The sequence below is a fragment of the Dipteris shenzhenensis genome, chromosome 10, assembly GCF_047967505.1.
Source record: "Dipteris shenzhenensis isolate YYH24624 ecotype China chromosome 10, Dip_SZ_1.0, whole genome shotgun sequence".
NCBI classification, from domain to species: domain Eukaryota; kingdom Viridiplantae; phylum Streptophyta; class Polypodiopsida; order Gleicheniales; family Dipteridaceae; genus Dipteris; species Dipteris shenzhenensis.
In genome coordinates, this window is record NC_141605.1 from 2,594,985 (window position 1) to 2,883,342 (window position 288,358).

General features: G+C 41.4%; 3 protein-coding genes across 3 annotated transcripts; 2 read left to right on the forward strand and 1 right to left on the reverse strand.

Annotated features, from left to right (window-relative positions):
• Positions 1-106,312: 106,312 nt before the first annotated feature.
• On the reverse strand, positions 106,313-240,651 carry ATMIN7 (HOPM interactor 7). Its single transcript, XM_087380309.1, has 33 exons — positions 240,397-240,651; positions 218,202-218,274; positions 201,212-201,479; positions 200,938-201,056; positions 200,760-200,818; positions 193,280-193,337; positions 193,003-193,090; positions 192,591-192,815; positions 168,526-168,584; positions 168,332-168,401; positions 168,171-168,239; positions 167,941-168,063; positions 167,774-167,827; positions 167,582-167,670; positions 167,228-167,324; positions 167,029-167,127; positions 166,632-166,862; positions 153,422-153,532; positions 153,102-153,286; positions 152,164-152,790; positions 151,340-151,757; positions 150,967-151,206; positions 150,723-150,846; positions 150,377-150,525; positions 142,677-143,033; positions 142,364-142,530; positions 141,976-142,268; positions 141,663-141,811; positions 141,446-141,565; positions 129,257-129,393; positions 128,863-129,175; positions 108,569-108,664; positions 106,313-106,625 (listed from the first exon to the last, which is right to left on the reverse strand). The coding sequence occupies exons 1-33, from the start codon at positions 240,503-240,505 to the stop codon at positions 106,563-106,565; spliced, it is 5,439 nt and encodes a 1,812-aa protein (XP_087236435.1). The 5' UTR covers positions 240,506-240,651; the 3' UTR covers positions 106,313-106,562.
• Positions 134,912-137,155, forward strand: LOC147897261 (uncharacterized). Its single transcript, XM_087380511.1, has 2 exons — positions 134,912-136,901; positions 136,940-137,155. Exons 1-2 carry the CDS (start codon positions 134,927-134,929, stop codon positions 137,089-137,091), a joined length of 2,127 nt encoding a protein of 708 aa, XP_087236637.1. The 5' UTR covers positions 134,912-134,926; the 3' UTR covers positions 137,092-137,155.
• Positions 231,044-238,357, forward strand: LOC147897262 (uncharacterized). Its single transcript, XM_087380818.1, has 2 exons — positions 231,044-231,935; positions 238,278-238,357. The coding sequence occupies exons 1-2, from the start codon at positions 231,044-231,046 to the stop codon at positions 238,355-238,357; spliced, it is 972 nt and encodes a 323-aa protein (XP_087236944.1).
• Positions 240,652-288,358: the final 47,707 nt, after the last annotated feature.

Sequence of the window (288,358 nt, forward strand, 5' to 3'; positions counted from 1 at the left end):
AGAGAGAGAGAGAGAGAGAGAGACCTTATACTTGAACACCTTTTCAATGCTTAATGTTTACAATTACGACACACGGCATTATTTTTAAAATACCTTATGTATTAGATGTGTGAATTGAGATATGTGAAATTCAAAATCATACTCTTAATTTTAAATACGCACATGGGGACGAAACTTCGCACGGCTCTTAGGTTTAGTGTAATAATTGCAAGCATTGATATATACAAAATTCAATATGATATTCAAAATGATAAAGTTCATAGCACGAGAAAGAGAGAGAGAGAGAGAGAGAGAGAGAGAGAGAGAGAAACCTTATACTTGAACACTTTTTCAATGCTTAATGTTTACAATTACTTCACATGGCATTCTTTTTAAAATACCTTATGTATTAGATGTGTGAATTGAGATATTTGAAATTCAAAATCATACTCCTAATTTTAAATGTTTATGTTAGATTTGAACAAACTATAAACTAAGATAAACAAAGTAAGAAGAACATCATGAAAGTATGAAAATGCTCATACATCATAAAAGTAAGAACAATATCATGAAAGTACCAAAATGAATGTGTACATCATCATCATCATCGTGCAAAAGTGCATCCCTAAACAAGAAATGTGTGAAGCCTAAACAATCATCCTGAATCAGAATCTGATAACTCCACATATGATCCTCTAGTCATCCTCTAATGTGGCTCCTGTAAGACCCGCTGCCCAACCATCCACTGTGTGTCCTCAGGCAAAACTGGATCAGATGGGCCAGCCTCATCTCCTGCATGAGATGGGCTAGCCTCATCCTGATGAAGAGGAGGGCATGCTGCACGAGCCACCGCTGCCATCTCTGCCTCCCTCGCCTCCTCTATGTATGCGCGTCTCAGCTCCCAAAGTCGTGCATCTGCGAATACTCGTTCCTTAAATCCAGTGCGAGTAATCGTCTCTACATGTAGAAGATGCTGGTCTCAGCCCCGCCCAAGCTACTGCTCTACCCACTGCTACAATGATGTCTGAAGCTCTACCTCTCGCTCAATACGCCTCCTCTACTCGTGTCTCGTCACTTGGCATGAAATCACCATATGAGAAGCATCGCAGAACACACGCTGCAACCACTGATGTATCAGCACCCTCCTACTGCAGCAAAGCTCTCTGTGCCTCCTCCCTATAGTGCTCTGTCAAGACCATGTGGGCGAATGGATCAATGGCCTGACGATGACCAGGATACAAATCATCCATGCCTAGTCCTCTGTATGTGGCCACATCAATGTCAGCAAAGCATACAGGGCACACTGATCATGCCACCATGTGGCGGGTCATGCAATGGAGATGTGCGATGTGGCCGCACCCTAGTCCAAACCACCCTACAGTGTCAAACTCCTCGTGGCAAAGGACGCAAGTGGCGGTAGGAAGCCTGGCTATGACTACTGTGTCTATGGGTGTCCTAGTCGGCACATCTATAGGGAGGAGCGGGATATAGGGCCACGCTGGGGTCGATCCTATGGCGAGATGGATCACGACTAATATGTCTCAATTGCAAAATATAGTGCTCCGCATGATGGTACGCTATGCGTGTCCGAATCCTCTGCTCCTCCAAATCTGCCTCCAACAGTCGTACACAAGACTCCATATCCTATCGCAATAGATGTGCCTGCAATGCAAACATGTCGCGTACATGGTGAGAATTAACCAAAAAACGTCAGTTCAAAACACGCTACAAAAAAATAAACTAAAATAATCAGAATAACTAACCTCATCCCTAGACTTGGCCAACAATGCCTCCAACTCTGCAATCCGTGCGTCTCGAGTCTCCAACTTGTGCTGAGGCAGTGTAGATGTGGGAGGTGGTGTAGATGTGGGAGGCTCCATCGATGTGAGAGGTGGGGGAGGTGGAATCGAAAGTGATCTCGATAGGGCAGAGACCATGTCGTGCAAGGATGATGCCACTGAATGAACATCCCCCCTAATTCGTCCTCCAATAGCTCGCAATGTCGGTGCAGGGATAGTGTGCAACTCTGGTGCCTCGCGTCGACGTCGAACACTTGCAGTCTGACGCTCCTGACGCCCCATCCTACCATGTCTTGCTCTTGATCCTGGATGGGTACTAAGGTAGTCTACCCGATGACCAAGCACAAACTCAACGTATAGCTGCATGGCAAATGACTCGGCTATCTGACGGTTGTGAGGCAATCAACCACCCTTCGCAACGAGATATCTCGGATAAATGTGTGCTGCTATGACGGGGTGCCTACAATGTAAAATATGCAAGGGCAGCCGTGATCATGGTTGCATCACCTCAATGTGACCATCCCAAAACATATCCTCTAAGGCCTGCCTGTGAGGTGACTCACACTCAAACAACTATCGAATGGCTCTCCAATCCAAGCCATGACCAGTGATCTCTGCCTCAGCTTGTGCCTGAAAGCTATCCACAACATCCTCAACTGTGTCCAATCGACCCAGAGCCTCAATGACTGAATCTAGACTCGCAACCACGTGAGGGGGTGCCCTAGCATCCTGCAGTGCCCTCATCTCAGCTCTCAGCATCTCTATCTATATACCAATAGTGGTGCCAGAACCTGTGCGCTAGCTAGTGCATGCACAAAAAAAACACATGGAAATTAATATTCTATTTGGGTAATGAAAATAATATTCTATTCAATATGACTTATAATCTATTTACGTAATGAAAACTATTTGTACGTACTCCTTGATGAGGTAGGATGTCATTGGGATCATCCTATGCACCTACCGGTAGATGGGCCAAATGTGTGGCTATGCCTACAATAGTGTTATGTTGTAAATTCAATTCGTATTTACAATTATTTACAAATTCAATTTGTATTTACAATTATTTAGAAAGTCGGTTTCTTTAAGCTCATTCTCCTTGTCTATACTACCCACCCTTGGAACTTGGACTACTTGAGGATTCGACATCTTTTCTCAATATTATGTTTATCAAACTCAATATTATTAAAAATTCTTAATTTTGATCAAAATTTTTTCAAACTCTAGTTGTTGCATTTTTAAACTTAGATGTCTCAAATATTTTTTCCTTATATGTTTCCCTTTTTTTACTTTTTATCCAATTGATGGAATTAACTGTATGGCTCAATTATTGATGGGACTTTTTAATCTAAGCACACACACACTTTTTGTGTGTGTGGAATCTCTCTCTTTCTCTCTCTCTCTCTCTCTCTCACACACACACACAAACACACACACACACACACAACACAAACACACACACACACACACACACACACACACACATACACACACACATGCAACACACTCTTGGTAAACCTTGTATTTCTTTGCATTTATCTGTACTTTGAGGACCCTAGTAAGAAGACTCATTATGATCTGTGTTTGTTAACTATACAGATTCTGACAAGACTGTAGGTTTAAGAGATGGTATTGAGGAGAATCTCTATATTTTATTCCCCAAGATAATACACATGGTTGAGGCAAGTATTATTATACTTGATTAACTTATTTTCCAAAATAAGGAGAATTGTTTTTTTTAAAATGCCTTTCTCGCTCTTTGGAAACTTTTCCACATGTGGTGTAAGGACCACATTGTCCACTTATGGCCCCTATACTAAGGACAGATAGTGGAGAGGTTTGGTTAATAAGACCTTCTTTGAATGCTTTACTGCCTTGGGTTTACACTAGATATGGAGGAGATAGAAGGGTATCTAATACGTTACTTTGAACGATACACAAGCAAGGTGCATCTAGTATTTCTTGGACTACACATTAAAAAAGAGAGCGGGTTGACACTACAGACCTTCAAAAGTGAGAACTTTGAGAAAATAATTAGGCCTTTTCAATATTATCTATTTTGGTTGGGCAATCCACCTCAACTAGTGGCCATTCCTATAGATCATCACTTGGTTCCCATGCCTGGGGAGAGAGGAGACCTTTGGACAATCATTTACATATGTGTTTTCCATGCGCTGATGCATTTAGAAGATCCAATTAGCCATACGCTTATGCATCTAACCACTCTAGTGTTGGGGTCTTTGCCATATGGCCAAGCAAAACAATAGATGTTCTACATGGGTAGCACAATGTCTTAGTAGGGTGGTGTTGCATGTGGGCAATCATCCTCGGATGATGCATCATTGGATAGACTTCATTCATCCCATGCTCAATTGAGGCTGGAAAGTAGAAAACGCTTTTCCAATTTCATTTGACCCTTAAGTGAATGGTGTAAACGAAGCCAAGTTACTATGCTTTGGGCCATGCTATACTAAGGTTAGAAATAGAAGATACTTTTTCGTCATTATGTGAGCCTCAAGTGAGAGGATGCAGGTGGGCGCCAAGTGGGAAGGAACGAGTTACTTTGCTGAAGACATGAAAGAAAAAATCATTTTGCTAATATAAGGGAGAAACTCACATACCACATGACATTGAATATTGCTTGCTCTTTTATTCCAAGGATGATGAGGACATGATTAGCTATGTTGGGATACATTTTTAGGATAATGCCCATGTGGTGTTTTATACAACCTACTTACTCTACCTAAATTATGAAACAACTCTTAACCAACTATATAATCTATAATATTCCACATAAAGATAGATAAACGCACACCGCAATTATTTCTTTTTTTTAATAGATGATTTCTAAAAATAAAATTTAAACGTTATATTTAATTCAAAACTTCACTAATTTCAAAAATAACATCCAAACTACTTTAATCTTTTTTTTTTAATAGATGATTTCAAAAAATAAAATATATATTTTCTGACATTTAAATAAAAACTTCACTAACTTAAATAACATAAAAGCTACCTTAAACTCTTATTTTCTTTTTTTTTTAAAGATGATTTTTAAGACTAAAATTTAAACGTTTTTTTATTTAAATAAAAATAGCACCAATTTGAAAAATAACATAAAACCTACTTTAATCTCTCTTTTTTTAAATAGATGAATTTAGAAAACAAAATATATACATTTTCACATTTTAAATAAAAAATTACGTAATTAAAAAAAATTATTTAAAAAAACTTTAAAATGCATTTGAAATTTTGAAATATTTTATAATTAGATTACATATTCCTATAAACTAAAATATTATAAAAGCTACTTTAAACTCTTATTTTCTTTTTTTTAATATATGATTTCTAAAAATAAAATTTAATTGTTATATTTAATTCAAAACTTCAGTAATTTATAAACTTTAGTTATAATTTTTTTTAAATAGATGATTTTTAAAAACAAATTATATACTTTTTGACATTTAAATAAAAACTTCACTAACTTAAATAACTTACATAACATAAAAGCTACCTTAAACTCTTATTTTCTTTTTTTTTAAAAGATCATTTTTAAAAATAAAATTTAAATATTTTTTTATTTAAATAAAAATAACACTAATTTAAAAAATATCTTTAATCTCTTTTTTTTTAAATATGATTTTAAAAAATAAAATATATACATTTTCACATTTTAAATAAAAAATTACGTAATTTCAAAAATAATTTAAAAAAACTTTAAAATGCATTTCAAATTTAGAAATATTTTATAATTATTCCTATAAACTAAAATTTAAACGTTATATTTAATTCAAAACTTCACTAATTTAAAAAATAACATGCAAACTACTTTAATCTCTTTTTTTTTAATAGATGATTTTAAAAAACAAAATATATACTTTCTGACATTTAAATAAAAACTTCACTAACTTAAATAACATAAAAGCTATCTTAAACTCTTATTTTCTTTTTTTTTAAAAGATGATTTTTAAAACTAAAATTTAAACGTTTTTTTATTTAAATAAAAATAGCACAAATTTGAAAAATAACATAAAACCTACTTTAATCTCTCTTTTTTTAAATAGATGAATTTAAAGATTAAAATATATACATTTTCACATTTTAAATAAAAAATTACGGAATTAAAAAAAAAATTAAAATGCATTTGAAATTTTGAAATATTTTATAATTACATTACATTTTCCTATAAACTAAAATATTATAAAAGCTACTTTAAACTCTTATTTCTTTTTTTTAATAAATGATTTCTAAAAAATAAAATTTAAATATTATATTTAATTCAAAACTTCAGTTATATTTTTTTCTTTATAGATGATTTTAATAAACAAATTATATACTTTTTCACATTTAAATAAAAACTTCACTAACTTAAATAACTTACATAACATAAAAGTTATCTTAAACTCTTATTTTCTTTTTTTTTCAAAGATCATTTTTAAAAATAAAGTTTAAACATTTTTTTATTTAAATAAAAATAGCACTTATTTAAAAAATAACTTTAATCTCTTTTTTTTTAAAGATGATTTTAAAAAACAAAATATTTACATTTTCACATTTTAAATAAAAAATTACGTAATTCCAAAAAAAAAGCTTTAAAATGCATTTGAAATTTAGAAATATTTTATAATTATTCCTATAAACTAAAATTTAAATAAATTTTCGTTTAAAAAAAAGCTACATAAAAAAAACCTTACCTGGACTCTCCCGCTCTGTCCATCTCCATCGTCGTCTCTCCGTCGCTGCCATAATTCCATCGAGCTCTTGCAAATCCGAAATCGGTCAATGAGGAGGAGCTCGATCAAGGTATGAAGAATGAGGGGGGGTTCCTCTCTTTATATACGAAAATTTAGGGTTACCTACCTCGATCGAGGTATTTCACATGCAACATACATATCGATCCATCATACCTCGATCGAGGTATAGACGTGCCATGATACCTCGATCGAGGTGTTTTACATGCCACATATACATCACTCCGTCATACCTCTATACCTCGATCGAGGTATTTGACATGCCCCATACACATCGGTCCATCTACCTCGATCGAGTTATGGACCTGCCACGATACCTTAATCGAGATATGTCAGCAGCCAGCCGGATGCCACATACCTCAATTGATGTATTCGACATGCGGCCAAGTCATTGGTCCAACATACCTCGATCGAGGTATGTCAACTGCCTTGTCGGATGGCACATACCTCGATCGAGGTATATGACACGATCGAGATCAAGGTATGTGGACATGCCACAATACCTCAATCGAGGTATAGCTGGATTGCCACGATACCTCGAACGAGGTATAGGTGGCATGTATAGGTGGCATGCCAGGAGACCTCAATCGAGGTATAGGCTCGGTTCGGTGAAAAAAGTCCAGGACCTCGATCGAGGTATCGGCTTGGCTCGGTTGTCCTCGTGTGTGATTTTCATTGGAGATAATACCTCGATCGAGGTATTGCAGACCGAAGCAAAACCTTTGTATTTTCACTCGAGCGGGTGTCACACTCACCCGAAAGTGGTCCGGAAGTGGACACCCTTAGCTTGCTACCACCCATACATTATATTTGACTGACCCGAACGAGGACATACACGAGGATATCGACAAGACTAGAGCTACTTAGAGGCGAGGGCGGAGGCTAGACCAAAGATTGACATGATCAGGATGAGGAGGAGGAGGATTGACAATTTAGCGCCACCCTTTGGGATTTTGCCATTTTGTACACCTTATTCATTTTTGTACTAGTCTTTGGAAGGGAAATTCTGTAACAATACATTATATGACATTTTTTTGCAAATTTGTAGCTTGGATGATATGCATTCATTTTGTATTACGTTGTAATAAAATATATGTAGTGGAAAAAAAAGGGGTTGAAACAAGCCCATTTTGCTTCACATTTTTTAAATCACTATAAGGGCCTTGCTGATGATGTCAAATATTGTGAAATTTTGTCAAGACCCGATGGTTTATTTTCGACAGACATATAGACGTTTTCCCTACCAACAAATAAATGTCCAACATATTTTTCATCGAAATATGCGTCAAAAACTTGACAATACCTTAGAAATGAATACATTATATTTTAATGCATAATTATCATAATGTATCTATGAAACTCATCCTATCAATCATTCATAAGTCTTATTATTAGTGCAATGTCTTGGTTCTTGAGTTTTCAAGAAATACTAGAATGTTCGTAATAGATGCAACACTTAGGCGAAAAGTTCATATTTTCCTTTCATGCCACCAATGCAATTGTTCATCTTATTAACCATTCTTGAACGCTTGATTCGTGCAATGCCTTGATTCAGAATGATCATCCTCATTTTGAATAATGAGAAGAGTGGAGGAAATTGATGTAACATTTTTTGCAAATATGCATCATTTTTTGTGCGCTGTGTTTTCATATCCTATCGATAGAGGCTTTGAGGCTCAATAAATAATACATGCCTAGATCTTGAGTATGCTTGAGAACCTCATCCTATCAATCTTTCATGAATCATGTGATTCATTAAAGTCCCCCAAATTATTCTTACAAGGATGAAAAGATTAACATAAAAATAAACTAAATTATGCATTATTTTTTCATGTTGTCTAGTAGTAACATAAACCTTCATTCTACCACATTCTTGAATCAAATGATGGGTGTAACATCTTCATAAGATGATAATTCATAATCAGTGATACTAGACTTCATACATATGAATTGTTGTTGCAATATCCACATTTATAAAACGATACATACTGTAATGAGACTATATTTCAAATGAAAATTTTTAACTATAATAGATACAATTATCATCTATCAAGGGGTTAGCATGAATTGTTAGATATCAATGCTCCACTCTCATGTAACTACGTGGGAATCAGCTAACTCTACTTGTAAGCCCCCCATATGAGGAGAAGGCATTTGAGTAGCTCAATTATCCGGTAGGACCTGGTTTGGACACCAGATGGGGGCCATGTGTGGCCTGATGGTTGGACGGAGTTAGCACACTGCCAACTAGGCTACATGCAAGTGCAGGAAGGCATCCCATGACTGACCGCATTGAGGGTAGACAGAGCATTTCCCGAGGCAGCCCACTCTTGGGTTGCGGGGCTCGTTTGGAGCCCCAGATAACTACGGTTTTCGTCTGGCCCACAGCCATCCGCGATCATCTGGGGCTCTAAAGAGGCCCGTAACCTGAGAGTGGGCTGCCCCGGGAAATGCTCCATCTATTTTGCGCACCGATTCTATCGTGTGGTCAGTGGCCTATTTTGGGACCGACCCCCAGTCGACCGTTTTGGGCGGACTGGGTCGGTCACCCAATTGGGTCTAACTGACTACGACTAGTGGCTATATAAGAGCAAGCCCGTGAAGCCCATTTCATCACTGGCTACAACAACCCTGATTCCTTAGCATCTAGCCTCCGTCCTCTACTGTTTCCAGCATGCCATCAAAGCTTCTCTCACATGAGTGCACGGTTGGGAGGCAGCGCCATCTATTGTATGAGTTCTACAGTAATCAAATTTTTGATTCTCCATACTATATGTTTTCTCTCTTGCATACGAGATCCTGTTATCTGTTGAGCACAGACGTTGTATTGTTTTCTTACATGAATGCCATGGAATCATATATGAACAATTCAAAACACTGGTGCATGACATCGTATGTTATTCTTTTCTTGCAATAAAAAGAGCTCGAGACAACACACCAATGTAGGTGGTAGTAGGCTTGTTTTTGCAAGCATACCTTCTCTCACAAGGTTAAAGATTCAATACCAAATGCATTAAAAATAATAGAAATGAAAGAGCCTTTTGTATCATAGGTCAATGCAATAATGATGTCTAGATATTTATAAAATGAGGATGTGGAGGAGAAATAGTGATGCTAGAAGTTGTAGTTATTAAACAACCAAGCCAAATTGAGGGGAGGGGGGGCAGGGAATTTAATGTAAAATAATGGGGGGGAAAGGAAGGGGGGGTTAGTGTAAAAGACGTGGAGGGAATTTGAACTAATGAAGATGGGAGTGTAGTTGTATGGGTAAATAGGCAGAAACGAATTTAAACAAGGGGGTTACAAGTGCTTGAAAAGAAAAAATTTGAATAAAGGTAAGCTAAAGTGAAAAAATATAGATACTTAAAATGGGCTAAAGAAGTAAAAAATAACCTTAGAGTGTTAATTTGAAAGTGGGGTTATGTTCCATAAATAAGAGGGGGAATAAAGATATAGAGAGAAGGGGAGGGGAGGGGGGTATAGAGAAGGGAGAGAACATTCATTAGAGGGGTAAATTCTAAAAAATGATATAGAGAAGAGAGGGGGAGGGGGGGTTTAAAACTAGTAAATTCAAAGGTTGGGTTTTTAAAAGAACTAAGAACCTATGAGTGTATGAGGGGAACACTTGTCTTTGAAGGTGGCATAGAGAAGTGCAGACGATGTTCAGAGTACATGGCATGGATGGTGCTAGTAGAGTAGCCAGACGATGGCGCAGTCAAAGAAGCTCCAGGGACAAGCGACGTGGCAGTGCAGAGCAGGGACAACGGGTCGGGCAAAGCTCAGTGGGATTAGATGGCAGGGTATCACAGTCATCGGTAATCATAGGAGAGGCCTCTTATATAGGTAGGCGAAGTACAGAGGAGAGAGTCAAGGAGGCAAAGTACAATCATGGACCCGCCAGTCGAGGCGACGAGCTATGCATAGGGAGGCACATAACGCGCATAGACGTGCTAGTTGAAGCATAGTCAGAGGCGCAAAAGGTGGTGGGACACGTGGGGGGTTGGTTTAGTGTTTACAAATGGAATTAAATCAAAAAATTTTGAAGATTTATAATTAGGATCAGGCAGAATAAATAATAAAAGGGAGGAAATTAACGTTAGAATTAGGAAAAGAGTGACAAGTAAATAAATTAGGTAGGGGAGAAAAAATAATTTTCAGAAGGTCCATGTTTAGAAAAGAAAAAATAGTAAAAAATTTTAGAAAAATAGAAGAACAAATAAGAGAAATTTAAAGTTAAGAATAAAATAAAGGGATGTTTATTTTTTTTAATAAACAGAAGATAAAATAGTAAGCAAAAGGTGCAGGAACCTAGTGAGTGTAGGATGTGTGTGTGTGTGTATGGAAGGAACTTGGAAGTGGAAGTTGAGCAAAAGCAGATCTAGAGAAAATCGAGAGGCACGAGGACTGAGGGACATCGGCAACGGGAAAACAACCCTAGGGGAAGAAATTATGAATAAAGGGTAAATTTTAAGTAAAAACAATAAACAAATAAGGAGAATTAGAAATTTAGAAACAAGCAAAAATTAGAAAATTTTGAAAACATAAACAAAATATAGGTAAAAGAAAAGTTTAGAAAGTTATTTAGGGAAAAATTAAAAAGTAAAGAGAATTAGAAAATAATACGGACAATTAGGACATAATTAGTGAAAATTAGGAAGTTATAAAAAAAATCTCTACCTATGTGGTACATGATAGGTTGAATTTTGCAAATCCTATTACATACCTTACCACGGGAGAGTGCAGAAGGCTTGGTCCCAAAGGGACCTTAGAGGTATATACCAAATTAGTTTGATCGTCAAAGGTATCAAGTGTCTAAGGGTAGGCCATCCTTTCTTAGAAACCAAAACACATTATCTAGCTGAAGCTTGTGTGTGTGTGCACCTTCATGCATACACATGTATATATATATATAACTGGTTGACTAACTAGTTAGATACACACACACACACTTTTTTTTTAAAAGTGAGAAGTACACACACACACGCACACACACACACACACACATAGATGTATGTATGTGTGTGTGTGTGTGTATGTATGTTATGCATATATATATATATATATACAGACACACACACATACACACATAACATACACACACACACACACACACACACACACACACATGTGTGTGTGTGTTTAAACTTGAGATTGAGCCTCAAATTGTCTATCATATAAGTCAGCATCTACATTTAAAATATTAAAAATATATCTTTTATATCAATCACAAATATATACATACATTAATCAACTAATATATAGATAATAAATGAGCTAATTAACTTACTACTTACACACACACACACACCCCCCTTCATCTACCACCCCAGGTCTATCCACACCCGTTGTGGCTTCCTACAAATGAAGACCTAAAATATAATGTCAATAAGTTAAAGGAGATCATTGAGGATGACAAAGGGGTGTGAAGAGAGTGGGAGAGAAGTAAGGAGTCACTTGTAGCTTTCTAACATACACAATGGGAGAATACACACAAAAGGTGGAGGCTGAAAACAGTTTTCCTCTTCTTAGTTGTGAAAGCCAAAAGAACTCTCTCTAAGTACAAAAGGATTAAGTGAACCCTATATGTGAGTCTCAAACCAAACTCAGCTAACCTAGGTGGCATACTAACTGAGCCACTAACTAGAGTACATAAAGATAGCTGTCATCCAGCTATTATTCATGGGCAGTGTACCAACCGCATCTGTAGCTAACAAGTCGGTGACATAAATGCACAACGGTCACCCTGGCATATCACGAGTGGAGCTCGATATCTCAACACTCCCCCTCCAGCTCAATCTCAATTCTTGCACACCAAGCAGGTTTCTGAAGCAATAAAACCTACTAGAACCTTTTCCTGCACATAGTGATAATGCACCTCAATGTGCTTTGTTTTAGCATGATAGACTGGATGATTTGCCAAGTGTATATTGCTCATGTTGTCACAATAAATGACAACTGGCCCATCTGTAGACTGATGCATATCATAAAGTAGCTTACGCAACCAACCTACCTCACATGCAGCCATTGTTGCACCCCTGTACTTAGCCTTTGTGCTCGACAAGGCAACTGTAGGCTATTTCTTGCTGCTCCAATTGACTGCAGCACTCCCAAAAGAGAACACATATCCACTGGTAGATTGTCTATCAGAAATACTACCAGCCCAATCAGCATCAGTGTATCCATGCAATTGTATCTGAACCCCAGTCTCATAAAATAGTCCATACTGCAATGTGGACTTCACATACCTCAGTATACGTGTAGCCACATCCAAATGCGGTTTTCTTGGAGCCTGCATAAACTAACTTACCAACCCAATAGCATAGCTCAAATCTGACCTGGTAATAGTCATATAAATCAAACTTCCTACTATGTGTCTGTACATAGTAAGGTCTTTTAGAAGCTCACATGCATCTGCGCTCAACTTCACATTCTGCTCCAAAGGAACTGAAATAGGCTTACAACCTATCATCCCATATTTGGACAGCATGTCCAATCCATACTACCTCTACAAGACCCATATCCCACTTGTGGATCTAATCACCTCAATGCCCAAGAAGTAATGCAACTCTCCCAAATCCTTCATCTCAAACTTCTGCTTCAATAGCATTTTCAGATGAAGGATATCTTCATCACTATCACCTGTGATGATCAAATCATCAACATAAATGACAAGCAGCATAATGCCTTTCTCTGTTTTTCTCACATAAAGTGAGAAGTCCGCCTTGGAAATTTGAAAGTCAATAGTGACAAGATACTATCCTATCTTGTCAGACCATGCTCTGGGTGCTTGCTTCAAGCCATACAAGGCTTTCTTCAACCTACAAACAAACTCAGGATGAACAGCATGAACATAACCTAATGGCTACTCCATATAGACCTCTTCTTGCAAATCACCATGCAAAAAAGCTTTCTTTACATCCATCTGATGTAAAGACCATCCCTTTGATGCAGCCATAGCAATGATTGCTCTTACGGTTGCCATCCTTGCAACCGAACTGAATGTTTCTTCATAATCAATGCCATATGTCTGTGCATACCCCTTGACAACTAATCTTGCCTTGTATCTATTCACATAACCATCTGTATTGTGCTTCACCTTATAAACCCACTTGCAACCAATTGCATTCTTGTCTTTAGGCAAAGGCACCAATTCCCATGTAGCATTTGCTTCCAAGGCATCCATTTCTTCATCCATGGCTTTCTCCGATTTTTCTTTTCCCATGGCTTGCTCAAAAGAAGTGGGTTCATGTATCACTTTGATTAGATAGGCATAGTGAATGGCTGTAAATCCATCATATTTCAACCTATCCATAGGATACCTAGCTCTGGTAAACTTGTGCAAAATAGGCTCACTACCAGTTGCTCTCAAAACACCCCTTGTCTTCCTTACTCCAGGTGTAACAACAGAAGGAATACCCAACTCATCATCAAGGCTCTGTTCTGAGCCACTAGATTCACCATCCACATAAGAGTGACCTACATTCACACCACTGCTAGAGGACACTACAGGTTCACTAATATTTTGTGACTAATGCTGTGAATTTTGTGCAGCATTACCATTTTGTGCATCTACATCATCAATCACATTTACTGGTTTATACCAACTGCTCATCTCATAAAAAACATCTCTGCTTACTGTAAACTTACGAGTAGAAGGGTTATAGCATCTATACCCTTTCTGCTATGGAGAATAACCAATAAAGATGCACTTCTCAGCTTTTGGATCCAACTTGGATCTCAACTCATCTGGCACATGGACATAGGCAATGCAACAAAAACTTTCAAATGAGAAATATATGGTTTCCTACTAGCATACCTCTCCTCTGGCATCATGCCATGTATTGCAAAATAAACGGATGTTTATTTATTTTTATAAATAGAGGATAAAATAGTAAGCAAAAGGTGCAGGATCTAGGTGAGTGTAGGATGTGTGTGTGTGTGTGTGTATGGAAGGAATTTGGAAGTTGAAGTCGAGCAAAAGCAGATCTAGAGAATATCGAGAGGCACGAGGACTGAGGGACCTTGGCGACGAGAAAGTGTGTTACCCTAGGGGGAAGAAATTATGAATAAAGGGTAAATTTTAAGTAAAAACAATAAACGAATATGGAGAATTAGAAATTTAGAAACAAGCAAAAATTTGAAAACATAAGCAAAATATAGGTAAAAGAAAAGTTCAGAAAGATATTTAGGAAAAAATTAAAAAGTAAAGAGAATTAGAAAATAATGCTAGGAATTAGGACATAATTAGTGAAAATTAGGAAGTTATTTAAAAAATCTCTACCTATGTGGTACATGATAGGTTGGATTTTGCAAATCCTATAACATACCTTAGCACCGGAGAGTGCATAAGGTTTGGTCCCAAAGGGACCTTGGAGGTATATACCAAATGAGTTTGATCATCAAAGGTATCAAGTGTCTAAGGGTAGGCCATCCTTTCTTAAAAACCAAAACACATTATCTTAGCCGAAGCTTGTGTGTGAAAAGTGAGACAAGACTCTGTGTGTGTGTGTGTGTGCACGTTCATGCATACACATGTATATATATATATATAACTGGTTGACCAACTAGTTAGATACACACACACACACACACTTTTTTTTAACAAGTGAGAAGTACACACACACACATGCACATGCACATGCACATGTACATGCACACACACATGTATGTATGTGTGTGTGTGTGTGTGTGTGTGTATGTTATGCATACACACACACACGTGTGTGTTTAAACATATAAGTCAGCATCTACATATGAAACATTAAAAATATATCTTTTATATCAATCACAAATATATAGATACATTAATCAACTAATATATACATAATTAATGAGCTAATTAACTTACTATTTACACACACACACACACCCCTACATCTGCCACCCCAGGTTTATCCACACTCTTTGTGGCTTCCTCCAGATGAAGACCTAAAATATAATGTAATTAAGTTAAAGGAGATCATTGAGGATGACAAACGGGTTGGTGTCATAGCTCACATGAGGAAGCTTATGGCCATGACATTTGATTCAAATAGATTAGATCCATGGCCAAGGCAAGACCAAAGGAAAAAAGAATATGTCAAAAGACATGCTCAAGCAGCCAATGCCAGTTGGTTCTGGGTTTGATACTTGTTGCATGCTTAGACGCATGGGCGACGTACTTAAACATCACTGATCAAAGATCCGTGATACAGTGAGGGATGGTAAACCAAGGCCTCCTCATGTGAATAAGTTAGATTGAAAGAGGCATGAGGCAAAGATTCAAGACAAAACTAGAGTGGTGGGACAACTAGCTGAAGGCATCACGAGTATGTACGGGGACCAGAGGTGCTTCACACCTTGAGAGTGGTGGCAAGAAACAAATCGAGGCTGGGTGGTAAGTATATGTGTGCTACATACTGCTTTTGTAATTTTTGATTTGGTTTAAATACATTGTTTTGTTCATAGCACTTCAAGATCTAATATTTCTAATTTGGGTTCAAAAGTATACCGGGATTGATTGAATCCATACAGAGAAGGAGCACATATAGCATATGAGCATGGCAGGCGGGCTCTATTTGAGAAGTTGGAGTGCGATGCTGTACCCATCAATTGGATGGTAGTGATGAGTCGTCATGTAATTCTCCAATCCTCCTTGTTCTCAAACCTTCTTGATCTTTCCATTTTTACAATCAAGCTTTAATTATATTTTCTAAATTATTAAAAGCAACATTACTAAGCACGACTGACCTAAACCCTACATACACGAGGATGTCGACAAGACTAGACCTACTTAGAGGCGAGGGAGAAGGCTAGACCAAAGATTGACATGATCAGGATGAGGAGGAGGAGGATCGACAATTTAGCGCCACCCTTTGGGATTTTGCCATTTTATACACCTCATTCATTTTTGTACTAGCCTTTGGAAGGCAAATTTTGTAACAATACATGATATGACATTTTTTCACAATTTTGTAGCTTGGATGATATGCATTCATTTTGTATTAGATTGTAATAAAATATATGTAGTGGAAAAAAAAGAGGTTGAAACAAGCCCATTTTGCCTCACATTTTTTAAGTCACTATAAGGGCCTGATAGCCATGCTGATGCTGTCAAATATTGTTGAGTTTTGTCAAGACCCGATGGTTTATTTTCGAGACATATAGACGTTTTTCCTACCCACAAATAAATGTCCAACATATTTTTGATTGAAATATGCGTCAAAAACTTGCCAATACCTTAGAAGTGAATACATTATATTTTCATGAATACTTATCATAATGTATCTATGAAACTCATCCTATCAATCATTCATAAGTCTTATTATTAGTGCAACTTCTTCAATCTTGAGTTTTCAAAAATACTACAATGGTTGCAATAGATGCAACACTTACGCGAAAAGTTCATATTTTCCTTTCATGCCACCAATGTTATTCATCTTATTAACCATTCTTGAACGCTTGATTCGTGCAACGCCTTGATTCAAAAAATGATCATCCTCATTTGAATGACTAGAAGAGTGGAGGAAATCGATGTAACATTTTTGCAAATATGCACCATGTTTTGTGTGCTATCTTTTCATATCCTATCAATAGAGGCTTTGAGGTTCAATAAATAATACATGCCTAGATCTTGAGTATGCTTGAGAACGTCATCCTATCAATCTTTTATGAATCATGTGATTCATTAAAGTCCCCCAAATTATCCTTACAAGGATGGAAAGATTAACATAAAAATCAACTAAATTATGCATTATTTTTTCATGTTGTCTAGTACCAACATAAACATTCATTCTACCACATTCTTGAATCAAATGATGGGTGTAACATCTTCATAAGATGATAATTCATAAACAACGATACTAGACTTCATACATATGAATTGTTGTTGCAATATCCACATTAATAAAACGATAGATATTGTAATGAGACTATATTTCAAATTAGGTTTTTTAGCTATAATAGATACAATTATCATCTATCAAGGAGTTGGCATGAATGCCATGGAATCATATATGAATAATTCAAAACACTTCATGACATTGTATGTTATTCTTTTCTTGCAATAAAAAGAGCTCGAGACAACACACCAATCTAGGTGGTAGTAGGCTTGTTTTTGCAAGCGTACCTTCTCTCACAAGGTTAAAGATTCAATACCAAATGGATTAAAAATAATAGAAATGAAAGAGCCTTTGTATCGTAGGTTAATGCAATAATGATGTCTACATATTTATAAAATGAGGATGTGGAGGAGGTATAGAGATGCTAGAAGTTGTAGTTATTAAATAACCAAGCCAAATTGAGGGGGGGGGGGGGGCAAGGAATTTAATGTAAAATAATGGGGGGAAAGGAAAGGGGGGGTTAGTGTAAAAGACGTGGAGGGAATTTGAACTTATGAAGATGGGAGTGTAGTAGGCAGAAAGGAATTTAAACAAGGGGGTTAAAAGTGCTTGAAAAGAAAAAAATCTGAATAAAGGTAACCTAAAGAGAAAAAATAAAGATAATTAAAATGGGCTAAAGAAGTAAAAAATAACCTTAGAGTGTTAATTTGAAAGTGGGGTTATGTTCCATAAATAAGAGGGGGAATAAAGATTTAGAGAGAAGGGGAGGGGGGGGGATATAGAGAAGGGAGAGAACATTAATTAGAGGGGTAAATCCTATAAAATGATATAGAGAAGAGAGGGGGAGGGGGGGGTTTTAAAACTAGTAAATAAGAAGGTAGGGTTTTTAAAAGGACTAAGAACCTATGAGTGTATGAGGGGGATGCGTGTCTTTGAAGGCAACATAGAGAAATGCAGACGATGTTCGGAGTACATGGCATGGATGGTGCTAGTAGAGTAGCCAGACAATGGTGCAGCTATATCATTTTAAGGATTTACCCCTCTAATTAATGTTCTCTCCCTTCTCTATACGCCCCCCCCTCCCCTTCTCTCTATATCTTTATTCCCCCTTTTATTTATGGAACATAACCCCACTTTCAAATTAACACTCTAAGGTTATTTTTTACTTCTTTAGCCCAGTTTCATTATCTTTATTTTTTCTCTTTAGCTTATCTTTACTCAGATTTCTGCTTTTCAAGCACTTGTAACCCCCTCGGCCTCAATTTTGCTTGGTTCTTTAATAACTACAACTTCTAGCATTACTATACCTCCTCCACATCCTCTTTTTATAAATATTTAGACATCATTATTGCATTGACCTATGATACAAAAGGCTCTTTCATTTCTGCATTTGGTATTGAATCTTTAACCTTGTGAGAGAAGGTACGCTTGCAAAAACAAGCCTACTACCACCTAGATTGGTGTGTTGTCTCAAGCTCTTTCTATTGCAAGAAAAGAATAACATACGATATCATGCAATGTTTTGAATTGTTCATATATGATTCCATGGCATTCATGCTAGCCCTTGATAGATGATAATTGTATCAATTATAGTTAAAATTTTTCCTTTGAAATACAGTCTCATTACGGCATGTATCGTTTTATTAATATGGATATTGCAACAACAATTCATATGTATGAAGTCTAGTATCACTGATTATGAATTATCATCTTATGAAGATGTTACACCCATCATTTGATTCAAGAATGTGGTAGAATGGAGGTTTATGTTGGTACTAGACAACATGAAAAAGTAATTTAGTTGATTTTTATGTTAATCCTTCCATCCTTGTAAGGATAATTTGGGGGACTTTAATGAATCACATGATTCATGAAAGATTGATAGGATGAGGTTCTCAAGCATACTCAAGATCTAGGTATGTATTATTTATTGAATCTCAAAGCCTCTGTCGATAGGATATGAAAATACAGCGCACAAACAATGATGCATATTTGCAAAAAATGTTACATCAATTTCCTCCACTCTTCTCGTTATTCAAAATTAGGATGATCATTCTGAATCAAGGCATTGCACGAATCAAGCATTCAAGACTGGTTAATAAGATGAACAGTTGCATTGGTGGCATGAAAGGAAAATATGAACTTTTCACGTAAGTATTGCATCTATTGCGAACATTCTAGTATTTCTTGAAAACTCAAGAACCAAGACATTGCACTAATAATAAGACTTATGAATGATTGATAGGATGAGTTTCATAGCTACATTATGATAATTATGCATGAAAATATAATGTATTCACTTCTAAGGTATTATCAAGTCTTTGACGCATATTTCGATGAAAAATATGTTGGACATTTTTTTTTGGGTAGGAAAAACGTCTATATGTCGGTCGAAAATAAACCATCGGGTCTTGACAAAATTCGACAATATTTGACAGCATCAGCAAAATGGGCTTGTTTAAACCCTTTTTTTTCCACTACATATATTTTATTACAACGTAATACAAAATGAATGCATATCATCCAAGCTACAAAATTGCAAAAAAATGTCATATCATGTATTGTTACAAAATTTCCCTTCCAAAGACTAGTACAAAAAGTAATAAGGTGTACAAAATGGCAAAATCCCAAAGGGTGGTGCTAAATTGTCGATCCTCCTCATCCTGATCATGTCGATCCTCCTCATCCTAATCATGTGAAGCCTCCTCCTTCTTTGGTCTAGCCTCCTCCCTCGCCTCTAAGTAGCTCTAGTCTTGTCGATATCCTCGTGTATGTCCTCGTTTGGGTCAGTCGTGCCCTAGTAATGTTGCTTTAAATAATTTAGAAAATATAATTAAAGCTTGATTGTAAAAATGGAAACATCAAGAAAGTTTGAGAACAAGGAAGATTGGAGACTTACATGGCAACTCGTCACTACCATCCGATTGACGGGTACAGCATCACACTCCAACTTTTTGAATAGAGCCCGCCCACCATGCTTATATTCTATATGTGCTGCTTCTCTATATGGATTCGATCAATCCCGGTATACTTTTGAACCCAAATTGAAAACATTAGATGAACTGCTATGAACAAAACAATGTATTTAAACCATATCAAAAATTACAAAAGAAGTATGTAGCATGCATTTACTTACCACCCAGCCTCAATTTGTTTCTTGCCACCACTCTCAAGGTGCGAAGCACCTCTAGTCCGCGTACATACTCGTGATGCCTTCAGCTAGTTGTCCCACCACTCTAGTTGCATCTTGAATCTTTGCCTCATGCCTCTTTTAATCTAGCTTATTCACATGAGGAGGCCTTGGTCTACCGTCCCTCACTGTATCACGGATCTTTGATCAGTGATGTTTGAGTACATCGCCCATGCGTCTAAGCATGCAGCAAGTATCAAACCCACAACCAACTGGTATTGGGTACTCTTGCTTGAGTATCTCTATGACATAGTCTTTTTTCCTTTGGTCTTGCCTTGGCCATGGATCTAATCTATTTGAATCAAATGTCATAGCCATAAGCTTCCTCATGCGAGCTATGACACCAACCCCTTTGTCATCCTCAATGATCTCCTTTAACTTATTGACATTATAGTTTAGGTCTTCATCTGGAGGAAGCGACAAAGGGTGTGGATAGACCTAGGGTGGCAGACGTAGGGGTGTGTGTGTGTGCTATGTGTGTGTGTGTGTGTGTAACTAGTAAGTTAATTAGCTTATTAATTATCTATATATTAGTTGATTAACGTATCTATATATTTGTGATTGATATAAAAGATATATTTTTAATGTTTGAAATGTAAATGCTGACTTATATGATAGCCAATTTAAGACTATCTCAAGTTTAAACACACACACAGGTGTGTGTGTGTGTGTGTTTATATAAATATATATATGCATAACATACACACACACACACACACATACATGTGTGTGTGTGTGTGTGAGTGTGTGTGTGCTCACTTTTTAAAAAAAAGTGTGTGTGTGTGTGTGTGTGTGTATCTAACTATTTTTTCTTTTCTAAACATGGACCTTCTGAAAATTATTTTTTCTCCCCTACCTAATTTATTTACTTGTCACTCTTTTCCTAATTCTAACGTTAATTTCCTCCCTTTTATTATTTATTCTGCCTTATCCTTATTAGAAAGCTTCAAAATTTTTTGATTTAATTCCATTTGTAAACACTAAACCAACCCCCCATGTGTTGCACCGCCTTTTGCACCTCGATGCGCGTTATGTGCCTCCCTATGCGTAGATCGTTGCCTCGATTGGCGGGTCGATGTATGTACTTTGCCTCCTCGACTCTCCCATCTGTATACATGGAAGGAGCACATATAGCATATGAGCATGGCGGGCGGGCTCTATTCAAAAAGTTGGAGTGCGATGCTGTACCCGTCAATCGGATGGTAGTGACCAGTTGCCATGTAAGTCTCCAATCCTCCTTGTTCTCAAACTTTCTTGATCTTTCCATTTTTACAATCAAGCTTTAATTATATTTTCTAAATTATTTAAAGCAACATTACTAGGGCACGACTGACCCGAACGAGGACATACACGAGGATATCGACAAGACTAGAGCTACTTAGAGGCGAGGGAGGAGGCTAGACCAAAGATTGACATGATCAGGATGAGGAGGAGGAGGATTGACAATTTAGCGCCACCCTTTGGGATTTTGCCATTTTGTACACCTTATTCATTTTTGTACTAGTCTTTGGAAGGGAAATTTTGTAACAATACATGATATGACATTTTTTTGCAATTTTGTAGCTTGGATGATATGCATTCATTTTGTATGACTTTGTAATAAAATATATGTAGTGGGAAAAAAAGGGGTTGAAATACTAGAATGTTCACAATAGATGCAACACTTACGCGAAAAGTTCATATTTTCCTTTCATGCCACCAATGCAACTGTTCATCTTATTAACTATTCTTGAATGCTTGATTCGTGCAATGCCTTGATTCAGAATGATCATCCCCATTTTGAATAACGAGAAGAGTGGAGGAAATTGATGTAACATTTTTTGCAAATATGCATCATTTTTTGTGCGCTGTGTTTTTATATCCTATCGACAGAGCTTTGAGATTCAATAAATAATACATACCTAGATCTTGAGTATGCTTGAAAACCTCATCCTATCAATCTTTCATGAATCATGTGATTCCTTAAAGTCCCCCAACTTATCCTTGCAAGGATGGAAGGATTGACATAAAAATCAACTAAATTACTTTTTCATGTTGTCTAGTACCAACATAAACCTCCATTCTACCACATTCTTGAATCAAATGATGGGTGTAACATCTTCATAAGATGATAATTCATAATCAGTGATACTAGACTTAATACATCTGAATTGTTGTTGCAATACCCATATTAATAAAACGATACATGCCGTAATGAGACTGTATTTTAAAGAAAGCATTTTAACTATAATAGATACAATTATCATCTATTAAGGTTTAGCATGAATACCATGGAATCATATATGAACAATTCAAAACATTGCATGACATCGTATGTTATTCTTTTCTTGCAATAGAAAGAGCTCGAGACAACACACCAATGTAGGTGGTAGTAGGCTTGTTTTTGCAAGCGTACCTTCGCTCACAAGGTTAAAGATTCAATACCAAATGCATTAAAAACAATAGAAATGAAAGAGCCTTTTGTATTGTAGGTCAATGCAATAATGATGTCTAAATATTTATAAAAAGACGATGTGGAGGAGATATAGTGATGCTAGAAGTTGTAGTTATTAAACAACCAAGCCAAATTGGGGTGAGGGGGCAGGGAATTTAACGTAAAATAATGGGGGGGAAAGGAAGGGGGGGGGGGGTTAGTGTGAGAGACATGGAGGGAATTTGAACTGATGAAGATGAGAGTGTAGTTGTATGGGTAAATAGGCAGGATAAAATTGAAACGAGGGGGTTACAAGTGCTTGAAAAGCAAAAATCTGAGTAAAGGTCTTACTAGAGAGAAAAAATAAAGATAATTAAAAAGGGACTAAAGAAGTAAAAAATAACCTTAGAGTGTTGATTTGAAAGTGGGGTTATGTTCCATAAATAAGAGGGGGAATAAAGATATAGAGAGAAGGGGAGGGGTGGGCATATAGAGAAGGGAGAGAACATTAATTAGAGGGGTAAATCCTTAAAATGATATAGAGAAAAGAGGGGGAGGGGGGGGGTTTAAAACTAGTAAATTAGAAGGTAGAGTTTTTAAAAGAACTAAGAAGCTATGATTGTATGAGAGGGACGCGTGTCTTTGAAGGCGACATAGAGAAGTGCAGACGATGTTCGAAGTACATGGCGTGGATGGTGCTAGTAGAGTAGCCAGAGGATGGCACTGTCAGAGAAGCTCGAGGGATGAGCGACGTGGCAGTGCAGAGCGGGGACAGCGGGTCGGGCAAAGCTCAGTGGGATTAGATGGCAGGGTATCATGGTCCAACTAGCTGAAGGCATCATGAGTATGTACACGGACCAAAGGTGCTTCACACCTTGACAGTGGTGGCAAGAAACAAATCGAGGCTGGGTGGTAAGTATATGCGTGCTACATACTTCTATTGTAATTTTTGATTTGGTTTAAATACATTGTTTTGTTCATAGCAGTTCATCTAACGTTTTTAATTTGTGTTCAAAAGTATACCGGGATTGATTGAATCTAGAGAAGGAGCACATATAGCATATGAGCATGGCAGGCGGGCTCTATTCAAAAAGTTGGAGTGCGATGCTGTACCCATCAATCGGATGGTAGTGACGAGTTGCCATGTAAGTCTCCAATCCTCCTTGTTCTCAAACTTTCTTGATCTTTCCATTTTTACAATCAAGCTTTAATTATATTTTCTAAATTATTTAAAGCAACATTACTAAGGCACGACTGACCCGAACGAGGACATACACGAGGATATGGACAAGACTAGAGCTACTTAGAGGCGAGGGAGGAGGCTAGACCAAAGATTGACATGATCAGGATGAGGAGGAGGAGGATCGACAATTTAGCGCCACCCTTTGGGATTTTGCCATTTTGTACACCTTATTCATTTTTGTACTAGTCTTTGGAAGGGAAATTTTGTAACAATACATGATATGACATTTTTTTGCAATTTTGTAGCTTGGATGATATGCATTCATTTTGTATGACGTTGTAAGAAAATATATGTAGAGGGAAAAAAAGGGGTTGAAATAAGCCCATTTTGCTTCACATTTTTTAAATCACTATAAGGGCCTGACAGCCATGCTGATGTTGTCAAATATTGTCGAATTTTGTCAAGACCCGACGGTTTATTTTCGACAGACATATAGACGTTTTCCCTACCAACAAATAAATGTCCAACATATTTTTCATCGAAATAGGCGTCAAAGGCTTGACAATACCTTAGAAGTGAATACATTATATTTTCATGCATAATTATCATAATGTATCTATGAATTTCATCCTATCAATCATTCATAAGTCTTATTATTAGTGCAATGTCTTGATTCTTGAGTTTTCAAGAAATACTAGAATGTTCGCAATAGATGCAACACTTACGCGAAAAGTTCATATTTTCCTTTCATGCCACCAATGCAACTGTTCATCTTATTAACTATTCTTGAATGCTTGATTCGTGCAATGCCTTGATTCAGAATGATCATCCCCATTTTGAATAACGAGAAGAGTGGAGGAAATTGATGTAACATTTTTTGCAAATATGCATCATTTTTTGGGCGCTGTGTTTTTATACCCTATCGACAGAGGCTTTGAGATTCAATAAATAATACATACCTAGATCTTGAGTATGCTTGAAAACCTCATCCTATCAATCTTTCATGAATCATGTGATTCATTAAAGTCCCCCAACTTATGCTTGCAAGGATGGAAGGATTGACATAAAAATCAACTAAATTACTTTTTCATGTTGTCTAGTACCAACATAAACCTCCATTCTACCACATTCTTGAATCAAATGATGGGTGTAACATCTTCATAAGATGATAATTCATAATCAGTGATACTCGACTTAATACATCTGAATTGTTGTTGCAATACCCATATTAATAAAACGATACATGCCGTAATGAGACTGTATTTTAAAGGAAGCATTTTAACTATAATAGATATAATTATCATCTATCAAGGGTTAGCATGAATGCCATGGAATCATATATGAACAATTCAAAACATTGCATGACATCGTATGTTATTATTTTCTTGCAATAAAAAGAGCTCGAGACAACACACCAATCTAGGTGGTAGTAGGCTTGTTTTTGCAAGCGTACCTTCGCTCACAAGGTTAAAGCGTACCTTGTTTTGGCAGTGCAGAGCGGGGACAACGGGTCGGGCAAAGCTCAGTGGGATTAGATGGCAGGGTATCATGGTCCAACTAGCTGAAGGCATCATGAGTATGTACGCGGACCAAAGGCGCTTCACACCTTGACAATGGTGGCAAGAAACAAATCGAGGCTGGGTGGTAAGTATATGCGTGCTACATACTTCTTTTGTAATTGGTTTAAATACATTGTTTTGTTCATAGCAGTTCATCTAACGTTTTTAATTTGTGTTCAAAAGTATACCAGGATTGATTGAATCCATATAGAGAAGGAGCACATATAGCATATGAGCATGGCAGGCGGGCTCTATTCAAAAAGTTGGAGTGCGATGCTGTACCCATGAATCGGATGGTAGTGACGAGTTGCCATGTAAGTCTCCAATCCTCCTTGTTCTCAAACTTTCTTGATCTTTCCATTTTTACAATCAAGCTTTAATTATATTTTCTAAATTATTTAAAGCAACATTACTAGGGCACGACTGACCCGAACGAGGACATACACGAGGATATCGACAAGACTAGAGCTACTTAGAGGCGAGGGAGGAGGCTAGACCAAAGATTGACATGATCAGGATGAGGAGGAGGAGGATCGACAATTTAGCGCCACCCTTTGGGATTTTGCCATTTTGTACACCTTATTCATTTTTGTACTAGTCTTTGGAAGGGAAATTTTGTAACAATACATGATATGACATTTTTTTGCAATTTTGTAGCTTGGATGATATGCATTCATTTTGTATGACGTTGTAAGAAAATATATGTAGAGGGAAAAAAAAGGGGTTGAAACAAGCCCATTTTGCTTCACATTTTTTAAATCACTATAAGGGCCTGACAGCCATGCTGATGTTGTCAAATATTGTCGAATTTTGTCAAGACCCGACGGTTTATTTTCGACAGACATATAGACGTTTTCCCTACCGACAAATAAATGTCCAACATATTTTTCATCGAAATAGGCGTCAAAGGCTTGACAATACCTTAGAAGTGAATACATTATATTTTCATGCATAATTATCATAATGTATCTATGAAACTCATCCTATCAATCATTCATAAGTCTTATTATTAGTGCAATGTCTTGATTCTTGAGTTTTCAAGAAATACTAGAATGTTCGCAATAGATGCAACACTTACGCGAAAAGTTCATATTTTCCTTTCATGCCACCATTGCAACTGTTCATCTTATTAACCATTCTTGAATGCTTGATTCGTGCAATGCCTTGATTCAGAATGATCATCCCCATTTTGAATAACGAGAAGAGTGGAGGAAATTGATGTAACATTTTTTGCAAATATGCATCATTTTTTGTGCGCTGTGTTTTTATATCCTATCGACAGAGGCTTTGAGATTCAATAAATAATACATACCTAGATCTTGAGTATGCTTGAAAACCTCATCCTATCAATCTTTCATGAATCATGTGATTCATTAAAGTCCCCCAACTTATCCTTGCAAGGATGGAAGGATTGACATAAAAATCAACTAAATTACTTTTTCATGTTGTCTAGTACTAACATAAACCTCCATTCTACCACATTCTTGAATCAAATGATGGGTGTAACATCTTCATAAGATGATAATTCATAATCAGTGATACTCGACTTAATACATCTGAATTGTTGTTGCAATACGCATATTAATAAAACGATACATGCCGTAATGAGACTGTATTTTAAAGGAAGCATTTTAACTATAATAGATACAATTATCATCTATCAAGGGTTAGCATGAATGCCATGGAATCATATATGAACAATTCAAAACATTGCATGACATCGTATGTTATTCTTTTCTTGCAATAAAAAGAGCTCGAGACAACACACCAATCTAGGTGGTAGTAGGCTTGTTTTTGCAAGCGTACCTTCGCTCACAAGGTTAAAGATTCAATACCAAATGCATTAAAAACAATAGAAATGAAAGAGCCTTTTGTATCGTAGGTCAATGCAATAATGATGTCTAAATATTTATAAAAAGACGATGTGGAGGAGATATAGTGATGCTAGAAGTTGTAGTTATTAAACAACCAAGCCAAATTGGGGGGAGGGGGCAGGGAATTTAACGTAAAATAATGGGGGGGAAAGGAAGGGGGGGGTTAGTGTGAAAGACATGGAGGGAATTTGAACTGATGAAGATGAGAGTGTAGTTGTATGGGTAAATAGGCAGGAGAAAATTTAAACGAGGGGGTTACAAGTGCTTGAAAAGCAAAAATATGAGTAAAGGTCTTACTAGAGAGAAAAAATAAAGATAATTAAAAAGGGGCTAAAGAAGTAAAAAATAACCTTAGAGTGTTGATTTGAAAGTGGGGTTATGTTCCATAAATAAGAGGGGGAATAAAGATATAGAGAGAAGGGGAGGGGGGGGGCGTATAGAGAAGGGAGAGAACATTATATAGAGGGGTAAATCCTTAAAATGATATAGAGAAAAGAGGGGGAGGGGGGGGTTTAAAACTAGTAAATTAGAAGGTAGAGTTTTTAAAAGAACTAAGAAGCTATGATTGTATGAGAGGGACGCGTGTCTTTGAAGGTGACATAGAGAAGTGCAGACGATGTTCGAAGTACATGGCGTGGATGGTGCTAGTAGAGTAGCCAGAGGATGGCACAGTCAGAGAAGCTCGAGGGATGAGCGACGTGGCAGTGCAGAGCGGGGACAGCGGGTCGGGCAAAGCTCAGTGGGATTAGATGGCAGGGTATCATGGTCCAACTAGCTGAAGGCATCATGAGTATGTACACGGACCAAAGGCGCTTCACACCTTGACAGTGGTGGCAAGAAACAAATCGAGGCTGGGTGGTAAGTATATGCGTGCTACATACTTCTTTTGTAATTGGTTTAAATACATTGTTTTGTTCATAGCAGTTCATCTAACGTTTTTAATTTGTGTTCAAAAGTATACCGGGATTGATTGAATCCATATAGAGAAGGAGCACATATAGCATATGAGCATGGCAGGCGGGCTCTATTCAAAAAGTTGGAGTGCGATGCTGTACCCATCAATCGGATGGTAGTGACGAGTTGCCATGTAAGTCTCCAATCCTCCTTGTTCTCAAACTTTCTTGATCTTTCCATTTTTACAATCAAGCTTTAATTATATTTTCTAAATTATTTAAAGCAACATTACTAAGGCACGACTGACCCGAACGAGGACATACACGAGGATATCGACAAGACTAGAGCTACTTAGAGGCGAGGGAGGAGGCTAGACCAAAGATTGACATGATCAGGATGAGGAGGAGGAGGATCGACAATTTAGCGCCACCCTTTGGGATTTTGCCATTTTGTACACCTTATTCATTTTTGTACTAGTCTTTGGAATGGAAATTTTGTAACAATACATGATATGACATTTTTTTGCAATTTTGTAGCTTGGATGATATGCATTCATTTTGTATGACGTTGTAATAAAATATATGTAGAGGGAAAAAAAGGGGTTGAAATAAGCCCATTTTGCTTCACATTTTTTAAATCACTATAAGGGCCTGACAGCCATGCTGATGTTGACAAATATTGTCGAATTTTGTCAAGACCCGACGGTTTATTTTCGACAGACATATAGACGTTTTCCCTACCAACAAATAAATGTCCAACATATTTTTCATCGAAATAGGCGTCAAAGGCTTGACAATACCTTAGAAGTGAATACATTATATTTTCATGCATAATTATCATAATGTATCTATGAAACTCATCCTATCAATCATTCATAAGTCTTATTATTAGTGCAATGTCTTGATTCTTGAGTTTTCAAGAAATACTAGAATGTTCGCAATAGATGCAACACTTACGCGAAAAGTTCATATTTTCCTTTCATGCCACCATTGCAACTGTTCATCTTATTAACCATTCTTGAATGCTTGATTCGTGCAATGCCTTGATTCAGAATGATCATCCCCATTTTGAATAACGAGAAGAGTGGAGGAAATTGATGTAACATTTTTTGCAAATATGCATCATTTTTTGTGCGCTGTGTTTTTATATCCTATCGACAGAGGCTTTGAGATTCAATAAATAATACATACCTAGATCTTGAGTATGCTTGAAAACCTCATCCTATCAATCTTTCATGAATCATGTGATTCATTAAAGTCCCCCAACTTATCCTTGCAAGGATGGAAGGATTGACATAAAAATCAACTAAATTACTTTTTCATGTTGTCTAGTACCAACATAAACCTCCATTCTACCACATTCTTGAATCAAATGATGGGTGTAACATCTTCATAAGATGATAATTCATAATCAGTGATACTCGACTTAATACATCTGAATTGTTGTTGCAATACCCATATTAATAAAACGATACATGCCGTGATGAGACTGTATTTTAAAGGAAACATTTTAACTATAATAGATACAATTATCATCTATCAAGGGTTAGCATGAATGCCATGGAATCATATATGAACAATTCAAAACATTGCATGACATCGTATGTTATTCTTTTCTTGCAATAAAAAGAGCTCGAGACAACACACCAATCTAGGTGGTAGTAGGCTTGTTTTTGCAAGCGTACCTTCGCTCACAAGGTTAAAGATTCAATACCAAATGCATTAAAAACAATAGAAATGAAAGAGGCTTTTGTATCGTAGGTCAATGCAATAATGATGTCTAAATATTTATAAAAAGACGATGTGGAGGAGATATAGTGATGCTAGAAGTTGTAGTTATTAAACAACCAAGCCAAATTGGGGGGAGGAGGCAGGGAATTTAACATAAAATAATGGGGGGGAAAGGAAGGGGGGGGTTAGTGTGAAAGACATGGAGGGAATTTGAACTGATGAAGATGAGAGTGTAGTTGTATGGGTAAATAGGCAGGAAAAAGGTTAAACGAGGGGGTTACAAGTGCTTGAAAAGCAAAAATATGAGTAAAGGTCTTACTAGAGAGAAAAAATAAAGATAATTAAAAAGGGGCTAAAGAAGTAAAAAATAACCTTAGAGTGTTGATTTGAAAGTGGGGTTATGTTCCATAAATAAGAGGGGGAATAAAGATATAGAGAGAAGGGGAGGGGGGGGGGTGTATAGAGAAGGGAGAGAGAACATTAATTAGAGGGGTAAATCCTTAAAATGATATAGAGAAAAGAAGGGGAGGGGGGGGCTTAAAACTAGTAAATTAGAAGGTAGAGTTTTTAAAAGAACTAAGAAGCTATGATTGTATGAGAGGGACGCGTGTCTTTGAAGGCGACATAGAGAAGTGCAGACGATGTTTGAAGTACATGGCATGGATGGTGCTAGTAGAGTAGCCAGAGGATGGCACAGTCAGAGAAGCTCGAGGGACGAGCGACGTGGCAGTGCAGAGCGCGGACAACGGGTCGGGCAAAGCTCAGTGGGATTAGATGGCAGGGTATCATGGTCCAACTAGCTGAAGGCATCATGAGTATGTACGCGGACCAAAGGCGCTTCACACCTTGACAGTGGTGGCAAGAAACAAATCGAGGCTGGGTGGTAAGTATATGCGTGCTACATACTTCTTTTGTAATTTTTGATTTGGTTTAAATACATTGTTTTGTTCATAGCAGTTCATCTAACGTTTTTAATTTGTGTTCAAAAGTATATTGGGATTGATTGAATCCATATAGAGAAGGAGCACATATAGCATATGAGCATGGCACGCGGGCTCTATTCAAAAAGTTGGAGTGCGGTGCTGTACCCATCAATCGGATGGTAGTGACGAGTTGCCATGTAAGTCTCCAATCCTCCTTGTTCTCAAACTTTCTTGATCTTTCCATTTTTACGATCAAGCTTTAATTATATTTTCTAAATTATTTAAAGCAACATTACTAGGGCACGACTGACCCGAATCAGGACATACACCAGGATATCGACAAGACTAGAGCTACTTAGAGGAGAGGGAGGAGGCTAGACCAAAGATTGACATGATCAGGATGAGGAGGAGGAGGATCGACAATTTAGCGCCACCCTTTGGGATTTTGCCATTTTGTACACCTTATTCATTTTTGTACTAGTCTTTGGAAAGGAAATTTTGTAACAATACATGATATGAAATTTTTTTGCAATTTTTTAGCTTGGATGATATGCATTCATTTTGTATGACGTTGTAAAAAAATACATGTAGTGGGAAAAAAAGGGGTTGAAATACTAGAATGTTCGCAATAGATGCAACACTTACGCGAAAAGTTCATATTTTCCTTTCATGCCACCAATGCAACTGCTCATCTTATTAACTATTCTTAAATGCTTGATTCGTGCAATGCCTTGATTCAGAATGATCATCCCCCTTTTGAATAACGAGAAGAGTGGAGGAAATTGATGTCACATTTTTTGCAAATATGCATCATTTTTTGTGCGCTGTGTTTTTATATCCTATCGACAGAGGCTTTGAGATTCAATAAATAATACATACCTAGATCTTGAGTATGCTTGAAAACCTCATCCTATCAATCTTTCATGAATCATGTGATTCGTTAAAGTCCCCCAACTTATCCTTGCAAGGATGGAAGGATTGACATAAAAATCAACTAGATTACTTTTTCATGTTGTCTAGTACCAACATAAACCTCCATTCTACCACATTCTTGAATCAAATGATGGGTGTAACATCTTCATAAGATGATAATTCATAATCAGTGATACTAGACTTAATACATCTGAATTGTTGTTGCAATACCCATATTAATAAAACGATACATGCCGTAATGAGACTGTATTTTAAAGGAAGCATTTTAACTATAATAGATACAATTATCATCTATCAAGGGTTAGCATGAATGCCATGGAATCATATATGAACAATTCAAAACATTGCATGACATCGTATGTTATTCTTTTCTTGCAATAAAAAGAGCTCGAGACAACACACCAATCTAGGTGGTAGTAGGCTTGTTTTTGCAAGCGTACCTTCGCTCACAAGGTTAAAGATTCAATACCAAATGCATTAAAAACAATAGAAATGAAAGAGCCTTTTGTATCGTAGGTCAATGCAATAATGATGTCTAAATATTTATAAAAAGAAGATGTGGAGGAGATATAGTGATGCTAGAAGTTGTAGTTATTAAACAACCAAGCCAAATTGGGGGGAGGGGGCAGGGAATTTAACGTAAAATAATGGGGGGGAAAGGAAGGGGGGGGTTAGTGTGAAAGACATGGAGGGAATTTGAACTGATGAAGATGAGAGTGTAGTTGTATGGGTAAATAGGCAGGAGAAAATTTAAACGAGGGGGTTACAAGTGCTTGAAAAGCAAAAATCTGAGTAAAGGTCTTACTAGAGAGAAAAAATAAAGATAATTAAAAAGGGGCTAAAGAAGTAAAAAATAACCTTAGAGTGTTGATTTGAAAGTGGGGTTATGTTCCATAAATAAGAGGGGGAATAAAGATATAGAGAGAAGGGGAGGGGGGGGCGTATAAAGAAGGGAGAGAACATTAATTAGAGGGGTAAATCCTTAAAATGATATAGAGAAAAGAGGGGGAGGGGGGGGTTTAAAACTAGTAAATTAGAAGGTAGAGTTTTTAAAAGAACTAAGAAGCTATGATTGTATGAGAGGGACGCGTGTCTTTGAAGGCGACATAGAGAAGTGCAGACGATGTTCGAAGTACATGGCGTGGATGGTGCTAGTAGAGTAGCCAGAGGATGGCACAGTCAGAGAAGCTCGAGGGACGAGCGACGTGGCAGTGCAGAGCGGGGACAACGGGTCGGGCAAAGCTCAGTGGGATTAGATGGCAGGGTATCATGGTCCAACTAGCTGAAGGCATCATGAGTATGTACGCGGACCAAAGGTGCTTCACACCTTGACAGTGGTGGCAAGAAACAAATCGAGGCTGGGTGGTAAGTATATGCGTGCTACATACTTCTTTTGTAATTGGTTTAAATACATTGTTTTGTTCATAGCAGTTCATCTAACGTTTTTAATTTGTGTTCAAAAGTATACCGGGATTGATTGAATCCATATAGAGAAGGAGCACATATAGCATATGAGCATGGCAGGCAGGCTCTATTCAAAAAGTTGGAGTGCGATGCTGTACCCATCAATCGGATGGTAGTGACGAGTTGCCATGTAAGTCTCCAATCCTCCTTGTTCTCAAACTTTCTTGATCTTTCCATTTTTACAATCAAGCTTTAATTATATTTTCTAAATTATTTAAAGCAACATTACTAAGGCACGACTGACACCTTATTCATTTTTGTACTAGTCTTTGGAAGGGAAATTTTGTAACAATACATGAATTGACATTTTTTTGCAATTTTGTAGCTTGGATGATATGCATTCATTTTGTATGACGTTGTAATAAAATATATGTAGTGGGAAAAAAAAGGGGTTGAAACAAGCCCATTTTGCTTCACATTTTTTAAATCACTATAAGGGCCTGACAGCCATGCTGATGCTGTCAAATATTGTCGAATTTTGTCAAGACCCGACGGTTTATTTCCGACAGACATATAGACGTTTTCCCTACCAACAAATAAATGTCCAACATATTTTTCATCGAAATAGGCGTCAAAGGCTTGATAATACCTTAGAAGTGAATACATTATATTTTCATGCATAATTATCATAATGTATCTATGAAACTCATCCTATCAATGATTCTTGAATCATGTGATTCATTAAAGTCCCCCAACTTATCCTTGCAAGGATGGAAGGATTGACATAAAAATCAACTAAATTACTTTTTCATGTTGTCTAGTACCAACATAAACCTCCATTCTACCACATTCTTGAATCAAATGATGGGTGTAACATCTTCATAAGATGATAATTCATAATCAGTGATACTAGACTTAATACATCTGAATTGTTGTTGCAATACCCATATTAATAAAACGATACATGCTGTAATGAGACTGTATTTCAAAGGAAGCATTTTAACTATAATAGATACAATTATCATCTATCAAGGGTTAGCATGAATGCCATGGAATCATATATGAACAATTCAAAACATTGCATGACATCGTATGTTATTATTTTCTTGCAATAAAAAGAGCTCGAGACAACACACCAATCTAGGTGGTAGTAGGCTTGTTTTTGCAAGCGTACCTTCGCTCACAAGGTTAAAGATTCAATACCAAATGCATTAAAAACAATAGAAATGAAAGAGCCTTTTGTATCGTAGGTCAATGCAATAATGATGTCTAAATATTTATAAAAAGACGATGTGGAGGAGATATAGTGATGCTAGAAGTTGTAGTTATTAAACAACCAAGCCAAATTGGGGGGAGGGGCAGGGAATTTAATGTAAAATAATGGGGGGGAAAGGAAGGGGGGGGTTAGTGTGAAAGACATGGAGGGAATTTGAACCTGATGAAGATGAGAGTGTAGTTGTATGGGTAAATAGGCAGGAGAAAATTTAAACGAGGGGGTTACAAGTGCTTGAAAAGCAAAAATATGAGTAAAGGTCTTACTAGAGAGAAAAAATAAAGATAATTAAAAAGGGGCTAAAGAAGTAAAAAATAACCTTAGAGTGTTGATTTGAAAGTGGGGTTATGTTCCATAAATAAGAGGGGGAATAAAGATATAGAGAGAAGGGGAGGGGGGGGGCGTATAGAGAAGGGAGAGAACATTAATTAGAGGGGTAAATCCTTAAAATGATATAGAGAAAAGAGGGGGAGGGGGGGGTTTAAAACTAGTAAATTAGAAGGTAGAGTTTTTAAAAGAACTAAGAAGCTATGATTGTATGAGAGGGACGCGTGTCTTTGAAGGTGACATAGAGAAGTGCAGACGATGTTCGAAGTACATGGCGTGGATGGTGCTAGTAGAGTAGCCAGAGGATGGCACAGTCAGAGAAGCTCGAGGGATGAGCGACGTGGCAGTGCAGAGCGGGGACAGCGGGTCGGGCAAAGCTCAGTGGGATTAGATGGCAGGGTATCATGGTCCAACTAGCTGAAGGCATCATGAGTATGTACACGGACCAAAGGCGCTTCACACCTTGACAGTGGTGGCAAGAAACAAATCGAGGCTGGGTGGTAAGTATATGCGTGCTACATACTTCTTTTGTAATTGGTTTAAATACATTGTTTTGTTCATAGCAGTTCATCTAACGTTTTTAATTTGTGTTCAAAAGTATACCGGGATTGATTGAATCCATATAGAGAAGGAGCACATATAGCATATGAGCATGGCAGGAGGGCTCTATTCAAAAAGTTGGAGTGCGATGCTGTACCCATCAATCGGATGGTAGTGACGAGTTGCCATGTAAGTCTCCAATCCTCCTTGTTCTCAAACTTTCTTGATCTTTCCATTTTTACAATCAAGCTTTAATTATATTTTCTAAATTATTTAAAGCAACATTACTAAGGCACGACTGACCCGAACGAGGACATACACGAGGATATCGACAAGACTAGAGCTACTTAGAGGCGAGGGAGGAGGCTAGACCAAAGATTGACATGATCAGGATGAGGAGGAGGAGGATCGACAATTTAGCGCCACCCTTTGGGATTTTGCCATTTTGTACACCTTATTCATTTTTGTACTAGTCTTTGGAAGGGAAATTTTGTAACAATACATGATATGACATTTTTTTGCAATTTTGTAGCTTGGATGATATGCATTCATTTTGTATGACGTTGTAATAAAATATATGTAGAGGGAAAAAAAGGGGTTGAAATAAGCCCATTTTGCTTCACATTTTTTAAATCACTATAAGGGCCTGACAGCCATGCTGATGTTGTCAAATATTGTCGAATTTTGTCAAGACCCGACGGTTTATTTTCGACAGACATATAGACGTTTTCCCTACCAACAAATAAATGTCCAACATATTTTTCATCGAAATAGGCGTCAAAGGCTTGACAATACCTTAGAAGTGAATACATTATATTTTCATGCATAATTATCATAATGTATCTATGAAACTCATCCTATCAATCATTCATAAGTCTTATTATTAGTGCAATGCTTTATTCTTGAGTTTTCAAGAAATACTAGAATGTTCGCAATAGATGCAACACTTACGCGAAAAGTTCATATTTTCCTTTCATGCCACCAATGCAACTGTTCATCTTATTAACTATTCTTGAATGCTTGATTCGTGCAATGCCTTGATTCAGAATGATCATCCCCATTTTGAATAACGAGAAGAGTGGAGGAAATTGATGTAACATTTTTTGCAAATATGCATCATTTTTTGTGCGCCGTGTTTTTATACCCTATCGACAGAGGCTTTGAGATTCAATAAATAATACATACCTAGATCTTGAGTATGCTTGAAAACCTCATCCTATCAATCTTTCATGAATCATGTGATTCATTAAAGTCCCCCAACTTATGCTTGCAAGGATGGAAGGATTGACATAAAAATCAACTAAATTACTTTTTAATGTTGTCTAGTACCAACATAAACCTCCATTCTACCACATTCTTGAATCAAATGATGGGTGTAACATCTTCATAAGATGATAATTCATAATCAGTGATACTCGACTTAATACATCTGAATTGTTGTTGCAATACCCATATTAATAAAACGATACATGCCGTAATGAGACTGTATTTTAAAGGAAGCATTTTAACTATAATAGATACAATTATCATCTATCAAGGGTTAGCATGAATGCCATGGAATCATATATGAACAATTCAAAACATTGCATGACATCGTATGTTATTATTTTCTTGCAATAAAAAGAGCTCGAGACAACACACCAATCTAGGTGGTAGTAGGCTTGTTTTTGCAAGCGTACCTTCGCTCACAAGGTTAAAGCGTACCTTGTTTTGGCAGTGCAGAGCGGGGACAACGGGTCGGGCAAAGCTCAGTGGGATTAGATGGCAGGGTATCATGGTCCAACTAGCTGAAGGCATCATGAGTATGTACGCGGACCAAAGGCGCTTCACACCTTGACAGTGGTGGCAAGAAACAAATCGAGGCTGGGTGGTAAGTATATGCGTGCTACATACTTCTTTTGTAATTGGTTTAAATACATTGTTTTGTTCATAGCAGTTCATCTAACGTTTTTAATTTGTGTTCAAAAGTATACCGGGATTGATTGAATCCATATAGAGAAGGAGCACATATACCATATGAGCATGGCAGGCGGGCTCTATTCAAAAAGTTGGAGTGCGATGCTGTACCCATGAATCGGATGGTAGTGACGAGTTGCCATGTAAGTCTCCAATCCTCCTTGTTCTCAAACTTTCTTGATCTTTCCATTTTTACAATCAAGCTTTAATTATATTTTCTAAATTATTTAAAGCAACATTACTAGGGCACGACTGACCCGAACGAGGACATACACGAGGATATCGACAAGACTAGAGCTACTTAGAGGCGAGGGAGGAGGCTAGACCAAAGATTGACATGATCAGGATGAGGAGGAGGAGGATCGACAATTTAGCGCCACCCTTTGGGATTTTGCCATTTTGTACACCTTATTCATTTTTGTACTAGTCTTTGGAATGGAAATTTTGTAACAATACATGATATGACATTTTTTTGCAATTTTGTAGCTTGGATGATATGCATTCATTTTGTATGACGTTGTAAGAAAATATATGTAGAGGGAAAAAAAGGGGTTGAAACAAGCCCATTTTGCTTCACATTTTTGAAATCACTATAAGGGCCTGACAGCCATGCTGATGTTGTCAAATATTGTCGAATTTTGTCAAGACCCGACGGTTTATTTTCGACAGACATATAGACGTTTTCCCTACCAACAAATAAATGTCCAACATATTTTTCATCGAAATAGGCGTCAAAGGCTTGACAATACCTTAGAAGTGAATACATTATATTTTCATGCATAATTATCATAATGTATCTATGAAACTCATCCTATCAATCATTCATAAGTCTTATTATTAGTGCAATGTCTTGATTCTTGAGTTTTCAAGAAATACTAGAATGTTCGCAATAGATGCAACACTTACGCGAAAAGTTCATATTTTCCTTTCATGCCACCATTGCAACTGTTCATCTTATTAACCATTCTTGAATGCTTGATTCGTGCAATGCCTTGATTCAGAATGATCATCCCCATTTTGAATAACGAGAAGAGTGGAGGAAATTGATGTAACATTTTTTGCAAATATGCATCATTTTTTGTGCGCTGTGTTTTTATATCCTATCGACAGAGGCTTTGAGATTCAATAAATAATACATACCTAGATCTTGAGTATGCTTGAAAACCTCATCCTATCAATCTTTCATGAATCATGTGATTCATTAAAGTCCCCCAACTTATCCTTGCAAGGATGGAAGGATTGACATAAAAATCAACTAAATTACTTTTTCATGTTGTCTAGTACCAACATAAACCTCCATTCTACCACATTCTTGAATCAAATGATGGGTGTAACATCTTCATAAGATGATAATTCATAATCAGTGATACTCGACTTAATACATCTGAATTGTTGTTGCAATACCCATATTAATAAAACGATACATGCCGTGATGAGACTGTATTTTAAAGGAAACATTTTAACTATAATAGATACAATTATCATCTATCAAGGGTTAGCATGAATGCCATGGAATCATATATGAACAATTCAAAACATTGCATGACATCGTAAGTTATTCTTTTCTTGCAATAAAAAGAGCTCGAGACAACACACCAATCTAGGTGGTAGTAGGCTTGTTTTTGCAAGCGTACCTTCGCTCACAAGGTTAAAGATTCAATACCAAATGCATTAAAAACAATAGAAATGAAAGAGCCTTTTGTATCGTAGGTCAATGCAATAATGATGTCTAAATATTTATAAAAAGACGATGTGGAGGAGATATAGTGATGCTAGAAGTTGTAGTTATTAAACAACCAAGCCAAATTGGGGGGAGGGGGCAGGGAATTTAACATAAAATAATGGGGGGGAAAGGAAGGGGGGGGGTTAGTGTGAAAGACATGGAGGGAATTTGAACTGATGAAGATGAGAGTGTAGTTGTATGGGTAAATAGGCAGGAAAAAGGTTAAACGAGGGGGTTACAAGTGCTTGAAAAGCAAAAATATGAGTAAAGGTCTTACTAGAGAGAAAAAATAAAGATAATTAAAAAGGGGCTAAAGAAGTAAAAAATAACCTTAGAGTGTTGATTTGAAAGTGGGGTTATGTTCCATAAATAAGAGGGGGAATAAAGATATAGAGAGAAGGGGAGGGGGGGGGGTGTATAGAGAAGGGAGAGAACATTAATTAGAGGGGTAAATCCTTAAAATGATATAGAGAAAAGAAGGGGAGGGGGGGGCTTAAAACTAGTAAATTAGAAGGTAGAGTTTTTAAAAGAACTAAGAAGCTATGATTGTATGAGAGGGACGCGTGTCTTTGAAGGCGACATAGAGAAGTGCAGACGATGTTTGAAGTACATGGCATGGATGGTGCTAGTAGAGTAGCCAGAGGATGGCACAGTCAGAGAAGCTCGAGGGACGAGCGACGTGGCAGTGCAGAGCGCGGACAACGGGTCGGGCAAAGCTCAGTGGGATTAGATGGCAGGGTATCATGGTCCAACTAGCTGAAGGCATCATGAGTATGTACGCGGACCAAAGGCGCTTCACACCTTGACAGTGGTGGCAAGAAACAAATCGAGGCTGGGTGGTAAGTATATGCGTGCTACATACTTCTTTTGTAATTTTTGATTTGGTTTAAATACATTGTTTTGTTCATAGCAGTTCATCTAACGTTTTTAATTTGTGTTCAAAAGTATATTGGGATTGATTGAATCCATATAGAGAAGGAGCACATATAGCATATGAGCATGGCACGCGGGCTCTATTCAAAAAGTTGGAGTGCGGTGCTGTACCCATCAATCGGATGGTAGTGACGAGTTGCCATGTAAGTCTCCAATCCTCCTTGTTCTCAAACTTTCTTGATCTTTCCATTTTTACGATCAAGCTTTAATTATATTTTCTAAATTATTTAAAGCAACATTACTAGGGCACGACTGACCCGAATCAGGACATACACCAGGATATCGACAAGACTAGAGCTACTTAGAGGAGAGGGAGGAGGCTAGACCAAAGATTGACATGATCAGGATGAGGAGGAGGAGGATCGACAATTTAGCGCCACCCTTTGGGATTTTGCCATTTTGTACACCTTATTCATTTTTGTACTAGTCTTTGGAAAGGAAATTTTGTAACAATACATGATATGAAATTTTTTTGCAATTTTTTAGCTTGGATGATATGCATTCATTTTGTATGACGTTGTAAAAAAATACATGTAGTGGGAAAAAAAGGGGTTGAAATACTAGAATGTTCGCAATAGATGCAACACTTACGCGAAAAGTTCATATTTTCCTTTCATGCCACCAATGCAACTGCTCATCTTATTAACTATTCTTAAATGCTTGATTCGTGCAATGCCTTGATTCAGAATGATCATCCCCCTTTTGAATAACGAGAAGAGTGGAGGAAATTGATGTCACATTTTTTGCAAATATGCATCATTTTTTGTGCGCTGTGTTTTTATATCCTATCGACAGAGGCTTTGAGATTCAATAAATAATACATACCTAGATCTTGAGTATGCTTGAAAACCTCATCCTATCAATCTTTCATGAATCATGTGATTCGTTAAAGTCCCCCAACTTATCCTTGCAAGGATGGAAGGATTGACATAAAAATCAACTAGATTACTTTTTCATGTTGTCTAGTACCAACATAAACCTCCATTCTACCACATTCTTGAATCAAATGATGGGTGTAACATCTTCATAAGATGATAATTCATAATCAGTGATACTAGACTTAATACATCTGAATTGTTGTTGCAATACCCATATTAATAAAACGATACATGCCGTAATGAGACTGTATTTTAAAGGAAGCATTTTAACTATAATAGATACAATTATCATCTATCAAGGGTTAGCATGAATGCCATGGAATCATATATGAACAATTCAAAACATTGCATGACATCGTATGTTATTCTTTTCTTGCAATAAAAAGAGCTCGAGACAACACACCAATCTAGGTGGTAGTAGGCTTGTTTTTGCAAGCGTACCTTCGCTCACAAGGTTAAAGATTCAATACCAAATGCATTAAAAACAATAGAAATGAAAGAGCCTTTTGTATCGTAGGTCAATGCAATAATGATGTCTAAATATTTATAAAAAGAAGATGTGGAGGAGATATAGTGATGCTAGAAGTTGTAGTTATTAAACAACCAAGCCAAATTGGGGGGAGGGGGCAGGGAATTTAACGTAAAATAATGGGGGGGAAAGGAAGGGGGGGGTTAGTGTGAAAGACATGGAGGGAATTTGAACTGATGAAGATGAGAGTGTAGTTGTATGGGTAAATAGGCAGGAGAAAATTTAAACGAGGGGGTTACAAGTGCTTGAAAAGCAAAAATCTGAGTAAAGGTCTTACTAGAGAGAAAAAATAAAGATAATTAAAAAGGGGCTAAAGAAGTAAAAAATAACCTTAGAGTGTTGATTTGAAAGTGGGGTTATGTTCCATAAATAAGAGGGGGAATAAAGATATAGAGAGAAGGGGAGGGGGGGGCGTATAGAGAAGGGAGAGAACATTAATTAGAGGGGTAAATCCTTAAAATGATATAGAGAAAAGAGGGGGAGGGGGGGGTTTAAAACTAGTAAATTAGAAGGTAGAGTTTTTAAAAGAACTAAGAAGCTATGATTGTATGAGAGGGACGCGTGTCTTTGAAGGCGACATAGAGAAGTGCAGACGATGTTCGAAGTACATGGCGTGGATGGTGCTAGTAGAGTAGCCAGAGGATGGCACAGTCAGAGAAGCTCGAGGGACGAGCGACGTGGCAGTGCAGAGCGGGGACAACGGGTCGGGCAAAGCTCAGTGGGATTAGATGGCAGGGTATCATGGTCCAACTAGCTGAAGGCATCATGAGTATGTACGCGGACCAAAGGTGCTTCACACCTTGACAGTGGTGGCAAGAAACAAATCGAGGCTGGGTGGTAAGTATATGCGTGCTACATACTTCTTTTGTAATTGGTTTAAATACATTGTTTTGTTCATAGCAGTTCATCTAACGTTTTTAATTTGTGTTCAAAAGTATACCGGGATTGATTGAATCCATATAGAGAAGGAGCACATATAGCATATGAGCATGGCAGGCAGGCTCTATTCAAAAAGTTGGAGTGCGATGCTGTACCCATCAATCGGATGGTAGTGACGAGTTGCCATGTAAGTCTCCAATCCTCCTTGTTCTCAAACTTTCTTGATCTTTCCATTTTTACAATCAAGCTTTAATTATATTTTCTAAATTATTTAAAGCAACATTACTAGGGCACGACTGACCCGAACGAGGACATACACGACGATATCGACAAGACTAGACCTACTTAGAGGCGAGGGAGGAGGCTAGACCAAAGATTGACATGACCAGGATGAGGAGGAGGAGGATCGACAATTTAGCGCCACCCTTTGGGATTTTGCCATTTTGTACACCTTATTCATTTTTGTACTAGTCTTTGGAAGGGAAATTTTGTAACAATACATGAATTGACATTTTTTTGCAATTTTGTAGCTTGGATGATATGCATTCATTTTGTATGACGTTGTAATAAAATATATGTAGTGGGAAAAAAAAGGGGTTGAAACAAGCCCATTTTGCTTCACATTTTTAAAATCACTATAAGGGCCTGACAGCCATGCTGATGCTGTCAAATATTGTCGAATTTTGTCAAGACCCGACGGTTTATTTTCGACAGACATATAGACGTTTTCCCTACCAACAAATAAATGTCCAACATATTTTTCATCGAAATAGGCGTCAAAGGCTTGATAATACCTTAGAAGTGAATACATTATATTTTCATGCATAATTATCATAATGTATCTATGAAACTCATCCTATCAATCATTCTTGAATCATGTGATTCATTAAAGTCCCCCAACTTATCCTTGCAAGGATGGAAGGATTGACATAAAAATCAACTAAATTACTTTTTCATGTTGTCTAGTACCAACATAAACCTCCATTCTACCACATTCTTGAATCAAATGATGGGTGTAACATCTTCATAAGATGATAATTCATAATCAGTGATACTAGACTTAATACATCTGAATTGTTGTTGCAATACCCATATTAATAAAACGATACATGCCGTAATGAGACTGTATTTCAAAGGAAGCATTTTAACTATAATAGATACAATTATCATCTATCAAGGGTTAGCATGAATGCCATGGAATCATATATGAACAATTCAAAACATTGCATGACATCGTATGTTATTATTTTCTTGCAATAAAAAGAGCTCGAGACAACACACCAATCTAGGTGGTAGTAGGCTTGTTTTTGCAAGCGTACCTTCGCTCACAAGGTTAAAGATTCAATACCAAATGCATTAAAAACAATAGAAATGAAAGAGCCTTTTGTATCGTAGGTCAATGCAATAATGATGTCTAAATATTTATAAAAAGACGATGTGGAGGAGATATAGTGATGCTAGAAGTTGTAGTTATTAAACAACCAAGCCAAATTGGGGGGAGGGGGCAGGGAATTTAATGTAAAATAATGGGGGGGAAAGGAAGGGGGGGGTTAGTGTGAAAGACATGGAGGGAATTTGAACCTGATGAAGATGAGAGTGTAGTTGTATGGGTAAATAGGCAGGAGAAAATTTAAACGAGGGGGTTACAAGTGCTTGAAAAGCAAAAATATGAGTAAAGGTCTTACTAGAGAGAAAAAATAAAGATAATTAAAAAGGGGCTAAAGAAGTAAAAAATAACCTTAGAGTGATGATTTGAAAGTGGGGTTATGTTCCATAAATAAGAGGGGGAATAAAGATATAGAGAGAAGGGGAGGGGGGGGGTGTATAGAGAAGGGAGAGAACATTAATTAGAGGGGTAAATCCTTAAAACGATATAGAGAAAAGAGGGGGAGGGGGGGGCTTAAAACTAGTAAATTAGAAGGTAGAGTTTTTAAAAGAACTAAGAAGCTATGATTGTATGAGAGGGACGCGTGTCTTTGAAGGCGACATAGAGAAGTGCAGACGATGTTCGAAGTACATGGCGTGGATGGTGCTAGTAGAGTAGCCAGAGGATGACACAGTCAGAGAAGCTCGAGGGAGGAGCGACGTGGCAGTGCAGAGCGCAGACAACGGGTCGGGCAAAGCTCAGTGGGATTAGATGGCAGGGTATCATGGTCCAACTAGCTGAAGGCATCATGAGTATGTCCGCGGACCAAAGGCGCTTCACACCTTGACAGTGGTGGCAAGAAACAAATCTAGGCTGGGTGGTAAGTATATGCGTGCTACATACTTCTTTTGTAATTTTTGATTTGGTTTAAATACATTGTTTTGTTCATAGCAGTTCATCTAACGTTTTTAATTTGTGTTCAAAAGTATACCGGGATTGATTGAAATCATATAGAGAAGGAGCACATATAGCATATGAGCATGGCACGCGGGCTCTATTCAAAAAGTTGGAGTGCGGTGCTGTACCCATCAATCGGATGGTAGTGACGAGTTGCCATGTAAGTCTCCAATCCTCCTTGTTCTCAAACTTTCTTGATCTTTCCATTTTTACAATCAAGCTTTAATTATATTTTCTAAATTATTTAAAGCAACATTACTAGGGCACGACTGACCCGAACGAGGACATACACGAGGATATCGACAAGACTAGAGCTACTTAGAGGACAGGGAGGAGGCTAGACCAAAGATTGACATGATCAGGATGAGGAGGAGGAGGATTGACAATTTAGCGCCACCCTTTGGGATTTTGCCATTTTGTACACCTTATTCATTTTTGTACTAGTCTTTGGAAGGGAAATTTTGTAACAATACATGATATGAAATTTTTTTGCAATTTTGTAGCTTGGATGATATGCATTCATTTTGTATGACGTTGTAAAAAAATATATGTAGTGGGAAAAAAAGGGGTTGAAATACTAGAATGTTCGCAATAGATGCAACACTTACGCGAAAAGTTCATATTTTCCTTTCATGCCACCAATGCAACTGCTCATCTTACTAACTATTCTTGAATGCTTGTTCTCAAACTTTCTTGATCTTTCCATTTTTACAATCAAACTTTAATTATATTTTCTAAATTATTTAAAGCAACATTACTAAGGCACGACTGACCCGAACGAGGACATACACGAGGATATCGACAAGACTAGAGCTACTTAGAGGCGAGGGAGGAGGCTAGACCAAAGATTGACATGATCAGGATGAGGAGGAGGAGGTTCGACAATTTAGCGCCACCCTTTGGGATTTTGCCATTTTGTACACCTTATTCATTTTTGTACTAGTCTTTGGAAAGGAAATTTTGTAACAATACATGATATGACATTTTTTTGCAATTTTGTAGCTTGGATGATATGCATTCATTTTGTATGACGTTGTAAGAAAATACATGTAGTGGGAAAAAAAGGGGTTGAAATAAGCCCATTTTGCTTCACATTTTTTAAATCACTATAAGGGCCTGACAGCCATGCTGATGTTGTCAAATATTGTCGAATTTTGTCAAGACCCGACGGTTTATTTTCGACAGACATATAGACGTTTTCCCTACCAACAAATAAATGTCCAACATATTTTTCATCGAAATAGGCGTCAAAGGCTTGACAATACCTTAGAAGTGAATACATTATATTTTCAATAATTATCATAATGTATCCATGAAACTCATCCTATCAATCATTCATAAGTCTTATTATTAGTGCAATGTCTTGATTCTTGAGTTTTCAAGAAATACTAGAATGTTTGCAATAGATGCAACACTTACGCGAAAAGTTCATATTTTCCTTTCATGCCACCAATGCAACTGTTCATCTTATTAACTATTCTTGAATGCTTGATTTGTGCAATTCCTTGATTCAGAATGATCATCCCCATTTTGAATAACGAGAAGAGTGGAGGAAATTGATGTAACATTTTTTGCAAATATGCATCATTTTTTGTGCGCTGTGTTTTTATACCCTATCGACAGAGGCTTTGAGATTCAATAAATAATACATACCTAGATCTTGAGTATGCTTGAAAACCTCATCCTATCAATCTTTCATGAATCATGTGATTCATTAAAGTCCCCCAACTTATGCTTGCAAGGATGGAAGGATTGACATAAAAATCAACTAAATTACTTTTTCATGTTGTCTAGTACCAACATAAACCTCCATTCTACCACATTCTTGAATCAAATGATGGGTGTAACATCTTCATAAGATGATAATTCATAATCAGTGATACTCGACTTAATACATCTGAATTGTTGTTGCAATACCCATATTAATAAAACAATACATGCCGTAATGAGACTGTATTTTAAAGGAAGCATTTTAACTATAATAGATACAATTATCATCTATCAAGGGTTAGCATGAATGCCATGGAATCATATATGAACAATTCAAAACATTGCATGACATCGTATGTTATTATTTTCTTGCAATAAAAAGAGCTCGAGACAACACACCAATCTAGGTGGTAGTAGGCTTGTTTTTGCAAGCGTACCTTCGCTCACAAGGTTAAAGCGTACCTTGTTTTGGCAGTGCAGAGCGGGGACAACGGGTCGGGCAAAGCTCAGTGGGATTAGATGGCAGGGTATCATGGTCCAACTAGCTGAAGGCATCATGAGTATGTACGCGGACCAAAGGCGCTTCACACCTTGACAGTGGTGGCAAGAAACAAATCGAGGCTGGGTGGTAAGTATATGCGTGCTACATACTTCTTTTGTAATTGGTTTAAATACATTGTTTTGTTCATAGCAGTTCATCTAACGTTTTTAATTTGTGTTCAAAAGTATACCGGGATTGATTGAATCCATATAGAGAAGGAGCACATATAGCATATGAGCATGGCAGGCGGGCTCTATTCAAAAAGTTGGAGTGCGATGCTGTACCCATCAATCGGATGGTAGTGATGAGTTGCCATGTAAGTCTCCAATCCTCCTTGTTCTCAAACTTTCTTGATCTTTCCATTTTTACAATCAAGCTTTAATTATATTTTCTAAATTATGTAAAGCAACATTACTAGGGCACGACTGACCCGAACGAGGACATACACGAGGATATCGACAAGACTAGAGCTACTTAGAGGCGAGGGAGGAGGCTAGACCAAAGATTGACATGATCAGGATGAGGAGGAGGAGGATCGACAATTTAGCGCCACCCTTTGGGATTTTGCCATTTTGTACACCTTATTCATTTTTGTACTAGTCTTTGGAAGGGAAATTTTGTAACAATACATGAATTGACATTTTTTTGCAATTTTGTAGCTTGGATGATATGCATTCATTTTGTATGACGTTGTAATAAAATATATGTAGTGGGAAAAAAAAGGGGTTGAAACAAGCCCATTTTGCTTCCGATTTTTTAAATCACTATAAGGGCCTGACAGCCATGCTGATGCTGTCAAATATTGTCGAATTTTGTCAAGACCCAATGGTTTATTTTCGACAGACATATAGACGTTTTCCCTACCAACAAATAAATGTCCAACATATTTTTCATCGAAATAGGCGTCAAAGGCTTGATAATACCTTAGAAGTGAATACATTATATTTTCATGCATAATTATCATAATGTATCTATGAAACTCATCCTATCAATCATTCATGAATCATGTGATTCATTAAAGTCCCCCAACTTATCCTTGCAAGGATGGAAGGATTGACATAAAAATCAACTAAATTACTTTTTCATGTTGTCTAGTACCAACATAAACCTCCATTCTACCACATTCTTGAATCAAATGATGGGTGTAACATCTTCATAAGATGATAATTCATAATCAGTGATACTCGACTTAATACATCTGAATTGTTGTTGCAATACCCATATTAATAAAACGATACATGCCGTAATGAGACTGTATTTTAAAGGAAACATTTTAACTATAATAGATACAATTATCATCTATCAAGGGTTAGCATGAATGCCATGGAATCATATATGAACAATTCAAAACATTGCATGACATCGTATGTTATTATTTTCTTGCAATAAAAAGAGCTCGAGACAACACACCAATCTAGGTGGTAGTAGGCTTGTTTTTGCAAGCGTACCTTCGCTCACAAGGTTAAAGATTCAATACCAAATGCATTAAAAACAATAGAAATGAAAGAGCCTTTTGTATCGTAGGTCAATGCAATAATGATGTCTAAATATTTATAAAAAGACGATGTGGAGGAGATATAGTGATGCTAGAAGTTGTAGTTATTAAACAACCAAGCCAAATTGGGGGGAGGGGGCAGGGAATTTAACGTAAAATAATGGGGGGGAAAGGAAGGGGGGGGGGTTAGTGTGAACGACATGGAGGGAATTTGAACTGATGAAGATGAGAGTGTAGTTGTATGGGTAAATAGGCAGGATAAAATTTAAACGAGGGGGTTACAAGTGCTTGAAAAGCAAAAATCTGAGTAAAGGTCTTACTAGAGAGAAAAAATAAAGATAATTAAAAAGGGGCTAAAGAAGTAAAAAATAACCTTAGAGTGTTGATTTGAAAGTGGGGTTATGTTCCATAAATAAGAGGGGGAATAAAGATATAGAGAGAAGGGGAGGGGGGGGGTGTATAGAGAAGGGAGAGAATATTAATTAGAGGGGTGAATCCTTAAAATGATATAGAGAAAAGAGGGGGAGGGGGGGGCTTACAACTAGTAAATTAGAAGGTAGAGTTTTTAAAAGAACTAAGAAGCTATGATTGTATGAGAGGGACGCGTGTCTTTGAAGGCGACATAGAGAAGTGCAGACGATGTTTGAAGTACATGGCATGGATGGTGCTAGTAGAGTAGCCAGAGGATGGCATAGTCAGAGAAGCTCGAGGGACGAGCGACGTGGCAGTGCAGAGCGCGGACAACGGGTCGGGCAAAGCTCAGTGGGATTAGATGGCAGGGTATCATGGTCCAACTAGCTGAAGGCATCATGAGTATGTACGCGGACCAAAGGCGCTTCACACCTTGACAGTGGTGGCAAGAAACAAATCGAGGCTGGGTGGTAAGTATATGCGTGCTACATACTTCTTTTGTAATTTTTGATTTGGTTTAAATACATTGTTTTGTTCATAGCAGTTCATCTAACGTTTTTAATTTGTGTTCAAAAGTATATTGGGATTGATTGAATCCATATAGAGAAGGAGCACATATAGCATATGAGCATGGCACGCGGGCTCTATTCAAAAAGTTGGAGTGCGGTGCTGTACCCATCAATCGGATGGTAGTGACGAGTTGCCATGTAAGTCTCCAATCCTCCTTGTTCTCAAACTTTCTTGATCTTTCCATTTTTACGATCAAGCTTTAATTATATTTTCTAAATTATTTAAAGCAACATTACTAGGGCACGACTGACCCGAATCAGGACATACACCAGGATATCGACAAGACTAGAGCTACTTAGAGGAGAGGGAGGAGGCTAGACCAAAGATTGACATGATCAGGATGAGGAGGAGGAGGATCGACAATTTAGCGCCACCCTTTGGGATTTTGCCATTTTGTACACCTTATTCATTTTTGTACTAGTCTTTGGAAAGGAAATTTTGTAACAATACATGATATGAAATTTTTTTGCAATTTTTTAGCTTGGATGATATGCATTCATTTTGTATGACGTTGTAAAAAAATATATGTAGTGGGAAAAAAAGGGGTTGAAATACTAGAATGTTTGCAATAGATGCAACACTTACGCGAAAAGTTCATATTTTCCTTTCATGCCACCAATGCAACTGCTCATCTTATTAACTATTCTTAAATGCTTGATTCGTGCAATGCCTTGATTCAGAATGATCATCCCCCTTTTGAATAACGAGAAGAGTGGAGGAAATTGATGTAACATTTTTTGCAAATATGCATCATTTTTTGTGCGCTGTGTTTTTATATCCTATCGACAGAGGCTTTGAGATTCAATAAATAATACATACCTAGATCTTGAGTATGCTTGAAAACCTCATCCTATCAATCTTTCATGAATCATGTGATTCGTTAAAGTCCCCCAACTTATCCTTGCAAGGATGGAAGGATTGACATAAAAATCAACTAAATTACTTTTTCATGTTGTCTAGTACCAACATAAACCTCCATTCTACCACATTCTTGAATCAAATGATGGGTGTAACATCTTCATAAGATGATAATTCATAATCAGTGATACTAGACTTAATACATCTGAATTGTTGTTGCAATACCCATATTAATAAAACGATACATGCCATAATGAGACTGTATTTTAAAGGAAGCATTTTAACTATAATAGATACAATTATCATCTATCAAGAGTTAGCATGAATGCCATGGAATCATATATGAACAATTCAAAACATTGCATGACATCGTATGTTATTCTTTTCTTGCAATAAAAAGAGCTCGAGACAACACACCAATCTAGGTGGTAGTAGGCTTGTTTTTGCAAGCGTACCTTCGCTCACAAGGTTAAAGATTCAATACCAAATGCATTAAAAACAATAGAAATGAAAGAGCCTTTTGTATCGTAGGTCAATGCAATAATGATGTCTAAATATTTATAAAAAGACGATGTGGAGGAGATATAGTGATGCTAGAAGTTGTAGTTATTAAACAACCAATCCAAATTGGGGGGAGGGGGCAGGGAATTTAATGTAAAATAATGGGGGGGGAAGGAAGGGGGGGTTAGTGTGAAATACGTGGAGGGAATTTGAACTGATTAAGATGAGAGTGTAGCTGTATGGGTAAATAGGCAGAAAAAAATTTAAACGAGGGGGTTACAAGTGCTTGAAAAGCACAAATCTGAGTAAAGGTCTTACTAAAGAGAAAAAATAAAGATAATTAAAAAGGGGCTAAAGAAGTAAAAAATAACCTTAGAGTGTTGATTTGAAAGTGGCGTTATGTTCCATAAATAAGAGGGGGAATAAAGATATAGAGAGAAGGGGAGGGGGGGGGGCGTATAGAGAAGGGAGAGAACATTAAATATAGGGGTAAATCCTTAAAATGATATAGAGAAGAGAGGGGGAGGGGGGGGTTTTAAAACTAGTAAATTAGAAGGTAGGATTTTTAAAAGAACTAAGAAGCTATGATTGTATGAGAGGGACGCGTGTCTTTGAAGGCGGCATAGAGAAGTGCAGACGATGTTCGAAGTACATGGCGTGGATGGTGCTAGTAGAGTAGCCAGAGGATGGCACAAACAGAGAAGGTCGAGGGACAAGCGACGTGGCAGTGCAGAGCGGGGACAACAAGTCAGGCAAAGCTTAGTGGGATTAGATGGCGGGGTATCACGGTCCAACTAGCTGAAGGCATCATGAGTATGTACGCGGACCAAAGCTGCTTCACACCTTGACAGTGGTGGCAAGAAACAAATCGAGGCTGGGTGGTAACTATATGCGTGCTACATATTTCTTTTGTAATTTTTGATTTGGTTTAAATACATTGTTTATTCATAGCAGTTCATCTAACGTTTTTAATTTGGGTTCAAAAGTATACCGGGATTGATCGAATTCAGATAGAGAAGGAGCACATATAGCATATGAGCATGGCAGGCGGGCTCTAATCAAAAAGTTGGAGTGCGATGCTGTACCCGTCAATCGGATGGTAGTGACGAGTTGCCATGCAAGTCTCCAATCCTCCTTGTTCTCAAACTTTGGTGATCTTTCCATTTTTACAATCAAGCTTTAATTATATTTTCTAAATTATTTAAAGCAACATTACTAGGGCACGACTGACCCGAACGAGGACATACACGAGGATATGGACAAGACTAGAGCTACTTAGAGGCGAGGGAGGAGGCCAGACCAGAGATTGACATGATCAGGATGAGGAGGAGGAGGATCGACAAATTAGCGCCACCCTTTGGGATTTTGCCATTGTGTACACCTTATTTATTTTTGTACTAGTCTTTGGAAAGGAAATTTTGTAACAATATATGATATGACATTTTTTTGCAATTTTGTAGCTTGGATGATATGCATTCATTTTGTTTGACATTGTAATAAAATATATGTAGTGGGAAAAAAAGGGATTGAAACAAGCCCATTTTGCTTCACATTTTTTAAATCACTATAAGGGCCTGACAGCCAAGCTGATGCTGTCAAATATTGTTGAATTTTGTCAAGACCCGACGGTTTATTTTCGACAGACATATAGACGTTTAACCTACCAACAAATAAATGTCCAACATATTTTTCATCGAAATAGGCGTCAAAGGCTTGACAATATCTTAGAAGTGAATACATTATATTTTCATGCATAATTATCATAATGTATCTATGAGACTCATCCTATCAATCATTCATAAGTCTTATTATTAGTGCAATGTCTTGATTCTTGAGTTTTCAAGAATTACTAGAATGTTCCCAATAGATGCAACACTTACGCGAAAAGTTCATATTTTCCTTTCATGCCACCAATGCAACCGTTCATCTTATTAACCATTCTTGAATGCTTGATTCGTGCAATGCCTTGATTCAAAATGATCATCCCCATTCTGAATAACGAGAAGAGTGGAGGAAATTGATGTAACATTTTTTGCAAATATGCATTATTTTTTGTGCGCTGTGTTTTTATATCCTATCGGTAGAGGCTTTGAGATTCAATAAATAATACATACTTAGATGTTGAGTATGCTTGAGAACCTCATCCTATCAATCTTTCATGAATCATGTGATTCATTAAAGTCCCCCAAATTATCCTTCCAAGGATGGAAGGATTGACATAAAAATCAACTAAATTACTTTTTCATGTTGTCTAGTACCAACATAAACCTCCATTCTACCACATTCTTGAATCAAATGATGGGTGTAACATCTTCATAAGATGATAATTCATAATCAGTGATACTAGACTTCATACATATGAATTGTTGTTGCAATATCCATAATAATAAAACGATACATGCCGTAATGAGATTGTATTTCAAAGGAAACATTTTAACTATAATAGATACAATTATCATCTATCAAGGGTTAGCATGAATGCCATGGAATCATATATGAACAATTCAAAACATTGCATGACATCGTATGTTATTCTTTTCTTGCAATAAAAAGAGCTCGTGACAACACACCAATCTAGGTGGTAGTAGGCTTGTTTTTGCAAGCGTACCTTCGCTCCCAAGGTTAAAGATTCAATACCAAATGCATTAAAAACAATAGAAATGAAAGAGCCTTTTGTATCCTATGTCAATGCAATAATGATGTCTAAATATTTATAAAATGACGATGTGGAGGAGATATAGTGATGCTAGAAGTTGTAGTTATTAAACAACCAATCCAAATTGGGGGGAGGGGGCAGGGAATTTAATGTAAAATAATGGGGGGGGAAGGAAGGGGGGGGTTAGTGTGAAATACGTGGAGGTAATTTGAACTGATGAAGATGAGAGTGTAGCTGTATGGGTAAATAGGCAGAAAAAAATTTAAACGAGGGGGTTACAAGTGCTTGAAAAGCAAAAATCTGAGTAAAGGTCTTACTAAAGAGAAAAAATAAAGATAATTAAAAAGGGGCTAAAAAAGTAAAAAATGACGTTAGAGTGTTAATTTGAAAGTGGGGTTATGCTCCATAAATAAGAGAAGGAATAAAGATATAGAGAGAAGGGGAGGGGGGGGGGCGTATAGAGAAGGGAGAGAACATTAATTAGAGGGGTAAATCCTTAAAATGATATAGAGAACAGAGGGGGAGGGGGGGTTTAAAACTAGTAAATTAGAAGGTAGGGTTTTTAAAAGAACTAAGAAGCTATGATTGTATGAGAGGGACGCGTGTCTTTGAAGGCCGCATAGAGAAGTGCAGACGATGTTCGAAGTACATGGCGTGGATGGTGCTAGTAGAGTAGCCAGAGGATGGCACAGTCAGAGAAGGTCGAAGGACGAGCGACGTGGTAGTGCAGAGCGGGGACAACGGGTCGGGCAAAGCTCAGTGGGATTAGATGGCGGGGTATCACGGTCCAACTAGCTGAAGGCATCATGAGTATGTACGCGGACCAAAGATGCTTCACACCTTGACAGTGGTGGCAAGAAACAAATCGAGGTTGGGTGGTAAGTATATGCGTGCTACATACTTCTTTTGTAATTTTTGATTTGGTTTAAATACATTGTTTGTTCATAGCAGTTTATCTAACGTTTTTAATTTGGGTTCAAAAGTATACCGGGATTGATCGAATCCATATAGAGAAGGAGCACATATAGCATATGAGCATGGCAGGCGGGCTCTATTGAAAAAGTTGGAGTGCGATGTTGTACCCTTCAATCGGATGGTAGTGACGAGTTGCCATGCAAGTCTCCAATCCTCCTTGTTCTCAAACTTTCATGATCTTTCCATTTTTACAATCAAGCTTTAATTATATTTTCTAAATTATTTAAAGCAACATTACTAGGGAACGACTGACCCGAACGAGGACATACACGAGGATATCGACAAGACCAGAGCTACTTAGAGGCGAGGGAGGAGGCCAGACCAAAGATTGACATGATCAGGATGAGGAGGAGGAGGATCGACAATTTAGCGCCACCCTTTGGGATTTTGCCATTTTGTACACCTTATTCATTTTTGTACTAGTCTTTGGAAGGGAAATTTTGTAACAGTACATGATATGACATTTTTTTGCAATTTTGTAGCTTGGATGATATGCATTCATTTTGTATGACGTTGTAATAAAATATATGTAGTGGGAAAAAAAGGGGTTGAAACAAGCCCATTTTGCTTCACATTTTTTAATGACTATAAGGGCCTGACAGCCATGCTGATGCTGTCAAATATTGTCGAATTTTGTCAAGACCCGACGGTTTATTTTCGACAGACATATAGACGTTTTCCCTACCAACAAATAAATGTCCAACATATTTTTCATCGAAATAGGCGTCAAAGGCTTGACAATACCTTAGAAGTGAATACATTATATTTTCATGCATAATTATCATAATGTATCTATGAGACTCATCCTTCAATCATTCATAAGTCTTATTATTAGTGCAATGTCTTGATTCTTGGAATGTTCGCAATAGATGCAACACTTACGCGAAAAGTTCATATTTTCCTTTCATGCCACCAATGCAACTGTTCACCTTATTAACCATTCTTGAATGCTTGATTCGTGCAATGCCTTGATTCAAAATGATCATCCCCATTCTAAATAACGAGAAGAGTGGAGGAAATTAATGTAACATTTTTTGCAAATATGCATCATTTTTTGTGCGCTGTAGTTTTATATCCTATCGGTAGAGGCTTTGAGATTCAATAAATAATACATACCTAGATCTTGAGTATGCTTGAGAACCTCATCCTATCAATCTTTCATGAATCATGTGATTCATTAAAGTCCCCCAAATTATCCTTACAAGGATGGAAGGATTGACATAAAAATCAACTAAATTACTTTTTCATGTTGTCTAGTACCAACATAAACCTCCATTCTACCACATTCTTGAATCAAATGATGGGTGTAACATCTTCATAAGATGATAATTCATAATCAGTGATACTAGACTTCATACATATGAATTGTTGTTGCAATATCCATATTAATAAAACGATACATGCCGTAATGAGACTGTATTTCAAAGGAAACATTTTAACTATAATAGATACAATTATCATCTATCAAGGGTTAGCATGAATGCCATGGAATCATATATGAACAATTCAAAACATTGCATGACATCGTATGTTATTCTTTTCTTGCAATAAAAAGAGCTCGAGACAACACACCAATCTAGGTGGTAGTAGGCTTGTTTTTGCAAGCGTACCTTCACTCACAAGGTTAAAGATTCAATACCAAATGCATTAAAAACAATTGAAATGAAAGAGCCTTTTGTATCCTATGTCAATGCAATAATGATGTCTAAATATTTATAAAATGACGATGTGGAGGAGATATAGCTATGCTAGAAGTTGTAGTTATTAAACAACCAATCCAAATTGGGGGGAGGGGGCAGGGAATTTAATGTAAAATAATGGGGGGGGAAGGAAGGGGGGGGTTAGTGTGAAATACGTGGAGGGAATTTGAACTGATGAAGATGAGAGTGTAGCTGTATGGGTAAATAGGCAGAAAAAAATTTAAACGAGGAGGTTACAAGTGCTTGAAAAGCAAAATACTGAGTAAAGGTCTTACTAAAGAGAAAAAATAAAGATAATTAAAAAGGGTCTAAAGAAGTAAAAAATAACCTTAGAGTGTTAATTTGAAAGTGGGGTTATGTTCCATAAATAAAAGGGGGAATAAAGATATAGAGAGAAGGGGAGGGGGGGGGGGCCGTATAGAGAAGGGAGAGAACATTAATTAGAGGGGTAAATCCTTAAAATGATATAGAGAACAGAGGGGGAGGGGGGGGGGTTAAAACTAGTAAATTAGAATGTAGCGTTTTTAAAAGAACTAAGAAGCTATGATTCTATGAGACGGACGCGTGTCTTTGAAGGCCGCATAGAGAAGTGCAGAGGATGTTCGAAGTACATGGCGTGGATGGTGCTAGTAGAGTAGCCAGAGGATGGCACAGTCAGAGAAGCTTGAGGGACGAGCGACGTGGCAATGCAGAGCGGGGACAACGGGTCGCGCAAAGCTCAGTGGGATTAGATGGGAGGGTATCACAGTCCAACTAGCTGAAGGCATCATGAGTATGTACGCGGACCAAAGGTGCTTCACACCTTGACAGTGGTGGCAAGAAACAAATCGAGGCTGGGTGGTAAGTATATGCGTGCTACATACTTCTTTTGTAATTTTTGATTTGGTTTAAATACATTGTTTTGTTCATAGCAGTTCATCTAACGTTTTTAATTTGGGTTCAAAAGTATACCGGGATTGATCGAATCCATATAGAGAAGGAGCACATATAGCATATGAGCATGGCAGGGGGGCTCTAATCAAAAAGTTGGAGTGCGATGCTGTACCCGTCAATCGGATGGTAGTGATGAGTTGCCATGCAAGTCTCCAATCCTCCTTGTTCTCAAACTTTCGTGATCTTTCCATTTTTACAATCAAGCTTTAATTATATTTTCTAAATTATTTAAAGCAACATTACTAGGGCATGACTGACCCGAACGACGACATACACGAGGATATCGACAAGACCAGAGCTACTTAGAGGCGAGGGAGGTGGCCAGACCAAAGATTGACATGATCTGGATGAGGAGGAGGAGGATCGACAATTTAGTGCCACCCTTTGGGATTTTGCCATTTTGTACACCTTATTCATTTTTGTACTAGTCTTTGGAAAGGAAATTTTGTAACAATACATGATATGACATTTTTTTGCAATTTTGTAGCTTGGATGATATGCATTCATTTTGTATGATGTTGTAATAAAATATATGTAGTGGGAAAAAAAGGTGTTGAAACAAGCCCATTTTGCTTCACATTTTTTAAATCACTATAAGGGCCTGACAGCCATGCTGATGCTGTCAAATATTGTTGAATTTTGTCAAGACCCGACGGTTTATTTTCGACAGACATATAGACGTTTAACCTACCAACAAATAAATGTCCAACATATTTTTCATCGAAATAGGCGTCAAAGGCTTGACAATATCTTAGAAGTGAATACATTATATTTTCATGCATAATTATCATAATGTATCTATGAGACTCATCCTATCAATCATTCATAAGTCTTATTATTAGTGCAATGTCTTGATTCTTGAGTTTTCAAGAATTACTAGAATGTTCCCAATAGATGCAACACTTACGCGAAAAGTTCATATTTTCCTTTCATGCCACCAATGCAACCGTTCATCTTATTAACCATTCTTGAATGCTTGATTCGTGCAATGCCTTGATTTAGGATGATCATGCCCATTCTGAATAACGAGAAGAGTGGAGGAAATTGATGTAACATTTTTTGCAAATATGCATCATTTTTTGTGCGCTGTGTTTTTATATCCTATCGGCAGAGGCTTTGAGATTCAATAAATAATACATACCTAGATCTTGAGTATGCTTGAGAACCTCATCCTATCAATCTTTCATGAATCATGTGATTCATTAAAGTCCCCCAAATTATCCTTACAAGGATGGAAGGATTGACATAAAAATCAACTAAATTACTTTTTCATGTTGTCTAGTACCAACATAAACCTCCATTCTACCACATTCTTGAATCAAATGATGAGTGTAACATCTTCATAAGATGATAATTCATAATCAATGATACTAGACTTCATACATATGAATTGTTGTTGCAATATCCATATTAATAAAACGATACATGCCGTAATGAGACTGTATTTCAAAGGAAACATTTTAACTATAATAGATACAATTATCATCTATCAAGGGTTAGCATGAATGCCATGGAATCATATATGAACAATTCAAAACATTGCATGACATTGTATGTTATTCTTTTCTTGCAATAAAAAGAGCTCGAGACAACACACGAATCTAGGTGGTAGTAGGCTTGTTTTTGCAAGCGTACCTTCGCTCACAAGGTTAAAGATTCAATACCAAATGCATTAAAAACAATAGAAATGAAAGAGCCTTTTGTATCCTATGTCAATGCAATAATGATGTCTAAATATTTATAAAATGACGATGTGGAGGAGATATAGTGATGCTAGAAGTTGTAGTTATTAAACAACCAATCCAAATTGGGGGGAGGGGGCAGGGAATTTAATGTAAAATAATGGGGGGGGAAGGAAGGGGGGGGTTAGTGTGAAATACGTGGAGGTAATTTGAACTGATGAAGATGAGAGTGTAGCTGTATGGGTAAATAGGCAGAAAAAAATTTAAACGAGGGGGTTACAAGTGCTTGAAAAGCAAAAATCTGAGTAAAGGTCTTACTAAAGAGAAAAAATAAAGATAATTAAAAAGGGGCTAAAGAAGTAAAAAATAACCTTAGAGTGTTAATTTGAAAGTGGGGTTATGTTCCATAAATAAGAGGGGGAATAAAGATATAGAGAGAAGGGGAGGGGGGGGGGGGTGTATAGAGAAGGGAGAGAACATTAATTAGAGGGGTAAATCCTTAAAATGATATAGAGAAGAGAGGGGGAGGGGGGGTTTTAAAACTAGTAGATTAGAAGGCAGGGTTTTTAAAAGAACTAAGAAGCTATGATTGTATGAGAGGGACGCGTGTCTTTGAAGGCCGCATAGAGAAGTGCAGACGATGTTCGAAGTACATGGCGCGGATGGTGCTAGTAGAGTAGCCAGAGGATGGCACAGTCAGAGAAGGTCGAGGGACGAGCGACGTGGCAGTGCAGAGCGGGGACAACGAGTCGGGCAAAGCTTAGTGGGATTAGATGGCGGGGTATCACGGTCCAACTAGCTGAAGGCATCATGAGTATGTACGCGGACCAAAGGTGCTTCACACCTTGACAGTGGTGGCAAGAAACAAATCGAGGTTAGGTGGTAAGTATATGCGTGCTACATACTTCTTTTGTAATTTTTGATTTGGTTTAAATACATTGTTTTGTTCATAGCAGTTCATCTAACGTTTTTAATTTGGGTTCAAAAGTATAGAGAAAGAGCACATATAGCATATGAGCATGGTAGGTGGGTTCTATTCAAAAAGTTGGAGTGCGATGCTGTACCCGTCAATCGGATGGTAGTGACGAGTTGCCATGCAAGTCTCCAATCCTCCTTGTTCTCAAACTTTCGTGATCTTTCCATTTTACAATCAAGCTTTAATTATATTTTCTAAATTATTTAAAGCAACATTACTAGGGCACGACTGACCCGAACGAGGACATACACGTGGATATCGACAAGACCAGTGCTACTTAGAGGCGAGGGAGGAGGCCAGACCAAAGATTGACATGATCAGGATGAGGAGGAGGAGGATCGACAATTTAGCGCCACCCTTTGGGATTTTGCCATTTTTTACACCTTATTCATTTTTGTACTAGTCTTTGGAAGGGAAATTTTGTAACAATACATGATATGACATTTTTTTGCAATTTTGTAGCTTGGATGATATGCATTCATTTTGTATGACGTTGTAATAAAATATATGTAGTGGGAAAAAAAGGGGTTGAAACAAGCCCATTTTGCTTCACATTTTTTAAATCACTATAAGGGCCTGACAGCCATGCTGATGCTGTCAAATATTGTCGAATTTTGTCAAGACCCGACGGTTTATTTTCGACAGACATATAGACGTTTAACCTACCAACAAATAAATGTCCAACATATTTTTCATCGAAATAGGCGTCAAAGGCTTGACAATACCTTAGAAGTGAATACATTATATTTTCATGCATAATTATCATAATGTATCTATGAGACTCATCCTATCAATCATTCATAAGTTTTATTATTAGTGCAATGTCTTGATTCTTGAGTTTTCAAGAAATACTAGAATGTTCGCAATAGATGCAACACTTACGCGAAAAGTTCATATTTTCCTTTCATGCCACCAATGCAACCGTTCATCTTATTAACCATTCTTGAATGCTTGATTCGTGCAATGCCTTGATTCAGAATGATCATCCCCATTCTGAATAACGAGAAGAGTGGAGGAAATTGATGTAACATTTTTTGCAAATATGCATCATTTTTTGTGCGCTGTGTTTTTATATCCTATCGGCAAAGGCTTTGAAATTCAATAAATAATACATACCTAGATCTTGAGTATGCTTGAGAACCTCATCCTATCAATCTTTCATGAATCATGTGATTCATTAAAGTCCCCCAAATTATCCTTACAAGGATGGAAGGATTGACATAAAAATCAACTAAATTACTTTTTCATGTTGTCTAGTACCAACATAAACCTCCATTCTACCACATTCTTGAATCAAATGATGGGTGTAACATATTCATAAGATGATAATTCATAATCAGTGATAGTAGACTTCATACATATGAATTGTTGTTGCAATATCCATATTAATAAAACGATACATGCCGTAATGAGACTGTATTTCAAAGGACACATTTTAACTATAATAGATACAATTATCATCTATCAAGGGTTAGCATGAATGCCATGGAATCATATATGAACAATTCAAAACATTGCATGACATCGTATGTTATTCTTTTCTTGCAATAAAAAGAGCTCGAGACAACACACGAATCTAGGTGGTAGTAGGCTTGTTTTTGCAAGCGTACCTTCGCTTACAAGGTTAAAGATTCAATACCAAATGCATTAAAAACAATAGAAATGAAAGAGCCTTTTGTATCCTATGTCAATGCAATAATGATGTCTAAATATTTATAAAATGACGGTGTGGAGGAGATATAGTGATGCTAGAAGTTGTAGTTATTAAACAACCAATCCAAATTGGGGGGAGGGGGCAGGGAATTTAATGTAAAATAATGGGGGGGGAAGGAAGGGGGGGGTTAGTGTGAAATACGTGGAGGTAATTTGAACTGATGAAGATGAGAGTGTAGCTGTATGGGTAAATAGGCAGAAAAAAATTTAAACGAGGGGGTTACAAGTGCTTGAAAAGCAAAAATCTGAGTAAAGGTCTTACTAAAGAGAAAAAATAAAGATAATTAAAAAGGGCTAAAGAAGTAAAAAATAACCTTAGAGTGTTAATTTGAAAGTGGGGTTATGTTCCATAAATAAGAGGGGGAATAAAGATATAGAGAGAAGGCGAGGGGGGGGGGGCGTATAGAGAAGGGAGAGAGCATTAATTAGAGGGGAAAATCCTTAAAATGATATAGAGAAGAGAGGGGGAGGGGGGGGTTAAAACTAGTAAATTAGAAGGTAGGGTTTTTAAAAGAACTAAGAAGCTATGATTGTATGAGAGGGACACGTGCATGGCGTGGATGGTGCTAGTAGAGTAGCCAGAGGATGGCACAGTCAGAGAAGGTCGAGGGACGAGCGATGTGGCAGTGCAGAGCGGGGACAACGGGTCGGGCAAAGCTCAGTGGGATTAGATGGCGGGGTATCACGGTCCAACTAGCTGAAGGCATCATGACTATGTACACGGACCAAAGGTGCTCTACACCTTGAAGTTGGTGGCAAGAAACAAATCGAGGCTGGGTGGTAAGTATATGCGTGCTACATACTTCTTTTGTAATTTTTGATTTGGTTTAAATACATTGTTTTGTTCATAGCAGTTCATCTAACGTTTTTAATTTGGGTTCAAAAGTATACCGGGATTGATCGAATCCATATAGAGAAGGAGCACATATAGAATATCAGCATGGCAGGCAGGCTCTATTCAAAAAGTTGGAGTGCGATGTTGTACCCGTCAATCGGATGGTAGTGACGAGTTGCCATGTAAGTCTCCAATCCTCCTTGTTCTCAAACTTTCTTGATCTTTCCATTTTTACAATCAAGCTTTAATTATATTTTCTAAATTATTTAAAGCAACATTACTAGGGCATGACTGACCCGAACGAGGACATACACGAGGATATCGACAAGACGAGAGCTAGTTAGAGGCGCGGGAGGTGGCCAGACCAAAGATTGACATGATCAGGATGAGGAGGAGGAGGATCGACAATTTAGCGCCACCCTTTGGGATTTTGCCATTTTGTACACCTTATTCATTTTTGTACTAGTCTTTGGAAAGGAAATTTTGTAACAATACATGATATGACATTTTTTTGCAATTTTGTAGCTTGGATGATATGCATTCATTTTGTATGATGTTGTAATAAAATATATGTAGTGGGAAAAAAAGGGGTTGAAACAAGCCCATTTTGCTTCACATTTTTTAAATCACTATAAGGGCCTGACAGCCATGCTGATGCTGTCAAATATTGTTGAATTTTGTCAAGACCCGACGGTTTATTTTCAATAGACATATAGACGTTTAACCTACCAACAAATAAATGTCCAACATATTTTTCATCGAAATAGGCGTCAAAGGCTTGACAATATCTTAGAAGTGAATACATTATATTTTCATGCATAATTATCATAATGTATCTATGAGACTCATCCTATCAATCATTCATAAGTCTTATTATTAGTGCAATGTCTTGATTCTTGAGTTTTCAAGAATTACTAAAATGTTCCCAATAGATGCAACACTTACGCGAAAAGTTCATATTTTCCTTTCATGCCACCAATGCAACCGTTCATCTTATTAACCATTCTTGAATGCTTGATTCGTGCAATGCCTTGATTTAGGATGATCATGCCCATTCTGAATAACGAGAAGAGTGGAGGAAATTGATGAACATTTTTTGCAAATATGCATCATTTTTTGTGCGCTGTGTTTTTATATCCTATCGGCAGAGGCTTTGAGATTCAATAAATAATACATACCTAGATCTTGAGTATGCTTGAGAACCTCATCCTATCAATCTTTCAACAATCATGTGATTCATTAAAGTCCCCCAAATTATCCTTACAAGGATGGAAGGATTGACATAAAAATCAACTAAATTACTTTTTCATGTTGTCTAGTACCAACATAAACCTCCATTCTACCACATTCTTGAATCAAATGATGAGTGTAACATCTTCATAAGATGATAATTCATAATCAATGATACTAGACTTCATACATATGAATTGTTGTTGCAATATCCATATTAATAAAACGATACATGCCGTAATGAGACTGTATTTCAAAGGAAACAGTTTAACTATAATAGATACAATTATCATCTATCAAGGGTTAGCATGAATGCCATGGAATCATATATGAACAATTCAAAACATTGCATGACATTGTATGTTATTCTTTTCTTGCAATAAAAAGAGCTCGAGACAACACATGAATATAGGTGGTAGTAGGCTTGTTTTTGCAAGCATACCTTCGCTCACAAGGTTAAAGATTCAATACCAAATGCATTAAAAACAATAGAAATGAAAGAGCCTTTTGTATCCTATGTCAATGCAATAATGATGTCTAAATATTTATAAAATGACGATGTGGAGGAGATATAGTGATGCTAGAAGTTGTAGTTATTAAACAACCAATCCAAATTGGGGGGAGGGGGCAGGGAATTTAATGTAAAATAATGGGGGGGGAAGGAAGGGGGGGGTTAGTGTGAAATACGTGGAGGTAATTTGAACTGATGAAGATGAGAGTGTAGCTGTATGGGTAAATAGGCAGAAAAAAATTTAAACGAGGGGGTTACAAGTGCTTGAAAAGCAAAAATCTGAGTAAAGGTCTTACTAAAGAGAAAAAATAAAGATAATTAAAAAGGGCTAAAGAAGTAAAAAATAACCTTAGAGTGTTAATTTGAAAGTGGGGTTATGTTCCATAAATAAGAGAAGGAATAAAGATATAGAGAGAAGGGGAGGGGGGGGGGGGCGTATAGAGAAGGGAGAGAACATTAATTAGAGGGGTAAATCCTTAAAATGATATAGAGAAGAGAGGGGGAGGGGGGGGTTTTAAAACCAGTAGATTAGAAGGTAGGGTTTTTAAAAGAACTAAGAAGCTATGATTGTATGAGAGGGACGCGTGTCTTTGAAGGCCGCAAAGAGAAGTGCAGACGATGTTCCAAGTACATGGCGCGGATGGTGCTAGTAGAGTAGCCAGAGGATGGCACAGTCAGAGAAGGTCGAGGGACGAGCGACGTGGCAGTGCAGAGCGGGGACAACGAGTCGGGAAAAGCTTAGTGGGATTAGATGGCGGGGTATCACGGTCCAACTAGCTGAAGGCATCATGAGTATGTACGCGGACCAAAGGTGCTTCACACCTTGACAGTGGTGGCAAGAAACAAATTGAGGTTAGGTGGTAAGTATATGCGTGCTACATACTTCTTTTGTAATTTTTGATTTGGTTTAAATACATTGTTTTGTTCATAGCAGTTCATCTAACGTTTTTAATTTGGGTTCAAAAGTATAGAGAAAGAGCACATATAGCATATGAGCATGGTAGGCGGGTTCTATTCAAAAAGTTGGAGTGCGATGCTGTACCCGTCAATCGGATGGTAGTGACGAGTTGCCATGCAAGTCTCCAATCCTCCTTGTTCTCAAACTTTCGTGATCTTTCCATTTTTACAATCAAGCTTTAATTATATTTTCTAAATTATTTAAAGCAACATTACTAGGGCACGACTGACCCGAACGAGGACATACACGTGGATATCGACAAGACCAGTGCTACTTAGAGGCGAGGGAGGAGGCCAGACCAAAGATTGACATGATCAGGTTGAGGAGGAGGAGGATCGACAATTTAGCGCCACCCTTTGGGATTTTGCCATTTTTTACACCTTATTCATTTTTGTACGAGTCTTTGGAAAGGAAATTTTGTAACAATACATGATATGACATTTTTTTGCAATTTTGTAGCTTGGATGATATGCATTCATTTTGTATGACGTTGTAATAAAATATATGTAGTGGGAAAAAAAGGGGTTGAAACAAGCCCATTTTGCTTCACATTTTTTAAATCACTATAAGGGCCTGACAGCCATGCTGATGCTGTCAAATATTGTCGAATTTTGTCAAGACCCGACGGTTTATTTTCGACAGACATATAGACGTTTAACCTACCAACAAATAAATGTCCAACATATTTTTCATCGAAATAGGCGTCAAAGGCTTGACAATACCTTAGAAGTGAATACATTATATTTTCATGCATAATTATCATAATGTATCTATGAGACTCATCCTATCAATCATTCATAAGTCTTATTATTAGTGCAATGTCTTGATTCTTGAGTTTTCAAGAAATACTAGAATGTTCGCAATAGATGCAACACTTACGCGAAAAGTTCATATTTTCCTTTCATGCCACCAATGCAACCGTTCATCTTATTAACCATTCTTGAATGCTTGATTCGTGCAATGCCTTGATTCAGAATGATCATCCCCATTCTGAATAACGAGAAGAGTGGAGGAAATTGATGTAACATTTTTTGCAAATATGCATCATTTTTTGTGCGCTGTGTTTTTATATCCTATCGGCAAAGGCTTTGAAATTCAATAAATAATACATACCTAGATCTTGAGTATGCTTGAGAACCTCATCCTATCAATCTTTCATGAATCATGTGATTCATTAAAGTCCCCCAAATTATCCTTACAAGGATGGAAGGATTGACATAAAAATCAACTAAATTACTTTTTCATAATGTCTAGTACCAACATAAACCTCCATTCTACCACATTCTTGAATAAAATGATGGGTGTAACATCTTCATAAGATGATAATTCATAATCAGTGATAGTAGACTTCATACATATGAATTGTTGTTGCAATATCCATATTAATAAAACGATACATGCCGTAATGAGACTGTATTTCAAAGGAAACATTTTAAATATAATAGATACAATTATCATCTATCAAGGGTTAGCATGAATGCCATGGAATCATATATGAACAATTCAAAACATTGCATGACATCGTATGTTATTCTTTTCTTGCAATAAAAAGAGCTCGAGACAACACACCAATCTAGGTGGTAGTAGGCTTGTTTTTGCAAGCGTACCATCGCTTACAAGGTTAAAGATTCAATACCAAATGCATTAAAAACAATAGAAATGAAAGAGCCTTTTGTATCCTATGTCAATGCAATAATGATGTCTAAATATTTATAAAATGACGATGTGGAGGAGATATAGTGATGCTAGAAGTTGTAGTTATTAAACAACCAATCCATATTGGGGGGAGGGGACAGGGAATTTAATGTAAACTAATGGGGGGGGAAGGAAGGGGGGGGTTAGTGTGAAATACGTGGAGGTAATTTGAACTGATGAAGATGAGAGTGTAGCTGTATGGGTAAATAGGCAGAAAAAAATTTAAACGAGGGGGTTACAAGTGCTTGAAAAGCAAAAATCTGAGTAAAGGTCTTACTAAAGAGAAAAAATAAAGATAATTAAAAAGGGCTAAAGAAGTAAAAAATAACCTGAGTGTTAATTTGAAAGTGGGGTTATGTTCCATAAATAAGAGGGGGAATAAAGATATAGAGAGAAGGCGAGGGGGGGGGGGGGCGTATAGAGAAGGGAGAGAGCATTAATTAGAGGGGAAAATCCTTAAAATGATATAGAGAAGAGAGGGGGAGGGGGGGGTTAAAACTAGTAAATTAGAAGGTAGGGTTTTTAAAAGAACTAAGAAGCTATGATTGTATGAGAGGGACACGTGCATGGCGTGGATGGTGCAAGTAGAGTAGCCAGAGGATGGCACAGTCAGAGAAGGTCGAGGGACGAGCGACGTGGCAGTGCAGAGGGGGGACAACGGGTCGGGCAAAGCTCAGTGGGATTAGATGGCGGGGTATCACGGTCCAACTAGCTGAAGGCATCATGAGTATGTACACGGACCAAAGGTGCTCTACACCTTGAACTTGGTGGCAAGAAACAAATCGAGGCTGGGTGGTAAGTATATGCGTGCTACATACTTCTTTTGTAATTTTTGATTTGGTTTAAATACATTGTTTTGTTCATAGCAGTTCATCTAACGTTTTTAATTTGGGTTCAAAAGTATACCGGGATTGATCGAATCCATATAGAGAAGGAGCACATATAGAATATCAGCATGGCAGGCAGGCTCTATTCAAAAAGTTGGAGTGCGATGTTGTACCCGTCAATCGGATGGTAGTGACGAGTTGCCATGTAAGTCTCCAATCCTCCTTGTGCTCAAACTTTCTTGATCTTTCCATTTTTACAATCAAGCTTTAATTATATTTTCTAAATTATTTAAAGCAACATTACTAGGGCATGACTGACCCGAACGAGGACATACACGAGGATATCGACAAGACTAGAGCTAGTTAGAGGCGCGGGAGGTGGCCAGACCAAAGATTGACATGATCAGGATGAGGAGGAGGAGGATCGACAATTCAGCGCCACCCTTTTGGGATTTTGCCATTTTGTACACCTTATTCATTTTTGTACTAGTCTTTGGAAAGGAAATTTTGTAACAATACATGATATGACATTTTTTTGCAATTTTGTAGCTTGGATGATATGCATTCATTTTGTATGATGTTGTAATAAAATATATGTAGTGGGAAAAAAAGGGGTTGAAACAAGCCCATTTTGCTTCACATTTTTTAAATCACTATAAGGGCCTGACAGCCATGCTGATGCTGTCAAATATTGTCGAATTTTGTCAAGACCCGACGGTTTATTTTCGACAGACATATAGATGTTTTCCCTACCAACAAATAAATGTCCAACATATTTTTCATCGAAATAGGCGTCAAAGGCTTGACAATACCTTAGAAGTGAATACATTATATTTTGATGCATAATTATCATAATGTATCTATGAGACTCATCCTATCAATCATTCATAAGTCTTATTATTAGTGCAATGTCTTGATTCTTGAGTTTTCAAGAAATACTAGAATGTTCGCAATAGATGCAACACTTACGCGAAAAGTTCATATTTTCCTTTCATGCCACCAATGCAACTGTTCATCTTATTAACCATTCTTGAATGCTTGATTCGTGCAATGCCTTGATTCAGAATGATCATCCCCATTTTGAATAACGAGAAGAGTGGAGGAAATTGATGTAACATATGCATCATTTTTTGTGCGCTGTGTTTTTATATCCTATTGACAGAGGCTTTGAGATTCAATAAATAATACATACCTAGATCTTGAGTATGCTTGAGAATCTCATCCTATCAATCTTTCTTGAATCATGTGATTCATTAAAGTCCCCCAAATTATCCTTACAAGGATGGAAGGATTGACATAAAAATCAACTAAATTACATTTTCATGTTGTCTAGTACCAACATAAACCTCCATTCTACCACATTCTTGAATCAAATGATGGGTGTAACATCTTCATAAGATGATAATTCATAATCAGTGATACTAGACTTCATACATATGAATTGTTGTTGCAATATCCATATTAATAAAACGATACATGCCGTAATGAGACTGTATTTCAAAGGAAACATTTTAACTATAATAGATACAATTATCATCTATCAAGGGTTAGCATGAATGCCATGGAATCATATATGAACAATTCAAAACATTGCATGACATCGTACGTTATTCTTTTCTTGCAATAAACAGAGCTCAAGACAACACACCAATCGAGGTGGTAGTAGGCTTGTTTTTGCAAACGTATCTTCGCTCACAAGGTTAAAGATTCAATACCAAATGCATTAAAAACAATAGAAATTAAAGAGCCTTTTGTATCCTATGTCAATGCAATAATGATGTCTAAATATTTATAAAATGACGATGTGGAGGAGATATAGTGATGCTAGAAGTTGTAGTTATTAAACAACCAATCCAAATTGGGGGGAGGGGGCAGGGAATTTAATGTAAAATAATGGGGGGGGAAGGAAGGAGGGGGTTAGTGTGAAATACGTGGAGGTAATTTGAACTGATGAAGATGAGAGTGTAGGTAGCTGTATGGGTAAATAGGTAGAAAAAAATTTAAACGAGGGGGTTACAAGTGCTTGAAAAGCAAAAATCTGAGTAAAGGTCTTACTAAAGAGAAAAAATAAAGATAATTAAAAAGGGGCTAAAGAAGTAAAAAATAACCTGAGTGTTAATTTGAAAGTGGGGTTATGTTCCATAAATAAGAGGGGGAATAAAGATATAGAGAGAAGGGGAGGGGGGGGGGGGGCGTATAGAGAAGGGAGAGAACATTAATTAGAGGGGAAAATCCTTAAAATGATATAGAGAAGAGAGGGGGAGGGGGGGGTTTTAAAACTAGTAAATTAGAAGGTAGGGTTTTTAAAAGAACTAAGAAGCTATGATTGAATGAGAGGGACGCGTGTCTTTGAAGGCCGCATAGAGAAGTGCAGACGATGTTCGAAGTACATGGCGTGGATGGTGCTAAGAGAGTAGCCAGAGGATGGCACAGTCAGAGAAGGTCGAGGGACGAGCGACGTGGCAGTGCAGAGCGGGGACAACGAGTCGGGCAAAGCTTAGTGGGATTAGATGGCGGGGTATCACGGTCCAACTAGCTGAAGGCATCATGAGTATGTACGCGGACCAAAGGTGCTTCACACCTTGACAGTGGTGGCAAGAAACAAATCGAGGCTGGGTGGTAAGTATATGTGTGCTACATTCTTCTTTTGTAATTTTTGATTTGGTTTAAATACATTGTTTTGTTCATAGCAGTTCATCTAACGTTTTTAATTTGGGTTCAAAAGTATACCGGGATTGATCGAATCCACGAATCTAGGTGGTAGTAGGCTTGTTTTTGCAAGTGTACCTTCGCTCACAAGGTTAAAGATTCAATACCAAATGCATTAAAAACAATAGAAATGAAAGAGCCTTTTGTATTCTATGTCAATGCAATAATGATGTCTAAATATTTATAAAATGACGATGTGGAGGAGATATAGTGATGCTAGAAGTTGTAGTTATTAAACAACCAATCCAAATTGGGGGGAGGGGGCAGGGAATTTAATGTAAAATAATGGGGGGGGAAGGAAGGGGGGGGTTAGTGTGAAATACGTGGAGGTAATTTGAACTAATGAAGATGAGAGTGTAGCTGTATGGGTAAATAGGCAGAAAAAAATTTAAACGAGGGGGTTACAAGTGCTTGAAAAGCAAAAATCTGAGTAAAGGTCTTACTAAAGAGAAAAAATAAAGATAATTAAAAAGGGGCTAGAGAAGTAAAAAATAACCTTAGAGTGTTAATTTGAAAGTGGGATTATGTTCCATAAATAAGAGGGGGAATAAAGATATAGAGAGAAGGGGAGGGGGGGGGGGCATATAGAGAAGGGAGAGAACATTAATTAGAGGGGTAAATCCTTAAAATGATATAGAGAAGAGAGGGGGAGGGGGGGGTTTTTAAACTAGTAAATTAGAAGGTAGGGTTTTTAAAAGAACTAAGAAGCTATAATTGTATGAGAGGGACACGTGCATGGCATGGATGGTGCTAGTAGAGTAGCCAGAGAATGGCACAGTCAGAGAAGGTCGAGGGACGAGCGACGTGGCAACGCAGAGCGGGGACAACGGGTCGGGCAAAGCTCAGTGGCATTAGATAACGGGGTATCACGGTCCAACTGGCTGAAGGCATCATGAGTATGTACGCGGACCAAAGGTGCTTCACACCTTGAAGTTGGTGGCAAGAAACAAATCGAGGCTGGGTGGTAAGTATATGTGTGCTACATACTTCTTTTGTAATTTTTGATTTGGTTTAAATACATTGTTTTGTTCATAGCAGTTCATCTAACGTTTTTAATTTGGGTTCAAAAGTATACCGGGATTGATCGAATCCATATAGAGAAGGAGCACATATAGCATATGAGCATGGCAGGGGGGCTCTATTCAAAAAGTTGGAGTGCGATGCTGTACCCGTCAATCGGATGGTAGTGATGAGTTGCCATGCAAGTCTCCAATCCTCCTTGTTCTCAAACTTTCGTGATCTTTCCATTTTTACAATCAAGCTTTAATTATATTTTCTAAAATATTTAAAGCAACATTACTAGGGCATGATTGACCCGAACGAGGACATACACGAGGATATCGACAAGACTAGAGCTAGTTAGAGGCGAGGGAGGAGGCCAGACCAAAGTTTGACATGATCAGGATGAGGAGGAGGAGGATCGACAATTTAGCACCACCCTTTGGGATTTTGCCATTTTGTACACCTTATTCATTTTTGTACTAGTCTTTGGAAAGGAAATTTTGTAACAATACATGATATGACATTTTTTTGCAATTTTGTAGCTTGGATGATATGCATTCATTTTGTATGACGTTGTAATAAAATATATGTAGTGGGAAAAAAAGGGGTTGAAACAAGCCCATTTTGCTTCACATTTTTTAATTCACTATAAGGGCCTGACAACCATGCTGATGCTGTCAAATATTGTCGAATTTTGTCAAGACCTGATGGTTTATTTTCGACAAACATATAGACGTTTTCCGTACCAACAAATAAATGTCCAACATATTTTTCATTGAAATAGGCGTCAAAGGCTTGACAATACCTTAGAAGTGAATACATTATATTTTGATGCATAATTATCATAATGTATCTATGAAACTCATCCTATCAATCATTCATAAGTCTTATTATTAGCGCAATGTCTTGATTCTTGAGTTTTCAAGAAATACTAGAATGTTCGCAATAGATGCAACACTTACGTGAAAAGTTCATATTTTCCTTTCATGCCATCAATGCAATTGTTCATCTTATTATATGTAGTGGGAAAAAAAGGGGTTGAAACAAGCCCATTTTGCTTCACATTTTTTAAATCACTATAAGGGCCTGACAGCCATGCTAATGATGTCAAATATTGTCGAATTTTGTCAAGATCTGATGGTTTATTTTCGGTAGACATATAGACGTTTTCCCTACCAACAAATAAATGTCCAACATATTTTTCATTGAAATAGGCATCAAAGGCTTGACAATGCCTTAGAAGTGAATACATTATATTTTCATGCATAATTATCATAATGTAGCTATGAAACTCATCCTATCAATCATTCATAAGTCTTATTATTAGTGCAATGTCTTGGTTCTTGAGTTTTCAAGAAATACTAGAATGTTCGCAATAGATGCAACACTTACCCGAAAAGGTTTATATTTTCCTTTCATGCCACCAATGCAACCGTTCATCTTATTAACCATTCTTGAACGCTTGATTCGTGCAATGCCTTGATTCAGAATGATCATCCCCATTTTGAATAACGAGAAGAGTGGAGGAAATTGATGTAACATTTTTTGCAAATATGCATCATTTTTTGTGTGCTGTGTTTTTATATCCTATCGACAGAGGCTTTGAGATTCAATAAATAATACATACCTAGATCTTGAGTATGCTTGAGAACCTCATCCTATCAATCTTTCATGAATCATGTGATTCATTAAAATCCCCCAAATTATCTTTACAAGGATGGAAGGATTGACATTAAAATCAACTAAATTACTTTTTCATGTTGTCTAGTACCAACATAAACCTCCATTCTACCACATTCTTGAATCAAATGATGGGTGTAACATTTTCATAAGATGATAATTCATAATCAGTGATAGTAGACTTCATACATATGAATTGTTGTTGCAATATCCATATTAATAAAACGATACATGCCATAATGAGACTCTATTTCAAAGGAAAATTTATACCTATAATAGATACAATTATCATCTATCAAGGGTTAGCATGAATGCCATGGAATCATATATGAACAATACAAAACATTGCATGACATCGTATGTTATTCTTTTCTTGCAATAAAAAGAGCTCGAGACAACACACCAATCTAGGTGGTAGTAGGCTTGTTTTTGCAAGCGTACCTTTGCTCACAAGGTTAAAGATTCAATACCAAATGCATTAAAAACAATAGAAATTAAAGAGCCTTTTGTATCATAGGTCAATGCAATAATGATGTCTAGATATTTATAAAACGACGATGTGGAGGAGGTATAGTGATGCTAGAAGTTGTAGTTATTAAACTACCAAGCCAAATTGAGGGGGGGGGCAGGGAATTTAATGTAAAATAATGGGGGGGAAAGGAAGGGGGGGGTTTAGTGTGAAAGACATGGAGGGAATTTGAACTAATGAAGATGGGAGTGTAGTTGTATGGGTAAATAGGCAAAAAAAATTTAAACGAGGGGGTTACAAGTGCTTGAAAAGCAAAAATCTGAGTAAAGGTAAGCTAAAGAGAAAAAATACAGATAACTAAAATGGGCTAAAGAAGTAAAAAATAACCTTAGAGTGTTAATTTGAAAGTGGGGTTATGTTCCATAAATAAGAGGGGGAATAAAGATATAGAGAGAAGGGGGGGGGGGGGGCATATAGAGAAAGGAAAGAATATTAATTAGAGGGGTAAATCCTAAAAAATGATATAGAGAAGAGAGGGGGAGGGGGGGGGTTTAAATCTAGTAAATTAGAAGGTAGGGTTTTTAGAAGAACTAAGAAGCTATGATTGTATGAGAGGGACGCATGTCTTTGAAGGCGGCATAGAGAAGTGCAGACGATGTTCGAAGTACATGGCATGGATGGTGCTAGTAGAGTAGCCAGAGGATGGCGCAGTCAGAGAAGCTCAAAGGACGAGCGACGTGGCAGTGCAGAGCAGGGACAACGGGTCGGGCAAAGCTCAGTGGGATTAGATGGCGGGGTATCACGGTCCATCGATAATCATAGGAGAGGCCTCTTATATAGGTAGGCGAAGTACAGACGGGAGAGTCTAGGGGGCAAAGTACAGACATGGATCCACCAATCGAGGCAACAAGCTACGCATAGGGAGGCACATAACGTGCATCGAGGTGCTAGTAGAGGCGTAGTCAGAGGTGCAAAAGGCGATGGGACACGTGGGGGGTTGGTTTAGTGTTTACAAATGGAATTAAATCAAAAAAATTTGAAGCTTTATAATTAGGATAAGACAGAATAACTAATAAGAGGGAGGAAATTAACGTTAGAATTAGGAAAAGAGTGACAAGTAAATAAATTAGGTAGAGGAGAAAAAATAATTTTCAGAAGGTCCATGTTTAGAAAAGAAAAAATAGTTAGATACACACACACACACACACACACACACACACTTTTTTTAAAAAAGTGAGAAGTATACACACACACGCACACACACACACACATGTATGTATGTGTGTGTGTGTGTGTGTGTGTGTATGTTATGTGTGTGTGTGTGTATAAATATATATATGCATAACATATATATATAAAAAGTGAGAAGTACACACACATGCGCACACACACACACACACACACATGTATGTATGTGTGTGTGTGTGTGTGTGTGTGTGTGTGTGTGTTATGTGTGTGTGTGTATAAACATATATATGCATAACATATATGTTATGTGTGTGTGTGTGTATAAATATATATATGCATAACATATATATATGTTATGCATATATATATTTATACACACACACACACATAACATACACACACACACACACACACACACACACACACACACACATGTGTGTGTGTGTGTGTTTAAACTTGAGATTGAGCCTTAAATTGGCTATCATATAAGTCAGCATTTACATTTCAAACATTAAAAATATATCTTTTATATCAATCACAAATTTATAGATACGTTAATCAACTAATATATAGATAATTAATAAGCTAATTACCTTACTAGTTACACACACACACACACACACACATAGCACACACACACACCCCTACATTTGCCACCCTAGGTCTATCCACACCCTTTGTGGCTTCCTCTAGATGAAGACCTAAAATATAATGTCAATAAGTTGAAGGAGATCATTGAGGATGACAAAGGGGTTGGTGTCATAGCTCGCATGAGGAAGCTTATGGCCATGACATTTGATTCAAATAGATTAGATCCATGGCCAAGGCAAAACCAAAGGAAAAAAGACTATGTCATAGAGATACTCAAGCAAGAGTACCCAATACCAGTTGGTTGTGGATTTGATACTTGCTGCATGCTTAGACGCATGGGCGATGTACTCAAACATCACTGATCGAAGATCCGTGATACAATGAGGGACGGTAGACCAAGGCCTCCTCATGTGAATAAGCTACATTGAGAGAGGCACGAGGCAAAGATTCAAGATGAAACTAGAGTGGTGGGACAACTAGCTGAAGGCATCACGAGTATGTACGTGGACTAGAGGTGCTTGACACCTTGAGAGATGATGTTCGGAGTACATGGCATGGATGGTGCTAGTAGAGTAGCCAGAGGATGGCGCAGTCGGAGAAGCTCGAGGGACGAACAACGTGGTAGTGCAGAGCGGGGACAAGGGGTCGGGCAAAGCTCAGTGGGACTAGATGGCCTCTTATATAGGTAGGTGATTTTAACTATAATAGATACAATTATCATCTATCAAGGGTTAGCATGAATGCCATGGAATCATATATGATCAATTCAAAACATTGCATGACATCGTATGTTATTCTTTTCTTGCAATAAAAAGAGCTCAAGACAACACACCAATCTAGGTGGTAGTAGGCTTGTTTTTGCAAGCATACCTTCACTCACAAGGTTAAAGATTCAATATCAAATGCATTAAAAACAATAGAAATGAAAGAGCCTTTTGTATCATAGGTCAATGCAATAATGATGTCTAGATATTTATAAAATGACGATGTGGAGAGATATAGTGATGCTAGAAGTTGTAGTTATTAAACAACCAAGCCAAATTGAGGGGGGGGGGGGGCAGGGAATTTAATGTAAAATAATGGGGGGGAAAGGTAGGGTGGGGTTAGTGTGAGAGACGTGGAATTTGAACTAATGAAGATGAGGGTGTAGTTGTATGGGTAAATAGGCAGAAAAAAATTTAAACGAGCGGGTTACAAGTGCTTGAAAAGCAAAAATCTGAGTAAAGGTTTTACTAAAGAGAAAAAATAAAGATAATTAAAAAGGGGCTAAAAAAGTAAAAAATAACCTTAGAGTATTAATTTGAAAGTGGGTTTATGTTCCATAAATAAGAGGGGGAATAAAGATATACAGAGAAGGGGGGGGGGGGGCGTATAGAGAAGGGAGAGAACATTAATTAGAGGGGTAAATCCTTAAAATGATATAGAGAAGAGAGGGGGAGGGGGGAGGTTTAAAACTAGTAAATTAGAAGGTAGGGTGTTTAAAAGAACTAAGAAGCTATGATTGTATGAGAGGGATGCATGTCTTTGAAGGCATCATAGAGAAGTGCAGACGATGTTCAGAGTACATGGCGTGGATGGTGCTAGTAGAGTAGCCAGAGGATGGCACAGTCAGAGAAGCTCGAGGGACGAGCGACGTGGTAGTGCAAAGCGGGGACAACGGGTTGGGCAAAGCTCAGTGGGATTAAATGGCGGGGTATCATGGTCTATCGGTAATCATAGGAGAGGCCTCTTATATAGGTAGGCGAAGTACAGACGGGAGAGTCGAGGAGGCAAAGTACAGACATGGACCCACCAATCGAGGCAGCGAGCTACACATAGGGAGGCACATACTGTGCATCGAGGTGCTAGTAGAGGCGTAGTTAGAGGCTAAAGGCAGTGGGACACGTGGGGGGTTGGTTTAGTGTTTACAAATGGAATTAAATCAAAAAATTTTAAAGCTTTATAATTAGGATAAGGCAGAATAAATAATAAAAGGGAGGAAATTAACGTTAGAATTAGCAAAAGAGTGACAAGTAAATAAATTAGGTAGGGGAGAAAAAATAATTTTCAGAAGATCCATGTTTAGAAAAGAAAAAATAGTTAGATACACACACACACACACATACACACATGTATGTATGTGTGTGTGTATGTTATGTGTGTGTGTGTGTGTGTGTGTGTATAAATATATATATGCATAACATATATATATATATAAATATATATATAAAAAGTGAGAAGTACACACACACACGCACACACACACACACACACACATGTATGTGTGTGTGTGTGTGTGTGTGTGTGTTATGTGTGTGTGTGTGTGTGTGTGTATAAATATATATATGCATAACATATATATATATATATGCATATATATATATTTATACACACAGACACACACATAACATACACAGACACACACACACACACACGTGTGTGTGTGTGTGTGTTTAAACTTGAGATTGAGCCTTCAATTGGCTATCATATAATTTAGCATTTACATTTCAAACCTTAAAAATATATGTTTTATATCAATCGCAAATATATAGATACGTTAATCAACTAATATATAGATAATTAATAAGCTAATTAACTTACTAGTTACACACACACACACACATAGCACACACACACACCCCTACATTTGCCACCCTAGGTCTATCCACGCCCTTTGTGGCTTCCTCTAGATGAAGACCTAAAATATAATGTCAATAAGTTAAAGGAGATCATTGAGGATGACAAAGGGGTTGGTGTCATAGCTCGCATGAGGAAGCTTATGGCCAGGACATTTGATTCAAATAGATTAGATCCATGGCCAAGGCAAAACCAAAGGAAAAAAGACTATGTCATAGAGATACTCAAGCAAGAGTACCCAATACCAGTTGGTTGTGGGTTTGATACTTGCTGCATGCTTAGACACATAGGCGATGTACTCAAACATCACTGATCAAAGATCTGTGATACAGTGAGGGACGGTAGACCAAGGCCTCCTCATGTGAATAAGCTAGATTGAAAGAGGCATGAGGCAAAGATTCAAGAAAAAACTAGAGTGGTGGGACAACTAGCTGAAGGCATCACGAGTATGTACGTGGACCAGAGGTGCTTCACACCTTGAGAGTGGTGGCAAGAAATAAATCGAGGCTGGGTGGTAAGTATATGCATGCTACATACTTCTTTTGTACTTTTTGATTTGGTTTAAATACATTGTTTTGTTCATAGCAGTTCATTTAACGTTTTTAATTTGGGTTCAAAAGTATACTGGGATTGATCGAATCCATATAGAGAAGGAGCACATATAGCATATGAGCATGGCAGGTGGGCTCTATTCAAAAAGTTGGAGTGCGATGCTATACCCGTCAATCAGATGGTAGTGACGAGTTGCCATGTATGTCTCCAATCCTCCTTGTTCTCAAACTTTCTTGATCTTTCCATTTTTACAATCAAGCTTTAATTATATTTTCTAAATTATTTAAAGCAACATTACTAGGGCACGACTGACCCGAACCAGGAATACACGAGGATATCGACAAGACTAGAGCTACTTAGAGGCGAGGGAGGAGGCTAGACCAAAGATTGACATGATCAGGAGGAGGAGCAGGAGGATCGATAATTTAGCGCCACCCTTTGGGATTTTGCCATTTTGTACACCTTATTCATTTTTGTACTAGTCTTTGGAGGGGAAATTTTGTAACAATACATGATATGAAATTTTTTTGCAATTTTGCAGCTTGGATGATATGCATTCATTTTGTATGACATTGTAATAAAATAAATGTAGTGGGAAAAAAAGGGGTTGAAACAAGCCCATTTTGCTTCACATTTTTTAAATCACTAGTTCAGCCATGCTGATGCTGTCAAATATTGTCGAATTTTGTCAAGACCCGATGGTTTATTTTCGACAGACATATAGACGTTGGATGGACAAAAGTAGTAGAGCATAACCCGCCTTCACAGCCACACTCATCCATGTTCAAAACACCCGAACAACACAATCACAAGGCAAAAGGCATTCAATCAACATTTTCCTCTCTATAGATCTCCTGAGACAACTCACTCTTGGATACATTTTCTCCAGAGCCAGACAACCTCAAACAAAAATGCAGTGGACCACACAGCTCATCACAAGCGGACTCCTTCCTTCAATAACTCTGAAAGCATTCAGCTTCAAATGCATCCAACCCACAAAATGGCCACGGTCAGAAGTCAGACATCTTATCATGTCTTCCCAAGATCAACATCAAGTACCATAAATGATGCAGCCTGCCATTTACTAAGCAATAGCTCATAGTCAACCATATACAAACCCACACAAAAGACACCTCAAGCAAAGACTTCAGCCTCTTTAATCTCATGCAAGCCCAACCACATTCTTGTTGCAGCTCATGCTTTCTCAAACCAAGGTACTCCAGCTTCTATACACGATTGTCTAGCCTGTGCTCTCGTTCAGCACCCTCTGTCATCACCACAGAAGCTCCTTACACCGGCTGCAGCTTCTCCTATTGTTCTCTTCTTCCTCTTCTAAGAACTACCCTTCCAATTTAATAAACTCTCCATCTTGATCCCTTCCCATAATAACCCAAGCACTGAATTCATCTCTTGCATATGGAGTTCATAACGCCTCTGTTGCCCATCTCTTTCATCCTGTATAGCATCCTTGACTAAATCCCCTAAGCCTTCATCAATAGCGACGACTCTGGTAACTCAGCTCATGATCAAAGGCCTACTGTAGCTTATCTTGCTCTGGCGCCCAAACTCCATAGTCTGCTCATCACCTCTAAATCGTCCTCAACTGCTCACAGAACTCATATACTGCAAAAACTCCTGGCTCGTGAATATGCACTTTATTCCTTCCGCTCTCAGAAACTCGCCGGTGTCCTCTCTGTGCGCAATCCTCTACACTAGCAGCCGCTCCTCCTTATCTCACAGTCTCGTGTTTTCATCTACTAGTAGCCAAGGAGCTCTTCTACGATGTAGTCCATCAGCAAGCCTCTCTCTCTGTCGTCTGAGATCCTCCGGCTGTCCACCACCCTTACGAACTCACAGGCTCTCTCCTGTAGTCATTGCGACCCCCTCGACGAGCAGCAGCAGCTTCTCAGCTCACACGTCCTTCCTTCCACACCCACTTCTCTTGCTCACAGTCTCTCTAATGTCTCGTAGCCCTCCAGCTCCCAGAAGCTCACCACACACGTAACATGCAACCTCCTTTTTAGATCCTAGCGACCGCAGCCCAGTTGATCCGCTTTCACGGTCCTCTCCCCTGTTCACGAAGCCCCCATCACCCAAATCCAGAACTCCCCTGACCTCGCATCTCCTTGCGCCATCCTTCCCAGGCCACATTCAAGCTCTCGAGCCCCGAACTTCAAAAGCTCTCCCCTTCAGAGCTCTCCTCCTCTCGTTCACAGAGCTTACCCAGCTCACGTATCCTCCCCTACTCCCGTTCTCCAGCTTGTATATTGGCGACGCTTCTCCTCCAAGAGTCTCCCACCTTGCAATTGTGACTCCCTCCACACTACGAGCCCCCCTCTCCTTGTAGCCTGCTACTTGCAGTCGCCACCTCGCCATCTAGAACCTCCTCGCCTCGTCCTCACGTAGCCACCTGCATGGATACTTTTTTGATTATAACCACGTCAGCTTTTATTTTTTCACCACTCTCCCACTCTTTCCTTCAAATTATACCAAGGCAATTAGTGCCTATACTCAACCTTAGGCACTCCACCTTTGCACATATCCTGCTAACCAGCATGTAGTACTCAGTTCCCCACAGACTATCACACAACTATGAAGAGTACATGTCATCCCACAACAAAACCCCGTCACACTGCTCTGGATTGTCTGGTGATCCTACACTGCACTTCATTATCTCCCAGAAGTCCTTGTAGAAGCGTCTTCCATCTCAAGACAATATGTCATCAGTGTGGAGTCCGTCATGAGGGTATCCACAGCTCATTTCCACAACCAACTAGCTATGTAGATAGCTATGCACTCACCCAACAACATGCAACAAGTGAAAAATATTTTTCCATTTTTATCCACACATCTCTAGCAACCCCTTCTCTTCTGCTGTGACATTCATGTCCAGCAGCTAAAGAAAAAAACATCAGCAAACCACCTGGATCAAAAACAAAGCAAACTTGTGCTCTATGCCTCTGTCTTTTCTCCTCCCGGATCAAAAGGATAACTTTGAACCCTCCACTGCCAGATATGCATAATCCACCATCCTCCTGGATCAAATGGAATCAACAATACAGCAATTTGATGTAGCCACCAGCTCCTTCCATATAAGCCTCCAGGATCCCATATCTTATCTTGCCAAGATATTACACAACTCCACTGGCTATCAGCCGTCACACTTGTATCATGAGTCTTTCTCAGCTTCACATCAGCCACATCTTTTGAGGTTACAACCTCACACACAGATCTTACAGGCATTCTGTCCTCACTAACATCTGACTCATTCTCTTGGGCATGATAAGAAACACACATCTTATCATCAGCAACCACACATGCAAAATCCACGAGGATATCATCAAGCAAAGCATCTAGTTGATCATCAATCACACTATCACTGCTGTCCTTCTCAACATGCATACTGGTGTTTTCATTCTCTTTCGAAGAGATCAATGCTAACATATCATTCAGTGCATCATCAAGAACACAATCCATCTCATTCTCAGAATCACCATCATCTTGTAAACACTGAATCTTAACCTCATCATACTCATCACAATTTGCATGCACACAATCAACACTTGCTGTCTGTAGGTCTTTTACTTTATCAGTAATAGCCACATCAGCTTCATCACTGTCACACATGATCGAGCTCTCATCTTCACTAGTTTCACCTTTTTCTTCCTCACTTGCTGAACCTGAAATCTTAGCTTCTTCAGTATGCACAATCACAGTGTCAACCACAAATTGATTGCATTCAGCCATCATATGCACATCATCACCACACAACACTGGAGCATGATCATCATCTACACACACAGACTTATCCTTAGCTGCCATTAATGGGCTCTCAACATTTCTGCCATCTATGGTAGCAACCCCTACTCTTGGGCTCTCTTCTACCACCTCACACAGAACTAGCTGAGCAACACCCTCCTCCATAGCAACTGACAAGCCTCCACTCATAAGTGTAATGATATCCAGCTCCCTTACATCATCAACTCTATATGCATCAGGTTCCTTCAACAGTGAAGACAACTGACTCTCTTCCTCTGATGAGATGCTCTCTTCCTCTGTCTCACTCAAAAAATCTATCTCTTCATCTGTGACTGTCTCCTCAAGTTCCTCTTCCAATTCCAGTCGACAGCTCATCACATAATTCGGTACTCTCCTTGCATCAGCTGAACTTCCTTCTCCTCCATCCATAGCATCTCCGCTGTTATTTTGACCTCTGCTTCTTCCTGCAATCTCCATCCAATTTAGGCTGAGTGTTTTCATCAGCTCCACAGCTTCATGCAATTCCTTTTTTAGGGAATCATCCCGCATAGGAATAGACACCGGCTCTCTCTCTACATATGCCTTGATCATTTCTGGCCTACTGACCAGGTTTTTAGGCTCCTCTTGCATACCAAGCTGCCTCAGTCTCTTGACCTTCCATTCTTTCTCTCTAGCCACTCTGACTGCATCCTCAAAACTATCAATATTCTTCAGCTCCACCTTTAGACGGAGTGAAGGTTCTAGACCAGCCACAAACCGGTCTCTCTTTATCATCTGCGGGGGTATTTCAGGAATCAAAGCCTCACACCATAGACTCCACAGTCTACCAAACTCTATCAGATACTGATCCACATCCTGACCATCCCTTTGCTGAATTTTGCACAACTCCTTCCATACTTCATTAGGGCTCCTGCTTTGTGCAAACCGTGCAAGAAAAGCTGCTCTCACCACTGTATACTCCGGATTTTGCTGCTGAGGATGAGCAGTCCTGAAGGCAGCCACTTGAGTCTGCAACCATGCCTTTGCATCTCCCTGCAAACAATAATTCATGATCTGAAACAAAATCTGAGGGGTTGCCCTATCCTTCATAAGTGCTGTGAATTCCATCTTTTCCAAGAATCTCACTGCATTCTCATATGGCATCCCCCAAAACTCTGGAAAGTCCTCTGCCATCCTCACAATCTTTCAACTGTCACACACCCTGGCTTTCTCAACCACAACAAAACTCGAAGGCAACAAAACAAATACACTACTGAAGAAGCTCACTCTGCATCTGAAGAGCATTCTTTTTCCTACGGGCAAGCACTTTCAAGGCTCTCTGCACTCTAGCTCGGAGTCGGATCACACGTAGCTGGACTTCAATACATCTGTCCTTCCTGTGACCACATTTTCCACACCACTCACACTGTATCACTCTCATGTGTGGATTTCTCCCCATTGCTTGCAACACATCTCAGAACACCTGCTCCTCCAATCTTGTAAACTGAAGTGAACTTCCTCCGTGGAGGCACCAAAACGTGGATGGACAAAAGTAGTAGAGCATAACCCGCCTTCACAGCCACACTCATCCATGTTCAAAACACCCGAACAACACAATCACAAGGCAAAAGGCATTCAATCAACATTTTCCTCTCTATAGATCTCCTGAGACAACTCACTCTTGGATACATTTTCTCCAGAGCCAGACAACCTCAAACAAAAATGCAGTGGACCACACAGCCCATCACAAGCGGACTCCTTCCTTCAATAACTCTGAAAGCATTCAGCTTCAAATGCATCCAACCCACAAAATGGCCACGGTCAGAAGTCAGACATCTTATCATGTCTTCCCAAGATCAACATCAAGTACCATAAATGATGCAGCCTGCCATTTACTAAGCAATAGCTCATAGTCAACCATATACAAACCCACACAAAAGACACCTCAAGCAAAGACTTCAGCCTCTTTAATCTCATGCAAGCCCAACCACATTCTCGTTGCAGCTCATGCTTTCTCAAACCAAGGTACTCCAGCTTCTATACACGATTGTCTAGCCTGTGCTCTCGTTCAACACCCTCTGTCATCACCACAGAAGCTCCTTACACCGGCTGCAGCTTCTCCTATTGTTCTCTTCTTCCTCTTCTAAGAACTACCCTTCCAATTTAATAAACTCTCCATCTTGATCCCTTCCCATAATAACCCAAGCACTAAATTCATCTCTTGCATATGGAGTTCATAACGCCTCTGTTGCCCATCTCTTTCATCCTGCATAGCATCCTTGACTAAATCCCCTAAGCCTTCATCAATAGCGACGACTCTGGTAACTCAGCTCATGATCAAAGGCCTACTGTAGCTTATCTTGCTCTGGCGCCCAAACTCCATAGTCTGCTCATCACCTCTAAATCGTCCTCAACTGCTCACAGAACTCATATACTGCAAAAACTCCTGGCTCGTGAATATGCACTTTATTCCTTCCGCTCTCAGAAACTCGCCGGTGTCCTCTCTGTGCGCAATCCTCTACACTAGCAGCCGCTCCTCCTTATCTCACAGTCTCGTGTTTTCATCTACTAGTAGCCAAGGAGCTCTTCTATGATGTAGTCCATCAGCAAGCCTCTCTCTCTGTCGTCTGAGATCCTCCGGCTGTCCACCACCCTTACGAACTCACAGGCTCTCTCCTGTAGTCATTGCGACCCCCTCGACGAGCAGCAGCTTCTTCTCAGCTCACACGTCCTTCCTTCCACACCCACTTCTCTTGCTCACAGTCTCTCTAATGTCTCGTAGCCCTCCAGCTCCCAGAAGCTCACCACACACGTAACATGCAACCTCCTTTTTAGATCCTAGCGACCGCAGCCTAGTTGATCCGCTTTCACGGTCCTCTCCCCTGTTCACGAAGCCCCCATCACCCAAATCCAGAACTCCCCTGACCTCGCATCTCCTTGCGCCATCCTTCCCAGGCCACATTCAAGCTCTCGAGCCCCGAACTTCAAAAGCTCTCCCCTTCAGAGCTCTCCTCCTCTCGTTCACAGAGCTTACCCAGCTCACGTATCCTCCCCTACTCCCGTTCTCCAGCTTGTATATTGGCGACGCTTCTCCTCCAAGAGTCTCCCACCTTGCAATTGTGACTCCCTCCACACTACGAGCCCCCCTCTCCTTGTAGCCTGCTACTTGCAGTCGCCACCTCGCCATCATCTAGAACCTCCTCGCCTCGTCCTCACGTAGCCACCTGCATGGATACTTTTTTGATTATAACCACGTCAGCTTTTATTTTTTCACCACTCTCCCACTCTTTCCTTCAAATTATACCAAGGCAATTAATGCCTATACTCAACCTTAGGCACTCCACCTTTGCACATATCCTGCTAACCAGCATGTAGTACTCAGTTCCCCACAGACTATCACACAACTATGAAGAGTACATGTCATCCCACAACAAAACCCCGTCACACTGCTCTGGATTGTCTGGTGATCCTACACTGCACTTCATTATCTCCCAGAAGTCCTTGTAGAAGCGTCTTCCATCTCAAGACAATATGTCATCAGTGTGGAGTCCGTCATGAGGGTATCCACAGCTCATTTCCACAACCAACTAGCTATGTACATAGCTATGCACTCACCCAACAACATGCAACAAGTGAAAAATATTTTTCCATTTTTATCCACACAACGTTTTCCCTACCAACAAATAAATATCCAACGTATTTCTCATCGAAATATGTGTCAAAGACTTGACAATACCTTAGAAGTGAATACATTATATTTTGATGCATAATTATCATAATGTATCTATGAAACTCATCCTATCAATCATTCATAAGTCTTATTATTAGTGCAATGTCTTGGTTCTTGAGTTTTCAAGAAATACTAGAATGTTCACAATAGATGCAACACTTACGCAAAAAGTTCATATTTTCCTTTCATGCCACCAATGCAACTGTTCATCTTATTAACCATTCTTGAACGCTTGATTCGTGCAATGCCTTGATTCAGAATGATCATCCTCATTTTGAATAACGAGAAGAGTGGAGGAAATTGATGTAACATCTTTTGCAAATATGCATCATTTTTTGTGCGCTGTGTTTTCATATCCTATCGACAGAGGCTTTGAGATTCAATAAATAATACATGCCTAAATCTTGAGTATGCTTGAGAACCTCACCCTATCAATCTTTCATGAATCATGTGATTCATTAAAGTCCCCCAAATTATCCTTACAACTCGATGTAACGGGATTGTTGAGGATGAATGGATGGTGCGTAGATGGCTAGGTTATCATGCGAGATGGGCTTGAAGTAACTCACCATGTGAGGATGGGAGTAGGGTGGTGGTCGATGGAGAGGGAGGAGTGTCTTGTGTAGGGCTTGGAATGGGGAAGAGGATGGAGGCAAGATGTGAAAGAAAAAGTATGAGAGGGATGGGTGCACTTTTATAGGGAACGAGGGGAAGCTGTGGATTTAGTCAAACACATGTGCACCTTTGAATTTGTTCATGTTTCAATAGTCAAATACATGTGTAGCTTTGAATTTGTCCACGTTTGAGTAGGGAGGTGGTTTCAATTTTTCTTTTGGGTTATGGCATTTAGAACCTTTAATCATTGATTGCCCATAACTTTTGGTGGTTGTGTCAGAATGTGCTTCCATAAAAAGGAGAAATGTTTAAAATTTCAAGCTCTACACTCTGACAACCATCACATGGTCTGATTTATTCCTTAAGGTGCTATTTTTTCAAAAAACATGCATTTTCCTAAATCGGTAACGAATAGTTTTAGCTAGGAATTTTTATTTTTTTTTTAAATACTGGAGTTGGAAAAATTTTAGCTCTCCTAGCCCTTGAGTGGTTTGAAGTAATAGTCTGTTTGTCATGCACACATGCTTGCACATGTTTATTTTATCTTGAGATGCTAGTCTGCTCGATAGCGGCACCAAACATTGGCTCTTTCCCATGGCTTCCACAGGGAAGAGCACGGTATTCTCAGTATGTAGGGTTCCAAGGATTTTTGTCACCTATAGATATATCGGGGTTGTCATTGTAGTATATGTGTAGCTTAGGACCTTGAGCCGTATTTTGGTGAGAGACGTAGGCTTAAGTGTGGTAAGCAATCATAGTGCATGCATGTGTGAAAGGAGCATGGATCATCATGGTTGAGGTAATGAAGGCTTTCGCCTTCATTGGGGGGTGTAGGATTTAGGAGGAGTTTAAGGGTTAGAAGGAGATTCCAAGGTTTAGAAGGATGTTCCAAGTTTAGAAGGAGGTTCCAGAGTTTAGAAGGAGGTTCCAAGGTTTAGAAGAAGGTTCTAGAGTTTAAAAGGAGGTTCCAAGGTTTAGAAGAGGTTGCAAGATTAGAAGGAGGATCCAAGGTTCAAGGTAGAGTACAAATCCTGAAGGAGGATCCAAGGTTCAGGGTAGAGTACATGTTGGAAAACTTGTCTCCCTCATGAATCATGGAGGTTAAGGGTTGAGGAACTAACGGTTTAGGGGAAGCATAGGAGTGGGAGAGGAAGAAGGTGTAAGAGCATGGGGCAAAGAAGAGAGAGGAGGGAGGAGGAGGAGGAAGCAGGAGGAGGAGGAGGAGGGAGGAGGAGAAGGGAGGAGGAGGGAGGAGGAGGAGGAGAAAGGAGGAGGAGGAGGGAGGAGGAGAGGGAGAGGATGGGTTGCAAGGTTGGAGGAGAGGGGAGGAGGAGTTGCAAGGTTAGGACATGCTTTTGGACGTGGAGTGCAAGGAAGCATGGACACTTGAGACAATTGCTTGGAATACCAAAGTAGAACTCAACACAATGCCCCAAAGAGTGTGGGCTTCATTCTATTATGGGGTATTTATACAAGTTGGAGAGCTTCTCTCTGCATGTAGGAATTGTACGAGATTCTCTCTCTACATGTAGAACTTGCATATAGAAGTTGCATGTTACAATGTAGAACTCGCATGTTGCATGTTGCATGTGGGAGTTGCATGTAGAACTCGCATGTAGAACTTGCATGTAGGACTTGCATGTAGAACTCGCATGTAGAACATGCATGTAGGAATCGCATGTAGGACTTGCATGTAGAGTTGCATGTAGGACTTGCATGTAGAACTCGCATGTAGAACATGCATGTAGGAATCGCATGTAGAACATGCATGTTGAGGATTCCTAAGAGAGGTTTATTCCTAGCCTTATGCAAGTATAAGCAGAGCTTTGCTGCTACTCTACACACACATTCTGTACTACCTAAGTTCATGTTGGCACAGAGACAACAAGACTCCACTTGCCATGATGGACCTTCATCTGCCATTCTTCTAGAATTCCTCAACCCATTAACAATAGTTCGTCCTTCTGGCTCTACATAATAATGTACACTCCTATTGGACAGTCGATGCTTCACCAACCTCCTTTGGGCATTGAACTCTAGGTCTAAGACCGCACCAGCTTTCATGGTAGGATGCAACCAATTTCTTTGGCTCAGGAACTCTTTGCACCTGGCCACGTATCCTCGTCATCTTTTCTAGCATGTATCAGCCACTATGAGAGTAACTGATTAGTTGTCCGAATACTTCCTGTATTTTACACTATGAATTTCAAACACAACACGAGATTGTGCCACTCGTCCGTAGTTACTGAGAGAAATCTCTTGTAATAGCTCCAATACCTAACAACTACATCCATTCAGTGGTCAGCATGAACCACTCAATTCAAGGCTTGCTAAACTCAATCCACTCAAATTTTTCTAACTACTAGCACATCAACTCACAAATTCAATTGACCACTCCATCATCGAATGATGATCTTGTTAGCTCACTCTCGATATGTTAACTCATGGGTGCTTGGTGCTCGTGAACATATACCCACCATGTGCAGTGCTCGAGTGAAGATGCTCTCCCTTACAATACTTAAGTGATGATTGCACGTGCTTGAGGGTGACGAAACAGATGCCAAAAAGTTTACTCAGATATCGGGGTTGCTATTGAAGGGGAAATTGTGTGATAACAGGGAACCAAGTTCTTAAACAATTAGAAAGTGTAGCACCACAGCAAGCAGGGGAGCCGTTAAGTCCTAGATCATGAGTAGTGCCACCAAGAAGAGGTGGCATCGCATTTGAGGTAAAGGCAACCATAAATTAAGGGCAATAGACCAACGATGAGTAGTAAACCAACTAGACAAGCATGGCAACTACAAAAGGTGGCGGTTCTTTAGTAGACTTAGAAAAAGCATTGTAACGGGGATTACGGAACAGAGAGTGACTGTACTTCATGCTTTCCCTCTCACCTGGCTTGCTAGGTTAGAAGTTTACAATTGAGTTGGCACTGCAAGCCGCGGCATCTTTGTTGTAATAGATTTCTTCAATATACAAGTGTGGTTTTCCTTCCAATTGTCTATATAATGAATGTATGCAGACGAGGCGCTTCACACCTTGAGAGTGGTGGCAAGAAACAAATCGAGGCTGGGTGGTAAGTATATGCGTGCTACATACTTCTTTTGTAATTTTTGATTTGGTTTAAATACATTATTTTGTTCATAGCAGTTCATCTAACGTTTTTGATTTGGGTTCAAAAGTATACTAGGATTGATCGAATCCATATAGAGAAGGAGCACATATAGCATATGAGCATGGTGGGCGGGCTCTATTCAAAAAGTTGGAGTGCGATGCTGTACCTGTCAATCGGATTGTAGTGACGAGTTGCCATGTAAGTCTCCAATCTTCCTTGTTCTCAAACTTTCTTGATCTTTCCATTTTTACAATCAAGCTTTAATTATATTTTCTAAATTATTTAAAGCAACATTACTAGGCCACGACTGACCTGAACGAGGACATACATGAGGATATTGACAAGACTAGAGCTACTTAGAGGCGAGGGAGGAGGCTAGAAGATTGACATGATCAGGAGGAGGAGGAGGATCGACAATTTAGCGCCACCCTTTGGGATTTTGCCATTTTGTACACCTTATTCATTTTTGTACTAGTCTTTGGAAGGGAAATTTTGTAATAATACATGATATGACATTTTTTTGCAATTTTGTAGCTTGGATGATATGCATTCATTTTGTATGACGTAATAAAATATATGTAGTGGGAAAAAAAGGGGTTGAAACAAGCCCATTTTGCTTCACATTTTTTAAATCACTATAAGGGCCTGACAGCCATGCTGATGCTGTCAAATATTGTCAAATTTTGTCAAGACCCGATGGTTTATTTTGGAAAGACATATAGACGTTTTTCCTACCAACAAATAAATGTCCAACATATTTTTCATCAAAATATGCGTCAAAGACTTGACAATACCTTAGAAGTGAATACATTATATTTTCATGCATAATTATCGTAATATATCTATGAAACTCATCCTGAAAATCATTCATAAGTCTTATTATTAGTGCAATGTCTTGGTTCTTGAGTTTTCAAGAAATACTAGAATGTTCGCAATAGATGCAACACTTACGCGAAAAGTTCATATTTTCCTTTCATGCCCCCAATGGAATTGTTCATCTTATTAACCATTCTTGAATGCTTGATTCGTGCAATGCCTTGATTCAGAATGATCATCCTTGTTTTGAATAACGAGAAGAGTGGAGGAAATTGATGTAACATCTTTACAAATATGTATCATTTTTTAAGCGCTGTGTTCTCATATCCTATCAACAAAGGCTTTGAGATTCAATAAAGGATACATGCCTAGATCTTGAGTATGCTTTAAAACCTCATCCTATCAATCTTTCATGAATCATGTGATTCATTAAAGTCCCCCAAATTATCCTTACAAGGATGGAAGGATTAACATAGAAATCAACTAAATTATTTTTTCATGTTGTCTAGTACCAATGTAAACCTTCATTCTACCACATTCTTGAATCAAATGATGGGTGTAACATCTTCATAAGATGATAATTCATAATCACTGATACCAGATGTCATACATATGAATTGTTGTTGCAATATCCATATTAATAAAATGATACATGCCGTAATGAGACTGTATTTCAAAAGAAAAATTTTAACTATAATAGATACAATTATCATCAATCAAGGGTTAGCATGAATGCCATGGAATCATATATGAACAATTCAAAACATTGCATGACATCGTATGTTATTCTTTTCTTGCAATAAAAAGAGCTCGAGACAACACACCAATCTAGGTGGTAGTAGGCTTGTTTTTGCAAGCGTACCTTCTCTCACAAGGTTAAAGATTCAATACCAAATGCATTAAAAACAATAGAAATGAAAGAGCCTTTTGTATCACAGGTCAATGCAATAATGATGTCTAAATATTTATAAAATGACGATGTGGAGGAGGTATAGTGATGCTAGAAGTTTTAGTTATTAAACAACCAAGCCAAATTGAGGGGGGGGGCAGGGAATTTAATGTAAAATATTGGGGGGGAAAGGAAGGGGGGGGGTTAGTGTGAAAGACGTGGAGGGAATTTGAACTAATGAAGATGGGAGTGTAGTTGTATGGGTAAATAGGCAGAAAAAAATTTAAACGAGGGGGTTACAAGTGCTTGAAAAGAAAAAATCTGAGTAAAGGTAAGCTAAAGACAAAAAATAAAGATAATGAAAATGGGCTAAAGAAGTAAAAAATAACCTTAGAGTGTTAATTTGAAAGTGCGGTTATGTTCCATAAATAAGAGGGGGAATAAAGATATAGAGAGAAGGGGAGGGGGGGGTGTATAGAGAAGGGAGAGAATATTAATTAGAGGGGTAAATCCTAAAAAATGATATAGAGAAGAGAGGGGGAGGGGGGAGGTTTAAAAGTAGTAAATTAGAAGGTAGGGTTTTTTAAAGAACTAAGAAGCTATGAGTGTATGAGAGGGACGCGTGTCTTTGAAGGCGGCATAGAGAAGTGCAGATGATGTTTGGAGTACATGGCATGGATGGTGCTAGTAGAGTAGCCAGAGGATGGCGCAGTCAGAGAAGCGCGAGGGACAAGCGACGTGGCAGCGCAGAGCGGGGACAACGGGTCGGGCAAAGCTCAGTGGGATTAGATGGCCCCCGGGGTATCACGGTCCATCGGTAATCATAGGAGAGGCCTCTTATATAGGTAGGCGAAGTAGTTAGAGGCGCAAAAGGCTGCAGGACATGTGGGGGGTTGGTTTACTGTTTACAAATGGAATTAAATCTAAAAATTTTGAAGCTTTATAATTAAGATAAGGCGGAATAAATAATAAAAGGGAGGAAATTAACGTTAGAATTAGGAAAAGAGTGACAAGTAAATAAATTAGGTAGGGGAGAAAAAATAATTTTCAGAAGGTCCATGTTAAGAAAAGAAAAAATAGTTAGATACACACACACACACACACTTTTTTTTAAAAAGTGAGAAGTACACACATACACGCATGCACACACACACACATGTATGTATGTGTGTGTGTGTGTGTGTGTGTGTGTGTGTGTATAAATGTTATGCATATATATATATTTATACACACACACACACACACACACACACACACACACACACACACATGTGTGTGCATGTTTAAACTTGAGATTGAGCCTTAAATTGGGTATCATATAAGTAAGCATTTACATTTCAAAAATTAAAAATATATATTTTATATCAATCACAAATATATAGATACGTTAATCAACAAATATATAGATAATTAATAAGCTAATTAACTTACTAGTTACACACACACACACACACATACACAACCCTACATCTGCCACCCTAGGTCTATCCACACCCTTTGTGGCTTCCTCTAGATGAAGACCTAAAATATAATGTCAATAAGTTAAAGGAATGACAAAGGGGTTGGTGTCATAGCTCGCATGAGGAAGCTTATGGCCATGACATTTGATTCAAATAGATTAGATCCATGGCCCAGGCAAGACCAGAGGAAAAAAGACTATGTCATAGCGATACTCAAGCAAGAGTACCCAATACCAGTTGGTTGTGGGTTTGATACTTGATGCATGCTTAGACGCATGGGCGATGTACTCAAACATCACTGATCAAAGATCTGTGATACAGTGAGGGACGGTAGACCAAGGCCTCCTCATGTGAATAAGCTAGATTGAAAGAGGCATGAGGATTCAAGACGAAACTAGAGTGGTGGGACAACTAGCTGAAGGCATCACGAGTATGTACGCGGAGCAGAGGTGCTTCACACCTTGAGAGTGGTGGCAAGAAACAAATGGAGGCTGGGTGGTAAGTATATGCGTGCTACATACTTCTTTTGTGATTTTTGATTTGGTTTAAATACATTGTTTTGTTCATAGCAGTTCATCTAACGTTTTTGATTTGGGTTCAAAAGTATACCGGTATTGATCGAATCCATATAGAGAAGGAGCACATATAGCATATGAGCATGGTGGGCGGGCTCTATTCAAAAAGTTGGAGTGCGATGCTGTACCCATCAACCGGATGGTAGCGATGAGTTGCCATGTAAGTCTCCAATCCTCCTTGTTCTCAAACTTTCTTGATCTTTCCATTTTTACAATCAAGCTTTAATTATATTTTCTAAATTATTTAAAGCAACATTACTAGGGCACGACTGACCCAAACGAGGACATCCACGAGGATATCAACAAAACTAGAGCTACTTAGAGGCGAGGGAGGAGGCTAGACCAAAGATTGACATGATCAGGAGGAGGAGGAGGAGGATCGACAATTTAGCACCACCCTTTGGGATTTTGCCATTTTGTACACCTTATTCATTTTTGTACTAGTCTTTGGAAGGGAAATTCTGTAACAATACATGATATGACATTTTTTTGCAATTTTGTAGCTTGGATGATATGCATTCATTTTGAATGACGTTGTAATAAAATATATGTAGTGGGAAAAAAAGGGGTTGAAACAAGCCCATTTTGCTTCACATTTTTTAAATCACTATAAGGGCCTAACAGCCATGCTGATGCTGTCAAATATTGTTGAATTTTGTCAAGACCCGATGGTTTATTTTCGACAGACATATAAACGTTTTCCTTACCAACAAATAAATGTCCAACGTATTTTTCATCAAAATATGTGTCAAAGACTTGACAATATCTTAGAAGTGAATACATTATATTTTCATGCATAATTATCATAATGTATCTATGAAACTCATCCTGACAATGATTCATAAGTCTTATTATTAGTGCAATGTCTTGGTTCTTGAGTTTTCAAGAAATACTAGAATGTTCGCAATAGATGCAACACTTACGCGAAAAGTTCATATTTTCCTTTCATGCCACCAATGCAACTGTTTATCTTATTAACCATTCTTGAACACTGGATTCATGCAATGCCTTGATTCAAAATGATCATCCTCATTTTGAATAACGAGAAGAGTGGAGGAAATTGATGTAACATTTTTTGCAAATATGCATCATTTTTTGTGCGCTGTGTTTCCATATCCTATCGACAGAGGCTTTGAGATTTAATAAATAATACAAGCCTAGATCTTGAGTATGCTTGAGATCCTCATCCTATCAATCTTTCATGAATCATGTGATTCATTAAAGTCCCCCAAATTATCCTTACAACTCGATGTAATGGGATTGTTGAGGACGAATGGACGGTGCGTAGATGGCTAGGTTATCGTGCGAGATGGGCTCGAAGTAACTCACCATGTGAGGATGGGAGTAGGGTGGTGGTCGATGGAGAGGGAGGAGTGTCTTGTGTAGGGCTTGGAATGCGAAAGAGGATGGAGGCAAGATGTGAAAGAAAAAGTATGAGAGGGATGGGTGCACTTTTATAGGGAACGAGGGGGAGCTGTGGATTTAGTCAAACACATGTGCACCTTTGAATTTGTCCATGTTTGAGTAGTCAAATACATGTGTAGCTTTGAATTTGTCCACGTTTGAGTAGGGAGGTGGTTTCAATTTTTCTTTTGAGTTATGGCATTTAGAACCTTTAATCATTGATTGCCCATAACTTTTGGTGGTTGTGTCAGAATGTGCTTCCATAAAAAGGAGAAATGTTTAAAATTTCAAGCTCTACACTCTGACAACCATCACATGGTCTGATTTATTCCTTAAGGTGCTGTTTTTTCAAAAAACATGCATTTTCCTAAATCGGTAACGAATAGTTTTAGCTAGGAATTTTTATTTTTTTTTAAATACTGGAGTTGGAAAAATTTTAGCTCTCCTAGCCCTTGAGTGGTTTGAAGTAATAGTCTGTTTGTCATGCACACATGCTTGCACATGTTTATTTTATCTTGAGATGCTAGTCTGCTCGACAGCGGCACCAAACGTTGGCTCTTTCCCATGGCTTCCACAGGGAAGAGCACGGTATTCTCAGTATGTAGGGTTCCAAGGATTTTTGTCACCTATAGATATATCGGGGTTGTCGTTGTAGTATATGTGTAGCTTAGGACCTTGAGCCGTATTCTGGTGAGAGGCGTAGGCTTAAGTGTGGTAAGCAATCATAAGTGTGAAAGGAGCATGGATCATCATGGTTGAGGTAATGAAGGCTTTCGCCTTCATTGGGGGGTGTAGGGTTTAGGAGGAGTTTAAGGGTTAGAAGGAGATTCCAAGGTTTAGAAGGATGTTCCAAGTTTAGAAGGAGGTTCCAAGGTTTAGAAGGAGGTTCCAGAGTTTAGAAGGAGGTTCCAAGGTTTAGAAGAAGGTTCTAGAGTTTAGAAGGAGGTTCCAAGGTTTAGAAGAGATTCCAAGATTAGAAGGAGGATCCAAGGTTCAAGGTAGAGTACAAATCTTGAAGGAGGATCCATGGTTCAGGGTAGAGTACATGTTGGAAAACTTGTCTCCCTCATGAATCATGGAGGTTAAGGGTTGAGGAACTAACGGTTTAAGGGGAGCATAGGAGTGGGAGAGGAAGAAGGTGTAAGAGCATGGGGCAAAGAAGAGAGAGGAGGGAGGAGGAGAAGGAAGCAGGAGGAGGAGGAGGAGGGAGGAGGAGAAGGGAGGAGGAGGGAGGAGGAGGAGGAGAAAGGAGGAGGAGGAGGGAGGAGGAGAGGGAGAGGATGGGTTGCAAGGTTGGAGGAGAGGGGAGGAGGAGTTGCAAGGTTAGGACATGCTTTTGGACATGGAGTGCAAGGAAGCATGGACACTTGAGACAATTGCTTGGAATACCAAAGTAGAACTCAACACAATGCCCCAAAGAGTGTGGGCTTCATTCTATTATGGGGTATTTATACAAGTTGGAGAGCTTCTCTCTGCATGTAGGAATTGTAAGAGATTCTCTCTCTACATGTAGAACTTGCATATAGAAGTTGCATGTTACAATTTAGAACTCGCATGTTGCATGTTGCATGTAGGAGTTGCATGTAGAACTTGCATGTAGGACTTGCATGTAGATCTCGCATGTAGAACATGCATGTAGGAATCGCATGTAGGACTTGCATGTAGAGTTGCATGTAGGACTTGCATGTAGAACTCGCATGTAGAACATGCATGTAGGAATCGCATGTAGAACATGCATGTTGAGGATTCCTAAGAGAGGTTTATTCCTAGCCTTATGCAAGTATAAGCAGAGCTTTGCTGCTACTCTACACACACATTCTGTACTACCTAAGTTCATGTTGGCACAGAGACAACAAGACTCCACTTGCCATGATGGACCTTCATCTGCCATTCTTCTAGAATTCCTCAACCCATTAACAATAGTTCGTCCTTCTGGCTCTACATAATAATGTACACTCCTATTGGACAGTCGATGCTTCACCAACCTCCTTTGGGCATTGAACTCTAGGTCTAAGACCGCACCAGCTTTCATGGTAGGATGCAACCAATTTCTTTGGCTCAGGAACTCTTTGCACCTGGCCACGTATCCTCGTCATCTTTTCTAGCATGTATCGGCCACTATGAGAGTAACTGATTAGTTGTCCGAATACTTCCTGTATTTCACACTATGAATTTCAAACACAACACGAGATTGTGCCACTCGTCCGTAGTTACTGAGAGAAATTTCTTGTAATAGCTCCAATACCTAACAACTACATCCATTCAGTGGTCAGCATGAACCACTCAATTCAAGGCTTGCTAAACTTAATCCACTCAAATTTTTCTAACTACTAGCACATCAACTCACAAATTCAATTGACCACTCCATCATCGAATGATGATCTTGTTAGCTCACTCTCGATATGTTAACTCACGGGTGCTTGGTGCTCATGAACATATACCCACCATGTGCAGTGCTCGAGTGAAGATGCTCTCCCTTACAATACTTAAGTGATGATTGCACGTGCTTGAGGGTGACGAAACAGATGCCAACAAGTTTACTCAGATATCGGGGTTGCTATTGAAGGGGAAATTGTGTGATAACAGGGAACCAAGTTCTTAAACAATTAGAAAGTGTAGCACCACAGCAAGCAGGGGAGCCGTTAAGTCCTAGATCGTGAGTAGTGCCACCAAGAAGAGGTGGCATCACATTTGAGGTAAAGGCAACCATAAATTAAGGGCAATAGACCAACGATGAGCAGTAAACCAACTAGACAAGTATGGCAACTACAAAAGGTGGCGGTTCTTTAGTAGACTTAGAAAAAGCATTGTAACGGGGATTAGGGAACAGAGAGTGACTGTACTTCATGCTTTCCCTCTCACCTGGCTTGCTAGGTTAGAAGTTTACTATTGAGTTGGCACTGCAAGCCGCGGCATCTTTGTTGTAATAGATTTCTTCAATATACAAGTGTGGTTTTCCTTCCAATTGTCTATATAATGAATGTTGACCGTCACCAACCACAAGTGCCACTTGTACTCTTACTGGTGTTGGTGCATGTTGGCCTAACACAAGTGCCAACAAACTCTCTCTATGTTACCTCTTTGATAGATGGCTTCTTGTGTACAACTATCGTCTTTGTTTTTACATGTCGACACTTCTATATTTCTATGCTTCTTAACTACACATCTCTATAAAGAGACCACTTCTTAATAATGCTCCTATATGTCTACCCTTCTATACGTCTAACTTCTAGATGGTTATTTCTATGCATCTATAACTACACCTCGAGGTTACACACACCTTGATCACTTTAGATGTGCATAATTATTGAAAATTAGCAGATAGTCAATGTCCCAAAGAAGAATGGGAAGCTCAAAATTTGTGTGGACTACCAGAAGTTCAATGTGGCAACAACCACGTATCCATTTCCTTTGCCATTCTATGATACTTTGCTAAAGAAAGTATATGATTTTTAAACCTTCGTTCACTTGCCTCTAATGATATCCTCATCCACTAATCTAAATGTCTACAAGTTTCTCACCGACTATGAGAATGCCTATGTTGCTTTTATACATAATGAACTATTTCTTCATTCCAAATTATTGATATCCCTCGAGAGATATGCTCATAATTTCTTTATATTTAAGCTTCTATAAGCATGTGGCTTTTCAATAAATTTTTATTGTGATCCCAATAACAAGGGAGGGGTGCTTATGACACATGTCTTCCAAACTAAGTCAACACTGCCTCTCACCCATATTTCTTATTGGATGGTGGCAAGTAATCAAACATTCCTCTCCATTAAAAAGTTGATCATGCTACTGCTTATGAAGCTTCCTAGTCACCTTGTTACCTACAAACTCTTCCCTCATTTATGAACATCTATAACAAATATTTTTGCTGCAGAGTTTCATTTTCCCGTATATATATATATAATTCTTAAAGCATTTTACTTATCTTTAGAGATCTATTTTTTGTTAAAGCATTTCCTTGACTAAATAACTTTTAACTATGCAAAAGGAGTTTTTATGTTTTGTACACACACTTGTGCTCCCCTGCAACTTTGGATGGTTGCACGTAGTATATTTAAGTCATCAAGGTCCTCGGTCTCTTGACTCATTTCATTGTTCCTCTTGAATAGTACATTTTTGGCCTGCCCTCTGGGTAGCCTTAGCAATGATGCAATTTTGGGAAAGCAAAAATTAGGCATTTCTTGAATTTTTTGAAAGTGCATTTTTCCTATTGGCTCTTCTTCATTGGACTTCAGTGGAGACTTTAAAGTGGTTGACTTTCTCTCTCTCACCTCTCTCTCTCTCTCTCTCTCTCTCTCTCTCTCTTCCCTTCTTTATCTCCTCAAGTCTTCTTACATAGGATCTCCACCTTTTCTCCCACACCCTCCCTTCTCTCTCTCTCTCTCTCCCTCTCTCTCTCTCTCTCTCTCTCTCTCTCTCTCCCCTTTATCTCCTCCGGTCTTTGTCCACACCATTTCCTGTGGATTCCTTTTTGTTTACTTTTTTTATATTGGGCAGGCCTTATGAATGATTGAATATCATTCACCTTGTTTACCTTATGATTTATTATTTTTCTTTTTTTTCATAATGTACGTGAGACTCTTTTCTTCAAAGCAAATCTCTGAATAGCCTACTTTCCTCACCATCCCTGTCCTCACAAACAAGAGGTACTCTCATGCTTTCAAAAATTTTTGTTCTTCTCTTTCTTTAAAACTCGTGATCTTGAATCGCTAAACTCAAATACTCCAATCTTACTCAATATACTATCTTTTGATGATTGGGTCAAGCTTCTTAAGTTTTCTCATAATGGAAATTATGATGCCTTATCTAAATTGCAAAGAGTATCCTCCAACCTTATTGCCATACAACTTAATGAGGCACACACTCTCAATGAATACCTTACACTTATCTGTGGGCTTGCCAATCACAACTTAGTCCTTAATGGTGCTTTTCCTTTCCCCATACCTGATGGCCTAGCCCCCTCCAATGATAAGATCCACAACTTCATCAATCTTGATCTTATCTCTTTTGATGACAAGAAATCCTTTGAAACCCTTTCGTAATCCCTCTCTCAACCTTCCAAACCTCTGGATGGAAAAGAGCTTTAAAAATCCATCCAATTGTATACCTATACTCCCTTTCAAATGTATAGAAATGAAGTCGAACTCAATAGGCCATAAGATCTGGTGCTCAAACAATCTTGTCTTTCTTACTCCCTTTTCCATTCAAAACTTATCTTTTATTTGTAACATTTATTCAAATTACGTTGAGTAATGCAAGCAATATGCTTAATTTGGACACCACCACCTTAATTTGAACTATTTCTTTAATATCCACTTCCACCTTAAAACCATTGACCACTCTAAATGTGGCCTCACTACGAAAATCTTTTCCTCCAAGGGTGCGAGTCAAGTAGTTCAAACACCTCTAACAAAGATAATAACTATTACATCAAGATTTTTGGAAATGTGTTTTGTTCGTACCTAAAATGCTCCTCCCTTATCATATAAACCAAAATGCCTTGCAAGTCTTCCATTTTCTAGTTAGACCATGTCATCTAGTACATGTTTAATCATCTTGATACCTTTTCCCCCTTAGGATCCCTCCAAGCCAAGTTTTTTGACTTCCTAAATTGGGTTTCCAAACTACCTAAAGAATTCATCCTTTCCCTTATCTTTTACCACTTTAGAATCATTCGTTCTCGAAACTGCCAAACCCATTGATCGAAGTAGTTAGACCATGTCATCTAGTACATGTTTAATCATCTTGATACCTTTTCCCCCTTAAGATCCCTCCAAGCCAAGTTTTTTGACTTCCTAAATTGGGTTTCCAGACTACCTAAAGAATTCATCCTTTCCCTTGTCTTTTACCACTTCAGAATCATTCATTCTCGAAACTGCCAAATCCATTGCTCCTTCGATCAACTTCACACTTCCATCTTCCTTCCTTAATTCCCAGGTTCCTCCTTGGCAATTAATATCCTTTGCCTTCCCTCTACAAACAAATCTGGTTTCTCCTCCAAAAAAAGATATACCTCACCTCCAAAGTATTCCCCCCAAAACCAAAAAGTTTCTATTACCCCACTCCCTCTAGCAACCCCACCATCTCTACTCACATAAAAGATTCCCAACTAGAGTACTGTGGGACGTTGGCACCCAAGGAAAAAGCAACTAAGAAGGAAAAATCACCTGACATGATGGACTTTCAAATATCGCCATTGACTGGGTCAAACACTGACTTCCTTTGACTTCTAGTTTCATAGATACCCTGCTCGAAATTGGTACAGGTACTCAATGCCAAACTCCCTCGACAATGGTTTATAGCAATTTCATTCTTCTAGTAAGAATAAACATTTGAAAATATTTCATGTTTTGTTTGTTATTAAAATTCTTGAAAAGATACCTCTGAGATCTCTCTTTGGAGAAACACTCCTTTCACACTTTGTCAATAATTCTGATACCATCCAAACTTTTATTATAGAAAAGTTCATTTTCATATTGCACTTCTCATTTCACCATGGATTTCTTGTCTGTGCTCACTGATACAAAAAGGTCTCTATCATGTCTCCATTTTCCCCTTAAATCCACATACTAGGCTCCAATCGCTCATCAAAATCTTCCAATAAGTATGCTTGCCCTAAACTTAGTTCATTACACTTTCATTCATCATCTTTCCCACCACTTCTGTCAATGACTCCACAAGTACTTACTTAAAGTCAAAATGCAAAAGTCTAACATAGATGACAACTCACTCCTTACCATGTTTACATCATTGTCCTTGACAAAGCCGCTCAAACTCTTGTCATCCTCTCCAAGTTTCTAGTTTCAAAACGAGTTCAAAACTAGCTGTAAATTGAATAAATTCCTTTGAATTTTAATCTCTTCCAAACTCTCCTTTCGGTACACTTACACCAATTACTAAAATCCTTTATGACCTTGACATTCCTCATTATTTCAATACCCTTCACTTTCTCATGTGCAGTTAGAAAGCACACAAACATAGTTTTCGTTAGCTCACCAATGCTCATAATTGCATAATTTCATCACTTCCGACCTCATCTCGTGAAGGAGATAACCTCATTGCACCTACAAGAGGTTTCTTAACATCAACCATAGTTTGTGTTAGGGCATTTACTCCAATCAAAACTTCCTCATTAACATTCCCACTAAAATCCACTCTTTATACTCAATAAAATTGCAAACTGTTTTGAAGCCATTCCTCATCACACGCACATCAACCTTTCACGATGGGAGCATTTTCTTGAGAGGTAAGCCATGGGAATGCGACGAGCGACTAATAGTATAAGGATATGTACCATTCTTTGTGTCAAATTGTGTAGAAGTCTAACAACATTATTTGATGATTCATTATAGGTTTGAAAACAGACTCCACACCAAAAACTTAAGGAATAGGCCCATTGAGGATGTTTATAGACTAGAGGTGCCCATGCCCGCCCATACATTGAGGGTGTTTCCCATGCCGGCCCATGATAAGTACACACATTATGGGCAGATAACAATGATGGGATATTGGAAAAGCCGCTTTTCCTATAGACACTTGCTATGCTACTTTATTTATAGACAAAATATCCTAGCTTTGGGGTTTAGTACTCTTTATTTGCACTTGGCTATAGACAATTAATAGTGCCATATTATCTATGAATATAAAAATCAACCATACAATGCATAGTAGTTAAAGGTTAGTAGAGAATGCTTTCTACGCAATGTTGCATTTTACTTTTTCAAGGTACCTATTTAGAGCTTGTGCTACATGTCATAATGGGAAAGCTTGTGTTGATTCTCTCTAACATGATCGCTTTTCTATTTTTACAATGCATGCATCATGGCAGATCATAACAAGTAGGAGGACATTGCAACTGTGAAACAATGGAAGCTGTCATATTTTATAGAGACCATGAAATATGAATTGCAATTTGGGAAGAGCTTCAATGACACACTAGAACAGGTGGGTAACTTTGTAGTCCTTGCTGCCTTTGAGGAGTGCCTCTGAGGACTATTAAAAAAAGCATATGGAATGCAACCATTATGAATGATACCAGCATGGATGATTTTTTCATGTTAGTTTCGTTAAGCGAAACTTTTATAGTGATATCGAAAGTTTGTATGCTGTAATAAAAATAAATGTTTGAAACATTCACCAAGATTTTAAACTTTTATGGAAAAAGAATTAAAGTTTTACCACTAGGATTTACATCTTTTGCTTCAAAATTATAAAGAAAATATATAAATTTATACTATATTCTATAAATATTGTGAAACTAAAAAATTACCCCAATAAACTTTCGCCAAGATTTTATATTATTATATAAGTATAGCTTTTACCTTGTCCCTGTCTCCTCTAGGATTACACTTTGATTTAGTATTGCTTTTTGCTTCATACTCCTATGACTTGTCCTTCCATGTCTTCGCTCTTCTCTTATTTAGCCACTTTGCATAAGATTTACATTTGCCATAAACCCAAGGACGTGCCTTCATCATTATTTGAATGAGTCATTATTCTCTTCTATTTTTACATTTCACAAGCTACTCGTCTTTATTCTTGGTGTAGTTTCCTTAAAGGAAGGTATCATATGATACGATGTAGCTTGCCATGGCCTGTAAAAGAAACAAACAAAAGAATATAAGATAGGAAAGTTTTAAAAAGAAGGGGACAAAAATAAATGGTATAAAATAGCCAATGCTGGGGTAAATGCCTCTTTTCGAAGACCATAGCAAGTCTTAAAGATAGAGAATACATGTAAACATGGTCATTAGAGTAAAGAATGTGAGCTATGATCTCAAGACTAGTTAGAGCATTATAGGCAACAAACACTAGGTCACTTAGACGACTAGTAGACTCACAATTTAAAACATTTTACCTTGCACCTAAGGACTCATTGATCGCCACTCTACAAATGCCCAAGAGTTTAATGCCCAAGAGATTCTCGAACTTGAGACATGGACTATGTATTGTGAAAGGGGTGTACAACTTAGATCGACGAAAAAGAGTGACAATAGCTATGTTGTTTTCCTTTGAAACAAAAATGAAATGGATTCCATGCACATCATCAAAGATGTTTTCCATGAGAAGAGCCAACATGATTGCTTTTCTATTTTTGCATTGCATGCATCATGGAAGATCATGACAAGTACAAGGACATTGCAACTGTGAAACAATGGGAGCTATGTCTTATTTTTCCTCTATAGAGATTGTAAACAATGAATTGCAATGTGGGAAGAGCTTCAACCTCGATAGAAGAGACAGATAACTTTTTAGTCCTTGAGGCCTTTGAGGAGTGCCTTTGAGAAACATACAAAAAAGCGCGTACAATGCAGCCATTACCAATGATACCACTCTTTTTCGAAAATACTTACATATTCCTACTCGTGTGCCTTTCCCCTCTTCATACTCTTGTCACTTTATCCTTTAAATGTACACTTTGTTTTGGTATTGGTTCTTGGGTTTGGTATTGCTCTTTCCTTTGTACTCCTGTTACTTGTTCTCTCCTCTCTTTGCCCTCGTGTTGTTTTCCCTTTCTCACATCCACTTTAGATAAGATTTACATTTGTCATAGACCCAAGGACTTCCATTGATTGTTATTTGAATGAGTCATCATTCTCTTCTTCTTTTTTGCACTTCATGAGCTATTTCTCTTTCTTCTCGATTCAATTTCGTTACAGAAAGGTGTTATATGGTATGCCATGGCTTGTAAGACAAACATAGAAGAATGTAAAATAGGAAAGTTGAAAAACGAGGTCAACAAGGCAAAGATTGAAGGTGATATAAATACATGGTTTAATCTCCAAACTATAGCGAAAGGCACACATGCAAATTGTAGAGAAAGAAATTCTAGAAGAGTATGGTGATGCAAAAAGGAAAGTTAATCTGCTATTAAACTCCTCTACTAGATCTACATCAACGAAGTCCTCACCCAAACGGAGGAACGAAACTAGCAAGCACAAGAAGACGTAGCTGCTAAGAGGCACCAAAAAGACTACAAGATTTTAGCAGAGGCTCAACATCTTGGAAAGCATGGCAAGCCTCAAAGATACAAATCTCATGTAAACATGGCTATTAGCCATGGATTTAAGACTAGTCAGAGCATCCTAGGCAACAAACACTAGGTCATTTGGGTGACTACTAGGCTCACAATAGAGCATCCTAGGCAACAAACACTAGGTCATTTGGGTGACTACTAGGCTCACAATTTAAAACATTTTACCTTGCACCTAAGGACTCATTAATTGCCACTCTACCAATGCCCTAGGAGTTCAATGCCCACAAGACTCTAACTTGAGACATGGACTATGTAATGTGCAAGGGGTGTATAACTTAGATCAATTGCAAAAAGGATGGCATTAGCTATGCTCTTTTCCTTTGAAACAAACATGAAATGGATTGGGTGCACATCATCAAAGACGTCCACGAGAAGAATCAACATGAGATTATGACAAGTACCGAGTACATTGTCAAAGACGTACATGAGAAAAATCAACATGAGATTATGACAAGTACCGAGTACATTGCAACTATGAAACAATAGGAGATATGTCATATTTTTCCTCTATATAGAGCCTATAAACAACATTGCAATTTGAGAAGAGCTTCAATGTTGCTTTAATGACACACTAGAAGAAGTGGATAACTTTTACCTTGTAGGAGTGCCTGTGAGGAACCAAAAAAAAAAAGCCTTGGTTATCCACTTGTTGATATCGTACGACAGTAGCCATGTCACACTTTCTCCAATTTAACGAGGATCCTCCAATCAACTCTATGTTGTAGCTTATGACAGTGTAAATGCTCTAATGCACATCAAATAAAGAAATCAAATGTATGCACATTGACTAAAGAAGCTTTAGGTTTAATACTAGAGGTGTCTATCAACTATGAGTAATAATGTAGATTGTTGAACAAAGCTATGCTACATGCAAGAAATGGTCGGAGGGCATCTCCTATTGGGGGGCCATCGACACTGTCATAGTTTGCAATAGGTAAAAATATGGCAATCTTCACATTCTTAAATATTATACTTGTTTTCATGCATGTTCTTAAATATTTGGACTTGTGACTTACCCTTTCAACAACATACTAGTGGAACACACATTGGAAACATGAATGTCGGACCACAAGATATGACTAGTTGCGAATGTAATGGATACTGACTTGATGGCTGTGATTTTAGAAATGATGTGCTTGATAAGAAGACACTATGTTTCATACAATATTCTTTTGTCAACTCAATGTAAAAGTTCATTAAGGCTTCTCTAGAGCGAGTTGCAAGACAAGGTGTTCTCACCCCTTTGGTCTGAACAAAACCTTCTCATATATTATTTTCTTCTGGCTTTGGCTCTTGCTAGGCAAGCTTATGGTTTAAAGACACATAAGCAATCGATTTCTTATATGCTCATGGCGTGCAGCTATTTATATAAAACGTTGTCTTTACATTTGCTTGTGTAGGTAATCATTTCAACAAAAGCTGTTTCTTGCATGGACACATTTCCATGCTCGCTTCATCCTAAAAAATTATCCGAAATGATCCATTGACTTAAAGAAGACCGATATGAAAAATGAACTTACCAGTATTGAATTTCACATCTGTCCTTGCATTGACAATTTTAGTTTTAAAAACCTAACAAGCTCCAAAAGCTGCTGCTGTAATCATTTCAACAAAAGCTGTTTCTTGCATGGACACATTTCCATGCTTGCTTCATCCTAAAAAATTTCCGAAATGATCCATTGACTCAAAAGAATGTAACACACCTGAAAATAGCACATACGAACTCCAACCTGCCTTGAATTGGGACAAGGCATGGATAGTTGTTAACCAAAAGGTCATGGCAGGATCGAAATGAGCTGGGCTTTGAAAAGATCACCAAGTGCTCTTCGTACATCCACCTACCATATGATATTGCAAGTCAATCAGATATTCTTTCTAATTTTAGGATGCACAGGATCTGTGTGTGTGTGCCTGTGCGCACTGTATCTTGTCATATCTTGACATCTTCTCTTCATATACTTGAGCACATTCTGCTTTAAGATTGTGACTCTGTCATATAAATGAAAAACCTTTTCACCAACGAAAAAAAAAAGTGTGCGCCCTATATCATTAGCTTGATATTGTTTCCTCTCAAGGACCATTGTGGTTTTGCGTTAACAAAATCTCTCTCTCTCTCTCTCTCTCTCTCCCCCCCCCCCCCCCCCCCTCCATGCATGCATACATGCGTGTGTGACACACACACAGAGAGGCATCAAACTTATCACCTGCAATAGCCTGGCCATTTAATTAAAACATGGACAGGGCTTTTAAAATGCTTGAAATTCAATATCGACCTAGCTTGAAGTCTAAATTACATAAAGGGTATGAAGATCTTGACCTACCCTTGCCAAAAATTATTTCTCAGAAGGGGGCTGTCAAATCCTACTTCTTGGAAGTTCCTGAATTTTAAAAACAATTCGTAAGCTACCAGTAAAGTAGTGAGCTTTTTGATCCCTTGCTTCATTTCATTACATACACAAAACAAATATGTCGAGTCTCGTCTATTTCAAAACATTGACTCGTTCACAACTTGCATGTAAGACCCTACCTAGACAATCATCATATCCTTCTTCCAAGAGGACGACGTGAATGCAGAAGAAAGACAGGTTTGGAGGCTCAACGCACATAGACCGCACACAACAAGGTGGCAGAGATTTCCTCCCTTCTCACAGCAGCTCCCATCTGACTGAAAAAGTCCCCCTAAAGATATCCAAGAGGGTGACAACAGTCAAATGCCAAAGACTTGCAAGACAAGAGGCTAAGTCTCAATCTGCAGATCATGTAGGCATAGTCATACCTCCACTCTCTAGCCAACAGTGATGCTCGAGACATTCACACTTTAGATATCCCCATTACTACAGTTTTAACTGTAAATTGTTTGGATAATGAGTTTTAAGTTTGTATGTGAGTTGCTTTTACACATGGACACACCCATGAAAAGACATCTATTCAGTATGAAAACAACTGCAGAAGCAATGCCCATGGCAGAAATACGTGATGCATAGCATGATAAACAATATACCTCGAGTGGGCAAACAACCTGCTCTTCAAGAAGAGCTAGTAACGCACCAAGGTTAAGGCTGAAAGTGCCCTCAAACCTGCGGTGGATTCCATAGGTTTGAGGGCACTCAAACCAAGGAAAAAAGGGGAGCCACTCCACTCCCAATAGTCCTCCAGTGACTGGCAGAGATTTGAGAGGCTACAAGTGATTATGGGATCCAGGATGATTTGGAGTAAGCCCTCAGTCCCCCATCAGATTGTACAGGTAGAGTTCTCCATGACACCACTCCAGATCGATGCCATCTTTCAGACGATAATATACCTTCACAGGGTTTGGGCTTTACCTAGCTAGACATTACTGAAGCTAGCTAGAGTCATCCACATGACTAGTACAGAGAGGGGTTAGCACCTCCTAGTGTGCGTGCGTGCATACGCGCGCAAGCGTGTGTGTGTGTGTGTGTGTGCGCTTCTTGGCATTTTTCCATCTGGACAGATGTTAGCTCGTAGGCACATTGCCCCTGCTCGTTGCCACAGATGTTTGAGTTCTCAAGACTGTGCCTCATTCAGCTGATGTAATTTCAGCTGCCTCGTTTTGAGGTCGCTACTCTTGTAATATAATCAATCAAAAGTTCACTAAAAAAAAAATGTGTGTGTGTGTGTGTGTAGAGAGAGAGAGAGAGAGAGAGAGAGAGAGAGTTCAACTATTTTAAAACAGAGTTCTGCTCCTTTGTGTACATAGTATCATCGAATTCGAATGTAATGGTAAAAATTGATGCAGAATCTTATAAGGGTCATGGAATACCTGCTCACAGCATATAAGTTTTGTAAAAAAAGGGTAAAACTGCCCAAGATGTTTCTTAAACACATCCGGTTCCATTTGTGACATTCCATGTAGAACCTGTTGCAATCCAAAGACAAAACAAATCAGTTATTTATGCATTCACAAATCTATAGAACACCCAACAGCAGCTCACACGTATTTATATAAAAGTAACATATGTCAAGCCAATCATTCAGAGGCTGGCATTATCTTAAGACCTGCATGGTTACAATGTGCAGTTAGTTATTCAGAGCGTAAAGAACACCCTACCAGCATGAACTCAAAATGGTTTCTTTTTTCTTAAAGGCAATCCATAAATAAAAGTTATACTCATTGACATCCCACAAGAGCCAAAAGCTTTTCTTTCTCCGCATACATGGGGGAAGGGGCGGCAGGGATACTTACACAAGCATATTGATGCTGCAATTTTTACCACAGCTACTATACGCAAACGACACCATGACCACAATACACACACTTGCACCTCCACTTGTCCCCTTTCTAAAATCACCTTCAATCTCAACCTCCTCCCACTCAACTCCTTTGGTCCTAGCCATGATGAGAGCTGAAAGTCGAAACTTGAAAGTACAAGACATTGCAATTTGCAAGTACTTAGAATTTAGAAATTAGTAGACTTAAAATAACTGCAACTTCTAGAGTCTACGATGTGACCTGTCATTAACAGGTTCAAGCCTTAAGGCACTAGACATGTAGAGCATTAATGATTTGAAGAAATCTTCTAAAAAAGTTTACAGCAGCAAGCTGCAAAATTCAAACAGAGATATTGAACTTTGAAGGCTGATGCCTCTAAAAGACTAAAAGTCAAAACTACTTGAGCAGTGAGGAGGTAGAGACAAAGTAGATTTTTGTGTGTGGCGAGCTCCCTCCCTCCCCGTCGCTCCCCGTCTACCTCCCCCTCGCCGTCTGCGCGGCCCCTCCCCCTCCTTCCGCTAGCTGCTGCCGCGCAGCCAGCCACCCCCTCTCCTCCACACTCCTTCTCTCCGCCACGCTCCCCTCCCCCGCTCCTCACAACCCCTCCGCTCGTCGCTCCCCACCCTCTCCGCTCCATGCCCCCACCCTCCCGCTCCTCTCCACGCTACCCACCCCCTTTCCGCTCCACTCTCCCCACCCACCCGCCTCACCCGCCTGCTCCACGCTCCCCACCCCCTTCCCCTCCTCGCTTCCCCACCCACCCGCCTCACCCGCCCGCTCCTCGCCCCCACCCTCGCCGCTCAGCCCAACTCACTCCCTCTCCACTCACCTCACCCGACGTCCTTTCCACTCACCTCACCCTACCCTCGCCTCACCTCACCTCACCCTACCCTCGCCTCCCCTCCCCTCCCCTCCCCTCCCCTCCTCTCACCTTTTTTTTTTTTTTTCACCTCACCTCCCTTTCCACTCACCTCACCCTACCCTCGCCTCACCTCACCTCACCTCCCCTCACCTCACCTCCCCTCCCCTCACCTCACCTCACTTCACCTACCCTCTCCGCTCGCGCTTCGCTTCCCATTCCTCCCCCTTCATCTTCCTTTCCTTCCCCACCTTGGGAGTTCGCAGTTAGTCAAGCGATATGGCGGCTACGTGCCCGGAACCGGTGGCCTAGACAGACCCCCCCCTCCATCAGCCTATCGCATCACTTGCTACTCCCCTTCACGAGCAGACATCAGGGACTGGTTGCAGTCCACCCTCTACCTCGAGGACAGTCACATTGAGGAGGTTGCACTCATGGGACGTGGCATTTTCTGGCTTAAGCTCTCCTCAGCACAGGCTGCGAGCGACATGGTCAGACGATCCCCTACCTCTGTGGGTGGGAAGATCATTCTCATGGTCCCTTGGTACAGGGGCTTCAGTGTAGCGGACTTCGACGCCCGCTTTCGTATTCCTCGACACCCAGTTACCCTTGTCTTCCCAGGTCTCGCAACCGAGCTTCGCCCGATCATCAAGGACCTGGGCGCACTTTGGTTGGCCTATGCAGGACACCTACGCAGTCCTTGATCCGCAGAGCATCCCCTCGGAGTTCGAGATAGAGACAGACACACGTGTGGTGACGCAGCGCATTCTGGTCACTGGTCGCCCAAACCAGTGTCTGAGATGCCACAACTTCGGGCACCAGGCTCGCTCATGTCCTCGCTTCACGGGTACGGAACCTCAGAAGACCCCCAGTCAGGCAGTTCAGGATACTCCGCTCCAGTCAGCGACATCCTCTCTCGAAGGGGAAGGCTGGACGGAAGTCAAACGAGAACGGAAGGGCAATAAAGCAGGCTCCAAAAAACCTTCCCAGCCACAGCAAGAGCCCCCTCAGATGATCCCTAACCATCAGCAGCCCGGTAAGGGGAAGGAGAAGGGTAAGGAGAAGGTCAACCAGCCTCCCCCTCAGCCCTCATCCCGCCCTCCCCTCTCCTCCTCGATTCTCCGACCCCCACCCCCTCCAGGTTCCCCTCCCGCACCAGTGGCTTCCGCGCCTCTCTCTTCCTCGAGCATGATATAGAAGGAATCCCCCCCCCCCTCCTCCACCTGCACCACCTGCAGCCCCGAAGCCAGCACAAACCTCATCCTCGTCCATCCCTCTGGGCCCGACGACCGGGAGAGGCTCTTCCCCACAGGTGGCCAGCTCCCCTCCCTCCGGTTCAGACTCCTCATCTTCATCCCCAAGCCCAAGGGCTGCTCCTAGAGCTCTTCCATTGGAGTTCTACCGAGCAGGTTCTTGAGACTACTTGGATGCAGCGGCTATTGGCTCCTTTCCCGCATGCCTAGACATCAGCATCTTCTTCCTCCACAAGGGGGCAGAGGGTAAGGTGTCCATTCTGGCTCCGCACGATGGTCCTAGCTATTCCTTCACTATCTCCAGTGAAGGGAGTGAGCAATGGACGAATGAAAATGTTTGGGAGACAATACGAGACCAGACCCAGGAGCAGGTGCAGGACTCGATTCGTAGCAGAGCAGCGGAGCTTCTTCAGCAGCAGTGGCAGGAGGGTGATGTTCGTCTGCGTTGGCGCCACAGCGCCAAACGTTTTCGACTCCTGGTCATTATTAGGCCACCGCTGGAGTGGGCCTACGCGGATGGGCTTCGTCCCTGGAGGACTTCAGAGGTTGCGGGCTTCTACGGCATCTCCCTGGCAGAGGCGTCGAGCTGGTTAGAGAGAGCTTACCACCATGGGACGAAGGGCCTTTCCCCTCTGCTGAAGGTTTTAGAGGATGGGTCCGATAATCCGACATCCCCTTCGAAACCTTCACGGAAGCGCCTCCGCCTCCACACAGGACATCCCCAACCACTTCGACCTCGACCGCAAGCAGACAGCTGTTTGTGGCCCACCTTCCCTCCTCATGAGTTTACGCATTATCTCTTGGAACGTTAACGGGTTCCACTCATCAGGCACCCGTGGCCCCAGGAAGATGGTGCTCAGACAGGAGCTCCAGCCAGCCTTGGTGGGAAAGGTAGATGTGCTCCTACTACAAGAACACAAGCTTTCGGCATCACGTACCAGTATTTGTGGGAAGGTCCACACAGGACGCTCCCAAACTTACTGGGAACCTTCGATTGGCGAGCAGGGGAGAAGCGGGGGTATCTGCACCTCCATCAACGCTTCTCTAGTTCAGCATGTGTTTGGTTTTGGCACTTTGATCCCAGGACATGCGCTTTGGGTGGGCCTGCATATTGAGGGATCTCGCATCGGTATCCTCAATATCTACGCACCGACTGATCTCAGACGTAGATCCGTTTTTTGGAGATCCTTGACAGACCTGTTGCCAGAGATGGACTCTTGGATTGTAGGAGGGGACTCAGCAGGGAAGGGGCCCAGAGTTCCTCGGTATAGCTCAGGCAGAGCAGGCAGATTGGGACTCCTTCCTCTTTGCAGTGGGAGGTCGGGACAGCTGGAGGGAGCCATCCTTTCGCAGATGGCCTGGGAGTCTGGACTTCTCTTGGGGCTACAGGAGGGAGGGAGGCAGACTCCTAGAGCGGCTAGACCGTTTTTATGTTAGTGATTGGGCGCTTGGCAGAGGAGGAGAGTCAGGAGTGGTTCCAGGGACGACACTTTCAAACCATGCCCCAGTCATCCTAGTCCTGGACTCGGCCTCTCAGTCCTCACCTCCACGCTCATGCCGGATCCCAGATTCCATCTACACCAGAGCAGCGGCTCACAACAGGATAGTGGACCTTTGGGAGCAGGAGTGGGACCCCACCAGGGATTTGGCAGCACAGGTAGCTCAGGCGCTTGCTGAGTCTAGCCCCATTTGCCAGCACGAGGCGATTCAGGTCAGACAGCGGTGTTGGGCACGGGAGAGGGGTCTCAGACGTGATCTCGCCTCGATTCAAAGGATGCAGCAGTCCTCTCCTGGCTCTGAGGAGCTCAGACAGCAGGAGGTTCGGGCTCGAGCCATGCTAGAGGAGATTACCTAGCGTCGATCAGAGTTTTCATTTCATGCTTCCAAGTCCTTCTGGGCTAGGAAAGGCGACAGGATGTGCAGCGAGTTCTTTAGGACTCATGGACAGAGGTCAGCAGGGGAGCAGCTCCGTTCCCTTAGGACGCAGGATGGTAGTGTCAGGACAGATCCAGATGAGGTCTGGGACTTGGCGACAGACTTTTACAGATTATTATTCCAGCAGGAGCCCCCAGACCCTCGTGGCCACATTTGCAGAGAGGAGGTGTGGAGGTCTATACCGAGACTCGTGCAGCCCAACATGAGCGACACCCTTCTCGCTCCTTTCATTGTTGCGGAGTTGCAGGATGCGGTGAGTGCTATTGATGGGCAGAAATGCCCAGGTGAGGATGGCCTCTCTAGAGCTTTCTTCACCACCTTTTGGGAGCAGATCCACCGACCCTTGCTCGCAGCCTTTCTTCTCCAGTGGGCAGATGCCAGAGAGCCTTGCGACAGGCCTGATTTGCCTCATCCCCAAAGGGGGGGACCGCCAGGAGATCTGACAGTGGTGCCCAATCACCCTCCTTCCGACCGCCTACAAAATCCTCGCCAAGATGATCAGCAGTCGCATCCGCCCCCTGCTACACGACTTGATTCATGACACCCAGACTGGTTTTGTCCAAGATCGCAGCATCTTGGACAACATCTTCACTTTCTCAGAGGCGACGGAATGGGCCCAGCACAGTGGCCAGCACCTTGCCATACTCCTCCTCGACTTTGAGAAGGCGTACGACAGGGTAGACTGGTCCTTCTTGAAAGGTACACTCGCTCGGTTCGGTTTCCCGGACGAGTGGATCAGAGGTATTGCTAGCCTTTATAGATCGGCCTCCAGTCGGGTTATCATTAGCGGCAGGATGGGGGAGAGATTCACACTCGAGCGCTCGGTGCGACAGGGCTGTCCATTAGCGCCTTACCTTTTCCTATTTTTTGCGGAGGCCATGACACACTTCCTTCGAGCTCATACCACTAGTCTTCGCGGGATGCGTCTCCCTATTCGAGAGGATGCCGAGTTGTTGGACTCCGAGTATGCAGACGACACAGCTCTATATGTGCAGGATGATGTCGAGTCACTGGAGCGAGTGAGACTATCCCTAGAGATTTTTTGCCTTGCGGCTGGGGCGAAAATCAACTGGCATAAGTCAGTCGGTTTTCTTACAGATCCGGGAGCCAGCTCACAATGGGGTATTTTCTTGGGGTTTCGTTGGATTCCTAGAGGACAGACGACATGTTACCTGGGATTCCAGGTAGGCCTGGACATCACACCGGCTCAGCAGTTCTTGCCGGTCCTAGCCTCCATACGACGGAAGCTTGCTTTCTGGAGCACGGCTCGGCTTTCCTTGGCAGGCAAGGCCCTTGTGGTCAACCAGGTCCTTCTTGCCACTGCTTGGTATGTGGCCTCTTGCTGGTGTTTTTCGAGGTTTTGTGTAGCCCAGCTGAGGAGATTGGTGCGGAACTTCCTATGGTCAGGTTCAGACGGTTCCGGCACCACCAGAGCTAGGGTCGCCTGGTAGACGGTCATTCTTCCCCAGGCAGAGGGCGGCCTTGGCATTATAGATCCAGAGCTGCAGAGTCACGCACTTCTTGGCAAGCTAGTCATTCGCGGTCTGACCCCAGGAGGACAGACGTGGAAGCTCTTGCTACAGCATGGTCTCAGTGGGTGTACTCCCCAGAGAGGGGGTGTTTGGCAGCCTTCCATTAGATGGATCTTCACTTCAGCTCCTTTGACTCAGCCCCGTTTCCCTTTCCTCCGTAGCCTCATCTCGGTATGGAGGAAGCTGCGACACAGCCTTTCTCAGGTTCCCCCTAGCTGCCGAGAGGAGACAGACAGACAGCCCTTGATCTGGAGCAGCCAGGTGACAGATGATGCAGGTCGTCAGCTTGGAGAGAGATCCCATATCCCTTGGGCACTCTGGGCGCATGGGCCCGCACGCTTGTTCCGGGTTTGGAGGGACGTCTACAGTAGGATGAGCCCAGGCGAGCCGGCAGCAGCAGTAGGTACGGCACGTGGGATCCAGGCTCGGCGAGCGGAGATTGATGCTGCCATCCCTGCATGTTGGAGGATTCCCGTAGGCACCGGACAGCTTTTCCCGGGAGATGAGAGGTGGCTAGGACAGTTCACTCCACGAGGCATTCCTTTGGTGGTGGCAGGCCTCTTCTCGGATTCTTCGGTACATTTCTTCTCCATCACTGATGACAGTCGCCTACAGAGCAGAGAGGCCGTGATCGACCCCCAGCTTCCCTGGCAGCGCCTTCGCATTGTAGGGCTGCAAGGGAATACTTGGCATATAGACCCCTTGATTATGCAGGACCAGGATTGGAGACTCTGGATATGGGAGGGCCGTTCCTTGTCAGAGGTGGAGTGGGACCCAGGGGAGTGGCTTTGGCCATCGTTGGAGACCTCAGAGAACCCTACCCCCTTCTTTTCTTACAGTACACGCACGGGCTGGCGTGCTCTTGGGGCTCTCCAGCGTGGGCTACCCACACAGGCACATAGGTGGTATGCCCAGGGGATATCCTTGGTCTTTCTTCGCACCTTCTGCTCTTTGGGCCAGTTGGCGTCCGAGGAAGATCTCCTACTTCCTTTGGATGGTGGCACACAAGGGGCTTCCAATTGGTAGCTGGCTGAGAGAGATGGGGCAGGAGGGGCATTGTCAGATGTGTCTTCAGGAGGAGTCGTCCCTAAAGCATTGCCTTTGGAGCTGCTCACACGCGCAGACGGTTTGGAAGGGAATCATGGGGATCTTAGCTAGGGCTACACCCGAGCTAGGACCGATCACTTGGGGAGCCGTTTGTTGGTGCAGCACTGAGCCGGGACATCACTTGGCCTATGAGTTCTCTAGACAGGATCCCGTCTTTTTCATCACGCAGGCCACTTGGGCATACATGGACAGCTTCCCATGGCATTTGACAGAGACAGATGCAGGAGCGACGCCTCGGCACCCAGTTTGGGAGATCATAGGGAGCATCACAGGCTGGCATATCTGGACTTCCAGATGCGCGCAGACTGTAGGAGCTCAGACTTCTACCACCCAGACCCTCGCAGATATCTGGAGCACGATCATTCACACGCTCAAGGGTCAGTGGGATCAGATTCAGGGAGAATCTCGGGCAGGGAAGGAAAAGAGACGACGTTTCCTTCGCGACTGGGACCACCGGGAGCTATTCTTCCAGCACTCCACTCAGAGTCTTCAGTGGCATTACACCCCTCCACCGTGGCTGTTTGTCCACTCTCCGATGATTATGCCCTAGGAGGCTTGTATTTAGCTTTTTGACTTCTCGGGCTGAATCCGTTTTGTGATTACAGCCCGCTGGCCTTCAGGCCTTCTTGTACTCTCGCTTTCAAGTAATATAACTAGCACTACTTTTTGCGCAAAAAAAAGTGAGGAGGTAGAGACTCGTCACTCAAGAGGCTAGAGCTTGCAGGGATGCTTATAACTTCTTTAATATATCTGCAAATTGCAACTTTGAAGATATAAAAAGAATTAAAAGTGAAGTTCGAAGTTTGAACAAGCTGTAGCACTCACCTGCAACTTTCAAGCGTCAACGATACCTTCAAGAGTCAAAGCTGATATTAAAGCCTTACAGGGGAGAACTCAGCATGAGAGAGACTCTAGCCTAATTGCTGTAGTACGTTGTAGCATATAGGGCAGTGGGTTGTAGGACTCGGAATCCTCCTTCATGAAGTGAAGACTAAAGCAGACTGCAGCTTGCAACCCTAGGGCCTAGAGAGCAGCAAACGTCATGATCTTGCAAGTGCAGCTATCCCTTTCAAACGCAGGATGTACGATTGCCCTCGTTCAGGTACACATGACAAAAAAGAGGTGAAATCTTGCTTAGTTTTTCAAGTGTTGATTTTTTCAAATGTGGGGATTTTCAAACATTCAAAAAATTTCAAACATGTGCATGCAAAGCAAAGTTTGATTGAAGTTTCCAAACGCCTTTTTTCAAACGCTTCCAAACGTTGGTAAACCAATGAAACACGTTTGATAGTAAACATGGTTTTCCCTTTCGTTGCTCTTATCTTCCTTTTGTTTACGTAGTAGTTTGATTGAGTTTCTTATTTGGATGTGTTTTTGCTAAGCTTTTCTGATTTGCTTCATCCTCATAATTTCATTCTTTTTTGTTCCCTGTCTACCTTGTTGTTCTTCCTTGTGGTTATTTGGGTCCTGCTTGGACCAAAGGCTTCTTGTGCAAATTCTTCAAAGGTTCTTGGTGGTGTGAGCAGGAACTAAGTAGGAATTCTAGCAAGAAGCCACAAGCACTTGAGTGCATGCTATTTTCAACGATCTCTTAGCTTTGTTCTATATAAAATTTTAAATTTGTAAGATTGGATATATTCTAGTCTTATGAGGGTATATAAAAATGCAGCATGTTATACATTGGTTGTACTCTAACACTAAAGCTACCTGCATTTTGTCTGGGGACATTTTGATCAATGGGTTCTCCATCATTTGATTAGTGCCTTGTATGCAATGGCCACTCATCCTAGGCTTCGATATATAGATCATCTTGTGGCTATTGATGCCTTGCATGGCTTGGAGATTTACGGAAGAAAGCCCATGATTTCAAAAGCATATGCTAATGATTCCTTCTTCACTCCTAAGAATATTGCGAAGGATCCCTCGCAACTCATGCATGCTTTATCATTGTACGGATAGGTTGCTGGTTTACAGGTGAACTTTCAAAAATCCAAGTTTCTACCTTTGCATGCTAAGGACTTGGCATCATTGTGACCTAGGGAAATTGTTTTGACTACTCAAGCTTTTGGGCACTAACAGCCTACTCAATGGGATTTTATTATGGGGTATATTGATGGCAGAGTTAAGGGATGCCCTTTTTGCCTTGCGAATGTTTTCGGATTGAAAACAAATACTCTCCCATCTTAAATGGCAAGGTCACACCTCTCTTGATGGAGTTCCCTTACGGGCTAAGAGTTTACATTGGTCCAAAGGTGTTTCCTCATTCCGTGGCCTTGCAGGAACAAAAACACTCTTATTTAATTTTTACTAAAGGAATTCAATTTGTGGGGGATATGCTTCATGCTGATGGTACTATTCTTTCTTTTCCTTTGGCAGTTAGACAATATACCTAAATGAATCCAGGAACATTCCCAAACTCATCCTCTAAAAACACAACATAGTGCAGTTTCAATCTCACGATAGTCACTCATAAGATTGAAAGCCAAACTCATCCTCTAAAAACACAACATAGTGCAGTTTCAATCTCACGATAGTCACTCATAAGATTGAAAGCCATAAACTCCATCACGGATAGCAGGGACTAGCTGCTATGACATCCCCACTGACGTCATCAGCGCCCAACAATGGGTGTAGACCATAGTATAAAAGTATGCTCTAATAGATACAAATCCACACACCCACACATACTTGAGCATCCATTTATACAAAGTCTTCCTTTGGCAGTTAGACAATATGGTTTGGGGCTGCATTATCGACGCCTTTGGTATTATTTTTCTCAAATGCTTCAATGTTTCTTACCAATGCCAAGCTGGAGCTCACTTCTAGACTTAAGGATTGGACTCTACATCGAGAGGGTGTAGGAAGCCATCCATTATAGTTGGCTGATGTCATTAAGACCAACTTGTAAGGGTTTTGATGCCTCTACCTTGGGTTTCGAATAGGGCAAATGAGATTTGGGCTATGAATCGTAATGTGAAGTGATGGCAAAAAAGAGTGCGGCAGCTTTGAAGTTGCAAATAGCCTCTTCATCAGTATGTTTCTTCAGGAGCATCTAGCTATTTGGGATCTATCCATGAGGGCAGCATACAACTTCTCTAGAACCACCATTCTTGCTCGCGAGAAAACTTTTGCCTCAGATTTCTCTATAGCTTTTTCCACCGCCCTTCAATAAATCAAAGGGCAGTAAAACTAATAAGTAACCAGTCAACACTATTACATTAACTAACTAACCAGTCAACACTATTACATTAACAATTCAGCAAAAGTATTACCAACAAATTGGCAGCTAGAGTGCCCCTGCACCAAGACAAAGACACAGATTGGCCCCAAACCTTGGCGCCCCTTTCGGTATTTCTTTAATTAAGTGAGAGCCCCTGAAATCTAGGCTACATAAAGGATACACGCCTTCTTACAACTGGGACATTCCGCATCCCAGTGAGCAACCACATACCCTGCATGGCCCTTACTCTTCACCGCTCTCACTACTCCTGGCAGTAGGTCTTCATCCCTAGTCCAGGTGGCTTCCACACAGCCCCGAACTGTCACTAGTGACCACACTTGGCCACACAGTTCCCCATAGCTGTCACTAGTGCCCAATTAGCCATCCATCTGCTCAAAGCAGGGAAGGAAAGCATACCAAAGCTTTCTCCACTATCCAGGACTGCCATGACTAATAGTCTCTCACCCTATGGGTTGCACATCCTTCAAAGATTTGGTAGCTTCAACCAGTAAGCTACATCACTGATCTGCTAACATACGATGTAAATCCCTACAAAAGCATCAATCTCTTGTCCCAAAGCTAGCCAAAGAAAGTCTCACTGCTTTCACTAAAGCATCAGTACGTCGATGCCCTGCACACTCGGCCTAAAACTGCTTGTAACACTAGAGACGACCATGCATCTGAAGGAATCCATCTCTGAAAGTATAATGCAAACGCTCCTATCCATCAGACAACTGATCATAACGCCTTGCAGACTCCCCATCCTCTGCATACTAGTCCTTTATTGCATCCAACTCAGGACTCAACGCATATGCTTCTCAGACAACCTAGGAAAATATCTCAAGGTTTGATGATCTGTCTGTACAGTGAAATTAGCCCCTAGCAAGTAATGCTCCTATACAGAAAGAACAAGAGCCACATCCAACAACTCTTTCTCACATACTTGCAAATTTCTTTCAGCATCCTGCAACATCGTAGGCAATAACCCGTGCATTTTGCATGAGGATTGCGCCAATGCTCTTCCCACATACATCACAGTGGACAGCATAAGCCTGACCAACATTGCCATTACCCATAGCAGGGTTTGCTATACCAGCCCCAGTGCCCTGCATACCAAGCATGCGTACAGGAGCTCCCATGATGCCATGCATTCCACTTTGCATTCTGGCTGCATGCCACTGTTTCTATTCATAACTCTCTACATTCCAACTTGCATACCCCCAGGCATAGTGCCTTGCATACCTTGCATTCCAGGCTGAAAACCAATAGGGTGATTTCCAAGCATTCCTTGACCATTCCCAACTTGGCCAGCCACTACTTGAAACACAAAACCACCACGAAAATATCCTGGATGCACGAAGGGATGCAGAATGACTTGCTGTCCATTTGGCATAGCTTTTGGCTGTTCCTTCAATGCCATAGGTCCATAAGGCTGTCTGTCAGCATTCCGATCATCATCAAAAGAAGCTCCCTCAAACAAAGATTGCCCATCTTGGGAGGACTCCTGTCCGCTATCCCAATCCTCATCACTATGTGACATACTTGCTGAATTCTCCTTGCTGCAATTCAATTACAGCAAGCAATACTTACACCATAGACAACCACAGCCTCACCTCCTTAAAGAAAATGGGGATGTCTCCTCACCCAAGCCACCACGGACTCACCCCCTTGAGGAAGTTGGTGATGTCCCGACGACCAAACCATGAAACCGGCCTTCGAATAATTCAAAGGGCATTAAAACTAACAAGTAACCAGTCAACGCTGTTACATTAACAATTCAGCAAAAGTATTACCAGCAAATTAGGAGCTAGAGTGCCCCTGCACCAAGACAAATACACAGATTGGCCCCAAACCTTGGCGCCCCTTTCGGTATTTCTTAAAACGAGAGGCCCTGAAATCCAGGCTACATAAAGGATACACGCCTTCTTACAACTGGGGCATTCCACATCCCAGTGAGCGACCACATACCCTACATAGCCCTTACTATTCACCGCTCTCACTACTCCTGGCAGTAGGTCTCCATCCCTAGTCTAGGAAGCTTGCATACAGCCCGGAACTGTCACTAGTGCCCAATTAGCCATCCATCTGCTCAAAGCAAAGAAGGAAAGCATACCATAGCTTTCTCCACTATCCACGACTGACATGACCAATAGTCTCTGACACTATGGGTCACACATATCCTAATACATATTACAATAACTTGTTTCCCAAAAGAGATCTAGCATCAAAATATAACAAACACTATAGCAGTCACACCTGCACCATCCCTCTCGGGGTTCCAGGGATACTTCCCATTCCAAGGATGGATTTCCCGACCCTGGCTACTCAGCAATGAAGCTGTACCAAAGATGTGCCGTCTACCTAGCAACCACTGCCTACATGTGACCCATCTCTTAAAGAAACCAAAGCATAATCTCTACTGAAAGTGGCCTCCATTAAGCATAGCTAGAGAGCATCCCTTTCAGGTCCAAAACACTTGCACTCAGCTTAAACCTGTTCCTAGCAACCACTACTTGGTCACACAGACTCCCTTAGCTACCTTGAGTGGCCTCTTAGCCATTCACCTGCTCAGGATAACGACAAAACAAGGATACACAGCTAGCATCCATTAACCTTGAACCAGGGTAAAGAGTTCGCATTGAGAGTTCTTCTGCTCGCAAATGAATTAGAACTCTTCAAACTTCAGCCTACAAATAGGCTTAGATAACCTGCGTGCCCCGCTTGTTCTCCAATAGCTACTGGAACAGCTCACGAGATTAGCCTAAGTCACAAGACTACTTTGCTATATACCACTTAAGCCTTGTGACCAGCCAGGGTCTCTCTTCCGGGACAAGCTATGAAGGCATCAACTAATGGCTGGTCATGCACGTACATCAGATGACGGAACCCACAGGTGAGCAGCCTTGTTCACCCAGCCTATGACCATGGTGTTGACCTTTACGCTCAACCAACACCTCTCGAAAGCATCCGCAACCTGTAGGTTAACCGTACCAAACAATGAGCTGTCCGTATGGAACTGCACGTCATCCGTACCCAGCACCATACGGTACTGCAACAACAGCAGTACCGACGGTGCTGCTGTAGCATTAATTTACTGCCCGTGACCAATCCGTACAAAGGCTGTACTAGCTTGTAATCCTTGCGTTCGTACACCCGTGCTCAATGGTACGCCCCATGCCCACAACCCGTACTCCTGCGAAGGTGGCCTGTGCAGGCCCTATACACAAAGCGTGCCTTTTCCGTACAAACACCTCAGCGTCATACATCCACATTGATAACAACCGTACAACCATACAACCCCGCACGTGCAAGCCTTGAATGCTCTGCCAATCATCCGTACACAGCCTCCGAGGCAGATCCATACGTCCCAATTTGTCACGCGCAAAACGATTGTCTGCCCATTATTGCTCGTCAACCCGCGTGATGACCGGCCAGCCCACGGTGTGCTCTCGCGTGCGCCGTCTCTCTCCTTGCAGCCCGTCGCCCGTGGTCTCCTTTCCTTCTTGGTTCCTCCTGGGAGCTTCCAAAGTCCTCCTTGTCAAAAGCATCTGGGCATGGGGAAATGCCACATGGCATTCCCCCTTCATTTGCCCCTAGCCCCTTCTCGTGGGGTCTTTTTGGAAGCCTACCAATGGCCAACTTTGGATCTTAAGGGTTCTTTGCCCCCTCTTGGGCTCCAACCCCCAAATTCACCACCAAGGCACAATTTTCAAGGCACAATTTGCTAAGGGGAAAACTTGCACATCCACACCGCGTGGCCTTGCCCCTTGTTTTCCCAAGGTCCTGCCCACATGCATGTGCCAAAAATCACGCCTCGTGACATCCTCTCTCAGTTTTCTGCCCACAGTGTGAGAGCATGGAGTTTGTGTGTTGCATATGGGCACCTTCCCCTGCCTCCTCTTGGGCTTTTTGCTGTTTGGATTCCCCTCTCCTTCTAGTTTCTTTCCATCTGGATCTTTCTCTAGCATTATAGGCACTGTATGAAGGCATTTTGTGATTTTTCAGCTTAGTTTGCTTAGTTTCGGCATACTATATGTATGTAGGGCACAAAATTTGCATTTATTAAGACCCAAATATACAAAATTAATTTTTGAAACGCCACCTATTTTTCTCAAACGTTTCAAAAAGTTTTGAAACGTTTCATGTTTCTAAGTATTGAAACGTTTCTTTGAGCTATGGCCAAGATGGCTCATGGATGATGAATAGGCAACAGCTTTCGGCTTTGCCTCTAGAGGTTGATGCGCGGAATACTTTTCTTCGTAATGTTCGTCCTATTATATCACAGGATAGCCTCACACTTGAGTTTTTTGTTTAATTTGGGGTGATCTAAATCCCTGGGTTAGGATAGCCTCATACTTCAGTTTTTTGTTGAGTTTTGGGATTAGCTTAGCATCACATGATTAATCATGATTGGATTTCTAGCACTAAGCATTTATCGTGGAAGAAGGGTCTCCTGTGTTTGATTCCCAAGGAGCCTTTATGCCAACATTCATCATATTGGCGGCTCATTACACTAATGGCCATGATCATAAGACACTCCACCTTCTTAATTACACTTTCGTTTCTTCACCCAAGATGCATGGGGGTTTGAACATCGTCAACATTTACATTCATATGTTGATTCGTAAGGTCACTCTCTTGCTCTCCTATTTAGAGCAACATCAACCATAGGCTATCATGCTTCCTATATGGTTGGCTCTCTTCGCACATTTGTCCCTCCCGGACTTGGAATGGTGCCTCCTCTCAGGGCAAAACACCAGCTGAAAACTCTGGCATTGGTTTGACTTGGCCTGCAGTGACTATCAATCGTAACCAATTTCCAGAAGAGGAAGTTGCTGCCTTATTGTCTTCTCCTCAGGCTGAGTTTTCTTCTCAGGGTCGAGGCCCGGATACTGAGGTGGAAATGCAGACATAGAAGGCATTTTTGCTGTTGTACATACCTGTCCTATATCTGTAAATATGCTTGATCATCTTAAATGTGTCACTTTGAATGTACAGGGTTTGTGTGATGATGGAAAATGGAAATTGGTCTGGTTGTATATACGCCAATTCCAGCCTGATATAGTGGCTTTACAAGAGCATAATCAGCATATGTATGCTGGTAAATCTGGACATTTTGCTGGTTATGACATTTTCTATACTGGAGAGCACTCTTTCTCTGGGGTAGCCTTTTTGGTTAAGCATGATCTTCACCCTATTGTGGCCTTCAATGATCACCATGGTCGATGGATGATCATACAATGCCTTGTTCAAGGCGACATCTTTGAATTTGCATCAATATATGCTCCTCAATCTTCCACGAATCGAGCTTTGATTTGGGATGCTATGCATAAATATCCCTGGCGGCATTATGCTTTTATCTGTGGTGATTTCAATAATGTTGCACAACCGGGAGATAATACCTCGGGCCACACTCACATGTTGGCTTCTGAAAAGCGAGCATGGTCTGATTTTTTGCTTCAGTTGTCTCTGGTTGATCTTTGGTAGGAATTGCAGCCCATGCTTCCGGGCTATACCTTTCAGCATAATGCTCAATCTTCATATCAAGCACGCTTGGACAGATGGTATCAGGTGGAACCACAACATTCTGATGCCTTCACTTGTCAACATTCTGATGCCTTCACTTGTCAGCTTTGGATTGACCATGCTTTCACATATTCTGATCATGCTCCTCTTTGGCTAAGGCTTTCTTTGCATGACTTTCCAGATGATAGATTGGCTTGCAAACGCCTTTTGCTGACAAGTAACGGTTACCTTGACCATGCTGATTTTGAAGCCCTGGTTTTTGATGCCGTTCGGCCTCTTTCTCACCAGATGCACATTGATCTCGATTATGCATGGCAAGCTTTTGTTGCAAAAATGCAAGCTGTTATTCGGGATTATGGTATATCCTACATTCAGGCCACACGGGAGACCGTGAAGCATGCCAAATACACTTGCCAGCGTTTGACTGAACTCACTCATCTTCAGCGTTTGTCTTCAGAAGAAAGCATTATATTATGTCAGGCTAAATTCTATCCCCAATCGAATGATCATAGAAAGCTTGCTAAATGGGAGACCCGATCTCAGCAAAGGGCTTTTTTGGATAAAAATTGCTCTTCTAAGCAATTCTTTAAAAGTTTGCATTACAAAAGACAGGCTGCCAATATTTGTCGGATCCGGATGCCTCATGGTTCTTGGTCCTCGTCTCGATCAGAGCTTGCTGCTTTTTGTATTCAGCACTTTTCATCTCATTTTGGGGACATTCTTTCTCCTCAGGTTGTGTTTGCCCGCCAGCTTCTTTTGCGGCATGTCCATCTCATCCTCTCTGATACTCAGGCTTTGGAATTGGAAATTCCTTTCACTGAAAGAGAATTGACAGATGCTATTAAATCCTGTGGCAAATGGAAATCTTCGGGATGGGATGGTCTCACAGTAGAATTTCTTCTTGCCTTCTAGGATATCCTCAAACCTACTTTGCTGCAAATGGTTAATTCAGCCTGGGAAATCAGCAAATGCCTATGTCATGGAAAAAAGAACTTGTCAAGCTCCTTCCAAAAAAGCAACTATGTGATTCGCTCACTGATTGGAGACCAATAACACTCGTGCCAATCATCTATAAGATCATAGCCAAAATGGTTGTTGATCGTATTAAAGGTTATTTGCATGATGGGTTGCATCCTTCACAATATGGCTTCATTCCCCGTAAGCATATCACAGATAATATTGCCAATGCTTATATTGGGATTGAATATGCCAAATGCATGCAACAGGATGTTCTGCTCTTACAGGTGGATATTGCAAAAGCTTTTGATACAGTTCAATGGGAATTCATCTCGCAAACAATGTGAGCTTTGGGATATGGAACAAAAATGCAGCAGATTATTTACTGGCTTAACAAGGACATCAATGCAGCTTGCATTCTTTCTAGAGATCTCTCTGATCAGTGGACTCTTCGTTGTTCGGTCCGTCAGGGATGTCCTCTTAGTGCTTTATTGTATGCCATTGCTACCCATCCTATGCTGCAATATATTGATCATCTCGTGGCTACAGGCTCCCTTCATGGTTTGGAATTGGTACAAATCACAGCATGGTTGCTCAAGCCTATGCTAATGATTCTTTCTTTACCCCAAAGAATATGCAGAATGATCTTTCTGCTTTGATGCAGGCTCTCTCTGTTTATGGTTTGGGAGCTGGTCTTCATGTAAATTTTTAAAAGTCTAAGCTGCTCCCATTGCATTCTAAAGATTGGCATAGTCTTTTGTGGCCGGGGGAAATCATTCCTCCCACTCAAATTGTTCGTCATCTTGATTACCCTTTGGGATGGGATCTCACTCGTCATCAACAAACTGATTGGGTGATGGTCAAGCTTCGAAAAAAGCTAGAGTATTGAAAATTGGCAACCTGGCCTTTGCATGTTCGGCTTCGGATAGTGCAATTTGCCTTTGATCCCGTTCACCAGCAAGATCCTTCATGTCTGCCATTATGGAAATCTTCTAGCATTCCAAACATGGCAGAAAAAGTCTCAGGCTGCTTTCAGTGAATCGACTTTGCTCTCCTAAGATGCATGATGGTTTGAACATCACGAATATCCAGGTGCACATCCTTGCTCACATGGAAAAAATGTTGCTACAATTTCTACAAGGTGATCAGCCTTGGACTCTTATGATTAGATCTCTAGTCACACATAACAGTATTTCTACCTTTGGTCACTGGCAAATCAATTACTCAAATTTCTTATTTGGTCGCATTGATGGCACTTTGCCTGGCTGCCCTTTGGTCTCCTGTTTGCTTCTTGATTGGAAGCACGTCCTCTCTCATCTGGAATGGCATGGTCGACAGTCTTTGCTAGGTAATTCTTTCCGAGCTGAAAGCATTCACTGGTCGACATTTTTTCAGTCTCCACTGGCTTTACAAGAACCTCACCGTTCCTACTTTGTTTCTTTTAAGGGCATCACTTCTGTTGCTGATGTTATTCATGATGATGGCTCTATCCTACCTTTTTCTCTGGCAACTACACGGTATGGCTTGGGCTCTCATTATCGTGCTTTGTGGCAACAAATTGCTTATATGCTTTCGCCTTTTGTTCCGATTCCTCCTTTGGAACTTCGGGACAGGTTGGAGGATTGGACTTTGACTTCCCCAAGATCCTCTTCTTGCCCTTTCAGGCTATCTCACATTACGGTGCCTGCATTGTGCAAAATCCTTTTGCCTCAACCTTGGGTTTCAGAGAAAGGCAATTGTATTTGGCGAATACATCACCCAGCCAAGTGGTGGAGAAAGAGATTACAGCAGCTTTGGGCCTACAAAACTCCTCTTCAGCAACGGGTTTTCTTTTGGCGAGTGCTTCTGGGCATTTTTCCATCTGGACAGATGTAAAGACACATTGCTCCTGCTCGTTGCCACAGATGTTTGAGTTCTCAGCCTCATTTATTCTCGTTTTGTCTATGTTCTCGTGAGTTCATTGATCTTCTTCGACAGCCCCTGCAAGCAAGATTCCCGACTATTCCTTTTGGGAAGTCTTTCTGGCTCTTTGATTTTCATCCACCCAGACCGGAGTTTCATCTTTTCTTTGTTTGGATTCGCTATTGCACACTCCGGACTTTATGGACAGACATGAATTGTAAAGTCTTTAGTGATCCTATATTTTCCTTGTTTGGCTTTTTTTAGCGTTCTCTGCAGCAATCCTTCTTTGATTGCTTGCAGACTCGCTGCATAGATCATGATGTATATCTAGCATACACTGAGATTTTCAGCTGATGTAATTTCGGCTACCTCGTTTTGAGGTTGCTACTCTTGTAATAAAATCAATCAAAAGTTTCCACACAAAAAAAGTGTGTGCAAATAGGTACACGTAGACACATTGCTCCTGCTGTATGTCACGGATGTTTGGCTTCTCAAGAGACTGTGCTTCATTTGTTCTGGTTTTGCCCGTCCTCCCGTGAGTTCCTAGATTTTCTTCGACAGCGGTTGAGAACAAGATTCCCGACTCTTTCTTTTGGAAAATTCTCCTCGCTCTTTGGTTTTCATCCGCGTAATCAAAAGTTTGATCTTTTCTTTGTTTGGGTTCGTTATTGGGCACTTTGGACTTCGTGGATAAACAGGAATTGTAGAGTCTTTGGTGATCCAATATTTACTTCATTTGCTTTCTTTAAGTGTTCTCTGCAGCAATCTATTTTTGACTGCTTGCAGACTCGCTACATCGATCATGATGTATATTTCGCATATACAGAGATTTTCAGCTGATGTAATTTCAAGCTCCTCGCTTTGAGGTGGCTTCTCTTGTAATATAAACAATCATGGCTTTCACTAAAAATTAAAAAAAGTGTGTAGATAGATAGATATGTGTGTCTGTGTGGGTTCAATATTGGGTACTATGGACTCTGTGGAAAGAAAGAAGCCACAGAGTCTTTGCAGATTCCACATATTCCATGTTTCATTATTTCCGGATGTCGCTTAGGCAATCCTTTTATGATTGCCTCTTTGTTCGTCAGTAGAATACGCTGTTTACATGTTTTACAATGAAATCTTCTGATATTGTAATTGCATGTCCCCTCTTAGGTGAATGGACATAGAGAGAGAGAGAGAGAGAGAGAGAGAGAGAGAGAGAGAGAGAGAGAGATGACCTTAGCCAGTTATACACTACATATAAAGGATAAGAATGTCCAATGAGGCATATAGTGCACAAACGACATATTCACTACCTACCGCATGTTCAACTTTGTGATCATCTGTACGGTGCCTTTGAAACTTAAAAGCATAAGAGATTTCAAGCAATACATAAAACAAACCTGCTGACACCATCACTTGCCTGATTCACATGTGCAAAAAGATAACACAAAGGGGCAACAGGGTGGGGGGGGAGGCCATGCATGGTGAGAGAGAGAGAGAGAGAGAGAGAGAGAGAGAGAGCAGCTTCACTGAGAGTCTTGTACCTTATATATATTACCCAATCTTACCTTCACAATGATGGGGGACCTTAGAATTAGAGACATGTGAACATCGCTCTCTAGTGAATCACCAATGCCTTGTTGCAAACACGATGCTTCCTTCAGGACATGTACACAGAACGAGACAATTTTTTGCTCTGCAGCTTCTCTGACCTGCTGCTCCCCCCCAGTGAGAGAGTCATGATCAACCTCAACAGCATGAGACCCGTTACTCAACGCTGTTTGCTGCGAGACAGGTTTGAATTCCGCAAGACTTCTATTGAGAATTGTCAAGAAAATTGTTGTCCCTTCAATCTCCTGTCTCAGCAAATTAGGTGGAGGCCTGACAACACCATTACATAGAGTTTTAATACATTTGCAAAGGTGATGAGGGACATGCAACCAAAAACATCAGCATCCATACCTGTCACCAGCAAACTGCCTGATGCGTATTTGTAAATCCTTGTAACTGTTATATGAAGCAGAAAAATCCACCATGGAAAGTAGGATATCCATGACAAGAATTTTGTGAGTAGGATGCAGACGCGTCCAATGCTTCCTCTGTAAAGAACCAAATTGCAACAAGCTTTAAACAAATTTGGCATACCCCTTTTTAATCATTGGTAAGATTGGTTGTGAATCCAAGACATCCATTCCCTCTGCTTTAAAACTAGAAACAAATCATGTCTAACATGGGTCTAATCAGAAATATTCTAAGCAGCCTCACAAATATGAATTTATTGTGGTGACTTCCATCACATTTCAGAACTGTAGTTGTAGACAAGAACAAGAGGCTTTCAAGCAGAAGCCCAGACACACATTTCTTTTTTTTTTCGGGAAAAGAAACTTCTCATTAAGAAGAATGTACATTCATAGCTGTCCCAAAGTGGAACAGCTACTACTCAAGACTCAAAAAATTGATAGAAAACTTCCAACTGTGCCAGAGGAAGGTCACCAGGAAAATGTGCCTCCTACAGTAGAATGTTGTGGGCATGATAGATAGACCATATAGCCCAAAAATGACACGAGGAAAAGAAGTGAGTAAAGTCTTGTTTAGAGCCATACCTATCAAACAATCAAAACTGTCTACCAAAAGTAATCCTAGGAAACTGAGCATGAAGATCCATCCTCAGCCTGAAAAGGAAATCCCAAGCAGGTCCAAAAGAGATGGAGCACAGTTCTCCCTCGGATGCGACCAAGTAGGGCAGACTGAGGGAGCAATATGCCAATCAGCAAGAGTTGATAAGCTTTATGAGCAGAGAGGTCAGCAAATGAGAAAGGAGGTATAACCCAGAGAACCTCGATCAAACTTCCAATCTAACAGCGGAAGAGTAGTAAACAGATGGGGGACAGGCTGAAAAGGCTGCAGCATAACTGTAAGAGTGCACCAGATAGATCTATGATGGATACCCACACATTACTTTCTCCTAGCCTGTGGAAAACAAAGAGTGCAGCCACAATCATCTACCACATCCTGCACAATATATGCCTTTCTAGGCTGACGATAAGCCAAAAGAAGATCAAACACCTTGGTCCAATGAATACTCTACAAACGGAGGCAATTGCTGGATCGAAAGGATGACCTGACAAGTGCAGATAAGCCAGAATCTGCTGCCAATCATGTATCAGGCCTCTGTGCCAAGAGAGCCAACCAGACAAGAAAGCATAACAGCCCATTGTTGACGTTGCTCCAAAAAGGAGAAGGTGGCCTTACAAGCCAACATATGCATGTGAATGTTAAGAATGTTCAAACCCCCATGTATCCTGGGCAAACAGACAAAAATATATTTGAGAAGGCAGGGACGCCAAAGGCATTCCATAATCCTGGTCATAAACTTTTTAAATATCAAGTGAAGACCAAGGAACCAACAGCCAATAAAATCGCACGTATGCCACAAGGATGGACTGCACAGTCCAAAGGTGACATGCAGCGGCCACATAGACAATTTTCAATAATCCAGCTTATGAAAAAGCTTCTATAGCACCCAAAGTCCCTCTTGGGGAAGCACACCCCTCTCCCTCCCCCTCACACACACACTTCTCTTTTTGGTGATATCCATTTGTCACTATATTACATAGAACAGTCCCATGAAAAGGGACAGCCAGTTACACATCATCACAAGATATCATTACATGACAAGAAGATAGGATAATCTAAATCCCGCGCATGTAGACAATCATAAAATGATTGCCTTAAGGATGCCCGCAAGAACTGATACTTAGCCAAAGAGGTATCGCCAAAGACTCGATGGTTACAATCTTTCCATGGAGTCCATAGTGCCCAATAACGAACCAAGTAAAAGACAAGATCAAAGCCTTGCCTTACTGGATGAAAACCAAACAGCCACAAATGCTTGTAAAAACAAGCCTGAAGCCTTTGCCTTAGCAACAATAAGAAATCATAACATTCAGGCCAATGCTAAAAGATATGGGACACTCTCTTCCGCCAAGACCGACATCGTCAACAAGTGGCATGAGCAATACGAAGACATGCTAGAAAGGAGTCCAAACGGGAGAACATACATACATGTATCTATATATATGTATATATCTGTGTGCGCGCGCGCGGGCGCAAGTGGTGTTATTTTTGTTCTCAGAAGATCTAGAGCAAGCATTGTTGTCCTCCACCTGCACATAGGCCTCTTGCCCCTCTGGATCATTGGACCACCTCAATGTTAGACATAAGAACAATTCCACCAAAATCTGCATACCTCATTGCGGCAACACTCAAAGCTCTTAGCAAGGAAAGTTCTCATGTTTCTATTACAACATTTGCTGCTTGTTTTCACTTCTTTGATTCTTGATTGGGCTCCTTCCTTGTCTTCTGATTAACCTTCTTCTTTCTAGAGTCCCTCAAATAATGCCTTGCCTAGTCACAATAGAAGCATTTCTTCTTTATCTTTCTTTCACTGCTTGAAGAGTCCTCCTCATGCAGATTTGTGGTCTCTCTTCTTGTTGCACTTGAAGTTGCCAGGCTTGCCCTTTCATGTACCCTTGCTCTTTCCTTGTGCAACAAAGGCTTTGTCATTGCCACTCTCCATCCTTGCCCTAGCTTCCACCTGTACCAAAGGTGAGCATTCTTGATGTTTCCAAAGTTGTTATGCTGGTTACAAACATTTTGAAACCCCTCAGCAAGATATTAAGCCCGTGCATCAGTAATGACTGAACTGGGTTCACTTTTGACCAGCCACTCTAAATCGATCTCTCACTACCTTCACTATCGTGAGGTAGTTCCACACAGTGTCACCCTCCATCCTCATAGTGAACAGCTTGTTTTGGAGGTTGAGCATCCTTGCTGTATGTTCATTTCATACGAGTACTTTCAAATTTCGTATCCGCCAATTGAATATCTGAGATCACTCCATCTCCTTTATCTATTTATCTATCTATCTATCTATTTATTTTTATTTATGTACACACACACACGCGCGCACACACAGAGGCACATCACTTTTTGTAGAAGCGCATGCACACTTTTTTTAGTGAAATATATTTGTCATTATGTTACAAAAAGCAATCCCAAAGAAAGGGACAACCAGTTTCAAACATCAGAAGATATCATTATATGACAAGAAGACATGATAATCAAGATCCCACACATGTAGATGATTGCTAAAGAGATGCCCAGAAGTATTGGTACTTAACCAATGGTAGATCACCAAAGACCCGATGATTGCAATCTTTCCATACATATTGCCCAATTACAAATCCAAGAAAAGAGAAGATCATATCCTTGCCTTATAGAATGAAAACCAAACAACTAGGATTGCTAGGCAAAGCAAACAATGGGGAAACGAGCACGAAGCCATTGCTGTAATATAAGAAAAAAATCATGAGAATCCAGGCAACGCCAGAATAGACGAAGCATAGACTCCCACAAGGACAGACATCATCGACAAGTGGCAGGAGCAATAGGACAACAAGCCCCCCCACTTGGCTGTTAGCCCCAGTTCCAAAGATCCCCTAGGCACTGAGTTGGGGTTTCTTAGGAACAGGCCGGTTTTTCTTTCATCCTTTTTCGGTTTTTTTCCATACTCAGCACCTTCGGGGCTGTTGTCTTGTATGAAATCTTTCAAGCATTAATAGAAGGTTCCTTTCTTTGAAAAAAAATATATATATATAAGACAACAAGCCAAGATCTATCCAAAAGAAAGAACCCCAAGCAAAACTCACCATATGAAAAACTTTTGCCTAAGAGGGAGTTTTTCCCCCCCCTAAGAAACCTAAGAGGGAGTTCTAAAGCCCTAAGATGCTGAAATCATTTCCGCCACCACCGAGAGTGCCTCACATATAGCAAACACAATTGGCCTGAAGAGAGACCCAAGGAGGAGGCAGCAAAACCTTGTACAAAGATGCGGCTGTGATAGCACGAAAAACATGATTATCTGATCGGAGAACCCAATCCTTGAGGCGATCCAAAATCTGAAGCCGAGGTACTAGCTGAAAGTCATATAGCAGCTGTGACAATAAATACCATAGAGGCCTATAATGCTGTCCCAAAGCATACTGTCTCACAGTTGCAAGAAAAGAGATCACCATACCAACAGCATCAAGCACGTCATTCACAAGGAAAATGCCTTTGGACCAAAGAAAATAAGAGCGATGAGGTTCCTGCAAAGCCAACATAGGCGGGAACATCTTCGACTAATGAAGGCTCTCGACATGCAAAGAAGTTCCTACAAGAGTATCCCTACCGTTCCATTTAAGATGGGAGAGTATGCGCTTCCAATCAGAAAGCATTCGAGTGACAAAAGGGCATCGTGTTACTATTCCATCAATCTGACCCAAAAGAAAGTCCCATTGGATAGGCTACCAGTGACCAAAGGCATCACGAGATAAGTGTAAAACCAAATGTCACATCATATATATACATGGCTGATCACTTTGCATGAGCTGCAGCATCATTTTCCCCTTGTGAGCAAGAATATGCATGCACGCACGCACAGAGTGTGTGTGTGTTGGGGGGGGGGGGATCTTCTCACAATGGATTTTTATCCATAGTAATGGGATGCCCTTTTCCCAGTGTTGCCATATATGGTTAATCATGGATGGGACACTCAAAAGATACCAGCTAGTTGGATATTCCCCAAAAGGCATTTATGTGTAAAACCAAATGTCGCATCATATATATACATGGCTGATCACTTTGCATGAGCTGCAGCATCATTTTCCCCTTGTGAGCGAAAATATGCATGCACGCACGCACGCGCACACACGCACCCACACACACACACATTGTGTGTGTGTGTGCTTTGGGGGGGGGGGGGTGGGATCTTCTCACAATCGATTTTTATCCATAGTAATGGGCTGCACTGTTGCATCCGTACGCGTATGGTCATTTTTTCCGCACGGATTCCGTACGGCCGTACGTACGGACGTCCGTACGGATTTCCATACGTGACTTTTTTTGGGGTGAAAAAATCGAGATGCGTACCTTATATTATTGATTGGCTGCTATGTTCGAATCCGTACGACATCCTTGTGAAGGCTCCCGAATCCCAAGAAAGGCCGTACGTACGAATTTCCAATCACGATTCACTGTTCACCGTCGACCGACTCTCTCCCTGCAGGCTGCACACCGACCTTGCTGCCTCAAGAGCCTATTTAGGCAGACGTTTGCCCTCTATTTAGGCAGGCTGCAGCCCTTTGCCCTCTTCTTCAGCACCTTGCTGCCCTCTATTTAGGCAGCCCTTTGCCCTCTTCTCAAGAGCCTATTGTAGGCAGCCCTTTGCCCTCTTCTTCAGTCCCGACTCCCGAGTCCCCTCAGCCCTTCACTCTTCTTCAGTTTGCCCTCTTCTTCAGCACCTTGCTGCCCTCTATTTAGACAGCCCTTTGCCCTCTTCTACTTGCTTTGGAGGTGAGTGGTCACCGTACAGTTGCAGCCCGCAGCTTGCCTCTACGCTCTACCTGCTCCAAGTGTCAAGGTAAATGCAATGGCTGCTTTTTTTTCCTGTTTTGCAGCAAGTGCTCTCTCTTTAGTTGATGCCATCTAACAGGGCAGCCTGCAAGGACTTCAAGCCCTCTTTGGAAATTGTTCCTTTGCCCAATGCCTTATTTGCCCTCTTTTGCAAATTTGCAGCTTGCAGATCTACAAATGGGAAGACAAAAAGGACCAGAATGGGAATTTGTAGAGGCCTTAAAGCCTTTGGGGAAGGGCCAATTCACTTGTAAATGTAAATATTGCCCTCATTCATGGGATGGAGGACCGACCCGTATAAGGGCACATTTTCTTGGGCTCACAGGCTTGGGGGTTGACAAGTGTACCGCTCCTCCTGAAAATGTGAAAGATACTTGTCGAAGATTGCAGGCAAAGGTGGCCCTAAAAACTGCTGCAAAACAGCTTGTTGAAGATGTGGCTGATTTGGGAGATGCCTCAGTGAGTGGTACTGCAAGTGGAAATGCATCTGGTAGTGCATATGAGCCAAAGCAAAAGAAGTTGAAGATGTCAAAGGGAACCTTGGAAAAGGCATGGGAGTCACAAGCACGGAAGGATGCATACATTGCTCTCCGTTGTTTTTTCTTTGCAGAGGATATTCCTCATTGGAAGGTGAGGAGCCCTTATTTTTTGGAGATGGTTCGTGCCATTGGCCAAGTTGGGCCTACCTTCAAGCCTCCATCCTACAATATTTTGCGCACAACGGAGCTAACTAATGAAGCAGTATGCATAGATCAAGAGATGCTACAGTTTCGAGATAAGTGGAAAAAATATGGCTGCACCATAACTTGTGATGGTTGGTCTGACACTCGACGCCGGCCTATAATCAATATTATGGTCTCATGCATATTTGGTTCAGCCTTCTTGAAGTCCGTGGACACAAGTGGGCAGTATAAGTCAGGGGAGTACATCTTTGGGATACTGAAAGATGCCATTCTTGATGTTGGGGCTGAAAATGTGATGCAGGTGTGTATGGACAATGCATCTAACTGTGTGCGAGCAGGAGAATTGGTGGAGGAAGAGTGGCCTCACATTTTCTATACTAGATGCACATGCCATTGCCTTGACCTCTTGTTTGAGAACATTGGAAAGCTTCCATGGGTGAAGCCAGTGTTGGTACATGCTAACATGATTGTGACATTTGTTACCCGGAAACACACCGTGTTAGCAATGTATAGAAAATTCAGCAAGAAGGAATTGGTGAAGCCAGCACAAACACGGTTTGCTTACATGTTTATCATGTTAGCAAACTTGTTGGATGAGAGGGTATACAATGGATTGCGTCGCATGGTTGTCAATGATGAGTATTGCAAGAAGAAGGTGTCACACACTGTGAAAGCACAACAGGTGTCTTCTATTATATTGGGTGCTTCATTTTGGCAAGATGCAAGACTCATTGTGAAGCTTTGTGCACCTATTTTGAAGATCCTTCGCCTAGCTGATAGGGAAGGGGCTACCATGGGACTTGTATATGAACTCACTGATCGGATGGTCGAGAAGATGGCAACTATTAATGGGATTGAATCCTCAAAGCTGGCTGATGTTAGAGCCTTATGTGTTGACAGGTGGAATATGATGCATTCTCCATTGCATGCGGCAGCGTTTGTTCTCCATCCTATTTGGAGAGAGAAAAATCCAGATAGTGACAAGGAGGTGCACGATGGGTGGATGGATGCCATAGAGCGGTACACCAAGTATGATGTTGACAGCCAAGGCACCTTATGTGATGAGTTGGATATTTACAAATCCATGTCAGGCACATTTGCTCGTGCGATTGCAAAGGATGAAAAGAGAATGCACCAAGGGGTGAAATGGTGGGAGACATTTGGGGCTCACACACCAAATTTACAGCGGTTAGCTCTTCGAGTGCTCTCGCAAGGCACATGTGCTTCTCCTTGTGAGAGGAATTGGAGCACATTCTCTCTTATCCATACTAAAAGAAGGAATAGGCTGCTTCCAAAGAATACCGAGAAATTAGTATACATCCATACTAATTTGCGTCTCATTTCCAAAATCAAGGAAAGGGGATTTGAGAAGATAGAAGTGACCCTAGAAATGATCAACAAGGAGAAGGATGATGATAGGCTGCTAGCGAGGCAAGCAGATACAAAGGGAGAAGACATTGCAGCCCCTATTGTTACACTTACAGAACGATGGATGTTGCTGCAGCTTCAAGCAGCTCTAGTCTTTTGGAGTTCCATGGCGAGGCAGATGAGGATGATAGTGATGAGGAGGAGGAGGAGGATGAGGAGGGTGCAGGCATTGATGCAGATGATGATGAGGATGAGGATGAGCAAGAGGATGAGAATGAAGATGCAGCTTGAGGCTGTGGCACACTGGCAGCCTTTTCTTTATGATGTTTTGCCTTTCATGTTTTGGTGTAGTTACTAATACGGTGTACCTACTTCCTTTGAAGTTTGATCATGATGTTTTGGACCTTTTGGTGTAGTATTGATTATTGATCTATGATCTATGATTCCATCTATGATGTATCAAAATCTAGAATCCAGATGACTACGGTCTCTGGAGGCTGGAGTCTTTCATGAATGAAGAATCACGATTCACGACTCATGACTCATGAGTGACGACTTTAAAATTGATACAATTATACAAGTTTCAAGTTTCAGTTCAATACCTCTATGTCAATTTAATGTGTACAATGATCAATGATCAATCTATATTTTTCTGAAATTTTTTGGATAAAACTAGGGTCACGTATGTTTCAGCCCCAAGGGCTGAACCATACTCCAATCATACTTCCGTACTCGTATGACGTATGCGTATGGTAACGTATGGAAAAAACTATGATGGGATGCCCTTTCCCCAGTGTTGCTATATATAATTAATCATGCGTGGGACACTCAAAAGATACCAGCTAGTTGGATATTCCCCAAAAGGCATTTATGTGAATCTCTTACAGATTGAAGACCCATTACTCTTATGCATGTCCTCTATAAGCTAGTTGCTAAGATGATTGTGGCTCCGCTCAAACGCTATGTGCATGATGGGTTGCATCCTACTCAGTATGGTTTTATTTCCCATAGACATATTACTGATAATCCTATGTCGGGATAGAATATGCTAAGTATTCCGAGCAAATGTTCTTTTGTATAGGTGGATACCACTAAAGCCTTTGATATAGTACAATGGGATTTTATTTCACAAACCATGCAAGGGAAATGCAGCATCTTATTTATTGGTTATATCAGGAAGTCAAGTTGCTGGCCTTCTTGCAAGAGATATTACATATCAATGGCTCCTTTTTCTTTTTGTGCGACCAAGTTGTCCTCTCAATGCTTTGTTCTATGCCATAGCTACTCATCCCATGCTGTAATACATGGATCATCTGGTAGACACTAGTGCCTTGCATGTTCTACAGATACATGGCAGCAGACCCTTGATTGCACATGCATATGCTAATGGTTCCTTTTTCCTGCCACAAAATATTGAAAGGGATCTTTCATGCCTCACACGTGCTTTATTGTTATATAGCCCTTGGGCTGTCAATCTTCAGAACTCTAATCTTCTGCCTCTGCTGCGTCTAGCTCCAAAACCATGTGCGGACCTCTCTCATATGCGAAGTCTATCAAACCCACTTTTCTATCTCCTATCCGTGCAATTAAGTCCTCCAAAAGGAGACTCTCGCTGCTTGGAGAACTCTGTGATGTCATCATGTATCATCTCATACGGGCTGAGTCCCTCTGTAGTGACCTCTCGTGCATATGATGACGTGTCTGAGGGAAACTAGCACACCACAATGAAGATCGGCCGGGCATTTGGTAGCTGGACTCGTATCCACATATGATGTGTATGCTCCTCTCTTTGTACCACAGATATGAGTGGTCTCAAGTGTGTTTCGAAAAGGGCAGCCACGCCCCTAGAGCCTCGTACTCCACTCTCTCTCCTCAATTCCTTCCGATGGGCTGACTCCCATGTGTATGTTGTTACTATGGGCAGCCCTCTCTCTGGGCTCTCATGTGTCTCAATGTAGAGGAAGATGTCTCTATCTATGTATGTCTCCAAGAAGCCTCCGAGGTGAGAGTTACCATTACGATTCCACACAACCATTCTCTGTTGGCTTTGTACACTCATCCTCTGCTCTTGACACCGTCATTATTCCCCTTCTTCCCTCTCCTCTTCTCCTCTTTCCCTCTCTCCTCTTTCTGCCCTATCTCAGATAATCACCTTCCCATCTTTTGTAAGCTGCCCATTTCCCTTCTTGCCTTGCTACCATAACTCGTGCCATCCCTTCCCTCCAATGGTCTTGATGTAGGAGTGTGAGGTCATCATCCAAGAAAATCCCAATGCCCTTTAGTGTCGCACCCTCATGCTCATGAGGTTGGATCTATCTGTGGTTGTCCGGAATTTCACTACCATGGGCCTTGATGGTGCCTCTACCTTACCCACTATCCAAGCTGATTCACAGGTGAGGTTGACTCCCACCTTGACAAATCGGGCTTGGGCATCTGACATGGGGGTGTCACCTACTATTAAGCCTCTAACCAGCACATTCAAAGCCTTGCTGCTACGCCTCTTTTATTCTTCCAAAGTTTCAGAGATGAGTTCCTTTTTGGGTGCTGCTGTACCTTTTTAAAGTACATCATTCCATGCAAACATATTTACCTTCCCTTTTTGTGATTTGCTGCCTAAACTCAGCATGTTTCCCCTACATAGTTGTCTGCAAAACTGCCATTTCTTTCTTGAGTTGCACATTGTCAGATTTCAGCTCAACCATGATTTTGCATGCCTCTGCTGAAGTCCCCTTTACATCCTTGAGTTGCTTCATTTTCTCTTTGATGATGTTCAGCCCCTCTTTTAGTGGTTGAAGCTCTCCTTCCTCCCCATGTGCGCCTGCCTTCAGCTTCTCGTTCTCCGGTAGCAACTTGGGCTTTTAATGTTTCAATTTGGGAAGCAAGAGAGCTGGTTTTCTCGTCCACAATTTGAGCCATATCTTTTGCCCGTTTTGTTTGTATCTCTCCTTGCCATCTCCCCATGTCATCTTGCATTTGGGCACACAGGTTTGCGAGCTCATCTTTCTTGGTTTCTCCTAGCTTCTTCTATAGGAACTCAATCTTCGTCCTAGCTTCTTTTGTAGGGACTCAATCTCAGTATCTTGCATTTTGCATACCTTTTTGACTGTTAATATGCATGCCTTGATATTTTCGTCCTCTACTTTAGTCCAAATGACACTATACTGTTGATATGCATGTTTTTTGGTCTTGTGGACTGCCCATTGTTCCCATTTGGTGGGCTGTTTATCTGTAAAAAGTGCAGAAGTGCAGAATTGCAAAAATTAGTCCTCTCACATTCTTGTGTAGGTTTGCAGCCCGAAGTGGTCTTCAAGCGTCCCATGATGATCTACGAGCGTACTGGTAGTCCTCCGTCCTCTTTTACTGGTGCATTGCAAAGAAATACTGCTGGTATCTCCTTTCTTTCCCCTTTCTTGATCCCGATTGCAGGTCTGCTATGGCTGGAGTAGAGAGGTGCAGGGGCTACGTTTATTAGACATGGCTACTTTGATGTGTGCTAAACCCTAACTGAAAGAGTCCTCCTTTTTGTACCGTCTTTCAGGGAGGGCCCCCTATTCTAATATTCAGTGCATTCTCACCTCTGGCTTCATGTTCCTTGATCTCTTCTTGAATATAAGATTTACCAGCCTTTGTATCAACCTCCACAGTCACCTCCTTAGTTGTTTGTACTTCACTGTGAACTAGGTCTTTAATTGTAGAGACTAGTAGAGGGGTAGGGAGAGAAGCCTTCAACACCTCACAGCCTCATCAATCACAACCTAAAAGGTCTACCTATCACATCTGCAAACTTGCATCTGTAACTTTCTCACCTATTGTTGTAAATAGAAAATATGTTCATGTTGCCCAATGATGGGTCGGTTCACACCTCCTCATCGGTACGTATGCACATACGGGTAGGGTGTTTTGGCTGCAATTATAGCAGATTCGATTTTGCTGGTTGAGGTTGCTGAGGTCGAAGGTGATTTCAAAGCAAGGCTTGGCTTCAAAGCAAGGCTTCCGCTTCAAAGAAAGGCTTGGTTCAGCCCAACTAGGAGTTAGAAAAGAAAAGAAATTACCCCAAGCCTTGGAGATAATCTGCCCTTGAAGAAAACTATTCGACAATCTAGTGGAAGATCTACTGCTGCTGCTGGTGGCCCTGAATCTGAATCTGAGGTTAGACTTGCGCGGACTGTGCCTGGGTGCACCGCGGACTTTGGAGTTGCGCCGCAAATTGAGGCCTTGGAGAGGCTAGAGGCGGACAGGCTAGGCTAGGTGGAGAAGCTGGGCGAGGGGCAAGGCAGAGAGGCGAGGCGGAAAGGCTAGGCCAGGCAGAGAGAGACGGGCTGCTGCTGAGCAACGGGCTGCTGAGAGAGAATCTTAGGGATAATGTACAAAATAAAACTCAGAATTAGAGAATAACTGCTTACTGAGCAGAGCAAATGATGACGTTCTCATCATACATACTGGAAGTACACAACATTCATGCTGCAGAACTAGTTATATCAAAGTGTTAACCTTGGACCTCTCTTTGATGGAAGTCTATAAAAAGCAAAGCCAAAAAAAAAGGCAACTGTTTGTTTCTTTTTTAAAAGCTGGTAGGCTGGCCGCTGGCTGGCAGCAAGGGAAATATTTGAGGTGAAGCATAGCAGTAAGAAGACCTGAGTAGTACCTGAAGGCTGTCCAGAGCACCCAGAAACAAAAGCTGTGTCATGCATTTACTCCTTACACTTGGCGCGAGAACAATTTCTTGTTCTCCAGCTGGGAGTTCAACGTCGCCAGTTCCAACACTCTGTAAATATTTGTCTCAGTTAATGACTACTTATTCTAAATTGAGGCCTTGTTTTTTCTCAAGCACACAGAAAAACTTGCAATCAAGCTCCAAAGACCTGTTCCAAAGAAGAGAGAGCTGGACTGTCAGCAGGCTGTCCCTTTCCTTTGAAGGTCAGGTTCTTTAATAGAAACGTATCCATTAGTGTCCGTCCAATTGTTTGACTCCTGAAAAATCCTCCGCTGGACTCCTTTCCTTCAGAAGTTCCTAGGAGGCAAAAAGTATAAAAGGGGATCAGCATCCTCGACAACTTGCTCAGTAAGAAGCATTATCCACATATAAGCTCACATCAAGAGGATAAGAACTTTACATTAGGTAGTTGATAATCACCAATCATAGTAAAAATGCTTGTAATAGGCTCAAAGGGATACCTTCAAAACCATTTGAATTTGGTCTATCTTGCAGCTCTCGATCCCAGGTCTCAAAAACTGGTTTTGCAGCATCTTCATTTGTGACAGTTTCCGGTGTCCCAGCAGAAGAATGTCCATTTTCGTAGTAATCGAGCCCTTCCTCATCAGATCTTCCCTCACCAAAGCTTTGTCCTGACGTTATATGACCGTCTCTAGCACTAGAAGCAATAAGATTTCTTGAGTAATCAATGCTATAACTCGCAATATTAGTCGAATTGAAAAGTTCCACCGGCTGGGTTGTATAGCAAGCGTCTCTGCGGTCACATAATATCTTAGTAAGAAAGCAAGCAAAAACAAATCCCCCTATTGAAAGGATGGAAGTAAATTGCTCTAGAATATTGCATAATACCTTAAACTTTCCAGAATAGTGGACCAATCCTTCCTATCAAATTGGTGGCCCCCTACTTCCATAAGATGTGTGAGGGCATCAATAGAAATATAAGCCAATGTCTGATCTTGCCTTGTTGCACAGTCAAGCAACAAGCTTAAAAGAGACGGCAACATGAAAGAGACTTCCTGAAAATAACCAGCGTGCAACCTGAGTCTTAAGGGCCTCAACAAACTGTGCACATTATCAAGGATGCCAAATCTGTATATTAAACTGTACCTGCATCGCCCAAACAGATCAACAAGGTGAAAAATCACTAGGAATACTCACATACCTTGTAAAAGGTACTGAAAAGGTTGCAGAGAAGTTGAAGGGAATGTATACAGGTCTCACGAAGCCAAAGATCAGCCGAGGCTGACTTCTCTATACCCTTTCCTGTATTTTTGAAATAATCAAAAATAGGAAACAGTACATCACGGAACACATTCTCCCAAAAGGATGGGGAGAATTTATGCCCTCTCTCCTTCAAGAGATCAAACAGGACTTCCAGAGCACAGTTTCGAACTTCTGTTCGAACATCTGATGTAAGCTCTGATAGACCCACTAGCATAGGAAACCAGTAATGCTCTGCTACATCAAAATCTTCTCCAGCAATCTCAATTGGCTTAGAATCTCCACCTGGGATAAGGCCCTAAAACAACATAGAAAACATGGAGAATGAATCAGCTCACTCACACTCCCTCTCCCTCCCTTCCTCCCCCCCCCCCTTCTCTCTCTCTCTCTCTCTCTCTCTCTCTCTCTCTCAACCAATGAACTTACTAAAGTGAAAGAAGCCAGAAAAGCAGGAAAGTGGGTAGTCTACCGTGAAGCACAAGCATTGACGACGACCTCACGCATTTGCGGCAAGAACATCAGAGAGAGGGGATGACAGTATCAAGGTAGGAGGGGAAATAGGATGCATACAGAGATGGCAAAGTAATTATACGGAAAAAGACATACAGAAGAGAGGGGTGCAGATAGCGCATGATGGTGCCAGGCCTATGAGATGGGCATAGAACAGATCGACTATGGCTGTATGGAATTGCACTGGAACCCTTTGGTCTGACCCGGGGGTTTCTCGAAGACTTCAACTAGCAGAGATGTCGTCTTTTGCACAGAGACACACAAGAGCATAGAGAGAGAACTTCTCACAGTGAGGATAAACCTCAGAGTCAGCTCACAGGAAGGAGATGAGAAGATACAGTGGGATATGAGGTTTTGGGGTCGTACCTATCCTTAAGTCTTTTCATTTATTTTTTTTAAAAGATTCTTAGCATAACCATTCAGTGGAAGTTCCTCGATTCAACATATGATTGAAAAAAGTATGATGCGGATTACATAGCATCTCACTTTGAAAGCTTTGAAAAAGCTCCCGGAAAATATGTTCATTTTTGTAGGCAGAATTAACGTTCCAACTCCAAAAACATCAAATGCAAAAATTTTATGTTGTCACCTAGAAAATAAATATTTATTGCTATGTTTGTCAAGTAATATACACGAAGGCTACCAGATTAACCCTTTTAAATTAAGGAATATGAGAATACAATAAATACAACTGCTTTCATAAGCTTAGGTTATGGTTGATGCGGAGTCTCCATGCCATTTGTGCCAAAACGGGTTGGGCAGTTGGCTTCTTCAATTCAAGCTCAAAAGCTTTTACCCTTTCTTCTAATTCCTTAAATATGTGTTTCGGCTCATTGTTCTCCTTTGTAAGAAGAAGAATGCCTCAAGGTGTAACGTACATAATGATGTTGTATTGAACATAAAATGATGATAAAGAGGGATCAATCTCCCTATATTTTCTTACCGCTTTGTGACACCTCTTCATGGGGAGTGATGGCAAAAGATATCCCCTATCTACTTCATTACAAGACACGGTTAGCTTGAGACCATTGATTACACATCCTCAATTCTTGGTCAGTTAACAAAGGGCATAAATTTGTGTATATACAAGCATAAAAGATATGTTTCTAAGATAGGAAACTTTGAAAAATCTCTCTCTCTCTCCCTCTCTCTCTCTCTCATAACAATAAAATTAATAAAGGGAACAAGCCAATATTCCACATTAAACTCTCAAATAAAATTTGAGAGAACTTTCGAGAGATTGGTATGACACTAGCATTTAATCCATTTTGGATTGGTTTCAAAGTATATGCTCAAACATTCTTGAATTTTGAAATTATTGAAGACCGGCCATATTTCATTAGATGTCCCAAGCTTGATGATGCAACTGCAATTTGGTCTTGGTGACATGCGACAATGTAATTACTATCTAGAGACATATCTACAATGCTTCATTGCCTTCGTATTAGCCATGTTTGGCGAACAAGCTTGTATGCTTAGAAGTGAGTTTTGGTAGTTGCACTTGAATATGGTGAACCTTTATAACAAAGTACACTTTCCTAGATGTACACATGCTCCTTGATCTTCGCAAAAGAACTTGATTAGATAGGTTTGGTAATTACCTAGGGGTTCACAATTTATGAAGGCAAATATAACCATTTTGAATAGGTGGTATGGCAAGCAAGCCTTCTTGCCATACCCCACGGTATTACACTCTATAGAGACTCACAATGTTTCAACATGCAAGGTCTTCATTACATACAAATATAGCCCCAGAGGACCGACCAAGGGCATTGTACCAGCATGCATGTAGGAATATGCTCAAGTTTCTAGCCTCGGAAAGGAAATGAAGCATTGCGATAGAATGGCAATGCTTGTTTCAATTGCCACAATATAAAGAGGGGGCCGCTCCCTTTCAGCAATGCTGAGAGGGTAGAGTACAACGGCATTCAATGACATTGATAGGTCACTTTATGACTCCAAACTATATTGTAATTAACGCTAATGTAGTCCACTATGCCAAGTTCAAAAAGAGTGGTAAGTAGACCTTAGATCCTATGGTAGCCCATTTACTATGGTATGTCATCAACATGGGTTAGGGGATTTTAAGGGGCCACAAACATTGATCATCGAATGAGGGAACCATGCCACATGGCATTATCATGATTGTCTCTCTCATATGGCTTTTCCACGCAAACCATAGACACTGCACACACTATGTCTCACACTCTAGGGCATCCAATCAGATGCAGGCATTGTGTGATTGGGCACACTGTGTCAGTGTGCCACATAAGATGGGGCCAAAACCCAAGCTTCTGTGAGAAGCTACCAGGAGGCTTCTACCTCACACATCCTCACTTAGGGTTTGCTATATGCTATTTTTATTGTTCATTCTGCAATACGCTTGCAGGATTTTCAGTTTGGTGCATCCATTGTAACCAGCAATTGCCATTCCATTTCGAGCAGTTCATTGTGTGCATTGATTCTACCTGTGTTATTGTGGGAGGGCATCAAAGCATGCAACCTTAAGCCTGAAAAGGTCAAATCACAAGGAAGAAGAAATAGATGTCTTGCAATAACTAATCTAAACTAGACTGATGTAGGTACAAAGCTGGAAAACAACAAAAAAGTTGGCACTTCAATTATGATCAGATGGATGGTGATCCAGTAATAAAACCGAAGCCCACAGCTAATGATTTCATTGAGTGGAGTCCACCACATGTACTAGCTTCCCATCATCCCGTCACCTATGGTACCTGGATAAATATTATAAAAATTGCTAACTGTGGCTACCCTCCTGAAAGGTACCAAGATCATAGCAAAAATGGTGAAATGGGACATGCTGAAGAGATGTCTTTCATGTAGCTAATAACCATTGCAATAGATTTGCTGGAGAAGATATCCAGCTAGAGTGTGAAGTCCTGTTAAAAGACATTCACACAAATGCTTCCTAATATACTGTTATAATTAATAAATTGATAAGGCCAAAACAAAAACTGGATTCCATTGAATAAAGCAGGGCTCTGATAGCATGCAACCCACCTTAGCTACAACCTACAATATACTTGGCCAAGAAATCATTCATCCTTACGAATTGTCTAAAAAAGATCCGCATCGATGTATCGAGGAGGCTAGCCGTAATCAGATACCACAAAAGTTGCCACATGCTGTCAGCAGCCAGCTCATGCATATGCTAAGGAGACATACTAAGCCTGGCTGCTCTATGCTCTATTATCCTCGCATACATAAGGAGATGCATCCAAGGGCAGATCATTGAACAAATGTATCATTACGTACTACTCAAGGACACACAAAAACGCTAGCCTATACGAGATGGATTGCAGCACACATCAGTGTACTGTATAGTTACACTTTGCACTTCGATTTTTGTATTGCTATAGGGAACCACTAGGCTCTCACTTTGATATTTTCTGCATTGTAGTAGATGTACCTTATCTTCTAGGCCTCTTTTGGTTGTCTGAGGAGTCTAAGAGTTGTTCTTCCTTTCTTTCTCTATTTTTTCCTCTGCGTATGCTTAAATCTGAGCAACAGTCAATTACAGGTTTCCATCCAAGGCCGTTGACAAAAAAAATGTGTTTCTGTCAATGCAAATATTTCCGTTGGTCAGCCTCCTCCTTTCTCTGATTTCAGATGTTGCAGAATGTCACAGTTATTTGTTATAACCTCCTTCAGAGCCCTTTTTAATGTATTCTTGGACTGATGCAAATGTTCAACCACTCACATTCATAAGGCACTTTGACCACTTTCAAACTGCTGCTCGCGTCTTGAATACACAGGCCTTGGAGGCTTTTAATATGACAGGTACTGTTGCAGGTCGACATTTGCAGAGGCATTGCAATGGTTCAACATCATGCTTGTTTGCTGTGATTTCTTCTTGCAGGTTCCTCTACCTTCTGATTGCAGTTTTGTCAGTGAAGGCACTGCTGCGTTTGTGCTTCTGTCAGTTCAAATTCTGATTTAGCCTATATCTAGATGAATCCAGGAACATGCCCAAACTCATCCTTTGAAAACAGAACATAGTGCAGTTTCAATCTCATGATAGTCACTCATAAAGTCGAAAACCATAAACTCCATCATGCATAGCAGGGACTAGCTACTGAAATCCCCACTGACGTCATCAGCGCCCACTAGTGGGTGTAGACCATAGTATAAATCCACACACATACTTGGGCATCATGTATATAAAGTCTTCGTACTGAATTTCTGTCAGCACTCTGGAGGTGAAGGTAGACTAGGCCATGACGAAGGCTAGCACTAAAGGAGAAGGCTATATGATTCTTTGATTTCAGCCACTTGCCTTTTGTCATGTCAAAGCCCTTCCTATGCCATGTGCCTATGACAGGCCGTCAACGATCCTTAAGGTGCTTTCCTTACTGCTCATTGTCCCATGACCAGATTATCGAAAAACATTGCTGATTATTTCTTTGCAGGTTTTCGTTGAGCAGCTGCTCTGAGTTTCACCTCCAAAAGAACATCAAATCTCTGTGATTTGCATTGATGCCACTAATCTTCGTCTTAGGTCAATTGTAATGGTTGGGGTTGTCTACCTCCGTTTGCAGGTTGTTCCAGGTACATTTCTGTGTATGTTTACCTTCTTACTTCTGTCTGCTGCTGCTGGTTTGCACTGCAAATTTCCGCAGATGCTCTGCAATGTGTTGCACGCTTACGTTCAAATCCGCTCCTTGTTCTTCATTAGCAGATCCCCGCTCCTCAGCTGCAAGATGCCATTCTTATGGTTCATCTTTGCTGGTTGGTGTTTTATTGCTTGGTTTTCTGGCAAGTCTTCTTCTACGCAGTACGCCTGTGCAGGATTACCTTGCTCGCTTGCAATAAAGCAAGTCTTCTTCTTCCCAAACTTCTGCAGAAGTTCTCTTCTTTGCTTGAGACTCATATAGGATCTTCCAGGGATCTGAAACCCACACTGTTGTATGTGTACAAGCTACAGGACTGCCCAACAGATGGGTTCACAGGTGTAGCTTCTACCTTGCTCTAATACCATGAAAGAGGCTCACTAGATTGCCAAGTATGCTCCTGCACCTCCTAACACATCTCATTCCTACAACACCCTTTTCCTTGAAGTGTGACTTCTCCTAGAACATGCCTGCGCAACTCGAGCAGTTTCACAAAACCCACAGGCCTCCATTTGTAAAAATCACACTATTTTTGGTGCTGTTCTCGCCTTTTATGGTTTGTGAATCCACTTCTATCCTCCTGTAGTTCCCCTGCCACTTGACCATTGAGCCCATAAGCTTCTTTCACCTCCTACATCCTGTTGCCACCTCTTTCAGCAAATTGTGAATTTACCTGACCTATCTGAAGCCTCCTCTTGCATACTAGCTAAGATGCTTCTTGCCCATCTCCAGTGCAAACCCAGAACTGTGATTTGAAGATTTTGGATGTCCACAAGAGAGATTTGGCAGATGTCCCCCCCACCCCCTTTTTAATTTCTTTTTACAAAAAACTACTACTATGTATAACTGAATACATGGAAACAGGAAGGAACCTCTATTAAATTTGGAGGATAATCTGCTACTTGGAGTACTTGGCATCCATTTTTATTTGTATCAGAGCCAAAACCTAAAATTGTGATTGGATCATGTAATGATATCTAACTTGTCTCGACACTTTCGCATGATGCGATACAGTCTAGCATGTGCTTTTAATGAGATTTGTTGATAGTTGGATTCTGAGAGGGATCATGCAATGATATTGTCCTAGCAGTTTGGCTTGATATGATACAGTCTAGCGTGTGTTTTGGTTGAGATTTTTTGATAGTTCGATTTTGGGTTATGATAGTTGGAGGTGACGTGTGGCAATGCTTTCAGGAAAAATTGATGTCTGTTAGGGAGGAGTTTGGACTCAGCATTCTAGTTTGCTGAGTTAGTAGCCCGAAATTTGTAAGAATTAGCATCCTGCTGGAGAACCCACAGAGCTGGTTTCAATGAACTTCAAATTTGAGGAGTTGTTCATTTATTCAGCTGGTATATGTCTCCAGCCTCACTCTCCACCCCTCCTCATCGTGCTCCCAATAGAAGAGGCGACAAGAGTCTGGTATCTCTGCATTGTGATAATTCAGTGTGTTTGATTTGGGGTATCAGAAAATGGGACAAGCCACTAAAACGCTGCCTGAGAAGGCAATCAGACCCAGCACTCGTCTCACAGTAAGCTGTGCACCTGAAGACCCAATGTTCATTCGTCTCACGGTAGGCTGTGCACCTGAAGACACAATGTTCATAGGTCTCAACCTCCTATGCATCACCTGTCAGACAGAGCGTTTTGATATGGAGGGGCGATTCCCACATCCCATCATAATGTTGACAGAATGTAATGTACTGACCAAATGCAATCCTCGTTCATATGACAGATGCATCCGACCCTCCATGGCTAAGTATGAAGACATCAGGGAGACTTGCAGAGGTCATACCAACACGTCTCGGAAACAAAGGTTGACTTACATAGTCACATCTTGTACTCCTCTATGTCCCCAACAGATCCCCTAGATGTACCAGTGCTAACCCTCACGAACTTTAGTTGAATCTCCACTCTATTGCGACCAACTACAACATTCAAAAAGTAAACTCCATCTCACACACATTAGCAACCAGATAAATGCAATTATGATAGAATGATCCTATCAAATTGTATATTCCTCCTGGTGAACTTTGGAGGTCAAGAAGTGTTATCCCCAAGGCTGAATGCGATAGCACCATCCAAGCCAGGGGCTTTCCAAAAGGCCCAACACTATAAGCATCTCAGATGTTTCATGTCATACAAAAGCAGGAAACCTTTAATAGCTGTAATACCTTGCACAGACACAATAGGCAAATTTGTCAAAGAGGTAAAGAAAAGCACCAGGTTACAAGATATTCAATGTACATCCCACTTGAAATATTCTTACACTCAAATATCATAGTCCAGATTTTAGAACTCTTAAAACATGATGACTTCTATTCGTGAACTGAACCATCATACAAGCAATTGTGCTCATTAGCATTGGACGGATGTGGTTTGGGCTAAGAACAAACAGTGAGCACTCTCTATGTTCTTGTTGATGGCAATTTTGACTTTTCTGTTAGCTTTATTCAAGGAAAGCAAAAAGAGAATTTGTCAAAGTTAGTCAAGAGTCCCTACCTCTGCAAGGCGATCTTCACATATACGCAGAAGCGCAATGGACTTTAAACTTATTCTTGTGGAGCTCTTATTATTGGCAAAAGCGATCAGACAATGAACACAATCCATAAAACAGTCTCCAACAACCTGATCAAAGTGCTCCAAAACGACTGCAAAAAATGACACCCACGGATTAGCACATAGCCCAGCTCCTACTTTGATCATACATATGAGTTTTAAAGAGATAGCAGAGTGTCGTTTGCTTATACTGTGATTAATTGGTTAAAGAACATAAACACATCCAGGGTTTTAGATTCACTTTTGATCCTAATGCCAGCTGTCTAAAATAAGGGCTTTGTGTACCCACCTTGCTCCATATTTTCGAATGCATTTTCAGCAATAGACTCAGCATCATCACAAGCAGCTGCCTTAAAGACCATGAACACACTTCGCCAGCCAGATTTTATGCTTCCAACTTTTGATCTGATCATCTGGGGAATAAAGAACATATCATACTTTCAGAATAAGTTAAAGAAAAACCAAATCTGCCTAAAAATCCAGGTGCAATAATAGGCGGATAGAAAAGAGATTGCACAATCGACAAAACTCACTTGTACAATGCAATCTACAATTAGAGCACGTATTGTAGCACTTCGACTGTTACGTATGAGAACCACAAATGGCTTCAAAATGTCATTTTGGAAAGTAAAGTTTGTTAGCTCAGCACGTTCAAGATACTTGATCCCCAGTTGCCTCAGAGAATCTATTGTGTACATCGCAATCTGTTCATCAGGATGACTTCCTGCAGAAACAAAATGCTGGGAGAGAACCAACCATATCCTTGCCCAGACCTGAAGAACCACAGCTTCCCCATTAGAGAGTGAGCCTTATTACATACTGCCTCTAACATATCCTCTAGCAATCTGGCATAATAATACCTCCTAAACAAAATCCATCTTGACTATATTCAATAACAGTACTAACCATGCGTATACGGGCCATGTTGTAGTAACTAATCTCAACAAGCTTCTGCAAGCTAAAAACCCTGGGAGGAGTTTGCTTTAACTCTTCTGCAGACACTCCACATAAAGCTGTGAAGAACTCAACAATCACATCACTTGGTAGCTTTACACTGTTAACAAAAACTTGCTCCAGTGGCTTTCCTGCCAATTCACTGAGGGAGTGAGCTAACGCATCCCTGGAAATTTGGTTGGATCCTATCATCAGGGTCATCAGGATGGAAGGTGATGATGTTATATATTCAAGTCTTGAAACACACTCTAGAACTGCATTCCATGTATCTTCCAGCGCATCAGGTTCTGTGTCACTCAACACAAGAAGGGTTCGAAGGGCCTCTACATTCTTGCTCCTCATCTCCTTTGGTGCATGTAGAAAAGTGAACCTGCACACGAGTGGAGGTATCACAAACATCTCAGACATTAAAAGCCACCGCTTTAATAGACTCAAATTGCAGAATGAGGACTAGGTAAAAGGTGGCATACAATCAGGGTGCATTTGTCAAAAAATACTTAGATGGAGCATGGTGACTTGTGAGACGGCTAAATTGAGTTGCACGAATACGGAGACAGAATAAAGCAGATTCGGTGAAAGACTACCAGAGAGGATCCTTAAGAAGAAGCACAGTAAATCATAGCATCAAAACAAAAGGCCAGAAAAGCACAGCATTACAATTTCTGATCAAGGTACAAGCGATTCCCATGGTTAAGATCTACTGAAACAATACGTGAGGAGGATACTTGAATAGTACAAGGACTATTAAGTGGAGTTTTACAAACATTATTTCCTACCTCACCAACGATGTCAGAAAAGCATAACGCATGGTGTCCATGCCAAGAACCTTTGTAAGGTGAATTCCCGCTCTGAATCCCTGCATACATAATAAGACCCGTGGCTTGTTGTCACTATCTTCCATCGTGACAGAAAATGCAACAAGAAGAGGCCACCCCATTGCATCCAACATTGGCCTGACAAGTTCCATTTGCTTGGCTGTATAGAAGACACCTCTTCTCACAACTCCTTTCTTGAACAAAGCTTGAGTCCGTTTGATAATTTCTTCACTTTCCTTCTTAGCATCCACAGCAGCCTTTCTCCGAGGCAATCCCAAGTTAAGTATGCTGACCAAATGACTTCTTTCCTCTGTATCAGGTTTGTGCCATGCTCCTTTTCCTGAAGGGTGGCTATCATCTTTCATCTTTATTTCTTCCTTTACAATGGAATCATATATCTCTTCTAGCAGCTCTTTTGGAGCAGCCTCTTCTGAATCGCTTCCTGAATTTATTCGTAAAAAATCTGCCCTTGTCATTTTAGGCCATACCATGGGGTTGTGAGCATCTGTATTAAGCATGATAACTGCATAAGCAAGCACATATGCAGCATCCGCAGTGCCGAAAAGGCCAGGATTGTCACGGCAATACCTAATTGAAAAAGAACTAGTTAATATCACTTGCTGGGTATCCTGTCAACCAACAAATCAAAATTCACATACGTAGCAATATTCTGTGACCTGATATGCATGTCTCATGATCACATTGCCATCCTAAACCACTACTATTGCACTTTCAAAAACTCCGACAACATGAGATACAATAATGCCTGTGCAAGCAAAGCTTTGCAAAGCACCATTTTTGTGGTTTGTTTATGAGCTAGGAGTGAGCATGCATCACCATGATACAAACGCCAAGCTACTTGTCCCCCTCAAAACATGAAATAAAGAATAACCATTTACCGCTCCGCAAATTTCTCCATTATCCGATCAATTTTTTGTGCCTCTCCTGGGAGCCGGAAGCCTTTTAAGAACTCTCTAATTGCAAGATCAAACTTCATGCCTTTGAAGTTCATGGCATCAACATATGCGTGCATAACCGCAAGAGGAAATTCTTCATGTTGACCAAGGTATTCACCAATAATGCTCTACATAAGAAAAATTGAACATACATAGTATTAGGAGCATAAGGCATATCTCGTGCACCTAAAGCTTATGGCATCAATAAACGTATGCATAACTGCGAGAGAAACTCTTCGTGCTGACCCAAGATATTCACATACCTTGTCTAGACCTGGTGTTGACAGTAAAAAATTTGCTATTGATAAGGGTGTGTTCTCAATCAGCTTATTGGCTACAAGAAAATTGATGCCTTTATCTGGCTTCCGGTTAAACTGTCAAGCATCAGAAGGCACAAGATCAAGGAAAGAAGGGCGTGGGACACGCATGTTTTTTTTCTGGCAGGGGAGCGGGGGATGATTGCAGTGAAATCAACTTGTCAAACTCCAAAATGACAACAGGAAAAGAGTCCATATACAGAGAACCCTTGACCATCATTCAACATTTCAACCCTCACCAAACAATTAAAAAAGGTCACAAGAAGGGATCGTTTATGCCAAAAGGCTAGCAATATTACCTAGAATGCAGATATCAACAACTATTAACCACAATATTCGTTGACATATCCAATTCTTTTCACAAGTATAGTAGCCAGATGTGTGGAACGGTCACGTATGTAACTTCTACAGCATGTTTTGTTGTGTAAGAAAAATGCAACAATGTTTTTACCTTTGTTGTAAACGGCCTCATGGATACCCATGTTCCAAATTTGAATACCACAGACATACTACTTCAGATATTAGAAACAGCAAGAGCTCAAAAGAAACAGAATCAAATAAACAAAACGATTTTTCATGTAGGTAGACAAAGCCATAAACTTGAAGCTTTAGCCAAGAAGTATGTAGCTACTAACATTTAAGTAAAACCATGTAGCCTGAAGCCACATTCATCTCCATCATGAACACAATGTTACAACACAATATAAATGAGGCCTCTCCCCCCCCCCCAAAAAAAGCTAAATATCTGTCATTCACATTTGAATACCACATACGTACTACTCCAAATATGAGAAAAGAAGAGCTTACAAGAAACATGTGGTTAACACCTTGAAATGAGGTTGCATCAGCATTCATTAATTACAAATCACAAAACCAGAAAGATTGATCGTGCCAGTAGACAAAAGCCATAAACTTGAAACTTAAGCCAAGAGGTACGCAGCTACTAACTTTTAATCAAAACCATGCAGCCAACCTTGAAACATCCACTTTCATCTCCACGATGAACCCATGGGTGAAAACAAAATGAGTCCAAAAGCTGAAGATCTGTCCTCCATGTATGCCAAAACCAGTAACAAAATGTAGTTGATGTTTAAAACTAATAAGTTCATCTACTTTTTCTGGACAAAGCAAAAAATATATCGACAAACATGAAATCCAAGGTGATGCAAGTCATCGGATGTTACTTATCCAATGCAAATTGCTAAGTACTCTGATCTCGATGATCAGATACAGGGCTACATATCACCTAATCAAAAACCTGAGAAATTTTGTGCTGGCAAACTGCTGTTGCCAACCTGTAATGGGAGCAATGTCCGCAGGACGGCAGCATCAATCTCCCACCAAGCCTCTGGGACGGCAGCATCAATCTCTAGTATCCTCTTGTTGGCTCCTTGCCCATGAGATACACTGGAGAGCCTCTGCCGCTACATCTCTTAACTTTGTGTGCTAGACAGCCTACTACTCAATCTCCTCTCTACACTCTACAAAGACTTGCAATCCATTCAAAAGTTCTCTTCCTATCCACAACTAGCTCAGGAACTTGGGCGAGCCCTTGAATATATGTGCAAGCCGGCCAAGCCCCCTACATCGAAGAGTATTCCTAAAGGTACTTCAAAGGTACCCTCTCGTCCCTTCCCCCCATTCAAATTAAAGCTACCTCAAAGGTACCCTCTCGCCATTCCAACCTAGGAGCATGTTATTCCTAGCCCCCCTTCTACCCACGACTATCAAGCCACCCTAGCCAGTGAATCTTGTGTCCCATTCGAGCCACTCCATAGAAAGTTTCTGAAGTCTCCTAGATTGAATACAGCCTCAATGAAAGCATCAACAAAATACAACCTACCATATAGTAGCAAGGAGAACTTAGTTCACCACAAAAAATCTACTTCAGAGAAAGTAGTTGACTGTGCTCCGTAGAGCAGATTCCTCCAAAAGCGGAGCAGCTTGCTGCTGGTCTGAAAATTAACCCACCTAGCATCCCAAGTATTGCACCGCATGCTCTCAAGGGATCCAACAAAAATCCAAATGTCTCTCCCAAAACAGAGAATCCTCAAAATCTATGAGGAATCCTTTGTGCTGACGTCTTCTCCCCTGAGCAAGGACAGTTCTAGTATAAGAGCTAATGGCCGCGCTCCAAGCTCTCAGCCCTCCATCCACATACAAGGAAGTGCTTTTTGCCAACTCGGAATAAAAGAGCTCATAATCTGGGTGGATCAGCAAGCGCAAGTAGATCAATCCAACGCTCCACAGTGCAAGAAGTCGCCCATGGGAAAAGCGCTGAGGGGCTTCCTTGACAAACCGATCTAAAGAGCTAAAAGGCATCACCTATCGATTCTTCAATGAGAACTTGGCTGAACTTCCATATACAAATTGATGAGACATCCCCTAGTCCACCGCTCCAAAATTGTATTTACAGTGGGCTTCGAAGGTGGTAGTTGGTAACATGTTCATGTAAATGTGTTCAAGAGTAAAAAATAAATCCTATGACCATAGAGATAAGAAAATTTCTGCATCATATTTCATAATTCACATGCGACTTTTTTGTCATAGGCAAAAAGCATGATTAACCAAGGACGTCAACGTTGCAATGAAGCTCACCTTTTGATACCAAATGTTTCCAACATTTGACCATTCAAAATGCCAATTGCATGCACTTAACACCCCCGCCAAACACACCCCAAATAAAAAAGGTGATGGGGAGGTGTGTGTAAAATATGATATACATGGTTTCCACCCCCCCGCCCAAAAACCTGCTTCAGCCCAGCCCGTGTGTGAGCTATCGTGGCTTCCTGCGCCCTTTTACGGTTTTTGCGTCAGCCCATGAGCCCAAGCCCTGCCTCTGCTCTGCTTTTCAAGCCCTCTCTTGCCCTCATTTTTCTGCTGCAGGTCCCATCATAAATCAGAACAGTGCTGTACTGTTCCGTACAGCCTGTACGGATTTCGTACATACTGTATGGCCAATCCCAGGCTCCTCTGCGCAGCTTTGTCGTGAGCCATTCTGTGTTTTTCTCCCCGTTATTATCAGCCCCTTCATCCTTGTTCTACGCTCTATTTCAGTCACTATCCTCTTTCACTCTCTCTTTCTACCCTTTACCTTCAACCTGTTCTACGATCTCTTCCTTTCCTACCTCTCCTTTTTTGTTTTACAAGTTTCCAATGACTATAAAGACATACATAAATAAAAGGCAAAAGCAAGATTTGGGTCAGGACCTATTTCTTTGGAGGCTCACTTAGTTTATGATGTGATGCATGAAGGTTTTGATGATACACGCAAGGATTGGAAGGATCCTACTCCCACAGTTGGAATTATGGTGGAAGTAGAGGATATCGTCAATCCGGTGCGTGAGTATGCCAAGCATGCACTTTTTTTTTTTTCCCAGGAAGGATGCCGGCTGTAGCGGATGTTGGAAATTGATTGACACGCACTTTGGGGGACTGTTTTGTTTGCAAAATGCATTATGCAGCTAGGGGTTTCTTTGAAGTGATTATGGTGGATGAACAACACAAGCAGATGCTACTTGAGCACTCCCCTCTTTTTTAGGCCAGAAAATGGTACATGTTCTCCCTTGGTCGCCTACCAAGGATTATCAAGCTTTGATCAGGCATCGTTGTCCTGTGTGGGTGAAGGTTGTGGAAGTGCATTTTACAAGTTGGGCTTATTTGCAGGAGCTTGCTTTGAATGTAAAAGGTTTGGGCACATGGCTTCACAATGCCCGCTAGTCATGCATAAAATTGCTCCAGATGCTATGCCTGCTAATATGCATCCTAAGGATACTTCTGTCTCTTCTTAGGCCAAGAATAAGTCAAATAAACCAGCAAATGCAGCTCAAGATAAGGGGAAAGCTCCTGCTGCATCAAATGCTACTATTTCTCCCTTAATGTCTTCAACTTCTCAATTGAAAGTAAGGGAAAAAACTTTGCAGGAAGCTTTGCAGAGTCCAAGAAAAGTTATGACAGCAAGGAGACCTCTTCCATCACGTACTTGGAATGGTTCGTCATCGAGTGGGAACACTCCTCAAGAAAATTCAAGGATTGGAATTACTTGGGCTGCAATAACAGCCAATCGTGCCCTCTTTCCAGAAGAGGAAGTGGCTGCTCTTTTATCTTCTCCACAGACATTAGTTTCATCTCAAGGTCGGGGGCCGGATCCTGAGGTTGAAATGCAAACTTGAGCTTTTGGGTTCCCCAATGTAAATACTTTGTAAATATGTTGTCATACATAAAGTGTCTTACTCTCAATGTACAGGGTCTCTACGATCCCAGGAAATGGAAGTTGGTTTGGGGTTATCTGCATCAAATGCAGCCTGACATAATTGCATTGCAGGAGCACAATCAGCATGTGTGCTGGTCATTATGGGCATTTCTCTGGTTATGATATTTTCTATGCAAGAGAGCATACTTTTTCAAGGGTGGTTTTCTTGGTGAAACATGAATTACAGCCAGTGGTTGCTCTAAATGATAGTAAAGGTAGATGGTTGATTATCCAATGTCTTATGCAGGGGGAAGTTTTTTAGTTTTCTTCGGTTCATGCGCCACAATCCTCTCGTAGTAGAGGTTTAATTTGGACTGATATGCAAAGTTATCCCTGGAAACTACATGCATTCATTTGTGGAGACTTTAATAATGCTCCCCAACTAGGTGATAATACATCAGGTCATACTCATATGCTAGCATCAGAGCTTCAGCACTGGTCTACTTTATTGACTCAGCTTCCCCTTATTGATTTGTGGAAAGAATCACAGCCTATGCTCCCTAGTTACACTTTCCAACACAATGCTCAATCTGCTTATCGGGCTCGGTTGGATAGATGGTATAGAGTTTATCCTCAGCATTATGATTTTCTCACTGTCAATTTATGGGTGGATTACACGTTTACACATTTTGATCATGCCCCTTTGTGGTTGAGGATTGCTCTCCATGAGAAACCTGATGACAGGCTTGTTCATAGAAGAATGCTGATTGTCAACAACAGTTATTTGCAGCATGAAGCATACAAGACTTTGGTCAAAGATGCGGTTCAGCCACTATCTCAACAGACTACCATTGGTATTGATTTTGCATGGGAAGCCTTTGTCACACAAATGCAAGCTGTCATTCGTAGTTATGGCAAAAACTACATGAAGATCTTGCGGGATAATGTTGCTCAGGCAAAGTCTCAGTGTTAGTCTTTCACAGAGTTGAGTCACCTCAGGAATCTTTCTTATCAAGAAAATCAGATTTTATGTCAGGCAAAATATTATTTGCAATGCAATGACAATAGGAAAATAGCTAAATGGGAAACACAGTCTTCTCAAAATATTCGCGGGGCTTTCTTACCAGATGGTGTTTGGACTTCTTCCAGGGCACAGCTTGCTACAGCTTGTGTTCGACACTTTTCCTCTCAATTTGGAAAAGCTGATTTACCTTCGCAAGAGGTTATTACAGCAAGGCGAAAATTATTACAGCATGTCACTCCAAGGTAGAGGCCTTGGATTTGAAAGCTCCTTTCACCGAACAAGAGCTAAGTGATGCTGTCAAATCATGTGGTAGATGGAAATCCCTTGGCTAGGATGGTCTCACTGTGGAATTTTACTTGGCTTTTTGGGATCAGCTGAAAATCCCTTTGCTGCAAATGATTAATACTGCTTGGCAAAATCAATGTATACCGGATGCTTGGAAGAAAGGGTTGGTTAAACTTCATCCCAAGAAGCCCATTTGTGAGTCATAAGCTGATTGGAGGCTCGTTACTTTGATGCCGGTGATATATAAGATAATCACCAAAATGGTGGTTGATCGAATCAAGGAATATTTACATGATGGCCTGCATTCAGCTCAGTATGGCTTTATTTCACGACACCATATTACAGATAACATTGCAAATGCCTATGTTGGGATTGAGTATGCCAAGTATACAGAGCAGGATGTGCTTATCCTGCAAGTGAATATTGCGAAGGCATTTGACACCATTCAATGGGACTTTATAGCTCAGACTATGCAGGCTTTGGGATTTGGTCCAAAATTGCACCATGTTATCTTTCAGCTTTATCAGGATAGCAAAGCAGCATGCATTCTATCTGGAAACCTATCAAAGCCCCAGACTCTTAGATGTTTAGTTAGGCAAGGTTACCCTCTCGGTGCTATTTTGTATGCTATAGCCACGCATCCAATGCTTCAATATATTGATCATTTGGTGGCGACAAATACATTACATGGGCTGGAAATTCCTACAAGTCGCTCATTGGTTGCTCAGGCTTATGCAGATGATTCATTCTTCATGCCAAAAAACATCCAACAAATCTTTCTTCGCTAATGCAAGCTCTCTCTTTGTATGGAATGGCTGCTGGCTTGCATATTAATTTTCAGAAATCCCGCTTGTTGCCATTGCATTCTAAGGATTGGCAAAGACTGCTCTGGCCGGGGGAAATTGTTCCACCAACTCAATTGATTTGTTATCTGGGATATCCCTTAGGTTGGAGCATTACTCGCCGTCAACAGATTGACTGGGTTCTTACTAAATTGAAGAAAAAACTGCAATATTGGAAGTTTGCTACTTGGATGCTGCATGTCCGTCTTCGCATTGTTCAATCTACCTTGGTGGCTTATATTCAGTTTTATATGCCATTGATTTTCTTCACTAAGAAGGATTTGTCTTCCTTCATGTCCACCATTATGGAAATTTTCTAGCGATCAAAGCATGGTAAGAAAAGCTTGCGAATTCTTCCAGTACAAAGATTGTGCTCGCCCAAATTGCATGGAGGGTTGAATATACTTAATATACATGTGCACATTTTAGCTCATAAAGAAAAACTGATGCTTCAATTACTTCAAGATGATCAGCCTTGGGCGGCTATGATGCGCTCTTTACTGGTTCACATCACCACTCTGCATTTAGTTTTTGGCAACCCATGCGGTGGGATTTCCTTTTGGGCTGCATTGAAGGCAAAATCAAAGGTTGTCCTATGGTCTCTCTTATGTTTTTAGATTGGAAGCACATTCTTTCACACTTGGCATGGAATGGAAGAGACTCTTTACAGGGCAACTCTTTGCGAGTTGAGAGCATCCATTGGTCACGGGTTTTTTCTACTCCCTTGGCTTTGCAAGAGCCTCGACGCTCTTATTTTCTTAATATAAAGGGGATTTCCACTGTTGCAAATGTTATCAATGATGATGGTACTCTTTTGTCCTTCCCTTTGGCTGCTGCAAAATATGATTTGGGTATGCACTATCGTCCTCTAAGGCAAGTCGTTACTCGAATGGTTCAGCCATTTCAGCCAATACCGCTTTTAGAGCTTCAAGACAAGCTTCAAGATTGGACCCTTCTTCCTTTATACTCATATGTTCGTCCTTTGAAGCTGTCTCATATAACAGTCCCTTCTTTACATAAAGTTTTGATATAACCACCTTGGGTGGCAGTCAGAGCCAATCAAATTTGGACATTGCATCATCCACTCAAATGGTGGAGAAAGAGATTGAAGCAAATTTGGCACTCTAAGGTTCCATTACGCCAACAGGTTTTTTTATGGCGTGTTCTGTTAGGGGTTGTACCATCAGGACAGCTTTTATCTTGCAGACGCATTGCTCCTGCTACATGTCATCAGTGTTTCTCTCCCAGGGAATCTGTATCTTATATCTTTTGGCATTGCTCTGAGACACAAAATTTCTTGGGTATCCTTCACGACAGATTCAGATTGTGATTCTCTCAGGCTATTTTTGGCAAGCATTTCTGGTTGTTTGGGAGATATCCTAAACGGCCAGACTTTGATTTGTTCTTTAGCTGGGTTCGCTACTAGGCACTCTAGACTCTCTAGAAAGCTAGGAATCACCGAGTCTTCAGTGATCCAGTTTTTTCTAGTTCTGTTTTCTTCCGTCGTTCTTTGCAACAATCGTTCTTTGATTGTTTGCAAACTCAGTGCATAGATCAAGATGTATATTTCTCCTACATGGACATTTTTGCTTGATGCACTATTTCAGCTTACCAGTTTTTTTTTGGATAGCTATCTTGTAATATAAAGCACTCAAAGTTTTCACTTAAAAAAAATATGTGTGTGTGTGTGTGTGTGTGTGTGTGTGTGTGTTAAAAACATGCCAGATGACAAGCTCTCACAAAAAAGGATGCTCATAATCAATAACAGTTACCTGGGGCATGATACTTTCAAGGCCATGGTTTCTAATGCATTTAAGCCTCTTTCACGTCAAAGTCTCACTAACATTGATTATGCTTGGACTGCTTTTGTTGCTAGAATGGAAGCAGTTATTCGTGAATATGGGAAAAATTATATGGAAATTTTGAGACTCTATTGCTCAGGCCAAAAGCATTTGTCAATCTTTGATTGAGCTCAGCCACTTTCGTGCTCTATCAGTTGAAGAAAACACGTCCTTATGCCAAGCAAAACATTGTCTCCAATCCAATGATCACAGGGAAATTGTTAAGTGGGAGACCAAGGCATGCCAAAGGGCTTTTTTGGACAAAGGCTGCTCGTCTAAAGAGTTCTTCAAGACTTTACATCACAAGTGACAATCTGAAAATATTTGCAGAGTTCTCTTGCCTGATAGGAATTGGACTTCTTCTTGAGCACAGCTTGCTGAAGTTTGTGTTGATCATTTTTCTCGACATTTTGGGCATGCAGATTTTTCTACTCATGAGGTTCTTTCAGCAAGAGACCTTTTATTTCATCATGTCAATCCAATTACTTCTCTTGTGTTGCAAGCTTTGGAGTTGAAAGTTCCTTTCCTCGAAAGAGAATTGTCTGATGCAGTAAAATCATGTGGTAGATGGAAATCTCTTGGCTGGGATGGTCTCACTGTGGAATTCTTTCTTGAGTATTGAGATTTTCTTAAGCCTACCTTGCTGTGTATGATTAATTCTACCTGGTAGAATCAATGCATGCCTGCCTCATGGAAAAAAGGGTTGGTTAAGCTTCTTCCCAAGAAGCAACTATGTGAATCTTTGACTGATTGGAGGCCTATCACTCTCATGCCCGTTATTTATAAGATCATTGCTAAGATGGTTGTTGATCGTATCAAAGGATTTTTGCATGATGGCCTTCATCCGACACAGTATGGTTTCATTCCTCGTCGGCATATTACAGATAACATTGCCAATGCATATGTTGGCATAGAATATGTCAAATACACTAAGCAGGATGTCTTATTGCTACAAGTTGACATTGCTAAAGCATTTGACACTATCCAATGGGATTTTATCTCGCAGACCATTAGAGCATTGGGTTTTGGGCACAAAATGCAACATGTCATATATTGGCTTTACAGTGACAATCAAGCTGCTTGTATCTTGTCGCACGATATCTCGACTTGGACTCTTCATAGTTTTGTTCGCCAAGACTGTCCGCTCAGTGCACTTTTGTATGCTATTGCCACACACCCGATGCTTCAATACCTGGATCACTTGGTGGCTTCTGATATGCTCCATGGTTTGGAAATACAAGGGAGTCACCCAATGATTGCTCAAGCTTATGTTGATGATTCCTTTTTTACCCCGAAGAATACTCAGACAAATCTTTCTTTCCTTATTCATGCTCTCTCTATATATGGCATGGCTGTTGGTCTTCATGTCAATTTTCAGAAATCAAAGCTCTTACCATTGCATGCTAAAGACTCGCATAGTCTTTTATGGCCGGGGGAGATTATTTTGCCTACTCAGTTAGTTCCTCAATTGGGTTATCCTTTGGGTTGGATGATTACCTGTCGTCAACAAACAGACTGAGTTCTTAAAAATTTGAAAAAGAAGCTTGAATATTGAAAATTGGCGACTCGGCCGTTGCATGGCAAACAGATATTGCTTCTTTCACGTCCATCATAATGGAAACTTTCTAGCGTTCCAAACATGCCAAGAAAAGTTTACGCTTGCTTTCAATGTCTCGTTTATGTTCACCCAAGATGCATGGGGACTTGAACATTCTGAATATTCATGTTCATATCCTTGCTCATAAAGTTCGTGCATGGTGATCATCCCTGGGCTGCCATGATCCGTTTCTTGCTTTTGCAAATCACCATCCGTGCTTTTGTTCATTGGCAGCCCACGCAGCGGAACTTTCTCTTTGGTTCTATTGAGGGCAAGGTCAAAGGCTATCCTCTTGTCTCTAGACTGTTATTGGATTGGAAGCACATTCTCTTGCATTTGGAACAGCATGGTCGTGATTCTATGCAAGGCAACTCTTTGAGAGCTGAAAGCATACATTGGTCTAAAGCTTTTGATCCACCTCTTGCAGTGCAGGAGCCTAGATGCTCTTATTTTCTCACTTTCAAAGGTATTTATTCGGTGGCACATGTCATTATTGATGATGGTACTCTCCTTTCTTTTCCTTTGGCAGCTGCAAAATATGCTCTGGGGATGCATTATCGTCCTCTGTGGCGTACCATTGATTCTATGCTTCAGCCTTTTCTGCCAGTTCCTCCACTCGAGATTGAAGACAAGCTTTAGGACTGGACTATTCAGCCTTCTGTGTCCACATCCAGTCCATTGAAACTGTCTCATATTACCTTATCGACATTGTATAAAGTTTTGTTGCCTTCACCTTGGGCTTCGGACCGAGCAAATAAGATTTGGCATATGCATCGACGTGCAAAGTGGTGGCGAAGAGACTACACCATATTTGGGATTCTAAAGTTCCTCTTCGGCAACAAATTTACTTGTGGCGAGTTTTGTTGGGAGTTTTCTCGTCTGGGCAGCTTATGGCACGCAGACATATTGCTCTTGTTGTTTGCCAGCAATGTCATGCTCCGCGGGATGTCCGCATACTCATGATTTGTTGGATATCATTGGACAATATCTGAGAGCTCGTTTTCCAAATGTTGCTTTTGGAAAATTCTTTTGGCTCTGCATTCATCCACGGCGACCGGAGTTTGATTTGTTTTTTACTTGGGTTAGATATTGGGCACTCTGGACTCTATGGATAGATCGCAACCATAGGATCATTGGTGATCCTCAGTTATCCATTTTCTTTTTTTCCCGTAGATCTTTGCAGCAATCTCTCTTTAATTGTCTGCAAACTCACTATATAGATTCCGATGTATATCTTTCTTATACTAAAATTTTGTGTTGATGTATCGTCCAGCTTTCCCTTTCTGGGAAGCTCTCTTGTAAAAAAAGTTTCACTAAAAAAAAGTGTGTGTGTTAATGGCTGTTTGTCACAGATGCTTAGCTCCACGAGAGTCTCTGCCACATCTACTTTGGCATTGCTCCTCCACTCAGGATTTCTCACTTTCCTTAGACAACGTTTACATGCCAGATTTCCAAAAGCTGTCTTTGGAAAGTTTTTCTGATCTTTGGGATACACCCAGCTACAAAAGAGTTTCATTTGTTTGTTGTTTGGGTTCGTTACTGGGCGCTCTAAACTCGATGGAAGGATAGAAATCATCAAGTCTTTGGTGATCCCACGTTTTCAAATTTTACTTTCTTTAGACACTCTCTGCAATAATCTTTCTATGATTGCTTACAGAAAAAGTACATAGATCATGTTGTATATATGTCTTATATTGAGGTTCTCTTTATGTATTTCTCATCAGCCTTTTCTGGGATGATGATTTTGTAATATAAAGCAACGTAATTTTCACCCCAAAAAAAAAAGTGTGTTAATGAGCAAGATCTTTCCTCCTCAATGCATGCTCTATCTTTATATGGTCTAGCTCCTGGCCTTCATGTGAATTTTCAGAAATCTAAGTTGTTACCGTTGCATTTTAAAGACTGACATACTCTTTTATGGCCAGGGGAAATTGTCCAACACACTCAGCTGGTTCACCATCTTGGTTACCCCTTGGGCTGGATGATTACTTGTCGCAAACAGTCTGACTGGATACCTGCAAAACTGAGGAAAAAGCTTGAATACTAGATATTAGAAACTTGGCCATTGCATATCATGTCAAGCTACGAATTGTTCAAATCTTGCTAGCATAGATTCAGTTCTACTTGCTTTTGATTATGTGAGTAGTAGCTGTCTCACTTTGAGCTTCATGAATGTACATTCTTCTTAATGAAGGTTCTTTTACCCCAAAAAATGTACATTCTTCTTTATGAAAGGTTCTTAATGAAAGCCATGTGTGTGTGTGTGTGTGTGTGTGTGTGTGTGCACGCACGCGCGTGCGTGCATGTGAGGTGTATGCCTTAGAGCACGTATAGGACTCAAGCATTAGTATATAGAGTATGCTCTGAGCTTTCAGTTTGGCATGTGGTATGCATTATTTAATTTAAAAATCTTGGACTTGTTGGCACAGTATAACTATCAGTAGTGCTCACGACTTCCTTGTTCATCATGTCATTTATGAACTGTGAAATATTATATCATAAATGCACCATGGCTTTCCAGAATTTTTGTGTATACATTCATATGGCACATATATAAAAGCAAGCAATTTTAAGCTTGGCGCACCAAAGTACATATACATAAGAAAGTACTGCAATACATCTGTGTAGAACTGGGGGCTTTGTTCTGGAATTCCAAATGTTTGGGAAAATTTGAACATTACCCATATCTAACCTTGCCCTTCTGTAACAGCTACATTGGACGAACTAGCGGTTCAGATCCATCTTCAGACACTTGGTCATCATGTTGTGATCCCTTGTTGTTCATTATGTTGAGTCTACTTCTTTAAGAAAGAAGCCCCAGTTCAAAGAGGTTGCCAATGAGATGGTTACTTCACCTTCATTTAAGGATTGATTTTCCTAAAGTCTACTCGCCGAATCCATCTTATGTCATGTGTGTGTGTCCATGTCTCTAACCCAATATTCCTTCTTGGTTTCAATTGTAATCAAATTCTTTGATCTAACTTTTATCCCACCACAGCAAGAGCTACATTGCAGAATGGCTCAAACCACAATTGCAAGCATCCTCCTTTTATTTCTAGAACAGCATGACTACATTGTGGAATCCTCCCTGACTTTATCATTACTAATAAGAGAGATCAGTGCCATACAGGTGGATAAGAGAGATCAGTGCCATACAGGTGGCTGGTCTTCAACGAACTACCCTCATAAGCCCCGTCCCGAAACTAGCCCCTCTAGAGCTCAAGTCAAAATTGATCCAGGATGCTTATTGCACGAAGCCAGCCTTGCTGTAAGATGAGGATGCATACTGGACATTTTAAATCAGTTAAGTTTCTAATTACAGCAGTTGCAGACAAAGTTTGAAATTTTGCACACCAGTAGAGCAACAGCTATCACCTCTGTTATAGCTGCTTCTAATGTTGACTTGTGAGCCTTGGCTTTCTCAAAGTTCTCAACCTGCACTGCACCTGTATTATCTTGTGCTGGATATCCCTCTATAGCATCTTCCCCAAGACTCCTTGCTATTGGCCATCCATCACCAGAAGCAATGGCCTTGATCATGACATGTCTTGTGTCTGGATGTGTCCTTGACCATTGCACCAATGAATTGAGAACATTAACTAGGCACTGCCAATACAAGAAATATTTCAAATACCACGGTGCAAGGAATTTCCTCCTGTACGGAAACTATAAATCATGCAGACAGAGTTGTTTTCAAAATATCATATGAGACATAAACTTTGATTTTCAGGTTAATCCCTACATGCCAAAAAAACTTCCCGTCACAATGCACCTGCAAAGAAGATGCCTTCACAGAAGCATTTTGAGCCAAAGCAATATTATTTGGATCAGCATTCGGTGATCCCTGTGCCATTCGAGAAAGAGCTCGTACCTGGAAGCATGCAAAGAAAAATTAAACAACAAATTTTCCTTATTTTGGCAGTCCATTAACAAAAAGAAAAGAAGGCATGTCTACAGACTGATGATCTCACCATACGTTCAAACAAGTTGGTGGCTTCCAGATCACAATCATAGTTTACAAAGACATCTGCAAGCATCTGTGAATCTTTACAAACATTCTCCAGTATCCTGAGTGTATGGAAACAGGAACCTTCATGGATTAACTCTCCCATTTTTTAAACACATATCTCAATTCAGCTCCAGCCACTAAAAAAGCAAGTGTCTTCCCTTTACCAGATTATAAAATGCTTCCTGAGGACTAAGTAGATGTATTCATCCATTATTTGTAAGATATTCACGACTACAACTAACACAAACAACTCATAGTACTTCCTCCACATTAAAATCCCCCAAGTTAATGAGATCAAAAATTTTGTAACATATACCTGAGGACAGTTGTGCGCTGGTGAAGCGGACTATCAGAACTGTCCAACGATCGCAACACAATCAACGGGAAAAACACTCCAATTTCTGCCTGCAAAAGATTTTGTCACACACCATGCATAGCCACACACACAGTGAATATTAAGTCAAGGAGCAAATGCGAGCACGAGTAACTTCAATGACTTTGAAAATACCTTGAGACTTTCCCTAAAACGTAACAGCAGCACACTGAAGATGATGGTGGCAAGCTGCAAAAGTGTTCCTCAATACTAAGTTTTGATTCTAGAAACAAAAATGTACTTTGAGCCCAATTTATCTAAAACATAACAATCTTTTTGGTTGAGTGAAAGAAAATTCCCACCTGAAATATAGCTGGGATGGGAGAGACGCATGCTCTCAGTAAAGCATAGCAAAGATAAGCTTTGACTGAATCAATGAAATGGAAATCTATTGTGAATGAATGGCTCACATTCTCCAAAAGACCCTGAACATGATGCCATTTATGAGCACTTTCGCATAATATTAGAAAAACCATATTACTTAAATAGAATTCCATAACTAACTCAGCCTGCAAGACAAAGTGATTGCAACCTGCAGTAGTTCTAAGGACAACATCCTTGTCCTGTTGACAACATCATCATTTTCCTCCTTCATGGACATCTGTAAACATCACCTACATATTTCTTAGCACCAAAGTACTACTATCAATTAAAATGTAAGCATGACTCAACAGAATTCCATTAGCAAATCACCTTACAAAGTGTTCGGAAGACCAATAGCCCATCTCGCTGAGCCAATGTCATACTCTCCAAATCTAGCCCTCTGCAGTGGTAAACCAATCAGAAATGGGAAAGCCGTCTTTTAATGTCCCTGCCCTGCTGATTTCGAAAATTCAATTTACAAAATTAAATCTTTTGTGGAATAAATATCATCAAGGAAAACATACTCTGGTGCTTTCTTTCCACCATCAGGATGCACAGCCTTGACCAGAACTGCTTCTAGTCCCTAGTCAACAAAAACCATGAGAATTCAAGGCTGTCTGATATGAACAACACATGCATTATACACTTATCTGTATTTAAAAAAACTGCCAAATCCCCCAGTGCTAATGGCTCTGATACCATGTTAACAATAGAAGCCTAAATGCTTGAGCCTCTAAAGCAAAAAAAAGATCTAGGAAACACTTTCCAAACACTTCACAATGCACAAAGATTTCCGAGCCCACAAACTGTAAATGGAGTTCGAACATAACAATAAAGCAGCAATAGAAGAAGAAATCTATATTGCATGGGAATGTAGCATTGTGGGATCCACACAACTTAGGGTTTTCTTATATGGAGAATAAAGAGCAACACTTAAAGAGGTGCCTGACACACAGGATATGTTGTATAAAGAGGTGTGCCCTCTTGTCAAGGTGGAACCTTTGTACATTACAATATGCAAGCACACGTGTTCAAGCCATAAAACCTGAACCCCTTTGGAGTTGTACCTCTTCATTTGGCGACCTTTGAAAATTTGTACCTCAAGGGAGTACCCCATCAAAAGAACATACTCTTGCACAAATGTCCATTCATTCACCATCCATAAGTCCAAGGTTCAAAAGAAATTAGTCATGGACCATGACAATCCCTCCCATTCAAAAGAAGAAATCATTCGGAATGATGAACCGTATAGAGTGAATCATATCTCAGGCAAAAAGATCTTGTTGCAAGATGTCCTGATAAGATGTCAAGATTGCATGTCCTCATCAGATCAATGAGTGGTGATCTTTTCTCCCCATGGAGGTTTCCATGTGAAATAAGTATGATCCATAGAAAGAACGTGTTTCTTGAGAGCATCACTTTCAAAGCAGAGTCATATAAACCTATTTGTCTTTTTCACAAGAAGGCCTAGAACCAAATGAGCTGTGACTACGCTAGATGTAACTTTTGTTGAGTAGATCCATTATCTATTCTCGGATTTCCTCATGCTGAATGAAGAAAATCCAATATGAAGGTCACGACGATTGAGTACTTATACCTAGATGAATCCAAGAACATTCCCAAACTCATCCTCTAAAAACACAACATAGTGCAGTTTCAATCTCATGATAGTCACTCACAAGGTTGAAAACCATAAACTCCACCATGCATTGCAGGGACTAGCTACTATGACATCCCCACTAAAGTCATCAGCGCCCAACAGTGGGTGTAGACCATAGTATAAAAATATGCTCTCACACATACAAATCCACACACCCACACATACTTGAGCATCCATTTATACAAAGTCTTCGTACTGAGTTTCTGTCGGCACTTCGGAGGTGAAGGGCACGACGATTGAGTACTTCCTAAAATAAGATCAATTGCATAGTCCGCTCATTGTTCAAGGTGGAAGCTAATCTGGTAATATCCAAATAACGCTAAAAAAATGGTTGGTATTAGTACTCAAGTAGATCTTATTTTTGTGTCTCTTCATAGGAGATCTGCTGGAAACACACATGCATACTCCTTTAGAATCTTCCTCACATATTCGAATTTTTCTTCTTTTTCTTTTGAAAGAGGTTCTTCTAATTCGTAAAAATATCATACATAGCTTAGGCCCTTTCCTCGCTGCTTTCTTACGTTGCATGGCTGAAATCACCTCTATAGCACACACACTCTCTTCCCCACATAGATCTTTCTCAATCCCTTCATTATGCTTGATTTAATGACCCTGTTTTCACAATAGATGTCAGCTCGAACCGTAGTAAGCCATGCCAATAATAACATCGTACTTACCCAAATCCAAAATCTAAAATTCATCTCTACTAATTGTAAACCAAGATCCTCCGCTACTCCCCTCTAAACTTGCTCTTTCTTATCTTTTACGAGTCGAAGGGATAGAAAACAATGGCTACGTCATGAATCAATCGAAATTCGTACTCTTTCCCATGGATCAAAAATTCGAAGCTTGAGTATGGGATTTTACCTAATCTTTTGCAGAAAAAATCTGCATAGAGCTATACCTTCTACAAAGTCTCTGATCGTTGCAACCTTCGCCTCTGCTGGAGGTTAGATTGTCTTCTTCACACACTAGAACGTCCTATGATCCCACTCCTGGCATTGGTAACAAAGCCCCAACCTCTTTACCCCCTCCAAAAATGCAAAATCTGTTCCACTCTCCACACTTCATCGTGTTTCCTTGATCTGGTCTTCACGTTGAGGTTGCCGTTGTGGCTAATTTTCAGGCTTATACACAGCTCGTCTGATTTTGACCCAGATTATCCTGTTTTTGAGGCTGAAAACTAGTGTTTGTTTCGCAGTGCAGCCTGTCACAATTTATTTCCACCAAATTCAAATTTTTGTTTTTCTGATTTTGCAAGCTGTGCATCAATGTTTCATACTTCTCAGCCTTTCACAAAAAGAATGAATCTGACAATTCAAACCTTCGACAAAATCAGTTCAATGAGGCGCTATCCAGCTCGAGCGCATATTTCTGGTTCCATAACCTTATCTCGATATTTCTGAAGTTCCATCTTTTTATTCATTTAAAATTCGAGAGAAAAGAACCTTTCTTTCTGATATTTCTTGAACATTGTCCACATGATTGGATCTGCTGTACTTACTGTAACCTTCTTCCATCAAAGTTTCACAAGTCCTTTAAGTTAGAGAATTGCCACCTTAGCTTTCTCCACCTCATCACACTCTCTTAAAGTAAAGTAGTGGTCGAATTCTTCAATCCATGCTTCGGTGTCTTCTCCTGTCTAACTAATTCCATCAAATTCCAAAAGTATTTCTCTCTAGAATGTTTCGGTTGCCTCTGGCATATCGCTTCCCCAAGTTGGATTGGATGTTACTATACGCAAGATCCTCCATCTCATAAAAGTTTCTCTTTTGGCCTCTCCTGTAGGTGAACCTATTATAAGTGCCTTGATCATCCACTTTGTCATTCTTGGCAGAATATTTTTCTCTAGGGAGACTTTGAACCTGTGATAAACTTCACATCGGTGTGTGCAACATGCTACAATCAGAAATTCGAATTGGTTCCTCATATTCATACTCTTCATCATCCCTCCTACCAATCCATTCCATTATAAGATTCTCTTCCCACAATTCAATTTTATTTTGAAGTTAGACTCTTTCATAGTCCATCTGTCTCCTAGCAATGGTATTCCGATGTGCGACTTTTTTGACAAGGGTTCTGATATAATTCAATTTCCTTCTGATCTTTAGTTTTCAATCTGTAGCACTTTGAAAGCTTGGGATTGCTCTTCAAGTAGCTTCATCATGTGTTGCATACGAGGGTAAGAGAACTTCCATATTTTCAGATTATGTTTTTCTTCAATATGAGAAACTGCATTTCAAAATTTGTATACTCCTCACAAGAAAAAAGTGTGTTAGAATTCATACCTTCTCCCATAATAGAAATGAAAATTCAAGTTTTTCTGCAAGATTCGAAATTTTGTCCCGAAATTAATGCTTCCTTGAAGAGCCGAGACCTTGCTCTGCTATCACTTGTGAAGTGCCCAGTTACATTCCAAGATTTCACATAAAATATAACAAAACCAAATTAGAAAAGAGTGGACTTTCCATATATCAAACTCAATAACAATTCCTGTAGTAAGAGAGATTTGCACCGCACCATCCCTATGCTCTACTCAATCACAAAGGGAGGTAGTGTACGATCTCAGTCTCACTCTCACTCTCGACCTCTCAAAATCTACTCCTAGAACCTCGATCTCGATATCAATCAGTTCTTGAATCTGTATATCTTCAATTCGCCTCGAATCCTACACACATTAGGGTTCTTCGAAAATCTCTATGTAGAGAGTACTCTTTTTTTTTTCAAGTGTGGATCTTGCTTTTTTGCAAATCCAGCCTTGCTTTCCAGAAATAAAGCCATCACCTTGATTTAAAAATATACCTTTAAAAGACTAGAATAAGTCCAGAAATAAAGCCATCACCTTGATTTAACAATTTCTTTTTTTGCAAAAACAAAAAAAAAAACCATGATCGGAGCCTTGTATCTCAATCAATCATACGAATTTTATCTCTCTTTCGATTCCTTACAACTTAGGTCTTCATCTCTGTGTCAAAACCCATCATCTTAAGTCTCCAATCAGCATTCAGAATTCAACACAGAAATCCAAGGAGAAACCCAGTCCAAAGTGCTTTTTCATTATCTTCGGGCAATCATTTCACCATCTTAACATTTGAACCATGTAATTACAATGTATCAAAACTCTAGCCTATTGAAAAGTCTACAACTCTATCATACAGGCTTTTTCCAAAATAAATTGTCTTCCTATAGATATTTGCCTTTTAAAAAGGGTCAATATACATAACCCACTGTGTAGTGACAAATAATGGGCCTTTTGCATTTTGTGTTGTTACACACATTTCAAAGTAATTTGATTTGTTTAGCAAAGGCCTTTCATATTTTAGAGGTGAAATTTGTCAAGTGTTACATCTCTCTATGCTTAATTTCAACAAGCCCACATAAAATTTCTTACTTTTTGCAGATGTGCTACTATTACTTTTATTGCAGCAATATTTGGAAACGGCAATGCTAAAATCAATGATCTCAAAAGCTTAACCTTCACATACATCATAAATTGAGTGTCACAAGGGTGTGAATTTTAGCGCATGCTTGCATGTGGGCTAGACCCTGTGAAATAAAGCGGGTAGGGCCTTGGGTTGCTAAGTGTCCAAGGTTCCCCTAGGGAATTGTCCTTTGGGGGTGAATTCGAGGCTTAGGCCCAAGATGGGGCAAGGGCAAAGGATCTGAAAAGTTTAAGCTGGTCATTGGTTGGCCTTTAAAATAGCCCACTAAAGGGGGCGATGGGGGCACATGACAAGGGGGATGCCACGTGGCATTTCCCCATGATTTAATGCTTTTGGTAAGGTTCTCTGTGGAAGGTCCCAAGAGAAAGCTATGTAAGGCGGCTAGACGACGGGTTGATGGACTTGCCAAGAGGTGTACACGATCATGGCTAATGACTGGAGCTGCAGGTCACGGGCAAATTTCCAATGCTGTAAAGAACCCCCAACTGACGATTTCGGTCCATATGGAGCTATGAGCAAGTCGTGGACAAGGATACATACATAGGCTGGTATGTGGAATGATCACGGTTTTCAAGGCTGTTGAGAGTTGGGGTCTTTGACTGTCCATACGACGGGTTTGGTCAAGTAGTGGGGGACTTGTGGGCTGTTCATACGATGAACAGCCAGCACTAAGGAGTCTCCCAGGCTAACAGCTCCATTGATAGAGGGCTTAGCTGCTCACAAGGCCAACTTCACATGCCACGAATTGCTACAGAAGGGACTGGTTATATTCCATCGTCTCTCTCTCTTTTTTCTTCCTCGTACTTTGCTGTTGTACGGTCAAGTTATGATGAAGTACATGCAAAATAATGCATCATTGAGACTGGGTTGCACAAGCTCGTGTATGAGCTTAGTTGGATGCCCCCAAATGGACCAGAACAAGCTGGTTGCTTCCTCTTAATCCTTATCTTTGATTGTGACCTGTTTGGAGAGACTTAGTTGGCAGGGTGGTCCACATTGGATACTTGCACTCCAAATCCTTGTTCCCAAGGTTGCTGGCAGATCATTTATGCTCTCACCCATTGCTTGGGTATTTTCAGTGAATTAGCAACACCTGAGGCACTGAGGGGAGTTGTGTGGCCCCATATGGGCTGCTAGCAACAACTCCAAGTCTCATGTAGGTGTTTGAACAGAGATGGATGCCTATTACCATTGGGGTGTGAGAGCTGAACCCTGCAGGCTCATTGCATGGGATACTAATGCTTATTGAGAGTGATAAATGCATTGAATGCAAGTGAGATCAAATTCATTGTGTATTTTATTTGCTGGTTTCTCCAACTAATAAAGAAATACCAAAAGGGGCACCAAGGGTGAAAGCTTCTGTATGCTTTCTTTTTCTGCTTGGAGCAGATAGCTGGTTAATTGGGCACTAGTGACAGCTATGCAGAACTGTGTGGCCAAGCATGGGTACTAGTGACAGTGCCGTGCTGTGTGCAAGCTTCTTGGATTAGGGATGGAGACCTATTGCTAGGATTGGAGAGAGTGCTGAACAGCAGAGGCTATGCAGGGTATGTGGATGCCTAATAGGATGTGGAATGCACCAGATCCAAGAAAGAATGCATCCTTTGTGTAGCCTGGAGTTCAAGGCCTCTCACTTAATTAAAGAAATACTGAAAGGGGCACCAAGGTTTGGGGCCAATTTGTGTCTTTGTCTTGGTACAGGGCCACTCTAGCTCTCGTTCTGTTAGGTGTATATTTGCTGAATTGTTGATGTAACAGTGTTGGCTAGTTATGTGCTAGTTCTACTGCCCTTTAATTTATTGAAGGCCGGTTTCATTGAGTGCCATCCATAGTAAGAATCAACTTTCAAGTCATCAACATAAACACAACCTTCCAAACATTCGATCGATTGCTTGGCTAGTTATGTGTTAGTTCTACTGCCCTTCAATTTATTGAAGGCCGGTTTCATTGAGTGCCATCCCCAATAAGTTCTCTGAAGGGTGGTAAATCCGAAATATTGAGCAAATCACTTAATTACAGCCACTTAGAAAATTCAAGACAGCAAACAAATAAACTTCCAACACACAATCCAAGAGCTAGAATGGCCCTGGTCTGCACCAGACACCAGATTGGCCCCAAAATTGTTGGCGCCCCTTGCGGTATTTCTTTAATTATATACAATGAGATCAAAATACAGTAAAGCCCCGACTTTGCACAACACCCGAGAGATCAACCAACTCAATACTCAAGCAGCCTTACTGTGGCTGGCAAAGGCACCAAAACGCAGTGCAAATTCCGGCAAAAAACTGTGGGCAATCTCTAGCAAGAGTAGGGCATCCAACAGCCAAAGACCTCGTATCTGGCAACCTCTTGCGCAACCAAACCCTGTTGAACCAGGCCAGCTTGGCAAAAACCAACAAGAACACAAGCCTGGCAGGCGAAATCATCAACAACAGCCATCAAGAGGAAAAACGCAGCAAAACGATCTCTTCCTAGCACCCCTCTGTCTCTTGGCAGCCCAATCCTGGTAGGCGAATTGAACTGGAAGCTTTCTGGCACCCTGGCAACCTTCGACAGAGAATTCGCCCACTTCAAGAGGCTCTAAACTACTTAGAACAGATGCAAATTCTGCAAACACTCTGTGTCAATCTCTGGCAAGAGTAGGGCATCCAACAACCAAAATACCTCATATCTGGCAACCTCTTGTGCAACCAAACCCCGTTGAACCAGGCCAGCTTGGCAAAAACCAACAAGAACACAAGCCTCACAGGCGAAATCATCAACAACAGCCCTCGAGAGAAAAAACGCAGCAAAATGATCTCTTTCTAGCACCCCTCGGGCCTCTGTCTCCTGGTAGGCGAATTGAACTGGAAGATTTCTAGCACCCTGGCAACCTCCGACAGAGAATTCGCCCACTTTTGGAGGCTCCAGAGTCCAAACTACTTAGAACAACTGCAAATTCTGCAAACACTCTGTGTGCAAACCCTCGGAAGGATCTGTAAGTAACAAAACTTGTAAACAGCAAGTTTGGCAGCCCTAGAAGGCACCTGGCAGGTGCGAGTCAGGACCTTGCCCACTATGGAAGCAAATCGGCCTGCTTGAAAGCTCAAAACAGGCCTAAGAAGTTTCAAAACCGATGGTGCCTGGCCTGTAAGGCTCCTAGACGAACTACGAATCAATCTTGAGGCTCTGGAAGGCACGGACAGCTGTTATGCAGCAAAAACAAACTGATCTGGAGGGTCTTGGCACAAAAACAATATTCATTTTTGAGCTTCTGGCAACCCTGGTAACCCACCAACAGCCCACACACCTACCCTGTAGTCGAAAATCAGCAAGGCAATGTGCTAGAATACCCCTAATGCACTCTCCCAACCTGTGACTTGCCTCTCCCTATTCTTCTATGGTCCAAAAACAAGCCTCAAAGAAAATTTCACCTTTTCTGCTTGCTTTCCGAGCCAACTAGCCAAACGTAGCTCCTAGAGCTATTTTTAGTGAAAAAGGTTTTTACCCCTCTCTAACCCACTTGCCCTTTGCCCTTGGCCCTAGGAATTAATGCACTAGGTTACCCTTTTTACCACTCTAGGGCTTGGGATGTCACACGTAAGTTCTAATAATTAGAATCACACCCCGTGACATACCTCGCTCTTGGAACCCCAGCAAATGTCCCCATTTGTTGTCCAAGTGACATCAAGTGAATACAAGTACGACAATAAGGGCAGACTCTGCCTTTTCCAATATCTTCTTACAAAGACATGTATATCCAATATTAAAAATCCAAAGTATAGCAAATGCATGCGTTATCAGATATCTCTAGAAAGACCAATAAATGTCTCCAAAAAGACCAACAGATGCTTCTGTTACGGCCATCAGATATCTCCGAGAAGACCAACAAAGATATGTGTCCAAAAAGGAAGCATATATATGATATGATAGAGGTGCACATAACCAGTCATATACATCCAATCCTGCAGTGACTAGTGCACTGATCATAGGCCTCGTGCGGAAATACTGTCAGCAACCAGTACCTCGGGTGAGACAATCGGTTTCACCATGTCATGACAAGAGAAATGATTATTTAGTTAATTAATAGTCATTAGAACTTTATTATTGTTAGGCGCCAATTTGATGGTGCGGTTATATGTTTGTATTTATGATCGATCAAGCGGTGTAAATAGTACCGCCAAAACTATGTAACATTGGCCAATGATTAGTAATAAAGATGTGCACACACGTGTCTAGGTCCTAGGGGCAATAGGAAAGGGAAAGGGTGCATTAGAGTGCATTGAATGGTAGGTGCATGGGTCATAGGCTAAGGGTAGGTGTAAATGGGAAGATGGAACTTGAGTGATCTCAAGGGACATTAATGAAAGGGTATCACCCTTTCATTGTGAATCTCACGTAGCATTCTTTCTACCACATTGCATTCATCCGTCATCTCTCTCCCACCTTGCATGTAGGTCGAAAAAGAAACAAGTACTCTCACGAGGGCGCTCTTCCCCATTGGAGGGCCAATCGGCATTCAAATTCTGCATGCATTGCACACATTTGCATTTTCGAAAAGTGTGGATTTTCACACTTGGTATCAGAGCGGCGACGATCCACGAGCGGGACGAGGAGAGGGTGACAGTTGTGAACGACGGAAGTCGCAAGAGAGGTTGGCGGAAAAGGATCACGATCGACCGATCTCGAGGTTCTGAGACAAGGGGTTTTTTCTGAAAAATTTTGGCCTTCAACGGCGAACGGCGAACAGGGTGTTCTCTTTTGCCCCCCCCCCCCCCCCCCCCACATGTGAATGTACCCTTAAACCGTGAGAAAAAGGGATTCCCGTTCTGCCCGACCGGAAGTCGGATCGGAATAAGATTTTAAGGGAGTGATCCACCCATCAAGTAACCCCCATAACGGTATCTAGAGCTCCAATCCGCTCAAAACAAGTAGCCCAAACGGAGCGTACCAGTTTACAGCAGAAATACAAGAAGAAAAGCTTCAAAAAGAAGGGAAAGGAGGTCATTTTAAGTGTCTTCTCAACACAAACGAAGCGGGAGTCGGATAAGTACCACCACCTCTACAACACTTGAAGTTTGCTGTAAAATAAACCTTCTTTTTTTGAAATTACAGCAAGACATTTTCTCTCTTGTATTAATAAAAGGAAAGAATGGAAGGGGAAGGGACATATAACAATGAACTTATTCCTTTTCCTCCATTACCCCAAGGAGAGAGAGAAAGAACACCTTCACCTCCTCTTGAAGAGGATGGATTAGGTGAGAGTTATACACATCTTGAGTATGATAACCCACAAATAGATTTACAGCAGTCTCTCCTTTAAGAACCTACTGATAGGGAGTTCTCCTTTCGTAATGAAAGAAGAAATGAGACCAGCCAAGAACAAGGTGATGAGTTCACGCCTTTAACTCAAAACCCAATACACATGGATTCTAATCCAAGTGCAAGAGGAAGAGAGGAGACTCCTGTTGATAAGCTGGTTTTCCAGCTTAGCAATATGATTGAGCAGTCCATTATGACAAGATTAGGGACTAAGAGGACTTTAAACTTCGGGGATGAAGAGTTGAGTAACCCTTCTACGAGGTCCAAATTCCAACCGCGAGAGAGAATTGAGTTCCCTAAATATGATGGGGCAAGGGAGGCTGACAAAATCCTCAATTGGATTCGTCATTTTGAGCTATACTTTGCCCATCAAGACAAGACCGAGCAAGAGAAGCTTGCTCTTGCCACATTGCATCTGCAGAAGGATGCTCTAATGTGGTGGTCCTTGTCACAAACAGGAAAAGAGCCTATTCATGAATGGGCTAAATTTGTGGAGCAACTAAAAACCACTTTCATGCCACCGAGGCATGAAGAGAACCTAACCTTTCGTTGGGAGAGGTTTAGGCAGTTCGATAATGAGAGTAATGCAGATTTTACAGCCAGATTTTGGAAACTCTCTCTAGAGTTACCCGAAAAGAGTGAGGAAGATAGGAGAAAGAAGTATTTAGCAGCTTTAAGCCCAAAAGTAAGGTACGAGGTTGAAATGTTTAACCCGACCACGCTTAAGGACCTCACTAAGCTGGCTGAAATAGCCGAGAGAAAATTGAATCCTCGTAAACCCTTCAATAAGGAGTATGGGTCATCATCTAAGACCAATAATATACCCACTTTTAGGAAACCAAACCGGTTTAAGAATAATAAAGGGAAGGGTAAAGCTCTTGTAAGGAATGTGAATAGCCAATCACGTCCTGGATGGGTGCCATTTCCTTCTATGACTGACGAAGAGAAGAGGAAGTTGATTAAGGAAGGAAAATGTTTCGGTTGTAAGAAACATAAGCCAGGGCACGTATGGCATAAGTGTCCCGTTCTCTTGGCTAAGATTGCCAAGACGAATTCAGTAAAAGGGAAAGCCAAGGCATCCAAGCAGGAGGGTGAGGCTTCTACCTTGTCACCCTCGAAATCTACTGTGACTATTGAGCCAATAGTGAATGCTATCCATTCAGCCAATACCTTTGGGCCTCATGATCTTTTTAAGGTGTATGGATTCGTGAATGGACAGAGAATAGTGATTCTCCTAGATGATGGATGTAATTATGACTTAGTAAGTGATAGATTGGCAAAATTACTCCATCTTAAACCAGAACCTATAAAAAACATGTCGCTTTCAGGAGCTTTTAGGGGACACAATGAAGAAGACACATCCATAGTACGAAATATTCCTTTTCGTATACAAAAATATAGAGATCGAAGGGATTTTCTAGTAGCCCCTTTACAAGACGTTGACATGATACTAGGTAAACCATGGCGGTATGATTTTAACCCTGCTATTCATCCTCATACTCATCATTGTTGCTTTGTACATAAGGATGAAAACATAAGGATCGTAGGGGATCGGGACGTGTATACAATTCCATTGATTACTCCTACCCAAGCCAAAAGATTGGTAAAAAGAGGGGTAGATTGTAATCTTGTGTATATACGGGATTCATGAGATCTTCATATATCAAAAGAAGATCGGAAGAGAAATGAGTTCCTTAGAGCTTATGAGGATCGATTTTCAAGAGATGACTCATTCGAATTGCCCATGGAGAGAGAAGATGATCATGCCATAGACTTAGAGCCAGGAGCTTCCCCTCCATGTAGAGCCCCATATAGGATGAACAGGATAGAAATGGAGGAGGTAGAAAAACAAATTGAAGATCTGTTGCAAAAAGGCCTGATTCGACCAAGCAGTTCTCCATTTAGAGCACCTGTATTATTGGTTAAGAAGAAGGATGAATCATATCGTATGTGTATAGATTACCGTGCTTTGAATAAACTTACGATTAAGAACCGGTATCCGATTCCAAGAGTGGATGATTTATTGGATATGCTTAAAGGTGCTAAAGTTTTTAGCAAATTGGATTTGAAATCTGGTTATCATCAACTTCGTATGTGTCATGTGCACGGATCGGTATCTGACGTGTACTAGGTACACAGAACTAGCTCAGGTTAGCCTGGGGAGGCTTAGAGCTAGGCAGGCTTGATTCTCGGGTTGAGTGGCAAGGGTACGAACTATTTATAGGTCTTCGCTATTTTTGGCGCCGGGGCCCGAGTCTATAAAAGAGGCCCAGGGGGTTCAGTTCTCAGTGTGCAGTTGGGAGCAAGTCTCGTTCCCAGGTGCTAGGTCTGATCTTGGATTGTGTCGCGGACGCGCGCCTGCATCTTAGCGTAGCCCAAGGCCCAGTGGCAGATCCAGGGCTTCACAGCGCCACCTGGTGGTATGGGACACCAGGCTGGTTTGGGATCTGATTGGGAGTTCGTGCCAGTAGCTCAGCTCGTGGCTCGGGGGGGACATCTTCTGATTCGGGAGCACATCCCGTAGATGTCACGGTTGGGTGGTGAGCAGCCTGCTCAGTTCTGATGTTGTGTGTGGTTATTTTGCAGATCAGGGGTTTCAGGAGTGCTGGGACGTGTCAGTTGGTATCAGAGCCAACTCCTGAGGTAGGAACTTCTGATGCGAGAAATTTGACGGATTTCTCTTCCAGGTATGCCCTGAAATTCGAGATTTCCTGCTGCATGTTTTGCTGTCTACCTGGAGAAGGAGGGGTGAAGAGATATCTGGAAAAGGCAGGAAGAAGGAGAGACCTGATTACGAAATTACTGAAGAGTCTACATGAGAGAGGGAGTGAAATTCTAGCTAGGAGAGTGTGGAAGAGAGGCGAAACAGGGCTGATAAGTAGGCGATGGAATCGAGATCCTGGTCAGGGCTGCACAGAGGTAAGTGCCGCTGGTAGGAGAGGCTGAGGAGTTGCGCCATCTGATGGTGCAGAAAGCGGCCCAGGCAGGGGGTGCGTCAAGCTGAGCAGGGTGCGGTCGATGGCATCTAGGGGTGGCTGAGGTGCGAAAAAGCACCACCTTCCAAGCTTGGAAGGTGGCGCAGGAAAAAGCATCGACCCTCCAAGATTGGAGGGTGTGCATGCTAATTTTAGCCCCAAGCCCAATTTTGGGAGGCCAGCTTTTCTGGAAAGCGTGGCTAGGCTTTTCTAGGAAGCACAGCCTCCAGAATAGCTGGGCTAACTTCTATAAAGACTGGCGAGACCTCAAGTCCAGCCATAGCCTCAAGCCTGACAGCGCAAGAGCAGCCTGCCCCTACCAGAATTCCGCCATCTAGTTACGGCTGCAACAGCAGCAGCCCTGCGACCTGCCTCTGCCTGAGATCCGCCTCCACGAAACGGCTGCAACAGTAGCAGCTGTTCCGTACTGTACGGCCTGCAGCGGACCTGCAACAGGACCTCATCCCCTACGCGCGCTGATCGTTGGTGCACGATATCTTCTTGTTCCAGTCAGCTTCTCTGATTTCGCCATATCTTGGAGGGACGGTTTCTTTCCTCTACTCTTCTCCTTCCAGTTTCGATTCTCCCAGCTATTTCTCTCAGCCTGTAATCGAGTTAGTATTCAGCCATGTCTGATGCTCCGAATCCCGAGTTCACTATGGGAGAGCAGGAATTAGATTACACTCCAGTAGGAGAGGATGATCAGGGTCTCTATGACGACCTGATCACTAAGAAAGCCTTCAGTGAGTTCACGACTGCTCTAGATGGTAAATTTGAGCAGGTCAACGCTAATCAGTCGGGGTTGACACAGCAACTCCAAGGGATACAAGCTACCTTGACTCTTCTGGCTAGCACGGTTCAGGCACTCACGCATGTGGATGCCATGGCCTCCGTGCTAGGCCCGAATATCACTCCGGATCCCTTCCCAGGTGACCAGAAATCAAGAACAAAGGAGGTGGTTGACACTTGGCTGCACAAGTGGCAAGTACACTTCCAATTTCACCCCTATCCAGACGAGAAAAAAGATTCAGCTAGCAGCAGGGTTTATGTCAGGTAAAGCCTTGCTTTGGTGGAAAGAACTCCAGCCTAAGCCTGACACTTGGACAGAATTTGAGGGTATCTTCAGGAAGGAGTTCCTGAAGAAGGAAGATGACTACGATATCGTCGGCAAGCTCAAAGCCCTCGATATGTCAAAATTGAACATGTGCACGGATCGGTATCTGACGTGTACTAGGTACACAGAACTAGCTCAGGTTAGCCTGGGGAGGCTTAGAGCTAGGCAGGCTTGATTCTCGGGTTGAGTGGCAAGGGTACGAACTATTTATAGGTCTTCGCTATTTTTGGCGCCGGGGCCCGAGTCTATAAAAGAGGCCCAGGGGGTTCAGTTCTCAGTGTGCAGTTGGGAGCAAGTCTCGTTCCCAGGTGCTAGGTCTGATCTTGGATTGTGTCGCGGACGCGCGCCTGCATCTTAGCGTAGCCCAAGGCCCAGTGGCAGATCCAGGGCTTCACAGCGCCACCTGGTGGTATGGGACACCAGGCTGGTTTGGGATCTGATTGGGAGTTCGTGCCAGTAGCTCAGCTCGTGGCTCGGGGGGGACATCTTCTGATTCGGGAGCACATCCCGTAGATGTCACGGTTGGGTGGTGAGCAGCCTGCTCAGTTCTGATGTTGTGTGTGGTTATTTTGCAGATCAGGGGTTTCAGGAGTGCTGGGATGTGTCAGTATGAAAGCTAGGCATGAACATAAGACTGCTTTTCGCACTCTCACTGGACATTATGAGTTTTTGGTCATGCCTTTTGGCCTAACTAATGCTCCAGCCACTTTTAGTAGGCTGATGAGAAGGGTTTTGCGACCCTACTTGGGAAAATTTGTCATAATCTTTTTTTATGACATTTTAGTGTTCAGCCAGAATGAGGAAGAGCATAAGGATCACCTTGCTAAGGTGATGGAGCTCCTAAGGAAGGATCGATTGTTCCTAAATATCAAGAAGAGTGAGTTCTTCAAGACAGAAATAGAGTATTTGGGACACATTGTGTCTGCCGAGGGAATTCGGGTTGACCCTAAAAAGGTCAAGGCCATAATTGAATGGCCAATACCCAAAAACTTACATGAGCTGAGATCCTTCCTAGGGATGTGTAGTTATTATCGCAGATTCATTAAGAATTTTGCACGTCTTGCTTCCCCACTAGCAGATTTGTTGAAGAAGCATTCCTTGTATGAGTGGGGAGAGGTTCACCAAGTAGCTTTTGAGGAGCTTAAGAGAACATTAGTGACTGCACCAGTGTTAACACTTCCGGACATGGACAAAGAGTTCTTTGTTGTATGTACGGATGCAAGTGGTACCTCGATTGGGGCAGTGTTGATGCAAGGAGGGCATCCCATTGCTTATGAGAGTAGAAAACTTCAAGGGGCTGAATTGAAATATATCACGTATGAGAAGGAGTTATTGGCAGTCATTCATGCTCTAAAGTTATGGAAGCATTATTTATATGGTTCTGCTTTCAAGATTAAGACTGACCATCAAAGTATCAAGCACTTGTTCTCTCAACCCATTGTCTCTTCAAGACAAATCAAATGGGCTGAATATATTCAATCCTTTGGGCAACCAAATATCGAATATCAGCCGGGAAAGGAGAATTTAGTAGCTGATGCTTTGAGTAGACGGCCCCAAGTTAATCACGTTTCTGTGATTAAGGAGAAATCATTAGGAGCAATGGTTGAAGCTTATCCTTTAGATGAGGACTTTGCTGACATTTATGGGAAGATTCAACGTAATGAGGTTGGGGATTTAGAGGCTTATTCCATCGTGGATGGATACTTATTTTTGGGACGTGCCATATGTGTACCCAAAACATTTCGGTGTCTAGTCATGAGTGAGTTACATGCGAGTACATATTCTGGACATAGAGGTATTAGAGGAACCATTGACAATATTGAGAGATACTTCCATTGGCCTAAACTTCGCAAAGAAGTTTCGACCTTTGTTCAACAATGTGATGTATGTCAGCGCATTAAATCTGACACAAGTAAGACTGCTGGTCTTTTGCAGCCTTTGCCTATTCCTTCGGAAAGGTGGGAACACATTACAATGGATTTTGTGTCTGGTTTCCCCAAGGTTGGTCAGTTTGAGCAGATTTTCACTGTTATAGATAGGCTGAGTAAACAAGCTCATTTTATTCCCTGTAAAAAAGAGTTGTCTGCTCCTGAAACAGCAAGGTTATTCATTAGGGAAATCTTCAGGTTACATGGGTTACCAAAATCCATTGTATCCGATAATGATGGCCGTTTCATTAGCAACTTTTGGACAGCTCTATTAGAGAATCTCGGAACCAAACTGAAATTTACTACAGCCTTCCATCCTCAAGGAGATGGACAAAGTGAGAATGCCAATCAAACCATAATTACTTTACTTCGAGCTTATGTCCATGACCAACCTAGAAAGTGGCCAGAGTTCTTACCCATGTTAGAGTTTGCTTATAATAACACTGTACATACTTCCACCAAGAAAGCCCCATTTGAAATCATTTATGGGCAATGTTTACCCACTCCAATAACACACTTGGGGGAGCGAATTTTTGCTGCTGACCAGTTTGCTGAGGATATGTCACAGGTTATTGAGCAGGTAAAAGAACATATTAAGAAGGCCCAGGTTCAACAATCCAAGGCAGCCAATAAAAAAAGAAAAGAAGTTTATTACAAGGAGGATGATTGGGTTTTATTGAAGATTGATAAAAGAAGAATCAAGTCAGTGAGAGGAAGTACCAAACATGTCAAGCTAGCACCGAAGTTTTATGGTCCATTTCAGATTTCAGCAGCTTTATATCCAGAAGAAGGATCCAGAGCGTATGAGCTGAAGTTACCAGCCCACTGGCGTATGAAGAACATCTTTCATGTGAGCAATTTGAAGAGATACCATGGCGATACTTCTGCGTTTTTGGATACTCAGCAGCAAGAAGAACCTGAACTTGAAGATGGGACTGAAGTTCTTACTCCGGAACAGATCGTATACCATAAAGAGAAGAGTACTCGTGGAAAGAAGAGATATATGTATTTACTGAAGTTTAAAAACCAGCCAGCTAGTGATGCACAATGGATGGAAGAAGAGTTCTTTACAAATTTTCCACAGATACTCGCAGATTACAAAGAGGCGATGCAATGGCAGAAGTAACAAGAGAAAGTGCACATAAGAGGAAGAGACAAGCAATAATCCAGAAGAGGACTTCTGCTCATTCAAGCAGGAGGGAGTGTCATGACAAGAGAAATGATTATTTAGTTAATTAATAGTCATTAGAACTTTATTATTGTTAGGCGCCAATTTGATGGTGCAGTTATATGTTTGTATTTATGATCGATCAAGCGGTGTAAATAGTACCGCCAAAACTATGTAACATTGGCCAATGATTAGTAATAAAGATGTGCACACACGTGTCTAGGTCCTAGGGGCAATAGGAAAGGGAAAGGGTGCATTAGAGTGCATTGAATGGTAGGTGCATGGGTCATAGGCTAAGGGTAGGTGTAAATGGGAAGATGGAACTTGAGTGATCTCAAGGGACATTAATGAAAGGGTATCACCCTTTCATTGTGAATCTCACGTAGCATTCTTTCTACCACATTGCATTCATCCGTCATCTCTCTCCCACCTTGCATGTAGGTCGAAAAAGAAACAAGTACTCTCACGAGGGCGCTCTTCCCCATTGGAGGGCCAATCGGCATTCAAATTCTGCATGCATTACACACATTTGCATTTTCGAAAAGTGTGGATTTTCACACACCAAGCGACCTCATGATCTCTAATGAGCTATCTGAACCAAGGCAGTTGAAGCACTACCCCCCTCTTGAGCACCAGGCAATGCTCCAGACCTACGCTCTGCTGAGCCTAAATGAGCCACAACCACAGTCGGCTCTAAGTGAAATGCATCTAGGTAGAGCTGCAATACCTTAAGTGATTCTGCCAATTGACCCTCTTCCATCTACCTCGCATCCAACATCAAAAAATTCTCAAAATTCAACCAGGTAGCGACAGGAAACTCTACTTTTAACCTTTCGTTCCTTATCTACCAATATTTGTTCTGGTACCAGAATCTCATCTTGTTCCTCAACTTCAGGCTGTTCCTCTAGAGGCATATCATGTGGCACATTACCCTGGAACGGTTTCAACAAGTTCACATGGAAGGTATTATGTATCCTCCAATGATCCGGTAGCTTCAGCTTGTAAGCTACATCATTTATCTTCTGCAAGACTTGGAATGGTCCATAATAACGCATATTCAGCTTAGTGTACAGCCTTTCCTTACCCTTCTTGTTCTTGAGTCTTGCTTTTTGAAAGCGCAAGAGAACCCAATCACCTTCTTTAAAAACCAGCTCGCATTTATGGCGATCAGCCGCTCTCTTTTGCTTCGCTTGAGTCCTCTGAAGAGCCAACTTCACTTTTTTGTAAGCCTCATCCGAATTCTCCACGTTCTGATCAGCTTCAAAGATCTTATCCTTGGTGTGCAAAATGGGTGGAACTTTCCTTCTACCTTCCACAATCTCAAAAGATACTCTACCTGTAGTAGTATGTACTATATTGTTGTAAGCAAACTCTGTGAGTAACAACAATTCGCCCTCCCCGAATCACTATCACTAATGATAGACTGCGGTATACCATGATACTTGAAGATGTTGTGCATAAACAACTCTGCCATCTGATCAGATGACATCTTCTTCCTCACCGGAATGAAGTGGGCATGTTTGCTAAACCTGCAAATTATGGTCCAAATCCTATCATGACCACTCGGTGTATGAGGAAGATCAAAACTAAAGTCCATGGCTATGCTCTGCCACAGTCTATCTGGAATAGGCACAGGATGGAGCAACCCAAGCACCTTCTGCCTATCAAACTTAACCTTCTGACAAGTGATGCATGTCCAGACAAATGCTCAACATCCCGTCTCAAAGCTGGCCAGTAGAAGAAGAGCTCAACATCATTCACCGTGGCATCAATACCTCTATGCCATGCATACACCGAAGCATGATTTTTTGTAAGTACCTTTGACACACAAACGTCCATGCATTAATGATCACACTTTTGCCCATTCATAAAATATCCTTGCAAAGTCAACATCTTCAGCATATTGCTCCTTCATAGCATCCAACTCGCTATGACAAGCAATAGTCACGTCTGAAACTTGAGGTTTCCTAGAAACCACGTTAGGCACGGGTCTCCTGGATAAGGCATCAGCCACAACATTCTTCTTACCTGCAACATGAACAATCTGAAAATGGAATATAGACAAGAAGTTTGCCCACCTCATATTCTTCTCAGATCGTTTCCTCTAAGTAAGAAAGTAGCGCAAGGAAGAATGATCTCTCTATACATAAAAATCAGCACCCAACAAATAGTGCTTCCACGTAGATTACCCTACTCTCATAGGCAGTACCTGACCGTCTTGCATCAAAACACCTCCTATGCTGTTGCCACAAGCATCGCACTCAACAGCAAAAGGGTTTTCTGAGATTTGGTAAGACTAGCATGGGATTGGAGCATAAGTTTTCCTTCAGCTCTTCAAAAGCTGAGCTTTCCTTCTTAGTCCATCGAAAAGGCACCCCTTTCTTCTGTAGAGTGTGCAACGCACTAACTTTGTGAACAACTCCATGAGCGCCGAGCAACGATAAGACGCATGGATACAGCTCAGTTGGCTTTGTGCAGCAAGGGAAAGCTTGACAATTTACTTCACGTAGCAACAAGAACCTGCTCATCTCCTAGATCGTCACAGCCATGAAACCGGCCTCTCATCACTCAGAGGGCAGTGAAACTAAACCTTTAATCACTTCAGCACTTATTTACAGCTCACAAAGCATATATCACAACCATTAACCATTGCATGATCACCATTTAGCATTTACCCGTTTGTTCCCAAACAAAACCACTGAAAAAGGGATGGAGGCTAGAATGCCCCTGCTCAACAAACATAGACAAGTGCACCCGATTGGCTCCAAACACCATGGCACCCCTTTCGGTATTTCTTTATATTTCACAATGAAATGATTACAAGTTGCATCTGGGAGACCTTCCCTGCAACAGAGCACGCAGCCCCAATTCACTGAGCCTTCGCAAGGCTTTCAAGCATAGAACACCATCACATAAGTGCACTTAACCCATAGACTCAATCCAAAGGCATTCTCTTTTCCGAGTGCAATTCCATTGGCTGTCCAGATGCAATCACACTGCACCCCAGCTGCACTCTCTTTGAGTGGTTTCCAGATGGCATTCACGAAGCTTTTCAAAGCTCCAAAATAAAATCAGCAAAGTACCCAACCAAAGAATGACTCATGTAGCATTGCTTGGGCACCTGTGAACCAAGAAAGAGGCGGCACACTAGGCCAACCAATAGCTTATGGCAAAAAGAAATTGCAGCAACAAAATCACAACTCACCAAACCTTGAAAACTCGAACCAAGTCCTCAATCGCCAAGAAGACATAGTAGCCAATGCCCACTTGCATTCTCAGCCAAAGAGGAGTGCAAAGGCATGAAGAAAGAGCATTTACAAGAGCCGACCAGCAAGAATTCCACTGAAAAAAGCGAAAAGAAGCACTTCTGTCACGAAGTAGTGGGAGTTCTTGGGCTCAAAAGAAGCGTGCTTCAGAGAGGAATGCATTGAGAAGGTTTTGGAGAAGTTTCATCGTCCGGAAAGTCCTCCAAAACTGAGGAAAACCAGTCAGCCAACGCGTGGGACCACTCGAAATTCAACAGAAAGCTGTAGCTTTGCAAGAGGAGAGGCCCAGGAGGCTGTAGAAGCAAAAAGGTCCAGAAAAAGCCACTTTTGCAAATTCGACCAGCAAAGAAGTGCTCAGCTCTGCCCGTTCTACTAAACGCATGGAGGGACAAGCATATCACTGTGAAGGGGAGGCAGAGGGAAAGCCATCGGGCCAAACGAAAGTCGAGGAATCCAAACGGATGAGGAGTTATGAAGAAAACTGAAGGAGACTGAAAAACCAGTCCAAAATCTCAACAAAGGGAGAAGATGAGAGAGAAAACCACATGTGAAGTTTAGAAGACCCAGGAAGGTCCAGGAATGGCAAAAGAGCATGTAGAAGGCACTAGAGCCACCTCGAACTCTAGGGGGGCCACTGAAGGTACATGGTCCTCTAGCGGGTCCATTAAAAATGCCACGTCGTCATTTCCCAACAACCACTCTTTTAATTCCTTGGAATGCCTTTGGGCCTAGGGATTAATTACGCTTATGTGCTAGGCACCATGCCGCGTTTAATTACACATTATTAAGCCCACGCTTGGACTTTTTTAAAACCAAAGTTGTCACAGTCTTGTAGTACATTAAAGTACTTAGAATTTCACGCCCCCGTGACAGCCTAAGAAGGCTATGAATCACTGCTCTGATACCAATGAAATCTCTTTCTCTACACATTCTGCGCTATCCATTTCTCACAGCTCTCTCTCACACATCACAAGGACCCAGGACAATCGTCGGGCTGGACCCCCCCGAAGATCTTTATTCATTCAATGAAAACTGAGTACAGATTACAATTCAGCTCACGGGCTGCTTAGTACAAAAAACATACATGAAATCTTCTTTACAAAAGTGTTCTCAGTTCATTTCTTTTGGCAACATGCCAAGTGTTAAAAATCTAAACTATCTCTAGTTACATGCCTCAAATGGCAAAACTCTAGGGTCTTTGTAGCCATCGATCACATGGCTTCTCCTGGCTACCCACTGGCCTCCAAAGCGCTTGGGCAATCAACCCCTCATAGAATCTGCAGCCATTAATTAAAGCGCACATAGCCATGGCACCCATTAAAGCTTTTGCATGCAAATAAATTCTAGACTAATCCTAGTCTCTGTAGGCATCCCCACCAAGCAAACATTTGCACATAAAAATAACTAACTCGGTGGTTGACCGAAGCCAACCCTTCTAGCCGTAATTAAGGACTTTGACCAAGGGTCAAGGCACCTTAATTAATGCAAGAACTCTCCGACTGGAGTCGGTAATGATCTAGGTTGACCGGAAGTCAGCATACTTTGGTCGAAGCCAAGTTTTGTTGACCACAGTCAACTCTTTCTGATCGGAGTCAAAGGTTCTTTGGTTAACCGTAATTAATCTTTTTGGCATACACCAAGTCTTCCTAACCGAGGTTAGGCTTACTAAACCGAGGTTAAGTATCTTTGACCGAAGTCAATAATTTGACCAATTAAACATAAATTTTTGAGCATAATTAAATAAATAAGAGACTCATTAATTATGATCAAATAAATGGTCAATGGAAACTTTGACATTGGAGTATTTACAACTTGGTGACATAATGTTCAGTTGTCACTAGACACTGCCTGTGTGCCTTCTTCTTTTTCTTCTTATCCTTCTTCGAGGGATTAAGAAGTTTCTGAATACGAGGATTCTGAGTGAGCTGAGTACACATATCCATCGTGCTCGCCAATTGTGCTTTCAGCATGACATCTCCCTCGTCTTCTTCCTCCTACTCAACTAAAAAGGATTTTCTTCCTGATCCTTCTATCCAAAGACTTATTGCCCGTAAGCTTGCGATCCAAAAGCTTGTTGTTTGAAAGCTTGTTGCCCAAAAGGTTGATGTTCTTGAACTTGCTCCTCATTCTGGAATATTCATCCCCAAGGGATTCTCGTTCTTGAGATTCATGCGACTCTTCATACTCTAACTCCAGAATAGACTGCAACCTCTCATGATGAGACATATTTGCTGAATTTGGCTGCACTTACTTATAGCTACCCCTAGAGCACTCTCTCAGCCTATGACTTGTCTGTCCCTATTCTTCTGTGGTCCAGAAACCAGGAACATGCCCAAACTCATCCTCTAAAAACACAACATAGTGCAGCTTCAACCTCATGATAGTCACTAATAAGGTTGAAAACTCATAAGAAATTAATGCACTAGGTTAGCCTTTTTTACCACTCTAGGGCTTGGCTGTCAGAAGTAAATTCTAATAACAGAACCAAGCCCCTGTGACATAGTGTCTTACACATCTAACCCTAAACCCTAGGTGGCGCGGGGTAACATGTGGCATCATCGAGATGATAGATGTAACACGCACAAATTATCTTTTAACCCTACTGATCACTACAATCTGTTCTTTAGAAATCGCTGCCGTAACTCTACTGAAGCACTTTACTGCTGATGGAGGACGAAGACTCCACCTTTGTCTATATCTTCATCATGTACAGACGAGCATTCATTCAAGATGGTCTAGAAAGAACATATTGAGAGTGACAAGTTTCGCAATATATTACTATGTCACTTTCACAATATATTACTAAAGGGCATGCTAGCTCAGCACATGCTAGACTGTCAAACTAGAAGATGAGAAACCAAAAGGACAATTAAAGCATATCAACAATTCAGTTATAGCTTGACATATATAGTTGGCACGAAACATGTTTCGGGCAGTTTTGAAACGTTTCAAAACTGAAACTCACGTTTCGGAGCACCCAAAAACCCCCACATCGTCATAATCATACGATATTGATAAAAACACCTTTGCGCATCTTTTCAGCAACCTTGGAGTAACTATTAGCAGCATTTCAGCTTTGAAAATTGAAGCTCTTGTCATGTGACATGAATCATGATTCATGTAGCTTTTTCAATTTGAAAATATTACCATCGACTCTTGAATCTTCAAGGATGTGTTGCTAAATTTTCTGATTTAGAAATTAGTAATATGTTTCAAATTTCAAGTTATAAAGGACATATCAGATGTCTATGCACTAAGTTTCATGAGTTTTTTTCAAGTATTGGAGTTCTTGTAATAATAATCTACAATGATTTGATTTTTTAAGGAAAAAATATATGTTTTAATACCCTATTATGCATGAAACGTTTTTAGTTGACATATCAGCATTGTGTTGCTTGAGATAATAATAATGGTGTTATAACCAAGGCAGTGGTGGTCCGTACCAGCAACATGTAGCCTATTCCAGCCTAACCAAAGTAAAAATCAAGTAATATTCCTACCTTACTTTCATAGTTCTTTACCCTCTGTACCCCAATGACTATTCCATCTATTTTTCAGAGTGCTTGGAGCTTTATAGAAAGGATTTATCAAACAGAAACCGCCTCAGGAAGATAAAAGTGATTGTGGCCCACTCGGGTGTGATTGCAATTTAGTTCTGGTAATCGGTTATATCAAAAAGTCATAGATATGATATAAAAATGTGAAGACAAAATGCAAGATTAATTAAACCATACTTTGATATCGGCATCACCAGCAAGATGCTGAAGCTCCTCCACAGACACAGGAACTGCTTCTAACACACTTAATTCTGCTGATTGTACTGGCTCAATACGCATTGCTGCCTCCCCAACCACCACACTTTCACCACCATCAATTGTGTCCACCATGGGATCACCATTTTCATGCTGAGAATTTGTTACTAAGCTCTTCTGCTGGCCAGTATCTGTCTGCCCTTGTTCCTATCAATATAACAGAAAACAAACAACAGATTCACTATGTCTGGAACAATTGCAAAGTCAATTTGAGCTTGACTTCCAATTCGGTCGTGACAGCAACAGCAACAGTTACTTAATAACTTCGGCTGCAGACGGCATGTGAAACAACCAACCACAACAGATTCATCTTTAACTTTGAAAAGGACCTCACCTGAGACTCTTGCTCCATACGCTTAAAAACGATGCTAATCATCTGTGTCAGTGTTGCCTTCGCTGTTCCCTGATTGATAGCATTTTTGCTGAGCATAAATAATCATAATAAGTACCAATATAGTGCTTCGAGCAATACAAGAAAGAATCTCCATCATTGCAATCACAAAAAACAGTACACGTGCTAGTGTGATACTCAGGCAACCATCCATAATCCTGTACATTTGCAGCAATACACCCTTTAAAACTGAAATCATATCCTCTACATCATTGCATACCTGGTTAACACAATGTGGTAGCAAGTGCGAATAGAGCTCAGAAGGCATTCTCCGTGGACTGCATTAAATTTATTTAAAAAAACTGCGTTTAACTATACTGAGATCTAAACCTTTCAGGTAATGTGATCTCTAGAGTGTCACAGGACAGCAAAAGGCAATATACAGAATAACAAATCAAAAGCCATCGTTCAGGTAGCTGATGCTAAGAACAAAGCGGCGAAACATAGAAAAGCATTAACATAGAAGACCAATTACGAGCTTAATGATAGAGATGACTGAAACCACATTTACTTTGAGAAAAAAAACAAATTTCTATCTAAGCAACAGAAAAATATATATCGCAAAGAATACACAAGAATACACGGATAAACGGAACTAAAACAACTACGCTTTGGAATTAGCAAATTCAAGCTAGTGACCTCATATACCCTAGCACATAACCTTCTATCTTGATAGACTACAGCTGCACAAATTGACCAATCCCAAGAGCCCAGTAACTCAGAAGGATGAGGATGAATCCTCAGACAAGAATGTGATAAATATGAGGAGCCAAAATAGGACTTCAAGTAGCAAACTCAACAAACAATTTTATTACAATAGCAGCAGCAGAAACACTTTCGATCCGGATTTTATTTCCACAATCGTATCACTTGTTTCCCTTAGAACCGTTGTCATCCTTGGCTGCCTTGTCCACGCTTACCCCTACTGCTTCTCCCTCTTGCAAGGAAGGCTTGTCACCACAATCTGCGTCGTACATCTCTCACGCCTCTTGCAGAAGTAGTAATGGCCCAAGCTTCTCAGACGTCATTAAAGTATATTGTTGTCTCGCTGTCACTGTAGTGACGAAACCCCCGACAAAGTGAACATTTGATTACAGAGGAAAAGGATGCATGATCCATTTTTTGTATCATAAAGATCCATTAAAATCTTCCAAGTCTCTGCCATCATTTCCACAAGCCGGATGTGGGTATGATTGAATCTGTAGTGGTGCCAACTAACATGAAGAGTGCCTCCGCATCTCTCTGTGTCCAACCTTGCACTGCTACTCGGGCTTCACCTCAGTTTCTTTGAAGATCTCCCATATCAGCCTTGCAAGCAAATGACTGCATAGCTTTACCTTCCATATGAAATAGTTAGTCACATCCGATTTCCCACTTCCTCCAATGTTGGGAATAGATGCATGAAGCCATTTTGAACTGAAATTTTCAGCACCTCACTGAATCGGAGTATCCTTGCTAGCAGACCAAGAGGGTGCCACATTTGGCTCTGATACCATGCTGCCACACATCCGCTGCAGCTGCTCTCCAGTCAGTCACAGACATGCGCACTGTTTCTGAGGCTCTACCGGCCTATACTGCATGCCTTCAATCAGGCCACACAGTTCCAAGTAAGCTCCTCCTCATTAGGGGTCTCACAGTTGGGTTAACAACCCTGTTCAGACATACAAATCTATGTGTCATGCCGGATTCTCTTAATGATAACTAGCAACTGCCGAGTCATTTCTTTGATCTTGATGAGAGAAGTGAACAATCAAATTCCCTCTCTCACCCTTGAAGAGTGGAGATAATTCCAACTTCAAAGTTCTCTTCCAATATCGTTCAGACATGTGCTGATATTGTTGGAATCGGAGTCCTAGTGTGTGTGGTTCTAGAGTCCTAGGAGTGTCCTACAGTTGTGTGAGTGTGAAGAGTCTTGAGGCAACTTGTGCCCCCTCATGTGGTAGGTGTGATTCCTCCCCTAGATTATAGGATCTAGATTCTCGTGTGTGACCTCATCTATGAGGTGTCAGTGTGGGAAGATGAGGCTTGCCCAGCCTATAAAAGAGGCTATGTACTTGCTGTGATAACACAATCTATCAACATCAGTTCGTGCCTCAGATCTTGTCTCTCACCCTCTCCCCATTGGTATCAGAGCAGGTCTTCCCTGACTGAGCCTTGCCTCATCACGCACGATTTTCCTGCCCTGTCTCTGCGATAACATTACCGCACGTCGCCATGTCTACGTTGCTGACCAGCAGGCCGTTCCAGTTCTGCCCGCCATTCTGCCCATCCTCCCTCGCAGTCTGCTCACGCCTCCCTCGCAATCTGCTCACGCATCCCTCGTAATCCTACCCACGCTGATGCTACCTCTTTCCTGCTAACTCCTCTACCCGCTACCTCTCTCCTCCGCTGGGCCACTCTTCCGTCATCTCCACGTTGCTGTCAGATGGCCGCTTCAGTTCTGCTCTCCTCCTTCCGCCCCTGATCTGTGCAATCTCCAGCAGCAGTATTCTGCCCCGACAACCTGCGTCTGAAATGAGCCACCATCGTGGAAGAATTCCAGCACGTTTTTGGCCTCCAAATGGTGATTTTTGCTGCTACTGTCACCATATGAAGCTGCCCGTTTTTGCTGATTAATCGACCCTATTTTGGAGGAGGGTGCTTCAGGGAACAAAAACGAACTGATTCCAGCTCGTTTTTCTTACTGTTCAAGCTGTCATCAGCTGCAAAATCGCCGCCACATTTGGAAGGGATTCAGACCGACCTTGAAGCCTAGCACTTCTGCTCTATGACGACCTGAAGAGCGGCTTGTTCCAGCCCATTTCTGAGCCCAAAATCCTAAATTGCGCTTTTCAAGAATTTTGCCTCAATTTGGGTGAATTTGTTGGGGCTTTTATGGTCTGAAGCTTCCCTAGTATTGCTAGAACACTATGCTCTAGGAAATTTTGAAAAGCCCCAATTTTCTGCAAACCCTAATTTTGCAGCAACCCTAACCCAAAAATTTAGGGCTTTTATGTCCTGTGTCTTCCTTTGGCATAAGTAAAGCTTCTACCATGTAAAATTTGGGCCTTTTTTTGCAAAATTTGAGTAAACATTGTAAGGGATTTAGACACTGGCTGTAATAACAGCTAAGACCTTCCCACCAATGGATAGCATAAAAAACTCCTCGTTCATCGAGAAATTCTCAGGGAGAAATTTCCCAACTTGGCAGACAAAACTCAGGCTTCTTCTTATGCGAGAAGGCATATGGAATATCACCAATGGCAAGGAGCCAAAACCCCAAAGTGATGATGCTAGAATCAGTTGGTGGGAGAACCAAAATGATAAAGCAATGGCTATCATTGGCCTAGCTTTAGCTGACAACCTTATCCACCATGTGGATTTTGATAAGACTACAAATGACGTTTGGGAAAAATTAGAGAATTTGTTTGGAAATAAGATCAATAATTCCAAAGTATTTCTCAAACAAAAACTCTTCAAGCTCAAGATGAAGGAAACTGAAACCCTCAATGAACACTTGAGCAATCTTGGGTCAATTCCCGACAATTATCTGCCATGCGAGCCATTGTTGAAGATGATGATCAAGTTGCTGTACTTCTCTCAAGTATTGAAGACATTTCCAAGTACAATGAGATCCTTGCTGTCCTAAGAGTCAGCCGCAATATGAGCTTTAAGGATATGGTAGCTCATCTCATTGATGAGGACCGTAGGCTTACAGAGAAAGCAGAATCTTCCTTTGAATCTGGCAAAGCATTCTTTCTCAAGAATAAGCCCAAGAAGAAAGGAAAACCTCTTAAATGTAATTATTGTCAGAAGCTTGGCCATCCAGAGGATCGTTGCTTCAAGAAGATGGCAAAGGTACAAGCCAAAGAACATGCCAATCTAGTTGCGGAGCAGAGCGAGGACGAAGACGATGAAGCTACACCTTCTGGACCTGAGGAACAAGCCTGCACTACTGCTGTTTCTGGTCTATCCCTCCATGAGGTGATAGATGAAGAGTGGGCTTTCTAGAGTCATGTGTGTTAGGTACTCTGCCTTGGGTAGTCCCCCTAAAATGATGTAATAATTTGTCATTTTGTGTGCCTTGTCCTATAAAAGGCTCCACTTATTTCCATGTACCCAGTTAGGAGACAGGGGGGTTGTTATGTCTTTCCTTTATCAGGCCTGGCCGAGTTCCAGGATGTTGGTGTACTCCCTAGACCTATGAGTTGGTCATGCATCCATGCTCAGATTTGAGTCTCTGATCACGTTGACACCTAAGCCATGAGAGTGCTTGGTTCAACCTCTGAATTATGCTCAGCTGTTAGCCTCTGAGATTGCCTAGGATGCACAGTCTGGATGATGTCATAGTTTCTCACCCTAGCTCCGAAGGGGGGTTGGTTGGAATCGGAGTCCTACTGTGTGTGGTCCTAGAGTCCTAGGAGTGTCCTACAGTTGTGTGAGTGTGAAGAGTCTTGAGGCAACTTGTGCCACCTCATGTGGTAGGTGTGATTCCTCCCCTAGATTATAGGATCTAGATTCTCTTGTGTGTGACCTCATCTATGAGGTGTCAGTGTGGGAAGATAAGGCTTGCCCAGCCTATAAAAGAGGCTATGTACTTGCTGTGATAACACAATCTATCAACATCAGTTCGTGCCTCAGATCTTGTCTCTCACCCTCTCCTCATTTTTAACAGATATCAGTAAGAACTTTCCATTATCATTATTTCTATTTTTTAATCACATATTGATCTTTTCTAAAGGTTCCTCACACAACATAAGAAACATGTCCAACATCAATCAATTGTACATCAACACTAAGAAGAGCAATTTTTTGGGCTACATCATCAACCAACAGTACACCAATCCTAAGAACAGTAGCTTCTTTTTGGAGTAGGTATATTACTTGGGCTACATCATCAACTCCACCAGTGTTCCCTTGGACCTTGCAAAGGTCAAAGACATCATGAACTAAGAGGTGGCCACGAATGCACGAGAGGTCTACATGTTATGGAATATGTTAGGCATACAACAAGCACTGCAAGGATCTGCAATACCCATGAAAAATCTTTTACAAAGAGTAAGGTCCAACAAGCAAAGGCCATCGGCTTCACTCTAGAAGCTATCAAAGTCTTTAACTTAGAGAAGGAAGCAGTTACCACAGCCCCTTGTTTGGCCTTAGCATTGTGGGACCCTCCTCTTACCGTTGCATGGAAGCTGGTTGCTCAAAAAACACGGGAGGCCTTCACAACGAAGGACCTAGCCCATCATTCAAACATGGGCGGAGTGCAAAAAGTAGCACAAGGAAGCCCCGGTGAATGGTGAATGCTTCAGTACCCTTACTCTCCATGTCAATCGGGCTGGCTGCCACTACTCTAAACGACTGACGACATCGAACGTTCAACACATGATCCTCCTTAACGAGAGACCTAGCTCGGATTTACAAAAGCCAAGCATTGAGTGCTCACTTGAGCACGATGACACATATACTCTAGAATACTGGTTGTCTGCAAGGCATACACGAAGCTCTGGCAAATAGCATCCACGTGCTCATACAAGAAACTTCATGCATGATTATGGACTCCGAGCCCTACGTTGAGTTAGTTTTATTTTCCCCCCAATAGCACCTGTTGGCCTGAAAGAAGAACAACTCTTCTATACTACGGGTTCTTAGTCCTGCCTGGACTTTTATGATAGCATAGCCCACAAAGTTTTTTGTTGATATGGCTCATTACCAGTTTCTCGTCGTCATTCTTGGCATTCTTCTTTTTTCTCTAGCTTCCATTTGCCATAGATTTGTTTGGCCGTGAGGGCATTTTCATCTTCATCATCCTTTCCATCGCACAGGTTCATCATGGCTTATTCCTGAAGCAACAGCGGGCCTTGTTCCTTGAACTTGATTGGCCTTGTCCGTTCTCCAGCTCTGACAGTGATTACCAACCCTTGATAGCTCTTTGGAAGCTTATTGACCAGGTGCGCATGGTCAACCAATGGCTATCCAAGTTGATCCATGAGAAAATTCATTTTTACAAGGAAGTCATGGGCTCACTATTATTGTGGAGCATCTATTCTCCTAGTATTTTTACTTTCATAAAGATCTTGTATGATCTTCCATGCTTCATGTGCCGGTATTCTTCAGAATCCACTCGTTCAAACTATATGGATCTGCTCGAATCGAAATCTTCCTCATGGCGTCTAACACATTGATAGGGTTTGGCTCTGTGCCTTTCCCCACCTTCCAGATTTCTATGGCCAGAATATGACTCGAACCTTCACTTTCCATGTAGATTAGTAGGTTCCGTTATGCTTCCTAGACCTCACCAAAATTTGGAATGAGTGGGGCTCCTTTCTCTTCGGCAAGGATTGTACCTTCTGTTTGGAGAAGGTTATGGGTCTTCGATCTTCAAGGCTTTGTATTAGAAGCAAGGGTCTCTCGGGGTGACAACCTTTGGCTCTGGTATAATGTAGAAAAACATAGGAAGTTGCTTGGTAAAGGCCATGCAGAAGAATTTGAAACTTTGGAGCATTGTGGTTCTAGTTCGTCATGTCCAGGAGCGTGGTCTCCTTTATTATGAAAATGGAGGATACTATTTCTTTGTTGGTAAGGGTATCGGCCACAACATTTGTGTTCCGCGCACATACTTAATCATGCTAATGAATATCTAGAATGTTTGGCTCTGCCCGATTTGTTGATCGGACCTGTAGGTTACAGGCATCGTGTGACGCCATCGCAACACTCAATCGGTCCCGAGTATGAATTCCTATCTAAAGAGAAAATGCTTCCATGTCTTAAGGGCATATGATTGGCTAGGAGAAGATCCTTGTTGTATAGTGAATACCTGGTCTGTGTTGGGATCAGCTTGCATCTTTTGAATGCGATGGAGTGACCGTGCTACTCTGGAACTGTTTCAAAGGTGAAGTTGTTGATCTTGGTCCTCACATCAAATGGCTATGCCAAATTCTTTCAAAATGGATCTTTTTTCATTAATAAAACTTGAACCTCCATCCTTCCGTCTTCTATATTATGGAACATTCTATTCAGTATATTCCTGGTCCATATATGTAATGCTCCATGAAGGTCCCAGAATTATGCCACAATGTTTCATAGCTGTTTTAAAAAAAATGCATAGATCATTCCATCTCTAAAATGCTACGAGAAATCTCCCAAGCTATTTGGACTATGCCCCAATCATCATAGTATGACAGTTCCCCTGGAGTGTAGATATCTGGTTACCAACACGTATTGAGAGTGTTTCTTCTAAATAATCCTATATTAATTAGATGTCAAGTTATGTCAAAGATAGCATCAAACAAACCATTTTGAAAGTCATGACGTATAAACGAGGCAGTGCCAATTACATTAAGCTGTATCTAGTTGTACTAGGTAGGTGTATCCCTATGTAAAGGAGCCTTATGTCATTCGAGAAAAGAAAAGAACCACGAGCACGTCTCATCACATGGTTCTAGGAGCTGGGCTATGGCCAAGAGAGAGTTTCGGCTGCTCTGGCATTATACGCGCGCACACGCACACACACACACACACACGTATATCTCTTTAACTTTCTGACAGAAACTATTTGCAGAGCAAACGAATTTGACCTTTGAATCTAGTTGAAGCAATTGCCACCAAAAGGATTCAATTTTTTGAGCAATAAGGGTTCAAAGAATGGATCATTAGAAAGCATATTCATGTATATCTCTTAAACTTTTTGACAAACAATATTTCCAGAGCAAATAAATGACCTCGGAATTTAGTTGAAGCAACTGCCATCAGGAGAACCTTTAGCACCTGTAAGATAGTGCTGCATCAATTACGGACCACATAACATTCATTAGTTAAATTCAGCTTGCAACAAAATCCAAGTATCAAGTTTAGACGAACAAGAAACAGCCAATGGAAGTCCTAAGCAAGGTGATGTACCTATCTGGGGCATTGTCAGCAGCAGCACAAGCCATGCTGAATATCTCAGTGACCATGGTACTATTTGTACCACCTTCCAATCCTGCATCCCCCTCCAAATGTTCATAGGAAATTATTTTCTGCATCAAAATAAACCACATATCATGCACAGTTACCATCGTATACAATCATAACATGCAGGCTTGTTTTACTTTTACAATAAATGAGACCCCTCTCCATACCACCAGCCAAAGTCTGTGACAAGCCACCAAATAAGAGTACACCATCTGCTTACATGTAAACAGTCAAGAGCAGACTCCACAAGTTTGGGCTGCTTTGATTCCAAAGCAAGGCGCAAGGGGAGCAACACAATTTCTGCTTCAGATCCTTCCAACGTGTGTCCAGCCGTAGACAGTGTCGCAGCTGCTGAGTCAATCGTGCTTGTACCTGATGCCGCATGTGTTGGAGTTGTAGAAGATGCCACACTGGTTGGCATTGAATTGATATTTTTACCCTCAAAGGAAGACTGCTCTTCTTCTGACAACCTTGAGTCCGCAACCAAGCTGATCGCCAATCAAATCAGCTAGCAATCAGAGACCATGATATCATTTTATAACTCAGATATTACTCTTTCATGACACTTGACGATAGAAGAGGTCTTTCATGACACCCGACGATAGAAGAGGGTTATAGCTAAACTTCATATGTTACAGCCTGTCCAATTTTCTCAGACTATTGCAAACAACCAGAATCCAATTCAGAAATCTCAAAAGAAATCTGTAAAATTATGTCTTCTATTGTGTCCAAAAAATATGTTTAAAGAAATCTTCTCGATAATTTTTGAACAAAATAAAACATGTCAAGGCCACTCTCATCTATGCTTCCTTCAATCATCAAAAGCTACTCACACGCTTTGTTTTTTTTAAGAAGCCACCCCTTATTGTAAAAGAGATCACTCCATCTTTGCAGTCCCAATAATGTTATCTGGTGAAAGCTGTTTCACCAACTAAAAGCAGACAAGCAATGGACCTTGTAGACAGTAAATCCATACCCCTCCTATCTCTTGTTCCATGCAGAGAATGCCTTTGTCATACAAACAGTGCTCTCCTTAGTGTTTCTAGAAAGGGATACAGGAAAGATGGCTTATACCCTCGGAGAGGCATTCTAAATTCAGGTACAATCTCAAAGTATAACATAAAGCAGTACGACCTGGCCCTCAAATTCCTTCTCAGAGGCTAGATATTCCTCTAATGGTACATACCTATTCCCCAAGAAACTGTGAGTTGAGGCAAAGAATATACTTGCAATATTTAGTACCTAATTGACGCAGTCTAGAAGTTGGAAATTTGCTTCCTGCCAAAACCTTAGATTTTTTTAACTTTCAGGAATAATGAAACTCAACTTGAAAGTCTATCTGAAGCTATCGTGAAGGCAATATCCACTAGGCCTTAAATATCTGCATCCTGATCTCCCTTCAAGTTTCTTGAAGTAAAATGGCAAGCAGCAGCCAGGTGCCTTTATCAGGGAGGCATGCAAAGCTAAATGACACAAACCATGCTGCGTGGAATATGTTCTAAATATGAAATATGGGAGGCAATATGGTCTAAAAGATGCAATGATTTCCAAGCAATCTTGAGATAACAAGACTGGGGATATCATAGGGATAATCAAAACAATAAAACAAAGGTGGTGCAACTTGCCAGCAAGAAAATATAACTCTGATCTGCAAGATGCAATTAATTCTAAGGAAGCTTGAGATCAAAAACTAATGTAAAAAGAGTTAGACATTCACAAATACAAAATACTCTGTCAGTTTTTGAAGATATGGTGATGCCGTCAAAAAAATAACAGCAGCCACATTGCAATTGTCACAAAACACTCATGGGAAGAGTCACAAGAACACTCATGGAGAGAGTCACAATGGAAAACTTTCGGCTCTTCAAACATATATACATGAATACATACATATTTGCGTATTTATTTATTTATATAAATACATGCATACATATAACACACGCGCACACACATACTCAATCAAGAGCATGCTTTTGCACTGTTCCACAGATTGATGGGAAAGGAGAAATCACCAAGCTCATCCAACAACTGGTGACAAGGGAAAAAGGTTCAAACGATAGTAACTGCAATAAGAAGATAATACAAGGTTCCAAGTCTACACAGGAGTAAAATGCCCTCGTTGGTATTAATCATTTTTGTTGTATTTGATTGTCAACAATAGGTTACTTTTGTAAATACGGCTAATCAAGGTCCCATAGCTCTAGGTCAAGGCATCTAGTTTAAAATCTGGCATCGCATCACTTAAGTTGATGTATCTAGGGTCCTCTAGCTTATAGGTCAATAAACATTTTAGGACCCAACATGTGGCATGCCATGTGTCAAGCTAGGATTAATTCTCAAATAACTTTTAGGGTTTCTTACAAAACCCTAAATTTCTTTGTATTTGGAAGTGTGTGCGATTCATTTCAGCTTTTCTTTTCAACCGTGTGCTCTCCCCTCTCTCCATGGTATCAAAGCCAACCCTCCCGAAGCAGTCACATGTCATGCGCACATGCCTATGAGCCTCAGGCACAACCAAAGAGAGATTGCAAACACAAGAAAACCAGCAAGCAGCTGCATTTCATTGGCGTAGAATCTAAGGTGGCTACACGCAACCTGAAATTGTGTTTCCAGCCCTTGGCAAGCATTTTGAAGGAAGACCACTTGCACGTAACAGAAACTGCAAGACTTGACTCCTTTTCAAATGCAATTCTCTTTTTGCATTCAGTGATGTCATGCCTAGTCTTGCAATAGTTACATCTCTTTTTCTTTTTCTTCTCTCCAAAAGTAGATGCATCAAAGGAATGACCAGCATGTGTATGAGGGGGCTTATTAGCTGAAACTTTCCCTTTGCCCTTGTTTTTATGATGTGTGGCAAAGGCTTGATCACTAGCCATAGAAGCATTTCTATTCACACGGCTTTCTTCCTCCTGTAATAAAAGGGCAGCCAGCTGGTCAAAAGAGTCGTGATTTGCATTGCCCATGGCACCCAACAGCAAAGTAGTAGCAAAGCCCTGGTACAAATCAGGCAATCCATCAAGTGTCATGGATACAAGCTGAGAATCTGGGACTATCTCATCAATATTTGCCAACTCCTCTTCCAAATCCTTAACACCGGTAAGATAGGCATCCATGTTACCACCCTCTTCAAGCTTTAAATCCTTCAACTGCCTGTGGAATAGGCTAGTCTAGCCTCATTCCGCACCTGATATAAGGAGGCAAGCTGATCCCATGCTTGTTTAGCTCTCTTGCATGAACGGATATGAGGGATAATAACCTTTTTACTGAGAGAGCAATCAAGACATGTGCTTTGGCATTACGTCCATCCCACTGAATCTGCTCCTGAGTAGGAGGCAAAGTACCTGTAGTGGAAGAGGCAGCTGCACCAGAAGTAGCATCACCAGATGAGCCCGAGGTAGTACCTGATGTACTAGAAGCAAGAGGCCTGGTGACAAATGGGAGATTTTCCAAGGGGGTGTCTGAGAACTCCCTCACATTTCAACCAAATCTGATTCAAACTCCTTTTTTTAGTGTTTTCCATGAGATTTGACACCACACACACCTTAGCAATCACCCCAACTAACTCCTCCTATGATTTGACAACAAAAAACACTTCAAAACAAGCTCAAAGGTATCAAAATCACTATATGGACAGAAATGACAGTTTTCGCTTTTTCCACTTCAAACACAGACTAGTATCTGCAACAATATTCCAAAGATTCTTGCAACCAAGACATGCCCCATCCTATAAGCCCACATGGGGTAATTTGTGCCATCAAGTTTGTCCTCAGACCCAAGCATCCCAAACAAGTCATCCTTATTGCCAACCATAGTGCAAAAATGCAAGGCAAAGGCACCAACTAACAATGCAAATGAGAGGAGTGCAATCTCCCAAATCCAAAGGCAAATTACTGCACATTCAAAAGCTCTTTCACTGCAAACGTGTGGCTATCACAGGGTGCACCTGCTGCAAAAAGACTCCCAAAAGGCAGCACGATGCCTTCCAAGGCAACACGGGGCCTTTCCACAATTCAAAGAAACTAAAGAAAGGACGATTTCGCTGGAAATAAAAGAAGTCAATGCAGTAGGAGCTTACCAATTGATGTAGACCAAAATTACAGCAAGAAAAAATTACTATGTGCAAGCTGTGTAAATATGACAAGAAGAGAGCTAAAGATGCACTTGAGCTTGCGGACTCAATTGTTGTTGGGCCTAAGAACACGGCTTCATTTGGTGCCAAGCGATATATCCTAACTTTCATTGATGACTGTTATCGGAAACTTTGGGTGTGTTTTGAAGCAAGAAATCACAAGACTTTGCAAATTTTAAAGAGTTGAAGGTCATGGTTGAAAGAGAAACAGGGGAAAAAATCAGAATTTTGAGGAGTGATAGAGGGGGAGGATATAGACACACACTATACACACAATTCAGCATGTTTTGCAACAAGAATGGCATCAAACAACAAATCATGACTTCCTATAGTCCACACAGAATGGAGTTGCAAAAAGGAAGAACAGGCAGGCAGCTAGGTGTATTCTGAAACAAATGGGTGTGCCAAATGTGCTTTGGCTTGAGGCGATGTCTACAACTGCCCATGGTATCAACAGATGTCTCACTACAGCAGTGAGGAACATGATACCCCAACAAGCTTGGTCAGCCAAGAAGCCTAGTGCGTTGCATCTCAGTGCTTTTGGATGCATACGTTACGCTCATGCGTCAAAAGAGTTGAGATAAAATTGGATGATCAGGCCAGCAAATGCATCTTTATGTTATGGACAGCTATCAAATTTTTAACCACTATCTTATCTTATGGACAACTATCATCACAATTGATATGCAAAGCAAATGTATTTACCAACTCATGGTTTGGTAAACCAAGAGGCTATTATTAAGTAGCTCTCAGTTATCCCCACTGTTTTGTCTTCTCAAGGTTTACCAACCCATGACAAATGGAATTCAGCCTCTACTAGTTTTTCTTCCCTCAATCTAGAGTTTACTCGACACAACTCTATGTGAAGAAATTTTTAACACAAAAAACAGCCTTCGTAAATGAGGATTTGCAGGAAGAAGTTTTTGTAAATCAACCCATTGGTTTCTTTGTGCCTGGTAAGGAAGAGCACCCTCTATGGAAAAAAAGTGTCTTGAGCCAATAAACTTCATCTCTTGTGAAAGGAGTTGGGAGGGGAAGGAGTTTGTTATCATCAACTGATGGCATTAAAGTATGCCTTCGAGATGTCACGTATGTGCCAGGGATTAAGAAGAATGTTATTTATGTATCCTGTTTTGGGAAAAGAGCATTCTTGAAGATGATAAGTGCATTGCCAGGGACAGAGAAAAGGACTATCAGATAGTCATTGCAGGCACTTTGAGCCTGGATTTGTATCAACTAGTCAAACATGACAGCAGTATGTCTAACGCATGTGTGGCAACATTGACTACAAAAATGAAAAATGCAGAATTTTGCCATGCAACATAGTGGCCATGTGAACTACGGCCATTTACCATGGTTGCAGAGACATGGGATGGTCATGGTATGTCTCCTTTGGAGACGACTCCTATGATCGGAGCATGTGGTTGGTAATTCTTATCTTTTGGATTGACCTGGTTCATTTAATAGATTTAGTGGACTTGTTTTTCTTGAATCAGCTTTGTAGAGTTTCGTGATGGCCCCCGCTGCCCCTGGCTGATCCCACTACCCCGCCATCTCTTCCCTCCCGCAGCCTCCTCCACCTTCCCCCCCATCAGCTCCTTCCCCCTGCCATCTCTTGCGCCCCCCACCCCCGCAATCTCTTCCGCCCCCCCCTCGGCCTCCCTCTTGCCATCTCTCCCGCCTCCCGCCTCCTCCCATCCGTCTGCTCTTCCGCCATCTCCTCCCCCTCCTGTCTCCTCCCCTCTGCCTGCTCTTCTGCCCCCCCCCTCCATTTCTTTCCACCCCCCCACCTTTTCTTTGGCCTCCCCCAACCATCTTCTCCTCCACCTTCCCCCCCATCAGCTCCTTCCCCCTGCCATCTCTTGCGCCCCCACCCCCGCAATCTCTTCCGCCCCCCCTCGGCCTCCCTCTTGCCATCTCTCCCGCCTCCCGCCTCCTCCCATCCGTCTACTCTTCCGCCATCTCCTCCCCCTCCTGTCTCCTCCCCTCTGCCTGCTCTTCTGCCCCCCCCCTCCATTTCTTCCCACCCCCCCACCTTTTCTTTGGCCTCCCCCAACCATCTTCTCCTCCACCTCCTGTCGCCCCCCCCCCCCCCCGCTCCTCCTTCTGCTGCCCCCCAGCCTCCTCTTCGCCTTCCCTTCCTCCTCCTCCCCGCCTTCTCCACCTCTTTCCCCCCACCTCTTCGCCCCCTCTTCCCTGCCATCCCTTTCCAACCTCCTTCCCCGCCTTCTTCCTCATTCCCTCAGCCTGCCTCTTCCACTCCCCTCCTCACCTCTTCTCCGCCTCCTCCTCTTACATCTCTCCGCCTTACCCCGCCCTTTTATCTTCTCCCTCCCTGCAACGGGAGTGTTTGTCCTTGTTCGAAGAAAGAAAATCTTGGTGCTACTAGCCAGAGGGGCTCTATGGTAGCACCCTCGAATCCCACAGCCGTTAAGATCCTTTCCCCAACCAACAAGCAACAAGTACAGCAAGCAATTCAGTCCCTCCATGACAAGGTGATCGTGGGCAAAATTGTGGGCCTCACACCCACAAGGAGACAGATGCAAGAGTGGATCCAGGCGAGCTTGGCACTAGAGGGTGACCACATTCAAGAGGTCACCATCTATGGAAGAGGTGTCTTCCTCATCCAGCTGAGCTCTCCCGATATTGCCTCGACACTTGTGGAGCAAAGCCCCATCCTCCTTGGCCAGCATTTGGTGTACCTCTTCCCTTGGTACCATGGCTTTACAGTGGAGGACATGGACACGACACACCATGTTCCCCGTTTTTCGGTTACACTCTCCTTCCCGAGGCTCCCAAAGGAATATAGAGCCATCCTCCCCTCCATTAGTCGAGCATTTGGTACCATACAAGAGTCTCTGCCAGATTCGGCCGCATCAGTGGTAGCAAATGACAGGGTCCCCAGGATTAGGCTAGTGGTTGAAAGCCCACAGTCCTTCCTGAAGTTGATCCTCCTAGAGACCCTTAAAGAAGGTACACTTCGCCAACGAGTGGCGATTCTGGGTTACCAGGCCAGTGTCTTTGTTGCATACAGATGGGTCACCTAGCCAGAGATTGCCCCCGCGGCTAAGGCTAAGCTGCCCCCCCAACCCCTACAGAGCAGGCAGAGTCAGTGGGCGAGAGCCCAACACCCGCCTAGATAGGAGCAACAGGAGTCTCAGACCTCCTCGGTGACCCCTTCAGAAGGGAACTGGACCCAGGTTAAAAAGAAAAAGAAACCAAGCAAACTGGCTCGAAAGTGCCGCACGTAGAGGGCTAGACCCAAAGAGAGAGTAGATTTTGAGAGGCACTTGAGGAGGAGCAGCAGCAAGAGGCCACACGTGAAGACCCACCATCCCCAGAAGCACGGGCCATTGCTCAGCCAGGTAATCCTCCCGAGATGGAGGTCCAACGTCTGCATTATCAGCAGCCAACCCCAAGAGCTCATGATGCTACAATGGCAAAAGCTGCGGACATTAGCCCGACAGCAGTTGAGGAGAAGCGGATTCAGAGCCCCGACAATCCTGATCAGCAAGGGGACCTATGGTTGCCCCTACTCCCTCTCGCCCCCCTCCCCCCGCGATCCCTCTCCACTCCCTCCCTTCCTCATGGGTTCCCCCCGCCCCCTCCCCCCCCCTCGCCCCTCCTGCTATGGTCATCCTCACCCTCCGTCCCCCTCCCTCCACCTTCCTCCCCCCTCCACCTGCTTAGCAGGTTCTTCAGCCTTCCCACCCTCCCCTGCCTCGACTCCCCTGCCGGCGGGCAAGGGTAAGACAACGCCCCCTTCCGCTCCTCATCGCAACATCTTGTCCCCTCTCTCCATTCGGGGGGGAGCCAGAGGAAAGGGGTTCGTCCTCTCAATCAATAGCTCCCAATTTTCAGCCTCCCTTACCACTGGACTTTTGAAGATTGGGACCCTGGAATTATCTAGAGATTTCGAACTCTTACCCTCTACCCCTGGAGGTAACGCTTGTGATCTTGCAGCCCCGGAAAGGGGGTTCGATCAGCGTAGTGGGCTCCCAGACACACCCAATTTGGAGATTCTAGTTCGCCTCCACAGGGTTGGAGAAGTGGTCCCCAAGTGGTGTTTGATGCTATGCTAGGAGATCAGATTTCACGCATGATGGATGAGTGGATGGGGCCACGAGGATTGGACCTTTGGCACGCCCATGGTGCTGAGGTGAATTCTCAGCTGTGCTTCACATGGGAGAAGCCGATGTGTGGTTTGGCGGTAGGAGTTATCAGATTGCCGCTTGAGGCAAAGGTTGATCAAGCATATTACTAGCCACTCCAGAAGTGTGTCGAGTTGTTCGCGGTGGAAGTCTCCTTCATGATAAAGTGGGCACGAAAAATTGGCATTGAGCCGGTGTCCACCCTAGTACGTCAAAGTACAGACACAGCTACTTGCCCTCCAAACCCCCGACAAAGTCACATAGGGCAATCTTTCTAGAACAGGCACCCACTCACAGGAGAGCCTTGTTTTCTGCATCCCCGTCCTCATGAGCTGAACCATAGTGAGTTAAAACGTGCACGGGCTCCATGACCATGCTCGTAGTCAATCGCAGTACCTGATCCTTCAACACCATAGTGAGTTAAAACGTGCATGGGCTCCATGACCATGCTCGTAGTCAATCGCTGCAGAGGGCAGTGGTAGGACGAGCAGTGGACTTCCTTTTGATTCAGGAGCATCTGTTCTCAGCATTGGACATTAGACGGCGACACCACCTCCTCCCGACGAGAGGCTCGGAGATGTGGTCCCCCGCAATAGGACGGAGCAGAGGGATCTGCATCTCGAGCTCACAAATAGTGGCTCCAAAGAGCAGCCCCGCCGAGGTCTTTCCCAGAAGGGGGTCCGCATTCCAGAGGACTTCTTGCAAGATGGGGAGATTCAACAGGTCATGGCAAAGATTTAGCAACAGTCAGAGACGACACCTTGCAAGGCTTAGGCTTCGTGGGTGATAGGCGTGATCCAGAGGAGCAATGAGGATTGTTTAAGGCAATGATAAGCTCCTCAATAAAGGACTCATCGTTGCATGTGATGATGATATCAACATACCAAATCAGAAACACAATGATGGCATCATTTTGTATAACATATAAGTTTGGGTTTGATGTAGCTTTCTACATTTCAAAGGTTTTTAAAAAGGCATTGATGTTTTTATATTATAACCTCAATGCTTACATTTGTAACGTGATAGTAGGTCACTCGGAGAGGTCAACAAAGGTGCCCTTCTCTTATACATTAGACGGGTCAACATCTACAGCTAGATGAGGCTGCTTGGAGCCCTTTGAGAGAGTGCATTGGGTAGAACAACAAGTGTACCAGGCTGTCATTACCAGGTCCTAGTCTCTTGTGGACTAGAGCCTCTCCACAGAAGATTACACATTTCTTTTAGATGGTGGCCAATTGCAACGTCTACGGGATCTACAGGGCATCAGGCACACTGATCCGCAGAAGATTTTAGACCTGACTATAGGTTTTTACCGCCAGCTCTTTCAGACGGAGAGGATGACTCTAACTTGTCTTATGGCCCGTGAGTTAGTTTGAGACCACATTCCGACGGTAGTCTCACAAGATTTGTGCAAGAGTCTGGAGGAGCCTTTCACGGATGAGGAGATTTGGGAAGCCCTCAAGGCTCTCCCGACCCAGAAGTGTCCTGGCGAGGATGGCTTGACTCTGCCTTCTTCCGGAATTTCTGGAAGATCATTTCCACCCCTTTCCGCCTAACTTGCCAGGAGATCTTCGACAGGGGCTCCTTTCCTCAGTCCCTGAGCAAGGGGTGGATTTGTTTGATCCCAAAAGGGGGAGATAGGTCAGACATCCGGCAGTGGAGACCGATCACTTTGCTTGATACTGCATACAAGATCCTCCCCAAGGTCTTGAGTTTGCGGTTATGGCCCCATCTTACTGACATCATCCACGACACTCAAACCAGGTTCGTTCAGGAGCTCAGCATCCTGGACAATATCTTCATGTTCTGGGAGGCAGTGGATTGGTCCAGGGAGGAGTCACAACCTTTGGCCGTCCTTCTCTTGGATTTTGAGACGGCTTACGACAGGGTGGTGTGGTCTTTCTTGGAGGGTACCATGCGAATAGTGGGTTTCTCAGACAGATGGATTAGAGGAGTTTCTGTGCTTTATGCGGGGAGCTCTAGTCAAATGCTTATCACGGGACACACAGGCGAGGCATTTCCTCTCTCTCGCTCAGTCCGCTAGGGCTGCCGCCTCGCTCCCTTCCTCTCTTATTTGTGACGGAGGCTTTGGGCTACTACTTGAGATCACAGGTGGCGGGCCTCACAGGGTTGAGGCTCCCCATCAGATAGGAGGAGGAGCTACTAGACTCTAAGTTTGCAGATGACACGGCCTTGTACGTAGAGGGCACCACATCGAGTTTGGAGAGAGTCAGGAGAGCCCTAGCTATCTACTGTGAGGCCTCAGGTGCGCGGATCAACTGGACAAAATCCATAGGTTTCTTCACAGGCTTTGAGGAGACACAGGAGATTCGAGAGTGGGGGAGCGAGCGACTTTGGCTTCCACTGGATACCACGGGGCCAGACAGCGAGATACCTCAGATGCCAGGTGGGTATTAATATTACAAGAGATCAACATAACGCCCTGGTCCTCGAGAGTGTTCGACGCAAGCTTCTCTACTGAAGCTCGGCCCAACTCTCCCTAGCAGGCTGTGCCTTAGTGGCAAACTAGGTCCTTGCCATGGCCTAGTATATCACCTCTTGCTGGTGTTTTCACAGAGGGTGCATTGGGCAGCTCCAATGGTTGAAACTTCCTTTGGGCAAGATCAGATGGCACAAGGAATACTAGAGCCCGGGTCACTTGGCAGATAGTGATCATGTTGCAGGCATTGGGAGGCTTGGGTATCATTGATCCAGAGATGCAGAGTTAAGCCCTCTTGGGCAAGTTGGTTGTGTGCGGCCTCACCCCAGGTGCAGAGCCTTGGAAGCTCCTCTTACAGCGAGGGTTTCTCAAGAACACCCCACGCACTGGGGACAGTGACAGCGTTCACACAAATGGATCTTCTCAGAGGCCCCCCTTACGGGGAAGGGTTCCTCCTTGATGAAGAGCCTCCATAGGGTTTAGCAGAGATTAGCAAGGGGCCTCGTTCGTGCTCAGTCCTGATGCAGAGGAGTTCGAGCGTCAACCCCTTGTTTGGAGCCCGAAGATCAAGGATCAAGATGGGCGTATGCTCGGACAGCGGACTCACATTGAGTGGGCACAGTGGGACAGTGGACCGGCTAGCTCCTTGGGCAGATGGAGCAGATTACCCATGGAGGTAGAGGCGAGGCTTGGCGCCTTAGCGCATTTGCGAGGGACAGGGCAGCGGCGAATGAGAGGGATTAACCTAGTCATCCCTGAGTCCTAGTGGGAAGGACTTCGCGTGTGGATGGACAGCAGATGGTTGGGTCAGTTTTCTCGGACTGGTGTCCCTTGAGGATGATGATGCAGCGAGGAGGCACGCAGCCCGGTTTTTCCCATGTAGGACCTGGAGGCCTACTCCAGGCACTCACTGAGAGAGACCCAAAGATGGATGGGAGTCTGAATGGGATCCATTGGCACATGATCAGAGTGGTGGGGCGTTTGGGGAGAAGTGGCTTTGGGAGGGTAGGCCCTTGAGAGAGGTACAGTGGGATCTAGGAGAGCGGTTATGGCCCTCCAAGAGCGGTCTTGCCAAGCAGGTGGACGAGGTGCCCTTCTTTTCCTACACCACACGAATTGGCAGGAGGCTTCAGATGGACTCTTCGTTTTGGACCCCTTCGAGGGAGAGGCATTAGGTGGCCCAGAGAGTGCCCCGAGAGGTCTGTTCCAGGTTTTGGACGCGGTTATGGTCCAGTTTGCAGTCGAGGAAGATATCCTACTTCTTCTGGCTGGCCACCCACAGAAGCACCCATCGGCCCGTGGTTGAAGCAGATGCGGGTGGAGGGGCAATGTCATTGTTGCTCTGCTGGTTTTCTAGAGACGATCCCTCACTGCCTTTGGAGCTGTCGCAGCGCGGCGAGGATTTGGATGGGAGCCCTCAAGATTCTGACACGGATGCAGAGCCTTCAGAGGGACTACAATTGGGGGATGGTGGCCTGGTTGACTAAGGGAGGACGCGCATTTCAGATTGATGAGGTCTCCCCAGATTACCGGATACAGGGGCAGAGCATTTAGAGGATAGAGCTCCATGAGGCGGTCCCTCTTGATAGCCTCGCTCCTCATTCTTCTCCGTAGGTCAGCGTAAGGGAGGTAGTAGCCAATATCACGGTGTGGAACATTTGGGTTGCTCGCTGCAATCTGGTGATGGGTTAGCATCCAATTGCACCCTCGGCTACCTTGGTCGTCATCCGGCAGAATATCAAGGAGCGTGGGACCCCACGCTCTAGGGTGACTGTCGCGAGGCGCACTCATTTCTACGAGGCTTGGCCAGCAGGATTTTTTTACATATTCACTTCGCAAGAGATTCGCTGGTTGTATAGTCCCCCCACCTACCTGTTAGCCCCAGTATCAGAGATCCCCTAGGCAGTGAGCCGGTTTCTCTAGAACAAGCTGGTTTTTTCTTCTTTCAGCCTTTTCCAATTTTTTCCATACTCAGTACCTTCGGGGGGCTGTTGTTTTGTATGAAGTCTTTCAAGCATTAATAGAAGGTTCCTTTCTTTGCCCCCCCCCCCCCCCCCCAAAAAAAAAAAGATTAAGTTGAGGTAAGAATGGATGAGAGGAACATGCACCTCATACATAGTGAGGTATATGGTCGGATGAGGAAAGCATTTGTATTTTGTTACCTTCGTAGAATTTTTCCCAGATGTTCATGCGTATATCAGGTGTTTGGCTATGTATCCTATCCACATATGCCTAGTCAGTTGAGAAACAAGCTAGAAGATAAGGCAATTAAATGCATTTTTGTTGGCTATAGCAGTAAGAGCAAGGCTTGTCATCTTTACGATCCTTAGACCAAGAAGGATTTTTGTTAGTAGACATGTGATTTTGCATAAAACCTAGATCAGGCCATGACTGAGTTTGATAGCCAGTTGCATACAGGTGCTCAGGATGTGTTTGAAGGGTTGCTACAATGGCATTTGAAGCAGCCAAAAGAAAATCAGAATATTCTGCCTACACATGCTGATGCAAACCAGTGTTTGGATGCTTCAAATTAGGTTCTCCATCAGCGTAACTCACACGAGGATGTGCACGAAGTTGTCAAAAAGGACAGGCTACTTCTGTAGAACAGTCCCTAGATGGCTGTTGCGAACTCTGCAGGACAACAGACTTTCAGCCCCTCTCTCCAGTAGGACAAGGGGAGGCAGTCAATAGAGCGAACAAGAAAAAGCGAGTGACAATTAGTTGAAGTGATTGGAAAATCAAGCAAGCAAAGAAAGAATCTAAGTTTTTTATAAAATAATTGCTTGAAGTATAAAGTATTCAAAAGAGTGGTTATGTGTCACATTTCTTGAAATTGAGTAGTCTAAAGTTAAGGACTATTGTAACATGACCCCATTTGGGTTTGGCAATTATCCTGAGGGGTCACTCATAAACATGTAACATACCACTTTTGTGCATTGAGGAGTATTTTTTAGTGGGGGGACTTACATGTTGTTTGTGTGCATGAGGGAATTTATAAAATAGCAACTTAATGTAATTTATATATGTAGATATTTTAAAATGTAAACACATACATGGGTTCAACCATTTACATGACAAAATGTAAATTGCAAGAATGGGGGTAATTTTTAATACATGCTTGCTTGCACATGCTTTATGGGTTTATGAAGAGTGATCCCCAGAGTGCAATTAAAAGGTAGAGGATTTTAAATTTTGGTTTTTTTTTTGCCAAAATAGACAGTGTCTTCTCACTCCCCATTATGGGAAACCTTGCTTTAAACTTGGTGCAAAAAATTGGACAAAATTTCACAAAATTCATATTCTGATGCACACAATTTTTTTAGATAGTGCAAAAAGGCATGATATTGATCTAAATCATGCCTTGTCATTTGATTTGATATGTAACATCTTGCAAAAATACAGGGATGTGAAAATGTCCTCTTTTGGGCCAAAACAGGGAGCTCGTTTAACGCGCTCCCTGTTTTGGTCCAAAAGAGGACATTTTCACATCCTTGTATCTTTTGATTTACAAGTCCAAATAGGGTCATGTTACATATCAAATCAAATGGCAAGGCGTACTTTAGATGATTATCATGTCTTTGTGCACCATCTAGTAAAATTTAATGCAACAAAATATGAATTTGTGGTTAATTTGTTGCATTGGTTAGATTAGTGGGAGGTAAGAATAAATCATTGAGGAAGGATATTTTTCAATAACAAAGAAACATGGGTTTCATTCCAAGAGTGAACAGAGTTAAAAAAGCTAAGCATTTACATATGCATGGAATCTAGACTAATCCATGCAAGGAGTCCTTGGAAACACCCCACCTGTGTGGAAGGTTGCATTGATGATCTCAATTACTCTAGTGGAAAGAGAGAACTTGATTGCGGTTACTGTAGGGTTTGTCTTTAATACAAACAATGAATTGGAAATTGAACATACAAACTATCTCATGGATGATGTGAAATTAGTGTTAGTGGCTCAGAAAGTTATATGCATATTTAACCTTCTAGCATTGAGGAAACATATGGACTTTTGAATAAGTTATTATTTTTTGCTACTGAAATGGGGGATTTATAAATCTTTTATTGTTTTTTATTACTTGCTTTTTTTGGCTCGCTCGCTTTTTGTCGCTCGCCTTTTGGTAATCCTCGGACAAGGGTTGGTTAATGAGGGACGGGTGGATCAAGACTTTGCTGATTCACCTTGGGTGAGTTCACTAATGATATAGATAAACCAAGCAGTTTTGAGGATGCTCAAGACACCAAGCATCGGATGAGGGCCATGCAATTAGAATTTGATTCTATTATGAAGAGCAATACATGGGAGCTGATGGATTTGCCAATACAGAAGAAAGCTATTGGGACAAAGTGGGTATACAAGATCGAAGAAAATACGATGGTACCATGGACAATTATAAAGCAAGGTTGGTCACCACGGAATATTCTCAGCAAGAGGGGTTAGACTAGAACGAAAACTTTGCACCAATTTCCAAGATGACCACCATTAGGTGTGTTGTTTCATTGGCTTCTCATTTTGGGTGGAAAGTATATCAGTTGATATCAAAAACAACCTTTCTCAATGGGGCTTGCAAGAAGAGGTGTATGCGAGTCGGCCTGCTGGTTTTCAGATGCCTGGCCCGGAACATAAAGAATGCAGACTTCAAAGGCACTTTATGGGCTGAAACAAGCCCCACGGGCTTGGTATGAGAAAATTCTATATACTATCATAAGACTAGAACATATCTAATCTTACGAATTAAATTCTTTATAAAACAAGCGAAATAACAAAGGAAATTTTGAAAGAACAAAGGCAAAAAGGGAGTTTGTAAGTGCCTTTAAACAAAATTATGAGTAAATAGGAAAAACCAAAATAAAAATAACTTAGAAAGTAAAGCTACGCTCATGTTCTCATCAGACCCAAGCATAAACTGCTATCTGGTAAGAGAAAATCAATACATTTTTTACCAATCAGGGTCTACAAGAATAGTCCAACTGAGAGTACTGTTTATATACCTTGTATGACTAGAATATTTCAATCATACAAATTCAGATTTTTTTTGTTCTAAAGACCAAAATTATACAAAAAAAATAAAATAGAAAAAAAAAAGAGAGTACCTTATGTCAAAAGGACAAAAAGAATTTGTTGATTATCATCCTATATGTGGATGATATGTTGCTCGACGGCACAAATAAAGAGAAATTTGAAGAAAGCAATAATGATGGTGAATGTTCATTAGAGATGTCTCGTTTGGGGCTTTTACACTAGCATTTGGGCATTCGGTTCCCAAATACACAGCATTGGTGTGCTGTAAAGTGTCTTCTCAGATACTTGCACGCAACTCAATCTCTTGATCTGTTCTATGCTGGGGGTGTGGCTCTAAGTTGCATGCTTTCAGTGATTCAGATTGAGCTGGGGAGTACGAAACCAGACATTCCACCAGAGGAAATTGCTTCTTAATCGGCAGATCATGCATTTCTTGGTTGAGCAAGCAACAATCCATTGTGGCAACATCATCTTGTGAAACTGAGTATAGGGCAGCCTTCAAAACTACGATTGAGTCTGTATGGCTCCGGAGATTGATGGAAGATCTTCGTAGTGGTTTGCAGCTCACTGATAGTCACAGTGCTATTGCGGTGGAGCGGAATCATGTGTTTCATGCATGCACAAACCACATTGGGGTCCTCTATCATCATGTCAGCGAGAGATTGCATGCAGAAAAGATCAGGTTGATCTGTTGTCCTAAACATCAGAACTTTGCACATCTTCTCTATTTAGATAAAAGTTTGAAGCTTACCTCAAAGCTTTGGGATTACTTCCATTTGGTGATTGAGATCATTCCTTGTACACCAAGACAATGTTCACTGCAGGAGGATGTTGCAAATATTGTAATATTTAAGGCAGCAGCCAGTGTATTAAGTAGTTAAGAGAGTTAGGGGCACTTTTTCCTTCTAAGGATTTCCCCCTAGCCACAATTAGTGATTTAACTCACTCTAGGGTTACCTAGGGTTTTAGGAATTTGACATGTTGACAATTCCTTTGTACACAGTACTTCATTCTTGCAACTCCAATTCACTCCATTTTGGCTCTCTCCACCATCTCCATTTCTCACAATATCAGTGTCTTAGATGTTTCACCCATGTTTGTCATGCTTGTCAATCTCGTCTAAAATAATTACTTTCATATTTATTGGCATTTATCACCTTCATGCTTGTCACTCTTGTTTAAATAATTGCTTTACATATTAATTGGCACTTATCACCTCTCATGCATGCCTTTGGTGTTTGACTTGCAGCCGAGACGAGGGTGGGGAACAGGATGAAAAAGAGAGAGGGGGGGGGGGCCGGGCACAGGGGGCGCAAATAAAAGTGATACCAAGAGAAACTGTATGTAGTTTTATAGCAAAACCCAACTCCCAAAAACAAAAAAGTAGCACACATAAATGCATGACTAAGTTTAATGCATGTCAATCATAGAATATCAACAAATGGTAGCGGAATAGATTCTTACATTTCATCATCTGTTTTGGTGTGCACAGTTGACGATAATGGTGACGAAGGGTATTCGAGGCTCTTCGATCTCTCTGCATGTGTGGAGCTCAATGTAAACCAACGTTAACTCAAATCTCCATATTCACGAAGGGATAATGCACAACAATTCTTCTTATGAATGTAAAACTGCCTTCTTAAATCAAAGAGCCCTATTTAAAGGTGATGAGACTACATGATCTGCTAAAGGTGATGAGACTACATGATCTGCTCATACTCAGTTCTATCAATTGTAAGCTTTAAGAGAGGCTAATGAATTAAAACGGTGGCTTAAAAGGGAGAGAAAAAGATAGAAAAAGAATAGGGAGAGAGAATGTTTTTAAGCGTCCACAAAACTAACCTGAGAAATAATTAGGAAATCTTTTAATGTAGGAGGCTACTACCAGCTATAGAAAACTAGCTTCCATCTTGGGCCTATAACTAAGATCCATTTTCCAAAACACCAAACTTCTTACTGAATTTAGACTTAATAGATCGTATTCATATGGTATTCTACAACTCCTTGTAACACTCTACCAAAACTATTCAAAGATAGACCCAACCCTTCTTTGAGAAAGCATTCAAACATCACATCAGCCTTCTCGTCTATACACCCACGCCATTGCTCCACCAACTAAAAGCCCCAAAGATTTATTGAATCCTTCAAAGCAAATAATAGGGGATGCTATGCTCAGTCCTACTCATACCCCTCCAAATCCATTACATCAAACATGATGATGCAGCCTGAAGCATGCAAAAGTCACAATTAATTAAGTGTCAACATGCCCAAGATGGTTTATGTGAGTGACAAGGAGACAAACAGTACCCACCGATGCAAGGCAGTCTAAACTATGTGACGGAAAGCAATGCGCCTTTCCTTTAGACCCAAGAACCACAACACAAGCTGGTCTTTTTGCACATAAAACCCCTACCATTGAGGACAGCTATAGGGATGTCCATTGATAACACTTCTATTGACACCACCAAGTGTGCCCTATGCAGCATAGTGGGCGACAGCAGTAGATTTTTTAACACGTTCCACCCTAACACATGGTGTGTGCTGCTATTTACAGCTTCGACATTAGGCTCTCAAGGGTGTGCTAGACAACTCTAGATCCCCTAACAAATCTCATAGGCATCCTTGGCTTAGCGCATAGGTCCTCCTTGGCCTTCTCCAAACATTAATGTATCTCTCTCTCTTTCAAGGATGGCTTTGGTCCACTTACACGGCTGATCCATTTTCACGATCAGGTCTGTGTTGGTCTCTACATGATTTAGATGCATTGACAGAGAGACACATTGATGCAACAGATCAGAGAGCAGCAGAGACTGATGCCAAAGGTCACCAATATCAACAGGTCACAAACTTTTGTTACAGACTTCTATGCATCTGAGTCAGCTGCCAGTGAGACTGAGGGAGAGGAGCTTGAGGAGAAGAGAGCATCATGGATTAGCAGTAGGAGAGTCCACCATGATGCTGCCAGACAAGGGACACACTCCACGTGCAACACGGATAGGGACCAGAGCACACACGATCAAGGTTCGGTCTATCAACCCTTCTTAGAGGCCACCGCCAGAGGCGAGGCATCACCCTTGACGTAGCCCACCGGATCCAGAGCTCTCGAGTGGTGGACCGCTATGCTCATGTACAACACCGCACCTACTATTTGGGTAGGCTTTAAACAAGTGTTTTTAGATGCGTGCCTTACCACCACCTTTGAGGTTGACATCATGACTACCTAGCGTGATGTCACGAGGACATGAATTTATGAAAATTTTTATTTGCGACTCCTGTAACTTACGTGTGATTGCCTTGGGCGTATGGTGCGTAGAAGTCTCGTCACATGTGCGCGACTTAGGGAATTCAAATTCCTAGCGGGCCCTTGGAAATTAGGCAATTAATTCCTAGGACTTGTGTAAACAACAAAGGGGCAAAAGAGTGGTGCAATTAAAAAATACTATTTTTGGCACGAGACTCACAGGACACCTGCTTGGCATGCAGGAGGCCAAAAGGAAAGCAGAAAAGTCGAAATTTGCTTTCAGGGCTGTTTTTTGGACCACAAAAGAAGAGTGAGAGGCAAGTCATAGGTTGGGAAAGTGCTCCAGGGCTATTCTATCACATCACCTTGCTGATTTCTGACTACCAAGGCAATCTGTGTGCTGTTGGTGGGTTGCCAGGGCTGCCAGAAGCTCGTTTTAAATTTGTTTTTGGGCCAAGAGCCTCCAGATCAGTTCGTTTTTTGCTACTTTCCAGTTTGCAAGCAGGCTGCAAGAAGCAAGACAATTTGATTTCTGGCTGATTTCTATCAGCTGCTGCTGATTTTGGGCCTTTTCTAGGTGGGGTGAACTGTTCTGCGTTGCTTTCGGGCTGTTCCAGGGTTGATTCATCAGTTCCTCGCTGGATTCAGGGTTTTCCAGACCAAACAACTAGTTGTCTGAGGATTCCACGTAGAGGAAGGCTGGTTATTGCCGGTGGAATTGTTATTCGATAGCTTTCTTGAATGATTTCTTTATCATATTGTTGAGCTCGTGAACAACTATTTTAACAAATACTTTGTTGAAGTATGGTTCAATGCTTTTTTATTTCCATGCTTGTCATTGCAATCTTGGATTTATAGCTTTAACACTTTACACCCTCTTTGTAGCATCATTTCTTGGTATCAATATTTGATTGCTTCAAAAACATTTTTTCTAAGATTCAACGCTGGGTTGCTTTTGTGAAACGACTGATAGCTTCTTGGAATTTCTTGATGGCTTGAGGCTTCAATATTCATACAAATCTTTTCATGGACTACCAAGTGTCTTTTATTATCATCCAAAATATAAGAAATATTGGCTTTTGCCGTTCTCAGATTGGCTGTGGGCTGGTTATAGAGTTTGGTATTGTTTCCAAGCAAGGAAAGGCTGATTTATGTTGTTAGGCACGAGCCGAGGTGGCTACAGATTGGGACGAACTGTTTTGGAAAGGTTTCCTTGGTTGGTTGTGCCAAAGTTTGGCTGTCCTTGTCTTTTCTGCAACTCTTTAGCTGTGCTTGGCTGGTTGGGCACTTGGTTGTGTAGGTGCAGAGGACAGAGAGAAAGTTTATGCCTTTGGGATTTATTGCACGCATAGTCGAAAGGAAAGATGCGTGATTGCCTAGTGATTGGATGCATATTCGCCATGTAAAGTCGAGCAGGAATTGTAGGGTGTGCAAGATATTGGAAGTCTATGGGTAGTGGTTTACCTATGGTGCAGCTTTCAGGAGACGTTGTAATCATCCTCTTGTCTTTATATGAATATTAAAGAAATACGAGTGCTTGGGGACAATCGGTGTCTTTGTTTTTTGGTAGAAGTGCACTAGCTCCCTGTGATTTAATCTGTGGTGATTGATAATTTGAGTATTTACTGTGTATGTTGTGATTAAAGTGGGATCCTACAACCCTTTGATTAATGAAGGTTGGCTTCATGGTTCCATTGCCAAGATCCACCTAACTTCTTCAAGAGGTGAGCCTGTGGTTGGCTTGGTGCAAGTCCAACAAACTAGGCAAAGCATACAGCATGCAGTCCAACAAATATGTCTCACAAGGAAAGATCTCTAACTCACAAAACACAAAGACGAAGAGAGGATGTCGCAGACCCCTATTGATGATTAGGGCGTGAGAGAGGGGTCCCAGCAACATGCTGAGCAGCAGGTTGACAATACTGATGAGGAGGACATGGATTTATTCAAGGCACAATTGCAGAGCTTTATCATTGCTTTTTCTCAATTGTCATAGGACCCTCGTCTTCCGAAGATTCTGAACTCTGAAACGCAGCCAAAGAAAAGGAAGGCCGATGATGCGGATAAGGAGTTCGAAGTCAACAAGAGGCCGCATGTGAATTTCCAGGATCAGCCCCCACAAAACCCCTATGGTTTGCAGCAATCTAATGTTATTCCGGGACCGAATCAAGGTAATGATTTTCAGTCTATAGTTTCCGGACAGCAAGGAATTATTGCACTCCCTGTGCAACAGGGTTATTTTGGCAGAGGATCAGTTTTTCAGGCTATGGTCAGCCCTCAAGCACAATTTGCTGGTATGCCTGCAAGTCAGATGGTGGGGTTTGATCCTATTATGCAGCCCATGGGACAAAATTTAATGTATGCAAATGTTGGTGCAACCCAAGGATGCAAACAGGAATGCCTAATGCAATAGCATGGAATATGGTAATGCCAAATATGCAAAATTCAGGAGCTGTTCTGAATAATACAGCTTTGCCTCATGGTGTTGGTGCTGGAGATAGTGTGAGAGCTGCTGTTCTTTTTGGTCAAACAATAATTTGGCACCGAAGGGGAAAGTGAAAGACTATAAAGAAGTTGAAGCTGCGGTCAAATTCGAGACATTTAATGGTACTCAGGATAAACTCAAGGCTTTGACTTTTCTCCAGCAGTTTGATGCAACATAGACTAGAGGAAATTTTCTTGAGTCATCTAAGATAAGTCGGGGCTGCAAATTTTCTGAAGGGTAATGCTCTTCAGTGGTGGACCACTATGCTTATGTAGAACACTACACCTACTACTTGGGTAGGCTTCGAACAAGTGTTCTCAGCTGCATTACTACGACTTTTGAGGTTGACATTATGACTGCCTGGCATGAGCTGAATTCAAACAGCTGCCGAGATCTCGAAGAGTACAATAGTAAATTTTGGGCGTCTTTGTTGCTTGTAAGCTCCTATCGGCATGTCCCTTTCTCGGAGTAGGTGGAGAAGTATTGTTATGGCTTACCAAAGGAGCTTAGAGACTAATGTATGAAAACGAAGGTTTCTAACATGTCTCAATTGATTCAAAATGCTAGCACTATGCATTGATGCAAGGAGACACTTCTAGATTCAAGGGAAGTCAGGAGCACGAAGTCAAGAAGGATAGCACAGAGAAGAAGTTTGGGTCTCATCCTTTCAAAATAGAGAAGAAGGCTCACTGCCAAAAAGCTGTGTTTGTTGTGGGATGGCAGAAAAAGAATAAGAAGGCAGCTGCTTATTTCTCTGCGGAAGAGCTGAAGTTCTGGTATGAGGAAATTGAAGTGCTTTAAATGCAAGAACCAGGACACATATCCAGGGATTGCCCAAAAGTGGAAAGAGGAGAAGGCTGATGCAGATAAGAGTGATCAGAAGGGAAAGAATCAAAGACCATTGCTAGTTGAATGCCAGATGTAATCAGTGAACAACCTCAGGGTGAAGAAACAGAGTTGTGCAGGGCTTGGGGTAAGATTCGGGATCAAACAACCCTCATCTTCTTTGATCCAGGCGCGAAGACCAATTTTATCTCTCCAGATATGGCAGCCAGATTGGGGATCCATGCAGATGAGATGGGGCCAAGTTGTGAAGCCAACATGGCAAATCCAGAGTTTAGCACTCCTGTCACTCCTATTATAGGAAAGCTTCGCTTGCATATTCAGTCTTTGGTGGACAGCGAAGACTTCTATATCGTGCCTCTCTCCGATTGTGATGTTTTGCTGGGAATTCCATGGATGCACCGCTTGGAAGCAGTGATAGAAGCCAAAAAGAGAAAAATTGCAGTTTGTCATAAAGGGAAGACCCATGTAATTGACGCAAAATTGAAAGGGGAATCTGTCCCACTTGTACCGGATTCTGCCATTAATTCCATAATGAAAAGTCATATTTCAGCCTATATGGCTTTTACTAAGGAGGGATGGGGTCTGGATGGATTCAGCTAAAGGAACCTCATGTCAAAGCAGAGTTGGGTGGTTCATTCGGCAAAACGCTAAGTTTGGAGGAAAAAAATGTAATTTATGTTTGGAACACGAAGGTGCTTGAACATAGGCATGTCTTACTTTCAAGATTAGAGGAGGCTACTGCGGCTGAAAACAAAACCTCAAAACATTATGACTCTATTTAACATACCATCTCTTGGGTTCGTGGGAAATTAGACGCTGCCACTACTACGATACGAGAAGAGTTGACAATGGACTTGGAAAAGTTGGAAATGGAACTGTTTTTAATAAATAAGTTGATGCTAATCTAAGCATAAGGCCTAGCAACCAAGGGAAGGAGCTGGTCCTATAGTCCTGGTTCCACAATCAAGCTTGAAACCTAAACAAATCAAGTTTATCCATTAGTCACAATATTTTTGTTATCTTACAATAGATATACAAGTGTGTGTTTGTCCTAGCAAACTATCTATCCTACTACATTATTAGACCAATTTTCAATATTTAAGTAAACCAAATGCAGCCATATACTATTGCCCTTTTTAAATCACAAGTGGAAATTCATTAAAGATGCGGAGGGGAGGAGAGAGAGAGAGAGAGAGAGAGAGAACTTAGAGCTTTAAGAAAGAAATTAAAAAACAATTAGGAGGAATATGAAAAAATTAGGGAGTGCTTGTGAGATAGAAGGAAAATGAATTAGAAAAAATAGGAAAAGGGAAAATTATGAAATTAAGTGGATGTAAAAGAAAAAGGAGAACAGTAAGTATGTGTGTGTGTGTGTCTGTGTGTGTTTCCCATTGACCACAATCCCGCAGGTTCAACACAATCCAAGTGAGGGCGGCAATCTTCCCATTACAATGAATGGATCGGACTACTACCATAGCTAGAGTCAAATTTATTTATTTTTTAAAAAAACTCATTACTTAGGTCCGCATCCCATAACTTTTGGGATGGATACGCATGGGTCTTGGAAGTATCCACCAAATAAAATGGTGATTTCTTATGGATCGTACCAATACCCATTACACATAGTCATGGATCTAAATTTGCAATTGAAAAGTATATAGAAGTAATAAACCTCTCCAACCAATGGACGGTAAGAAAGTTTTTATAATCATGGAAGAGTCCTTCAACCAATTGGTCAGAATATGTCACATGGAAGTTCTTAGACCAACAGGTCAAGGCCATCAATAAGAAGTATCAAAACAAATTCCTTTGACCACATTGTCAAGGCCATTAATCAAAGTATCAAAAGAAAATCTTTCAAATTAAAATAAAAATTAAAACTTCAAGCATATAAAGAGATTATCCCTAATAAATGGAGATAGTACCCTGAAAATTGAGGAAAGGTGTAATAGTTTCCACCATCAATTTGTCTCATGAGCACAATAACTTCATATCAACTACTAAAAAGGAAATGGATTCTCTCATGGACTTTGTAGGTGGTAGAAGGGCATGCATTCGCATGCATAACACTTGGCCCTTCATTAAAGCTCTAGCCCACCTAACCAAGGACAACTTTGGTTGTCCTTGGACCCAACTTTTAGACCCCTCTCTAGTACCTATGCCTTGCCCCTAGGACCTAGATGCAGTGCACCTAGACTAGACTTTGCCCCTAGGAACTTCTAGGAACTGTGCACTTCCTCTAGCTAGTCACTCAAGGCCAAACCATCACTACACTTAACCATGGTTAACCCTGGGTTAAGCGTGGGTCAAGTTACAAAGATACTTTACATCACTTTTCACATCCCCGTGACACACCCTCCTCTTTAAACAGAAAACTACCCAGGTTGCTACTGAAAACTTACAGTGAAAGTAAAGTAAAGTAAATACGCATCTTCGCATCCATCTTTAAGCTAGATTCTTATATTGAAGGTAAAAAATGTTGCTCTTTATGTTTTTGTTCATAAGGATATAGAAGGGGGAATTGCAACCCAAGATGAAGGATTTGTTTGCTTGAAGACTCGTAGATTTTACAAGATCTAGCTTTTTGAGATCTTGCATCACTCAAGTTCTAGGATAAATTAGTGCTTATATTGTGGTATTTAGAAAGATATTCTTACATAAGGGATCTACACTCTTCAAAATCAGTCTATGAGAAGATTAAATAATGATGTAGCTTACAGGCTGAAGCTACCTGCCACTTGGACCATACACAATGCCTTTCGTGTGAGTTTATTGAAGCCTTTCCAACGCGATGTGCATGCGGACCTACTTCATGAGGATCAGCCAGAGGTTGAAGAGTTGGATGAAATCTTGGTTCGAGAACAGATTTTGGCACACATGGAAAGAAAAGTAAAAGGTAGAGCTTCCCGTCGCTACTTGCTGAAGTTCAGGAACTATCCTACACTGGATGTGAAGTGGATGGGAGGGTGATCTAGCTGAGTCACCTCAAATTTTGCAGCTCTACCTGGACGCATTTCAGCTTGAGCCCACTGCGGTGCAGGCTTCTACAGGTTTAGCAAAGCAGAGATCTAGAGCATTGCCTCGTGCTCGAGAGGAGGGTAGCACCTCCCCTTCCTTGATTCAGATTGCTCATGTATCTGGGGATCGCTTGGTGACACCGATTGTCTCACCCGAGATGCTGCTTGCTGACAGTATTTCTGTCGTGAGGTCTCCATGATGGGTGTTCGTGACACTCGACACAGAGGATGCATTGATGTGGATGGACTCTCGAGCTCTCCTATTGTATCCTACAGGTGATGTATATTCTGGTATGGGCTCAAAAACCTGGAAAGGACCATAGTACCTCATCTTCAGCTTTGTGTACACTTTGTCCTTGCCTTTCATCTTCCTGAGTCGTACTTTCTGGAAACGCAGCAACACCCTCTTTCAAGAGTAGCTCGCGCGATGCTTATCTGCTGCCCGTTTGTGACTCTCCTGACTTTACTAGAGGGCTGTTTTGACCTTCTGATACACAACATCTAGACTTTCCACAACTATGTCTGCTTTTAAAATCTTCTCTTTCGTATGCAGAATGGGAGGTACCTTCCATTCTCCAGCCACAAATTCGAAGGGTGCTTTCTTGCGGATGAATATACAGTGTTGTTGTATGCAAATTCAACAAGTGGCAGAAATTGCTCCCATTTCGATTACTGATCCAAAACATAGCACTTGAGAAGACCAAGGGAAGTGGAGTTGGCTTCTTCTGACTGCCCATCAGATTCAAGATGTAAAGAGGATGAAAAATTCAGCATGGTACCCACATTCTAAAAGATACCCCACCAGAAAAGACTTGTCATCTGCAGGTCTCGATCATTGACAATTGATTGAGGCATCCCGTGATGTTTGAACACATGATACAAAAAAAGTATCGCCATCTGGTCTGCTGTAATCTTCTTCTGTACGGAAATAAAATGGGCCTGCTTGCTGAATCTGCAAATAATGGTCCACATCCCATCATGTCCCGATGGTGTACGAGGAAGATCAAAGATAAAATCCATGGCAATGCTTTGCCAGGCTCGATCGGGAATTAGTAAAGGCTACAGCAGTCCAACCAGCTTCTGTATGTTATGCATATTTCACCTTCTGACAGGGGAGACACGTCCTGACATATGCCTCAACAACCTTCCTCAATGCTGGCCAAAAGAAATAATGCTCCACAACTTGATGGTGGCATCAATGCCTATGTATCCCGCATAGGTGGGGCATGACTCTCTGTCAAAACTTTTGGCCTCGACTGTTTCGTGACACACAGTCTGCCATGCATCATCAGAAAACCTCTTTGAGAGTATAGTGCTCATGCCTCTAACCATCAACCAAGTTACCAATTGATCATAAATCCGTCCAAAATCAGCATCATTGGCATATTGATCCTTCATGGCATCAAGCTCGTCATGACATGCAATGATCACGGCTGAAACTTGCGGCTTAACAAGACACTGCATCTGGGGTGGGGGCTTTCGTGAGAGTGCATCTGCAACAACATTCTTCTTTCCAGACACATGCACAATCTAAAAATGAAACATCGAAAGGAAATTTGCACACCTCATGTGCTTCTCAGATAACTTTCTTTGAGTGAGAAAGTACCGCAATGACTGGTAATCGGTCTGAACATGAAAATCAGCACCCAAAAGATAATGCTTCCAGGTCGAAAGAGCATGGATAACAGCCAACATCTCCTTCTCATATATGCCAAAATTCATTTCAGCGTGCTGGAGCACTCGACTCTCGTACGCCGCCACTCTACCATCCTGCATAAGTACCCCTCCTACGCTGTTCCCACATGCATCTGCATGGACAGCAAAGGGTTTGCGAAGATCTGCTAAAATAATAACAGGATCTGAGCAGAGTTTCTCCTTCGGTAGGTCAAAAGCTGCAATTTCTTTGGAACCCCATCTTAAGGTGACCCCTTTCTTCTCTAAGGCATGTAACAGAGATGCAATCTCTGCAATACCGGATGAAACTTCTGTAATGAAGGTGGGAAAAAGATGGATTTTAAGGGGGAAATAGATGGGAGAATAGTAGGGGAAATGTGGGAACTGTGGGGGACTATATAAGTCAACCCAAAAGGATTGTAAGGGGCTATTGATTTGACGTCTAATCCACTTCTCCTTGCTTCCTTCATCACTTGTGTACTTCAAGTCTTGTTCTCTCTACTTCCCTCCCCTATTCCTTCTCTATCTCCCCCTGCCTTCCGTGGCTTTCTCTCACTTCCCCATTCACCTTCACTACATTGGTATCAGAGCCAGGTTTCGTCCAGCCCGTTTCGTCACGCCTAGCCTCATTCTGTGCGTCTACATCCCGACCTGCATTCCGTCCGTCCAGCACTTTCCGTGAGCATCCCATCCAACACATTTTCCCAACTGCCGTCCGCTCCCATGCGCCACCCGTCTACTCGTCTCGCCGCCCGTTCCGTGCGCTGCGCCTGTGCGCTGCCATCCACGCCCAGCCTCTAAGGTTGGGATTGGTTGGTTGGTTAGGTTAGTTTAGGTCTGGTTAGGTCTCACTAGTTAGTGGATTGGGTTACTTTGGCTGGGTTTAGGTAGGTTAGTGATTGGGTAAGGTTAGGTTTAGTCAGTTTGGCTTAGTACTAACTAAGGTTAAAGGTTGGCTTAGGTTGGTCTAAGACAGTGTCCTAACAGTCCTAAAGGTCTAGGCTAGAACTGTACTAACTACCCTAGGTGTCTTAGTTGTCCTAAGCTTCCCAAAAAAAAAAAACCCTCTTTTAGGGTACTCCTACAACCCTATTATGGGCCTTTCTTAGCCACCTTCGTGGCTCATTTTGAGCCCCATTTCCAGCCTCTTCACCGAGCTTTCTTCGAACCTCTTCAACGACTGCTACTGACACCTCTCCAGCCTCTACATCGAGCCTTCGACACTTGGCACATTTTCCTCGTGTCACTCATGGCACCCAGGCGTGCACCCCGGTCGGATGAGTCGTCTCAGCACGGTGACGATGTTGCTCAGCAGGAGCAGATGCCGGTCACAGAGGGTGCATCTCCTTCACAGCCAGTTTATGCTATGCCTACCGACACACAATTTCTAGATGCATTGGCCTTGATGCTTCAGGGGGCTTTTCAGCAGATGGGTCAGCAGTTGGGGCAGCAGCTCACCACTGCTATGGCTATGCACGATACAGCTATCACCCAGATGGTTAAGAACATTGGGCAACAGATCACTACCGCCATCAGTATGCACGATAAGGGTAAGCAGCCCGCACCCCAGCACGGGGATCAGTCGGATAGCCAGGGTGATTTTCTTGAGCCACACAGGGGATTTATGGCTGATGGCCGTCGCACTTATGATGTTGGTTCTATGCATGCACCCCAGCATGGGGATTATGTTGATTCTGGTGATGCCTTGCCCGTGCCGCCGAGCACTTCTCTTATTGATTCCAGGCCTCCATTTGGCTCGCATATTTCATTGGCTGAGCCGTCCATTTTGGGCCGGCCCATTGGCACATTTTTGCCAACGGCGAGCATGCCTGGATTGGGTGTTGGGTTTCAGGGCAGTTGGGAGAGGGGCCAGTCCTCTTCTCAACCTTTTTCTATGCCACCCACCCACCGAGATGTTTATGGCAAGCAGACTCAATAGGGATTGCATGCTTCGATGACCCCTCCTGTTAATACATTCAATCAAACTCAGCCTGCGTATCAGGGAGGTAATGCTTTCAGTCAGACGCACTTTATGCATCAGGGGAGTGGTTCTCCTAACCAGCATGATGCTGGAAGTGGGCAGCATGCAAACATGGATGATATGCTTTCAAATGCCTTACGTTCATATAGGGCTTTGCCTGAGGATGTTCGTAATGAGATGCCCTTTTCACAGTATGTGAGCTTCAAGCGTGAGTATGTTGGTAGTCACTATAGGAATAACGCAGCCAAAGATGTGAAAGATAAAATCTCTGTGCATAAGTTTAAGGGTGACACTCACACTCCCAATGAGTTGGAGGAGTGGCTCACGAAGCTTGAAGATTATTTCCGCTTCTACCCTAAGAATGATGAGGAGAGGATCATTTTTGTTGGCATGCATTTATAGGATTATGCACATACATGGTGGCGTTACATGCGAGAGTCACCTCAGAAGCCTACCACCTGGAAACAGTTCAAGGAGCTTATGGTCACGACCTTCATCTCGGCCCTGATCCTTGAACAGTACCTTGCTGAATTCTATGCACTGTCACAGACAGGTACGGTCCAGGTGTATTTGCAGCATTTTTGGAGACTTTCTTTGTTTGTACAGGATATTTCTGAGAAAGGGAAGTTGCTGCGTTTTATACAAGGCTTAGATCCCTCTCTAGCTGCTGATGTGAGAGCTCACAATCCTCTAACCATTGAGCGAGCAGCCCAGCTTGCTGAGGTGTTTGAGCCAAAATATGCTGGCAAGTACAAGCATGTGTCACATAACTTCTATGGTACTGCTTATGATGCTGACACGAAGACAAATTCTGCTGATTGGATTGATAAGAAACCAGCAGCTGCTTCCTTCCCACGATATCCAACGGTTTCTGGAAGTAAGATGCCATATGCAAAGCCATACAGGCCCATGGATGCAAAGACAGGTGTCAAAACCAGTGCTGGTTTTGGCAAATCAGAAGTTAAACAACATTCCAGAGCCATAATGGACAGTAGGAAGAAGGCAAATTTATGCTTTAGGTGTGGAGAGAAATGGACACCTGAGCACCAAGATGTGTGCAAAATGAAGAATGTCAGCTCAGCCAAACTCAGCATGATAATTGAATTATCTGATGATGATGAAGTGGCTGATGTAGCAGACCCCCATGATGTCTCTCATGAGGAATTGACAGGAGCTCATGATGCAGATGAGTCTCCTGACACAAATGCCACAAAGGGGACTGTTTTTCCTTTTGATCCGGGTGGGGCTATTGAGCAAACCTCTCATGTGATGCATGAGATTGATATTCAGCCTACATGTAGCAGGAAAGGCCGTAAGCCAACACTCTCTGTGTTGGAGCATCAACCTACAATGCCTTTTCATGTCAGAGGTGATGCTAATGGTAATGTTCCTGTGGATGATGAACAGATTTATTGGGATGCCCAGTCTACACTGTATACCATCTCACTACATGCCTTGATGGGTGCCAAAAGTGCTGACACAATCAGGTTGAAGGGAATGATTAATGGCAGATCTGTCCATGTATTGATAGACAGTGGTAGCACTCACAGTTTCATTAATTGTAGAACATTGCAAAGATTGGGATTAGTTGCTACAGAGATAGACCATGGTCTGAAAGTGGAGATCACGAATGGACAGCACATGATCAGCAGACATTGTTGCCAGGATGCCAGGATCAAGTTTTCTGATCATTATGAGTTTGCAGGTGATCTTTTGGCATTGGATATGGGGCCCATAGATGCTGTCCTGGGTTGTGATTGGCTGAAATCCTTGGGGAAAATTAGTATAGATTTGAATGCTTTATCTCTTGAGTTTTGCCACAAGGGTAGAACTGTTACATTGCAGGGCATTGTGAATCAGAAATTACAGGTCATTTCAGCAAGGCAGCTAGCTAGGGAGCTCAAGAACGAATGTGCCATTTATGCATTGAATGTCTCTGTACCTCAGAAGGGTGGTATTCCCCATGTGGATAATTGGGAAATGCAGAAATTGCTCTTAGAATTTGGGGATGTGTTTGCTGATATGCCATCTCAGTTGCCCCCAAAAAGAGATGTTGATCATGCCATAGTTCTGGAACATGGCAGTAAACCAATAAACAAGGCCCCGTATCGACTTTCTAAGGTTGAACGGGAAGAAGTGGCAACACAAGTGCAGGATTTACTTGAGAAGAACTTCATTGATCATAGCACCTCGCCTTTTGCATCTCCAGTACTCCTGGTGAAGAAGAAGGATGGCTCTTTTCATATGTGCATTGATTACAGAGAATTGAATAAGACCACCATTAAGAACAGGTTTCCTATTCCCAGGATTGATGACCTGCTGGATGAACTCAAGGGTGCTCAGTATTTCACGAAGATTGATTTGAGGTCAGGTTACCATCAGATCAGGATGAAAGAGGGTGATGAGCATAAGACTGCCTTTCGTACAGAAAGAGGATTATATGAGTTCAAGGTGATGCCTTTTGGTTTGACTAATGCACCAGCCACCTTCCAGGCACTCATGAACAAGATCTTACACCACCTTCTTTTCAAATGTGTGCTGGTATTTTTCGATGACATTCTCATTTATAGTAAGGATGCATAGGAACACATTGACCATGTCCGACAAGTGCTAGAAATCTTGAGGATGCATCAGCTTTATGCCAAGGCCAGCAAGTGCACATTTATGGCAGAGGAGGTTGAATATCTTGGTCATGTTGTAAGCAGGCACGGAATCAGGGTAGACCCAGCTAAGGTGAAATGCATTAAGGAGTGGCCGCAGCCACAAAATACCACGCAGCTCAGAGGTTTCTTGGGTCTTGTTTCTTTTTACAAGAGATTCATTAGGCACTTCGCCAAAAGGGCTGCCCCTCTCACTGATTTGCTGAAAAAGGATGCCTTCCAATGGTCAGAAGCAGCACAACTCAGCTTTGATAACCTCAAGGATGCCCTTAGCAATGCACCTGTATTGGTGTGCCCTGATTTCTCACGGTCTTTCATTATTGAGACGGATGCCAGTGGCAAAGGTTTAGGGGCTGTCCTAAAACAAGAGCATGGTGTGATTGCTTTTGAGAGCACGAAGTTTAATGCCAGGGAAATGAATTATCATGTTTATGATCAAGAGATGCTGGCAATCTTGCATGCTTTTGCAAAATGGCACCACTACCTACCTGTACGGTAGCAAGATTAAGGTCAAAACGGATCACAGGACACTCAAGTACTTCTTAACGCAGCCTAATTTATCCATGAAGCAGAAGAGATGGCTGGCTGCAGTTCAGTCCTATGATTTTGACATTGAATATAGAAAGGGGAAAGAGAATGTGGTTGATGATGCCTTGTCCAGGATGTGGTCATGCAAACTGTCTGCCATTTCCACGCTTCATCAGGAGTGGATACTTGGCATTCAGGAGGAATACATGCAAAATTCTGATGCAGCCCCTATTTTTGTGGAGTTACAGAGTCCGTCCAGCCAAGGACATGTTCGATTTCAGCTCCGCAACGGACTGTTATGGTGCAGGGACAGAATTTATCTTGTGCCAGACTCCAAGTACAGGTTGATGGTATTACAGGAAATGCACTCATCCCCTATGTCAAGGCATACGGGTATCACAAAAACATATGAAAAAGTCAAGGAGAGCTTTATTTGGGATGGTTTGTCGCGAGATGTGCTTAAGTTTGTCAGTGAATGTTTGCCCTGCCAACAAAATAAAGTGGACAGCCGGTTACCCGCAGGCCTTCTGCAACCGCTACCCATTCCTGAAGGCAAATGGACTCACATTGCCATGGACTTCATTACAGGCTTGCCTTCTACAAATAAGGGTTGGGATAGCATATTTGTGGTGGTTGACACGATGACTAAGCAGGCCCATTTCATACCAACTAGGACTCGGTACTCCGCTTCACAGGTTGCCTGGCAATTCATTAAGTATGTGTTCAAGCACCATGGTTTTCCTCAGGAGATTGTCAGTGACAGGGATGCTAAATTTATGGGTCACTTTTGGCAAGAGTTATTCACGAATCACTGCAGTTGGTACTTCCCTTGCGCCTAGTGCTGCTTATCATCCACAGACGGATGGACAATCAGAGAGGGTGAACAAGTGGTTGGAGGAGTATCTAAGGCATTACTGTCATGACACGCAGAAGTCTTAGGACAAATGGTTACCATTGGCTGAATTTTGCTACAACAGCACCAAACACCTCTCTATTGGCATGAGTCCATTCGAGGCTATGTATGGCTGCAAAGTGGGAATGCCTTCCAGGGTTGCAGACTTGGCTGTGAAAAATCAGCAAGCAAGGAATGATTTGGAGAGTATGGATGCCCTTCTGCAGTCGGCTAAGAGGAATATGCAGGATGCCCAAGCCAAGCAGAAGAAGTATGCGGATGAACAAAGGAGGTACTTATCTTTTGAAGAAGGGGATTATGTGCATTTACGTCTCCATAAGAATCGATATTCCTCGCTGAAAGGTAATACCAACACAAAGCTTGCCCACAGGTATTATGGCCCCTACAAAATCATCCGCAAAGTTGGGCAGGTAGCATATCAGTTGGAACTACCCAGTACCTCCAAGATCCATAATGTTTTCCATGTATCCTTGCTGAAACCACATGTCGGACAGCATGTCCAGGTTCTTCCTGAGTTGCCTCCTATGGATGAAGAGGGCCACATAATCTATGTGCCGGAGCAAATCAAGGGCTTCAGAGATCATGTACTCAGGAACAAAGCCTACACAGAATACCTCATCAAATGGAAAGGTTTAACGGAAGATGAGAATTCTTGGCAACCTGAGAGCATTGTGCAGGACTACCCCTATCTCCTACAGAGCTGATCAGTTTCTGTTGTATCCTTCTCATCCAGGGCAGCCTCTTGGAAATTTTGAGGGCAAAATTATTTGGGAAGGGATGGCTGTAATGAAGGTGGGAAAAAGATGGATTTTAAGGGGGAAATAGATGGGAGAATAGTAGGGGAAATGTGGGAATTGTGGGGGACTATATAAGTCAACCCAAAAGGATTGTAAGGGGCTATTGATTTGACGTCTAATCCACTTCTCCTTGCTTCCTTCATCACTTGTGTACTTCCAGTCTTGTTCTCTCTACTTCCCTCCCCTATTCCTTCTCTATCTCCCCCTGCCTTCCGTGGCTTTCTCTCACTTCCCCATTCACCTTCACTACGACTTCTGTAGTACAAGCACAAGCCCAAAAAGCTACGTACTTCATGTAAGTTCTTCAGGTGTGGCCAATTCCTGATAGCTTCTACCGTGGCGGGGTCCATCCTAACTCCATCCTTGGAAACAATGTGCCCGAGAAAATAAATCTCATGCATGAAAAATTCGCTTTTCTTGGCATTGACAAGCAGCTTATGCTTCCGAAGCTCCTCAAAAACCATTGCCACGTGCTTCTCATATTCAGCCTCATCCTGAGAGAGCACAATGATGTCATCAAGTGCCAACAAAGGCTCGGTCTTCTCTAAAAATCATGTCCATCATTCTGTTGAAGGTGGCAAGTGCACTTATTAACCCAAATGGCATGACAAGGAACTCATACAGACCAAATGTGGTACGAAATGCTGTTTTGTATACATCCTATGGCTGAATTCTAATCCGGTGATAACCACTCTTCATATCAATGCGGCTGAACATCCCAGATCCCTGTAGCCTATCCAAAATATCATCGATCCTGGGTACTCGTCTCTGTCCTGCAACAAACTTTGCCTTCATTGGCTGCCAAAACTTTCTGAACTTCTTAGGAGATTCCATCTTGCTGCCCTTTGACTTCGATATCTCTTGTTGGCTACCTTTGAACCCAGAAACTTTCCCTTGCATGAGTGCATAAGCGGTAGTGGCGTTCTTAATCAATTGGGACATAATGGAGACCCTTGTCTTTGTGCAGATACTCCCGAATCTCCTTTGGCAACCAACAGCAATACCTTTCAATTTGCTAGGACAGCGGTACATGTCTGAAAGAATTCACTGGCAGCAGAGCTTCCCAAAATTTCTTATTGTAGTCTTCCAAATTTTTGCAATTCGCTGCATCTAACTTCCCAAAACTTCTTATTGTAGTCATGATATCTACCTCGAACGTGCCAGTTAACCAGGCGGCAGAGAACACCTATTTGAATTCAACCCATGTGGTAGGTGCTCTACCCTGCAGAAGTAAGTTGGTCCACCACTGGAGCGCATTGCCCTTCAAAAAGGTGGCTGCCTTTTGGACTTTGAAAGACTCTGTAAAGTGTCCACCTAAGTAGGTGGCATTGAACTGTTGCACAAATGTCAAAGCCTTCAATCTGTCTTGCACCCCATTGAAGGTTTCAAACTTTACAGCTGCCCCTCCCTCCTTGTAATCTTTCAACTTGCCTTTAGGGGTGAGATTATCATAAACGGGGGGCTGTAAAAAGGGCAGAGTCATCATTGCTCCCTCATTTTGGGCCATTCCACCCGTACCCATGGTGGGGTTAAGCATTCCGGGTCCCACTCCCTGCATCTATGGCATATTCCAAGTATTGCCCATCATCCCAAGAATTCATGTCTGCATCCCAGGTTGCATTCCAATGTTTGAATACATCATATTGGCATTTGCAGGGGGCATTCCACCCATCATTTGCTGCTGGAAATTCTACATTCCGGGCTGCATGCTGCCCATAAAGCTGCCTGGCATTTCGGGCCCTTCTGTGGGCGGTCCCACCATTGCCTAAAAAATTGATCCCCCTCCGAAGTATCATGGATGCATCATGGGCTGAGGGAGGACTTGCCGTCCCTGATTGACTGAATGAAAGTTATTGGCATTACCCGCTACAGGGTTGACTGTGGGCATCTCTGAAGGCTGTCCACTGAAAGATACATGCATGTGAGTCTTCTTATGCTTCTTCAGTTTCTTCTTAGCTGTCTTTTGCTTCTAGGGGGAGCCACAATTGTAGGAGGAGCTTGCATAATCTTTGTGAAAGCATGTTGCAACTGCGACACGGCTCCCGCTACACTTTGCATTCGCAGCTAAAACAGGGCATAGGGCTCAAGCTCCTCTGCCTCATCTACCTCATCCTGTGAGTCCTCAATGGCATGCTCGCGAGAAACAGGATGTGCCCCACTCTCCTACTCCTGTTGATGATGTGCTCCTCTTCAAAACTCTCTGATGCTCTATCTTCCTCTTGCCCCTCCTACTCGAAGATGGTCAACGACCTCTCACGGTGTGACATGCTTGCTGAAATTGATGACTGTAGCAACAATTGCAATGAAGGTGTCCTTCACCCAACACTACCAGGACTCACCTCTGTAGAAAGATGGTGATGATCCAAACAATGAAACCACAATAACACGCCTTCAAAGAACTGAAGGGCAGTAATCTTCATCTGCTCAATCATAAACCTCATAAATAGCCACAATGCAAGCTTCAGTCACTTCAACCACTTAGAAATACTCAGAAACAAACTTCAATAACAACAATGGGGAGGCTAGAATGTCCCTGCTCAGTGAAAACAGTACACAATGCCTTGGCGCCCCTTTCAATATTTATTTAATGCTTCTGCATGGAAATGCTTTACACCAGGGGTTCACCCCTACACCGTTCTTCTCTGCAAATCCTCTATCTGTCTTCTGGGCATCTAATCGAAGTGCACCACTAGAATATCAACTGGCAAGGCAATCCTAGGCATCCACTTCTGACCTGACCCAACTAAGGGGAATTCATGCATCCAATCCTCTAGCAAATTGTGCTCAAAGCATGCATCTACACTGTCCTTCGGCCTTTTCCAAGAACACCCTTACCTCTGGGTGCTTCCTAGAACCTGAGAGAGACCAAAAAGGACTACAAAACACCACACATGCACTACAAAATGCTCCACAGCAAGAAAGAACAATGAAAAACAGAACTTGGAACCAAATCCTGCTGTCTGTGGCAGAGGGACGAGCTCTTTCCTCAAGGGAAGGCATCTATAGAAACAGACTCATTTGAAGTATGTGCCAATTGTTGTGCTTAGTACTGAAATATATCTTCATATAATGTCTCATGTTTCACTGGTAAACATGGCCTACTACAGTATTGACCTCTCAAGTGTGTTCTTGGAGTATATGTACTTGTACGCCACTACGCTCAAGAGAGACCACCCCATTGAGTGCTAAGATGGTATCGAAATTTGCGCTTCCGACCTCTTTCAAGTCAAGCTTGCATAGCTCGTCGTCATCATAAGAACGCTTTGATTGGTTGCAACGGGACGATGAAAATTGAAAGTAGACTCTAGCCTCTTCACAACCTCAATATGTTGTGAATTGTCTTTAACTTTCTGTGACTGTTTGGCCGTGTTTGGCTAATTGGGCACTTGGTTGTGCAGGTGCAGTGAGCGGACAGATAGTTTATGCCTTTGGGTTCTGTCGCACGCTTGGTCAGAAGGAAGAGTGCATGATTGCCTAGTGATTGGACGCATACTCTGCCATTTAAAGTTCAGCAGGAATGCAGGGTGTGCTGGATATTGAAAGTCTGTGGGCAGTGGTTTGCCTGTGGTGCTTCCTACAAGGGTCTTAGTGAACCCCTTGCTTCAGCCCACAGTGGCTTGTATGAGTCATTCTGCGATTGTACTCTGTCTCATACGCCCGTGAGGCCTCCCAAAGACGTTAATACATATACTAGATGAATCCAGGAACATTCCCAAACTCATCCTCTAAAAACACAACGTAGTGCAGTTTCAATCTCATGATAGTCACTCATAAGGTTGAAAACCATAAACTCCATCACACATAGCGCGGACTAGCTACTATGACATCCTCATTGACGTCATTAACACCCAACAGTGGGTGTAGACCATAGTATAAAACTATGCTCTCACATATACAAATCCACACATCCACACATACTTGACAATCCATTTATACAAAGTCTTTGTACTGAGTTTCTGTCGGCACTCCGGAGGTGAAGGGCAGACTTAGCCATGACGGAGGCTAGCACTAAAGGAGAAGGCTAATCAAAAAGTAGTCCAAAATCTCTTCATTCAAGCTACAACTGCTTGTGAACTCTAAACGATTTCATTTTAGCCTCTCCCGAACGAGCATCTAAATCTAGTTGATAGGGCAACGCACCATTTAAGATAGAAAGAATTATTGCAATACCAACAGGCCGCAACATGGACGAAAACTTCACAAGGTGAAATTTGCATGTCCGCAAATACGACAGGAGCATGCTCTCACACATACAAATCCACACACCCACACATACTTGAGCATCCATTTATACAAAGTCTTCGTACTGAGTTTCTGTCGACACTCCGGAGGTGAAGGGCAAACTCAGCCATGACAAAGGCTCGCACTAAAGGAGAAGGCTAATCAAAAAGTAGTCCAAAATCTCTTCATTTAAGCTACAACTGCTTGTGAACTCTAAACGGTTTCATTTTAGTCTCTCCCAAACGAGCATCTAAATCTAGCTAATAGGGCAAGTCTTCCTTCCGGAACAACATTGAGAATAGTGAAATTAAATACTACCAACATATCCCTACACACCATTTAAGATAGAAAGAATTATCGCAATACCAGCAAGCCGCAACATGGATGAAAACTTCACAAGGTGAAATTTGCATGTCCGCTAATACGGTAGAAGCACATACCTAGATGAATCCGATAACATTCCCAAACTCATCCTCTAAAAACACAACATAGTGTAGTCACTCATAAGGTTGAAAACCATAAACTCCATCACGCATAGCAAGGACTAGCTCCATTGAAGTCATGAGCGCCCAGAAGTGGGTGAAGACCATAGTATAAAAATATGCTCACACATACAAATCGACACACTCACACATACTTGAGCATCCATTTATACAAAGTCCTCGTACTGAGTTTCTATCGGCACTCCGGAGGTGAAGGGCAAACTCAGCCATGATGAAGGCTACTAAAGGAGAAGGCTAACCAAAAAGTAGTCCAAAATCTCTTCATTCAAGCTACAATTGCTTCTCTCTCTCTCTCTCTCTCTCTCTCTCTCTCTCTCTCTCGTGAGGGGAATAGATGGCTGCCAAGTCACAAGTAAATACACAGAATACAAAATCGACTACCTCGGTTTACAATAGGTACCAAAAGAATCATGTTTTGGGTTTAAAACAACCGCCACGCTTCTCCCAATGAAAGTTTCTCACAAAAGGTCAGTTAATTTTGTACGGATACGATACGGAGCCCAACGGAGGTCAAAATCCCTAAACGAGCACGCCTCGACCACTTTTGAGCGTTTATAAGGCCTCAATCGTTTCTTTCAACGTGATCTGTGCAGATATCAAAAACTTGTTGACAGTTTAGCAGAATGACAATGCTGGACTGACATATGCCCAAACAGCCCCACTATGACAAGCACAATGCGTGCGCGGGCGCTCAGGTTAGTGCGCTGTGATGCGTACATCGATAAGTGCAGTAGCTGGATTCAACCAATCCAAATCGTGAAAAGATGAAGCCAGAAAACGGAGTCGCACACACCTAAATAAGCTTTAAGAGCCTTCTGAAGGTTGCCATATTTCTTCCCCGTGGAATCCTTCAGCATGCGCTCGAAAGACCGCGTGACGAAAGAACCAGCAGCCTCCGCCATGGCTAGACGAAGCTAATCTAAACGCCTGAATCGCTCAGATCAGCATCAAATAATGACAGATCTACCGAGGGGCAATGGAAGATAGGGCGGGCAGGCAGGCGGGGGCGGGGGGCTCTCAAGAAACATTTATGTGCGAGTTGCTTATAAGCAATCATCAATATTTTTTTTTTTCACACACGATTGAGGCTATCGAGGGGCAGTCGCCCTGCCTCTACCCCCAATGGGGACTGCTCAAAGGCATGGGATCAAGATTTGGCACTATGTAAAAGTTCTAAATACATTGATATCTAAGGTCAATGTTTTGTTTTGAGAGCCAGTTTTCTAAGTGGCTAGCACCCATCAGACTACTCAGGGAGAACTCTTTCCCCATACCTTATGTATTCAACGCCACCTCAAGTGTGGACCCCCATTCTAGTAAATAAGTAGGGAGCAGAGAAGGTACCAGGACTCTAACGGAACCAAGCATGCGGGACTTGCCTCCAACCCAAGAGCCCTTAGCTCGTTTTTCCTAGGTTCATTGGTGTCTTAGACTCTTTTTTCTTATCTCCCTTATGATAAAAATATCCTTGCATCTAAGTATGTGTAATGTTACAGGGCATTAATGAGAAGCACAAAGGTTGATACGGAAAGCCAGGGCCACATAATGTTGTAGATAAGGGATTAAAAGACATTGATGAGGAGATCTTTAAGGTTGATTGTAGCTTTTCTATTTTTTTATTTGGTTACATTTGATGTATTGTTGTATTTTTACATAATATGTCAATAGCGTAATTTTTTTTTCTTATATCATGTGGTTATTAGATATTAACAAACAACCATATTTGGCCTTTGGGCATAATATTTCAATCTTTTTATCTACCACATAATATTTGAGTCAATTTTAGGGCCATGCATTTTTATGGTGCTTATCTCTCCACATTGGGTCACATCACTCGATTGTTAGTGTGGTTGAATAAGTCTACATTTCAACACCACTTGGTCATAATATTTGACTTTTGATGTCATTATAAGGCTTCTTTCTCTTGTTTTTAAATTAGCTCTTGGCCTTATCATTCTGCCATTTGTCAACCTTAGAAGGATAATAGTTTCCATTAGTTGGTCACATATTTGGCTTTCAATGTTGTTTCTTAAGTATACAGCTTATGAAATAACAAGGCTTTGACACGATTGCTCATTTTCCTTTTAGTGTCATCATATAATAATTGTTTAGGCTTCAACGCATGGTCTTTTGGTGTTGTTGTAGCTTGTCACATAAAATATAATAGTCTAGGCTTCGACACTTGGTTGTTTATTTGGCTTTAGGTGTTGCCATACTTTACATTGTTAGATGTAATTATCTAGGCTTTGACACATCATTTATTTGGATTTTAGTGTCATTGTACTTGCATAAAAAACAGTTGCATGTGTTATGTAGTTTAATACACCTATCTAGTATAATTAGATGTATGTGTTGTGCACAGTGTGTGCATTTCAATCACACAAATGTCAAATTAATTGTAGCAATATGTCAAGCATGAAGCTTTAATTTGTCCGTAGATACTATATCCCTACATGTATTATAATGTACTTAGTTGTATGACAATGTTGCACTTCATTGTTGTAAGAAAGGAGAATTAGTAGAAGGGAGAGAAAGGGAAGGGGGGAATGAGTGAGAAGTGAAGGAAAGGGGTAGGGGGGGCAGGAGAGAGAGAGAGAGAGAGAGAGAGAGAGAGAGAGAGAGAGAGAGAGAGAGAGAGATGATATGATATATTTGTATTAAGTCCTCTTGAGACCCTCAGGATCTATGGGGCTAGTGACCAAAAAGTCCACCTCCCTCTCCTACTTGGAGGAGCTTCATTCCCAAAAAATATATTGTGCACACCTTTCCTCCCCAAAATTTTAAAATTTTTTAAAAGTTCCCAAACTACTCTAAAACCCTTCCAAACCTTCCCCCAAACCATTCCTATGCACCCAAATCACTTTCCAACTCCTCACGCCCACCTTTCCCCCCCAAAAATTGATTTTTTTCAAAAGTACCAAAAATCATTAAGGGAATTTTGGACTAAAAAAGGGCCTATTGTATTAGGCCCTCAAGATTTCTCTAAACTCAAGATTAGGAAATTAGCCAATGGGAAGGCTTGGTCATTAAAAGAATCAAGGATTCCATATTGGCCTCTCATTGGTGGAGAGATTGTCCTTGTGGTCCCCACTCTCTCTCACTGGCTCCCCTCTTGTCCCCCCATCATTTAGGGCATTTACTCACCCATTTGACTTTTGGGGGGTCCCCCTACTCTCCCCTCCCTCTTCCTTGGTGGACGTGTAGATTTGCGCAAATTTTCCCCCCAAAAATCAAAATTTTTGAAAAGACTTCCCACATGCCCAAACACCTCCCAAAAGTCCTCCCTAGCTATCCCCATTCACCCGAGCCCTTTGCAAATATGCAAAAATGGCTCTTATTGTGGTGCAGAATCCCAACAATCTCTTCCTCCTCTCAACCTCTTCCTTCTCCCAACCTATCCCCTTAAATCTCTTACTCCTCCCAAGCTATCCCCATAAACCTCTTCCTCTTCTCAAGCTACCCCCACAAAGTTTTTCCTCCTCTCAAGCTATCACCATGCACCTCTTCCTCCTCTCAACCTCTTATTCTTCTTTGTTTTCTCACCATCTCCCTCCACCTCTCTCCTCGCCACATGGACACCACAAAAGAGACATCTGCAAGGCACTATTCTTGCAGTATGACAAGATCTTGAACAACGAGGTGGATTGGACACTTCTGCCCAACAGTAAACCTTGTTCCAAGCTTGCATGGTGTGGACATGGATCCCGACTACCAGGGAATGAATTACGAAGAGATTTTGATTGAGGCAATTGAAGCTGTGGAGGAAATGATTAAAGAGAAATGGCACACCCTGATTCCTAGACCCCTAGACTTCATTTCACCCTTGGCTCCTGCAGCCCCTGCTCAGAAGTAACTACATCCCTTGTCTTGCCAGCCTCCCTGTTCTTATATGAACAAAAACTTTTTTTGAAATTTTTCGCATGTTCTAAGTTTTTCTTTGCTCAGTCCCCTCCTAAGAGTAGCTACATGCCTTGTGTTGCCAATCCCCTCATTCGCATGTAACCTTCTCTCCTCATTATGATTGTTTTTTCAAAAAATACTCCATGATGAGAACAGGGAGGCTACAAGACAAGACATGTAGCTACTCCTAAGAGGGCGCTGAGCAAAGAAGGCAGACAAACTTATTCGAAGTTTTTCCACCTTCTTTGCATGATGCAAATGAAACAAAATCCCAAATGCTAATACCTGCAAAAGAGAAATCACACCAAATACAAGTGCACCCAATATGTCTGCTTCAATGAAGGATAGTGTCACCAAAACTCAAGGCTCAAAGCATCAAAATGCATCTGACTCATGTGCATATACTATGCATCCATATGAGCAAATCTGGCCCAAAAGAAAATGTCAACCCACAATGACAAAACAATGGTAAATATAATGCTAATAAGAGCCAAATGCCTCAAGCATAAACACCGTCCATGGGCATAAGCATCAATAATGTCTCATCCAAAAGATCATAGCACAACCTGTGCATCCATTGTAATATGTCAAAGCTGTCCCTCAGCATAAAATAGCATCTGTGTGCTAAACGTCCATCAATAAAGCATCCCACAAGGTAATCTGGGCCTCTATCAGCGCATCCAACAAGGATCGCAATGCATCCAAATGGCTTGTAAAGCATCCACTGCAACCCAATGTAAACCACAAATGAGCGCACACGACTCAGACTACAACCAAAGTGATCTACATAAGGTATATCCAAGAAATCACGGGCTTATGGCAATGACCGCTTGTGAAAGTAGAACATGGGATGTCTCAAAACATGGGCACCACTCCATAATCGAACTCAGCAAGACAATTTGAGAACGTCTTGGAAACTTTGAGAAATTTCCTTCAAAGAGACGACGAAAAACATAGAGAATCACAACTCCCTCGATTCTTCACAGAATGGCAAGCAGCTTTGCAGACATATGTTTCAGGTAGTCTCGGATCTAATGGAGCAGACAGCTCTGCAAATGGAGGCTTGGATGTTGAGATCCCACTCACACAGGAAATGGCAAAATGAAGACGTTGGAGTAGACACAACTTCACCACAACTTCAAAAGTTCACGAAACCGGAAGCAGCTTCTCAAGTAGAAGTTTTGGACCACTCTAGATCCACTGGGAGTGTCAGAACTGCAAATGGTGGCCTGGATATGGAGATTCAACACACGAAATCCTCGCAGGAAATGAATTTCGTCACTTTTTGCAAGAGTTGTAACTTTTCAGTGAAAATTCGGATGATAGAGATGTTAGAAGTGAAAATATAACTCTCAATCTGATCTACAACTTCCGTGAAGACTTCAAGTTGAAATTCTATCTCTAACTCCGGATATTTGTGCCACTACATATGTGTGTCTGAGAAGATTTGCTTATAACCTGCGCCTTCAAATTTGCAACCCAGCAAAACAAATGCCCAAGAGGATTTTGCCCCTTTCTCTCCAACTGCTATAGCAGCTCCAAAATCTGCAGCTCCTCCTATTGAACAAAGATCTTTGGGATGCACCACTCTCTTTCCAGGCTAGAGGCTGCACCAGGTTGCTCACGCTACTGCCAACAGGCTCTACTGCCAAGCTCTGATACCAATTGTGAGGACACAGTGGAAGCTGAGAGGGAGAGAGAAAGCTTGAGAGACATAACTTTTGGGAGGTGCAGAATACCCTAATCTTCTATCTCATCCATATATATATGTGTTTGAGTATTGTACATAATTGAGGTTAAGGTATAGTGGCCTTTAGCCCCCACAGGTTATTGTATGCATGCAATATTGATCACAAACTCAAATACCATTGATTTACTGATGATCCACTAGCACCACCAACAACCGATGGTAACTCTGGTGACTCCCCATATGCTTGCAAGTGGCATATGACAATACGGCACTGATGTCAAACTTCTCACTTGCGGCAACCTCTCCTTAACACACTCTATGCTCTTTGGCATTGGGCCGATGAGCTTCCACTCACCCTCTCCATCTGCACGCCTACAAAACCACAACACAAAACCAAGTCAAGACCCAAAAAATTCAAAAATCACCTAAGCATCCATTAATTTCAAGAAAGTGCCTTGTTTCATCAATATATACTGACTTCAGACCCTATTTCTATCAGTATATTGCTAAAACCTTTATCCATTGGTATATACCGATGTCAAACCCTATTTCTATCGGTATATACAAACAGACAAGTGTCGGTATATTTTGACATTGTGCTTTTATAATTGCAGGTATATATTGATGGTTGCTTGGCAAAAATAGCAAAAAATCCTTGCGCTTTTCCTTCCCATGATGCCTCACACTTATTTCATCCGTTTCACCCTCCATTCAACTTCGTTTCGCATCCTACAAACAAAGCTCCCTCCCCATCTCCCAATTCTCCATCCTCCATCTCCATTTCTAGGTCGTGTAGCAAACCTCTTGCTCCCTTTACTTCAAGGTATGCATTTCTCTTATTTTTCTTTCATTTCAAATTTCATGCTTTCTTTTGCTATGTCTTCCATACACTTTCCCTTAAGTTTTCTTATACTTTGCCTCTAGTTTCCCTTTCTTTTTTCTCTAAGAGGAACCACAAGGAATAGCAAGATGTGCTAAAGAACCATACCTCTTATTTTTGTTGTTTGGTTTCTCCTTTGCTCTAGTTTCTTGCTTGTAGTAGGGATTTCCCTTGCAAAGTTGCTCCGTTCTTTCGCTTTGTTGCTCCCACTAGTTTTTGCTTCACCCATTGGTTCCCTTGCAAAGTTGTTCCATTCCCTCGCTTTGTTGTTCCCACTAGTTTTTTCTTCGGTTCCAGTCCAAAACGTCCATTTTTATCTTTTCTTATTTATTTTTATGTTGCAATGGCCATTCACCAACACCTTAAGTGCTAGCAAATGTGATGGGCATAGAACCCTTATCTCCCTTCACTCTCGATCCCTCTCTTTCTCTCGCTCTTCCTTTCTTTCTCTCTCGCTCATCCTCTCTTTCTCTCTCGCTCTTCCTCTCTTTCTCTTGCTCTCTTTCTCTCTTTTCCTCTCTCTCTCTCTTTCTCCTACTTTCTTTCTGTCTTTTCGTCTCTTCTTCTTTCTTCTACTTTTCTTCTTTCCCTCTCTTCTTCTTTCTTCTACTTCTCTCTCTCTCTCTCTCTCTCTTTCTCTTTATTTCTCTCTCGCTCTTCCTCTCTTTCTCTCTCGCTTTTCCTCTCTTTCTCTCTCCCTCTCCCTCTCCCTCTCCCTCCGTTTCTCTCTTCCTCTTCCTCTCTTTCTCTTTCTCTCTTTTCCTCTCTTTCTCTCTTTGTCTCTCTTTCTCTTTCTCTTTCTCTTTCTCTTTCTCTCTTTTCCTCTCTTCCTCTCTTTCTCTCTTTTTCTCTCATCTTCTTTCTTCTAGTTCTTTTTTCCCTCTCTTTCTCTCTCACTCTCTCTCTCTTTCTCTCTTTTCCTCTCTTTCTCTCTTTGTACTTCTCTCTTTCTGTCTTTTCCTCTTTTCTCTCTTTCTCTCTTTTCCTCTCTCTCTCTCTCTCTTTTCCTCTCTTCTTCTTTCTTCTACTTCTCTTCTTTACGTCTCTTTCTCTCTTCTCTCTCGCTCTTCCTCTCTTCTTTCCCTCTTCCTCTCTTCCTCTCTTCCTCTCTTCTTCTTTCTTCTACTTCTCTTCTTTATGCCTCTTTCTCTCTTGCTCTTCTTCTTTCTTTTACTTCTCTTCTTATGCCTCTTTCTCTCTTTTCCTCTCTTCTTCTTTCTTCTACTTCTCTCTTTTCCTCTTCTTCACTTTCTCTCTTTCTCTCTTTCCCTCTTTTCCTCTCTCTCTCTCTTTTCTTCTCTTCTCTTTCTCTCTTCTCTTTGTCTTCTTTTCCTCTCTTTCTTTCTCTCTCTCTAGGGTCACGAGAAAGCAGAAGTATCAAAGGTGTGAGTAGAGCCCTTCATGACTAAGTCCATCAAATGGCTTTTGAATTCGCACCTGGTAAGCTGTTGACCACCATTTGTAAATGTCCTAAGTCTCCACCCAGCTTTAAGGGACGAGCCAAGAGGCGGATAGTCTTCAAGAGCCTACCAGTCTTTCACTCTTTGGGGCAATAAGCTATGGTGTCCATTAGCCTAAAAGTTATAGGCCTTGTCACGTGTGTGAGGGCAGTCAGAATGCAATTCTTACTACCTGTTTCCACGCAAGGGCAAATGGCCATTTGAATGCTGGAAGGTGCATTTGAATGGTTCCCACATGAGAGAAGCAGCAAGGAGTAAAATGGCACATGGACCAAACGGGTGACAAGATGAATCCATCAAATTTTGGTGGATCCTTTAGGCCTCCCGAGTGCCACTTTCCTTGGATTGGGAGTCTCAGTCTTGGGCTGAGCATTAAGGCAACAGTAGCTAGCTCCTTCTTCCTATCCCAACATTTCAGCACTCCTGCTCTTAGCACCATGCTCCTTCTGCACCAGTTTTGCCATTGCGTGGGAACTAAAGATGCGGTAGCGGTTGAGAAACCCTTCAGCCACCAGTGGAGGTTTGGAAACCTCACAGATTTTTCCTTGCATGGAAACAGGACGCTAGAAAGAAGGGGAACCATACAATTTTATGCATTAAATAGAAAACTACTCAGCTCTAATGTAGCCATTCATAATCCCTGCATCACACCACTCACAAAGCGTGCCAAGCATGGGATTCCTTCCACCACTGTTTCTACTCTAATTACTAAATGGGGAGAAAGACTTAGGGAAAATTCATCATCTTACTCACCATTTCTCATGGTCACTCCATGAAATTGTACTTATGGGCAATGTGCAAGCACGAGAGGGCACGCTCTCACCTACCCCATGTAATCACTATCATTTGCAGCCAAAAATAAAATATAAAGCTTGTTAGATGTCGATATAAATATCACCATAGTGGGTGAATTCTAAAAAATCTGTACTATAAGTATCTTACAAATCTTTCCACCAAAGGTTCTAAAAGGGTATCTCATAGAGCAACAATGTATTCAGGCCTCTTCATGATGTATCCTCATCAATCACGCTTTATATTACAAGACAGGGACCTCAATATATCGTGGTTTATACCTATATCATGTTCCATCAAAATCCCACCATCCAAAAGAGAGTCAAATCTCTATATACTTGAAAGTTGAAACCATACATCTCCTTCTTAACCTAACTCGAATGGGAATTTTAAAAAAGAGAAAATAATTACAGAAAGAATTTTAAGGAAGGAATTTCAAAGAAGGAAAATTTAAAAAAATTAAGAAGAATTAATAAAAATAGAAAGGATTTGAAAGAATTAGGAGAAACAAGAAGCAATATGGAGAAATAGAGAACAAATAGAGGAAATAAGAAATTAGGATAAGAATTAAAGAAAATTGCGAGAATAGCAAAAAAATATTTAAAAAATCTCGAAGAAATGAAAAAAGGAAGAAATAGGAGGAAATTTTAGGAAATTAGGATAAAATAAAAGAAATTAAGAAAAAAGAGGAAAATCAAAACTTAGGGAAAAATAAGGAGAGGAGAAGTTTGAGAGAGAGAGAGAGAGATTAAGGAGAAGAAACATAGAGAAATATGTAAAAATTGAAATTAGATAAAATAGGGAGAAAAAATAATAGGGAATTTAAAAAAAAAATAGAAAAAACAAAAAAAATTAGGAAGATTTTAGAAGGGGGAGAGGTAGTTTAAAAAGTTTTACCAAAGGGGTAACAAGGGAAAGAAGGTAAATTGCATGGAAAAAAGGAAGAAAATGATAGTGTGTGTGTGTGTGTGTGTGAGAGAGAGAGAAGAAGAAGAAGAAGAAGAATATATTATCGTCCTCTGAAGACCAAAACCGGCCTATGGGACGTGAGCAATACAATATCACAAGTACATGAAAGCTCCTCCCGAAGATGGGAGGGTGGAAAGAGAAACCACCTTCTAGGATTCAGGTGGATTCCTATGCTTGAAGAGCTTATACACAAATGTTCCTAAAGCTGAAGGTGACCCTTTATGCAGCAAATCAGCCAGTTTGTTATGTCCCTCAAGGAGGTGATTGAACTCTTCCCTAATGTGTGCATAGTGAGGGCATATCATTACCATGTGTTCTTCTGTTTCAACCATACCTTGATCACATAGTTGGCATATTCTACTCTCCCTTGGCATCTTTTTCCATCCCCCTGTTTCTATTTGCAGCTGGTGTGATCGGGTGCGAAGTGAGGCTAAAGCCCTCCATTTATGCACTGCTATAGGTGTACATATGTACTTCTGCGTTGTTGTCTCCCTTCCTGTATAAATTGACCAATATTCGGGGTTGATATATGTGCGATAGTACTCAAATTTATCTTTGTTTTCTGCTGTTTGCCATTTCCTGTGTAGTGCATTCAGCAGGTCATAATGAAAAGCCTCTTCATCAATCTCCTCTGAAGAGTAGTTTAAATACTCTTCTACTTCCCACTTCTGAAGAGAGAGAGAGAGTATCTAAACTAGTCTAACTCAATACATTTTAAATTGAGTGGCAACAGCATATACAACCAAGATACACTTGGTGCAAATCTTGTAAAAAATGAGTCTAATAGTTGCAGAGGGCAAATAGCTAAAACCATACATCTCCTTCTGAACCTAACTTGGATGGGACATATCCTCTATCGATGCTATAAAGTTCCAATCCCTGCCCAAAATCCAACCGTATCCCTCTAGCTATGAATTTAGAAGCAACCAACACTCGCCCCTCTCACTCAACAGATTCGCGGCATATACACTGAGCGCATTGGAAGAAAACCCCTCCACTATAACAGACACTACAATATACAACCGTCCTTTCCGCTAAACAACTCCTGTGGTTTCAATACTTAAACAGTTGTCCCCCCTTTCCCTATGACCAGACAACTTTAAAAAAGATACAATTATTGTAAACAGCCAGGTCATTATATTGCCGAGTGTCAAAAAAGGATTGCTAATGAGAAGAAAAGGCAATGCACAAGCAATAATTTTGTTACACCAAAATTGAAAATGCAAATGCCCCACCATAGGCAAACTTTGGACAAGAGGACAAAGATTTGTGTTTGTTGCAGTTCAAGATACCTTTGATGCCAACCTGGGGGATTTTGGTGCACATGCTCAGTTTATTGATGCTTCTTTTGCTGCCATTGATAAATGGTGTTTGGATAGTGGTGCCACTAAGCATATGACTCCTAGAAAAGAGTAGTTTGAGGAAATCTCACCTGTTCATGGTAGACAGGTTACATGTGCAAATGATGCATCACACGACATCATAGGTAGTGGGAGATATTCCCATCCTTTTGGATTCAAGTAAGGAAAAATACATCCTTGATGTTTGGTATGTCCCAGATTTGAGAAAGAATTTAATTTCAGTTTCTTATATTGCCCATGATCAAGACATGCTTGTTGAGTTTCAAGATGATCATTGCAGGATCAAGGATCCCAAGAAAGGGAACGAAATTATGGATAGGTACTTATGATAAAGGGCTATACAAGCTTGATGCTCAGCCTTTAGGACAACAAGCTTTGCTATCTCATTTTCTTCTCCCAGTGATTTATGGCACGCCAAGTTTGGCCATGTTCATCATAGGGTATTTGCCTACTTGCATATACACACACACACACACACACACACACACACACACACACACACATAACATACACACATACACACACACACATGTGTGTGTGTGTGTATAAACTTGAGATTGAGTCTCAAATTGTCTATCGTATAAGTCAGCATCTACATTTAAAACCTTAAAAATATATCTTTTATATCAATCACAAATATATAGATACGTTAATCGACTAATATATAGATAATTAATGACCTAATTAACTTACTAGTTACACACACACACCCCCCTACATCTGCCACCCTAGGTCTATCCACACCCTTTGTGGCTTCCTCCAAATGAAGACCTAAAATATAATGTCAATAAGTTAAAGGAGATTATTGAGGATGACAAAGGGGTTGGTGTCATAGCTCGCATGAGGAAGCTTATGGCGATGACATTTCATTCAAATAGATTAGATCCATGGCCAAGGCAAGACCAAAGGAAAAAAGATTATGTCATAGAGATTCTCAAGCAAGAGTACCCGATACCAGTTGGTTGTGGGTTTGATACTTGCTGCATGCTTAGACACATAGGCGATGTACTCAAACATCACTGATCAAAGATCCGTGATACAGTGAGGGACGGTAGACCAAGGCCTCCTCATGTGAATAAGCTAGATTGAAAGAGGCATGAGGCAAAGATTCAAGACGAAACTAGAGTGGTGGGACAACTAGCTGAAGGCATCACGAGTATGTACGCGGACCAGAGGTGCTTCACAACTTGAGAGTGGTGGCAAGAAATAAATCGAGGCTGGGTGGTAAGTATATGCATGCTACATACTTCTTTTGTACTTTTTGATTTGGTTTAAATACATTGTTTTGTTCATAGCAGTTCATTTAACGTTTTTAATTTGGGTTCAAAAGTATACCGGGATTGATCGAATCCATATAGAGAAGGAGCACATATAGCATATGAGCATGGCAGGCGGGCTCTATTCAAAAAGTTGGAGTGCGATGCTGTACCCATCAATCAGATGCCATCAATCAGATGGTAGTGACGAGTTGCCATGTAAGTCTCCAATCCTCCTTGTTCTCAAACTTTCTTGATCTTTCCATTTTTACAATCAAGCTTTAATTATATTTTCTAAATTATTTAAAGCAACATTACTAGGGCATGACTGACCCGAACGAGGAATACACGAGGATATCGACAAGACTAGAGCTACTTAGAGGCGAGGGAGGAGGCTAGACCAAAGATTGACATGATCACGAGGAGGAAGAGGAGGATCGACAATTTAGCGCCACCCTTTGGGATTTTGCCATTTTGTACACCTTATTCATTTTTGTACTAGTCTTTGGAAGGGAAATTTTGTAACAATACATGATATGACATTTTTTTGCAATTTTGGAGCTTGGATGATATGCATTCATTTTGTATGACGTTGTAATAAAATATATGTAGTGGGAAAAAAAGGGGTTGAAACAAGCCCATTTTGCTTCACATTTTTTAAATCACTATAAGGGCTTGACAGCCATGCTGATGTTGTCAAATATTGTCGAATTTTGTCAAGACCCGATGGTTTATTTTCGACAGACATATAGACGCTTTCCCTACCAACAAATAAATATCCAACGTATTTCTCATCGAAATATGTGTCAAAGACTTGACAATACCTTAGAAGTGAATACATTATATTTTCATGCATAATTATCATAATGTATCTATGAAACTCATCCTATCAATCATTCATAAGTCTTATTATTAGTGCAATGTCTTGGTTCTTGAGTTTTCAAGAAATACTAGAATGTTCGCAATAGATGCAACACTTACGCGAAAAGTTCATATTTTCCTTTCATGCCACCAATGCAAGTGTTCATCAACCATTCTTGAATGCTTGATTCATGCAATGCCTTGATTCAGAATGATCATCCTCATTTTGAATAACGAGAAGAGTGGAGGAAATTGATCTAAGATTTTTTGCAAATATGCATCATTTTTTGTGCGCTGTGTTTTCATATCCTATCGATAGACAAAATTCGACAATATTTAATAGCATCAGCATGGTTGTCAAGCCCTTATAGTGATTTAAAAAATGTGAAGCAAAAGGGGCTTGTTTCAACCCCTTTTTTTTCCACTACATATATTTTATTACAACGTAATACAAAATGAATGCGTATCATCCAAGCTACAAAATTGCGAAAAAATGTCATATCATGTATTGTTACAAAATTTCCCTTCCAAAGACTAGTACAAAAATGAATAAGGTGTACAAAATGGCAAAATCCCAAAGGGTGGCGCTAAATCGTCGATCCTCCTCCTCGTCCTCCTGATCATGTCAATCTTTGGTCTAGCCTCCTCCCTCACCTCTAAGTAGCTCTAGTCTTGTTGATATCCTCGTGTATGTCCTCATTCGGGTCAGTCGTGCCCTAGTAATGTTGCTTTAAATAATTTAGAAAATATAATTAAAGCTTGATTGTAAAAATGGAAAGATCAAGAAAGTTTGAGAACAAGGAGGATTGGAGACTTACATGGCAACTCGTCACTACCATCCGATTGACGGCGGGTACAACATCGCACTCCAATTTTTTGAATAGAGCCCGCCCGCTGTGCTCATATGCTATATGTGCTCCTTCTCTATATGGATTCGATCAATCCCGGTATACTTTTGAACCCAAATCAAAAACGTTAGATGAACTGCTATGAACAAAACAATGTATTTAAACCAAATCAAAAATTACAAAAGAAGTATGTAGCATGCATATACTTACCACCGAGCTTCGATTTGTTTCTTGTCATCACTCTCAAGGTGTGAAGCACCTCTGGTCTGCGTATATACTCGTGATGCCTTCAGCTAGTTGTCCCACCACTCTAGTTTCGTCTTGAATCCTCGTGCCTCTTTCAATCTAGCTTATTCACATGAGGAGCCCTTGGTCTACTGTCCCTCACTGTATCACGGATCTTTGATCAATGATGTTTGACTACATCGCCCATGCGTCTAAGCATGCATCAAGTATCAAACCCACAACCAACTGGTATTGGGTACTCTTGCTTGAGTATCTCTATGACATAGTCTTTTTTCCTTTGGTCTTGCCTTAGCCATGGATCTAATCTATTTGAATCAAATGTCATGGCCATAAGCTTCCTCATGTGAGCTATGACACCAACCCCTTTGTCATTCCTTTAACTTATTGACATTATATTTTAGGTCTTCATCTGGAGGAAGCCACCACCTAGGGTGGCAGATGTAGGGGTGTGTGTGTGTGTGTATGTGTAACTAGTAAGTTAATTAGCTTATTAATTATCTATATATTAGTTGATTAACGTATCTATATATTTGTGATTGATATAAAAGATATATTTTTAAGGTTTGAAATTTAAATGCTGACTTATATGATATCCAATTTAAGGCTCAATCTCAAGTTTAAACACACACACACATGTGTGTGTGTGTATAAATATATATATGCATAACATACATACACACACACACACACACACATACATACATGTGTGTGTGTGTGTGCATGTGTATGTGTGTACTTCTCACTTAAAAAAAAAAAGTGTGTGTGTGTGTATCTAACTATTTTTTCTTTTCTAAACATGGACCTTCTGAAAATTATTTTTTCTCCCTTACCTAATTTATTTACTTGTCACTCTTTTCCTAATTCTAACGTTAATTTCCTCCCTTTTATTATTTATTCTGCCTTATCCTAATTATAAAGCTTCAAAATTTTTTGATTTAATTCCATTTGTAAACACTAAACCAACCCCCCACATGTTCCACCACCTTTTGCGCCTCTGACTATGCCTCTACTAGCACCTCAATGCGCGTTATGTGCCTCCCTATGCGTAGCTCGCTGCCTCGATTGGTGGGTCCACGTCTGTGCTTTGCCTCCTCGACTCTCCCGTCTGTACTTTGCCTACCTATATAAGAGGCCTCTCCTACGATTACTGATGGACCGTGATACCCCGGGGGCCATCTAATTTCCACTGAGCTTTGCCCGACCCGTTGTCCCTGCTCTGCACTACCACGTCGCTCGTCCCTCGAGCTTCTTTGACTGCGCCATCCTCTGGCTACTCTACTAGCACCATCCATGCCATGTACTCCGAACATCGTTTGCACTTCTCTATGCCGCCTTCAAAGACACGCGTCCCTCTCATACACTCATAGCTTCTTAGTTCTTTTAAAAACCCTACCTTCTAATTTACTAGTTTTAAACCCCCCCCCTCTCCCCCTCTCTTCTCTATATCATTTTTTAGGATTTACCCCTCTAATTAATATTCTCTCCCTTCTCTATATGCCCCCCCCCTCCCCTTCTCTCTATATCTTTATTTCCCCTCTTATTTATAGAACATAACCCCACTTTCAAATTAACACTCTAAGGTTATTTTTTACTTCTTTAGCCCATTTTAATTATCTGTATTTTTTCTCTTTAGGTTACCTTTACTTAGATTTTTGCTTTTCAAGCACTTATAACCCCCTCGTTTAAATTTTTTTCTACCTATTTACCCATACAACTACACTCCCATCTTCATTAGTTCAAATTCCTTCCACGTCTTTCACACTAACCCCCCCCTTCCTTTCCCCCCCATTATTTTACATTAAATTCCCTGCCCCCCCCCTCAATTTGGCTTGGTTGTTTAATAACTACAACTTCTAGCATCACTATACCTCCTCCACATCCTCATTTTATAAATATCTAGACATCATTATTGCATTGACCTATGATACAAAAGGCTCTTTCATTTCTATTGTTTTTAATGCATTTGGTATTGAATCTTTAACCTTGTGAGAGAAGGTACGCTTGCAAAAACAAGCCTACTACGACCTAGATTGGTGTGTTGTCTCGAGCTCTTTTTATTGCAAGAAAAGAATAACATACGATGTCATGCAATGTTTTGAATTGTTCATATATGATTCCATGGCATTCATGCTAACCCTTGATTGATGATAATTGTATCTATTATAGTTAAAATTTTTCATTTGAAATACAGTCTCATTATGTAGCATGTATCATTTTATTAATATGGATATTACAACAACAATTCATATGTATGACGTCTGGTATCAGTGATTATGAATTATCATCTTATGAAGATGTTACATCCATCATTTGATTCAAGAATGTGGTAGAATGAAGGTTTACGTTGGTACTAGACAACATGAAAAATAATTTAGTTGATTTTTATGTTATGGAGAGTGTTAAGGTGACCATCTCTTCCTCCCTTTGGATTTCCATCAATGTTTTCTGTCCGTCAAGTTTTTTTCCCCCTCCACCTCCACCTCCCCTTCCACGACCACCACCACCCTCTCCCCCTCCCCCTCCACCATTCCCCCCTCCACCACCATTCCCTCCACCCCCCCCCCCCCCCACCATCCCCCTCCCCCTCCTTCATCTCCAGCACCCCCTCCCCCCCCATCACCCCCCCTCTCTCCTCCACCCCTCGCCCTCCACCATCCCCTCCATCCCCCCCCTCCATCCACCTCTCCTTTACCCCCCCCCCCCCTTGCATCTCCACCACCACCCCCTTTCCCCCTCCCTCCATCTCCACCCCCCCCCTACCTCTTCTCTCTCTCTCTCTCTCTCTCTCTCTCTCTCTCTCTCTCTCTCTCTCTCTCTCTACCCCCCCTCCCTCCTCTCTCTCTCTCTCTCTCTCTCTCTCTCTCTCTCTCTCTCTCTCTCTCTCTCTCTCTCTCTCTCTCTCTCTCTCTCCCCCCCTCGCCGGCCGCTCCTCTCCCTACATCTACCTAAAGGGCCTTAGCCCTTATCTATTAGTAGTAGCAAGGGATTATAAGCTATTGCTGCTTAAGGCCAAGGCACCCGCAATGGTGCCTGACGAAGCCCACGCACAGTGCCCACCCAGGGCGACGCAAGGAGCAGTGGCACGCATAGAGCCGCCAATGGCATGCACCCAACTCCGCCAACCCTCGCCCTGTAATGCCCAACCTTGCCTCCCTGCTACCGCTCGACTCCGTGCGACACCTCTCCTCCGCCCTCCCTCTTATCGTCCCCCCTCTCCTCCCTCTCATCCTCCATCTCCTCCTTCCACTCCACTCCAAAGTCCCCTCCCTACCGTTCGCGACCGCCCCTCTCTTCACACACTGCCGTCGTCACCGCGCCACGCCCCCTCCCCCCCAAATTTTTTTAAATTTTAAATTTTAATTTAAAAAAATAATAATTATTTAAATAATTAATTAAAAAATCCTAACCTTACCTAACCATCTAGCTGACTATAGTTAGGCTAGTATTAACCTAGGCTAGTTTAACTTAGGTTAGATTAGATTTTAATCTAGGTTAGTTAGGTTAACTGTAAGTTAGACTTACAGTTAGGTTAGTGTTAACCTAGGCTAGGTTAGATTGAATCGAGGTTAACTATAGGTTAGTTAAACTTACAGTTAGGTTAGTATAATTGAGTTGGTTAGGTTAGATTAACTGATGTTCAATTAGTAGACTAACTATAGTTAGTGGAAGGAGTTAAGTTAGTTAAAGTAACTGTCTAGTTAAAGTAACTGTCTAGTTAAAGTAACTAGATAATTAGGGTAGTTAGGTTAGCAAGGCTAGTTAGACTAACTGGCATTAACCTAGTTCAAACACCTCAGTTGGACTTAAAGTCCATTCACGCAAACCTTAAGACTAAGGACTCCCCCCCAAAAGGCCAATTTTACGCCCATTTGGGACCCAAACTGGATCCCATTTGATCCACGATTTCACACACGGAAACAACACACTATGAGGTATTTTTCCAGCCCATTGCACACCATTATGGCATCCCTACCACTCGCTCATTGGCACCCCTGTGTGGGCCTCATTTTGCACTAATTCGCTCATATCTTTATGCCGTGACCTCCGATTGACGATCCATCTGCACCGGCACATCTCTCTACAATGTGGGACAATCTTAGACACATTATTAAGACGATGGTCCCTACAACACTAACACCATTCTAACCATCCAAACAAAACTACATCAACACCCGCACTTGTGGTAGAGATATGCTTTGCAACTCTCCCCCAATCTGCATGCAGCTATGCTCCATCGGCCAACGCCTCTGACTCAAACGCTTGCCAAATCCACATACAACTCCACTGCAACCACCGCCTCCAACAATCCTCTACCCCGATTCCCCCCCTGAAATTCAAGAAATCCCTTTAACTCCTCCACGCCACAACATGACAGGATAATTTCTTTAATCGCAGAAATAATAACGTTAAATCAAGGCAGGTGCCCCTTGGGAAAACTGAAACTTCCCAAATATAATGGTAGGGGAGATCCAGCTCGATTCCTCCACCATTTTGATGCCTCATGCCGAGCAGGTGGAGATCAATCCCATGAAACCGTTGCCTGGTTCCTTAACTAATAAAGCATATGAATGGTACCTAGACCTTCTAGTGGAAGAGCGAGCCACATGGGACTTGCTTCAAACAAAATTTAAAAGATGCTTTCAAACGGAGAGGCTACAAGATGATCCTACTCTCCAACTAAGCAAGATCGAACAAGGCCGTCGAGAAGATGTACGCACGTACTTGGGCAAGATGAAAAGATTAATTGCCAAATGTGACCCATGCCCCGATGCAAAGTACCTCATGGCCTGGTTCATTGCAGGACTAGGAAACAAAATTCGGAAGGATATGAAAAACATTAGTAGCCTATGAAACATTCAGTGCTGCTCGTGCGGCAACCATTGACATCGAGGATGGCATGACCGACTTTGACACTAGCAGTGATGATGCCAGATCCAATGCACGAGATAAGTGCTCTAAAAAGGGCAAACCCAAGTCCACTGCTGAAACATCAAATGAAGATCGCCTAGAGGCCATAACCATGAAGCTGAAAGAAGACATGATGCAGGCCATGGAACAAAAGTTTCACTTGTCTCAGCTCGCCACCTCAAACTTATTCACGGTGAGGTGTCCACACTGCATGGCCAATCATACAGCAAATGAGTGCCCAGTCCTAAGAGCTAAGATCACTGCACAAGCAAATCCACTGCTAAGGTTGTGGTGCCATATCTGCGTCATCAGTGGCCATGATGAAAATAGTTGCATCTTCAACATGCGCAACAACCCGCCTCAATAATACCAAGTGGCACCCATGCCGGTGTACAGGCAACCAGCACTTGCACAAGCGCCCCCAGCTCCAAGGCTAAATCTTGTTCCTATTTGAACACAAGTCCCATAATTACTCAGGAATCCGAATCCACGACCATATCCAAGAGCGCTAAATCTAGCTCCTCAGGCAGTTCCAATACATCAATTACATGTCGGGAAAGTAGACTCGCCATTCGAGTATGAAGCACAGTACCCAGTGTACTATGTAGATGGTGCAGAGGGTCTAATACCAATGTACGTAAATCAAGTATGACCCAATACATATCGAGCACCAGTCAAATGCTATGGGTGTGGATAAAATCACCGGATTGCAGAGTGCCCTCATCATGGTAGCCTTGCTACTTTCCAACCACTCTATAGAGATTGTGGCATAGGACATGCCTGTATGGATTGTCCCATGAAAAATAAGGTCCTACAAGAAATATAGGTTAAGCCTGACGTCTCAATCGGCATCATTGGGGTGAACCATCAAAGTCTGGGGCCGGCAAGCATAATATCACAACCTGTGAATGTAATTACATGCTAACAGAAAGAGGCTACCAAGGACCCTAACATTCCAATCCAACCTAGACGACTTCTTAGAAAGAAAGCACAAGTGCCTCCACCTCCACCAAGCAATGAGCAGCCAAGCTCATCCACATCAACTCTCGAGCCTCCAATAAAAGAAGCTCCATACCCAAATGCAGAGGTGGAGAAGGCTCGTTTTCAAGCACTTCAGGATACAAAAGGAACAAGCTCAATTTGAGGCTGAGAAACAAGCTCAAGACCCAATCCATGACTTGGCCCCACAAAGTATTGATACTGTACTCGAGCCTCTATTCCAATAACAGACTCCACAACATAATGTACCGCCACATCAACTTGAAGGAGCCACACTCTCTAGCATCTTGAGTTGTCCTGTGTTTGCCCTGTGTCAATTCCCATCGGAATCCTCCTATGGAATTGTCCCAATCCTTGGGAGAGTTTCAAAGGATGGATATCACAAATCCCCCTCCACCTATGAACGACATCGAAGATATCCCTGTGCGGATGGGTGAGAGAGATGACATACACAACATTATTGTGCCTTTGATCCACAAGGCATATAATGAAGTCCAAGCCATAGTGGATGGTGGAGCAAGTGTAAATGTCCTATCAAAGGAGCTCTACGATGAATGGGGTCTCCCACCAATGCAAAAGGCTAATTTCAACATATACCTTGCCAATGATTCATGGGCTAAACCCTTGGGAATAGTGAATTTCATGTCCACAAAGGTCGTAGGAGTTTGCTTTTCCCTTTAATTCAAAATCTTGAATCTCCCCAAAAAATTTCCTGTCAAATCTTACTGGGACGTCCTTGGCTACGGGAAGCATCAGTCCTCCATGACTAGGGAACTGATAGACTAACAATCTAGAATCACGACACTGCAATCAAGGTGAATGTGGGGACAGGAGCTATAAAACCAATTGTGCCTCGAGCGCTGGATGACACATCTTTAATGAAAATCTCAAGCAAATCAGCTCCCTTGCAACAGCGTGCCATAATAGGCAATTCACAAAGCAATGTTAATAACTGGATGCAGACATTGGCAACCATCGACAACTTCCATTCATTAGACCCCATCTTCTCACAGATAGATGCTAAGGTGCTATAGGTAGATCCTCCACTCACACATGAAGAACCAATCGATCTAGAGGTGCCATTCTTTATGGCTGACCTCGAGTGGGATAATGAACTTGAAGAAGGTACCCATACCAATGATGACTCATATTTTCCTTGGGACCTTGAAACTGAGGCTGATAATGCTGAAATTGAAGATCAAATCTTTGACAATGACCTAGCCATTCTTCATGCCTTAATGGCAGTCGAGCTCCCAAAACTTGAACCTCCAAAGTTGAATAACAGCAGAAGATCCTACAAGAAAGCTGAAGGAGGAAATCGTAGAAAAGCCAAATCCGAACACTTCAATGAATTTGAACGAGTCCAAACAAGGATCATCGAATTGTATCTTGCAAAGCCAGCTCCCTCAAAACCACCTCCTCTTGAATGGTCTCCTGAGGGACTAGAAGGAGACGTGCAGTAAATGAACCCTCACTTGTGGGAACACCTTACCAGTGGAAAAGTTACCCCACAGTTCCCAATGTAAGAAGTTTTGGAAATATAAGCCACGTGCAGATGAAGCTCGATCAAGAGACTTCGAAAAAAGAAAGTAAAAAAGAGCCTAACAAATTGGTAAATGAAACTATGCCACCTAGTACACATGGCACATGTCATGTTAGTTCAACACCATTAGAGGCCGATCTTCGAGAAGTCTCGGAGTACTTCAAGAATTACACAAGTTGTAGTGTCCCAATATTGAGCAATGCCAAGACCATTAAGAGAATCTGCAGTTCAAGAAACCGATAGCATTGGAGAAACTCCAATCTATGAGGGACCGACAAAAACACGCACAATAAACCTTGCCCTTGAAGGGGAGGAAGAAAATCTGGTTTTCATTAGGAAACAGCTTCGACAAGAAGATGAAACCAAACTCAAAGCACTCCTAATGGAATACCGTGACTGCCTAGCATGGTCATACAAAGAAATGAAAGCAATTTCACCAGAGGTGCTAGTACACACGATACCTATAAGGGAAGGTGCTCACCCTAAGGTTGTGGACCTTATCGCACAAATCCTAAGTATGCCACCATGGTTTATGATGAGCTATAAAAATTCTTAGATGTCGGATTCATCTACGAGATAGAGCACACTGATTGGGTTTCACCCATCATCATTGTGCCTAAACGCAACAAGAAGCTTAGAATATGCATAAACTTAAAGAATGTGAATGCTGCCACAATTAGGGATCACTATCCCCTACCCTTAACAGAAACAGTGTTGGAAAAGGTGACAGGTTCTGGATGGCTTCAGTGGCTATAACCAAGTACAAATTGCTCCTAAAGACCAATCAAAAATAGCATTTGCTACAGAATGGGGTATTTTTGCATATAGAGTCATGCCATTTGGCCTTTGTAATGCTCCGGCCACATTCCAGCGAGTCATGTTCACAGATTTCAAGTCATTTCTGAATAAGTTTTTACAGGTGTTCTTGGATGATTTGTGCATCCATTCGAACAAAAAAGACCACTTCAAATGTCTTGAAGCAGTACTAATTAAATGCAGGGAGTATGGCATCTCCCTAAATCCAACAAAATGCCAGTTCATGGTCACCCACGGAGTTGTTTTGGGACACATCGTTTCTCAACATGGGATTGCAATAACTGACATGGACAAATCATGGAATTGCCTCCTCCTACAAATTCCAAAGGTGTATAAGTCTTTATGGGACATGCCGGCTATTATAGAAGATTTATATTGCGGTATGCCATGATAGCTAGACCACTTTACAAATTATTAGTGGAATTCTTATGGATAGAAGAGTGCGACCAAGCCTTTGAGCTTTTAAAGTGGCGCCTAATCATAGCACCCATCCTTATATCTCCCAATTGGGATTAAGATTTTTGTGTTCATACTGATGGATCCAAGTATGCAATTGGGAGTGTGCTTTGTCAACCTGGTGAACATAAGAAAGACTACCCATTCTACTTTGCCAGTTGACAACTCAATGATGCAGAGATCAACTATATCACCACAGAAAGAGAAGCCCTAGCAATGGTGGATAGTGTTAAGAAATTTTGGCACTATCTACTTGCAAAAGATTTTGTCCTCTACACCGAGCATCAAGCATTGCTTTATCTTGTGAACCGTCCGTGTACAATAGGAAGAATAACTAGATGGCTCCTCTTGCTTCAAGAATTCAACTTCAAAATAGTGGTCTGCAAAGGTACCCAACACTACATTGCCGATCACATGTCTCATGTCAAGTCGGGAGAAGAAGCCACTAGAGTAGAAAACGACTTGCCAGATGCCACACTATTTCAGATAGACGCTGTTCCAGATTGGTGTGGAGATATCATTGGGTACTTAATGGTAGGAAGACCACCCCCCTAAAATGAAAGTAGTAGATGCCATAAAACTAATTCTAAAGGTTGCACCCTATCGACTCATTGCAGGACAACTATACAAGATGTTCAAGGACTAGGTATTAAGAAGATGTGTAATGCCTCATGAGATCATGCCAATCCTAAGTGAAGTCCATGAAGGCATTGCAGGAGGACACTTCCAAGGGGAAGCCATAGCAAGAAAAGTCCTCCTCGCAGGCTATTAGTGGCCAACACTATGGGTAGATGCCTATGAATATGTAAACGGTTATGATGTATGCCAATGGACTACTAAACCACGACACAAAGACTTCAATCCCCTAACAACAGTTGTTGCACAAAAGCCATTTGAAAAATGGGGGATTGACTATGTGGGTCCCATCCATCAAGCAACAAAGGGAACATAAGCACACTACATCATTATGGACTGATTACTTTACAAAATGGACTGAAACTAAAGCAGTTAGAAAGGCAGATGCCAGAAGCATAGCAAGATTCTTATACAAAAATGTGATCATTCGATTCGGACGCCCCATTAAAATTGTGTTGGATAGAGGCACACATTTTGTCAATGAGGTAATCCAAGAACTCTTGCTGGCTTTATGGTAATATTACCATAGAAAAAGCACACCCTACTATCCCCAAGGGAATGGACATGCCAAATCCACCAATAAAATATTATGCATTATCCTCACCAAGGTAGTAGAACCACAACGTTCTGATTGGGCAGAGAAACTGCATGCAACCTTATGGGCATACAGAACCACACTCAAGGTTAGTATAGGGAACACACCTTTTCAATTGGTGTATGGCCTTGAAGTTGTGGTCCCACTAGAATTTGTAATACCAAGCCTATGCATAGCAGTACAGGAATGCATGGGAGACCATGAATCCTTGAAAAAAAGACTCTATCAGTTGGAGAAGCATATAGAGGCAAGACTAGTTGCCTACCATGCCATGACAATAGAAAAACACAGAAGAAAGGCATGGTTTGACAAAAATCTTAAAGCTAAAGACATCAAGGCAGGACTTGGTCCTGTTATACAATGCCAGAGTACACAAGGGGAAAGTGAAGTATTTAGGTGAGTAAGAAAGATGAATCCCATTGGAGCTGTGCTGCTAGAAACATTGGATGGAGTCCAATTGAACACAACAATAAACGGGCGCCGATTGAAGCACTACTACTTCAACAAACAAGCCATCCCCGATAAAAATAACTCTTCCTCCCCTCTCCTCCAACCTTGCAACCCATCCTCTCCCTCTTCTCCTCCTCCTCCTCCTCCCTTCTCCTCCTCCTCCTCCCTCCTCCTCCCTCCCCCTCTCCTCCTCCTCCCTCCTCTCTCTTCTTTCCCCCATGCTCTTACACCTTCTTCCTCTCCCACTCCTATGCTCCCCCTAAACCCTTAGTTCCTCAACCCTTAACCTCCATGATCCATGAGAGAGATGAGTTCTTCACCATGTACTCTACCTTGAACGTTGGATCCTCCTTCTAACCCTGGAACCTCTTCTAAACCTTGGAATCTCCTTTTAAACTCTGGAACCTCCTTCTAAATCTTGGAACCTCCTTGTAAACCTGGAACCTCCTTCTAAACCTTGGAACCTCCTTCTAACCCTTAAACTCCTCCTAAACCCTGCAACCCCCAATGAAGGCGAAAGCCTTCATTACCTCAACCATGATGATGCACATTCCTTTCACACATGCATGCACTATGATTGCTTACCACACTTAAGCCTACGTCTCTCACTAGAATACGACTCGAGGTCCTAAGCTACACATATACTACAACGATAACCCTGATATATTTGTAGGTGACAAAAAGCCCCGGAACCTTGCGTACTGAGAATGCGCTACTCTTCCTACGAAAGCCATGGGAAAGAGCCAACAACACATTCTTCTACAGAAAGTTTAGACTTTGAATGGTTGGTCATTTTCTCTATGATCATCAAAATGAGCATGAGTATTATGCCAGTGAACAAAGAGAAAGTCTTCTTTAATACTCGATTGTCCTTCCAAAAGAATCTCATTGAGAAGGGCATGATTGTAGGAGACCAACCCTCCTAGAAGATGAGAAGAACAGCGTGCTTCCAATGGAGAAAGATGCCATCGAGTACCTAAAGGGGTAAACATGGAGTAGTTAAGACAAATTTCCCAAGTACCTATAACCATGGACAAAAACCCCATTCAACCTACTCATATAAATCGACGTGCACCTTTAAGGCAAAAAAATCTTCCTATGGACCAATTACATGTTGGTCGACAGCAACCTCATACACATGAAGATGGGTCTGATAGGTGGAGATTCGGATCTTGTTCTTTTGAGTGGATGATCTGTTTACCTAGGGTATGGAGCAGATTGATTGGAAGTACCCATGGAATGGACAAAGAAATCCAAGACCAAGTAAAATATCAAGGTAAAATCTTAGAATCTCAAGGGTACCGACGATGAAGACCTGTACAGTCATCTTTAAAGTTTCTTACGTGTTTGTTATATAAATGATGCCATAATAGATGAAGAATACATGTACTTTAATTATAAATGCACAAAGATGGTTCAACCAATTTCTAATTGGGTATTTTCCTAATTGATACTACGTCAAAACATTTGTGCGATGGTTCAGATTGGACTGAAGAACATGTTTGCACAAAGTTGAACAAACTAAAACAAAATGAGGGAGAGTCTGTCCAAGACATTGTACTTTAAACGAGAGCTCTTATTATTCAATTGACTACTGTACCATATGATAGTTCTATGAGAGCCTGGCTAATTACAGGATGTATACAAGTGGACTTTCATAAACTGGAGATAGTTAATCCGACTAAGACATATGAAGAAATGCTTGACCGAGCTATAGCTCTTGAAAAGAGTGAAGGCCTAAAAGGCAAGACAAATAAGAAAAGATAATCTCAAGATTGAGTTGAAGAAGGCACTAAAGGAATTGGGCATTTGAGGGAAACCATGTAGCAATGAAAAATGGTGCAATAGATGTTCTAGGAGTGGTCACACTAAGGATGAATGCAAAACTTAACATTGCAACACTTGCACCAAGTTTAGACATGATGAATCTATATGTTGGTTCAATGGTAATAATTGCCAAGTGTTTGCTAAATAGGTGACAACTGACACCCAGCCTACCAGCGCCAAACCACCATGCTCCTAGCAAAAAGATAAGGGTAAGATTGGCAAGGAGAAGAAGACAGATCCTTCAAGGATTAAATGTTTCTACTATGGAGAGAATCACCTTCATTTTGACTGTCTAATTTAGGATGAACATTTGAAGTTCCTTAAAACTAATATGGATAGAAAAGAGGTGGATTTAGAGTGCCAAGCAGTTGTAGCCAAGCTACAAGACACAGTGGAAGCCCAAGTAGTTACCAGGTTGAAGGGTCCAATTGCAACCTCTGCAGATACTAGTCCATTAGACAAGGATGTCTATTGGAAAGCACAAAAGGAATTTGCTCCTAAAATTGCCAGAGATTTGCACTGACTATGAGAATGCCATCCAAGGAGTCTCACCTACCTATCACTGAACCTAGTGAGTCTTCAAAGGAATAGAGTGCATATGAACCTAGAACTTCATCAAATTATAATGTAGACATAGCCCAAGCATGGGAAATATTCAAGAGTATGAAAAGCAGCCTTACATTTGTTGAATTGATGCGAATAGATCCATTTTGCCATTGTGAATTCTTCGCTCATCAAATTAAGGAAGCTGAAGAGTAGGTGAAGGAGTTCAACTCTTTAGTTACTTTACCTGTCATTGACACACTTGTGGATGATGAAGAAGTACTAGGTCTCACCAACAAAGTTAAAAAGCAGACCATACCAGGTGTGACAGTATATGGTGTTTAGGAGTAAACATTATTTTTTAAGATATTGCTAAGTGGCTAAAATATAAGACATTCAAGCCATCTTGTTTTCAAGTGCAAATGGTAGATCAACGATCAGTTGTCCAAAAGGTACGCTATAGGATGTTGCCTATTCTGGAGGTAGCATTTATTATACAGTTAGTTTTATTATGATTTCCATTGAGCAGAATGCTTGCCCTATTTTGTTGGGATGACCTTGGCTTAAGAGGGAAAATTTACAACATACTTGGGAGTCAGAGGAAATGATCATCAAAGTAGATAATCAAGATGTCTGCATTTCCACTAATCCTTGAAAGGTTTGGAGTAGCTATCGACCTAAAGTTTTGGAAGTTACAGACCCATTTCCTCAAGATGCGGAGTCATGATTGATGCAACTCCAGATACTTCCTGTCAATAAAAAAATTGACATTTTCCAAGTGGCTACTGACATGAAACAGAAACTAAAGGCCGAGCAAGTTGCTAAACTAAAAGATCTATTTCTAAGCAATTTCATTGAACATTTTGAAGGAGAAAGGGAGCAAGTTGAGACACAGTAACTATTACATGCCTCGAAACTGAGTAATTGGTGCCAGAACGAACCCAATAACTCAATCTTAGAATAGAAGACAAACCTGCAACTATGGTGGTAAGTGCCAATCTTTGCTTTGAGCAACTTAAGGTTGTTAACAAAATTTTTATCAGGTAGAAGTATGTATTTTGGGGGAGTTCCCCCCCGAGTTATGTCAACATAGCATTCCTCTGGTGCCAGATGCCAAACCCATTCGATAACAAAGGTATAGAATGAATCCAAATTATGCTAAGCAGGTAAAAGTAGAGCTAGATTAACTTCTTTATGTCAGATTCATTCATGCCATTGACAACAGTGATTGGTTATTTCCCATTGTGATGGTGCCAAAGAAAAATGGTAAACTTTGAGTATGTCTGGATTACCAGAAGCTGAATGCACAAACTGTTCCTGACTTATTTCCAATATCTTTCACAGATGGAATCTTGGATCAAGTTGCAAGACATGAGAGAGGTCCTTTATTTCTTTTTTTTTTGGGAGATGTTCTTTGTTTCATTTGGAGATGCCAGATTTGGTTGATTTTTTTGTTTCCTACCCATTTGGAGATGTCCTTGGTCTTGTAGATGGCAAGAGAGACAGGGTGGGAAGCAAGGATGGACATGAAGCCACACTTAGGGAGTGATTTACTACAAGGAACCGAGCGTTGATTGAAGGGATTCACGTTGGATACAGTGGGCTTTCACTTTCTTTGGGAGAAAAATGGGAGGGAGGGCTACTAATGTAGAAGGTATGGTTGGGAGTATGGTACTTGTGCTAGAAGACACAGATTTGGACTTGATAGCCATAGAAGTGGTTGAGGAAGCCTTGGTTGTATTCAAGGGGGTGGCTACCTTGCTACTTGAAGCTAGCATGGGGTTGCATTTGCCAGTTGCCATTGCACCTGAGATGCAAGAACTGATAGAGATAATTGAGGTGCAACCCTCATTGGTTAGTGTCCTTGTGTGTTTGCACCAATCAATTTGCTAGTTGATCGCGTAGCACCAAGTTCTCCTAAGAATGACCTATTTGTCTATGGCACCTATAGGCATAACATAACATCTACTTGCCACATCATGCTTATTTAATGATATGGGTAATTCTATGCAACCTATTGTGGGCGAGATCTTTCCATTCACATCGTGTACCACGATAAGTGTGGGATATAGGGTTACCTTAGATTTTAGGTGTTGAGTGCTCATTTCATAGGATATAAGGTTGTGGCTCACTGTAGGTTGGCCTCTACTGAACAAATTGTCTCCCTACACAATTGAAAATCCACTTGTACCTTGGCAGGGGAAATGGTGAGATCCTCAAGGGGGTTTAACCCTCCTATAGATGCCTTACAAATTGTTATTAGCTTTGAGTTCTTTGCTTTAGCCTACCAAGCCCTAGCTTCCTCGATCGCTTGCCACTTCATATGAGCAGCCTCCTTCTTAAGCTCCTTTTCATGATGGTACGTCTGGAGAGTCAGGGGACCCATAATGACATTTAAGCTTGCTGCCATTGATATATCCATCCATCTCAATACCTGCCAGGGTCACAATTCTGCATGACCCTTGTGGTATATTTCCATGACCCGATAAGGACCCATTCCTTGATATTTTAATTTGTACTTTGTGTTTCTCACGCTGTATAGTAGTGTGAGATCATATTCCTTTAAATCCTTGTTTCATAGATTGTGGTTAAACCACCTTTTGTGATGTAATTTCTCAACTTTTATGCCATAGGACACCCTTAAAATGGTCTCATCCAGATTTTTCTATTTCAATCAGCCTTTTAGGAATTGCCTCCTCAAATAATCGATCTCTAACCATAACTCTGAGGCTTGGAACAAAAAATTTCATTGGCATGACTACCTCCACCCCAAATGCTAGGCTAAAGGGCATGCCATTAGTGGCAAAATTATACGCTGTTTGTTGATAAGCCCATAGTGTCATGGTAAGCTTATGTCCCTGATCGTTACGACGGTTGGCCTTGACTATGCATGTCATCATGTGGCTCAAGGTTTTGTTTGAGCTAAACTGTGGATTGTATCATTGATAAAATGTTCCTTGATCGCTTACTATTTCTATTGGAAGGCTGAAGTGCGATATCATGTTCTCATATAGGAACTTGGCAATTGTTTGTGCATTTGCCTTTGTGGTGGCCTTGGCCTCTGTCCACTTGGGGAAGTAGTCTATGGCCACGATTATGTATTGGGCTCAAGTGATTGGTCCCACAAAATCAGTGCCCAATTTTTGAAGGGCTAATCTGTAAGGACTTTTGTTAAAGTCATATAGTCTTAATTGTGGGGCATGAAGGCCCGCTGGCAAGGGTCACAATTTTTGACAAAGTTAGCCACATCAGTAAAGAGGTTTAGCCACCATAATCCTTCTTGCAGCACCTTATGGGCTATAAGTTCCCCAACAAAGTGACCACTTGCACTGCTCAAAAGGGATTTGTCCAATACCTCCACAAATTCATCCTCTTAGATGTAGTGGCACATTATGCCATCCTTGCCCATGTGATAGAGCTGGCCGACTATAGGCCCATATCTTTGATGAGTTTCCTAGCCCAATCCTTATTGAGGGTCTTATCCTAAGGAAATCCATTGGCCAGGAAGTGTCTGATCTCCTGTTCTGCCCATTCGGATACTAGATCAATAAGGAATATTGGGACATGTAGAACATCATCTTCCACTCTTGTGGCTAGCTTTCCATTGGAGATACGAGACATGTGGTTTGCCATAAAGTGCGTGCATTCCTTCCTCACAATGATGGTGAAATTGATGGACCAATCTTGTCGTGCACATGAAGGGTCTTCCCAAAATAACATCATAACCATCTAGCTACCCATGGAGATCCATTACCACAAACAAGACATGGTAGGTGAGGCCAAAGGTTTTGATCTTAATGTCCCTCAACACCCCTATCGGTCAGGCGGTTTCTTGTTGGCTAATTTGACAATCAGGTTGGTCTTTTTGAGGTCAGTCCTTCCCCATTTAGCCCAACATTGTCTAGTGATGATGCTGACACCAGCTCCTCTGTCCAAGATTGCCATGGCATCTTGCTTTGGTAGGTAATTGGGAGCATGGTGTTGATGTCATCGCTCTCGAAGTATTGGCATAGCTTATTAACCAAAATCTTCAGCATGCCTAATTCCTCTGTGGGGACTTCCACTACCTTGGTGGCCACCTCTTGGGATGTGACCATCTGTCCATTCATCCAGTCGTATAGGTCTCTCTAGAGGACTAGATTCCCCCTCAAATGAGTTGCTACTATAGGCATTTAACTTTTGTGGACAAGAAGGTGGAAAGCTCTGCTACATCTCGAGGTTGGGTGATGAGTTCTTGACCTTTCAATTTTTGTTCCTCAAAGCCATAAAAGGATGTAGGGTCCTCTTACTGCTGCCACCTAGTCCTCTTACTGCTGCCACCTAGTATCCTCCTCAAACATCTTGTGCCTTAAGAGCGACTTCTATGCTGAAGTGTCCTTCAAGGCCTCCTCCTCTACCTTCTCTAGTGTAGGGGTGGCCTTAGGGGCCTTGTTTTTGGTTTGGTAGCTTGAGTGTATGGTATCCCTACCCTTACCGGTCCCGATCCTTTCTTCAAATCTTTGCTAGCATTTGCAGAGCAGCTGCTGCTACTGTGCCTCTTCAAGGCATTGCTTCTCAATTGTAGGGTCAAGGTATACACTGCATACCACTGAGTCTAAGCCCTAATCTCATGGATGTCCACCTATTACATTGTTCTCATTCTCGAGCCAAGGGTTAGCTCAGCCCAACATCACCTTGGTACCTCCAAATGAGGTGGAAGTTGATACGGTTGTGGTGTCCTCATTTGACCCATTTTGGATGATAACCTTATCCAATCCCTTTCCAATATTGATGGCTATTGAGCAACTCAGGGGTGGGAGCCGCTTGATACACTAGAACATACTGTTGATCCTAAAGGATGTAGTGCCTTATTTGGCTAGGTTAGTATGAGGACCCTTCGTATTGCCCGAAGTCACTTGCTAGTGGGAAAATTTGGTTCCTCCCATTCACTTAGAGGCTCTTCAATAATTACTTGGTTCATAGGGATTATTCAAGGCCATGGGGGTTGAGGGCCTAGAATCGGTGGTGGCAATGGTAAATTTTGGGCCTTGTATTGCCCTTGATTGGCAGGAGGGGCTCCTTGTATAGCAAGTTGACCTTGGTTGAGAACTAGTTGGCTGGGGTGATTAAGGTTAGGGGTTGCCTTTGTTGATACATTGACACGGGTTGACCCTCAAAAAATGACAATGGGAGGTCTCATGATTCCCCCATCTGGCACAGTGGGCACAATAAAGCAACAACCTTGCCCTAAGGCTAGCCCTCATTCATAGGATGGTTGCTCATGCACAACCCGCACCACACATTGTCCCTTCTAGTATGCAGGTGAGGATTGTTGGGGCCTTCTCCTACTATTCCTCCCTTAAGTTGTAGGGCCACTCTATTTAAGAGATTAGTGGCCACCTCATCTACATTTGCCCCCTTGGGCATAGGGGCAGTCTCCTTGGACTCCGTTGGGCTACTAGCATGAGACACTTTTGAAGGTGCATCACAGGACTTTACAAGTGGGTCCTTATCCTTCATATTATCATCCAAGAGTATAGTGGTCTTGCTGCACAACTCAAATGACATGGGGTTCAGGGTGAATAGATGGTCATGTAGTTTTGCATCCCTTAACCCACAAAGGAATCTAGGTAGGAGCCATTCATCGCTCATTCTCTCATTAGGCTCATAGCGGCAATTCAGATGTTTAATCCTGGCAATGTATTCCCATAGGGTTTTGTGCTCCTTTTGCTTAACCTCGTACAATTGGTTAATCATACTCCATTTTAGCCCAGTGGGAGAAAATCTCACTATAAAGGCCTTCCTTAATGTCTCCCAGTTAAGAGGCTACATCAATCCTTGTTTCATAAAACTAAGTTGGACAAGAATGCAAAGCCAAAGTATTTAGTATTTATAGTAAAATCTATTGTAAGTAGCTACATAAGGACTACATAAGCATCTTATGGCGTTATATATTCACTAAATTGTCTTTCTATCCCCACCATTCATTACTTCACCTCATTTCCATCACATGTACAAAAAGGCACAAGTTTTTTCAGCTCTTAAGGCCCTGTACCATTGGCCCACCTTACCGTCAAGGCTCAACCCAAATGTGTTCACTTTGTCTAGGTCATTGATGTCTCCAAAGGTCTTTCAAACCTACTCAAACCTTTCCACATGGGAGACAAGATCTCCTTCTCCTAGAAAATTAGTGATAAGCTTGGAGATGGTAGCTGGACAGTTTTGTGAAGCATTAATGTCCCCCCCCAAGACTACTTGCAGCACGGCAACCCTTCCTAGTGCTTGCACTAGGACCCTAATTACCACATTGGTGAGTATTGTCTGTGGCACTAGTGTGGAGTTGCTGGGGGGATTGGCATGGCTCCATAGTTGGGTGGTCCTTAGGGTGGGTTATAGTAGCTCGTCGGCCAAATAGAAACTATGTTTGCTAGTCCTGGCCTCGTATGACTTAGAGCCAACACACGTGGTGGGATTGGGTTAATTGGCCTCATTGATATGAGCCTTGGAATTGATATTTTTGTTTTAGGTACCGACCTATATGGTGTAGCCATGTAAAAGGGAGTATTGTCTGCAACCCCTCCCCAAGTCGCATTCAAATTAGGATGAGGGACCATTGGTTGAGGCAAGGTGCTCTCCCCAAAGCTCATTTGATCAACACTCTATCCCTTGGGACTTGGTGGCCAGAACCTACATACCCAGGGCTTAGAAGTTCTTGTGAAGGAGGGTTCACCCTCATAGAATTGAACTTGTGGCCCTAAAATCTCTTCAGCTGAGGGCTGGCAAGGGATTGTTGCCTTGAGCATTGCCCCATGCAAATATTGGTGGAAAGTCTTACTGCTCTTTGGTCATTCGAGTTTGCTTGGCAAAGAGATTGACTAGGTTAGAGTTAGCCAAACTGAACCTTCCCATAATATTAGAGAATGTCCCCCTTAGATGTGCATATGTAGTGGAGGGGGTGGTGGTGGATTGGGGCCTAACTGAGCAGGAGTTGGAAGCTATAGTGGCCCTCAGATTTGGTTCTCCCCCATTTCTACATTGAAACTCATTGAGTCTTCTAAACTTGAAGTAGCGCCTTGTGGTGGACCATGCACTGACTAAGAGCTAGGGAATGAGATTCCAGATGAGGTTGATACTAAGGTGGTCCCTTGTTCAATCTCAAGTTATTGGATGCACTATCCTTCAGTTTTTTCTCGGCTCCTAGGATTTTTCCAGACCTCAATAGCATGTAGGTAGCTCAGGGTGGGTGCTCACTAGGAGGTTCAACCTGTGAGTTTCTCAGTCTCCCCCTTCCAATAGTTTGTTAACTCAGTGTGTGCACTGGATTAGTATCCCAACGTGTGCTAGGATGCTAACCCCTCATGCATAGAGTTATTATCTTGATGTGCACATCTCACATGCATGGAGTTGTTATCTTGGCATCCATGGAGTTACTAACTCTGCGTCGTCGCACTATCTCGGCATGCATGGAATTGTTATCTCGGTGTGCACTATCTCAGCATGCATGGAGTTACTAACTCGACGTGCACTATCTTAACATGCATGGAGTTACTAACTTAGTGTGCACTATCTTGGCGTGCATGGAGTTACTACTAACATGTGTGGAGTTAGATTTGACCCCTATTTTGGACAAGATTTGGTCATTAATTATGTGAGATGCTATCAGAGACTATGTCAAGTGTCAGCTACTATTAGGTCAGGTTAGAAGTGTCAGAGATGTCAGTAGTCCTAGCCTAATGGAGTTAACTATCTTAGCAAAGTTAAATTAACAGTGTCAATGGTATCGCAACGTGGTCAATGCTATCTCAATGGATTTTAACTCGATGTACACCGGCTTATTAGCATGACATGTGCGGTGTGTTAGGCTAACCCGATGCTTCTTCTTGGAAATGCTCTGGCTGATGGAATTATTGTGATTCTTTGAGTTTCCTAGGCCTCTGTGCAGTGTTTGGAGTGTGTGAGGACTAGTTTCCTAGCTAAACTACTTACTAAACAAGAAGAAGCAACCAAGAGAAATAAAAGATAACAAAAACAAGCAAGTTTGGACCAAACTATAAGATTTCCTTTCCAAGATGGACTGTTTGTGATTCTCAAGACCTTGAAACTTCAACCTGATTATCACTTTTCATCTTTTTCTAGTGGGATGGGACTTTCTCCAAGGTTTAGTAATGATTCCAAGTGCTCCCTCCTAGATTTTGAGACCTCCAATGCACACAAACTACAATAAACCATGCCAGCACTTCCAAAAACCAGTTCAAGTTTATTCTCTCTTCTTTCTCACTCATTTTCCTTCACTTTTTCAGCTCTATCCCTACACTAAACTCCACAATGAAGCTTCATGGAGGCAATGGTAAATAAAGGAAGATGCATGTGCAAGCAAAAAAGCGTACCTCTATCTCCTCGACAATGGTGCCAAAAATGTGTCATCTCCAATGGTGACTTACAAGGGAAGGGGATCTTGGAGGAATGTTGAGGGAAATCCCCCCCTCCTACTACTCCTTGTGGGAGCAATGCAAGCCCATGTGGTCCATAGTGTCACGTCAATGGCTTTCGGAGTTGCAACAATGTAAATCCTCAAGAGAGAAGGGAGAGACAATGAGAGAGGAAGAAAGGGAAGGGGTGAGGGAGAGGGAAAGTATTTGCATATAGAGAAAAGGGGCAAGGGGGTGAGAGGCATTCACAAAGGAAAGAGCATGAGAAACATAAACAACACTATTTGAAAAGAAGGAAGTCTTCTATTCCTCAAACTTGCACATTTACAACTGAAGACCAAAAGTCAACTTTCTAGCTTTTATACATAGCACCTTTTGAAAAGAGGCCTCACCACTCTTCCTATTTCTTAAGTTACAACCACTTGGCCAGGCCAAGGCACGAATCCACTCCTATTCTATCCTTTCTTATGCTCTTGCTCTTGAGATGTAACATAGACCCTTCTACTTGTGATGCGGCAATTGTGGGAGTTGCTGCTGGCACACTGGATGGAGACTATTGACATACTCCCATTTATCTTGAAGTACAAGAATGGTCTCCATTTGATATTTCCATGTGTCATAATTGGAGTTTCTAACTTAGCAGATGCCTCCAAATTGAGGTTGCTAGTAGTAGACATGATGCAAGAATTGTACTCAAAGTGCATGTGAAAAACATTGCCTAGATCAACTACAAAACACTATCTATATCAATTGAAATTTGAACTATTGTGAAGATAGAACCAAAATATATTCCAATCTGTTATAAGGCTTGTGTGACAAATGATGTTGGGAATAGCCAAGAGGCTTTACAAGGCTCAAAAAAATGTGTACAAAGCCAGAAAAATAGCCAATAAGGCTTTACAATGGTGGCACATGAGTGCAAAATGAAATGATGTGCACTCTGCCCATTAAACAATCTGCCAATACCTCTGAACACTTTGAAATCTACTCTCACTGATGTCTAGACAGTTATGTTTTAGGACATGTGATGATGTGAAACCTTGTGTGAGCATAGGGGCTAACTTTGAGATGGGATGAACTACTCTACTCTGACCTAGAGCTAGACCAACTATCAAGTGATGAAAAGTAGCAGATAGTTTCTTTCCTTTTGTTCCTTTTAGATGCTAGGTCATATGCGTCGATGAAGAGGCTTAAATGTGTGCAAGAGTTGGATTTGATGCTGAGGCTAAAAAGTGTGTGATACATGTGCCAAAATGTGCACGTGATATGATGAGCATGTAGAGCACAAAATCAAGCATTTTTCCTATTTGGAGCACCCTCAAATTCTTCTTGGATCAAGAGATAAGGCTTGATCAAGATGGAGGAGCAAAAAGGAGCAATGATGATATGGCAAGAGGGGTCACATGCAGAGACTGTGCCTAGTAAGATGTACGTTTGTGAAGCACTGATGATGTGGCAAGTGGGTGGACATGCACCAGCGTGCACCCAGTGTGCCTAACAGGGGGGCTTTGCCACATGTCAAATGATGTGGTGAGTAATGAGGCAATGATGGTGTGGCATGGACGATTGTGTAGGGTGACATGGCACTTAGGATGATGTGGTAGATGAGTAAGCAAGAACGATGTGGCACTATGTCCTGTGGTGTTGACATGGTAGATAAAGGTGATGTGGCTACCTATGTGGCATTGTGGGCAATTGATGATGTGGTAACATAGGGATGACCCTACTGACGTGGTAGGATAATGTGGGATGCTAATGTGGCAATTTTGTGGATAGTTTACCACATGGCATTTTCTTAACGTATCCCTAGTGTGTGTCAAGATAAGCCTCAGCGGAATCTTCTTTGATCTTGATGGAATCTTTAGATTCCATTATGTAGTTTCGTCAATCATGTGCTTGAAGGTCGTTGAAGAGCGTTATCTGTATAGCATGCTTAAGCTCTTTATTCTATAGTTGTAGAAGAAGCTGGAGCATCATTGTCAAATTTCCCATAGGACATGGTTGGAGGCATTACCAGGTTGATGCACCATTCTGTGTCAGCCTACTGGTGATCCCATTTCTTGCATCGAATGTTGGGGCATGTGGTCGTAGAAGGACTTGAGTGTGTAGGCTAATATGATGGGTTTCTTGGTGTGGTGCTTTTACCCAGTTGGCAACTATGTAGATGATCCTTCTAGTGTCCATTGCTTAGAGTGTCGATGCTTTTTGTGCCTGTGTGACCTTTTGTGTAGGGCTACTGGGTCATTTTGGTTATGATGGCTCCTAGTTTAAGACACTTGCTTGTAGAGGTAGATGGAGATGATAGTTGTGCCACTTTTGAAGCTTGATGCATTAGCTTGCAGTCGATTGTTGGATGAGTATGAGCTCACCTAGTTGTACACTCTTGTTAGTCGATGTATAGCTACAATTTGATGAAGCTATAGGTTGCCTTTGCTACAACCTAAAGAAGTTGAAGAAGGATGAATGTTGTCGGGCCTCTCCACTTACATGAGAGACTTTGGAGTCTCTCACAATTGTGCATCAAAGATAAATGAACCTAGAATTGGGACCTCAACTATGCTAAACAACACATGCACCTGAGATTAGGAAGAGTCCTATGAGTTAACCCTCACCCTGAGGATAGTGCCTCAAATATCCTCTTGTCAACCTACACACCTAGTTCTGCATCCTTAAGTTCAGCAAGCTCAAAGATCAATTCTTATGCCATGCACGAATCGCCACAAGGTGACCTGTCCACCAACTCAGAAGAGTCCATGAGCCTAGATGGAGACATGGGAGAACCCTCCAATGTTAGAGCCTTAGTGGCCCTAAACTCCAGCCTTAATGATGCCCAGTATCATCGCCCTTCTACAGCATCTAGATTAAGGGAAATTTTTTCTAATATGATAGGAAGGTTTGGATTGTATGACCCCGACATGGTGAACCAATGTGCAAGGCAAACTAGAGTGCCATTAGAGCCATAGGGCCCACCATCATCGACTATGCTAGAGGCCATGCGGAGTATTCCAACTTCCTCTATGAATACTATGGCCCCACATGTGTGCTTCCATGAGGGAGGACCCTCATTCAATGACACACTTGAGCCTAGGATACCAAGTGACTATGGTGTAGTTGGATGAGCTAAATGAATGCCAAGATCAGTAGCTACCTGGCTGCCACCACTGATATATCCACCATGGGGAAGCAGTTTAGAAAGCACGTCCTACCAAATGACCACTCCATATAGGACTATGGCCAATGCAAACATGCCCATGCCTAGGGTACCTTCAATGCAAACTACAAGGCCTAGTTTGCCTCCACCTCCAATCTTAGTCCCTAGTGGTCCAGGCCCTACAAATGCCACTTTTGGCCACCCGCCTACTTTCTACAATCCCCCATCAGGACCACCCAAATATGGGGTAGTGCCCCCTCTTCCAATGAATACTCTTGTGCCATAAACAGTGCTTACATATGAAGCCATGAGGATCCTAGTGCAAGCACTAGGCAGGGGGGTTGCAGCATCAACCTTTTCAAGGAGGGACGTTAGTTCCTCAAGGAGGGATACTAGTTCTTCAAGGACCAAACCAATCACTAGTTCCTCAAGGAGGGATACTAGTTCCTCAAGGACCAAACCAATCATTATCTCTAAACTAATCACAAAATTCTTGGGAGAAGGAGACCTGGTGTCCCATTTCCAGAGGTCTAAACAAATTTGTGAGACTTTTGGGAACATCGGAGACTTGGAAAAAATCAATGCCTTTGGCATAAGCCTGGATGGCAAAACATGTCAATGGTAGAAGGCTCTAAACCCTAAGGAGAAGATTAATTGAGACACGTAGTGAAAGTCCTTCATAGTAAGGATTGCCCCCATTAGACCCAAGTGGAGCCCCATCAACTAGATCTATGAGGTTAAGAAAAAAGAGACCGATTCTTTTTAGGATTATATTGTTAAAATCAAACACTTGATCTCTTGATACAAGCCTCATAAGAGGATGAGTGACACATAGTTACTGCCATTCTTCCTCTTATGAGCAAGTCACGAGGGTGGATCTCCAAACTTGGAAGGCTCACACTACATCCAAAATTCTATTTGCAGAGCTGAATCTAACACACTGGTAAATGTGTTCAAAGGCTATAAGGAAGAGGTCAATGAGAAGAGTCATGAAGACTCTTGGTGTGCTCCTTTACCACAGATAGAATACTCACTAAATTCTATGGATAACTAGCCACAATAACTCAAATTATGTAGCTTGACAATGATAAACCTACTGCCATTACACCTCTTTACACCATAAGAGTGATACTAAATTAAATCGAACATGCAATTGATAATGCCATTGATACTAAGGAGATAGGTTTAACTCCATCTCAAATTTGGGTAGAGCTGACATCAATAGGTATAGCATGCTAAATACAAGCTGTGGCAGATGCTCAAACAAGCAACAATCTCATCTCCTAGGAAAAGTTAAAACATTTCGGCCATGTACTCCTCAAAGTTTGTGATTTGGAAATTCAATCTGTATGAGATACCTCAATTAATCTTGTTGGCTCTTTAATGATAAATGTTTCCATGGACAATCAAGTTGTGCCTTGTAAGTTTTTTGTAACTCTTACATGTACCTTAACAAAAGATGCAATTCGTGGTAGACGTTGGATCTAAGACACTTATAAAGGGTTGTTTAGTGATGAATCATTCCATCATGATGCTACCAAATAGACCAACATTCAAGCATTAGCATCAACATTGACTTTTGCCTCTCAACCTATGCAAGCACCTCACTAGTAAAGACGTCAAACAAGAAGAGCAACCAAGCAATTGTGGGTCCAAAAGGAACTACTAGAGGCCTAAGGAACTTTGAAGGTGAATGATATATTTGGATTCCAACCAAACCTCACCATCAAAAGCCATCCCATCATGGAAACAACAAACCTTGACATTGAAGAACAAAATGAAACCATCCAACAAGGAAGATACAATACCGTTGGGTTCCTATGAGACTACTAGAGGCCTAAGGATATTACCTTGTTGGAAACACTTATATTTGGGTACCCAAGGTACTAGGTGTAACAATCACCTCCATCATCTTCAAGTAGCAGCAACAATGTGCTCAATAAAGAGAAAAATAAAGAATGGAGGCCCGAGCCTCTAAAATTGTCATCATCAACAAAAGAGAGGCAACCATAAAGCTCAAGCCTACTGATTATGAGAAATCAAGGCATAGATTGGAGAGAAGAACCCAAGAACCTACTTTGAAAATGGTATAACCACAAGAACCTACTTACAACAACAAGAGAAGAGTGCCACTAATAGAGGCACACACACAAAGAGCATTCTCTACCTCCTATTGAGTAGTTACACAAGAACCTATCTCAAAAAGAGAGACAGTAACACAAGAACTGGCTTGACCAAAAGTTTATCAAAATGCCATTGAATTTACTATCATCTTCAAGGCAAACGGAAGCTAGACAAGAATTTGTCTAAAAAAGGGACGTAGTAACACAAGAACCTTACAAGAAAAGAATAGAATCTACTTTGGGTAGCTACACAAGAACCTTCCTTAGTAAGCAATTAGGCACCAAGATTCATGGTAGCTACACAAGTACCTATCACATCAACCATGCCAGACATAGTGGAAGTCACACAATAACCTTCCCATGTGAATGACAAATTATTTTCATTTTCGGCTTTCACAGAAGCAACTTGGGCTTAACAAAAACAAAAGATCTCCGAGATATTGTGATCCTACTCACATTTGCTACAGAGAACATATATCATTTTATTACAATGATACGATGGAAATGGAACATGGGACAGGATATACTCGATAAAAGCATGAGAAAGCTAGGATCAAGATGGAACTACCATGCAAGTTTGAGAATATTACGATGGCAATACTCAAAGTAGATCCCTAAGCATCATCACCATAGTAGCCCACCTTCTCTTGTTTGCCTTAAGGGCAACTTCATCCCCCTATAGCCACAATAGTTAGAGTGTAGACCCTAAAAATTTAAGCCCACAACACTAGAAATAATGACCCTAAAAATGGAGTAGATCCACAAGAAGCTGCTATACAAAGGAGGATACTTCTGGCTTTAACAAAATGTTGCTACTATGAAAGAAGCTCCTTAGTCACTTAACTATTACAAAGCTCTACCAAAACAACCATATAATAGTCACAAAACACTCACATAATTGTCACAAAGCACTTCCATGCAGTCACAAAGAACTTCCAAGAAGTCACATAAAAGTCACAAAGCACTACCAAGCAGTGTCATAATAGTCACAAAGCACTGATCAAGCACTCATAGAGCAGTCAACACAAGGCATGTACATAGCTTTTACTATTATGAGACTACTTGGTTTTCACAAAGCACTACCAAGCATCACAAAGAACTCGCATAGCTGTCACAAAGCTCTACCAAGAAGTCATATAGCAGTCACAAAGCACTCATATAACTGTCACAAACACTTCCAAGCAGTCGCAAAGCACTTCCAAGAAGTCTCATAACACTCACAGTGCACTACCAAGCAGTTTCATAACTATCACAAAGCACTGTGATCAGGCACTTCCAAGCAATCATCACAAAGCACTCACATAGCTTTATTTTTTTTATAAAAGCAATTTTTGGACCATATTTTTGCACTCATAGACATTGACGATGTTGGAATGTGGATCCAACAGGTTTGGGGCACACCATAGACTCCCAAAGGGGAGTGACACCCTTGTAAGCCTGTCCAAAACCTCAGCAACCTTTGCTATTTTCACATATCCAACAATCACGGTTGCCAGATGCTCCATGAAGACCAACACTTTAGGTCCTTAGAGCTGATTGCATCCTTGATAAAAATCATCTGCACGTGATAAATGCAACAGCATGTGTACCTGTCCTTTAGCTTTTGCACAAAATAGGGATTCAAGCACTCAAATGATAGTTGTTGAATTCTGATCTCTGGAAATGTGTCCTTGAATTGCTAGAAGAGCTCAACCTATGGCCGCATGTAAGTCAAGGAAGATCTAGTCATCACAAAGCAGTTTATCATGGTTATAGCCACAAAGCATTCTCAAAGCAGCCTCAAACTTTTAAAAGCACTCTCAAACAGTCCCAAAAGTAGGTTTAGTTGGTGCTTGGGGGAGTCTATGTGGCCCCTAGCTTGGGGGAGTCCACATGACCCCAAGCAGTTTCAAAGCAGTCAAAAAACACCAAGAATTGGTAGCTTTATTCCATGTGATCTTCATTATGGCCCCTAGTAGCCACACAACATTTTCAAAGCAGTCAAAAAGCACCTAATCCAAAGCATCCAAAAATCCATAGAATTTATGGGGGGATAATGAATGTGTAAAGCATTGTTGTGTCTATTCAAAGTACCCAATAGCAGTCCCATAAATGCTACAAAGCAGTGAGTGCATTGACTTGAGATTCCTGAGAAGATGCATAGGATGATGCTTCACTCTACTTTTTCTGCCTAAACTTTTTCAACATACATCTTTCTTATTGGGGGACACCCTTTTTTCTTGAGTCCAAAATGCAAAGACAATATCCTGACCCTCCTATGTAATGATGGTACATCATCGTTATTGCCTTTGGCACATGAATAGCAACAACATTCCCTGATCTTCGACCAATAAATGAGATTTTGTAGAGTAAAAATTCCTTCTATGGACACCCAAAAGCTTTAAGGCTTTCGTAGTGTTAAATTCCTGGTATTTTGGTCCATTAGAATTCATCACCATCATGATGGTAGACCTTTTGAAGAAAACTTCATAAGAGGTTCATGGGTTGCTTGACGTGGCTTTAGGAGCTATGAATGTTGGATAGAATTGCTCCCTGCCAACCGAAGTTCATCATTGGCATTCTGCAAATTCTTGAATTGGGGATGAGAAATGATTTGTTCAAAGGTATCCTTTCTAGCTATTGAGTCCATTCTACCTCTTTGTTTAAGCAAGAATTCTCTATCTTTCATCTCTTGTCCACGTCAACTTCAACATTATCCTAATCTGCAACAGCTTGCTTCATCCTTACTTTTCTATCTATGCTTTTTTTTCTTTGCAACCTCATATTCTCTGATAGTGTTTACCTCTTGTTCTTGACTAGTCAGATGTGTTAGTGTCCTTGCATTGGCATCCTCTCGTGTGGAAGGCAAATACATTAGATGCACATGCAAAAAAGAAACATAAAAGATCACAGTCTAGATCACTAGTTTTATTCTGAAAGATCAATCAAGAAATAACAAGCAAATGTATTTCTTGTAGCACAAGCACCTACCATTTCGCAACAAAGAAAGAAGTACAAGAAACATAGAGCTTGTAAGGAAAGATAGTGCACAGAGAGAGAGAGAGAGAGTCTATTAACATCCACTGGAGACCAAAAGGTCTATGGGATAGCAAGAAACCCTCTAGTACATCTACTTTAGGGAGGTCACATGGCAACTCCCAAGGAGTGCAAAAAGCCACCCCCATTATTTAGAATACCTACATGATAGTTTGGAAGATTAAATAGCCTTACATCAGTTTAAGACTGAGAGTCTTTTGGTTTTGATTTAAACTCTTTGATTAGTGCTACGCCTTCATGATAAACTACACATTTTCCATCCTTTCTGGTAGCCCTGACTTTAGCTAATTCAATTGCCTTAATCTTAAATTGAGCTTGTGTAATCTCCTCTGCTATCCATACTTTGGTGCCCTTCAACTTGTAAGATTGTCGCAGAAACTTAATCCGCATATATTTTGACTTTAATGTAAGAATAGCATGACCTTAATAGTGCAAAATAGAAGTGGTCTAGAGTCGTCATCATCCTGCTCATCATCATCCACCCATTCAATGTTGGGAAAGCTTGCTTTGATCTTTGTCAATATTTCACTATATGTGTCCTCCTCTTTGTACCAATCTTCTAGGAGTCCCCCTATTCTAATCTTCAGCACATTATCACATCTAGCTTCGTGTTCTAATCTTTGCTTGAATATCTGACTTACATGCTTTGGTGTCCACTTCCACTGTCCACTTCCACAATCACTTCCTTCTTAGCAGTTTGTATTTCAGCGTGAACAAGATCTTTGACTGTAGAGACTAGTTGCGGGGTAGGGGGGAATCCTTACAAGATTTTACAACCTCATCAATTACTGCCTGCTTACTAGGCCCTTCCAGAATGTTAAGTCGAGTCTTTACTTCTACCACTTCCAATTGTAGCTCTCTCACTGCCTACTGCAGATAAAAGATCTGATCCTGTTGCCCAAGGATGGGTCGTTTTGAGCCTTCGTGTTGGTAATTCCGTGCAATGGATAGGGTGTCATGGCTACAATTGTAGAGTACCGAGTCTTGATGGATGTCGAAGGAGTTGAGGAAGTTGAGGGGGAGAGGGCAGGCCAGTTGTCCATAGTTGGCTATCTATTTGAACCCCTAGCTTAACCTAACCACCGAGTTGGGTTGGGGGTTTAGCCCAACTCGGGGTTAGGGTTAGTTAGTTGCTTCTAACGAGTATGAAGGGAGAGGTACAAATGGAGAGGTACGGCTTCTATTGACAGGCAGTACGGTACCGACTGCCTGCTGGCGGGTTGTATGGACGGGGGGAGAGGTGCGAACGACGAGACTATACGGTATTGGTTGCTTGTTAATGGGCTATACAGACAGGGGTTTAGATGACGAAGGTACAGAGGTACAAATGAGGTACGGATGGGGTATGGAGTATGGACAAGGTTGAAATGGAGGTACGAACAGGGTACAGATGAGGTACGGAGGTATGGATGGGGAAAGAGAGAGAGAGAGGCTAACAGGAGAGGAGAGGTTGAGCAAGGAGAGGCTACTAGGAGAGAGAGGCTAGTAGGAGGGAGAGGATGAGCAGGCAAAGGTTGAGCAGAGAGAGAGGGGAGGTCAAATGTGAGAGAGGGGAGGTCAAATGTGAGAGCGGGGAGAGCAAAGAGAGAGAGAGAGAGAGAGAGAGAGCTTGAAGCGTTCTCAAAGTAGTGTCAAAGCAATGTGTTGACGTAGAATTGTGAAAAGATAGAGCTTGGAAGACATACACACACACATGCACACTCACACACACACATGCATGCATGCACATGCGTGCACACACACACACAGAGCTATGTGTGTGTGTGTCTACACTGGTTGATCTTTCAAGCTCTATCTTTTTGCAATTCTCTGTCAGCACATTGCTTTGACACTACTTTGAGAGCACTGCAAGATCTTTCTCTCTCTCTCTCTCTCTCTCTCTCTGTGCACTATCTTTTCTTACAAGCCTTGTGTTTCTTGTACTTCTTTCTTCGTCAACAAAATGGTAGGGGCTTGTGCTATAAGAAATACATTGGCTTTGTTGTTCCTGATTGATCTTTAGAATGAAATCAGTGATCTAGGTAGTGATCTTTTATGTTTCTTCTTTGCAAGTGCGTCTAATGTATTTGCCTTTGGCACCAAAGGATGTGAATATAGGGACACTAACACATCTGACCAATTGAGAATAAGAGCTAAACATTGTCAAAGAATATGAGGCTGCAAAGAAAAGAAAGCATCAGAAAGCAAGGATGAAGCAAGATGTTGTAGATCAAGCTAATGTTGAAGTTGACATGGACAAGAGATGAAAGATAGTGAAAGAGGTTGTGTCATTCTTTTGCTAAAACAAACAAGCAAAAGAGGTTATATCATGGAAAAGAGATGAAAGATAGCAAAAGAGGTTGTGTCGTTCTTGCTAAATGGACTTAGTAGCTAGAAAGGATACCCATGAATAAATCATTTCTCATCCCCAATTCAAGCATTTGCACAATGCCAACTATGAACTTCAGTTACAGGGAGCAATTCTATCCAACATCTGTAGCACCTTAAGCCATGTCAAGCAGCCACCTGAACCTTTGATGAAGTTTTCTTCAAAAGGTCTACCATGATGGTGGTGATGAATTCTAATGGACCAAAATACTAGAAATTTAACATTACAAAAGCCTCGAAGCTTTTGGGTATCCATAGAAGGAATTTTTACTCTACAAAATCTCGTTTATTGGTCGAAGATCAAGGAATGTTGTTGCTATCCATGTGCTAAAGACAACAACGACGATGTACCATCATTACATAGGAGGTTCAAGATATTGTCTTTGCATTTTGGACTTAGGAAACAAGGGTGTCCCCCAATAAAAAAGATGTATGTCGAAAAAGGTTAGGCAAAAAAATCTGAGTGAAGCATCCTATCCATCTTCTCGAGGAACCTCACGTCAATGCACTCACTGCTTTGCAGCTTTCATGGGACTGCTATTGGGTACTTCCAATAGACACAATAGTGCTTTACACATTCATTGTCCCCCTATAAATTCCATGGAATTTTTTGATGCTTTGGATTGAGGTGCTTTTGACTACTTTGAAAATGCTATGTGGCTACTACTAGGGGCCATAATGAGGATCACATGCAATAAAGCTACCAATTCTTAGTGTTTTTTGACTGCTTTGGAGCTGCTTGGGGTCATGTGGACTCCCCCAAGCTGGGGGCCACATAGACTCCCCCAAGCACCAACTAAACCTGCTTTTGGGACTATTTGATAGTGCTCTCACAAGTTTGAGGCTGCTTTGAGAATGCTTTGTGGTTGGAGCCATGATAAACTGCTTTGTAATTGATTGGATCCATGATGAACTGCACTGAGAGTATTTTTAGATTACTTTTTGATTGTTTCGAGCCATGATGAACTACTTTGAGCATCCTTTGGGAGTGCTTTCTGATTGGTTGTGGAGCCATGATGAACTACATTGAGCATGCTTTGAGACTACTTTTTGAATGCTTTTTGATTGGTTGTGGAGCCATGATGAGCTACTTTGAGACTACTTTTAGACTGAGCACTTTTTGATTGTTTGGAGCCATAATGAACTACTTTGAGAGTGTTTTTAGAGATTGCTTTGAGACTGCTTCCAGTAACTGCTTTGAAACTGCTTCCAGTAACTACTTTGAGACTGCTCACAATGCACAAAGGGGACACAAAGTGATCTAATAGTTTTGGCCATAAAGAAACCTATGGGATGGCATGATGAATTGCGTTGAGAATTGTTTCATATTGCTTCTTGATTGGTTGGAGACATCATGAACTACTATGAGAGTGTTTTCAGACAGTTGCTTTGAGACTACTTTGAGTAACTGCTTTCAGTGTGACTACTTTGAGACTACTCACAATGCACAAAGGGGGAACAAAGTGATATGTCAATTTTTTCCACAAAGAAACCTATGGGATAGCATGATTGTTGGACTCTTCTAGAGTCAACCTTGGTTGTTGTAAAGTGGGTGAGTCTATGATGAGAGCACTATTGTTATTATCTAATGAGAGTGTCGATGTTTTTTTGTTGAAAGTAGATAATTGATAGTCTGTGTTACTACTTTTGAGAGCTCCCTTGATTTGTATGTTGCCATAGGTTGAGCTCTTCCAGCGATTCATAGACACCTTTCTAGAGATCAAAATTCAACAATGCTTATTTGAGTGCTTGAAGCCTTATTTCGTGTAAAAGTTGAAGAATAGGTACACATACTATTGCATTTATCATGTGCAAATGATATTTATCAAGGATGCAATCAATCAGCTAAGGACCCAGAGTTTTGGCCTTCATGGAGCATCCTGCAATTGTGAATGTAAAATATGTGAAAATAGCAAAGGTTACAGGCTAACAAGGGTGTCACTCCACTCTAGGGTCTGTGATGTGCCCCAAACTTGTTGGAGCCACATTCAACCGTCATCAATGTCTATTGGGTGAGTGCAAAAAGTTTGGTCCAAAGAACATGTCATGTTGCCCTCGTGAGATGAATCAAGTTTCCAAAAAGGTGATGGTGAAGGTCTTACAAGGGTGTCCCTCCACTCTAGGGTGCCCCAAACTTATTGGAGCCACATTCCACCATCGTTAATGTCTATTGGGTGAGTGCAAAAAATGTGGTCCAAAGAACATGTCATGTTGCCCCCGTGAGATGAATGACCTTGTGAGGAAGGAGATGGATTGCAATGATCTTATATGGTTAATGAAGAAGTACCTCAAAATATTCATCAAGCACAATTACACGTATAAGTGGCAGACTGAACAGCTCAAAGAGTGCATGCTCAGATTTCCTAAAGAGTGGTAGCTTGGTGGTCGACTTTGCAAAAAACTACTATTTCAAAGAGCAAAAGGAGATTCATTAGTCCATGCATTGGAACTCCAGACAGGTTACATTTTTTGCACACACAACATATCTAGATTTGAACAGCTCACAGGTTTGCAATTGACATGGAATTTCTTTGGATCTTGGCATGGCAAGGGAGAGCATGATGGTGTTCTGAAGAGAGAATTGACTCATGAACAGCTTAAGGAAAATGGAGCCACCTTAAATTGTGCATCTGA

Excerpts from the sequence above, each read along its gene's own strand:
- LOC147897261 (XM_087380511.1), top strand. The coding sequence starts at position 134,927 with ATGGGAAGACAAAAAGGACCAGAATGGGAATTTGTAGAGGCCTTAAAG. Across the intron at positions 136,902-136,939 it reads AGAAGACATTGCAGCCCCTA|CAAGCAGCTCTAGTCTTTTG; the intron begins TTGTTACACTTA and ends TTGCTGCAGCTT.
- LOC147897262 (XM_087380818.1), top strand. The coding sequence starts at position 231,044 with ATGAAGAATGTCAGCTCAGCCAAACTCAGCATGATAATTGAATTATCT. Across the intron at positions 231,936-238,277 it reads CTCTGTACCTCAGAAGGGTG|GTGCAGTGAGCGGACAGATA; the intron begins GTATTCCCCATG and ends TTGGTTGTGCAG.
- ATMIN7 (XM_087380309.1), bottom strand. The coding sequence starts at position 240,505 with ATGGCGGAGGCTGCTGGTTCTTTCGTCACGCGGTCTTTCGAGCGCATG. Across the intron at positions 167,828-167,940 it reads CCATCCCAGCTATATTTCAG|CTTGCCACCATCATCTTCAG; the intron begins GTGGGAATTTTC and ends ACACTTTTGCAG. Across the intron at positions 166,863-167,028 it reads TGAAGGCATCTTCTTTGCAG|TGCCTAGTTAATGTTCTCAA; the intron begins GTGCATTGTGAC and ends TTGTATTGGCAG.